Source organism: Phaseolus vulgaris, chromosome 11 (genome assembly GCF_051622355.1).
Source record: "Phaseolus vulgaris cultivar YP4 chromosome 11, ASM5162235v1, whole genome shotgun sequence".
NCBI classification, from domain to species: domain Eukaryota; kingdom Viridiplantae; phylum Streptophyta; class Magnoliopsida; order Fabales; family Fabaceae; genus Phaseolus; species Phaseolus vulgaris.
The window spans coordinates 1,565,830-1,845,920 of NC_143508.1; the positions used below are offsets into that span (position 1 = coordinate 1,565,830).

The 280,091-nt window shown below is 32.2% G+C and overlaps 39 protein-coding genes and 2 long non-coding RNA genes across 57 annotated transcripts in view; 21 read left to right on the forward strand and 20 right to left on the reverse strand.

The window, feature by feature from the left end:
• Positions 1–9,496: 9,496 nt before the first annotated feature.
• Positions 9,497–10,879, reverse strand: LOC137828770 (norbelladine synthase). The gene is made up of 2 exons (XM_068635456.2): positions 10,473–10,879; positions 9,497–10,011 (listed from the first exon to the last, which is right to left on the reverse strand). Exons 1-2 carry the CDS (start codon positions 10,654–10,656, stop codon positions 9,710–9,712), a joined length of 486 nt encoding a protein of 161 aa, XP_068491557.2. The 5' UTR covers positions 10,657–10,879; the 3' UTR covers positions 9,497–9,709.
• Positions 10,880–14,221: 3,342 nt separating this feature from the next.
• LOC137822625 (cation/H(+) antiporter 19) lies at positions 14,222–17,536 on the forward strand. Its single transcript, XM_068627543.2, has 3 exons — positions 14,222–14,494; positions 14,841–15,842; positions 16,180–17,536. Exons 1-3 carry the CDS (start codon positions 14,303–14,305, stop codon positions 17,428–17,430), a joined length of 2,445 nt encoding a protein of 814 aa, XP_068483644.2. The 5' UTR covers positions 14,222–14,302; the 3' UTR covers positions 17,431–17,536.
• A 5,158-nt stretch (positions 17,537–22,694) lies between these two features.
• On the forward strand, positions 22,695–25,609 carry LOC137821676 (binding partner of ACD11 1). The gene is made up of 5 exons (XM_068626389.2): positions 22,695–22,848; positions 23,314–23,417; positions 23,497–23,572; positions 24,040–24,117; positions 24,512–25,609. The coding sequence occupies exons 1-5, from the start codon at positions 22,843–22,845 to the stop codon at positions 25,340–25,342; spliced, it is 1,095 nt and encodes a 364-aa protein (XP_068482490.2). The 5' UTR covers positions 22,695–22,842; the 3' UTR covers positions 25,343–25,609.
• A 303-nt stretch (positions 25,610–25,912) lies between these two features.
• LOC137821687 (mitochondrial import inner membrane translocase subunit TIM22-4) lies at positions 25,913–29,191 on the reverse strand. The gene is made up of 5 exons (XM_068626398.2): positions 29,044–29,191; positions 28,655–28,848; positions 28,081–28,271; positions 27,905–27,977; positions 25,913–26,215 (listed from the first exon to the last, which is right to left on the reverse strand). The coding sequence occupies exons 2-5, from the start codon at positions 28,815–28,817 to the stop codon at positions 26,130–26,132; spliced, it is 513 nt and encodes a 170-aa protein (XP_068482499.2). The 5' UTR covers positions 28,818–28,848; positions 29,044–29,191; the 3' UTR covers positions 25,913–26,129.
• A 2,613-nt stretch (positions 29,192–31,804) lies between these two features.
• On the forward strand, positions 31,805–34,527 carry LOC137822506 (TOM1-like protein 1). The gene is made up of 3 exons (XM_068627406.2): positions 31,805–32,599; positions 32,987–33,322; positions 33,978–34,527. Exons 1-3 carry the CDS (start codon positions 32,081–32,083, stop codon positions 34,395–34,397), a joined length of 1,275 nt encoding a protein of 424 aa, XP_068483507.2. The 5' UTR covers positions 31,805–32,080; the 3' UTR covers positions 34,398–34,527.
• Positions 34,528–35,349: 822 nt separating this feature from the next.
• On the forward strand, positions 35,350–40,420 carry LOC137822496 (Exostosin family protein). The gene is made up of 9 exons (XM_068627395.2): positions 35,350–35,950; positions 36,044–36,217; positions 36,559–36,716; positions 36,803–36,950; positions 37,514–37,629; positions 37,711–37,849; positions 38,643–38,753; positions 38,862–38,930; positions 40,091–40,420. The coding sequence occupies exons 1-9, from the start codon at positions 35,495–35,497 to the stop codon at positions 40,220–40,222; spliced, it is 1,503 nt and encodes a 500-aa protein (XP_068483496.2). The 5' UTR covers positions 35,350–35,494; the 3' UTR covers positions 40,223–40,420.
• A 434-nt stretch (positions 40,421–40,854) lies between these two features.
• LOC137826692 (uncharacterized) lies at positions 40,855–41,460 on the reverse strand. Its single transcript, XM_090297453.1, has 2 exons — positions 41,316–41,460; positions 40,855–41,238 (listed from the first exon to the last, which is right to left on the reverse strand). The coding sequence occupies exons 1-2, from the start codon at positions 41,409–41,411 to the stop codon at positions 41,083–41,085; spliced, it is 252 nt and encodes an 83-aa protein (XP_090153579.1). The 5' UTR covers positions 41,412–41,460; the 3' UTR covers positions 40,855–41,082.
• A 1,712-nt stretch (positions 41,461–43,172) lies between these two features.
• On the forward strand, positions 43,173–48,633 carry LOC137820597 (cellulose synthase-like protein D3). Of its 3 annotated transcripts, XM_068624764.2 has the most exons (6): positions 43,375–43,573; positions 43,659–43,740; positions 44,016–44,113; positions 44,588–45,504; positions 45,780–46,587; positions 46,695–48,633. In XM_068624764.2, the coding sequence occupies exons 4-6, from the start codon at positions 44,618–44,620 to the stop codon at positions 48,444–48,446; spliced, it is 3,447 nt and encodes a 1,148-aa protein (XP_068480865.1). In that variant the 5' UTR covers positions 43,375–43,573; positions 43,659–43,740; positions 44,016–44,113; positions 44,588–44,617; the 3' UTR covers positions 48,447–48,633. The 3 variants fall into 3 exon arrangements, with proteins under 3 accessions (XP_068480856.1, XP_068480865.1, XP_090153578.1); XM_068624755.2 differs by lacking the exon at positions 43,659–43,740 and having other exon boundaries at positions 43,173–43,573; XM_090297452.1 differs by lacking the exon at positions 43,659–43,740 and having other exon boundaries at positions 43,432–43,573; positions 44,016–44,125.
• A 3,453-nt stretch (positions 48,634–52,086) lies between these two features.
• On the forward strand, positions 52,087–54,736 carry LOC137811386 (4-coumarate--CoA ligase 2). Its single transcript, XM_090297249.1, is given in 5 exon segments — positions 52,087–52,221; positions 52,224–53,077; positions 53,342–53,686; positions 53,761–53,828; positions 54,562–54,736. Coding segments are annotated over 5 exon segments (1,572 nt in total). The 5' UTR covers positions 52,087–52,091.
• Positions 54,737–55,038: 302 nt separating this feature from the next.
• On the reverse strand, positions 55,039–57,919 carry LOC137811391 (NADH-ubiquinone oxidoreductase-like protein). The gene is made up of 3 exons (XM_068613117.2): positions 57,690–57,919; positions 55,512–55,596; positions 55,039–55,374 (listed from the first exon to the last, which is right to left on the reverse strand). The coding sequence occupies exons 1-3, from the start codon at positions 57,804–57,806 to the stop codon at positions 55,265–55,267; spliced, it is 312 nt and encodes a 103-aa protein (XP_068469218.1). The 5' UTR covers positions 57,807–57,919; the 3' UTR covers positions 55,039–55,264.
• Positions 57,920–58,934: 1,015 nt separating this feature from the next.
• On the forward strand, positions 58,935–60,799 carry LOC137822579 (Rhodanese/Cell cycle control phosphatase superfamily protein). Its single transcript, XM_068627493.2, has 6 exons — positions 58,935–59,316; positions 59,532–59,612; positions 59,702–59,775; positions 59,914–59,984; positions 60,079–60,132; positions 60,593–60,799. The coding sequence occupies exons 1-6, from the start codon at positions 59,300–59,302 to the stop codon at positions 60,704–60,706; spliced, it is 411 nt and encodes a 136-aa protein (XP_068483594.1). The 5' UTR covers positions 58,935–59,299; the 3' UTR covers positions 60,707–60,799.
• Positions 60,800–63,128: 2,329 nt separating this feature from the next.
• LOC137822568 (transcription factor-like protein DPB) lies at positions 63,129–66,394 on the reverse strand. The gene is made up of 11 exons (XM_068627482.2): positions 66,266–66,394; positions 66,007–66,178; positions 65,819–65,898; positions 65,601–65,644; positions 65,400–65,462; positions 65,149–65,295; positions 64,984–65,052; positions 64,742–64,840; positions 63,978–64,048; positions 63,568–63,775; positions 63,129–63,487 (listed from the first exon to the last, which is right to left on the reverse strand). Exons 2-11 carry the CDS (start codon positions 66,165–66,167, stop codon positions 63,416–63,418), a joined length of 1,014 nt encoding a protein of 337 aa, XP_068483583.2. The 5' UTR covers positions 66,168–66,178; positions 66,266–66,394; the 3' UTR covers positions 63,129–63,415.
• A 9,303-nt stretch (positions 66,395–75,697) lies between these two features.
• LOC137832223 (GRAS family transcription factor) lies at positions 75,698–78,105 on the forward strand. Its single transcript, XM_090297391.1, has 2 exons — positions 75,698–75,908; positions 75,987–78,105. The coding sequence occupies exon 2, from the start codon at positions 75,997–75,999 to the stop codon at positions 77,623–77,625; it is 1,629 nt and encodes a 542-aa protein (XP_090153517.1). The 5' UTR covers positions 75,698–75,908; positions 75,987–75,996; the 3' UTR covers positions 77,626–78,105.
• A 144-nt stretch (positions 78,106–78,249) lies between these two features.
• LOC137832230 (uncharacterized) lies at positions 78,250–79,640 on the forward strand. Its single transcript, XR_011084525.2, has 2 exons — positions 78,250–79,163; positions 79,240–79,640. It is a non-coding gene; the product is annotated as an uncharacterized LOC137832230 (long non-coding RNA).
• A 1,778-nt stretch (positions 79,641–81,418) lies between these two features.
• On the reverse strand, positions 81,419–93,467 carry LOC137818447 (D-xylose-proton symporter-like 2). Its single transcript, XM_068621892.2, has 14 exons — positions 93,081–93,467; positions 92,243–92,340; positions 91,797–91,875; positions 85,624–85,683; positions 85,407–85,473; positions 84,952–85,076; positions 84,613–84,714; positions 84,058–84,426; positions 83,920–83,967; positions 83,446–83,508; positions 82,592–82,672; positions 82,285–82,383; positions 82,007–82,144; positions 81,419–81,687 (listed from the first exon to the last, which is right to left on the reverse strand). Exons 1-14 carry the CDS (start codon positions 93,114–93,116, stop codon positions 81,556–81,558), a joined length of 1,497 nt encoding a protein of 498 aa, XP_068477993.2. The 5' UTR covers positions 93,117–93,467; the 3' UTR covers positions 81,419–81,555.
• On the forward strand, positions 85,733–88,375 carry LOC150022948 (uncharacterized). The gene has a single exon (XM_090297091.1). The coding sequence runs from the start codon at positions 86,213–86,215 to the stop codon at positions 87,881–87,883; it is 1,671 nt and encodes a 556-aa protein (XP_090153217.1). The 5' UTR covers positions 85,733–86,212; the 3' UTR covers positions 87,884–88,375.
• A 4,669-nt stretch (positions 93,468–98,136) lies between the features above and the next one.
• Positions 98,137–105,372, forward strand: LOC137808502 (methionine-tRNA ligase, putative / methionyl-tRNA synthetase, putative / MetRS). 2 transcript variants are annotated; one of them, XM_068609681.2, is made up of 17 exons: positions 98,137–98,451; positions 98,610–98,754; positions 99,026–99,179; positions 99,321–99,476; positions 99,785–100,015; positions 100,106–100,249; positions 100,417–100,507; positions 100,762–100,868; positions 100,979–101,093; positions 101,306–101,433; positions 101,554–101,619; positions 101,735–101,863; positions 101,958–102,101; positions 102,192–102,312; positions 103,871–104,103; positions 104,189–104,290; positions 104,899–105,372. In XM_068609681.2, the coding sequence occupies exons 1-17, from the start codon at positions 98,337–98,339 to the stop codon at positions 105,127–105,129; spliced, it is 2,412 nt and encodes an 803-aa protein (XP_068465782.2). In that variant the 5' UTR covers positions 98,137–98,336; the 3' UTR covers positions 105,130–105,372. The 2 variants fall into 2 exon arrangements, with proteins under 2 accessions (XP_068465782.2, XP_090153204.1); XM_090297078.1 differs by having other exon boundaries at positions 98,157–98,451; positions 100,767–100,868.
• Positions 105,373–107,467: 2,095 nt separating this feature from the next.
• Positions 107,468–119,149, forward strand: LOC137810857 (protein EXPORTIN 1A). The gene is made up of 32 exons (XM_068612327.2): positions 107,468–107,864; positions 108,183–108,299; positions 108,743–108,835; positions 108,941–109,012; positions 109,532–109,639; positions 109,710–109,792; positions 110,436–110,574; positions 110,653–110,721; positions 110,798–110,875; positions 110,982–111,044; positions 111,126–111,170; positions 111,392–111,499; positions 111,703–111,801; positions 112,159–112,365; positions 112,799–112,858; positions 113,165–113,275; positions 114,377–114,474; positions 114,554–114,662; positions 114,852–114,917; positions 115,065–115,163; positions 115,298–115,378; positions 115,478–115,567; positions 116,195–116,280; positions 116,389–116,469; positions 116,555–116,737; positions 116,900–116,966; positions 117,419–117,529; positions 117,651–117,758; positions 117,931–118,068; positions 118,143–118,283; positions 118,353–118,457; positions 118,538–119,149. The coding sequence occupies exons 1-32, from the start codon at positions 107,766–107,768 to the stop codon at positions 118,658–118,660; spliced, it is 3,237 nt and encodes a 1,078-aa protein (XP_068468428.1). The 5' UTR covers positions 107,468–107,765; the 3' UTR covers positions 118,661–119,149.
• A 2,024-nt stretch (positions 119,150–121,173) lies between these two features.
• On the forward strand, positions 121,174–124,640 carry LOC137825679 (uncharacterized). The gene is made up of 7 exons (XM_068631415.2): positions 121,174–121,485; positions 121,765–121,855; positions 122,208–122,323; positions 122,466–122,525; positions 122,603–122,668; positions 123,730–123,935; positions 124,195–124,640. Exons 1-6 carry the CDS (start codon positions 121,429–121,431, stop codon positions 123,925–123,927), a joined length of 588 nt encoding a protein of 195 aa, XP_068487516.1. The 5' UTR covers positions 121,174–121,428; the 3' UTR covers positions 123,928–123,935; positions 124,195–124,640.
• A 927-nt stretch (positions 124,641–125,567) lies between these two features.
• LOC137825686 (hypothetical protein At1g04090) lies at positions 125,568–128,092 on the reverse strand. The gene is made up of 2 exons (XM_068631426.2): positions 127,863–128,092; positions 125,568–127,380 (listed from the first exon to the last, which is right to left on the reverse strand). Exons 1-2 carry the CDS (start codon positions 128,008–128,010, stop codon positions 125,798–125,800), a joined length of 1,731 nt encoding a protein of 576 aa, XP_068487527.2. The 5' UTR covers positions 128,011–128,092; the 3' UTR covers positions 125,568–125,797.
• Positions 128,093–129,650: 1,558 nt separating this feature from the next.
• On the reverse strand, positions 129,651–134,839 carry LOC137817852 (serine/threonine-protein phosphatase 4 regulatory subunit-like protein). The gene is made up of 8 exons (XM_068621081.2): positions 134,683–134,839; positions 134,495–134,586; positions 134,340–134,420; positions 132,011–132,059; positions 131,708–131,804; positions 130,489–130,541; positions 130,331–130,393; positions 129,651–130,183 (listed from the first exon to the last, which is right to left on the reverse strand). Exons 2-8 carry the CDS (start codon positions 134,575–134,577, stop codon positions 129,917–129,919), a joined length of 693 nt encoding a protein of 230 aa, XP_068477182.2. The 5' UTR covers positions 134,578–134,586; positions 134,683–134,839; the 3' UTR covers positions 129,651–129,916.
• Positions 134,840–136,882: 2,043 nt separating this feature from the next.
• On the reverse strand, positions 136,883–140,086 carry LOC137817846 (aspartic/glutamic acid-rich protein). The gene is made up of 7 exons (XM_068621073.2): positions 139,876–140,086; positions 139,090–139,684; positions 138,760–138,999; positions 138,167–138,652; positions 137,597–138,039; positions 137,246–137,506; positions 136,883–137,145 (listed from the first exon to the last, which is right to left on the reverse strand). Exons 1-7 carry the CDS (start codon positions 139,987–139,989, stop codon positions 137,065–137,067), a joined length of 2,220 nt encoding a protein of 739 aa, XP_068477174.2. The 5' UTR covers positions 139,990–140,086; the 3' UTR covers positions 136,883–137,064.
• A 2,216-nt stretch (positions 140,087–142,302) lies between these two features.
• Positions 142,303–146,147, reverse strand: LOC137821635 (uncharacterized protein At1g51745). Of its 2 annotated transcripts, XM_068626320.2 has the most exons (4): positions 145,792–146,147; positions 145,127–145,656; positions 144,693–144,983; positions 142,303–143,820 (listed from the first exon to the last, which is right to left on the reverse strand). In XM_068626320.2, exons 1-4 carry the CDS (start codon positions 145,950–145,952, stop codon positions 142,598–142,600), a joined length of 2,205 nt encoding a protein of 734 aa, XP_068482421.2. In that variant the 5' UTR covers positions 145,953–146,147; the 3' UTR covers positions 142,303–142,597. The 2 variants fall into 2 exon arrangements, with proteins under 2 accessions (XP_068482421.2, XP_090153691.1); XM_090297565.1 differs by lacking the exons at positions 145,127–145,656; positions 145,792–146,147 and having other exon boundaries at positions 142,303–143,839; positions 144,693–144,831.
• A 4,347-nt stretch (positions 146,148–150,494) lies between these two features.
• Positions 150,495–155,595, forward strand: LOC137832235 (scramblase-like protein). 4 transcript variants are annotated; one of them, XR_016517278.1, is made up of 12 exons: positions 150,535–151,022; positions 151,345–151,431; positions 151,598–151,639; positions 151,737–151,781; positions 152,349–152,414; positions 152,510–152,561; positions 152,652–152,713; positions 153,644–153,719; positions 154,005–154,125; positions 154,702–154,779; positions 154,858–154,964; positions 155,162–155,595. XR_016517278.1 is itself a non-coding variant. In XM_068640292.2 (11 exons), the coding sequence occupies exons 1-11, from the start codon at positions 150,633–150,635 to the stop codon at positions 155,190–155,192; spliced, it is 1,086 nt and encodes a 361-aa protein (XP_068496393.2). In that variant the 5' UTR covers positions 150,495–150,632; the 3' UTR covers positions 155,193–155,595. The 4 variants fall into 4 exon arrangements, 2 of the variants coding, with proteins under 2 accessions (XP_068496393.2, XP_090153295.1); XR_016517277.1 differs by having other exon boundaries at positions 150,536–151,022; positions 152,510–152,566; XM_068640292.2 differs by lacking the exon at positions 153,644–153,719 and having other exon boundaries at positions 150,495–151,022; positions 152,510–152,566.
• Positions 155,596–156,313: 718 nt separating this feature from the next.
• Positions 156,314–159,530, reverse strand: LOC137832244 (transmembrane protein, putative (DUF1218)). Its single transcript, XM_068640303.2, has 3 exons — positions 159,253–159,530; positions 158,414–158,616; positions 156,314–156,962 (listed from the first exon to the last, which is right to left on the reverse strand). The coding sequence occupies exons 1-3, from the start codon at positions 159,346–159,348 to the stop codon at positions 156,638–156,640; spliced, it is 624 nt and encodes a 207-aa protein (XP_068496404.2). The 5' UTR covers positions 159,349–159,530; the 3' UTR covers positions 156,314–156,637.
• A 1,828-nt stretch (positions 159,531–161,358) lies between these two features.
• LOC137832275 (cyclin-B1-2) lies at positions 161,359–163,858 on the reverse strand. Its single transcript, XM_068640340.2, has 4 exons — positions 163,603–163,858; positions 163,230–163,330; positions 162,705–162,802; positions 161,359–161,652 (listed from the first exon to the last, which is right to left on the reverse strand). Exons 1-4 carry the CDS (start codon positions 163,735–163,737, stop codon positions 161,552–161,554), a joined length of 435 nt encoding a protein of 144 aa, XP_068496441.1. The 5' UTR covers positions 163,738–163,858; the 3' UTR covers positions 161,359–161,551.
• A 2,426-nt stretch (positions 163,859–166,284) lies between these two features.
• LOC137832253 (phosphatidylinositol N-acetylglucosaminyltransferase subunit C) lies at positions 166,285–172,079 on the reverse strand. 4 transcript variants are annotated; one of them, XR_016517138.1, is made up of 5 exons: positions 171,938–172,079; positions 171,563–171,663; positions 171,047–171,144; positions 167,613–167,972; positions 166,285–167,476 (listed from the first exon to the last, which is right to left on the reverse strand). XR_016517138.1 is itself a non-coding variant. In XM_068640316.2 (4 exons), the coding sequence occupies exons 2-4, from the start codon at positions 171,652–171,654 to the stop codon at positions 166,863–166,865; spliced, it is 1,131 nt and encodes a 376-aa protein (XP_068496417.2). In that variant the 5' UTR covers positions 171,655–171,663; positions 171,938–172,079; the 3' UTR covers positions 166,285–166,862. The 4 variants fall into 4 exon arrangements, 3 of the variants coding, with proteins under 3 accessions (XP_068496417.2, XP_068496424.2, XP_068496429.2); XM_068640316.2 differs by having other exon boundaries at positions 166,285–167,803; XM_068640323.2 differs by having other exon boundaries at positions 166,285–167,972; positions 171,938–172,040.
• A 4,698-nt stretch (positions 172,080–176,777) lies between these two features.
• On the forward strand, positions 176,778–181,048 carry SIR (sulfite reductase). The gene is made up of 8 exons (XM_068640351.2): positions 176,778–177,189; positions 177,344–178,123; positions 178,202–178,498; positions 178,962–179,159; positions 179,732–179,866; positions 179,951–180,067; positions 180,152–180,310; positions 180,437–181,048. Exons 1-8 carry the CDS (start codon positions 177,019–177,021, stop codon positions 180,641–180,643), a joined length of 2,064 nt encoding a protein of 687 aa, XP_068496452.2. The 5' UTR covers positions 176,778–177,018; the 3' UTR covers positions 180,644–181,048.
• Positions 181,049–192,014: 10,966 nt separating this feature from the next.
• Positions 192,015–195,467, forward strand: LOC137831172 (myosin-like protein). Its single transcript, XM_068638749.2, has 5 exons — positions 192,015–192,702; positions 192,994–193,290; positions 193,776–193,949; positions 194,167–194,385; positions 194,880–195,467. Exons 1-5 carry the CDS (start codon positions 192,298–192,300, stop codon positions 195,246–195,248), a joined length of 1,464 nt encoding a protein of 487 aa, XP_068494850.2. The 5' UTR covers positions 192,015–192,297; the 3' UTR covers positions 195,249–195,467.
• Positions 195,468–197,138: 1,671 nt separating this feature from the next.
• LOC137821750 (phosphatidylinositol N-acetylglucosaminyltransferase subunit C) lies at positions 197,139–199,520 on the forward strand. The gene is made up of 2 exons (XM_090297651.1): positions 197,139–197,303; positions 198,314–199,520. The coding sequence occupies exon 2, from the start codon at positions 198,509–198,511 to the stop codon at positions 199,418–199,420; it is 912 nt and encodes a 303-aa protein (XP_090153777.1). The 5' UTR covers positions 197,139–197,303; positions 198,314–198,508; the 3' UTR covers positions 199,421–199,520.
• A 1,308-nt stretch (positions 199,521–200,828) lies between these two features.
• On the reverse strand, positions 200,829–207,989 carry LOC137832291 (cinnamoyl-CoA reductase CAD2). 3 transcript variants are annotated; one of them, XR_016517713.1, is made up of 7 exons: positions 207,728–207,939; positions 207,479–207,648; positions 206,480–206,671; positions 205,387–205,667; positions 205,116–205,278; positions 203,073–203,256; positions 200,829–201,083 (listed from the first exon to the last, which is right to left on the reverse strand). XR_016517713.1 is itself a non-coding variant. In XM_068640371.2 (6 exons), exons 1-6 carry the CDS (start codon positions 207,840–207,842, stop codon positions 200,936–200,938), a joined length of 972 nt encoding a protein of 323 aa, XP_068496472.2. In that variant the 5' UTR covers positions 207,843–207,989; the 3' UTR covers positions 200,829–200,935. The 3 variants fall into 3 exon arrangements, 1 of the variants encoding a protein (XP_068496472.2); XR_016517714.1 differs by having other exon boundaries at positions 205,387–205,948; positions 207,728–207,938; XM_068640371.2 differs by lacking the exon at positions 205,387–205,667 and having other exon boundaries at positions 207,728–207,989.
• A 731-nt stretch (positions 207,990–208,720) lies between these two features.
• LOC137832288 (cinnamoyl-CoA reductase CAD2) lies at positions 208,721–214,902 on the reverse strand. 4 transcript variants are annotated; one of them, XM_090297648.1, is made up of 7 exons: positions 214,654–214,856; positions 214,271–214,440; positions 211,937–212,128; positions 210,010–210,172; positions 209,278–209,461; positions 209,100–209,199; positions 208,721–208,911 (listed from the first exon to the last, which is right to left on the reverse strand). In XM_090297648.1, the coding sequence occupies exons 1-6, from the start codon at positions 214,772–214,774 to the stop codon at positions 209,106–209,108; spliced, it is 924 nt and encodes a 307-aa protein (XP_090153774.1). In that variant the 5' UTR covers positions 214,775–214,856; the 3' UTR covers positions 208,721–208,911; positions 209,100–209,105. The 4 variants fall into 4 exon arrangements, 3 of the variants coding, with proteins under 3 accessions (XP_090153774.1, XP_090153775.1, XP_068496461.2); XR_016517712.1 differs by lacking the exon at positions 209,100–209,199 and having other exon boundaries at positions 210,050–210,172; XM_090297649.1 differs by lacking the exon at positions 209,100–209,199 and having other exon boundaries at positions 214,246–214,440; positions 214,654–214,902.
• Positions 214,903–215,820: 918 nt separating this feature from the next.
• LOC137832308 (phenylacetaldehyde reductase) lies at positions 215,821–218,740 on the reverse strand. The gene is made up of 6 exons (XM_068640395.2): positions 218,556–218,740; positions 217,909–218,078; positions 217,609–217,800; positions 216,923–217,085; positions 216,560–216,746; positions 215,821–216,136 (listed from the first exon to the last, which is right to left on the reverse strand). The coding sequence occupies exons 1-6, from the start codon at positions 218,671–218,673 to the stop codon at positions 215,992–215,994; spliced, it is 975 nt and encodes a 324-aa protein (XP_068496496.2). The 5' UTR covers positions 218,674–218,740; the 3' UTR covers positions 215,821–215,991.
• A 3,563-nt stretch (positions 218,741–222,303) lies between these two features.
• Positions 222,304–225,092, reverse strand: LOC137832300 (phenylacetaldehyde reductase). The gene is made up of 6 exons (XM_068640384.2): positions 224,841–225,092; positions 224,395–224,564; positions 224,060–224,251; positions 223,536–223,698; positions 223,231–223,417; positions 222,304–222,567 (listed from the first exon to the last, which is right to left on the reverse strand). Exons 1-6 carry the CDS (start codon positions 224,959–224,961, stop codon positions 222,423–222,425), a joined length of 978 nt encoding a protein of 325 aa, XP_068496485.2. The 5' UTR covers positions 224,962–225,092; the 3' UTR covers positions 222,304–222,422.
• A 5,971-nt stretch (positions 225,093–231,063) lies between these two features.
• Positions 231,064–233,714, forward strand: LOC137832311 (alpha/beta-Hydrolases superfamily protein). The gene is made up of 2 exons (XM_068640408.2): positions 231,064–231,963; positions 232,749–233,714. Exons 1-2 carry the CDS (start codon positions 231,256–231,258, stop codon positions 233,559–233,561), a joined length of 1,521 nt encoding a protein of 506 aa, XP_068496509.2. The 5' UTR covers positions 231,064–231,255; the 3' UTR covers positions 233,562–233,714.
• Positions 233,715–237,651: 3,937 nt separating this feature from the next.
• On the forward strand, positions 237,652–241,000 carry LOC137823512 (protein RETICULATA-RELATED 4, chloroplastic). The gene is made up of 8 exons (XM_068628688.2): positions 237,652–238,390; positions 238,475–238,543; positions 238,675–238,806; positions 238,914–238,967; positions 239,082–239,126; positions 239,652–239,791; positions 240,439–240,564; positions 240,654–241,000. The coding sequence occupies exons 1-8, from the start codon at positions 237,899–237,901 to the stop codon at positions 240,688–240,690; spliced, it is 1,095 nt and encodes a 364-aa protein (XP_068484789.2). The 5' UTR covers positions 237,652–237,898; the 3' UTR covers positions 240,691–241,000.
• Positions 241,001–243,507: 2,507 nt separating this feature from the next.
• NADK1 (NAD kinase 1) lies at positions 243,508–251,905 on the reverse strand. Its single transcript, XM_068623409.2, has 11 exons — positions 251,654–251,905; positions 250,891–251,041; positions 250,667–250,786; positions 249,585–249,769; positions 248,260–248,373; positions 248,018–248,112; positions 247,290–247,396; positions 246,315–246,388; positions 245,488–245,566; positions 245,019–245,326; positions 243,508–244,060 (listed from the first exon to the last, which is right to left on the reverse strand). The coding sequence occupies exons 1-11, from the start codon at positions 251,876–251,878 to the stop codon at positions 243,752–243,754; spliced, it is 1,767 nt and encodes a 588-aa protein (XP_068479510.2). The 5' UTR covers positions 251,879–251,905; the 3' UTR covers positions 243,508–243,751.
• Positions 251,906–257,679: 5,774 nt separating this feature from the next.
• TRO (histone H3K4 methyltransferase TRAUCO) lies at positions 257,680–261,480 on the forward strand. 2 transcript variants are annotated; one of them, XM_090297178.1, is made up of 3 exons: positions 257,698–257,864; positions 257,915–258,831; positions 261,089–261,480. In XM_090297178.1, the coding sequence occupies exons 1-3, from the start codon at positions 257,779–257,781 to the stop codon at positions 261,352–261,354; spliced, it is 1,269 nt and encodes a 422-aa protein (XP_090153304.1). In that variant the 5' UTR covers positions 257,698–257,778; the 3' UTR covers positions 261,355–261,480. The 2 variants fall into 2 exon arrangements, with proteins under 2 accessions (XP_068467188.2, XP_090153304.1); XM_068611087.2 differs by having other exon boundaries at positions 257,680–258,831.
• A 1,209-nt stretch (positions 261,481–262,689) lies between these two features.
• LOC137809899 (ABC transporter G family member 15) lies at positions 262,690–268,635 on the reverse strand. The gene is made up of 10 exons (XM_068610983.2): positions 268,334–268,635; positions 267,762–268,012; positions 265,876–265,955; positions 265,289–265,750; positions 265,042–265,164; positions 264,645–264,755; positions 263,931–264,215; positions 263,561–263,833; positions 263,375–263,482; positions 262,690–263,204 (listed from the first exon to the last, which is right to left on the reverse strand). The coding sequence occupies exons 1-10, from the start codon at positions 268,351–268,353 to the stop codon at positions 262,848–262,850; spliced, it is 2,070 nt and encodes a 689-aa protein (XP_068467084.2). The 5' UTR covers positions 268,354–268,635; the 3' UTR covers positions 262,690–262,847.
• LOC137810046 (uncharacterized) lies at positions 263,716–265,838 on the forward strand. Its single transcript, XR_011080836.2, has 4 exons — positions 263,716–263,853; positions 264,680–264,804; positions 265,080–265,198; positions 265,309–265,838. It is a non-coding gene; the product is annotated as an uncharacterized LOC137810046 (long non-coding RNA).
• Positions 268,636–274,231: 5,596 nt separating the features above from the next.
• LOC137832320 (ABC transporter G family member 15) overlaps positions 274,232–280,091 on the reverse strand; it is an 8,493-nt gene continuing 2,633 nt past the window's right edge. Inside the window, exons 2-9 of the mRNA XM_068640421.2 lie at positions 278,961–279,040; positions 278,392–278,853; positions 278,171–278,293; positions 277,655–277,765; positions 276,543–276,827; positions 276,050–276,322; positions 275,247–275,354; positions 274,232–274,768 (exon numbers count right to left, since the gene is read on the reverse strand). Of these exons, the coding sequence (XP_068496522.2) occupies positions 274,412–274,768; positions 275,247–275,354; positions 276,050–276,322; positions 276,543–276,827; positions 277,655–277,765; positions 278,171–278,293; positions 278,392–278,853; positions 278,961–279,040 (1,799 nt within the window). The 3' untranslated portion in view covers positions 274,232–274,411. The remainder of the gene's footprint in view (positions 274,769–275,246; positions 275,355–276,049; positions 276,323–276,542; positions 276,828–277,654; positions 277,766–278,170; positions 278,294–278,391; positions 278,854–278,960; positions 279,041–280,091) is intronic.

The window sequence follows — 280,091 nt, forward strand, 5'->3', positions numbered from 1 at the left end:
CGATGACGTTTTTGTTTTCGGAAAACTAGTTTTGTTTACTCTAGGTCTGAGACTTACTGCACCTTACTCCTGGGATATTTTGGTTTGAAATTTTTACCACACATTCGTCATTTTGTCTATTGAGTTTTGGCTGAGATTTGAGCCCCAAATTCGTCCCACAAGATTTGCAATAAATTTTTAATTCATCACTGCTAGAGGTGAAAGGAAGGTACGTTTGTGTGCGAAACTTTTTTATTTTTTTCTCAAGTTTATACTTATCCGTTTGACCTGAAATTTGTTGCGTTTTGTCCCAAATTCAGTCGAGATTCTTACCTGTAGTTTCAAGAAAAAACTATTTTGGGAGAATTTTTCAGCAATTTTTTGCAAACCAAGACTATCCTATACCGAAACTTATGAAATTTTGCCATACTTTCTGTAATTTTTTTCTGGGTCATTATTGCGTTTCACACAAGTACTTTCATATGTTGTTTTCACCCAGGTAAGGAGGTAGGTCCACAAACAAACAAATCACAAAAAGAAAACACGGGGAAGAAAAGCGAGGACGTTTAGTTTTCGGAAAACTAGTTTTGTTTACTATAGGTCTGAGACTTACTGCACCTTACTGTTAGGTTATTTTGGTCTGAAATTTCTACCACGCATTCGTCATTTTGTCTATTGTGTTTTGGCTGAGATTTGAGCCCCAAATTCGTCCCACAAGATTTGCAATAAATTTTTAATTCATCACTGCCAGGACTGAAAGGAAGGTTTGTTTGTGTGTGAAATTGTTTTATTTTTTTTTTCCAGGTGAATACTCATCCGTTTGACCTGAAATTTGTTGCGTTTAGTCCCAAATTTATTCGAGATTCTTACCTGGAGTTTCAAGAAAAAACTATTTTGGGAGAATTTTTTAGAAATTTTGTAGAAACCAAGGCTATCCTCTATCAAAACTTGCGAAATTTTGCCATACTTTCTAAAATTTTTTTCTGGGTCAGTATTGCGTTGAAAAATTCATACAAGTACTTTCATATGTTTTTTGCACCCAGGTAAGGAGGTAGGTCCATAAACAAACAAATCACAAAAAGAAGACACGGGGAAGAAAAGCGAGGACGTTTTTGTTTTTGGAAGACCAGTTTTGTTCACTCTCGGTTTGGGACTTACTGCACCTTACTCCTTGGGTATTTTTGTCTGATATATTTACCACACATTCGTCATTTTGTCTATTGAGTTTTGGCTGAGATTTGAGCCCCAAATTCTTCCCACAAGATTTGCAATAAATTTTTAATTCATCACTGTCATGGGTGAAAGGAATGTTTGTTTGTGTGCGAAACTGTTTTATTTTTTTGTATTGTGAATACTCATCCGTTTGACCTGAAATTTGTTGCGTTTTGTCCCAAATTCAGTAGAGATTCTTACCTAGAGTTTCAAGAAGAAACTATTTCGGGAGAATATTTCAGAAATTTTGTGGAAACTAAGGCTATCCTCTACCGAAACTTGCGAAATTTTGCCATACTTTTTGTATTTTTTTTTGGGTCAGTATTGCGTTGAAAAAATTCACACAAGTACTTTCATATGTTGTTTGCACCTATGTAAGGAGGTAGGTTCATAAACAAACAAATCACAAAAAGAAGACACGGGGAAGCAAAGCGATGACTATTTTTTTTTCGGAAAACCAGTTTTGTTTACTCTAGGTCTGGGACTTACTACACCTTACTCTTGGGATAATTTGGTCTGAAATATTTACCACACATTCGTCATTTTCTCTATTGAATTTTGGCTGAGATTTGAGCCCCAAATTCTTCCCACAAGATTTGCAATAAATTAGTAATTCATCACTGTCAGGGGTGAAAGGAATGTTCGTTTGTGTGCGAAACTGTTTTATGTTTTTTCAAATGAATACTCATCCGTTTGACCTGAAATTTGTTGCGTTTTGTCCCAAATTCAGTCGAGATTCTTACCTGGAGTTTCAAGAAAAAACTATTTTGGGAGAATTTTTCAGCAATTTTGTGTAGACCAAGACTATCCTCTACCGAAACTTGCGAAATTTTGCCATACTTTCTGTAATTTTTTTCTGGGTTAATATTGCGTTGAAAAAAATTCACACAAGTACTTTCATATGTTGTTGGCACCCAGGTAAGGAGACAGGTCCATAAACAAACAAATCACCAAAAGAAGACACGGGGAAGAATAGCGAGGACGTTTTTTTTTCCGGAAAACCAGTTTTGTTCACTCTCGGTCTGGAACTTATTGCACCTTACTCTTGGGATATTTTGGTCTGAAATTTCTACCACGCATTCGTCATTTTCTCTATTGAGTTTTGGCTGAGATTTGAGCCCCAAATTCATCCTACAAGATTTGCAATAAATTTTTAATTCATCATTGCCAGGACTGAAAGGAAGGTTTGTTTGTGTGTGAAATTGTTTTATTTTTTTTCCAGGTGAATACTCATCCGTTTTACCTGAAATTTGTTGCGTTTAGTCCCAAATTCAGTCGAGATTCTTACCTGGAGTATCAAGAAAAAACTATTTTGGGAGAATTTTTCAGAATTTTTGTGGAAACCAAGGCTATCCTCTACCGAAACTTGCGAAATTTTGCCATACTTTCTATAATTTTTTTCTGGGTTAGTATTGCGTTGAAAAAATTCACACAAGTACTTTCATATGTTTTTTGCACCCAGGTAAGGAGGCAAGTCCATAAACAAACAAATCACAAAAAGAAGACACGGGGAAGAAAAGCGATGACGTTTTTGTTTTTGAAAGACCAGTTTTGTTCACTCTCGGTTTGGGACTTACTGAACCTTACTCCTTGGGTATTTTTGTCTGAAATTTTTACCACACATTCGTCATTTTGCCTATTTAGTTTTGGCTAAGATTTGAGCCCCAAATTTGTCCCACAAGATTTGCAATAAATTTTTATACATCACTGTCAGGGCTGAAATGAAGGTTCATTTGTGTGCAAAACTGTTTTATTGTTTTCCCAGGTGAATACTCACCCGTTTGACCTCAAATTTGTTGCGTTTTGTCCCAAATTCAGTCGAGATTCTTACCTGAAGTTTCAAGAAAAAATTATTTTGGGAGAATTTATCAGAAATTTTGTGGAAACCAAGGCTATCCTCTACCGAAACTTGCGAAATTTTGCCATACTTTCTGTAATTTTTTTTCTGGGTCAGTATTGCGTTGAAAAAATTGACACAAGTACTTTCATATGTTGTTTGCACCTATGTAAGGAGGTAGGTCCATAAACAAACAAATCACAAAAAGAAGACACGGGGAAGAAAAACGATGACGTTTTTATTTTCGGAAAACCAGTTTTGTTTACTCTAGGTCTGCGACTTACTACACCTTACTCTTGGGATAATTTGGTCTGAAATATTTACCACACATTCGTCATTTTTTCTATTGAGTTTTGGCTGAGATTTGAGCCCCAAATTCTTCCCACAAGATTTGAAATATATTTTTAATTCATCACTGTCAGGGGTGAAAAGAATGTTCGTTTGTGTGCGAAACTGTTTTATTTTTTTCTCAGGTGAATACTCATTCGTTTGACCTGAAATTTGTTGCGTTTTGTCCCAAATTCAGTTGACATTCTTACCTGGACTTTCAAGAAAAAACTATTTCGGGAAAAATTTTCAGAAATTCTGTGCAAACCAAGCTTATCCTCTACCGAAACTTGCGAAATTTTGCCATACTTTCTGTAATGTTTTTATGGGTCAATATTGCGTTGCAAAAATTGACACATGTACTTTCATATGTTGTTTGCACCCAGGTAAAGGAGGTAGGTCCATAAAAAAACAAATCACAAAAAGAAGACACGGGGAAGAAAAGCGAGGATGTTTTTGTTTTCGGAAAACCAGTTTTGTTTACTCTAGGTCTGGGACTTACTGCATCTTACTCGTGGGATATTTTGGTATGAAATTTTTACCACACATTCGTCATTTTGTCTATTGAGTTTTGGCTGAGATTTGAGCTCCAAATTCGTTCCACAAGATTTGTAATAAATTTTTAATTCATCACTGCTAGGGCTGAAAGGAAGGTTCGTTTGTGTGTGAAACTGTTTTATTTTTTTCCCAGGTGAATACTCATCCGTTTGACCTGAAATTTGTTGTGTTTTGTCCCAAATTCAGTCGAGATTCTTACCTGGAGTTTCATGAAAAAACTATTTTGGGAGAATTTTTCAGAAATTTTGTGGAAACCAAGGTTATCCTCTACCGAAACTTGCGAAATTTTGTCATACTTTCTGTAATTTTTTTCTGGGTCAATATTGCGTTGAAAAAAATTCACACAAGTACTTTCATAGGTTGTTGGCACCCAGGTAAGGAGACAGGTCCATAAACAAACAAATCACCAAAAGAAGACACGGGGAAGAATAGCGAGGACGTTTTTTTTTTCCTTAAAACCAGTTTTGTTCACTCTCGGTCTGGAACTTTCTGCACCTTAGTCCTAGGATATTTTGGTCTGAAATTTTTAGCACACATTCGTCATTTTGTCTATTGAGTTTTGGCTGAGATTTGAGCCCCAAATTCCTCCCACAAGATTTTCAATAAATTTTTTATTCATCACTGTCAGGGCTGAAAGGAAGGTTCGTTTGTGTGTGAAACTGTTTTATTTTTTTCCCAGGTGAATACTCATCCGTTTTACCTGAAATTTGTTGTGTTTTGTCCCAAATTCAGTCGAGATTCTTACCTAGAGTTTCCTGAAAAAACTATTTTGGGAGATTTTTTCAGAAATTTTGTGGAAACCAAGGTTATCCTCTACCGAAACTTGCGAAATTTTGTCATACTTTCTGTAATTTTTTTCTGGGTCAATATTGCGTTGAAAAAATTCACACAAGTACTTTCATATGTAGTTTGCACCCAGGTAAGGAGACATGTCCATAAACAAACAAATCACAAAAAGAAGACACGGGGAAGAATAGCGAGGACATTTTTGTTTTCGGAAAACCAGTTTTGTTCACTCTCGGTCTGGAACTTTATGCACCTTAGTCCTAGGATATTTTGGTATGAAATTTTTACCACACATTCGTCATTTTGTCTATTGAGTTTTGCCTGAGATTTGAGCCCCAAATTCCTCCCACAAGATTTTCAATAAATTTTTTATTCATCACTGTCAGGGCTGAAAGGAATGTTCGTTTCTGTGTGAAACTGTTTTTTTTTTCAGGTGAATACTCATCCGTTTGACCTGAAATTTGTTGCGTTTTGTCCCAAATTCAGTCGAGATTCTTACCTGGAGTTTTAAGGAAAAACTATTTCGGGAGAATTTTTTATAAATTTTAGTTCTAACCAAGGTTATCCTCTACCGAAACTTGCAAAATTTCGCCATACTTTCTGTAATTTTTTTCTGGGTCAATATTGCGTTGATAAAATTCACACAAGTACTTTCTTATGTTGTTTGCACCCAGGTAAGGAGGTAGGTTCATAAACAAACAAATCACAAAAAGAAGACACGGAGAAGAAAAGTGAGGACGTTTTTGTTTTCGGAAAATCAGTTTTGTTCACTCTTGGTCTGGGACTTACTACACCTTAGTCCTTGTGTATTTTGGTATGAAATTTTTACCACACATTCATCATTTTGTCTATTTAAAGTTTGGACCAGAGACAAAAACATATTTAATCTGATATATATTAACTATATGCAAAATTTAACTTATGAATTAGTTATTTTAATGTATTATATATTATCAGTACATAGCCATAATCAATATTTATATTAAAGATGTGTTTTCCTTTACGTATAAGAGATCAAACTTACCTAATGCCTAACCATTATGAGACATTTGTAAATGTACAGTGAAGTCATGTTCCACTGTTAGTTCTTGTAATGAATTGGTAGCTAAATTAATCGGAGATTGTTTTAATATAAGTATATGAGAAGGTTTTAGCATAATTTCATGAAGAAATAATATATGTAAATATTTTTTATATCATAAATTATGTATTAAGCTACCTTATGTTTATAATAATTAACTTAGAGTTATGCACAAAATTGGTTAACAATATCAAAATTTTATACTAATAATGCATGTCCATGAAACCCTAATAAAATTGTTGTGAACAAGAATGAAAAAAATGAAAAGTAAATGGCGAGTGCTAATTATTCAATGTTATTAGGTAAGTGAAAACAGTGAAGAATATTGCATACGTATTCATTCCAACCCTATTTTCATAGCAATAATCATGATACTAACCCTAATTAGAAAATTAATTATATGGTGCAAACCAACATATTTTAGTTTTAATTAAGATTAGGTAATAACTTGAGAATTAATGCTAACTATTTCAATTTCTTAAAGGTAGAACTATAACGTTGACTACAACCATTTTCATATACTTAATATAATTGTTCAACACAGTCAAAGTCTTTGTCTTTTCATCTGTATTACCAAAATGTTTCTAATAATCAAAATCCTTATGCAACACAAGTTTTGGCACCACTGTGTTTTTTTATATGCTTAGTTGGTTAATACTTTTATTTTATATTGAAACTAAAGTTTTATATGCAACAGAAATTTTGGCACCATTGCAACAGTTCATCTTCCTTTTACCAAACAATGGTTTTTTTATAATAATTGAATCCGGTTTTTGAGCACTGGAACCTTATACCCCCTCATGAGAAACACTTAATTAATGATAAATAATTAGAGGATTAATTAGTATTATCATAGTTTTTTAATAAGACTAAGTTGATATGATAGGAAACAGATTTCGTGAACAAAAGAGTGAAGAACTGAGTTGGAATTAACAAAATTATTTTTCAAGTTTTAATTGAAAACATTGCTAGAAATATTCTGGGTGATGCATGTAAAACAGTTCTGAATTAAAAGCCTCTGCAATGACCACACAAAAAATGAAAGATTTTAATATAGATAATAAGATTAGTTCATTCAATTTATCTTACAATTGATTTCAAATAAGACTTAACACTAAAAAAAAAATTAATTAGTCAAAAATAAATTGTAAAAACAAAAAATTATTAGTCAGTATATTAATTAAAGTAATTTAAATACTATTTTAGATACTTAAAAAATTATTAATATATAAAGTAATTTATACTATTAATAGCTAAAATCTCACAATATTAAGATGTTTGAACCAATCTCCATTTTTTTAAGCATAAATAAAATGTGATGGTAAAGATTTTTTTTAATAAATAAAATGTTCCTCGTCAATATAGTCTTATCTCGTTCAGGAGTTAAGATCAATGACAGTTTATACTTCTTATTCCCTCAACCTACCAAAACATATTTTAAGGATAAAACTGTGACGAAACACCGACCTTCAAAACAAATAATATCTCAAATATAATGATTGATCATAACAATGTTATCTCTTAAACTTAAGTCAAAACATAGAATCTTCGTGTTTATTTTGCAAGTAAAACTAATGACACACATTCCAATACAAAAATTGTAATTGAAATTAGTTTAAACACACATCCCAGAATTGAAAATTAATCTTACAAAAATTTAAAACAAGTGGATGGTAAAACAATTGAATGATAGCATAGCATGTGCCTCCATTTTTGTTTGTTCTAGAGACATTGCACAGTGGTTTAAGATATCTGAGTAGAGAAGTGACATCAGAGATAGAAAAGTCAATTTGGGGGGTTAAAAGGATGGTGAACCTTGCCGGAGATTTTCTGCAACATTACCTCATTATCCAAGGTTACAAGCCACCTAGGTTTTCTTTTCCATCTTTGATAATAATATTTTATCTCATTCAAGTAACTAATTACCCTTTTTCTAAATGGAAAACTTACACAACAACAACATTAACAACACATGTGTTACTTGTTCAACTTGATTTCCTTCACATCTCACGAACTTCCATTCTACGTGTCTGCTAATTTTATAGTCTAATTTCGTTTCATTTAAAATGGGTTATGTTTTTTGGTTAGGGAAAGTAATTAATGATTTAATATGTTGAGGATTAGTAGAAGAGATTGGTTTCTTAGTTGTTTAACTTGTTAGCCCAACAAAATCTTCGACCCCTCATAACCTTCATTGTGCCAAGAGTTGGTAGGTCAAAGAAATTTTTTACCTAAAGTAAATGGCTAGATTGATTTATGAAGTTCAAAGTTTTATTAGGTTATGTACCATCATATGTCCGAAAAGATCTAGATCATAAAACAATCGAACCAATTTTGGCAATGTAACTATACACATATCAAAAACATCTAAATAATGTTTTGATTAAGAATGTTTTACTATAATTAGACCATACTATAGTCAAATAATATATTATCAACTATAAACATGGAAAGTTTAATATGACTCAATAAATAAGTTGTCCGTAATTAAATGAATTTACATATTTATTGTAACATTTTTTAATTCAGATATTGAAGAACTAACTTAAATATTGGAGAACCTTTTTCTAAATACTCCCTACCTTGTTAACATTGAGACCTTATACACAACTGGTAAACCAAAATCAATATAAAAAAAATAAGAAAAAAACGATTTCGTAATGAAAATAATTAGTATCTTGTTTGCAATTTAATGCTAGCTATAACTAATCTTTCCACAACATAATGAAAACATAATTATGGCGTTCAAATAAAAAAAAAACTCAGTCTAAAATACTAGTAATTAATTAGATAAGACCATTTACTCAATATAAATCAATCTCTTAATGCCTTACAATTAAATTTGTATATATGTTTTTAGTTAAGTGTGCATTAGTTTATAGACCAGATTGATTCACACAATCTTTGTCGAGAAACATTGTTATCAAGATCTTCTTTCAACTCTGTCTTTCTTTGCTTGCATGTCTGTGCTACACAAATTGAAGGAATGAGACAAATTTTAACCAGTTTATGTTAATTTGTATGCAAAAGTTGTGTGAATCACATCATTAAGTTCACCTCTCAATAAAAACCTACAAACTAATTTATACAATATCAAGTTAAAAATACCGTTTTAAAAACTTTTTACTAATTTTTGACCTATTTTCACTAAATTCAAATAATTTCATATCACTCTGTTAATATATTTAGTTTTTCTGTTTTAAGTTATTGACATTTGTTTGTTTGACCTAACTTTCCTTTTCTGTTTTAACTAGGTCTTAGTTTTTTTTTTATATATACATCATGTAATTTACTCTTTAATACACAAGTGAATAAGAATTTTTGTGTATTTTATTTTCTCTACTTTTCTCTTTTTTACGCTTAAGTCATTGACTCTTTTTCATGTGTAATTAGGGTTCATCAAAACCTCTCTTTTTCCATTGCATGCAATTACATGTTTTCCATTGAAGCACCACATCAGACAAAGAATATTCATCTTCATTAAATGTAATACCCTCTTTATTATAATTTTTGTCTCCTTTTTTCACTCTCTCATGGAGAGTAAATTATCTAGATATTATACATGTCTATAAATATCATTTTATGAGCCGTGAAAAAGTTTTCTCTAAATGGAACATGACTCGATTTACAACCATAAAGTTCTGTCAATTCTTCGTAAAAGAAATCTATTCACTCTGATAACTCAGACGACTACAACTCATTTTCGGCAAGAACAATTAGGCTGAAGGTTCTGATAATTAAATTGATAAACAGAACCAAATTCTGATTTCATAGAATACACAACTTTCTCTTCTAAAGAAAACACAATCTGATATGAATCGATGAAACAAAGCAATACATGTAAGCTGGTGATTTTTATTGATGAAGCAAGCAAAGACAGAAGATTCAGTCAGTGTTCTTCCTTCTTTATTCATTGACTATTGTTTGGCCTAAGTTGTTTCTTTTGAAGGGTTGTTTTTGTTGAGGTAGTTCTTGGCAAGTTCAGCAATGGTTGCCAGTGACTGCACAGAGACAAATGAGGCATTGGAGGCATGCTCTTCCTTTACTTCATACTCTATGCTAGATTTTATTATGCTTGATTCTTCACCTTTCTCTATCACTTCCAAACGAACCCTAAACAGAGTGAATCCTAACTCCAAGTACCCTCCTTCAACCACCTCTGTTTCCTTTATGCGTTTCTCATTATCAACCTTAGTGAACTTCTCCTTGTACCCACTTGGCCCAGCCACACCTATAACAAATCAGTGTCACACCACATTAAATCTTCATTAACACCTTCATATGCATACATCTTCATCTATTTCTATTTTTATAAAATAGAACTCAAATGAACAAAAGAGAAAAAGAAAAGTAAAGATATGAAAATGAATATCTCTTCTATTCTTCAATTGAAATCAAAACAAATAGTTCGAATATATACTAACAGTACACTCATTCTAGAACAGCACACTCATTCTAGATCTAGTTAAACAGAGAATGAAAAACAAAAAGTTAATTGATAAATACTAGAATTAGAATCGACAAAGAGAGACAAAATAAAAGTTATTCACCTTTACAAATAAAAACAACTAAGAATTAGAAAAGACGTAGTTTCTATAACTTTTGTATTCATATCCTTTAATAATTTGCGATAAGAGATCTTATGCAAATTCAAGAATTAAGATGGTGAGAATAAAGAAAGAGATGAAGGACCTGAAGCAAAAGTTAATTTGAGGACAGTGCCAACCCCTCCATCTCCTTCAATTAGCTCCACATTATCAAACAGTTGTGGAAGCTCTTTGGCAACAAATTGGCCTAATCGAAGGGTACCAAACAGATCCCATGCCTCACTGGCTGGGACGTGCAGCTCCAGTTCATGCTCAAGTTGACCCTGCATCTTCAATCTTTATGCTATGTTTCTGATTTCAACCCTTTTAATTTGATTTTCCAGTTTTCAGTATCACCCTTTTGAGCTAGTTTTGAAGGTGTGGTGGTGTATGTGAAGACAAAGTGTGCAGGCTTAGAATCTCAGATAATGTTGGCTCTTTGATTCCATTTCTGCCATGATTTTTTTTTAACCCTACACATTTGTTTGTCTGGTTTAGCAGTATTTGCAGGCCAAAGGGATACCATTCTTCCAATAATTTATATTAAAATAATATGATTAAAATATTGAATTGTGTGGATGTGTTTTCTTAAACTACATTGACAATCATCCATATATTCTCATCAGATTGATCTTAAACACCAACAAGAACAGATTTTATGACAGCAACTTTTACAAATTTCATGTCACAGTAAACAAATATGTAGACAGATAAATAAAGAAGCTACTATGTCAGCAAATACAGAATTAATCCAAGAAATAATGTAAGTGATGGATATGAGATACTCACTGTTCAAATTTAAAATACAAACATCTTATGTTCTATGTTTTGGAAGCAAATTATCAGGATGATAAAATGTTTAGGGATTCAGAAAATATAGAAAAGATGAATGAATTAATATAATTTGATGTTAATAAGATGCAAGTTTACTGCAAAAAGATAAAAAGCTGATAGCATGTTCACACTAGTCTTAAGTAAGAGGTGAAGAGACACTATGGAAACACAACAAACATGAGTGTTATGAGAAATAGACAAATGTTTTCATCTACTACATTTTGGTATTTATTGCCTTACAAAATAGAAAATGAGAAAGTAGATTTAGATTTTTCTTTTTTAGGAATGAGAATGCACTAGGAGATTATAATCCCTGCATTTTCTTAAAGATTGGAGAACACCTCATACTTCTCTTTTTATATATATATTTTATAAAAAAAATTTACTGTCTAGGTTGAATTGTCAAAAGGACGAAAGATTGATGAAAAGTGAAACTAAAATGAATAAATAAGAAAATAAGAAAACATTGTAACAAAATCAATAAATGAGCCAAACATATACAGTGTGTTTAATAATGATTACAATGTTACAGTGTATTTAATAATGATTACAATGGGTAAAGAGTAAAAGCCTAATTATATTAAAAGTTTAAGAGAGTAATATAAATATATGATTAACTTAAGAGGTAAGTAGAGTGATTTTTACCTGATAATTAAATATACTAATTTTAACTTTATCATTGGAGTTTCTTGCAGGTACATACTCGTCTGAGAGTTGATCCGAACTTAGAAGCCGAAAGCTGAATAAGACCAAACTCGTCAAGTGAGACCCTATATCACACACCTAAGAACCAACCCAAGCCCAAATCAGTAGATCCTGTAACTGAAAGTCCAATCCAGTACCCAGAGCCCAAAAGACCGAGAAGATTAGAGGAGAAAGATTTAATTTGAAAAAAAAAATGATTTATTTAAAATAATTTTGAGAAATTTTTATTTTATTACAAACTCAATTTAACAAAATTAATAAGATTGACGAATAAATTATATTATTATATTATAATTATTTAATAAATTAATTAATATATAAAATTACATAAAATAATATAATTATAAAATATTTATTTATTATATAAATAAAATTTATATTTATAAGAAAAATATATTTAATTAAAATTTCAAATTCTTTTAAAATAATTATTTTTTTTAATATTTTATATATTTTTTATTATTTAAACAAGTTATTTTATTTAAATAAATTAATAAAATTAAATTTTTATTTATTTTTAAAATTTTTATTTTTATTTTTATTTCTTAATTTAAACTACTATTAAATTAAAAAAAATGCAATTTGTATTATTTGTAAGCTTTATATAATTTTATTTTAATTTATACTATTATCTTTTTTAATTTCAAATGCGAGAAAATATTAAAAAAATAACTAACATTCTTTGCAATTAAATAATGCCAAACATCATAAATAGTTTTTACCAAAAATGTACCTAATGCAGATATTAAGTGGAAAATGATAGTACAACTTTTTTTTTTTAAATGATAAGACTTGATGATTAGAAAATTTTAGTATAATATTTTTGTCATTCTTTTACACATTAAATATATATTTTCTCAAGAAAATGTTCTTATAATTTACCATGTTCTCAAAACACATACTATTGTGTGTGATATTTATTTATAACTATTATACCTATTTTTATATATGTATTTTAAAAGTATATACTTTGAATTTATATGAGACGAAATTTTGCAATCTTATATAATTCTTGATAAATGCAAAAAAAATATTTTCTTTAAGTACAATTTATAAAATTGAGGTTAAAAGGATATTGTTTATGCTCTACCAAAAACATCTACTTGTTTAGTAGTCTCATGTTTGCATTAAGCTTTCACTATAGTGAAAATTATACAATTTTGAAATTGTGAAAAAAAATGAAGCTCTACTTTTTTTGTTTTCAAAAAATTTAACGCATTCAATTAATTTTATATAATTATATCAATGATGTTATTGATATATAATATCTATTAGTTTTACTTTTTGTTCTTATCTCTATTAAAAAAATCCGACTTATTATTTTTTTATAAAAAAAAGTTTGTATGTAAAATAATATGGAGTGGAAAAGAAAATAAACAAAAGAGAGAAAAAAATGTTTAAATAACTCCAAAATGACCATACCCCTTTCTCTTTTTTTCTCCCAAAACAGCCTCCACCATCACATATTTCTCCAAACACCCTTTTGATTTTACCACACAAAACTGTCCTATAAAATCAACCCAATTTGGAACAAACATAGCACATGATTTATTACCTTTAATTAGATCCTTTCTTTAATTTTCTTTTTTTTATTATTTTGTTACATAATTTTCTTTACTTATCTTTATACTTATAAAAATATGAGATTCTATGATTAATATAAAATACTATTGTAGTTATTACAAAATAATAAATAATGTTTATTATTTATTTAAAAAATATGTTACATAAGATATTATTAAATGCCACTTCACATCCATTGTGGTGATAATAAGGATCTCTTTACCATTATAATTTCATTATTAAATATGTTTTATTAAAATTAATGAAAATGACTTGTAATAATTTTATAAATATCATTTATTATAAATGAAGACAAGTAAACTATTTGACAATACAAGATAACAGTCAAGTCATCTACTCAAGAACAATAGTAAAGAAAAGATAATCAGTTCAAAAATATAAAATTTAAAATATTTAATAAACAAGAAAACATTTTACTAGGAATATAATTAAAAAATGTCTAAATTTATTATGAGGTAATTAAAAGTTAATTAATAATGACTTGGTAAAATAAAATAGATGGAAGGAAAGTTTGGTTTTAGAAGAGGAGGTGATAAAATGGAGAAAGAAGATGCTAAATATGGTGAAGGAGTAAAGTGGTGGAAGCTTGGTTTCCATTTCCAATAACCATCTAACACAATTTGCGTTAGTGTGTGTTCACAATTCATCATCTTACACGTTTATCTGTCTCTGCTACGTACCATAATTAGCAATCTATTTCATTTCTTCAAACCCAAGTTTTCCTTTCACTCACACAGCACATGCAAACATCACAAGCTCTTCTTCATCAGATTAAGTCTTTCATTTCATACTTTGAAATCTAAATCAATTCCAATGGCCACTCCTGATCCAACATGTCCACCACCAATGAAGGCCACCTCCAATGGAGCATTCCAACATGAAAACCCTTTGGATTATGCCCTTCCCTTATTAATCCTTCAGATATGTCTGGTGGTGATCTTCACCAGATTCCTTGCATTCCTTCTCAAACCTCTCAGACAACCCAGAGTTATTGCAGAGGTCATTGTAAGTTTTCTTTCCATTGCACCCTTTTCTCTTCTTTCATCATTCAACAAGTGCAGTGCTTGCTTAGTTAAAACAAAAAAGTTTCCGTTGCAAATAACTAATGACAGTTTATATACTACCTTCTCCTTCAACTTATCAACTTATCAAGAAGTCTTTTAATAATAAAAATGTTACTGTGATCAATTCTAACGATATTATCTTTCGTATTTGAGGTTGGAACAAGACTTGTTGCATTCTTATCACTGTGATCAATCTCAAAACCAGGCCATGCAAATTCTTGTTATTGTAATTCATGAAAAAGTTGTAACGTGGGGTTGCATGCATCTTGTTTGAAAAATGAATGCAGGGAGGAATATTGCTTGGACCATCAGCAATTGGGCGGAATGAGAAATTTCTAAACACAATTTTCCCAAAGAAAAGCTTAACTGTGCTTGAAACTGTGGCCAATCTGGGTCTTCTGTTCTTCTTGTTTCTGGTGGGGCTTGAGCTTGACATGCGTTCTATAAGGAAAACTGGTCACAAGGCCTTAGCCATTGCCCTTGCTGGCATCTCATTGCCTTTTGTGCTTGGCATTGGAACCTCGTATGCTCTTCGAGCCACTATATCCAAAAATGTTGATCCAACCCCATTTCTTATTTTCATGGGTGTTGCCCTCTCCATCACTGCATTTCCTGTTCTTGCTCGAATCCTAGCCGAGCTCAAACTCCTCACAACTGATGCTGGTCGCATAGCAATGTCTGCAGCTGCTGTGAATGATGTTGCAGCATGGATACTACTTGCTCTTGCCATAGCTCTCTCTGGCTCTAACTCATCTCCTCTGGTTTCCTTATGGGTCATACTTTGTGCTATTGCTTTTGTCCTATTAGCCATCTTTGCCATAAAACCCTTGCTTGGAATAATGGCCAAGCGTTCCCCTGAGGGTGAACCGGTGCAAGAGATATACATATGCATCACATTGACACTAGTTCTGGCTTGCAGTTTCGTCACTGATACTATTGGCATTCATGCACTCTTTGGAGCTTTTGTGGTTGGCATAGTTATGCCCAAGGATGGTCCCTTTGCTGGGGTGTTGATCGAGAAGGTAGAGGACCTTGTGATGAGTCTCTTGTTGCCACTCTATTTTGTGTCCAGTGGGTTGAAGACTGATGTGACAACTATAAGTGGAGCACTCTCTTGGAGTATGCTAGTGCTTGTTATATTCACTGCTTGCTTTGGAAAGATCGTTGGCACATTCCTTGTGTCACTCTTGTGTAAGGTGCCTTTCAGAGAAGCCTTGGCTCTTGGGTTTCTCATGAACACCAAGGGCTTGGTGGAGCTCATTGTTCTCAACATTGGCAAGGATCGCAAGGTATCTTGTAAAATCTTGCACATAGTGTTCATTAAAACAGTTGTTTTTTTTATCAACAATAAATAAATAAAATTCCACCACAAAATTCCACCACAAGTTTCTTATCACCCAACCAACTAAATATCCAAATCCAAAGTACATTATAACATATAACACATAAGTTACATTAACATAACACAAGTTTCATAACACAAGTTTCTTATCATCAAATCAAATTACAGTTAGAAATCTAACCGACATTACAACACATCAGTCACATTAACATACACACGTAATTCTTGTAATTTATAATGGCAAGTTGGGAACTAATCAATCTTTTTTCTTGCAAAATGTGCAGGTGCTGAATGACCAGACATTTGCCATTTGTGTTTTGATGGCACTGTTCACCACTTTCATCACCACCCCAATAGTGATGGCAGTGTATAAACCAGCTCGTAGGGGATCACCTTACACGCATAAAACAGTTCAACGCAAAGATCCTGACACAGAGCTACGAGTGTTGTCATGCTTCCACAGCACCTGCAACATTCCCACCTTAATCAATCTAATAGAGTCATCCAGAGGAACCAGAAAGCGTGGAAAGATGTGTGTGTACTCCATGCACTTGATGGAACTCTCAGAGAGACCTTCAGCCATCACAATGGTTCACACTGCACGCAACAATGGCTTACCCTTTTGGAACAAAAAGCGTGATAACAGAGATCAAATGGTGATTGCATTCCAGGCTTATGGCCAACTAAGCAGTGTGGATGTTCGTCCCATGACAGCCATATCTGCCTTCAGCAACATGCATGAAGACATTTGCACCAGTGCACACCAAAAGAGAGCAGCAATCATTCTCCTCCCTTTTCACAAACACCAACACTTTGATGGGACAATGGAGTCACTGGGAAACTCATTGCGTGTGATGAATGGCAATGTGCTTAGCCATGCTCCTTGCTCTGTGGGAATTTTGGTTGATCGTGGACTTGGAGGGAAAAGCCAAGTCCAAGCTAGTGATGTTTCCTACAATGTTGTTGTGGGGTTCTTTGGAGGAAAAGATGATCGTGAAGCACTTGCATATGGGATGAGACTGGCTGAACACCCTGGAATCTCACTCACTGTTGTGAAGTTTGTGGTTGCACCAGGGAAAACATTTGCCTTTGGTGCCAAGTTGATTGGTATAACAGCCAACAGGGACAAGAAGGTGATCAATGTGGCTGAAGGGACTAGTTATGGTGAAGATAAAGTAGAGGATGAACAATTTTGGTCTGAGTTTCTGGGTGTGAAAAGCAACAGCACGGACTCAATAATGTCAGAGGAAAGGATGGTAGAAAGCAAAGAAGATGTGATAGCAGTGTTGAGGGAGAAGAATAAGAGCAATCTTATTTTGGTAGGTAGAATGCCACAAGTGGCACCTTTGGTGGACAAAAGTGATTGTCCTGAACTTGGTCCCATTGGAAGCTATTTGGCTTCTTCTGAGTTCTCCACTTCTGCATCAGTTTTAGTGTTGCAACAGTATAATCCCAAAACAGACGTTTATCCATTGGTTATGGAGGTTTCTGATTACATGGATATGCCAGACACACCAACACGTTCTCAATATTAGAGACGTGTGCATGTATAGGTAGCATCAAGTTTGTCAAGTTAAAGTTGTTTCTAGGTGTTTGTAGTATATTCTAAACCTGCATAATAGTGTACCACAAAATTTAGAATACAAGAAACATAATTTGGTGTTCAACTCAAATCTGTTTCTTTATATTTTGTTTCTGTAAAATTTTTTTATCAGAAAAAATTAAATGAATTAAAAATAAAACACTTGATAGATGTTTAGGTCCAATACCAAGAAACCTTACCATGGACTTAAACTTTTTAGGCATACATACTAAACTTACAAAACACATGGACTTAAACTTTTTAGGCATACATACCAAACTTACAAAACACATGGACTTAAACTTTTTAGGCATACATACCAAACTTACAAAAAAGATAAAACCATCACAACTCACATAAGCCCTCAAAAATAGCCTCATCTATGGACTTAAACTTTTTAGGCATAGTTTAAAAATCTTAATAAAAATAGTTGTGTTTAATTTTATGTAATATTCCCTGATAAGACAAAAATATCTTAACTTTTTAGGAGGGAATTAAAAGTTAATTAAGTCTAAATAAAATGATTTGATGACTTGGTAAAATTAGATAGATGGAAGGAAAGTTTGGTTTTAGAAAAGGATAGTAAAATTAGATAGATTGAAGGAAAGTTTGGTTTTAGAAGACGATGGAAAATTAGGTAGATGGAAGGAAAGTTTGGTTTTAGAAAAGGATAGTAAAATTACATAGATGGAAAGAAAGTTTGGTTTTAGAAGAGGATGGAAATTAGATAGATGGAAGGAAAGTTTGGTTTTAGAAAAGGATAGTAAAATTACATAGATGGAAAGAAAGTTTGGTTTTAGGTTAGGCATAACAAACTTTTCAAAGATGGAAGAGATTCACAAGGAAACTCAACTCTTAGAGTGGACTTATATAAACTCTTTCTAGCTATTTGATTAGAATGAGAAATTCCTAAACACAATTTTTTCAAAGAAAAGCTTAATTGTTCTTAAAACTGTGGCCAATCTAGGTCTTCTCTTCTTCTTGTTTCTGGTGGGGCTTGAACTTGACTACAAAACTGGTCACAAGCTGGTCACAAGGTCATTGTCATTACTAACATCTCATTGCCTTTTGTGCTTGCCATTGGAACCTCGTATGCACTTCGAGCCAGCATATCCAGAAATGTTGATCCAACCCCATTTCTTATTTTCATGAGTGTTGCCTTCTCCATCACTGCATTTCCCGTTCTTGCTCATATCCTAGCCGAGCTCAAACTCCTCACAACTGATGTTGATCGCATAGCAATGTCAGCAGCTGCTGTGAATGATGTTGCAAAATAAATACTACTTGCTCTGGCCATAGTTCTTTTGGCTCTAACTCATCCCTTCTTGTTTCCTTATGGTCATAATGCAGTGATCGAGAGGTCAACACAAAGTATGACCCATAAGGAAACAGAGGAGATGAGTTAGATCCAGAGAGAACTACGGCCAGAGCAAGTAGTATCATGCTGCAACACCATTTACGGCAGCCGCAGACATTGCTATGCAACCAGCATCAGTTGTGAGGAGTTTGAGCTCGGCTAGGATAAGAGCAAAAACGGGAAATGCAGTGATGGAGAGGGCAACACCCATGAAAATAAGAAATGGGGTTGGATAAGCATTTTTGGATATGGTGGCTCGAAGAGCATATGAGGTTCCAATGCCAAGTACAAAAGGCAATATGATGCCAGCAAGGGAAATGGCTAAGGCCTTGTGACCAGTTTTGCGTATAGAACGCATGTCAAGCTCAAGCTCCACCAAAAACAATAAGAATAGAAGACCAGATTGGCCACAGTTTCAAGCACAGTTAAGCTTTTCTTTGGGAAAACTGTGTTCAAGAGTTTCTCATTCCGCCCAATTGCTGATGGTCCAAGTAATATTCCTCCCTGCATTCATTTTCCAATACAGGATGCATGCAACCCCACCTTAGAACTTTTTCATGAATTACAACAACAAGAATTTGCATGGCCTGGTCTTGAGATTGATCACAGTGATAAAAGTGCAACAAGGCTTTTTGTTTTAACTAAGCAAGCAGTGCATTTATTGAATGATGAAAGAAGAGAAGAGAATAGAGGGGGCAATGGAAAGAAAACTTACAATGACCTCTGCAATAACTCTGGGTTGTCTAAGAGGTTTGAGAAGGAATGCAAGGAATCCGGTGAAGATCAGCACGAGACATATCTGAAGGATTAACAGGGGAAACGCATAATCCAAAGGGTTTTCATGTTTGAATGCTCCATTGGATCTCTTGATTTCTGAACAGGAAACAGAAGTTACACAAAAAGAAATTTAAGAATTTGTGTTGTTCATACCAGAGACTAGTGATAATCTTATTACGCCTTCATCATATGCATTTCAACAATTCAACTTATCAGTATAAAGAAATGTGGTTGTGTTTTGTTTGCATGTTCTTAGTTTCTTTTGTTCTTAATCAACAAAGAATGAATAAATTAAAAGGAACACTTACCCTTATACAAGTACCTCTAACTCTCTATCTAACTAACAAATTATAACCACTACAAACATCCAAAGCAGGGAAAGACATATTACAGAAAACCAGCAATGGTCCAAATCTGCATACTTATGCCTTATACAGCAGAGGAAAAAACTGAGTTGGCATCTTCCCTACCATTGTTTGTCCAAGTGCTTAGAATTCAGGTGAATGCCTTCTTCAGCACCAAAAAACACCCTGCACCACATGACAACACTGTTGCTTGGTATTCATCTCATACTTGATCCCTCAGAGTATTGCTTGAAGTCCAAGATGAGTGTAACAGGGTGGTGACAGCTGCAGAAGTTCTCATTTTCATTACAGGATTACATGTGACCAATAACAGCATAGCACCAATCGTGAACTTGGCACTTGAAGGGCCCCTGCAAAGAATGTGCTTCAATTCTTCTGCATAATTATGCAGAGTTGAATAATAATCCTCACAGCCAAGACATATTAGATGATTAACACAGAGCAGATGAAGAGGATAGCACAGTGCCACCAATAAACTGCATGTTCTTAGCTTTTAATGCAGAAACAAATATACAATCAAGTTTTATGGTTTAAATGATAATGTTTGGATTTGATGCAACTTTTTAACCCAGTTATCTAAGCAAATACTTTTTTTAAAAGGGATTTCAGAACCTAACAGTTGTCTTAATTTTTTCTAATGATCAAGAAAAATTTGTTCTTTTAAAATGATTGCAGAAGAACACCAGAAGTCAACAAAAACATATATTTTTATGAATAGAAATTATTAGATTCTTGTTTTATTTCTTTAATTATTTATTTTCATTAGAATCACGTTTGCAACTCATAATCAGAATATGTATAAAACATTCACAATGATGCTGTAACTGACATGTTTAAATGTCTTCAACTTCTATCATAGTTCTTTCAGAAATAGGCATTTTGTAATACTGTGGTATATGAATATGATAGTTCTACCACAATTTTTTCATAAGATTTAAATGTGTTTCTATATACCTTTTTCTATTTTGGTCAGAGTAAAATATTTTTAAATGATTTTAGTGTTTTTGTTTTTTTTTTATGATATATTTATTTTTGTTTTGATATTTATAATATTTTTATCCATTTTAAATAAATTAGTTCATTAAAAAATAGTAAAAACTAAAAGAAAACTATTTATATATTACAAGGAGAAAAAATAAAAAATAAAAATATTATAAAGATTAAAATAAATAAAATTTTAAAAAAAAATTTAAACAATAATTTTATAAATTTCTAAACCAAACAATATATAATATTAAAACTAAAAATATATTTAAGCCTAATTTAAATTGCACCGTATACATCACTATCACTGCAAGTCATTATACTATATTTATTTGGTATGAAAGAAACATTTTCCACTCACGTTAGTACACATTTTTTTATTTTATTTATTTATATTATATCACCCACAATCTTTTCATATTTCTAATTATTAATCTACTTTATTGTATCACTTATTTTATTTCATTTTTTTAAAAAAATGCAAATAAAACATTGAACAAATAAAACTTTTTCATCTAAAAATGGTTGTGTTGATTAAGTTGAAACTCATTCGGACCAATTTGGTAGTAAAAGAAATGTCTGATGGTTGAATTTACTAGTAAGGAATTTGAAAATCCACTTAATAGTTTGAGTAATTTGCACGAAAATGATTGATCCTTACTATAAAAAATAAAAAAATGAATCCAAAAATTCACCCTATCCACTTTTCATTATGCAGAAAGACAACACAAATATGCAGAGACAGAGATGGAATTGCTAAGCTTTTAGTCCTCTTTGTGTTAACTTCAGCACCGATTGCACTTGCATGCATGCACTGCATTATTGGAAAATCAAAATTCTTTGAATATGAAATTATTTGTTTATCTAGTATCATTTCTCATCAATGGATAACAAACAAGAGTAGAGTTTTAATATTGGAGTAAAAAAAAATAGTATGTTGAAGTGAATTTAAGTCTAAATCCGAGGTTTGTCCGAATTATTTCATGTACTTTATCGGCCCGCTGGACTACGAGTGGGTATTTTTCCAGAGGTTTTTATTGTATCAATCTACCCCTGTGTGATTCTTGTTGAAACATATACTCCTCGGGGAGAGTAGGGTGCAGGGCGGACGATTTCAAAACAGATCACCCATTCATTAGATAGAGAAGATCACCAAGATTTCGTGATTCGCTGTCGAACTTATTCCAATTCAATAAGAGATCTCAATATTATGCCTTGGAGAGGACTCGAACCTCCACGCTCTTTAGCACGAGATTTTGAGTCTCGCGTGTCTACCATTATTATGGAATATCCAACGAACACTTGTTAATACAAACTTTAAATAACTTTTATATCATATTAAAAAATGAATTTTATGATTAACTCAAGATATAAAATCAGTTCATAAGATGAAGTTTAGATCCACTTATATACTATGAAATGTTCTTATATTATAAAATATGACGATATAAAATTCCAACAAATACAATAAAATAGTCTTATAAGATCTCAAACAAATAAAATAAAAGAGGGTTAGTGGCTTTATTCATAATCATAATCATGGTCTCTGTGGTGTCTATATTTTTGAAGTAGTTCCTAAGAATATATCTGCAACAGGTGTGAGGTTATTGGTAAAATGGAACAAAATCGAAACAACTGATGTGGCAGTTTTTGAGAGTACAATGTTGCTGATATGCTTATCTCACATCATCTCCACCTAAATTTATATGCTATAAATAAATAAATAGACTTTACATCAAAAGTAGGAAAAGGAAAACAGGGAAAAAATTCAGTCTTAGGTAAATAACCATAATTAATTCCGTTACCAAAACTTCAAACTACATCTTGTTGTTCTCGGGGAAAAGATTGATCTCTGGCATAGGATTCAAATAATTAACCAGCTATGGCGGTTAGTTGCATGCCTCTTCGATCCTTACTTTCTCTCATGATTTTGTTTATACCTAAAAGGAACAGATTTAAGGGTGTCTTGTTGTAAGGTAGATGAATGATTACATATTTTTGGAATTGTGACGTTGAGGATCTGGTAAGAAATTCTAATGATTTCATGTTAGCATGTAACAATCCATGCCATTTTTTCTCTTTCTAATTTCTAACATTTTGAATGAGCTTATCGATCTCTGAGTTTCTTGTGATTTCATTCAATGTTTTTCCGTCTTTCATTCTGGGAAATATCATACAAACAGTAGCACAGTTAGAATATATGTTCTTTTCATCATTTCCTCCAGAAATCATTGCAATGTGAAAAAATAGTGAAATTAATGGAGATATGAATGTGATGTGAGGGAAATCTAGGAAATTTCATAACTTTTACTGTTCAAAATGCTAATCTATTTGTGACATGTTTGTTTAACAGGTGAGATCGGTGAAAGTGAGCAACATCTCTTCAGGTGCAACCGAGCAAGATTTGAGGGAATTTCTTACATTTCCTGGGAAAATTGAATACATTGAAATGCAAAGGTTTGTGTAGATAATATGAATGACAAGGGAATTCCCAAAAATTTGGATAGAGTATGTAATAATATCTCTCATTTTTCAGTGACAAGGGAAGTCCCCAAGTTGCTTATGTTACATTCAGTAATCCAGAGGGAGCAGAAACTGCAGTTCTTCTCTCGGTACATTCATTCTCATTGCCTTCTGTCTAATTTTGTTCTATCTAATAATTTAAATTTTACAAATCCAAATTAAAAACATGTTTCTTGAGTATTCTTATCACATTGTTTACGAAATAGTACTACCAATTCCATATTTAAATAACCTATAATGAGAACAATTTTAATTCTTTATTCATCAATGGACAATGTTAATTTTTCTATATTGTACATATTTGATCTAATCTAAGGATTTTCATTTTTTTTTTCTACATGTTGATACTTCACTATACATATTCATAAAGTATAAACAAAATATTGGTACACGATATAGATAGATGAAACAAATTGAAATATTGATGTGTCAAATGCTTACTTACAAATATGATATGCATCTCTTTCATTGTAACAGTTTCATTATTATAGTAGAGATGGCGAAATTTTAATTTGATGTTTAAGAGCTGACATGAAACCTGTGTTGGTGTCTCCAGGGAGCAGTTGTGTGTGGACAGTCTCTGAACATTGATTTGGCTAAGGACTATGCGCTGCCTGCTTCGGCTGCATCTGCAGTAACTATTCCCTCTCTTTTTTTATTGCAGAGCTACTCATTCTAATATGAGAAATTATATATTTATGACCATCATGAGTCTGAGATCCCAACTACTGTCTACATAGTAGACAGTGAAAAAAATAATTTAGATGCAGATTAACTGAGAGTTGGAACCATGGCAATCTCAGATCAAGTAACAAGTTTTCATGGGTTAAAAATTACTGAAAACCACAAAATTACGAGTGAAACTCTTTAAATAAAGTGCAACACAAATTTTTGTGACTTCATAAATTTTAACTTACTGTAAATAATGTTTTCAAGAGACTGTTAGAAAGTGATTCCCTCTTTTATTTGGTATCTGTACTATGTTGAGAACCATGTTAGAGAATTTATAGTTTAATGATTCTGAGCAGGCAGCACAACAGACTACTAACGCTGAGAGTGGGGAATCTGGTTTGAGGAAGGCAGAGGATGTTGTAACCAGCATGGTAGCCAAGGGCTTCATTTTGGGTAAAGATGCATTGAATCGAGCAAAATCCTTTGATGAGAGGCACCAGCTTTCTTCCACAGCCACAGCAAAAGTTGCTTCTTTTGACCAGAAGGTTGGTTTTACTGAAAAGATCAGTGCTGGTACAGTTATGGTGAATGACAAGGTGAAAGAAATGGATCAGAAATTTCAAGTCTCAGAGAAGACTAAATCTGCAATTTCTGTAGCTGAGCAGTCAGTGTCTAATGCTGGATCTGCCATAATGAAGAATCGGTATGTGTTGACTGGGGCTACATGGGTCACAGGTGCTTACAACAGGGTTGCTAAGGCAGCTGAGGAAGTGGGACAGAAAACTAAGGAGAAGGTTTTGGCACAGGATAATCAAGGAAAGACTGAACAAGGTAATGTCCAAACCACCAGGTCGGTACCCACCACACCTGATCAAACCTCCAAAGAAGCAACCACAGTCAATGAACCCTCAAATCCTGAACCTCAACAGGCCACCACAGTTGATCAAACCTCAAAATCTGAAACTCAGCAGGCCATCACAGTTAATGAACCCTCCAAACCTGAACCTCAAGTGGCCACCACAGTTAACGAACCCTCCAAATCTGAACCTCAAGTGGCCACCACAGTTAACGAACCCTCCAAATCTGAACCTCAAGTGGCCACCACAGTTAACGAACCCTCCAAACCTGAACCTCAACAAGCAACCAAGGATGGTCAATCTCCCAGTCCTGCAACAACTACAGCCTGATCTTATGATTTGCAAACTAGTATGTGTGAAATTCGGGTTATATTTATGAGCTTATTAGAGTATTTTTGAGAAGTTGGATGGTATATGTCGAATAACTGACTGTGTTGTAGAAATAAAATAAAACTGGAGAGCCTCAGTGTAGAATTCTTTCTGAGACTTCATGCAGTCAAATATATATACCCTATTTACCTTGTCCTGAGGAAATACGGTGGCGTCCATGTATCTTGTTTGTTACGCTAGTTATTAATAGACTAATAGTCCCATGAGGATCTCTCTCTCTCTCTCTTTCTCTCTCTATCTCTATCTCTATCTCTATCTCTGTATATATATATGCAACTATTATGACGAATTAGTAGTTTTCTAAATTAAAAATGAAAATGACAGATTAATTCATTTGCAATAAGACTTGCTGACAGCATGTGGTTTTTGGTGAAGTTTGAAAAACATATTAGGAGCTCGATTGAATACTTGATCGAGTTCTCACTCCTATTCTATCATTTATACTTTTTCCACCAAAATAGATGACAGCGGTAAAATAGTGAATGCGTCGGAGATTTATTTAGTCACGAATGCATAAAGAAAATAACTATTTAAATTGCTTAATACTAAACCATAGCATTACATCACAGCTTTCCCTAGTTTGGAAATGCATTTGACATGGTATACAAATGAATTATTGATGTAAATAAATGCTGCAGTATGTGTGCTCCGCAGTCACGTCCTGTATAAAATGGGCCAAAGACTTCACCAAGAACTCAAAAAATGTGTTAGGATGACGTCAATTTACTCACTGATGTCTCTCCAAAAACTTCTCTATTACGACGGAGAATGCCGCAAAGCCAGCACAACCAACACATGCTGCCTTTGGGCCACCTAGAACCACGTCACAACAAACAAGGGAAACTTTAGCATACATAATGAAGGGAAAAATAAAGGCAGAGAGAACAAGTTCATAAAAGGAGAAACGTTTTGATTTTCTATTATTGGTTTGCCGGTTCATTATCCTTTTAGTATACCTCTATTCCTTTCTCATTACAATTTACATCTATCACTCTTTTCATGTCCCTCCCAAGGTTCTACTGTCAAAAAATCTATTCAACTAGTTCTTACCAAATTGTATTATCAGATTCCCAGATACAGCACAAAAGAACATTTAAATATAAAACTGCTTTGAAAAGGAATAAACAGAACAATTTTAAAAATAGCCGTGGAAGGGATTCTTGCCAAGGCTCCCCAAAGAAGAAAAACCTCTTGAGTGTGTTTGGTCAGGGACACCACCTTATGATATCCAAGGATGCCGTGCTCCCTGTTACTGCTCTCCTTTATAGGGAGGCAGCGCTGACTTAGGCAACTATTCTTTCGGGTAGGTATGTTTTTTTAAGTGTAGGGTACTCCATCAAACCTTGGTATTGTATAAGTGGTTTCAAGATTGGGCTCTCTTAAAAGAAGCTGTAGGTAGGTTTCCAAGTTTCAGAGTACACAAGCACCTGCTTGCATTACATCAACATCACTATTGCCTACCATCTTTCATAGCCATTCCCAGAACCCATTCATCAAACCTCATCCTATAACACCAAGGACAATTTCCTTCTACCTTGCAGCTAACATTTCAGTTGAGATGAGCAGAAATAACTGTTTTTCTAAAGTTAAAAGTTCATAGCAATGGATTCAAGCTTCAAAGCACCTGAACCAATTCTTGAAAATGAATCGTCTATGTTTAGGAATATTCATTTTATGCTTTATTTTTATCGTAGTAGGTATATGAAATTCTTGGTATCTTCAGAAAAGGATTTAAATTGAAATATCTAAATACTACAAAAATCACTTTTCTATGATTATTAAATTCTGTTGTGAAACAAGAGTTTAGTGACAATAGAAATTGAGGTTATGAACATTTTCAAAAATAAGTCAGTATGCAAAGCAGAGAGCAGAGCAATGAACTAACTTATGTTGTAAGTTATCATTTTCCCAAACAGGATTAGAGGACTAGAGCATAAGCTCTTGAAAATCAATGATACATTCGTCAACAACCAAGCCTTTTCCCACTAGGTGGAGTCAACTACATGGATATGATCAAACAACACCATAATATTTTGTAATGAATATTTTATATAGAAATATTATTTACTTCAAAAAAAATCTTAAAGGCTATGCCTATAGTTTTTCTTAGTCTCTGCCTCTAGCAATTGACCTATCTCCATCAGACCTACTGTCCTTACCAGGGGCTTCTTCAGGTCATCTCCAATATGCCCAAACCACCAAAGTTTAGTTCCTCATCTTTTCTACAATAATTTGTATATACATTATTTCTTAATGATATATCTGCAAAAGTAAACCACCTCCCAAAGTGCATCTTTTTCTTTTGTGGAACCCAAAGTGTATCTAAGATGAAAATCAAACATATAATAGCAAAGTGCAATCTAGCAGTATCACATTTCCGTGTATAAGGTCTCTAAGTCTGTTCTATACAAGCCTTGCCAGGCCATTTATGTAGTTCATTTGTTAAATTAAGAGAAAGAAAAACATGATAAAATGATGGACAAATAAAGAAAAAAGTGTTACCTTTTGCTGATATTGCACCTCCAGTTGCACATCCAGCAACAACGGTATTTGTTATGTCATGTTTCGCTCGAGCCTGAAAAAATAAAATCAAGGGCCCACGTGGTAAGAAGAATGAACCTCATAATGCTTAATGCAAATATATATTTCCATTCCTCAAATGATCAAATCCATTAGACCTTCTCAACAACACATTCAGCAGCTGAGAATACAAAACCCATAACAGCAAATGCTTTGGCTGAACTCCAACTTCTTCTCCCCATCTGCTTTGCTTGATATATAAGCTGCTGTCTGCCAGTCATTTCCTCTTGCATCAGTGGGTTGTCCAGAGCTCCAAGAAATAAACCCATGAAGATGCCAAGCCCACCCCCTAAAAAGAACATCACAAGAATCCCAAGAAACTCATGAATGGACTGAAACAGTAGCCTAAATCATATAAAAAAAATTATTGGGAATATTAATCTACTTGTCTCACAGACAGTGATAAATCAGCAGTAAGGATGGTGAGTCAAATTATACATAATCCTAAGAATCCCATCTTAGCTGTCCATCATACTAGGTAGGTACTAGTGGTGGAAAGAACATCCTAAATGGAGCTGAAATCTCAAAAAAAACCCTGACTACACTTGAACAATTGATGATAAGTGGTCCACATATTCATATCAGGAAATTCAATTCAGTTAATCAGAGGAGCAAGAAACAAACAAAGAGGTATGCATTAGGGAAAAAAAAGGTGAGGATTGAATGCCATACCCATGACTCCACTGACTACACTGCGCACTGCGCAATTGTTCCAAATGTCTTGACCACGGATTTCCTCAACCGAGGGCAGTCTTATGGGCTCAATCTGAGGCTTCTCTGCTTCTGTTGAGTTCAAAGAACCATTTTCAACTGCTTTACCGGAACCATCAGCCATTTGTAAAGCTCAAATAAAGAATATGCTACAGCTGATTGAAATCCGCACAGATAAATAAATGCCAGTGTTACTACTTCGTAATGAAGCAAAATCACTCAAAATATCTATCAATTTTACAGAATCAATAGGCAAGGACATCGAATCATGCAAAATACTATTTAACAGATGCTATGCTAAATAACAAATTCAAGTGAGCTTGAAACAATGAGAGAAGAGGAAAGAGTACCAATCGGCGGAGCCGCGCAGACGACGGTGGAGGTTCGCCGTGAGGGGAGGACTGCGGCAGAGGTTTCTCCGGTGAGGAAGTTGAAGAATGATGGTGTGCCACGATTGTGCCCATTAGGGTACTTACCTATTTATACAACATACACACATCTTCAATTTCTTACAAATAAGCTCTAAATATATATTATTTTTATTTCAATATTCTTATTGGATTTAGTTCATGTGAAAAAAAAATATATATTAATTTTAAATATTTGATATTTTATAATGGCTTCTTTTACTCTTAAATCATTTAACTTTAGTTAATTTAAGATGTAGAAAAAAATTACTAATTAAGAAAAAAAAATTACAAGTAAGGTAATTAAATTAATTTTAGATGCCTATTTTGATTGGGTGATGAATTTATTATTTAGTATACATAATGTAATTGTATATATTACTTTTAATTTTTCATTCAATAGTTTATTTTTAGTGTTATATTTTTATTAATAAATATTTGTAATTTACTTGAATGTTTTTAATTTATTTTATACAATATTAAATTCATATTGTGGTTTTACATTGTTGTGATACAATTGATTTTTTAATATATCACAATAAACACCCATTTTATTTCTAAAGACAAAAATTTATAAGAAAATAAATTAATGGATTGTTTTTACTTTTAGAATTGTGAATTTTATATATCAAATAACTATATGTAATATAAAAGAATAATGATTATTTATTAATTAAAGAGTATATGGTTGATAGATATTAATTTCCAAAAATATTAATACCATCAATTACAATTTAATCGATCGATGATGGTGAAATTAACATATAAATTTTGTTGAATTTTAAAATAAAAAAATAGATTTTAGAAATTACAAATATATTTAAGGAATAAAAGTATATATTTTTCAATTTTAACGGACTAAGCAAACTTTTATAAATTTGGAGTCCAAAAATATAACTATTCCAAAACTTAATAAATAAAATATAATTAAACCTGAAGCAATCTTATAGCAATCAATCATTGTCAATGGAAGAGTTATTTAGTGAATTTTAAACATGAAATATATAATTTAACAATAAAGATAAAATAAAAAATTTAATCTTTTAATTTTAACCATTCATGCGATTTTTATAATTTTATAATGTTATTTATCTTTGAGAAAGATTTAATTTAATAATTTATATTTCAAAATTTCAAAATAGTCGTTCTATCGATTTAAAATTAACTCTATTATTAATTTAAATACATTGACAATTTAAATAGTCACAAAACAACAAATTATTTTAAAAAGATTAAATAAATAAAAAACACTCCTTTCTTTTCCTCCCTGTATTATCTTTATAGTTTAGCATAAACAAAACCAAATAAATTACAAAAAACAAACACATAAAAAGGTCTTCAATAAAAAAAAAGAGTAATAAAATAAAATAAATAATTGAAAAAAAGGAAGAGAAGTACTAAAATAAAATAAATAATTGAAAAAAAAAAGATAGGAAGCATGTTTGGGAGAATGAGGGTCGATTATTAGTTTACTTTTTAATAGTAACGGTTAAAACGGTCACAATACATTGTTTTTTACAATGCACAAAAGATATAAAATTGATATTAATTTGAAAATTATGACTAAATTGGAGTTTTTAACAATAAAGAAAGTATCATATACACAACTTACAATTATTATGATTAAAAATATAAAATAAATTATACAAATAATATCAATGAATTATAAGGATACGTGCTAGAATTTTATCACCTCTAAAGTTAGATGAAAAAATTAAATAAATTATTATAATTTTAAACATCAAATTCTCATAACTAAAACATATTTTAGTTCTTTTAAATCCTAAAAGCACTTATTTTAATTCCTAAAATTTAATGTTTAAAAGACTGAAATCATATTCTTTTAAAGATTTTGAGAGACTTTTGGAAATACTAGAAAAAGGTTTTTATAAATTTGAGGAACCAAAACTGCAATCACTTTTTATGAACTAAAATCTATGAAACTCGGACACTCCTTTTAAATGGCGTGTCGTATAGGACACCGACACTCATATGACCCATGTAGGACACGTATTCGTGAAGTGTACAATTTAAAAAGTATTTGTTAGATTTCTGACAATTCTAGTACAATTCAACACAATTTTAAAAGAAAAAAATACATTAATTTTCTAAAAAAATCAAACTTTACTGTATAAATTGTTATTATGATTATAAAAATAAGAAACAAATATTTGTGAATCAGTTATGGAAAACATTTTTTTGCACAAAAAAATAATCTGGAACATACTTGTGCACATAAATCTTTATTATCAATTTATATAATTCATAATTATATAATATATAAATTTGTGTTCCCGTGTCCTACATTTTAGAGATTTTACGTATCTCCGTATCCATATCGTATCAATGTCTGTGTTACATAGATTAAAATATAATTAAATCGTAAAAAAATAATATTACAAATAAGCCATCCTTCTTGAGAGTTATTTTGTGAATTTTAAACATAAAAATTTATCAATAAAGACCAAAGCAAAAATAATATATATTTTTTAATTTTAACCATTCTGGTGAGTTTATAATTCATCCATCCCATATAAATAATAAATAGTACTTATTATGTATATTGTGTATTATTAAATATAGGTTAAATTACTTTTTTTATTTTTGTATTGATTTGATTTATTCAGTTTCATCCCTCATTGCAAAAGATATACCAGATGACTAAAAGTTAATGGAGCCAGAAAATTAAATTTTCTGTGTAATGTTGAAGTTTTCGCTAAATAAAAGAAGATTGAAGGTTGCTTTGTCTTTTGTGACATTATCTAACGTAACGTACGAGGAATTAAACCAAATTGGAACTTTGGACTTACATAGGAGAAGGCTGAAACTCCAAGGAACACATCCACACACTGTCTTCTCCAACACCAACAAAACAGTGGAATTCAGAGCTTTCTCCTTTGGTTTTCATTTCATCAAACGGTTTAAGTGCAGTTTCTTCTCTGCAAATTCTGAGGCCATTCATTGGTGGAGTGAGGAAAAAATGAGTGACAATTTGAAGGGAAGAGTCAACGCTCTGGGGGAGCGTCTCAAAATTGGTGGAGCTGAGGTGGGTCGGAAGATGAGTGCTGGAATGAGTTCTGTGAGCTTCAAAGTGAAAGAGTTTTTCCAGGATTCAAGCCATGCTGATAAACTCGTTGGGGAAGCTACCTCTGAGGCCCTTCATCACCCTCACTGGCCCATCATTCTTCATCTCTGTGACTTGATCAATGGTGACCAACTCAACACTGCTGAAGTGGTGCGTGCAATAAAGAAAAGGGTTGTTTCCAAGAGTCCTAGAAGTCAGTATCTGGCTCTGGTTCTGCTTGAAGCATTGGTCAAGAACTGTGACAAGGCTTTCTTGGAGGTGGCAACTGAGAGAGTCCTTGAAGAGATGGTCAAGCTCGTTGATGACCCTTATACTTTTGTTAATAACAGGAATAAGGCTTTGATGATGATTGAGGCATGGGGAGAGTCAACCACTGAACTTCGCTACCTGCCTGTCTATGCACAAACTTACAAGGTACTTTCACAACTTTACATGCTTATCACTGGTCAAATAACAAAACCAAAATATAATAGGTAGGAAATCTCACATCTATTAGAGATTAGATATTTCATTGTATATAAGTAAATACAAACCTCACATTATATATGGTTGAATTAGACTTAAAATTTACTTCTTAATATGGTATCCGAGCATGTTATCATAATATTCGACCATGCCAGATATATACTTGTTAATAAAATTGTGGACAAAAAGTTAAGAATTGAGGCAAACCATGATCTTATCATTGATTACTAGCTCATAAGAGTTGTAATACAATGTTATAAACCAACTCTATTAAGGTGTTACTTGAAGGAATGATCATGAATGGTTTCTTTCATATCTAACACTTTTCTGATGCAGAGTTTGAAATCAAGGGGTATTCGATTCCCTGGTCGTGACAACGAAAGCTTGGCTCCTATTTTCACTCCACCTCGTTCTGGCACTACTCCAGAGGCAGTTGTCAATCATGAACATCTTATGCAGCATGACATTGATGTGCAAAGTTTTTCGCCTGTTACTCCTCCTTCTGCCCCTACTTCAGAGGCTGATGTCAGTCTTGCAGCTCTTATGCAGCATGATGTTCGTGTGAAAAGTTTTACGTCTCAACAAGCAAAGGAAGCTTTTGATGTTGCGAGAAATAGCTTTGAGCTTCTTTCTACCGTGTTATCTTCTTCAATGCAGCAGGATGTTTTAAAGGTATTCTATTTTGTTTTTGTTGTGTTCTAGATTCTTATGTTTCCTTTTCTTGCCCACATTTGAGCTGAAACTTGACAATGATATATATTTTAGATCACAAACAATAATTTATGAGAATCTGACACGTCTCTTAAATGGTGTATTCGTGTCACACACACTATCCTACACTGACACTCGTACAATGATGAAGTATCAAACTTTAAAAAAAAAAAATTGTTGGATTTTTAACCATTCTAATACGATTCTAACAAAATTTTGAAAATGAGAAATTCATTAATTTTCTAAAAACTCAAATTTATTGTATAATTTTTTATTATGATTATAAAAATAATTAACAAATCCTTTTGAACTATGAAAAATATCTTTCTGATAAAAAATATATATTTATATGTATACATAAAGTTTTATTATCAATTTATATAATTTATATTTATATAATATATATATATATTTTATTTTATTTTTTCTCGTGTCTCATGCAACATTTTTTAGAAAGATTATATGTTATTAGATTAGAGGTGATGCATGTCAATTTTTGCCTTATACTCAAAGACCATGTGATCTTGGTTGTGTTTCTATTAAGTTACTATAATGCCGAAGCCTCTTCAAAAAAGTGCATCCTTTTTAATGACCAACTTGTGTATGATCTTTTCAGGATGATTTGATTACCACATTAGTAAAACAGTGCCGTGAGTCCCAGGCTACTGTCCATAGAATCATTGAGACTTCTTGGGATAATGAAGCACTGCTATGTGAGGCCTTGAATATAAATGATGAGATTCAGAAGGTTGTCTCCAGATATGAAGAAATGAAGAAGAAGAAGAAGCATAGAGTTGTTCCACCTGAACCTGAAGTGGGTATGGCACCTATTGCCATAGAAGCTGATGAGTCCCCCCATTTTACAGAAGAGGAGGCCCTGGTTAGAAAGAGTGGAGGTTCAAGAACTGGAGTACAGGGAGGGAGCCAGGATGAGATGTTGGATGATCTTGATGAGATGATATTTGGGAAAAAGGTTAGGGATGGCTTTGATCCAAAGAAACAACAATCATCTGAAGAACATCTCATCTCCTTCTAAAACAAAGCTTCAAATTTCATGTTCATGGCTTCCTGTTTTCGTTTTATACATGCTGATTATGAACCAATATCTGATACCACTTCCCATTATTCTTTTCTTTTTCTTCCTTCTGTTAGCATTCGGTGAAACTATGGTCAATTTCAAGCTTAAAAAAATTGTCATATAACAAAAATGTTAACACATTGTTTTTCTTATTAAAAACATAAAAAAAAGGTAAATGCCCATTTATTACAAGTACAATTTTTCATTTTTTTCCCTATATTTTCTACAAGTGTATATTGTTTTCATATCTACAAAAGAATCACTCTAAAATAATACATTGTGAAATTAGTGTCCGTGGCTTAATTTGTTTTAATTTTCAATAAGAAGTCACTCAATTTAAACCTAAACAATCAAATATAATATAATTTAATATAAAATTTAAATTATGAGTAAAAATTTGTAATTTTTTTTTATACCTTACAAATATTTTTTTTTAAAACAAAAGTAAAATCGAAGCAGTTTTGTGATATGTAGCACATATATGACACGAACATTAATATGATACGAATACTATGGATACAGAGATACGTAAAATCTCTAAAATGTAGGTTATAAGGACACGAAGATGTTTTTCATAACTGATTCACAAGGATTTGTTTCTTATTTTTATAATCATAATAACAGTTTATACAATAAAGTTTGAATTTTGAGAAAATTAATGTATTTTTCATTTTTAAAATTATGTTTGAACTGTACTAGAATTGTTAGAAATCTAATAAATATTTTTTGAATTGAACACTTCACGGATACATGTTTTACCGGTGTTATACAAGTGTCAGTGTCCAATATCCGAATACGTCCGAGTTTATAGTTTTGTGTATATTTCATGTATTATACAAAGTAAAGATTAAACAAGAAGCCAAAATGTGAAAAATACATTAAAAGTTAAAAAAAGAAACTATTTAAAAATGAGTATAGATTTGCACCCATGGATAAGCACTATAACGAAAGACAAGTGTATTGAGAATTTGAGAAAGATTACCTGTTGTTATCGTTGGATATGAGTTGTGTTGTGTCTGTAAATTTTTGGGTGCAGTGATCCATTGCACGTAACAATGGCCGGAAAGTACATCCCGCGATCCAAATCGCGAACCACTCTCTTCCTCTTCCTTCTCGCTTTCTCTCTCCTCTTCATCCTCTTCTCTCTCTCTCCTCTCCGCTCCCCTCTCCTTTCCCCCACCAATGTCCGCGTTCCCGATGCCGAAACCTCCTTCGTCGCCTCCCTCGACCGCTTCCTCGCCGCCGCTCCCTCGCCACCCTCCCTTTCCGACGACACCGCGCACGCCGAACAACAGAACCTCGTCACCAAGCTCGACGACGCCGTTTATGGCTCCGAGATGGACAGACTCTACTCTGATCCTTACTACCCGCTCTCCCTTCCCCTTAGGGTTTACGTCTACGACATGCCCCCCAAGTTCACCTACGATTTGCTCTGGCTCTTCAAGAAGACCTACCGAGACACCTCCAATCTCACCTCCAATGGAAGTCCCGTTCACCGTCTCATCGAACAGGTTTCGTCCTTCTCCGTCCGTTTCTCCTCGATTAATTCCCTCACCGTTTGTTGATCTGTCAATTGCGTCGGTTGGTTGTGATTGTGAATGCAGCACTCCATTGATTACTGGCTCTGGGCTGATCTCATCGCTCCCCAATCGGAGAGGCTCTTGAACAGTGTCGTTAGGGTTCACCGACAGGAGGAGGCTGATTTGTTCTACGTACCCTTCTTTACCACTATCAGCTTTTTCCTCATGGAAAAACAACAATGCAAGGCCCTTTATAGGGTGTGAGTGCTCTTCTAATGCTCTCCCTTTTTTTTTCTTCTCCTTATGTTTCCTTCTTTTTGTTATCCATTAACCACCATTTTCATTCTCCATCTCTTACCCTTCTCTTCCTTACATAATAGAACCATGCAAGTTATTCCCCAAGTAATAAATGTCCATAGTATAAGGACTAATTTGAATGGTTTTTCAATATTTAGGAGATTATATACAATGCATATCTTAAAAAACTAATATTTAGGAGAGAGGGTAATAGGAAATTGAGAGTGCTAGAACCTTGTTTTTCTGGTTTTTGATGGCTGGTGCAATGGGGATAAGTATGCCTGGTGTTGTTGTGGATGCAGGAAGCTTTGAAGTGGATCACAGATCAACCTGCATGGAAGCGCTCTGGTGGTAGAGATCACATAATCCCTGTGCATCATCCCTGGTCTTTTAAGTCTGTTCGAAAATTCGTGAAGAATGCAATATGGTTGTTGCCTGACATGGATTCCACCGGGAACTGGTCATTTTTTAACTTGCACACAACTTTATAAATTCAATGCTATTGTTTGTTGGAAATGTTATCCAGTGATCCTCTTCCTCTTTCAGGTACAAGCCAGGACAGGTTTTTCTGGAGAAAGACCTGATTCTTCCATATGTTCCCAATCTTGATTTATGTGATGCCAGGTGTTTGACTGAGTCAAGACCGAAGAGAAATATGCTACTTTTCTTTCGGGGCCGGCTCAAGAGAAATGCGGTTAGCATATTGTGTGATAGCTCGTTAATTTCTTGACTGGCAGGTGGAACCTTTGAAAGTTCTATCTGCATATGATGTCACTTCACTTGAAATCTAGAAATCTGAATTGTTAATAGCTTGTCTATTCCATCTTATGTTGAAGTAGCAATTTTGTCAATGGAGGAGGGTAACAGTATATTTTTCTGGTTTTGTGACATTAGCCCTTCGGAGTTAGAACTAACTTTAAGCAAAGCAACTAAATTCAGAATTTTGGTGTGCGGGAAAAGCCCCCCTTGTCACCAAAATAGTTAGAATTTTTTTATCAAGAAAAAAACTATTGTTGCTTTGAAAATGCTATGTATAATAAATTATTTCTTTCCGTATAATTTTCTGTTTACTCTTAGTTTAAAATCAGCCTTAAGAGCTGATATTGACGAAACTATATTTTTATACTTTCTTAGCTAGAAATCTGATCATGGTTTACCCTACATTTGTATGCAGCATTCTCAATTTTTTTGTCACTTACATGGCTGCATGTTTTTATATTCTGAGTTTAGTTGCTTTTTTTTTCCATCTTGTTATAGGGAGGAAAGATACGCTCTAAACTCGTAGCTGAATTAAGTGGTGCTGATGGTGTGAGTATAGAGGAGGGAACAGCTGGGGATGGGGGAAAAGAAGCTGCTCAAATTGGCATGCGCAAGTAATATAAGTTCAGCACTTGGATAAAAGTACTCTGGTTACTTATTTTGTTGTATTTATTTGCTTGCCTTGCACTTCATAGGTCTCTATTTTGCCTAAGCCCAGCTGGTGACACTCCATCCTCTGCTAGATTATTTGATGCTATTGTTAGTGGATGCATTCCAGTTATAATAAGTGATGAGCTGGAGCTTCCTTTTGAAGGAATACTCGATTACAGGAAGGTGTGTATGTATGCATTTATACCATGTAGTTGATTACTAAGAACGTAATTCAGAGTTAATGGTATAATTGCTATAAAATAATGGCTAAAATGGCTTGCTAGCTTTGGATGGTATTTGTTTTGGTGTGGACTGTGTGACAAGGCGCAATGGGAATATCTGTTGGTTTATATATGTGTACAGCAGGACATAATAGCCAATCTTATTTTACACAGTACCTACTATTTTAGATGATTAATATTGACAGATATGTTATTGCAAGACACGATTATGTCATTAAATAAGTTTGTTTTAATAACTCGTTCTCTGAAAATGTAGTAGATTTGTTTAGAAAAATAAATTACTGAAGAAAAATAAAAAGATCCCCTCAAGCATTAAAAAAAGAGCACAGGGGGATAGCAGAAACCCAAAAAAATCCAGCAGGGCCATCCAGTTTATCTGACTCTATGTATTGAAGCTGGAGTTGACAATACCAACAAGATAGCCATGGCCTATGTGCCTGACACCAGAGAAAAACTATAACCATAATCCTAACCTAAGACTTAAGTGTAGGGAGACAAAGGTACACACATTCTATTTCAACCAAATGCACCAAAGAACAATATAGATTGCACACTCTTACTGAATTTGGGCCTCTTGTTAATTAAAACCCTTTTACTGCACACTCCAAGGTAACACACACCCAGTGACCAAAACCGCATTATTGTCTCTGATATGCCAATGCTGTATGATTATGTGATAACTCGGAGCCTTATGAGTTGTTATTTTTTTTTATGGGAATTTGTCGTATATGCAGATAGCATTGTTCATTTCCTCTAATGATGCCGTAAAGCCAGGTTGGCTTTTGAAATATTTAAAAGGCATTAGACCTGCTCATATCAAAGAAATGCAACAAAATCTTGCCAAGGTTTGTAATTCCCTTCATGTAGAATTTAATGTAACTAATTTTTCATTTTCTCAAATTGAGTTGTGCATTGTCTTGCTTTCTTGTTTGATGTTTTTTTTTTCTTTTCAGTATTCAAGGCATTTCCTGTATTCTAGTCCAGCTCAACCTTTGGGTCCTGAAGACTTGGTTTGGAAAATGGTTTGCTACTGTTTGTTTTGCTATTTAAGTTTCTGTTCCTATTATTCTTTCTAGGTTCTTTGTTCACATGAACTTAAGCTTGGGTTTAGCCCTCATCTTTCCCATCGAGTGGTTTCTTCCATTATAGTTTTGGAAAAAGAGTGCAATTATTCTTTTTTATTCGGTTGTTCCATAGATTTTGATAAGTTTATTTCTGGACGCCATATAATGAAGTATGTTTAATATTGACACACATAGTTAGCTGTAGTGTTTCACTTTCACGGACTTGGTACCTTAAAATAAATTTTGGGTTGCTTTTTGTTTTACAGAAGTTTTACTTTGCTTTAAAAGCTGTGACTATAGCCTTTTTGTTTTCTAGATTTTATCAGGAGTTTGTGTGGACAAATTTCTCCATAAACACGTTTTAAAGAGAAAAATATGACCAGTAAAGAAAGGTGGCAATCAGAATATGTTAAGGTTTAATATTGAAAGACGTAGTTAACTGCAGTGTTTTGCTTTCACAGACTTGTTACCCTAAAATAAGTTTTGGGTTACTTATGTTTTCCGGAAGTTTTACTTTGATTTAAAAGTTGTGACTATAGCCTTTATTTTCTAGATTTTATTAGGGGCATGACAAATATCTCTATAAGCACTTCTAAAAGAGAAAAGTAAGAAGAAAAAAATTAAATGACTTTGTCCATAACTTAAAAACAAGAATTTAGAGAAATTATATGAGAAATTTCCTACAAATTGGCTAGTGCCAAATTTAGCTTATAGAGAAACTCGTTTATTTTTTTCTATTAGAAGTGCTTCCAAACAGGCCTAGGTAAGATTATTTATTTGTAGCACAACACAACTACTCCTGCGGTGGTTAGATGTTTGTTTAAAAGAGATATAAAAGAATGAAATATCATTCTGCTGGCAACATCGATACTATTAATTTATATTTACTTGGATTACTGTGTATTTTGTCAATGATTGGATCAAATTTAGAAAATATTCCTTATATCATACTAATGTTATTCTTTTCTGTAGAACTTAGTATTATATGTATATTTAATTTGTGTTGGAAACCATCAGAAATATCTGTGATGTTTCCTACCTTTATGTTGAGTGTATTCTGGGGCTTGTCTTTTGGAAGGCATCTCCTTTACTATGGTTCTCTCTGTTTGATGCTACAGATGGCTGGGAAGTTGGTGAACATCAAGCTTCACACAAGAAGATCTCAACGTGTAGTGGAAGGATCTAGAAATCTGTGTACTTGTGAATGCAGGCCTGCCAATATTACTAATACTGCTTCAATGATTTCTTGAATCGCTTTGTTTTCTTTATAATTGTATTATCTACGGTTTTGCTCATCCCCTCTGTATTGTCTCCTGCAATGTTTTTTTTTTTTTGTATTCTTTGGTTGGCTAGTTTGTTGTATAACTTCGATAGTACTTGACGGAAAGGGAATTTAAATGATAATCAAATATCATAATTGCCTCTTAAGTTCTTTTTTGAGGACCAAATTTGACTAGGCTAAAGGCCCAATGCTCACTTATTTTATTTTCATTCAGGGATTAGCAATAGATGAAGACTAATTTAATGATATATAATTATTATAAATAACTAACATTACTAATCAAATTTCATTGTTTGCAGAGGTGATTGTGATTTGTGAGGCTTCTATACTGAGTTATTATACCCGTTTATATCATTTGACAGTTTTAATATTTTTTTCAGAGTTGGCAATCGTTTGAAATGTGTGACGAATAATGAAAATGAATATGTTAATCCTGAAAATGCTAGTGTTCCTAAGGCTATCATTGATCAACGGTGTTATGAATATTCAAACTTAAATATATATATATATATATACACCGTATAATAGTAATAATAATTTGTATAATTAATGAATGTATCCATAAATGCAGAAGATCATTATAGTTAATATATAATCAAATGAACTAGAATTTCCGTCATTCCATTCAACAAAGGAATTAAAAACAGAAACGACGAAAAATCAAATTCCATTTATCACGTTCAATGCATAAGGCGGATGATCTAAAATGAGAGCAACAATTTTTAATGAAATCGCGATTCAATTTAGCATACAGTAGAAACAGATTCGAGGATGCGTATTACCTAAACGAGAAGAAGCAGTCTCCGAGGATGGAAGCAAAAGAATATATCAAAGAAAGTAGAAGAAGACGAAGGTCCAAATGGAGAGACACAAGAGGAGCTGAAGGAACAACTCCGCAGAGGCGCAGAGCATGATCTTCTTCTTCATGATACGCTCTTTCACCAATTGAATCTTCAGGTCATGGATTTCTCTCTCCCACTTTTCCTGATATTAATCATCGGTTATCGGTTAACGGATTCATCAATGAGAAACAGAGAGAAAGAGAGAGAGAAGGAATTTACCTGGTGTTGAGAGTTTGAGGAATTGAAGGAATGGAGAAACAATGCAGCTTTTGCGCAACGAATCAATGCCGCTTCTGATTTCCCACTCTTTTCCATTTCCTCTTCACTGTGCCTTGCTCTTCCAAACTCTAACAAACTTTTCTCTTCCCGCGTTTTTCTTCTTTTTCACTTTTTTCGACTTAAATACCACTCACCTATGCCAAGTCATATTCGAATTCTTTCAGACATTATATTTTTATTTTTTTTTTTTAATAAAATCATATTATTTTTATTTTAAAATAAAAATATTTGTACTCTGTTTAATCCGTGGCATTCGTTAATAAAGCAAAATTCATTTTTTTATTTTATTTAAAAATTTACATTCAATTCTATCATTAAATAAAGTAAACAACATATTTTATTATAATTGAATTACATAAATTTAACACTGGAATCAATTATAACTAAAAGTTGAATTAATTTGTTTTAATTCAATTTAATTTATTTGAATCCTCAAGCCGATTCAAACTACTACTCCAGAATTTTGTTCAAGGTTTTTTTTAAGAAAATAAATAAAATTCATAATATTGAACTTTGAGTCAAATTTATAATACGAAAATTATCATAATAATTAAATAATATGTATAAATGTATAATATTATATTTAGCAATATCTTTTAATAATAAATTTATATGTAAAATCATCAAATAACAAACAGTTTAGATTATTTTATATATTTTTTAAAATAACGTATTATTATGTACTATTTAAATTATGTACTAAACCAGTTATTTGACCGGTTCGGTTTTCGAAACAAAACTTTAAAGAAACCGACCATAAAATATATGTTCAAATCATAAAGTGGAGCAACGGATTCATGATAATGAACTGTGATAATAAATTAAAGGTACTGTTAATATAAAACATTATTATCATAAAAATATTTCACATAATTTAATAAATTGATTGTATGTTACATCAATTAAAGATTTGTTTATTATTTAATAACTTTATTGTTTAATTTAATAAAAATACATTTCTATTATAATCATTTTAATTGCTGTAATTACATATAATAATTTGGTTTTACGATTTAAGAACTTTGTGTTACACGTTTAACGTTAAAATATATTTCAAAATAATTTGTATCATCGAGTAAAATATTTTTTTTTTATTATTTATGACTGTTCTAATGAAGAGTTTAAGAGATTTTTTAAATTATAACATTTTCTCTTTTTTGTACGGAGTCTTTTATTTATAATTTATTATTCTTTTAAAGTGTTAGGGATTTTAAAGGAGGGTTTATGAATCTTAATTTTCTTCTATTATTTAATTTTTTGATTCTCATTACTATTATATGGATTTTAGTTTTTTTTTTTTTTGTCTTGTTAATAGTTCAAATACAGAATGTGATTGTCGATAAATAATAAATAAAATCATACTTGATCATGGAATATATTATAGGAACACTTTCCTTATATTCATTTAATGGGAATACTTTTTATTAATAATTTCTTTATGTTTTATTCCATATTCAGCAAACTTTTTAACATTGCAATAATTAAATTAAATTAGTGATAAACAAAATCATTATAATAACGATAAAAAAAATTCAATGAATTGAAGTGAGTTGGCATCCACTGGAGAATGTTTGAATTTAAATCAGAATACTCAAATTTCCTTTATATTTGACCTTTTTATTTATTTTTCAGATTCAGTTAAAGACAATATTCATCTTAATCTAAATTTGTTCAAAGCAAAACAAATCATTATTTTTTAATTTTATTTAAATTCAATTAAATATGACCCGACACTAAAATTCTCCTTTATTCACGGTATCTGTGCAAATTAAGGAAAGTGGTTTCAAAATTGTTGTCATTTTGGACAAAAAAAAATGATTTTTTTATAGCATTCAAGCAGTGGGCACCATCAACTCCACTTCTCTTTCATATCCAAGAACCTTCATATGTAATAATTTTGTATTTTGAAGTAAAATAAGAAAATGAAGGAAGTAAAAGATTCATTTTTTAATATGAAGATGCAGCATAATACAACTATGATGTGATGGGTTTGAATCATGGAGCAGTAGTGCTTAGTTTTGCTCACGACTAACTACCTCTCTCTGTCAACGTGTATCAGGGAACGATTTGAGAGCATGTTATAAGCTCTTGCAATCAGTGCCAAAACACTCTGTAATCTGTCACCATTTTCTTGCAAGGATCAGACACAGTACAAGGATGTCAGATCTCGTCTCAAGCTGAGTGGCATTAACTTTTTGGTATGATCTCTTTTTCACCATCACTCTCAGCTTGATCCTTTTTCCTGAGATATGCGTTCATGGGGTGTTTCTTTTTCTACTAAAGGTGTGATCTTTATGTGATTATTCTCATCACTTTCATGCACTTGTAACGGGCTGATTGATTGCCGATAATAGAGGCGAGAAAGGTGAAAGTGGGAACATTTTTTTTTCCTGAAATTTAGACTTTTGAGGATTTGTGAGTGAAGCAATGCAGGGAAGTCAAAGGAGTTTTCCAACTCAGCATGACTTCATGTGACTGTCTGTCTTGAACAATTCAGCACAACACGCTTTGGTTTATTTATTTGTTGATTTCTGTTTTTCGTTTTTCTCTACTTTCATCTTCTTCGAGTCCTTGATGAAGCATTGAACCCTTTTCATCGGAATCTTAGTCCTAATGTGGGCTCTTGGTTTGAGTTGTCAGAAATTGCGAGAAGGATGCTGAAGAACCCTGGATCTTGCACTGGAGGTTTAACTGCATTTGGGTACTTCTGATTCAGCTGAATCTGTAACCTTTCATAGGTTAGACGATTTGTGAGTCCTTTAAAGTTTTGTTGCCATTTATTTGATGCATCAGAGATTTTGTTGGCTGCTTGACATTTTCTGTTAGCTCTTGAAATTTTTACATAGATCCAGTGCTTTGCACTGCATACCTGTTAGAAAGATGACTAAGTTAAATTTTGATTTTGAACAGTGGAGAATTTTTCACAAAATTTAAAAAGCTTGGACTTGATTGAGACTTGAATGATGCACCTTTATTATTAGGATAGCTTTAGGTGCAATTGACTTGAATATTTATTTCTCTTATCAATTATCATTGTACGATTTATTGATTACGAATTTAGATTCACCTTTGAACTTTGATTCCAGTCTCTATAGCACAATGTTGAAGAAGATCTGATTGCTCAAGTAGTGGATTTTGCAGGACTTTTAAGATTAGTCTCTATAACACAATGCTGAAGAAGATCTGATTGTTCAAGTTGTGGATTTTTGCAGGACTTTAAGATTAGTCTTTGTTCTTCAAATATGTCGTCAAAACCATTCAAGCCAAGCCGGTTATCTCATTCTCAGCCACCAACTTCTGAGGCTTCTGATGGCCAGAAGCCTCCTTTGCCTCCAACCGTGACGTTTGGACGAAGAACTTCCTCAGGTCGCTACATCAGCTACTCCAGAGATGATCTTGACAGTGAACTTGGGAGTAGTGACTTCATGAATTACACAGTACATATGCCTCAGACACCGGATAACCAACCTATGGATCCATCAATTTCACAGAAAGTTGAGGAGCAATATGTGTCAAGCTCCCTTTTTACCGGAGGATTCAACAGTGTTACTCATGCCCATCTAATGGATAAGGTGATAGAATCCGAAGCAAGCCATCCACAGATGGCTGGTGCAAAAGGGTCTTCATGTGCAATTCCTGGTTGTGATTGTAAGGTGATGAGTGACGAACGTGGTGTGGATATTCTCCCTTGTGAGTGTGACTTTAAGATATGCAGAGACTGCTATATAGATGCAGTAAAAGCAGGAGATGGAATGTGCCCCGGATGCAAAGAGCCTTACAAAAACACAGAGCTAGATGAAGTTGCTGTGGATGAACGAAATGGTGGAAGGCCATATCCGCTTCCTCCCTCAAGTGGAGTGTCTAAAATGGAGAGGAGATTGTCCTTGATGAAGTCAACAAAGTCAGCATTGATGAGAAGTCAGACTGGAGATTTTGATCACAATCGGTGGCTCTATGAAACAAAGGGTACCTATGGTTATGGCAATGCTATTTGGCCAAAGGGAGGAAATTTTGGAAGTGGAAATGGGGATGATGATGATGTTGTTGAGCCAATGGATCTGATGAACAGACCCTGGAGGCCACTTACTAGGAAACTCAAGATACCTGCTGCTATTCTCAGCCCATATAGGTAAAAATACTTTTGTTTTCTTTTGCCTTGGATTCTTTGTAAAAAAAATTCAAATCAGTGATTAAGATACTTACATTACACCACAATGTTTTCTTCAATTTTCCAATGATAATTGACTTTGATGAAGCCTTTTGAAAACGAATTATATTTCATAACTTTTTATAGTTGTGTGATCTTATTGCCTGTAGTTTGTATGATGTGATCTAATCAAGTGTGTTACACCAATCATCTGTCTTCTAACAAGTATGTTGTTTCTGTTGCTTCTAATTTTTCAGACTCATCATATTCATTCGGTTGGTTGTCCTGGTACTCTTCCTCACATGGAGGGTGAAGCACAAAAATAGCGATGCAATCTGGCTATGGGGAATGTCTGTGGTATGTGAGATATGGTTTGCCTTTTCCTGGCTACTGGATCAACTTCCCAAGCTATGTCCAATAAATCGTTCCACAGATCTTAATGTTCTGAACGAAAAATTTGAAGTGCGAAGTCCCAACAATCCTACTGGAAAGTCTGATCTACCAGGCATAGATGTCTTTGTCTCTACCGCTGATCCTGAGAAAGAACCACCTCTTGTCACTGCAAACACCATCTTATCTATCCTAGCCGCAGACTATCCAGTTGAGAAACTTTCTTGCTATGTTTCTGATGATGGAGGCGCACTTCTGACATTTGAGGCAATGGCTGAAGCTGCCAGTTTTGCCAATGTGTGGGTTCCATTCTGCCGTAAGCATAATATAGAGCCTAGGAATCCTGAATCATATTTCAACCTAAAGAGAGATCCCTACAAAAACAAAGTCAAGCCAGATTTTGTCAAGGATCGCAGAAGGGTGAAGCGTGAGTATGATGAGTTCAAGGTCAGGATCAACGGTCTGCCTGACTCTATCCGGCGCCGGTCGGATGCCTTTCATGCAAGAGAGGAATTGAGGGCCATGAAATTGCAGAGACAAAACAAGGTAGATGAACCTGTAGAAGCTTTAAAGATTCCAAAAGCCACATGGATGGCTGATGGAACTCACTGGCCAGGGACTTGGTTGAATCCTTCATCCGAGCACTCTAAGGGTGATCATGCTGGTATAATTCAGGTATTAAACATAGTGTTCCACTAGTTCCTAGTGAAGTTACTTGTCAAGTGTCAAGTTTATTCTTTGAGAGATGAGAATGAATAATTCATGGTTGATGAATGATGCAGGTGATGTTGAAACCTCCAAGTGATGAACCTCTTCTGGGAAATGCTGATGATGAAAAGCTCATTGACTTGGCTGATGTTGATATCCGTCTACCCCTTCTTGTTTATGTTTCTAGAGAGAAACGTCCTGGCTATGATCACAACAAAAAAGCCGGTGCCATGAATGCCTTGGTTCGAGCCTCAGCCATCATGTCAAATGGTCCTTTTATACTCAATCTTGACTGTGACCACTACATCTACAACTCCAAGGCAATGAGGGAAGGTATGTGCTTTATGATGGACCGTGGTGGTGACCGAATTTGCTATGTTCAGTTCCCACAAAGATTTGAAGGGATTGACCCTTCTGACAGATATGCCAATCACAACACTGTCTTCTTTGATGTCAACATGAGAGCACTTGATGGACTTCAAGGACCAGTCTATGTAGGAACTGGTTGTCTTTTCAGAAGAGTTGCTCTCTATGGTTTTGATCCTCCTCGGTCTAAAGAACACCCTGGCTGCTGTAGTTGCTGCTTTGGCAGAAAAAAGAAGAATGCTAACATCTCTGAAGAGAATCGGTCACTGAGGATGGGTGACTCTGATGAAGAAGAAGAAGAAATGAATCTATCAATGTTCCCTAAGAGATTTGGAAACTCAACTTTACTCATTGACTCAATCCCAGTGGCAGAGTTTCAAGGCAGGCCACTAGCCGATCACCCTGCAGTGAAGAATGGACGCCCTCCGGGCGCCCTCACCATACCGCGCGAGCTTCTCGATGCATCGACCGTGGCAGAGGCCATCAGTGTGATCTCTTGCTGGTATGAGGACAAAACTGAGTGGGGACAGCGTGTTGGATGGATCTATGGATCAGTTACAGAAGATGTGGTAACCGGCTATAGGATGCACAATAGAGGGTGGAAATCAGTGTACTGTGTTACCAAGCGTGATGCATTCCGTGGCACTGCTCCCATCAATCTCACTGATAGGCTGCATCAGGTCCTTAGATGGGCAACTGGGTCAGTAGAAATATTCTTCTCAAGAAACAATGCACTTCTGGCTAGCCCAAGAATGAAGTTTCTGCAAAGGATTGCATACCTCAATGTTGGAATCTATCCCTTCACTTCCTTTTTCCTGATCGTCTACTGCTTCCTCCCTGCACTTTCCCTCTTCTCTGGCCAATTCATTGTTCAAACTCTCAATGTCACTTTCCTTGTGTATCTCTTGACCATCACTGTGACTTTGTGCATGCTGGCAGTGCTTGAAATCAAGTGGTCTGGCATTGAGCTGGAGGAGTGGTGGAGAAATGAGCAGTTTTGGCTGATTGGAGGAACAAGTGCACACCTAGCCGCTGTGCTGCAGGGTCTGCTCAAAGTGGTAGCAGGCATTGAAATCTCCTTCACCTTGACATCAAAATCTGCTGGGGATGATGTAGACGATGAGTTTGCTGATCTCTATGTTGTGAAGTGGACATCCCTTATGATCCCACCAATCACAATCATGATGGTTAACTTGATAGCAATAGCAGTTGGAGTGAGCAGGACCATATACAGTGTGATACCTCAGTGGAGTCGTCTACTAGGTGGTGTGTTCTTCAGTTTTTGGGTGTTGACTCATCTCTACCCTTTTGCAAAAGGGTTGATGGGAAGGAGAGGAAGAACACCAACCATTGTTTTTGTATGGTCTGGTCTCATAGCAATCACAATATCACTCCTTTGGGTGGCCATCAATCCCCCTGCTGGTACCAACCAGATCGGTGGTTCATTCCAGTTCCCATGAATACCTCATTCTTTTTGCAGGTTACATTTTTTTTGTTGTTTAAAATTCTTTTTCCCTCTTGAGTCAACAACTGAGTGATGATGATAGCAGTGAATGAACTTCATCACAGTTTATGGTGCTTGTGAATTTTGTGAAGAAAATTAAAACTGGAAATATTTGATACTGAATGAAGATTTGTTCTAGCCTTGTATCACTCACAAAACTTGTATATCTTGAATGATTTGTAGATATGTGCAGTAAAATTCTAATTTTAATCAAACATTAGTGCAAAACTATATAACAAAGAATATGACACTGACACGAAAATACGTTTAAATATGTATAATTTTTAAAATGTAGAACATAGGAACACATATCTATATATTGTATAATTATGAATTATATAAAGTATATTTTAATTTTTTCATAGCAGAAAGATGTTTCTTATGACTGGTTTAAAAGGATTTATTCCTTATTTTTGTAATTATAATAAAAATTTATACAATAAATTTGAGTTTTTAGAAAATTAATGTATTTCTCCTTTTTTTTAAATTGTGTTAAAATCGTGCTAGAATTTTTAATCTAATAAATATTTTTTAAATTCGATATTTCACTGATACATGTCCAATCAATATGTCCGACACGACACATCATTTAAGAGGTGTGCTTGAGCTCATAGGTGAAAACACTTAAAAAGATTTATCCATTTTTAACATGAAATTTTCCAATTCTTGAACTGTAAAACGAGTTTATGTTTAGAATGATTTTTCTAAGAACTTGTTACAATTTTTACAGTACATTCTGAATTCAAGAGAAGGTGAAACGAAGTGTCTTTAAAGTGAGTGAATACTTTATATACTATGCCAAAATAGAAAAATTCTTCCCTTAAATCAAGTGAGTGAATTGAAACAATTAATGTTCCTCAAAAAATTTGAGTTAATTATAAATTTTTTTATACTATGTCATATAAAAGTAGTAACTATGAGACACTCCAAAATATTACTTAAACAAATTGCTAGCATATCCAAACTAAACAACTTCTAAAACGAATATTACAATCAAGTTTTTTTAAAATACAGTTTTCATTGTCTTTTGTCCTTATTCGAACAGATGGATTACTGTAATTAATTTTATTTATATGTAATTATTTTGATCATGGTGAATTTTATTAACTAATAATTAATTATTTTCAATTTAAATAAAGTGATACAAGTTTACACATTTTGGCATCTCCCCTTTTACCTTTTTAAACTAAAATATAATTATCCATTATTCCTCTATTTTTAATAAAAAATATCACTTTTTATTTGTCATTTTTTAAATTTTAAGATAAAATGCATATTTTTCAATTATATTCTTAATTTAATTAATGTAGAAAAAAACTAATTATCATAATATAAAGAAAAAAAATATAATGCTTATGTTTGATGGGGTAAATAAGCAAATTACTAATTTATAAATTATTTAACCAACACAAAAATATTTGATAAAATATTTTGAGTAATTTATTAACTATTATAAACTACAATTAATTTATGACTTTTTCTTATTAGCATCTTTTCTATTTTAATGTATCGTTTTATCATTTTGAATTTCTTTTCACTTATTATTACTTATTTTTAATTTTACATACACAATTGCATTATTTTTAATATTTTTTAAATTATTTTATACGTTTTTTTTATGTATTTTAAATTAAAAAAAATGTTTAACTTTACAGGATATTTTCTTGTATGAAAGTTAGACACAATAAAAGTTATTTAAAAAACTCAATTTAAAATTAGTTTAAATCGAGAAATTAAAAAATTAAATCTTTTAAAATAAATAAAAATTTAATTTGATTAGTAATCATTAGATTAACTAGTTTAAATAAAATGACTTATTCAAAATATATATACAATTTTTAAAAATAAATAAAAATATTAAAAAGTCCAAAATAAATTTAATTATTTAAAAATATAAAATTATAATTGCATAATAATATTATATTTTTACCTAGAAAACACAAATTTATTTTATTACGACAAAAAATATATAATTATATATGTTTATGTGATTTTACATTTATTAATTATTTCTTACCAAATATTTCTAATTCAATAAATTAGTTTATAAGCTTTAAACATATATAAATTAAGAGTTTAAAACCTACACCTAATTTATGAGTTACAAATTATGGAAACTAATCTAAAGGGTGGAATTTACAATCTATAACTCAACATTTAGAAGCTCATTTGGAAATGGAAAAAGTGTATACTTGACACCAAATTATAATAATATTTAAAATTAAAAATAACTAAAATATTATTTAATTAATTTTTAAAATGTATTTTTTTACAGTATTTACGGTGTTAATATATCACCATCCTTAAGAAATATGTTACTATTACTTACTTGAAAAAAGTTATTTTTATGTGCTTATTTTTTAGAAATTGGAGTATGTTGTTGTATAAAATATTAAAATGGCTTGCAATATGATGAACTTGATAACAAAAATATTATTTCTATTAAATTCATCTTGATTACAGAATTGGATGTTTTACCCACTTCTTAGATTTTCTACATGCATACCAAAAACTTAATGTAATTCTAAAATTAATAATTTAAAAATGACAAAGGGACAAGTTTTGTTCAAATTTCATCTCAGATTTAAATTTATTACATTTTATTAATTATAAAAGAGGTTAAACATGTTTATGGTCTATATACTTTAACACCAAATTGGAAATTGGTTTTTCATCTGTGATATATAAACATTAGAAAAATATTTATAATATGAAAATATTATAATAAGTGATTTTGTATTTATTATTATTTTGATTAGAGATTGATGCTTGTAACTAATTTCATTTATTAACTTCAAATTAAACTAATACCGGATACACACTGATTTCAATCATTTTCACATTAAGTATTAACCTAAAATTTTGCATCACAAAGAAAAATTAGGAACATGTTTAATCCTTATAAAATTATCAAATTGATTAAACATTTGCTTATATAAAATTGTATTGAACATTGGCTTTGCATTATTAAAACAAGTTAACTCTTTCTTTGAGGAGGCTTAAATGAGACAGTGTGGCTTAACTAAATGGAACAAATTCCTTAACTCATCAAAAATATCTTTTTTCGAGCCCTGATATTTTGGTACATTTGACGTTGCAGACGTAGCAATGACGTGACAGAGTGAGATTGCACGCGAATGAGCAGTTATAATAGGTGACGTAACCAGTTTTGCGTGTGTCAGTATATGTGAAGGAACCTGTGACTGAGTAATTATAGTAGGATTATTACACCGATTAATTCATCTAACCGATGTAATATATGGTTCTTATTAAAAAAAATGATTTCTTTTTCATGAAGAGTGAGTGACCATAAACGTTACCTAAGTAACCACTTACACATACGGTTAACATTTTTGCGTGCATCACATAAGTAATCACTTACATACATACGAATAACAGTTATACGTATCCTACAGATCATATATTATAATATAGAGTGAGCGTAACATTTTCCCCAAATATTAATTAATGTCACACCAAATACCACTTCTAAAGTGTCAATTAATGTTACAAGTATCAAGTATCGGTCCATCTTAGTAACCAAGGGTATTAATAGAACATTTTTATAGCCTAAACCCAGACACAATACACAACATAAACAATGTCAGAAAGAGCTCAACCTGAAACACCCCAAACACACATTTTCAGATCAAAATTACCAGACATACCCCTCCCCAACAACCTCCTCCTCCACGCATACTGCTTCCTTAAACTTCCCCAAGTTGCCACCGCACGTGCCTCATCGCCGCCGCCAGAACCTACACCTACGCCGACACTCACAGCGCCTCCCGGAAGGTGGCCGCCGGCATGTCGAAGCTGGGCATCCAGAAGGGCGACGCCGTCATGATTCTCCTCCCTAACTCCCTGGAGTTCGTGTTCTCCTTCATGGCAGCCTCCATGCTCGGCGCCGTGGCCACAACCGCCAACCCCTCCTACACCGCCACCGAAATCGCCAAGCAACTCGCCGCCTCCAACGCCAAGCTGGTCGTCACCCTCTCCGAGAACGTCCCCAAGCTCCACCAGCAAGAGCGCCAACACTTCTTCAAGGTGGTCACCGTCGACGACCCGCCGGAGAATTGCACGAGGTTCCCGGAGGGCGACGAGAGCGCGGTTCCGGAGGTCGATATATCGGCGGAGGACGCGGTGGCGCTGCCGTTTTCGTCGGGGACGACGGGGCTAGCGAAGGGGGTGATTCTGACGCACAAGAGTTTGGTAACCAGCGTGGCGCAACAGATGGAGGGAGAGAACCCGAACATGTACCTGAAAGAAGAGGACGTTGTTTTGTGCGTGCTTCCTCTTTTTCACATATTCTCCATGCACATCGTCATGATGTGCGCGCTGAGAGCGGGGAGTGCCATTTTGTTGATCGAGAAGTTTGAGATGAGGAAGCTGCTGGAGGCGATTGAGCGGCACAGGGTCACGGTGGCGATAGTGGTGCCGCCGCTGGTGGCCGCACTTACGAAGAACAGTACGGTGGAGGAGTATGATTTGAGGTCGATACGATTGGTGATATCGGGGGCTGCGCCGCTGGGGCAACAGGCGGAGGAAGCTCTCCGGAAAAGGTTGCCTAACGCCATTCTGGGACAGGTACTCTTTTTATATATGTGTTATTTAAGCCTAATTCAACTTATAAAACTGGCTCAGATAAGTTTGTACCCACTTATATACTATGAGAGAAGTTTGTACCCACTTATATACTATGAGAGAGGTTTGTACCCATTTATATACTATGATAAGAGGTTTGTACCCATTTATGTACTATAAAACTCTAATCTCTAATGGATCTCCAACAACATGCATGCATTCATTCATTGTTCCTCCATCTTATCTCTCTCTTTTCTCTGAATGAAGGGCTATGGAATGACAGAGGGTGGACCAGTTTTGACTATGTCTCTTGGCTTTGCAAAGTATTCATTCCCAACCAAATCTGGTTCAAGCGGAACTGTGATAAGAAATGGTGAACTGAAGATCATTGACCCTCTAACATCCTTTTCTCTTCCCCCTAACCACTCTGGGGAGATTTGCGTCCGTGGCCCACAGATCATGAAAGGGTACCTGAATGACGAGGAGGCCACTGCAGCCGCCATTGATGGAGATGGTTGGCTTCACACAGGTGATATTGGGTACGTGGATGATGATGATGAGGTTTTCCTCGTTGACAGGGCCAAGGAACTCATCAAATTCAAAGCCTTTCAGGTACATGCATATATACTATAACATCTCTTCTTCTTCTTACTTTGATATTCACTCACCTGCTATTACTTTTACAGGTGCCGCCGGCAGAACTTGAAGACCTTCTCATGCGCCACCCTTCCATTGCAGACGCAGCTGTCGTCCCGTAAGTAACCATCTATCACAATTTCTATGCAATGATTTATTCAATGATTTTAATCATTTACATATTAAATAATAAAACAAAAATATGTTATATAATATTTTAGATTTTTATCTAAAAATAATCTTTAGATTTTCAGCTTTAATTACCTTTTATCAGTTGTAATTGTTGTATGAATTATAAAAGTTTTGAAGCTCAGAACATTTTTCTTAAATAAAGGATTTGTATGTTCGTTTTAGATATACGTATCAGATATTCATACTATACTTATAGAATACGTATTGATGAAGTGTTCAATTTAAAAATATTTATTAAATTTTTAATAATTCTAACACAAGTCTAACGTGATTTTAAAAAAGAGAAATACATTAATCTTCTAAAAAATTAAATTTATTTTATAAATTTTTATTATAAATTTAAAAATTAAAAACAAATATTTTTAATGAGCTAAACATATTTAATATATATAAATTTTTATTATCAATTTATAAAATTTATAATTATATAATATATAGATTTTGTGTAGTATTTTTTATAATTACTATATCACTATATCAGAAGAGTATGAGTTATTTTTTATATTTTTTTATATATTATATAAATATAGTACTCAAGTATAATTAATAAAATATTATTTTATTATTACTATTATTTTTTATTCTTTCTCTAAATTACATATATAAAACTAATAATGCAATGTTGTTATTGGAACAATCCCTCCAAAATAACGTTACAGGCAGAATGACGATGCCGCCGGTGAAGTTCCGGTCGCTTTTGTCGTGATGGTAAGAATTTGGAATTTCAATTTTGCAGTGTTTCATCATCACTATTCAATGTTCACACCACTAAATGTAGCAACTAATCCAGGGTTTGATACCACGTTTAATATTCTTTGGATGCTCATATATTAACACCTTTATTAGTGAAACATTTTACACCATAATAAGTTAATATTTTAGTTATTTTCATTTTATTTTTTAATTTAAAAATATTATTATATTATTATAAACTAGTTTCAATCGTATTACTTTTCATTTAGAAAAATATACATTTGACCATTTTGTTGCAATATATAACCCTCTTTCTTTACTTAAAGTTTTATTTTTTTTAAAAAATCAAAAATTAAAAATCAATATATAACCCATTTTCTGGAAACACCTGTTACTTACGGAATTCCTAATCCAAAATCACCGTATTTCAAAAAATGTAGGGGTGCAGGAAGAAATACCCATTAGGAATTAAATAAGATAGAAGCTGTACCTCGAGTCTCACGATTACGTACTGCACTTAACAACGTAACCCAACAAAATAGATAGATAGTACATGAACATCTTATTTAGCAAATTGTAACAAAGAAGTATATTTGTTACGCCATGATTTAGTCAGAAACATTGCAACCAAAAACATAATTTTCAACAGAATACATGTATAAAGCAATCTTAATGGTGATGATCTTGAACATAACGTAGGCCACAATATTTGCAAACCGCTGGCTCCGCCAAGTCAAGGCATATGAATTCAATCGGGTGTCCAAGGGCAGGATTCGTATCTGAAACCACCACAGCAATATCCAAATTAGTTATACTCTCCTATAACAATCTATCACCAGAAACTATACAAGCTTTGTATCTTCGCCAAGTCTTGTGCATGTTCTAAGAGAAGAGAATTTTGAAGATAAAGCCATACCTCCTTCACAGGCCACTATCCTGCCATCAACCTTAATTGGAGGAACTTCATTAATAAGCTCCATCGGAGATTTCTTGCTTGTGTCCTATTACAACAGTAGAAACAACCGTAAGTTTCACATCTTCCTGAGCACAATTCTGTAAGCAGTAATTCCTCAGATTTCAGTCCACGAGACCAACTCCTATAAGCTAAGCTTGCTAACAAAGAAACATACATAAAGTTGGAGCCACTGAAAAGGAGGTAGTGCTATTAACTGACCGTAGTCAGTTAGCCACTGTCCTCTTAATTTTAGATCAGAGGAAATAACATCAAAACTTCCCGTCCATTTGTGAATTGCACAACCTTCCAATTTTCTCTATGACTGCATTAGTCCTTTAATTATTTGAAAAATATTATACTGACACCTCACATTATATTAGTCCTCCTTAATTGTTAGAAAAACATTATATCCTGTCTCCTTATAAGAGATTGTTGTAAATGTTAAATTAAAAATACACGAATGTTTGTGCAATCTCAAAAAACCTTGAGTGTTGTCGGCGTTCACATTATAGGAGTGGATAAAAAAACCACAAAACAAACTAAGGCATCTGAATAGGTATAGACTGGGATAGGCAAGAAAATAAACATAAGCCAAATCAAATTGTTAAACTGATCCATATAGAAGCAGAATAGAAAACATATCCAACAAACCAATTTCAATTCAGTTCGTTAGCAATGAAACAATTCAATTTAATTATCTACAGTAGACCAAAATTCAACCAGGTAGAAATATCTTCAGAGATGTAGAATCCAATTTTTTAACACCTCTCTTTATCTCGTTCTTAGAAGTTTCTCTACTCAGTATATCAGTGCTTAAAAAGCTGGGTCGTAGTATATCATTGAATGGAACAAATGCTTAACTCTTTGTTCACCCTCAAAGCTCTACCACCGCCACATTAAACTGTTTGAATCCACAGTCACGTGGTAAAATTGTTTGACACTATCACCACGTTCAATCATTAGAAGCTGCCTATATTACTGACAAACTGTTCAAAATTTCCATTGTAAACTGATCCTTTCATTTTGTTCAATCAAGCTGGGGGTTGTCATTTACTATCATCGTGTTCTTGAGTAGTACTGCATTCACCATTGCCATCCATTCCTACTAATCAACCCCACATTCCTACTCATTCATTTAGTCTTACAAGGAACCCATCAACCGTATTGTGATTGTTATAAAGCAAAATGGCCGGGTATTTTCACCATTTTCATTGAGTTTTGCTGCATTATAAATGTAATTCAATCTATTGCCTACTCCTAAAAAAGTGATAGTATCAGGTTTTATAGGTTGAACCAAATAAAACATGGATAACCAAACCAAAATAAACTGGAATTGTTCGTCTTCTAGCTGAATTACTGAACCCAATTGTTTTTCCCGATATTTTCAAATTGGTTGTTTTTTCATCAAAACTGCATCATGCTCACCCTTAGGGATAAATCTGAAGGGTGAGCAACCATTCCCTAAACAAGAAAACCTAAAATTCCCCAGTCGGCGCTGTAGATTCCTTTCCTCAGGCTACGTTCAAACGTCATTTCCCACTTTCTGCTGCTTCAAGTTTTTTTCCTCCCTCAGAATGCAGATTTCATCTGCACAATCTACTTAACAAGCCTCTTAGAAGATTTTTCCATCCAAAGCAATTTACTACATTCCTTTATCACATCCACCCCCCTCCAGGTGCACACATGATCTGTGATTGAACCATCCCTAATGTTTCTTTATACCTCTAATTCTATTCTATCAAGTAGTAAGATAAACGTAAACACAGCACAGAGAGGCTATTTCAAACGGAACTAAATTGCGCATATCCACAAGTTTTTCATATACCAGCAAATACCAGAGCAAACCTAAAACAACAATGGAAATACAAAGGAAACCACCACCACCAACGGCTAAACATGAATAATCCTGGCAAATGACGGTGACCGTAGACATTTCAAAAATTCTATCAAACAAATTATGTAGCTAGAATCCAATAAATAGCAGGTAACAAATAAAAACAAGTAATAACCCTAAATTGATTCCAGACTTTAGTTTGATGAAACACAAGATGCTTTGTTAAGCTAAATTGATGCGAGCAATAAGCGTGAGGTGATTTGCAACGACATAAAATGATATTTGGTTGCGATGGATGAACGTACCTGCATCCACTTGGCGGTGTGGTTGCTGATTTGAGAGGCTACGAGGCTGAAACTTCTCGTGCTCGTGTTCGTCGATGACGAAAATTTCATGAGGTTCCTCAAAACACTCGACGCCATCTCCCAAACACTAAATATCAGATCAATGAATCGCACGGGAAATGAAGGAATCGCTAAAATCGTATTCTATGTTCTTTCTGAATTGAAACCCACACCCTCCGTGCGCAAAACGACACAAGCTAATCACAGAAGGTTCGTGAAATCGTCGGGCCTGTTCTCACTATTGAAATGGGCTGGCCCATGATCTATTGGCCCATTAAATAAATCAGGGGAAATTTCTTTATGCACCTCCATATTTTCTACTGCATCCCATACTTATTCAAAGACAAAAATATCCTGTATTCTATTGACTTTTTTTAATTCCAGAATGTAAAATCTATAGAATTTCCATATCACAGCCTTTGAAAGTTAATATTTGTGATTTTTTTATTTTATTTTAGATTGTATAATCCAAAATACAATATAATTTTTTTTGGATTGCTTGAATAAAAGGGTCATTTTGAAAAAAGTGGGGGTGCACCAAGAAATTGTAAGGCTGCGGAAGGAAAAGCCATCATAATCATCCACACACTATTTACTTGGATTATTGTACATATCAGAAAATGGTTAATTCTCCCTGCACCAGATCAATTGTGATTTGCACCCAACATCTGCATATGAAATATTTATTTTGCCCTTAATCTTTCGGATATCTATATACACAACACAAATAAGATAGTTTCAGATATGAAAGTCCAAAATTGAGATTTGTCTTTTTGATATAACCACCTACTATCTTATTTGGACACACAAAAATGTCTTCGAGACGTTAAGATTCTAAAACTTTTTTTCTCATTCCAAATGTGGAAATCCGAAAAAAGTAATAAGAGTAGTTTAGGGTTTTAAAATAAATATTGGATACAAATCACAATTGATCTGATGGAGAATTAGCCTCAAAAAATTATATAATGAGAGTTGATATGTAGTTTAATAAGGAATTTAATAGGTGTATATTGATAGGATAAAGATTTGCATTATTAATAAATTAAAAATATTTTTTGGTATAGTTTTTAAGATAGTGACTATAAAAGTAATTTTCATCTTATATAATTGGCTATGATTAATAAAATACCTTATCCTTTAATAAGGAAAACCATCTAGAATGATACATTCAAGTTGAATAAAACCTTTCTTTTTTAACTGAAATATATATTGTATTTCTTCATCATGTGCATGATGCATGTTTGCCATAACCTAAACACAAAAATTAAGTCAACTTCTATTTTCCTTCAATGGTGGTGGGATCAAATACTATAGCACAATTAGTGAGAGCATAGTAAAAAAAAATGGAAACTATGAGCTTGTTGCCATTTTTCTATAATATTTGCATACATGGCTTGCACGCCACATGCTCGTGAATATGTCAATGTACAATTGACAATACTTGTAAACGAAAAAAAAGGTATATCAATCAAAAGGTCAACTTAGTGCCACCACCTAGCTAGGTTCTCACAGCATAAATACATTTCATACAAGTTTGGCATTGGATGTAAACTCTGTCAATAGAGAAAAGAATGGATGCTACCAAGGAGTAAGTGTTTCTGAATATGAATCACTTTAGAAAAACATTGCTGTAGGAATTTGTATGGAGAGGAAAATAAGATACATGAAATTTATTTCATTAAATATGATGAACTCCACTTTTTAAACAAGAGAATTTATGGGGGGAAAAATCTTTCTGATTTATGCATTTCATTCTATTCTTGTAGTATATGGCTCACAGTTCTGATTTATCCCTATTTGCAGTCATCAAAATGTTGTAACCATTGATGTCCATGCTGCTAAAAATCTGCTAAATTCATCAGATTATAGTTATCTGGATGTGAGGTAGCAAAAGGTTTAAATTTCTCCAGTTTCCTTCTCTATTTTGAATTGTTTGGGAATAATCAATGTTATGTCTTTTGCCCCTAAAATAGGTCAGTTGAGGAATTCAACAAAAGCCATGTTGAGAATGCTTATAATGTTCCCTACATGTTCATCACAGAAGCAGGTAAAGTGGGTTAAAGGGGTAGCCTAAAAGTATCAAAATCTGGGGTGGTTATCTCATCAAATATGAATTTAACACTCTGCAAACATATATATTGAATTTAACACTCTGCAAACATTTTTTCTTATTTGCAATGAACAGGAAGGGTGAAAAATCCAGATTTTGTTGAGCAGGTGACAGCAATATGCAAGAATGAGGATCATTTAATTGTGGTAAGAGACATTTAGCCTTTTAAGTCTCTAAATACAAAACAACAAAGTCCAAAGCTTCTGAATGCTGATTTGTGATAATGGATGGCAAATTCAGGCTTGCAATAGTGGAGGAAGATCACTCAAAGCCAGCGTTGATCTGCTTGATTCGGTAAGTTTCTAATCAGTTTTGATTTGTTTCTACCTTGAGATTGCAACTCGGTGAAAACTAGGTTGTGCTTTGATATTCGACTCCAATCAAAGCACAAAGATAACAAAATTAGATAGATTGTACTTCATGAAGAATAAATATTTATAGGTTAATTATGTTGTATCCTTAATAGACGGTAACGAACCCTTTGAGTTAGTCATAACAGTTATTCATTGTGTCATAAATAGTCGTTCCTCATTCAAGACTCATTGATTAGACCGCCTAAATGGAAAGTAGGGCTAGAAGACGGAAAATTGCTCGGGCTATTGGTCGTTCTCGACTTATAGGTCGGGCATGTACACAATTGATTCACGGTTTACCATGTGAAAGTTATAGAATAAAATCCCTCTAATTTTTTGGTGACTGTTATGGTAAAAGAATATTATAAAGAACACATAAACATATGATGCTATAAACGCAGGGATTTAAACATATTGTGAATATGGGAGGAGGCTACTCTGCTTGGGTTGATGCTGGTTTTGCTGGGGACAAGCCACCAGAAGAGCTCAAAACTAGTTGTAAGATTCGTCGTTAAGAAGTTCTATTATCCCAATGTTTTTAATAAGGAAACTTTGAAACCATTTGTAACTTTCTTTGTATGATAACGTACTTTCAGTTTCTTTTATTATTTTTACTTCGCCAAAAATGTGTAAATGTTTTCGATTATTCAGGGGTGGATCAACGATGATTCTTATTCACATTTCGGGAAGTCTTTGATTGGTGATGATTCAACTGTGAAAATAAATTAGTAATTCGAAAAAATCTAAGAGTATAAGACAAGAGACACTGTTAATTATAATCTACTATATTTTTCACATTTTCTCCATTTTTTCGCCAATTTCAACAACAAAGAACAGAAGAACAACATGAGAAAACATGAAAGTACAAGACTAATTTAGGTAGTCACAGTATAACTTAGTCTCAATGAAAAAATTACCAAATTTTTTTTTCTAATTTTTTTAACATGTATTTAAGATTCAAAGTCAAAATGACTTTTCTAGGAGATATAATCTCATATTAGTCAATCAACTTAAAATGGCTTATAAAACTGATATAATATTTTCAAATTTTTTTGGTGAAACATATAATCTCATAAACTGATCATGTGTTCGTTAGAACATTATTTACTAGCCTTTAAGTATACTCTTTAAAGAAATTATAATAAGAAACCCTTTTTTCCTTAATTATGCCTCTGGATTATACTCATAATTGTCAAATTACATTTACAAAGATAACTCCATCCAAACAAAATAGCATTATGTATTTTGTGTGTGTATAAAATAGTGATACGTATTCTCTATCTACCTATTTTTATTTTAAATTATATTCTTATATAAAAGAAAATGTAGTGCATGATAACATACAAAAAAAAAAAAACAGAAAATATACGTATTTATTATATTACTAGAACTAATTATCGTATTCTTAAACATTCCATGCTGTATTACATGAACAGCATAAAAAGTTTAAAATGAAAATTTCATTTTATAAACAGTAAATACATTTTATTAGTGGTTTAAATTATTTCAATTGTAAATACTAAATAACTACCAGATTTTATATAACGAGTCATCTTTTTCTATAAATATTTTATATTTTCACTAAATATTTCTCATAAGTATGTGCTGAGACACGATAAAATTATTATTTTTAAAAGTGATATTGTAACCTATTTTTTCTTCTGATCTTTCACAATTTCAGTCTTATTTTCTCCTCGAAATGAGATTTTTTTTCCGTGTCTCCACCAGCTTTAAATTGCTTTTAATATCTTCCCATCAGCAAACATGTTATACAATTTGAAGGTGATTTCCTTCGTTGAAAAGATATCGAAACCCTCACTAAACATTCTATTATGTAATTCGGATATGAATATGAAAATACGTATAATTTTTAAAATAGAAAATACAGATATATATTATATAATTATGAATTATATAAATTAATAATAAAAAATTATTTGTACAGTATTTTGTTGAAGTAGAAAAATATTTTTAATAACTGTTTCAAAAGAATTTATTCTTTATTTTTATAATTGTAATAAAAATTTATATAATAAATTTAAATTTTTAAAAAATTAATATATTTTTTCTTTTTAAAATTGTGTTAGATTCGTACTAGAATTGTGATAAATTTAACAAATAATTTTTTAAATTGAACAAACGTGTTTTATAAGTGTCTGTGTCCGATACATATCTAACACGAACACGTCATTTAAGAGAAGTGTCCGAGCCTGTATGATCAATTACTTTGACATGAATGCATTTTGATGCAGAAACAAACACGGTAAACCATTTGATATCTTGACCGTATAGTTATACTTAATGATTACCAAATCCATTACAGTCCCCAAAAAATTGAAACTATACACACTAAGTAAACCTCATCAATTCTACCATGTTAAATTTTTCCCATAATAAAATCATATTCAAGTTTTGTACGTCTCATGTGATTGACACTAAAATTGCCTCACTCAGTTAATGTTGGTAACACAACTTGAATATAATCATTATGGATACAAGAATATCCATTGCCCTTGATCACTGCATGTCTTTTTCCTGATGACATAACCTCAAAAAGGGGTTTATCCAAACATATAAAGACACTTTTCATTTACAAATATAGTAACACTAGTAATTAATGGCTACCAAGATAGAGATGGAGCCATTTTAACATGGGCTTGTAAAACCACAAGAATTCCTTTCTATCCACCAAGAAGCATCAATACGACCGACATCAATTATTCCTCAATAATCAGGATAAAACTTTAGCATTCCCAGTAACTAATACATTCCATTAAATTTTTCGCAGATGAATTTAGAACTACTGTTAATAAAACCGCCACAACACAGCTAACACGCATGAATATGATTCTAGACTCACTCAGTTAAATATGAATAAATCATTTTTTCTGTTAATCGTCTTCTAAAAGAATAATACGAAAAACGTAAGACGCAAGATTTCCATCAAAAGTTATTTAGAATTAGCAAGAGGGCCCAGACAATGCTACAAAACAAACAATAGCATTGGTCCAGATACCAAATAAGCAAGAAAACTGTACACTATAAAACAGAAAATTAAAAAATCAATCCTATGCTGTCACAAACCAATTTATGAGACGGGAAAATTACAGTGAAAATATGTCGGAAATAAAAAAATTAAGGTTGTCTACGATGGATGATGAGCAAAGAGGGTGCCAAAGTCTACCGCTAACAATAAAGAAGACATACCGGCCTGCTTCTAAGTTCTAACCTACAGAATGATTTGGCTGTACTGATGAATAACTATTATGACGGTCAACCAACTGAAGCCAATTTCTCTACAAAATATACAACCATGCTTACATAAGGCAACATAATATGATAAACTTACAGATTAATGCTCTTGCTTAACCCTTGCCTTTAATATGCCAGGGAGAGGAGGTGATGTTGGGAGCCTATTTGACACTTTTAGATTTGTAGGAGGAGCCTGTGGTTGGCACAAGCCTGACATGCTAGAACCTTCACCTCCATCGGTAAAATTGTGGGTCGTATTATCTTCCTGTGGTCTCTCACAAAATTTCATTGCCTTGAGAACATAATTGTCGTCATGCAGCTCAAAAGGAGTACTGCAGAGAGAAGAAAAAACAAACTGTTAGTGGCAGATACATTTCCCAACACAGGACAAAAACTATGCAACGGGGACCACAACCACTTCCCAACTTCTCTTCCAGAAAATTCTTTTACTAGCCATGGTGTTTAACTGTTTGACGAAAATAGGATGCACTAGTTCGGAAAGAATGCCAAGTGAAGCAATAGTAGCTTTCTTACCTATTGAAATCAAAATGAACAAGCTGCATATCTTCTGATATTTCCACTTCTACAGTTGCATGAGGACGTGTCTGCAGTTTTAAAAGACCACAAATATGAGATTAATTAATTAAGTTGCAATACCATGAAGAGCCAAATCACAGTAGGGTGTGCAGATTCTTCATTAAAATTATTAAGTTAGTGATTTAAGTAAGGTGAACTTATCAACAAAAGCCTTCAGTAGATATAAAGGCAAACTGAGTTTGGTGAACTTAGCAATACGAGTTGATAATATTCCTCTACCATATAGTTTATACAGAATTTACATTCAGTTGACGAATTTAAATGAACACCCACAGGAAAAGTGATAAATATTTCTAGCGAATTCATTATGCTGCTTAATAGGTAACTAACCACAATAGTTAGTAACATTGTAAGTTAGCAGAAAGAGAGAGTTAGTCAGAAAGTAAGATATTTAGAAAAATGAGGCATGTTGTCTATAAATAAGAAAAATAAGTTGAAAGGGGAGATTTTATCGTGTGAATTGAGAGGGAGGGAATTAGTATTGTTATGGGAATGTCCAGGCCTCTCAAATGTCCAGGGAATTATTTGTACTCCTTTTCTGTTTAATATAAGCTTTGCTGTCAATAATTCTGAGTCAGTTTACTTACTATCACAGATGCAGTGAGTAAAGGTTTCATCATTAAATATAATATTCAAGGTAAACTTGGGCAGCATTCTCTACCAGAAACCACAACAAGAGATAATGGGGTGATGATATATACCTGTACCAGAATAAAAGGCAAAGATACACCTCCACTGGGAGGATTTCCTGAGCTATATAACTGCTCATTTCGTTGAATAAGGTTCTGAAGGCCTACGAACTTGACATAAGAATACAAGTAATTAGCAAACGGAAACTAAACAAAAAACAAACTGTTAGGATCTTAGTCCATATTTCAAAGGGAGAAAACCAAGTCTACAAATTCATTCCCATGTTAAATCTTTTACAGTGGGCAGGACTTACTTGCTCCTCGAGCTCCTGCAGATAAGCTGTTTTCTTTTCAATTCTATTCCTGAGCCCAAGACGCTCTGTCTGTTGGAATCAAGTACATTTACAGCTCACAACATCACTGCAGGAAAAGCATAAGCCAAATTGAGCAGACTAAACAACTCCAGACTGTGGACAAACCTTTATTTCTTCAATATCATTCACACTAGTACGAGGAAGTCCCTTCCATTGGATTTCCTTTTTATCCTTAGAAATAATGTCCATCGCCATGAGAACGTTCAGAGCATCATAGACCCTTCGACGGATGTTTTTCTCATCATATTGTTGCTGACAAATGTTCATCCCCAAAAGTAAGTCCACAATACTCATTTAAATCTTCAATTTATGAATTGCATATAATATTTAAATTGTTTATATGATGGAGAGAAAACCTGATCAGGGGTTAATTCACTAGTGGTTGGATCAGAAAATTCAGCAACAAGCTCATCCGCCACCTACAATATTAAAATAATCAAATAAAATTTAAGAAATAAATTAATGGAAGGACACAGATTATATTCAATTACACAGAAACTAAAGCGAGCTATCAATTCAAATGTGGCAAAAAAAATGAGTTAAAGTAACCACCTAACCTCATTGTAAGTTGTTCTTCCCCTGTTTTCTACCTTCTCACACACTGCAGACATGCAACAATAAATGAGAATCAAACCATAACTAAAATCATCAACACGACCTACAAAAATAACATCTAAAAATCCAATTGCAAACACTATTATTACAAATTTCAGCTAAAAGTTAGCAACTATAAAAGGTCCAATTCAGAAAACAAAATTGAAGAGATGAAAATTACCTTTCATGCTAAATTGGCGGAGACCTCGTCCACTCTTATCAGGTCCGACTGCGCGTTGGCCTCTCTTTTTCTTCTTGCCGCTGTGATGAGAATGAAATTGAATTTTGTGATAGTAGAAATAAAATTCACGAAAGTAAACAGCATTGTGCGCGATAGGAAGAGAAGAGAAGAGAATAGAGAGCACAGACGCAAGAGAGGCTTGTGATCCAGCATCATCAGCGTGTAAGTCGAGATGGTTCAATTTGAGGAGCGTGTTGTCGGCGGGAGGTGGCAAGCTGCTGGTGGAGGCGGATTGACCGGAAGCAGTGGTGGCGCAACCGAGAACCTCGTCGTCGTCTTCGTCTGCCATGGCGACGAGGCCTAGGGCACGAAATGTGCGAACAAAATTAGCAATCTAGAATACAAATTGGATTGGCGAGGGAATGGAGCAGATCTGAGTGACAACACCTGCTTTGTTTCTTCACTCACGCCACGCAACAACAACAACAACAATACGTAATGCTGTTTCGCTCCAAAATTGATTTTCACACCTGTGCTCTTGCAACTGTGTGTCACTGCATTTTATGAATTTATCACTTTGGTTATAAGAATATTTCTTTATGAATTATTCTTTCATCTCATCTTAAACAAAATAATGGTGATTTTTTCAATTTTCTTCTAATATTTTTTAATTTTACAGCAAGAAATGTTTATGAGAGTATCCAGATCCTATGAAAAAAGATATATATATGAAGTTGAGGAAGAATACAATGTGCATTTAAATCATATATTAAATAATAATAAAATTTAAAGAGTAAAAATAATTAGTTAATATATTAATTAAATTAAATAGTAATTTAGAGAATAAAAAATTATTTATATATAAAGCGATTTTTATTATTAATAAAAATTTATAAAATAGATTCTAAATTAATTATTTAAGTTTTAGTGATTGTTATTTTAGATTTTAAATTGATATCTAAAAGATTAGTAGAGAGTGATTTGAAATATAAAGTAGTAAAACTTGATAATTAGTGGTGAGATACTAATTTAAAAATTATTTTATAAATTTTTATTAATAATAGAAAATATTTTATATATTAATATTTTTTTTATTTATAAAATAATTTTTAATTTAATCAAATAATAACTAATTATTTTAATTTTTAAAATTTATTTTTATTAGAATAATTTTCTTGCTGTCTCAATAGTTTAATATAATTGCTTTGAGTTATTTTGATTAAATTTTGTCACTTATATACTACTTAAATAGATATAAATAACCTTAAAAATAAGAAAAAAAATTGTCTGGATTTACATATGAGGTAAAAAATAAATAATTCAAATCAGTAAAATAATGTAGAATATACTATTTTTTAATACATTGTTGGTTTGTTCTGACACTAATTAAAACTTCTGATAAAAGGAACTCAACAAATAATATAAATGTATTTCAATAAAAATAAAAATATTGTAATAATTAAATGATCTATTATAATCTAAACTACAAAACATTACAAACTACCATAAAATAAATCCAAGATGTTTAAATAAAAGTATCACTATCGTTAACATAAATGCATTACAATGATTTCCTTTTCATTTAAAATATTCATACTAGTTACAATTTTACTTAAATAAAATACAATAAATCAATAATATAATTTGAATTATAAATATATAAAACTTATAGGACATAATGACAATTGACTTGCATATAAACCTGTTCCGCTGGTTGACCGAGAAAATCTTCGTGCGTGGCTTCAGCTTGCGAACTAGGGTACCTTCATCTTCTACTCAGATTTTTGTCTTTCTCCGCCGTGAACACCTGAAATGAAGTGAACAAAGAGACGTCCTCGCGACCGTTTACACTTCGACAGCAAGCGACAAACATCAAACACCTCCGTCTCGGAGCACCATGATATAAGTATCATAACTATAAAATAATAAATTATTCAAAATAACTCAATTAAATAATTCTTACATCTAGGGATCACATTCTTGTGAATTTGTGTTCATTAAACCATAAACTTAACAATGAAATGAAAAGTTTCTTATTATTAAATTCTAATAAATCTCTGTTATGGACACCAAAACATGCCAAATATACAAACAACAATTAACTTTGCCAACAATTAGAAAAGTTTTAATTTAGATATCATGTTTTAAAGTAACAATTATTCTTGTGAATGCAACACTTTGATTAAAAGAAGAATTGGGGTGGAGCCTGTGCCCCTTAAATCAACATATGCATGGCTCCACCACTGTTTCTATATAGGAAATTGCAAAGTACTAATTTAACTAATTTTTCCATGTTACCTCTTCACTGTTCCCTTTAGTTTATGGTAACTGGTAACGGTTCTTTCTTCACTTTTAACATTGCAGAATTAAAAGTGGAAATAGAATGCTTCCCTTCAAGAGGGAATATTAAATTTAGGTGCTCTTTTTAACAGTTGCAGTGTAAGCTTCATCACAGTCTTAATACTATTATATCTATTGGTAGGGTAGGGTAATCCTCCTACATGCCTAAAAACAAACTTTTTTACAATTTTTTTCTTTTCTCCCCTGTCCACTTCTCGGTCTTTTATCTTTGGTAGTTATGAACTCTTACTCGCTCGCTGGACTGGATCAACTGGAAGTTTCGGTCTTTAGTCTCAGTTTCAGTTTTCGAGTTGGTGTGTGTATCTGCAAGTGACTCCAATAATAAAGTCAGAATTCATTTTAGTTAATTATCAGATAAAATTCACTCTACTTACTCTTGGGTTGATCAGCTATTTATAATACTTTCTTATTAAATCTTAAACCTGATTGGACTTTTACTCTTTGTACCTAATATTTACCAAACACATTGCCATGTTTGACCTTATTGGACTTTGTTATAATATTTCACTATTTAATTATTTATTCATTTTAATATTTCGGTTTTATTATTGAGATTTCAACCTTTCTACCTACACAGGGTTAATAAACTGATCTTGTTACTTTATCTGCATATAATAATATCACACTGGTTTTGGTATGCAACAACTCTATACTTACATGTAATCTCTCTCTATAGGTCCTCAAACTTATTACGAAAGAGTGGACTTTAAGCCTAACTCAACCCCATAAAACCGGCTCATGAAGTTGAGGTTTGCACCCACTTATATACAATGAAAGGCTCTAATCTCTAGTTGGGATCTCCAACAAAACTTTGTCTAATCCTTGTTGAAATAAATAAAAAGTTATGAGAAGAGAAGAGATAGTGGAGGGAAATATTTGTTTTAGATTCAAAGGAGAAGATAGATAAAAATTGAAAGAAGGTAATGAGTACGTGATGAAATTATGTTGATGTCAAAGTGAGGGTGCCTCATATCATCATATGACAACGTCTTTTTCTCCTTCCAAAAGTCCAACTAAAAACAGCTTCTGTCCCCTGCATGTTTCCATTCTTTTGTGCAACTATGCCATTTCTTCAACAAAGCACTTCACTGCAAATTTGACCCAACTACGTGTGTATGTGTGTGCCCCTAGTAATATATAATACAGGCAAAAGAAAAGAGATAATTCAACAACAATACATGAATGAATAGAAAAAGAAAGTAATGTCTCAGTAGCCATCATTTAGGGAGCTATAGCACTTAGAAAATTGAGACATATTTAATGCCAATAATGCAGCAAGAACTGGGTGCACTACATGGGGATTAAACATGGAACTGCTCTAAGAAGGTAGTATTTTCCCAATTTGTTACTTAACTTATAGGCCAGACGATTGTGACTATGACCCGACACCCAGTTAACTGACCAACATCACGACAATGAGACTTTTTAATGATCCAGTGTTTGTTAAACTTTTTTTATTAAATCCATTAATGATAATAGACTCACAATAATTGTATAAATTAACACAGATCCCAAAAGATCACGTAATCATCTAATTCTATATACCAAGTGTCGAGTGTTGAAATCTGACTTCAGCGTCGAAATACTTTTAGCAGGTACCATCCGAGCTCGAAGCTAGCGAGGAGGAGAAGTGGGAGAGCGAGAGTGTGAGAATTCTGCTGTGAGAAAGTAGTGAGGTGTCGACAACCCTAGAGTGTTGGAATCGTTCTGTTGGTTTCAACTTGACCGTTACTAATTTGTTAATTTGCCTCTATTTTCTTTAGTTTTGTGTGTGTTTGGACAGGGAAATGAGTGAATAACTGCAATGAACTGTGTGTTGTGTCTGTGCATTTTTTTCATTTATGAGTTGGCCCAGACTTGTTCTTAGACTATAGGGTAGATTGTGATATGATTTATTTACTAAAAAGAGGGGCTAATTAACCAAAATAGTTCTGAGAATAGACCACTTTGACTCCAGTTCTGAACATTGCTGTCTTCATCTCTCAAGACCACAACATGATTGGCTCAATTTTCCCACACAACTCCATTTACAAGACTTTGTGGCTGTTTTTTTAACCCTCTTGAGTGAATTTTTTTTCCATAGAAGGTGGTGGAAGTGCGATGGAACTAGCTAGGTCTGGAACTCCAATGATAAGACCTATTATGACAGCAACGTATCCATGGACCCAAAGGGGAAATGGAGAAAGCCTTTTGGATTTTTGTTGCAGAAAAACCATGGTTGAATGAAGAGGCAAAAACTAGGTGTGGAATGAGAAAGCTTAGAAAGAAGCATTCAATGAGTGGTGATGTTGGACATGACAACAAAAATGATGAACAGATATATATGTGTGTGCATTCAGAGTGATAGTGTGTCTTATTTGGCGGCTTTGAGATGCATGCATTTGCACTGCATAAACAAAAACAAGAGCTAAGATCGACTTGTCAATTCCTTCTCCACCATCTATCATTTTCCATCACCTATTATATCATCCTCTTGTTACCATCCACACACACACCCTTTCTATGTTTTTCTACTTATTTAAATATTTAAATATCATAATTATATATTTTTTTCAAGATAAAAAAATTGATAAGTACAAGAAAATCATCTTATATATCAAAATAATTAGTCATTATTAGATTAAATTAGACATCATTTTATAGACTAGAAAAATTATTGGTATCCGAAAAAAATTGATAAGTAAAAGAAAATCATCAAATTGTAACTAGTTTTAGAGACCAAAATAATTAGTTTGGATTAAATTAGATATCATTTTATAGACTACAAAAATTATTGGTATCTGAAAAAAATTGATAAGTAAAAGAAAATCATCAAATTGTAACTAGTTTTAGAGACCAAAATAATTAGTCATTATTGGATTAAATTAGATATCATTTTATAGACTAAAAAAATTATTGGTATCTGGAAAAAATTGATAAGTAAAAGAAAATCATCAAATTGTAACTAGTTTTAGAGACCAAAATAATTAGTCTTTTTTGATTAAATTAGATATCATTTTATAGACTAAAAAAAATTTTGGTATCTGAAAAAAAAAATTGATAAGTAAAAGAAAATCATCAAATTGTAACTAGTTTTAGAGACCAAAATAATTAGTCTTTTTTGATTAAATTAGATATCATTTTATAGACTAAAAAAAATTTTGGTATCTGAAAAAAAAAATTGATAAGTAAAAGAAAATCATCAAATTGTAACTAGTTTTAGAGACCAAAATAATTAGTCTTTTTTGATTAAATTAGATATCATTTTATAGACTAAAAAAAATTTTGGTATCTGAAAAAAAAAATTGATAAGTAAAAGAAAATCATCAAATTGTAACTAGTTTTAGAGACCAAAATAATTAGTCTTTTTTGATTAAATTAGATATCATTTTATAGACTAAAAAAAATTTTGGTATCTGAAAAAAAAAATTGATAAGTAAAAGAAAATCATCAAATTGTAACTAGTTTTAGAGACCAAAATAATTAGTCTTTTTTGATTAAATTAGATATCATTTTATAGACTAAAAAAAATTTTGGTATCTGAAAAAAAAAATTGATAAGTAAAAGAAAATCATCAAATTGTAACTAGTTTTAGATACCAAAATAATTGGTCACTGTTGGATTAAATCAGATATCATTTTATAGACTAAAAAAATTATTGGTATCTGAAGTAGTTTTTATTATTAATACAAATTTATAAGGTGGTATTTAAATTGTATCTAACCATTAGTTACCCATGTTTTATCTACTAATATTTTAAATTCTAAAATAGTTTCTAAAAGAGTTATTGAGACAATTTAAAATTTAAAATATTAGTAGTTAAAACTTTGGTAGCTAATTTAGATACTAATTTATAATATATTTTATTAATAATAAAAACTACTTTATCACACTATTTTTTTTTAGTCTCTAGGATAACATCTAATTTAGTTAATGTAATAATTAATTATTTATAGTTTTTAAATTTGGTTATTGAATTTTTTTAGTGATTAAAATGTGTCTACAAATACCTTTATATAGAAATATAAAAAAAAATATAAAGTAAAACTTAACTTATTTGATATAAAGTTGTTTTAAAGATATTAAGGTGTGGATAATTAGGGGTGGGGCTATTAGGTTTTAAAGATAAGCAAAGAATGGCTGGCTTTGATTTCTTGTCTAATCATCCTAGCATTGACTTTGATAGAGACGTTTAATTTTGTCCACTTCTAGTTTCTCTTCTCACCATCATCAATTTCAATGAAAGACGTCCAAAATACTTTGTTGTGTCCCCATGGATTTCTAAACTCTAGAGTCATTAAGAAAGAAGAAAATCTTGATTAGTTTTTGTTTCGATATAAAGTACATTAATATAGTTAGGGTTAATCGCTTAGCATAAGTCCAAACACTACGAAACGGATACGGAGACACTTATAATCTTCAAAATCATCAACATACCTCTATATTATATAATTATAAATTATATAAATTGATAATAAAGATTTATGAACATAAATATTTTTTAATTTTTTTAGTAGACAAATATTTTTTATGATTGGTTCAAAATAATTCTTTCTTTCTTTTTATAATCATAATAAAAATTTATAAAATTAATTTGAGTTTGTAGAAAATTAATGTAGTTTCATTTTTAAAGTTGTGATAGAATTGTCAGAAATCCAACAAATATTTTTTAATTAAACACTTAACCGATACACGTTCATGAATAACAGTATAACACGAGCATACCATTTAGAAGACTTGTCTGAGCCACTACATTTAAATTCAAAATTTCATCACAATTTTCTTTTCTTTTTAAATTTCAATGAGTTAAATCACCGCATCTAATATATTATCTATTTCATCACGATTTTATTTTTAAAAAACATTTGAATTAAGTAAAATAAATATATATAAAGTGTTATTGACTTTGAGTAATATAAACTTTTGAATGTAGTGGAAGAATTTTGAAAATTAGAATAAAAAGATGAGAGATGAATAAAAAAGAATTGAAATTGGGGGCATGAGATGATGATGATTACTAGGGAGTTGACTGGGTGGTGACGTGGGATGAGTGGAGAATGAGATGAGATGAGATGAAAGTGAGAGATAATGAATCAAAATATCCTCCACCGCTGCTTTCCCATTCCGTTTCACCATATTTCCACTTCCCTTGGTCCAAAACACCTGGGCCCCACCTTTCCTAATACTACCTTCTCCCCTCTGGGCCCACCCAACCGCCCTCAAAATTAACACCCCACACCCCCCTTTTCATTTTCTATATACTATTTTCTTCTCTTCTACCATTTTTTTACAAAAATCATATTTTATATTTTATCACCTCCCAAAATAACTTATCTTTAACCAAATTGAAATTTTAAAACAAAACACAATTTTTTTTTTACAATTGATAATATAATGTAGATATAATTTTGTCTTTATTTGTGTTGCATTATTGCTATAACTAATGTATCGGAAATACTTCCTAATCGATGATATATTTGTCTTAATAATTTTAGCAAAATTAGATTTAAGTTTAGTTATATTTTTTTCGTGGAAGGAATGTTGTCTTGATAAGTTGGCTAATTTAATATTTATTCATATAGAATCATTTTATTTGTATAATAGGTTTTTTTCTAATTTATTTTTAAAATTCTTTATAAATATACATAGTCTCCTTATATACTGTTTAAAAATTACAATTGATAATATGATTTGAATGTGATTTTATCTTGATTTGTGTTGCATTATTGTTAAGACTAATGTATCGTAGATACTTCGTAATTGACATATTTCTCTTAATAAATTTAGTAAAATTAGGTTTAAGTTTACTTATATTTTTTGTAAAAAGAATATTGTATTGATAAGTTGATTCATTTTAAATTTATTTACAAATAATTATTTTATTTGTATAATAAGTTTTTTATAATTCTTTATAAATAGAGATTCTACTTATCTTTATATACCATTTTTATTAAAATATAAATGTTGATATAGTATTTTCACAATTTTTTTATTTTATTTTTATAATATTTTTTTATAATTTGTTACTTCAAATTTCAACATAAAGATTGAGAAGTTACATAATAATATTAAAGAAAAAAGCTTTATAAAAAAAAATATTTTTTATTTACTAAATTAACAAATTGAATAATACTACTTTAAATTTTTGCAGTGCTGCCACACTATTTTGCAGCTGTGGGCTGACATGTGTACAGTGTCGTGGCAGCTGGACCTACTAATGTTAGACTAATACTATATTTTTGTTTGCAAAAAAATAAAATCATTTTTCGTATTAATTTACACTTATTCTACTAATTATTAAAATGCCGCAAAAAAAATAAGTTGAATTAGACTATGCGCCTGTCAACTGGACCAGCTATCGAAACACTACACAATATTTAATACTATTAAATGTATTTAATATTATTAATTATTATGAAATATAAAAAACAAAATTAAATAATTTCATGTACCCTCCTTCTTGTGGCGTGCTGAAACAAACTAAAAATCTGTTATTTTCATACAATTGGAATGTAAAATAATAAGACAGCATTTAACAAGACGCGAAATACGAACTAAACAACAAATTGAGTATAAAAATATACTCAAAACACAATAATACTCTTCTAGACAATAATCTCATTCAACACGTTAGTAAAAACCAAGAAAATGTTTTTTTAGAAAAATAAATTCAAACATTACCTTGTTTAGGAAATTAAAAACGTTATATATATATATATATATTACTATCATATGACTGAGAGGCCGAATAGTCAAAAAGGCTAAATAAAACAATAAACACATAATTAACTGTAATTAAACCAGTTTAGGTATAAACTATGATTAAAGCACAATTGGACCCTTGTCTGAAATCTAAGAGCATATCCATAACAGTTGAGACTCATTCCAAATTTATAAATACTAGAGAAGATCCAACGTCAAAAGTAATCTTTCACTCTTAACTCATCGGCATATTGTACTCGGACTAACTTGAGCGTCGGAGCGTCTTCGTAGGTACCCTACCCCGTCGTTCTTGGAGAAAAACTTGCAAGATGGAGAGACACCGAACAAGGGCTGTGGGGACGAGAAGACGGAAGCTACGAGAGTGATTCTGAAAGGTACCCAACCGACCTGTAAGAATATATATATATATATATATATATATATATATTAAATTACGGTATTAATTTGAAAAAAAAGCATGAGAAATAAAAAAAGGAGTAAGAAGTATAGGAAGTGGGAGATTAGTTAAAAAAGAGTGAGATTAAATAGGCATAAAACTTTGTGAGTGATCCGTTGAAGTGTATGCATAATAATGCAGTGCATGTGGTGAAGAAGGAATGAATTGGATAACTAGAAATGAAGTGAGATGCGGGATCACGTGAGTTTCCATAAAAAAATACAAATAACGGAAGAGTGAAACGAGTGTAATAATGATTTCTTTAATTTTCCAAATTAGTACTACAATTTGAAACTTTAGAAACCGATATTTCAATAAATTGAAAAAAAATGTTTATATGGTAAGTAGTCGAGAATTGATGTTAATGATAATTTAAATTTATCTTTCTTTTAAATAATAATATGAAAAAATGGGAGTGGGACCATGGGGATGGAGTCTTTTTGAAATGGCTTTAATCAGGTTGTCGTTCTAGGTTGAAACCTCTCTCATTGCTTCAACGGTTCACTCACTCACTCACTCTCTTTTTTCTTTGCTTCAGTTCACACTTCCTATTCGGATTCTTCATTCGTATTTATATTATTGCTTACAGAGGTAAGCTGCTACTACTCCCACTACTTCACTTCTCTCTCTGAGTATTTGGTGAATGAAATGGTGTGATGTGATTTGCAGAGAAGAGGGAATGGCTTACATGTGTGCAGACAGTGGGAACCTCATGGCCATTGCGCAGCAAGTTATCAAGCAAAAGCAGCAGCAGGAGCAGCAGCAGCAGAAACACCACCACCAGCACCACCCACACCACCACCACCACCACCAACACCATATCAACCCTCTCTCTCTGCATCCAATTCCATGGAACAACACTCCCAACATCGGCTACCCTCTCCATCCCACCGACTTCCCCGACCCATTCCAACCCGATCCCCCATTCCACTTCCCGGACCCCCAATCCGCCGCTGCCCCCTTCCGCTTCTCCGATTTCGACTCCGACGACTGGATGGACTCCCTCATCGCCGCCGCCGACACCCCTTCCTGGCACACCAATGCTGATTTCCCCTTCCCCTCCGATCTCAACCGCCTCATATTTCCCTCCTCCGACACTTCCGCCGCCGCGCTCCCCCTCCACCAAACCCCTCCCCCGCCGGCGCAGGAGCCGGTCACCGCCGGGCTCTCCGAGCCGGAGTCCGCTCACCCGCTCCTCAAAGCCCTAACCGAGTGCGCCTCCTTCGCGGAAAGCGAACCGGATCAGGCTGCGGAATCGCTAGCGCGCCTGAGAAAATCCGTATCCCAGCACGGTAACCCCACTCAGCGTGTGGGCTTCTACTTCTGCGAAGCCCTCTCCCGTAAAATATGGGCCGAGAAAGAGAAGGCGGAGCCCAGCAGCACCAGCACGACCACGACCACCTCGGAGGAGCTAACACTGTCTTACAAAGCCATGAACGATGCCTGCCCTTACTCCAAGTTCGCACACTTAACCGCCAACCAAGCCATCCTGGAAGCCACCGACGGCGCCGCCAACATCCACATCCTCGACTTCGGCATCGTCCAAGGGATTCAGTGGGCCGCGCTTTTGCAGGCTTTCGCCACTCGCTCTTCCGGAAAGCCCAACAAGATCAAAATCTCCGGGATTCCCGCCATCGCTCTCGGGGCCTCTCCCGGCCCGTCTCTCTCCGCCACCGGAAACCGCCTCTCCGAGTTCGCGAAACTCCTCGACCTGAACTTCGAGTTTACGCCTATTCTCACTCCCATTCACCACCTCGACCACAACAGCTTTTGCATTGACCCCGACGAGGCTCTGGCTGTGAACTTCATGCTCCAGCTCTACAACCTCCTCGACGAGCCTCCAACCGCCGTTGACACCGCCCTCCGGTTGGCCAAATCTCTCAACCCCAAAATCGTCACCCTCGGGGAGTACGAAGCCAGCCTCACGCGTGTCGGCTTTCTCAACCGCTTCAAGACCGCGTTCAACTACTTCTCTGCTGTGTTTGAATCGCTGGACCCTAACTTGCCCGCTGACTCGCCGGAGAGGTTTCAGGTGGAGAGTCTTCTCCTGGGACGGCGAATCGACGCGGTGATTGGGCCCGGGCCCGCGAGGGAGAGCATGGAGGACAGGGAGCAGTGGAGGGTTCTGATGGAGCGTGCTGGGTTTGAGTCTGTGAGTCTGAGTCATTATGCAGTTAGTCAGGCGAAGATACTTCTCTGGAATTACGGTTACAGTTCTCTGTTTTCGCTGCTTGAATCCACGCCGCCGGGTTTCTTGTCTCTTGCTTGGAAAGATGTTCCTCTCTTGACTCTCTCCTCATGGCGTTAACGCTTCTTCTTCTTCCTCTCAAATCAAATCGGAACCCTTTCCACCTGGTCCTTTTTTCTCTGGTGTGGAACCACTAATTATTAATTATTTGTCTATATGCCATGGAGGATCCCTTCTGCTGTGTTGCTACCTTCTTCAGCTGCACATTTCCGATCATAATTCGCAGGCGCTGCAAGAATTCTGCCTTTTGGGAGGATTGCCACATTTAGCATTTTGGTCCTCTGCTAGTTCCACACCCCCTTACTTCTTTCGTTTTCAATTGATTTTTTCTTTTCTTTTTAGTAGCTTTTTTTTTTGTTTATCTGGCAATGGTGTTATTAGCTTCGAGACTTGACTAGGCAAAACAGTGACAATGGAAATAGGAAGTTATGGGACGGAGAAAGCTTTCTTTCTCATTGCTTCTGGTCGTTGTGACTCTGTAAATTGGATTTTGTTGTATGGATTTAAATTGGTCTGAATATCAAAGGATTTTTATCTTTACTTTACCTCCCCCACTCCACGCAGGTGTTATAAATCATTTCCTTCAGAAGTTGCAAATCTGTGCAAGTTGGATTTATTTACCTTGTCTGTGCAAGATGGATTCAGTTTCCTCCAATGTAATCTGTTCCCAACTTTGTATTTCATGGGAAAATTATTGTTATCTGAGACGTAGTGATTGTTGTTGTTGAGGAAAATGTCTGAAATATTTACTCGAGCAGAGATTCTTTTTAACTATTTGCGTGTATGACATGACTGATTGTTGAGGGAAAACCCAAGGAGGTGTTGCATGGAAATTGGTGCGTGATGACTGACGACATGACGCACTCTTTTTGCTCTGGCGTCCTATTATTCATGCACAGTCAACCGTGGAAAAGTGTATTACTTTACTATTTTGTGGGGAGAAGCGTTGGCTTGCTCGGGGAGGAAGCCATCTGATCTGGCTGAAACTTGGTTTTTTCTGTGTTTTTTACGAAAGTTTAGACAGCATGGCTCTGTTGGTGGTGGTGGTGATGTTTTTCAAATCTATGGGCCATATGGGTGGCTTTGTTGTGTGTCTCTTTCGTGCTGCAATGAAGCTCCTTGTCTTCCTGGCACGGCAGAGACGGGGAAGATGAATCAGCCACTTTATGAGTCCAGAGCGTGACAAGGGAGACTGCCACTGCTGTTTCTGAACTTGAGTGATTGTGACAAGTCAAGGTCGTGACTTGTGAATAAGACGTTCTCTTATTGAACTTGATTTGGCAAAGGGTCCCATAAACGAAGACCACACTTTGTGAGGCTGGGTATGCGTCCTATTCCCCACTTTATAAGAATGGTGCTTCATAACTCACCCAGTACCTTCCCTCTTCTGGAACGCCATGCCCCACAGGGAAAAAAATGAAACCCAAGTGTTTCCCGTAACCGAAAACTGTCATCCAACATGCTTCATTGTTTTTTTTTATTATCATTATTCTATTTTCTTGCAGAGAGGAACACATTGTTAATCTGTCAAAGTTTTGTTAATCAACTCCTAAGTTTGGAATACTCGGGAGTGGTATAGTAGAAACAGGGAAAACATTGTACGTTGGGAGTAATTGAATTCGGTGAGTTTTTAGGTTTGGGTTGCTTTATGACCACGTTCTTTCTGGTTTCCAGGTCACACAAATATATCATCACAGGCAACAGAATGGAGGAAAATAAGCTTTGGTTGTTCAGTCAGATGAAAAAGGAAGATAGTTCTTCTAATAGTAAACTTTTGAAGTCTGCTTGTATTCACAGCTATTTAAAATAAGCATATAGTGAATTTAATCTACTGTAGTGATCCAAAGATAGAAACGCGTTCATTTATGCACTTTAATGCCTGTTCTGAGCTTTAATGACTTCTTTTTTTGAAGTTTTAGGAAGTTACCAAAACTTAGAAACTGGTTTTTACTTTCCAGTTCTATATATAGGCTTCAAGCTCTGGTTTCATATTAATCGAAGTGGACACTTGATATGAGATGTATGCAAGATCTAAAACCAATCGCATGCAATTGAATTATGAAATAGCTAAGTTTTTATGGTAGTTGTATCTTTAAATTTTGAGCGCTGTTGCTTTTGGCTTATCTAATCATAATCAACATAGTTTGCAACTGCTGCATATACCACTATCAGTTTGCTTCATCAAAATATCCATATTTTCATTACCTCTTTCGTTAGGCTTATGTTTAAACCACTGGTGACCTGCACATGGGCTAAACTACAGTTCTACATGTAATAGCTTTCAGGTTTGCGAAAACGATGCCAATTGATACATTTGGTGGCATAGTAAAATCTCTATTTCAGTGATTTGTTGATACAGAGAAGATAGGGTTCTGGAAGGAGCTGGTGGACAACCTGATCATCACAGTTTTTTCCTTAAAGTGTTAAATGCCATAACAGCTCCTGGTCCCATAAAGTTGTGGCCCATTGACTTCCTCATTGGAGGGAATCTCTAAATAACTTGTTTCAAAGAGGAAATTGTATTTAAGTAGCATTGGATCAATTTCTTTGTGATGCAACCAGTTGCTATCTTTATGACAGTTATCCCTGATTGGTTGAGGTGTCTTGCAGTTGCTCTCTGTTACTGTTGGCCACTCTAATCTAATTAATTCTCTAACTAATAATATCTGGGGTTTGCGCTGTCTGCTATGTGTATCAGTTTGATTAATTTCGTGCTATCTTGTTCGAGTGATAATAATAATTCAGATTGTGACACTCGATAAGAACCCTTATGATTATCTCAATTTTCATAATTTTGTCACCATATAACTCAAATACTTCAACCCCTTTGAAGATACTGAGTATACGAAAGTTCTGCTGACTTCTTGGAGAGCCGAAGTAACAGTGGCTATCGTTTTCTCCAAACGGTCATCTCATTAACTCATACTGTCTTACCCTTTTCTTGTTGTCTAGTGCAGTCGCGAAGAACCGAGCTATCATTGTTCATATGATCGATCACTTCCTCTCAAGGTTTGAAAATACTGGGAGATATAATTGCAACTGACTATAATTAATAATATATCAAACTACAAGTTCTCAAAGATCAATTATATCTTTTGGTGATCTTAATTATCTTGATTATTTTAGTCTTTATATAAGAGATCTAAAAGCCTATAAATATACACTGATATAAAGGAAGTACTTACTCAATATTTACATACTTGATAGGTCAGAGAATCTTGTGCAAGTGAATCTTGTCAGAAAAGAACAGTACTCCTTTCCAGTTATCTTGTATTTATTTTTTCTGACCAATTTCTGTGGCGTCTGTCATTAGGAATGAAGTCTAGGATAGGAAGTTTCTAAGAAACTCAGGTTTTGGTTTCATCCCATTATGTACTCCTTTACCTATTCCACCTCTTGTTAAACATGACTTGGCCACTTCCATTCCCAACACCGAAATTTGGATGATATAAGCAATTCAATTTTAGCTGGGAATTTTCTCCCAATCCCAATCCTGAATTAGTGGATTAGTTCTTGTTCCTTATTACATATTTGTAGTTTTTAAGAATACGAAACTGTAGGATTTGGAGTTCAAGTACTCTAGTAATTTTATGAGTGTCTCTGATTCTCACTTGTTTGAAACAGCTGCACTCTATGATAATGTATAGTTACAAACCATTAGTCAGTTGAAAATCATCTTTAGAGTGGTGAAAAAAAATAGTTATTACAAAAGACAATAAACTTACCATACATATAATATGTATGCAGATAACAATACAACAACTTTACATTGGAGTGATCACTGATAAATTCTTTGATAAGAAAAGTTATTCCTACGATGGTAAACAGACACGAGATGTGAGACAAGAAAAGATAAAAAAAAATAAACTAAATTCATCATTACTTATTGTTTATTTATATAAATGTCTCATTACAGATGCATTATATGGTATTAAAGAAAAGTTGCAGAGAACTAAAACCAGATATTTATAGAGATAATAAAGTGACAGATTAGAGGCATTTGGCCTCGATCTCCTCCAGTGTAAGCCCCTTTGTTTCTGGTACAACAAGGTATATGAACGCAAGAGATGCCACGGCTATTACACAAAAGATGTAAAACAAGATTCCTGCTCCCAGTAATTCCTGTGATGAAAACAAAAACAAAGTGTCAGAGGAAATTTTATTGAAGAAGTCAATGGGTTCACTGAATAGCAATTTCAAGATGATGTTTCATTACACAGCCTGGTTAACCAAATAGGCAGAGAGGAAAAGAAAGAGAAAATTCACAACACATTTAAATCAAGAAACAAGACCAATGCTAATTATATCACATGCTTGTGTATGATGCTGTGATATCAGATTTTTGTGAAATATGGCATTCATATGATTGATAATGATGATGATGATGACACATTTAAAATATGCAGTGAGTTTATGGTCTCCTGATGAAGTTCTTCATCACCTTCAGTGGGGAAAAAGCAAATGTCACCAGGGCATTTGCACCAAAATTGACGAGTACAGCTATACCAAGTCCTCTGCCTCTTAGGCGTAAGGGGAAAATCTCTGCTATCATGAGCCAACCAATTGGACCAAAGGAAATCTGAAAAAAGACAATGGAGAATCATTAAAATCAAACTGCACAGTATAAGCATTATGAGAAGAAAAAAATGACCCTACACTCTCAGCTAGACTCCAGTATCTATGATCTAAAGAAGGATATAAAAAAAAAAGCATATTCACCTGGTAACAGCCCACGTACAACAGCAGACCAACAACAGCAACAACTGGTGCATTATCCAAGAAAACATAATACGAACCCAGAAGGAATAAAGAGATCACCTGTGATACAAATAAATGACTTCTTAAATTTTTTAACCAGGATCCTCAACTGAAGTTTTCATGTCAAAATTATTCCTCTTATAATATGGACTAATTAGTAGAGTGGCCTAAGCCTCTCATTTTGAGATGGATCTGGGGAAGTGTTCTTTTATCAGGAAATTACTACCAAAACCATCCTACAGAATCAAAGAAACAAGAAGGAACTTACCATTCCTGAAACTCCTCCTAGAAGTAAAGGCCTCCTTCCAAGTTTATCAACAACCACGACTGCGACTCCGGTCATGATCAACTAGAACATAAACAAATGGTCATACATTAGGCAAAAGGAAAAAGAAAAACAAGGAAAAAAACTTTGATTTTCTAAATGAAATGTTGTCCAATTGAGACACTTTTACTTATTCAAAGTTCTGACAAACAGGTCTCTAAACAGCAGTAGCCACATATACAATTCTCAATCAACAGGGACAAAATGTAATATGTGTTTATGTAGCTGTTGGTCAAAAAGCATCAGTTGTCTTCTTGCTAGACAAATTTCTAGACTCCTCCTAGTAGTGTTGGTCTAACCTCATTCTAGAAACTAAGTGTTGGCTTAACCTCACTTAGATTCACCGACATAATTTTCATTTCTTCCAAATTTTTACAATTCTTCATGCTTCCGCAATAGTGTTTATCATCCGTAGAAGATATTCAAATTAAAACAATGAAGAAGAAGGTTTACAAATGAAGATGCAAGCTAGGATCACATAAAAAGGAGAGGGGAAGAGGAGGAAAATGGGAAAACAGATGATTCATAACACTTCACAAGTTTTACTTTTCTTCCTTTTCTCTTGCTGAAAAAGTGACGGGTCGCATTACATAGATGGGAAAAGGAAATGACTGTTCTTAGCAAGACTTGTTTCAGAACTAATGGTTACTTATACAGAATTTTTATATAGACACTGGAAACTCAAACATAACTCTTCATATAAAAATGTGAAATCAATTAAAAATGAAAATACAGAAGCTATTGTATGTACACAAATTCACAATTACTAAGAATATGAGGAAATAAGTAAGATCTACCTTAAAAGCCCCAAGGAGAATAGAGACTCGGGTTGCATCAGATGCTCCGGAAAATCCTGCACTCTACAAAATGGATTGGATAATAATGTTATTTTACTCCGCTCGTACAAAATAATAGATTATATCAATTTGTAACAAAGTATATGGATACAAGGCTTCTAGAAAGAAAGTTAATATTAATTTTGTCTTTTTTAATTCTTAGTTGTTTCCCTGTGTACATATATCTAGTTTTTATTTTGTCTTTTTTTTATTCTAGCTTTTATTGGGTATTTGTTCTACATTCTCTTTCTTTAACTAGACCTAGAATGAATGTATTGCTTATATATATTCAGTCTTTGTGCTTTGATTTAAGTAAGGAAAAGAAAATAGAATAAATATTCCTTCTCATATCATTTGTCTTCCTTTTTCTCTTTTGTTCATCTCAGTTCTTTTTTTATAATAATTTGCAATAGTAGACTAAAATTAATATAGTACCTGAAAGATTGATGCAGCATAGTAGAGTACACTGGGTTGCCCTGTGATCTGTCATAATTTGCAGACAGTAGTGTGAATATACTAAAATGAAGGCATCTTGGAGGATTTTTACTATTTTATTTGAGTGATTGCAAGTACCTGCTGAAACAAGACCAATCCTGCACCAATCCAAAGGGCTTTCAAGCATTTTCCTTGGAATATTTCTCCGAAGGTAACTTCTTTTTCTTCACCCAGATAAGAAAGTTCTGCAAGAATCTCATCAACTTGCTGCTGAGCTGAATCACCACTAGCCTGACCTCGAAGCTGGCGCAAACTACGAATTGCTATCTCTTTTGAATCCTGAACATCTCCTTTTCCCTGTATAGCACGCAAAAGTAACCATCTAGGAGAAGCTGGGAGCCACCACATTCCAACTCCCATGATTATTGCTACAGGACTGCTAACTCCAAACATGTATCGCCACCCGGCTTCAGTATCTACAAACAAGCTACCAAATCCATATCCTGCCTGAACAAATCATATGCAATAATCTTTTGTAATACCAGGATATTCAGAACTGAGAGTAATTTGATAGAATATTATTTCTGATGAGGCTATAAAATAGTAGAAGGAAATATTCACTTGTTGTGTTTTTACAGAACACAGGAGAAAATTTCAAGTCCTCTAAAAGAGTTCAAGAATCGAAGAACTTACAACCATCCCAAGTACTATAAAAAACTCTTTTAGAGATATTAGTTGTCCACGTATTGGTGTTGGAGCTGTCTCTGCAATGTACATTGGAGCAGCATGCATTGCCTGAAATAGAGAAAATTGGAATCATGTATCTTGCTTAAGAGTTAATAAGTTACAGACAAAATATACAACACATTGTTTAAGTCTTTTCTCTGCACAGATTATTTACCTAACAATTCCTTCTGCATGGTTTGTTACCTCAACCAACCAGAAACTAACATACAAGCTGGATGTAACTTTTGGGAGAAAAAGAGCATGCCAACAAGATAAGATGTAATATTTGGGAGAAAAAGAGTATACCAGTCCAATTCCAGTGCCAAATATAAGTCTCCCAAGCACCAATACAGGAAAATTAGGAGCGAATGCTGTTACAAGTGCTCCAACAAAATATAGTAATGCAGCTACAATGAGCTCCCTTCTTCTACCTAAAAATCAAAATTGTCACGTCAGTTTCACCATGAAGGCTATAGCAAACATGATAACTTTTTTTTTTATCAGCAAAGAATATATAAAATAAAATGAGACACTTTAAGGGTGTCCCAACCAGCTGGGGATCCTACAAACATTACTACACATCAATAACATTAACATACCATAACAAGATAGAAGAGCACATCAATATACAATTACAGCAACTCTCCAAAGGAACACATTCTCAAGACAAGACACAAAAGTCCAACAACAAAACTCAGTCTTTGTCAGCAAACAGAAGTAAACCAAACACCAAAACATGATAACTAACAAAAGGAAATTACCTAAGAAGTCAGCAACATTGAAGGCCAACAAGGAGCCAATCAAGGCGCCATATAATGATCCACTAGTCTGCAAAAGATAGCAAGTGCCATTGCCCCAGCTTATTTTCAAAATCAATATATAATTACAAAAGTGAACAAATGTGTCAAATCATAAGAATGACAATAAGAAAAGTAGCCATGACCAATGACAAAAAGGAAAATAATTACTTAAACTTACAAGAAGACCAATTTCAATGGAGGACAACTGGTACCAGGATACTCCACTTAGTGTCGGTGACTGCAAGGTATACAAACAAAACCATAGAAAATTTACAACTGAATACTGTCAAAACTGTTTAGGAAGTTTTATATTTTATCCTTATTATATTTTTATTTTGTATCACAGCTGTATCTTACTATTAATATTAGGATTATGTATTTAGAAACAATCCCACAATCATAGGGATTTGTTTCTCTAGAATTAGTTGTCCATATTTCCTAAAATAACTAGCAAGCTCTCATGTATATATAGGTCTAATGACCTCATAATTTATATAGAAGAAAATATTATTCCTTCTAAACTTGATATGGTATCAGAGCTCCTGATCTTTAGGAGTCTCTGACCGTGCCTGAAAACCCTAAGTTGCAGCCGTCATTGCTGCACAACATTGAGCCTTGCTGCAGCCTTCATTGCTGCACAACCTTGGCCTAATCGCAGCCTTCATTGCTGTGTAGCCTTCACCGCGGCTACTGTTCACCGCGGTTACTGTTCACCACGCACTGTTCATCACGGTTACTGTTCACCGCCGCTACTGTTCATCACTGTGATGGCTGAGATCACTGAGATCGTGAATCCTATTGGGGACAGATCCCAAACTGCTGGAGAATTGCAGAATGTTCATTCTGCTTATAGATTAAATGGAAAAAATTATCTCAAATGGTCTCAACTCATTAGAACCATCTTGAAAGGAAAAGGAAAGGTCAGTCACCTGACTGATATGGCCCCTGATGAACAGGATGCCAAGTTCAAATCATGGGATGAAGAAGACTCCATGATCATGGCATGGCTGTGGAATTCAATGGTCCCAGAAATCAGTGATACCTGCATGTTCCTTAAATCAGCAAAGGAAATTTGGGAGGCAGTAGAACAAACCTATTCTAAGGCCAAGGATGCTGCTCAAATATATGATGTAAAAGTGAAAACCGTGGCTGCCAAGCAGGGAAACAAATCTGTTACAGAATATGCCAATCAACTCAAGTCCCTATGGATGGAATTGGATCACTACCGAGTTATAAAAGCAAAATGTTCAGAAGACTCAGCAATCCTTAAGGAGTATATTGAACAAGATAGAGTTTATGATTTCTTGGTAGGCCTGAATCCTGAATATGATCAGGTTCGAATCCAAATCTTGGGAAAAGAGAAGGTCCCAGGGCTTAATGAAGTGGTAGCCATTATTCGAAGTGAAGAAAGCAGGAGAGGACTGATGTTGGAGACCCCAACTACTGAAAGCTCAGCAATGAAAGCTGAAGGAGGAACAGCCATGCTAACTAACCAGAAGAAAAGCGGGTTTTCCAATATAGAGAAAAAACAGGAGGAAGTCTGGTGTACCTACTGCAACAAGCCGCGCCATACAAGGGAAAAGTGCTGGAAATTACATGGAAAACCCCCAAGCAGAGAATGGGGCCAGAAAGGAGGCCCTCCAAAAAGGGAAGGACAAAGACAAGCACACATTGTTAATGGACAAGGAGAAGAATATGTCCAGCTGAATCATGAAGAGATAGAAAGGGTAAGGTCCTTCCTTAGTAAATTGGAGAAGCCCTCAGGTATGTGCTCCTTAACATATTCTGGTAAGTTTCCATTTTCTTTTGGACTTACTGCTTCAGATACACCCTTTACTCATTTCTGGATACTAGATTCAGGTGCTACTGACCATATGACCCCTCTACCTAAATACTTCTCCACATATATCCCATGTCCTAGCAACAAGAAAATTTCCACAGCAGATGGAACATGTATAACTGCCGCAGGTCAAGGAGAAGTCCAAATAAGCCCATCTATAACATTAAAACATGTCCTTCATGTCCCTAAATTGTCCACCAATCTGATTTCTGTACAGAAACTCACAAAAGATCTCTCTTGTAACGTTGTTTTTCATAACAACTATTGTGTATTTCAGGACAAAAACTCAGGGAGGACGATTGGACATGCTAGAGAATGGAATGGCCTATACTACATGGAGGATCCTAATCTTGGTATCAATAGTCACTCTCTCATATCTGAATCCACCATGACCAGTAAAGAGAAAGCTCAACTATATCATTGTCGGCTAGGACACCCTTCATTTCAAGTTGTAAAAGTGCTCTTCCCTTCCTTGTTTCAGAATTTAAATGTGGAGAGTCTCCATTGTGAGGTGTGTGAGCTTGCGAAACACAAGCGTGTACCTTTTCCCATTAGTAATAAAATGAGTCCTTTCCCTTTTTTTTCTTATCCATACTGATGTCTGGGGTCCTGCTAATATTCCTAATATCTCAGGTGCTAAGTGGTTTTTAACCTTCATAGATGATTGTACACGGGTGACTTGGGTTTTCCTATTGAAACATAAATCTGAGGTTAGCTCCATTTTTGTTCAGTTTGTGTCTATGATTAAAAATCAATTTGGAGTTAATATCAAGAGAATTAGGTCTGATAATGCCAAGGACTACTTTAACCTGGTGCTAAACTCTTTTTGCCAAAAGGAAGGGATAATTCATGAGTCTTCATGTGTTAACACACCCCAACAGAATGGGATTGCAGAAAGAAAAAATGGGCACTTATTAGACCAAACTAGAGCTCTACTTTTTCAAAATCATGTCCCTAAGAAATTTTGGGGGGAAGCCCTTCTTACGGCCACCTACCTAATCAATAGGTTACCCTCTAAAATCTTAGCATCAAAAAGCCCCATGGAAGTCCTATCCTCCTTCTACCCACACCTAAACCCTACAAATAAACTCCAACCTAGAATATTTGGGTGTGTATCCTTTGTGCATGTTCATAGTAATGAAAGGGGAAAGTTGGACCCTAGGGCTGTCAAATGTGTATTCTTAGGGTACTCAACCACACAAAAAGGATACAAGTGTTTTCACCCCCCGTCAAAGAGATTCTTTGTGTCAAGGGATGTCACATTCAACGAACAAGAGAGCTACTTCCAGCCTCATCTTCAAGGGGAGAATGTAAGAGAGGAAGATGAGCCTCTCATGCTTCCAAATATGGCATTTGGACCTGAAATTGGGACAAATAGCATTGCTGTCCCTGAAACTGAGACAAGAACAAAACAAGCACCTGAACCAGCAGCAAGACCTGAATCAGCTCCTGAACAGGCACCTGAATCAGCAGCTGAATCTGCACCTAATGGTGGTGGGAAATTCGGAAAAAATCTGGTATATTCAAGAAGAGGAAAGGTCATTCCAGAATCTATCCATGTCCAAGAATCCAACCTACCATCTTTACATGAGGTAACAGTTTCTAATCCTAGACATTCCAATAATTCTAATGAGTTTATTTTGGAAAATTCAGAAGCACAGGAGGATCAAAACCTGGATCTTCCTATTGCCCTTAGAAAGGGAACCAGAACCTGCACCCAACAGCCACTTTACCCTCTATCAAATTTCCTATCCTTTGAAAAATTCTCTCCTACCCATAAAACCTTTCTCACAAACTTAAACTCTACACCCACACCTTCCTCTGTATCTGAAGCATTATCTGACAGGAAATGGAAACAAGCCATGGATGTGGAAATGGAGGCACTAAACAAGAACAGGACCTGGGAGCTTGTCACCTTACCAACTGGAAAAAAACCAGTAGGGTGTAAGTGGGTATACGCTGTAAAGTATCGGGCTGATGGGACTATTGAGCGTTACAAGGCAAGGTTAGTAGCCAAAGGATTCACTCAAACCTATGGAGTGGATTACTTGGAGACATTTGCTCCGGTTGCTAAGATGAACACGGTCAGAGTAATATTGTCATTAGCAGCAAATCATGATTGGGATATGCAGCAGTTCGATGTGAAGAATGCATTCCTACATGGAGACCTTGAAGAAGAAATATACATGGAGTTGCCCCCTGGCTATGATGGACAGGTTGCTGCTGGAACCGTTTGTAAGCTAAAAAAGGCTCTATATGGGCTGAAACAATCCCCAAGAGCATGGTTTGGAAGATTCACCAAAGTTTTGACAAGTTTGGGCTACAAACAGAGCCAAGGAGATCACACTTTATTTATTAAACATTCAGTTTCAGGAGGAGTAACAATATTATTGGTGTATGTAGATGATATTATAATAACTGGAGATGACAAAGAGGAGCAGCAAACGTTAAGTCAATGTCTTGCCACAGAATTTGAAATTAAGACATTAGGGAGACTTAAATATTTTTTGGGAATTGAAGTGGCCCATTCCAAGAAAGGAATCTTCATATCTCAACAAAAATATATTACTGACTTGCTTAGAGAAACAGGAAAGACAGCCTGCAAACCAGCAAGTACTCCAGTTGATCCAAATATAAAGTTGGGAAGTGCGGAGGAGGATAATGCCGTGGACAAGGAAATGTACCAAAGACTCGTGGGCAGGCTTATTTACTTATCTCACACTAGGCCAGACATTGCTTTTGCTGTGAGTCTAGTCAGTCAATTTATGCACCAACCAAAGGAGGCACATTTGCAAGCTGCCCTTAGAATTGTGCAGTATTTAAAAGGGACTCTAGGAAGAGGGATTTTGTTCAAACGAAACAAAAGTGTTCGTCTTGAAGCATACACGGATGCAGATTATGCAGAGTCAGTTGTGGATAGGAGATCAACTACTGGATACTGCACCTTCCTTGGTGGAAATCTAGTGACTTGGAAGAGTAAAAAACAAAGTGTAGTAGCTAGATCAAGTGCTGAAGCAGAATTTCGAGCAATGGCCCAAGGAATATGTGAACTTCTATGGCTGAAGATTATATTGGAAGACTTGAAGATAAGATGGGATGAACCTATGAGGTTATATTGTGACAATAAATCTGCAATCAGCATAGCCCACAACCCAGTACAGCATGATAGAACTAAACATATCGAGGTGGACAGACATTTTATCAAGGAAAAGTTAGACAGTGGCTTGATTTGCACCCCATATGTGTCCACTCAGAGTCAACTTGCAGACATACTCACCAAAGGACTGAACTGCAGTAACTTTGAAAGAATTATATCCAAGCTGGGAATGGAGAACATCTATTCACCAGCTTGAGGGGGAGTGTCAAAACTGTTTAGGAAGTTTTATATTTTATCCTTATTATATTTTTATTTTGTATCACAGCTGTATCTTACTATTAATATTAGGATTATGTATTTAGAAACAATCCCACAATCATAGGGATTTGTTTCTCTAGAATTAGTTGTCCATATTTCCTAAAATAACTAGCAAGCTCTCATGTATATGACCTCATAATTTATATAGAAGAAAATATTATTCCTTCTAAACTTGATAAATACTAGCTTAGTAGCTTCTGAAGAAAACATTGACCTACTTGAGTATGACATTTTGGTAAAAGTAACAAAAAATAGATGTAAGCATAAGAATATATAGTAGTATTAGGAAGGAATACATACTTTTTTATTTTCATATGTGAAAAGACAGTTACAGCATAAGTCAGTTCTACAATACAATGAAAAGGTCTACACTGTTATTTAAGCCAGAGAGTAGGCTTCCTTAAGGAAATCCATACTTTTTCTGTTTTCAGTTGGGGAAAATGAAATCCTTCAAGTCTTCTGATAAGAATGAATTGCTTTAAGTCTTATATGGTAATCTTCATCTTAGATGTATTGCACACTAGAAGACAGTTTACCCATATGAATAGCAATCTAACAGGGAATCTACTAAACAGAGACTTGTTTCTGCCAGCAATTTTCCAGATATGAAAATAACAGACTACTACACAGAAAAAAATACTTTGAAGTACCAAATCAATGGTGCCAAACAATATTTGAAAATTTTGATACATGTTATAACAGTGCAGACCACATCAAGGAAATAGCTTTAAGAAGGTTACAAACTACAAAGTAAAAGTATAACTTATAAAAAGAAGCAGCAATCATTTTTTCCCATATAAATCTTGCCCATCACATATCTTGAGCTGCCCTGTTGCAGTGCTCTTGCAGTTGGATCTCTCCCTATGACTTCTATAGGGCAAAAATATATCTAGAGTCACAGTAAGAAAAAACAGCTAAAGAGATCATGTAACTGTTATAACTTTAAATACATTATGGGTGATATGTGGATTACAGTTTATATGACTAATCACCATAGCCATAAACTTCAATTGAAGGTGTGAAATTTTTAATACTCCCCCACATGAATATTATAAAAATGTTGAGCCAGTACCTAAATTATAGAAGAAGGGTATACCTGAATGGAAATGGTTGCAGAAGATGTGGCACCAATATCATAGCCAAATAGTAGGCCACCAAAAGCTGGGAAGAGAAACCTGAGATTTTTAAAACGCACTTTAGGTGAGACCACAAGCATAGATCTCTTTAATTTCTTCTTCTTTTCCACTTGGAGGAAAAAGTATCACACAATCAGTTAAAGATCAGAAAATCAGTGGGAAATAATACCGTTTTCTTATCAAAAATTGGCAAATTGCTCCATCAATCTCCAGCAGAAAAAAAATCAAGAAATCCAAAAGGACAAAGTTTTTACAAGATATATTAAAATAAGTCAATTGTATAGTATGTGATGCAGAGCTTTATTTCTATAGTAATGGTATTTTTTGACATGAAATAAAAATTGATGATGGATTTTCTAAGCAGTGCAGAAAATTAACAAAGAAGAGATCAAAAGCTAATACTCACGGGAGAATTGCAGCAGAGAGAGAATAGCTCTCGGAGTGATGAACCCCAATAAGCAAAGGCTCCCTTGCACTCCCAATCTCACCAGAGGAACTTCCTTCCTAGTGAAAATCAAAGCATTTTAAGTGTTGTGAGAGGGAAAAAAAACTCCAAAAGCTAGAAACGAGTTAGTTTAATTGCCATTAACAACACACGGAATAGCTCTGATTGCAAGCATTCAACCTATTCTTGTTCCAATTTATCCTCTTACACGACAAAATGCACATAATTCTCAGATTTCATTGAAAAAACATGTTTGATAGGCAAAACAAGAACAAATAAAAAAAGAGTGATGATTTCAATTCTATTGTTTGTATTGACTCTCCCCCAACAAAACATTCAGCCAAAAAAGAACCACGACAAAACAGTAGGTAAACTGCTTCATAATGCACACATAGTATTCAAAGACCAGACAAATCGTATAGGGTATAAACTAATCGAAATTAAAGGTGCAATTCAGTGTATGTCAACAACTCAAGACCATGAATGCCAAAACCCCAAATGAAGCTAAGTTCTTTTCCTTGAACTCAAATTCGTTGACCTCATTTTGAGTTGAACAAGTTCATATTTTTCTGACACCCATTGAAACGGGGATTGTTTCGCAACCAACTTCCTTTCAGAATTTCAACACTTTCCTTCCCTCCCAAAATATTTTTTTTTCTCAGAGACCAAACGAAGTGTAAATCCACATACTACAATATATATGTGCACATAATTCAAATATAATTCAAATTCATGGAGATAATGAATTGCCCAGAGAAGAAGAAAAGGAAGAAAAACGAAAAGGGGATAACGAAAGAACCTTTGCAGAAGTGGGTTGCTCAGGATCGGATGCCATTGATTTGGACTTCACAGAGTAGTGGTTGAAGAATAAAAGTGGAGAAAATATATTATAAATATGAAGAAAGAAACAGATGATGTTTCTGTTTGAGACACTTTCAATAGATTAAGAGAAAACCTTAACTCAACTCCCAGTCCACGTGGGACTTTGTACTATAGAACAAGACATCAATTTTATAATTACATTTATATAAACATAAACCAAAATTGTTGCTTTATTCTATGAGAAGAAAATCACTGTAAATCAGAGTTCTTTTTCTGCATGAAACTCTGAGTAAAATCTGTGTAAATTTTTTACAGTGATGATATTTATCTCATTGTCACAATCACCCACTATCTCCAGAGCCACATTTTCACTCCAATTTGCATTATTTAGCTATTTATACACGGTTAGGAAGATGGCTACGTTCATCCATTGATCTACAAACCTGACGAATTCTCTGGTTCATTTAATGTTCATAACTCAGAAAAAACCCACGTCAGCATGTCCATGGTTGATGCTGTGTGCATCACTGTACAATAGTATAATCAGAAAAATGGATCATCAGTGTTAATGTACATGAAATGAAAATCACTGCAGAACACACATCAAATTTGTAACTCAGGGATTGGTGACTAACATGGATAACATCATATGAGAGTAATTATATAATGGGTGCTTCTTTCTTCCTCCAACCCTACATTTTTTTCTTCCTGTACCCCCTACATTAATGTGAATTTACAAAATTAACCTGAGAGTTTTTGAAAACCCCAAAGTCAGCGCATCCCACCCTTCTTCTTCCTTCTCTGCATTTTCATGGACATTGTTATGTCGACTCAAGGGTTTTTACTTGTGTGGGCTGGATAGTTAGTTAACAACTAACATGTATAGTGGTTCCATAATATTATGGGAGTGTATCTTTCGCTTTGATCAGTTTCTATAGTTATATTGGGATATTTCTCTGATATTTCGGAGTGTGCATTTAACATATTCAACATTATTTGTAATCGGTGCTTATTTATTACGTTGTAAATGATATTTGCCTCGGATGGTCCGTTACCTGGTCGTCCGGTCCCAGTCGGTACATTTGTCCCCCAAGCTCGAAACATGGTTGAGAGCAAGTAAGGACAACTAGATTTATTCCTTATATTTGTGATTTTTGTGCGTTTGTAGTGAACTTGTGTGGTTTCTGAGGATAATTTGATGATAAATGAATGTTTTTAGAAGTGTGGTTCATCTTTGAATAAGGTAATTCTCGTTTTTTATTTATTTTGTAATTAATAATTCATAATATTTGCATAAATAACAAATTCATAATAAAACGGGAAAATGGAAAATGTATGTATATTACATTTTGAAAATGATAGTTAATATTATTTCTAAAACACATTTTATGAATTCTAAATTTATCATTTTGAAAGTCAAAATATGTGTTCTGGAAAGAGTATTCTGAAATGGTGTTTTTGTCTTCCAAATTTTCTTATTCTAAAAACACTTTTTTCCTACGAAAACATTTCATATTCTGAAACCACCCAAGAAATAGGTTTACCTACACAAGTTCACAGTTGAGTGATGTCATTGCCTTATACTAAACTCTGACATTAGATTGAACAACCACATTCTGTTTCTTGCTTTTCCAAGAAACAGCATTGCCTCCAATGAAAACTCTATGCAGTAGAAGGTCACTTGCATATAGGAGTTTTTTTCCAATCAGCATGACAATACCAGTCACCTTAGTGTTTCCCTTATCTTCCTAGAGCAGTCCTTGTCCTTGAACCTCTTTATGTACCTGTGAATGAAGATGCTCCAGTGATCAAGATGAGGAGCCTATAAATTATTTAACCACTCAAACTTCATGAGACAAGTCAAGTCTTGTAATAATGAGATTTTAGTTTTCCATCAAATCTTCTATATTTTTCTATGTCTGAGCAGAGCTCACTTTGTTTTGCCATTAATTACTGATATGGATCCATGTCTCTACAATCAACCAGACCTGTCTCTTTTGGGATCTAAGGCATATTTTCTTTGAGACCTTAAAACTTTTGTGAATAAGTTGTTTGAGTTTATGCATGAAACCCATCCTGAAGTTCAGGTTATTTTTCCTATTTTGAACCTTTCTGTCTCTGCATTTGCCAGCATATTATTTCTTATCATACAAATCATGGGTTGGTGGAATATAATCTTAATCTAAGCTAACACCTCTTTACTATGTTTATTTTGTTTGTGGTGGGTCTTTGTTTCAGGATATGGCTTGTGATACATTTCTGAAAGTAGTTCAGAAGTGCAAGCGTAAATTTGTGATCACACAGGTCTGCAAGTTTTTTCCTTCCTAAATATGTAGCCATTTTATTACCATCTTGCACATAACTTGAGTACATAATCTTATGCATAAACTTCAGTACGTGAGATAGTCCCTAACTACCCTAAGTGATTGGTATTTCAGGTTGGGGAAAATGAACCGTTTGTGTCTGAGATTCTGAATGGCCTTCCCAACACCATTATGGATCTTGCACCCCATCAAATACATTCCTTCTGTCAATCTGTATGCCTTTAGAAACCTATAATCTCAGGTTCATTGGTTAAATATATAAATATAAATAAATAAATATATATATATATATATATTGTGTTTGAAACATAGTAGTTAGTATTTTACGATCCACAAATACGTATCGTACGAAATGATACGGTTTCACCCTCACACGATATGAATCGTTTGAATAATCTTTTTTGTCCCTGAATCTTAGCTGTATCGTGCGATTCGTCACGAAGAATCGCTGAAACGATTTCACATTGTGTGAATATGTGTGGATTTTAAAAAATGAGTAAATAAAAAAAAATAGACAAAATTTATTTAATAACATGTATGCACCACATTTTTTTTTTTAGAGGTTGTTTTGGTAAAATTGTATGGTATATATATATAATTTATTGTATTTTGCATGTATAAGTATATATTAATTTTTTTAATGTTTATGAATCTTACGATTCACGGTACGAAACGATATACGATTCATAATATCAGTTCTTCGATATACTAGTTGTATCTTCAGCTACCATGGTTTGAACATATTTAAGTAATATTCTTGTTTTGTAGGTTGTCACATGATTCAGGCTGAGTCTGATTTTTTAATATTCTGTGAAACAAAATCTTATAAGTTATAATGGATGTGATTTCCCTCTTTTCTTATAGGGGAGGCTCGTCAAAATGTTGAATTTTCAAATGATAGAATGACATTGACTTGGAAAAGGAAGTGTATTCGTATCAACCCAATTGTGAGGTGAAGAAAAGAAACTGAGCATGAGAGCAATGCCATTTTTTTTATTTTAATGTAAATGTATTTTATTTTTGTTATTTTTTGTTAACATTTGTTTGTTTTCTATATTTACATGTCTTTACAAAATGTCAATTTATAATTTAAATTTGAAATTAATTTAAAATATATTAATTCATTTGTTATTATATATAAATATTATAATCGATTATATATAATTGTTAATATAATAAAATAATATTAAATAATAATATTTAATAAAATTATTAATAGAAAAGTAGTAACATATAATAATAATAATAATGAATATATAATTATTTATAATAAAAACATAAATTTATACAATATTATAAAAATTAAAAATTAAAATATTATTATAATTTAAATTTGAAATAAAAATTACTTTTAGTTAAATTTTGTAATAATGAATATTTAAATATATATTTTTATTTAATAATTTTTTATATAATGATAATATTAATAATTTATATTTCTTAAAATATTAAGGTTATATTTTTAATAAATATTTTACTTCATTTAAAAAAATCAATTGTTTTTTATAATTTTAAATAATACAATTAAATAAAAATTTATGTTTATGAAGTTTTTTGACAATGATAATAACTTATATTTCTAATATTTTGTAAAATTTTAATTAATTTACTCTATATAAAAATATCTTATATTTCATTATTCAAAAATTCTTAAAAACAGATAAATTTTGTAAACTTACATTTTTAAAAAAATAAAAATAAAAAATTTAACTATCATATAACTAAAAAATTTTAATAAATCTTTTACAAATCTATTCAACTTACGTCAATCAAAACATATTTCACATTTTTCTCTCAAATTCTCACAATTTTTACTTCCTAATCCTTCCAAACACATAAACTTTTCAACCATTATCATTAACAATTAACAGAAAATAAGCATTGATTTAAGATAGTGATTTGATATATAAATTTAAAAGTATGTGTTGACATCAAACCTACTCTGTAAGCTAAATTTTCAAAAAGTTGAGTGGAAAATAGGCATAATATTATGTTAGAATAAATACATCACCTCTGCAAAGAAAATGACTTAAATAATATAGAATGCAATATTTATATTATTGAGTTTTATTTTACTTTACACACATCTCATTCTATTATATTACTTTTGAGATTTTATTTTAGTTGAATAAACTATCTTAATAATTTTTATTCATATTTTTGAATATTTTAGAATTTTTAAAAGTCTCTATTATTTTATAACTTGAAATTTTAAATTTTATGCCAAACTATAATGCTTTAACGAGTTGTCTTAAAAATAAAAATTTAATTAACATTTGATTATTTTCACAAATTTTTATATATTTAATTCTAATATGATTATTTTAAAAAAATCATATTAAATTATTTCATAGATAAACAGATATTCTATTTTTAATTCAAAATCAACGATACATTTAAAGAAATTAATTAACCTGAAACCTACAAAAATAAATAAGTAACGAATTTTCAACATTTAGTACCTTATCTTTTAAAAGAATTTTCAAATTATATCAAAATTATAATAAAACTAAAATATTGGTTTTGTTATATATATATATATATATATTTATATATTGCATTACAATTAGCTGTGACATTTCTATAAATATATTTATTACAATAAATAAATTTTGTCGTAGTTTATATTCATAGGTAATATAAAAAGTTTATTCAGTAATAAATTAAGTGATTTTAACTATTTTTTAATTTAACTTTTATAAAAAAAATGATCTCAGCATAACCTTGCTATGCACGGTTGAGCAAGTCGATTGAAGCTGAATATACACATTAAGAGGCGCTTCGTGCTTTTCCAATAACTATACCTAGTCACCACTCACACACATTATTCAAGAGCCGCCGGCGTCGTTTCATCGTCTTCTCCGTCGCTCTCGCCGCTGCCGGAACTGCTTAGCTCTCCGCCGAATCAAATGGCTCAAAACGGAAAACCGCCGAAGCTTCCCGTCGAAGGAAAACGCAACATCCTAATCACCAGTGCTCTGCCTTATGTCAACAACGTTCCTCACCTCGGAAACATCATCGGATGTGCGTTCCGTTAATCTCTTCTCTTCTCTCATTATTCGTCGTTTCATTGCTTTGTTTTTTCAATTTTGTTTTGATCGATTGAAATCCACGATTGAATCTTGAATTTATCTTGCTTTCTTGTCGCCGAGAGATTAACGACGTGGTTTGGATTTGACTAGGCGTTCTGAGTGCCGATGTGTTCGCTCGCTACTGTCGGATTCGCGGTTACAACACTATCTACATCTGCGGTACTGATGAATATGGAACCGCGACAGAGACTAAAGCCATGGAAGAAAAATGCTCTCCCAAGGAGATTTGTGACAAGTATGGGTTTCTCTTTATTATTTTTTTAAAATTAATTACGTATGTTTGCATACTCGCTATTATATTATTTTCATGTGATTATTCTGTTCATTCGGTATGTGGTTAGGTTTAATTTAATGGCTTAGCTTGGCTTATATTCAAAGGATTTTTCAAGTGAATATTTCATGTTGTGTTGGCCTAGATTTGCAATTGCAAGTATATTGTTGTGGACTTGTCTTAATTGCTTCAGCGAAATTTCAATAACACTCTGACTCTCTCTGTGTGTTTGTAGATACTATGCTATACATAAGGAGGTGTATAATTGGTTCAACATAAGTTTTGACGAATTTGGGAGGACATCATGTCCTCAGCAAACTGAAGTTTGTCAAGAAATTTTTAAAAAAATATTTGACAACAAGTGGCTCTCCGAAAACACAATGCAGCAGGTTGTTTGGCTGAACTGTATCTATTTATTTATTTTTCTGTTGGCGTTGTTATTGTCTCCTGTTTGTTTGAAATTGTACGGGTAGTTTCCCCATTTCAAATATTTTCAAGGATGTGATTATTAAACGGCTATTGTGTTTCAGCTTTACTGTGACACGTGTGAAAAGTTCTTAGCTGATAGGCTTGTGGAGGGAGCCTGCCCGACTCAGGGGTGTGAGTATGATTCTGCTCGAGGAGACCAATGTGAGAAGTGTGGAAAACTTCTGAATCCAACAGAATTGAAAAATCCCAGATGCAAGGTATTTCACTGGTTTATTAATTAATGGTTTTGTTCCTATTTCACAAAGCATTAGTTGTGGTTTAGTGATGGACAATCTTACGGAATTGAATGAATTTCTTAATTGGATTTTTTAGTAGCTTTCAGTTTGGTACTTTCGTTCGTTCTGTTCCTTTAGTGTTGTTTTCCCTTTGTGAGTTTTATTTTTTGGTTCTTTTTTATACCTTTTCTTTTAGTGGGGACTCATGTTCTTTTACTTTTAACGTACTAGTATATGGTTGGGGTAGATGACATTTGGTTTCTCAATGAGTTTTTTGACATCCATAACAGGTTTGTAAGAAAACGCCTCGTATTCGGGATACAGACCATTTGTTTCTGGAACTCCCTTTATTGAAGGACAGATTGGAAAAATACATCACTGAGATGTCTGTGGTTGGTGGATGGAGTCAGAATGCCATCCAAACGACAAATTCATGGCTTAGAGAAGGACTAAAGCCTCGTTGTATTACGAGGGATCTAAAGTGGGGGGTTCCCGTTCCACATGAAAAATACAAAGACAAGGTCAGTTTTCTATTGATTTTTCCAAAACTTTTAGTTGTTTTTCATTTACTAATTTTGTAGTTTGTGTTCTCAATTTTGTGATATTGGAAGGTTTTCTATGTGTGGTTTGATGCACCAATTGGATATGTGTCAATCACTTCGTGTTACACACATGAATGGGAGAAATGGTGGAAAAACCCAGAGAATGTGGAGCTGTATCAGTTTATGGGCAAGGACAATGTGCCATTCCACACTGTAAGTTGTTGTCTTTATACAATTTGAGCATTTGTATGCCATTATGTGTTTGTGTTTACTTGGGACAATGTATCCAGCATCTTGTTTTTTATCATTTTCCCTCACTGATGTGTAATTCTCCAGCCGAGTTAAAAGTTCATTCTAACCTGAGGGAATTTATTCTTCAGGTGATGTTTCCATCTACTCTTCTTGGAACTGGTGAGAATTGGACTTTAATGAAGACTATCAGTGTTACTGAATACTTAAATTATGAATCAGGTTAGTTATCTGTTTTTTCAATGGTTTGTCAGTTGTTATTATAAATATCTAAAAAGAACAGTTATAGATGATAGAAGAATAAAATGAATCAAAGAGACGTACAATAAGCAAAATTTTACACACGATAAAATCAACTTTTGAACCTGAAATTTTAAAAGCATCCTTGTTTCACTTCTTCACAATCACTTAAAAACTTATAAGGTTACTAGTTAGACACTATGAAGTAACTAAATTTTTTGAAAAATTATTTTTAGGGAAGTTTTCCAAGAGCAAAGGTATTGGAGTATTTGGTAATGATGTGAAAGATACAGAGATTCCGGTTGAAGTATGGAGATATTACTTGCTCACAAATAGGCCCGAGGTAATTCTATTCAAACAAACTTCATGAATTCTGTTTGGCCTACCTATCTGGTCTCTTGTTAAACATTAATGGATATTCTACTCTTATTCGAATGTGCTTATGGGATGTAGGTATCAGATACATTATTTACATGGCCTGATTTGCAAGCTAAATTAAATAGTGAATTACTGAATAATTTGGGCAACTTCATCAACCGAGTTTTGAGTTTTATTGCCAAACCTGAAGGTTGGTTGAACTCTTTCATCATTTCTCTTCAAGTGTCTACTAGCTGCTACAAATCCTTAGTGGAGCTATTGATAAATAGTTGTTTTTTTCACAGTTTTTGGGAAGTCTTAAGATCCATGCCCATTACTTCTTCATTATTCCTGCTGTTTATTAAAAAAAAATCATTTACTGCTTATTCTTGTTTAAATCATACATGACTTTGTCTTGTAAAGGTCAAGGATATGATTCCATTATCCCCTCCATTCCTGATGATGTAAGTGCTGACTCCCATAATCTGACCAAAAAATTAGCTGATAAAGTTGCTGCATATATAGACCAATACATAGAAGCAATGGAGAAGGTAGTCTATCCTCCTCTTGAGACATGATATAGTAAATTGAAATTACTATTGTAAACTGTCTTTTGTTTTAACCTAAATATTATCACAGTTTGATGGTATTTCTTTCTGCAATCTTTTTAGGTTAAACTAAAGCAAGGATTGAAAACTGCAATGAGCATATCTAGCGAGGGAAATGCATATCTCCAGGTAACTTTGGAGCTGTTGTGTTGCACCTGAGAATACAATTCATATCATATATTGTATTATATTCATGTCATATGGCTGCCTATTTTCTGAATTTTTTGTGCAATTAAATTTACAGGAAGCTCAATTCTGGCGCCTTTATAAGGAAAACAAATCTCTCTGCGCCCTTGTCATGAAAACTGCAGTTGGGGTTGTATACCTTCTGGCATGTTTACTAGAACCTTTTATCCCATCTTTCACCCTCGAAGTAAGTTAACTCATATATTGCACTTGACAGTACATTCTAGTTATGTTAAGTATTTCATGACATTCTCAGTTCTTGTCTGTTGTCTGGCATTAAGGTATTTAAGCAACTAAATTTGCCTGCGGAGATACATGTCTCACTTTGTGACGATAAAGGAGATGTTGATAGGGTAAAAAGACTTTGGGATATCGTAAGTTCTGGTCATAAACTTGGAACACCCAAGCCATTGTTCAAGGAGCTGGTAAGTTGTCTTCTTTCAGAAAAATTAGTGAAGCAATTCTAGGTGTGCTTTCACTTTATTGTTATTGATGTTTCCAAAATTGTTGACCAGAAAGATGAAGAAGTGGACTTCTACAGGAAGAAGTTTGCCGGAAGTCAGGCTGATAGGATTGTGCGAGCCGAGGTTGAAGCTGACAAGGTTGCTGAGCAACTGAAGAAAACAAAAGTTTCAGGTTTTTTATCCTGCTCTTCCATTTTCAATAAGTGTTTTGAGGTTAAGAAGGAAAACAAAGTCAGAAGATGTGATATTATCATATAATAACTTCGGTAGACAGCTTCTCTGCAAAGTGATAATTCAAAGTCAGTGTTTATGACACGTTAGTTGAATAAAAGATATATTCTGTGCTCAAAATATTCTACACATTAAACTAAGAAAAATTATTAGTTTACACAATGTCAGTTCATGAAACATCAAATTATTTTATGTGGATGCATGCAAATGAAAAAAAAAAAATTCAAGTAGAAAGCATTAAACCACTTTATAAAAGTGATTTAATCATACCTATATTGTATACGCATCTCTACACTTTATATTTTTCTAAAAGTATTTAATGATATCTATATTGTATCTGCATCTCTACACTTTATATTTTTCTAAAAGTATTTAATCATATCTATATTGTATCTGCATGTCTACACTTTATATTTTTCTAAAAGTATTTGTAATGAATTAGTTTAACTTGTATTTTTGCCAAGAATGGCCTTTTGGAGCATGAAAACAAATTTGAATAGTCCAATGTTGGCTCACATTTTTGTCATTCAGTTTATTTTCATTTTTATATTTTGTTAGAAGAAAAAAACGTAATAATATTCCACTAAAATTGTTTATTGATTAGAATAAAAACTCCATTTTACTTATCAAATATAATATTTTCTTACACTAAAATAGTTTACTTAATAAAGTAATAAAGATTGTTTACTTGTTGAATTGGTTTGAGTTTAGTGTCTCGTTATTGATTGAGTTAGTTCAATGGTTCATAGCTAAATGTTCATCATATTTAGATGTATGCAAGTTATTGATGTCTCGTTCACAATAATCTTATGATTAAGAAAATAAGTTAGAATAAAATTACAAAATTATCGTAACAAGAGTTTAATTTTAATCAAGGATCTTGTCAAAAATAGAGAATGCAAAGACATTGGACTAAATATTGGGTATTTAAATACATAATGGCTGAGTCTGTATATACTCGTTACATTTATTAATATGCATGAATAAAGGATTTTTTTTCCCTCTAAAATAAAGATTACATATCCCTACTTATCAACAAAATATATTACTCTGATTTTCAACACTCTCCTCAAGTTGCACAAGCATATGTAACCAATTCTTTGCCCCCTTATAGATTTGGATGATGCTTGTGGTAATATCTCCCAACTCTAATCAACCTCAATATGCTTGGTTCTCTCTTGAAATATTAGGTTTGAGATGATATGTAAGACAACCTAGTTATCACATATCAATCCCATTGTTGTAGCCCCTTCAAAGTTGAGTTATTTAAGGAGTAGTTTTAGCCACATGTGTTTATTGGTTACTTTATTATCTGTATGTTAGTAGTAAGCTTAACATCTTCAGTCTTGATTATTACATATTAACCATTAACCAGGCTTGCTTGAACCATTTTTTAAGCTTTAGTAAGTCTTCAATTTTTGCAGTGCATTATTTTTCTTCAATATATAACAGAACTGTTTAAGATTACTTATACATGGTAGGGCTATTGTTTACTACAGATGGCAATGGAAAGAAAAAACCAGCAAAATCATCAAATGAAGCAAAAAACAAAGCAGCCCCTGAACCAGATATTACCATCACTAGGCTTGATATCCGGGTTGGCTTGATAACAAAAGCTCAAAAACATCCTGATGCAGATGCACTGTATGTTGAAGAGATCGATGTTGGTGAAGAACAGACTAGAACTGTTGTCAGTGGGCTTGTCAAATACATACCACTTGATGAAATGCAGGTTTTTGCCTAACCAGAATTAAATTAACAAGTTGTGAAGGTACTTCTTTAACTGATGGTTAATTAATACTATTGACTTTCTTCAGAACCGAAAGGTCTGTGTTCTTTGTAACCTAAAGCCAGCATCCATGAGAGGCATTAAATCCCAAGCAATGGTTCTTGCTGCTTCAAATGATGATCATTCCAAGGTAAGGAAAAAAAAATACAATATCTTATCTGGGGTTGTTGCTCTATCTTGACAGCACTCTAAATTGCCATGTTATTGTAGTGTTACTAGTAAAGCTAATCTTATGGTTATAAGAATTAGTGTGATCACGTGTGTTGAGTGTTTGTGATTATAAGATATCCAAGATTGTTATATATTTTTCTTCATAATTAGTATTATACCATTTTCATCTCAGATACATTAACCATCAATCCTTGAACTTGGGTATCTTAGTTCTTTCAAATGGTTTCAAAGATAAATTTGGTCCTTGAAGGATTAGTAGAGCCTGGACTTAGGATTGCTCTTAATCTGGTTGTCTAAACTGGACACTTGTCTGATTTGTCCAGATTTCCCCTATCTTCTGATTGCGGATTATGAGATGTATAGGTTGAGTGCATGTTTATTGCTACATTGGCCAGTTGTTTACTTGTGTGTGAGTTGGTGTGTGTGTGTGTAGTCTGCCGATAAATTTGATTTTTGTTGAGCAATCCTCTCCCGCCTCCTTTTATTTTGGTGTTATTTGTGTTCCTTTCAATTGCTTCTCCACTGACGTGTTAGAGGACTAATATCTGATTGCTGTGCTCCCTCCAGGTTGAGTTGGTTGAGCCTCCCAGTTCTGCTACTGTTGGAGAAAGAATTACATTCCCAGGAAATGAAGGTAATCCTGATGAACTCTTGAACCCAAAGAAGAAAGTTTGGGAGACTTTGCAAGTTGATCTTCATACTAACGAGGATCTGGTAGCATGCTACAAAGATGTTCCACTCACCACCTCAGCTGGTGTTTGCAAGGTTTCATCCATTAGCTGTGGAACCATAAAGTAGACAAAGATAAGTATTTGGAGTTCAAAAAGAGACAAAAAGAAAAAAGGAATTGAAAAGAGTAGAAAAACAATTCTTCTGACTTACCATTCTATTGCCAGTTTTGTTGTCTTTCTCGTTAGCAGTAGATGTAGGATTGCTTTTTGTGTAATTGACTTACTTTCTTCATCTTCACTTCACTTGCTTTTTTTTTTTTATGTGCTGGAGTCAAAATATAACATTTTTTTATGTAATTTTGCTTCCTAATTACTTTTTTCTTCCTCTTCTTAGTATTTGTTTTTCTTTTGAGTTTACATTTAGGAAACTGATTATCTTAATTATACCAGAATTTGTAATATTTTCCAAGAATACTGAGATTGTAATTTTCAAGAAATAAATATTTGTTTTCATCAATTTCTTAAAAGAGTTTCTGACAGAAATAAACAACATAGAGATTCTTTTCAAGTGTGACAATTTTTGAGGCAAACCCTGACATGCTCACGGGTTCAATTTGAATGTGATTATGGTTTTTTGAATGTCTTCACGAAAATAAAAGACCAGTGGACCCATGACTATCTGCATCTCTCGGGTCCTGAAATAATTTTGACTCTATATAATATTGGTATAGTTTCAGTTATTTTTTAATTTTTAATTGCATATACTTACCCATATCAATTTTAATTTGAATCCTACATATTTTATTCCAATTAAAATTTTGTGAGTTACTTGCTTATTTTATTTCACTGGAATATTGTTTTTTTTTTCAGAAGTTATTTTCTGTCATAGGGTATGCATCCTAATCTTTGTCATTAATTCGATAAATTTTATGATATATATGTGATCATAACAAAAAAAAGGTAGTCTTTACTTATATCATAATTATGTCAATACAGATATTTCTATAGAACTAAAATCTTGTATGAATTTTGTATAGTACTTTTCAATTCAAAAATATTATTGTTCAATTATATTTTAATATTAACTCTATCATTCTTTACTCTACCCATTCACTTAATTTTAAATTTATTTTGTTTTCTCTTCAAATAAAAAATGAAGAAATATGTACTTTAAATCCTCTTGTAGCACGAGGAAGTATTCAAGCCATAGAAAAAGCTAATAAAAAATATTAGATACTATTTAGATAGGTATAAGTAAACATTTCAAAAATATTCAAAAACATAATAGAAAAAAATGGAATAATTTTAGAATATGTATCTTAAAAGTAAAAGAATATCACTTGACATGTTACTATTCTAATATTTCTTGATGAGTGAGTTTCATTGATGATTGTCTCTTATTGTGGACCAATTACTTTTGTCATGTAACTTATATCCAAAGCATTGTGGTTTTCTTAGTGATTAAACCTAAACCTAAAAATAATTTTTCTTTAAAGAAAAATACTTTTAACATTTATCTTTTTTACATCTTCTTCATTATCGAATGTTTTTCTATTTGGAAAAATCTCTGTGAACAAAAATGTACTGAACATTTGTTTTTTTTTTTAAAAAAAATAACAAAATATTAAGAAAGTAAGAATGTAAGATATTGATATAGTGAATCATATACTAATAGATTTGTTTTGTATAATTGTTCAACTTTATGATGAAAATAAAGTAAGAAATTTAAATTTAATTTATACACAATAAGTAAAAATCAAAATCACAATCAGGTGATTTTTTTTATACACTACAAGTAAAAAATCATTAATAATTTAATTCAATTAATTTTATATGTTGAACTAAATTGTATTATGTGTTTGATGCTCCTAAATTTATTAATTTAGTGGTAGGAAATGTTTGGATTATTGTGGTAATTGAGACTTGATAACATTAGAATAAGCACACCTTTAAAATATAAATAATTGATCCTTTCAAAATTTTCTCTATGACTTAATTGAATGTCTGATTTTGTTTAATCTTAAAAGTTGTTTATTTAGTTTATTTTTCTTTTACAGTGGGGTTTTCATCTTCTGATTTGCATGTGTTTAAAAAAGTGATTTGTTTTAGGTTGGTTAAGTATGTGTTCTACTCTTTGTGAGGAGATGTCATTTTTATTTTATTGAGTTGCATGCTTGGTGTTGAATATGTATAACCCTCAAATAATTAATATTTATTTATTTTTGTTGATAAAAAAATTTGTATTATGTTCTCATTATTTATTGAGGGTGGTGTAACATACTAATTCAAATTAAATTGATTCATTTTATCACCTAATAAGATTAAAAAAAATATAATCTGATTTAACAATAATTAATAATTAAAATAATATACTTTTCTTGATTATTACCAATAAAAAAAAGTACATAAAATAAAGTGGGGTAGAATAATGGGCCAAGAAAAAAGAAATTTGGGCACTGAAAAATGAGAACACAGCCCATAACTTCCCTGGCATGAAAATCAAAATCAAGAGAGTCCTTTAAGTGTGTCTCTCTTCCTTTCTTTCAAACTCTGCTTCAAATTCAAGCTGTCTTTTTCATCTCCCTCTCTCTATATATATACACACACAAACATTTATTTAATATTTCCAATAATAAAAATAAAAAGTCTAAGGCAGTTCTTTCTCCCTGAAATATCTCTCTCTTCCTCTCTCGCACTCTACTCTAGGGTTTTTCTTGCTCTGGCCGTACACTACTCACTCTAGGGTTTTATCACTCTCATTCCATGGCCGCCGAGAAGCTCCGGGATTTGAGTCAGCCGATTGACGTTCCGCTTCTTGACGCCACCGTCGCCGCCTTCTACGGCACCGGATCTAAGGAAGAGGTCTCTCTCCCTCTCTCGTTTCTCTCCAACACTTCGCACTTGCACTTAGGGTTTAATCACTCAATTCAATTGACACTCTGTTTTCATTCCGTTGCTGCGCGGATTCTGTTTCTCTATACAATTCACCTCTTGTTAATACATGCAATGTAGAGTTAAACCAAAGCTATTTGGTTGGATTGTGTGTTTGTTTGGACTAGTGTGGTTAATTATTAATCCTGGAACGTAGGATGAATAGTATGTTTCGTCTAGAGTACGGTCTTACTAAACAAGACCATATATTGGTTTTAGTCGGACTGATATTGTACGTTGTTGATGCAGAGAAATGCTGCTGATCAGATTCTGCGCGACTTGCAAAACAATCCCGATATGTGGCTACAAGTCATGCATGTTTTGCAAAATACTCACAATCTGAATACCAAGTTCTTTGCCTTACAGGTTTGTTTTGTTTAATGACATGTGTCTGTAGTTATACTATGCAGGATCAGAATGAACTTGTGGATTATGAATTTTTAATTTTCAGTAAAGGATGTGAGTTTCAATAGTAAGAAGTATTCTTCTGGATTAGTATTAACTAGCCTATAGCTAGAACAACAAACTTGGCTTTCTGTCTTACCGAATATATCTTTGTTCTAGGTTGATAATATTAGTTGGATGTTGCATTTGAGAGGATGATTGGTTAAAAACCTTTTAATTAAGGTGCCATAGTTATGTATGATTTGAGTGCATGTAGGAAAAATTAAGAGCCTTATGGCAAGTTTAAACTCTGTTTTGAGCAATGACTTGGAAAACAAGATTTATCAACAAGTTTTCTATTTCTTGATAATGTGATTAAAGGTGACTTTTTATGTTTATAAATTCTTTTATTCTTGTACATTCAGGTTCTAGAAGGTGTAATTAAGTATAGATGGAATGCATTACCTGTTGAGCAGAGAGATGGAATGAAAAATTTCATCTCTGATGTCATTGTACAGGTACGAACCACATTTAAAGAAATCAGAAATGGACCATTTCAGTTTTCTTAGATTTTTTATGGACACCAAGCTAGTGTGTGCTCATTATTGGCTTTACTTTCGCAGCTTTCTAGCAATGATGCTTCATTTCGAGCAGAAAGGTTGTATGTCAACAAACTCAATATTATATTAGTTCAGGTAAAAATGGTAGTTCTGTTCCGTTATTTCGACTGAGTATTCTGATTAAATTATCAGTCTCACAAACCATTGTTCATCACATCTGTTTTATCCCATATTTTTCCATGATTAAATTCAAACCACTCAACAATGTTTTGTCTGTTTTTCTTCTCCATATCTGAGTACCTAATGCATACAACTTGTTTGGACTATTCTTTTGATTCTTCTAATCTGTTATTTGGTGCATATGTCTTAATCTTTCCTTTTCTATTCATGAATAGGAAATTGCCCCCTCCTTCAGATGCATACATATAGATAATGTGCATATGTGTGTTTGAGAAGCTTCATACTTTCATACTTATATATTAAGATGAAAATATCTGCTATGCAGTTTTATTATAATTTTATTTTAAATGTATATTTCACATTTTTCCTTTTTAATTTTGATTTCAAAAGTCTTTCCATTATTTTTCCAGCTTTTGGTATACATGAATTTGTACACTGCTCAAGTCTCTGTAATGTGGGGTTTGCCTGATGCAGATTTTGAAGCATGAATGGCCGGCAAGATGGCGAAGCTTTATTCCGGACCTTGTCTCTGCAGCTAAAACTAGTGAAACAATTTGTGAGAATTGTATGGCTATTTTGAAAGTAAGTTCATCCTACTTAACCTTAGATTCTGACCTGATCTAAATTACTAACCTAAAAAATGTCTTTACAGCTTTTGAGTGAAGAGGTTTTTGATTTTTCAAGAGGCGAGATGACCCAGCAGAAGATTAAAGAGCTTAAACAATCTTTGAACAGGTAATTCATGTCATAGACCAGAACTGTATGCCCTTTTGTGCTTGACATTTCATTTTTATTTTGTGTTTGGTCTTTGAAAGATTGAGTTTTAATGGCTTGATTTTTTTACAGTAGTAGATTTGTAAGGATTTTGCCTTTTTAATTTATTTTAGTTGTGATGCTATATTATTTTTGGTTCACTTCTATGAGATTTAGTGATGCTACGAATGTCAAGAGATATTATTTGCTTCTAGTAGTTGTTAGGTAGAATCATTGATGATAATATGTTAGGTGGCAAAATAGATTGTGGTTGGTGCATTGATTCAGTTGTTAATTGGTGAATTAACTGGAGGATTAGATTGGGTTGATTGACATAAAATGATTTAATTTTTTTATTAGCAATGGATTGTCTATTTCAGAACTGAATTGATTTGTTTACTGCTCAACTGATCTGCAACCACACGTTACCATATGACTTAATTATTCTAAATTGGAAATATTTTGTCCAGAAGTCCCTCTAGTGCAAATGTACAGTTTGGTCTTTAGATAACATAGCTTAAAGTGCTTTGCTAGTTATGTATTAAGTGATCTAATGTGATTTTTCTACATTTACTATGTATGAAGTGTCTATTCATTGCTAATATTTACACTGTTTTTTTTGCAGTGAATTTCAACTCATTCATGAGCTATGCTTGTATGTGTTATCAGCCTCACAAAGGACTGAACTCATACGTGCGACTCTGTCTACATTGCATGCCTTTTTATCATGGATTCCCTTGGGTTATATATTTGAATCACCATTGGTAGGTGAAGTTTTCAGTTGCAACGTACTTGTTTTTGAGGATTTCTTAAACTGAAATGTGTTTTATGTACCTCACCAGCTTGAGACACTTCTAAAATTTTTCCCACTCCCAGCATATAGGAACCTAACACTGCAATGTTTAACTGAGGTATATTCCTCCCTTAATTGCCTTATGCTCTTCCCTGAGATTTTCAACATCAATTATTCACTATTTATTATTGCAGGTGGCATCCCTTCAATTTGGAAATTACTATGATGTGCAGTATGTCAAGATGTATAACATATTCATGGTCCAGTTGCAGGTGTGTCTTGATCTCCCTTTTTGTAAAATATACTACATTCTGAATCGTTTGATTATATTGAATTTATTTATTTTATTGATTTTGGATATTGTCATGTTTAATGTAGAGTATACTCCCACAAAGTTCAGATATTCCCGAGGCATATACAAAGGGTTCAACTGAAGAACAAGTGAGTCGTTGTTGAATAAAATCCCTAATTTGCCTCATTAATTGTGAAGTATTTGACTGACCCTTCTTTTCTTTTGTGTAGGCATTTATACAGAATCTGGCACTTTTCTTCACGTCCTTTTTCAAGGCAAGTTTCATTTTTTATGTATATTGCTTATAAGGTGTGACCTTTCTTTTCTTCACAATACAAGCATTTGTATTCATATTGTGAAAGAATTTGACCTTTCTCATGCTGATGTCTCTCTTTCATTTCTGATCCTCTTCCCTTTTCTATGTACGGCTTATGAGTTTCTCATTGAAGGTTTTGCTATCACTTAACAGTATTATGGTACTTTTCTATTTATGCAGGTTCACATTCGTGTCCTGGAATCCACTCAAGAGAATATAGCTGCTTTACTAGCAGGCCTTGAATATCTTATCAACATTTCTTATGTGGATGATACTGAGGTTTTTAAGGTATGCTGGTATTAAAATGTTCTTGCTTTTGCATATTTCTTCTGTTGTGAATGCTTGTTTCATTTTATATTTGCCTTATAGATGTCTTCTGCACTCCCTCCCAATGTGTTAGCCGACATGTGCATTCTGGTCTAGTTTTTGTGCCACTATTGCCTTTTCTGAAACCTAGGTTCACGTTGTACCTGATTTTAATAAAAAAACAGGTCTGTTTGGACTACTGGAATTCCTTGGTATCAGAGCTGTTTGAACCGCACAGAAGTTTAGACAGTCCTGCTGCCGCAGCAACCCTGATGGGACTTCAGGTGATCTCTCTAATGCTTCCACATTGATAGTTATAATCAAGGATTAACAATTATATTTTTCTTCACTAAAAAAACTTGTTTAGCAAAATTTGAGTTGGTATATTACATTCATACTGAAAAATGTGCTTATGACAAAATAGTTGGACGTGTAGGTCTTGAAATGTAAAAATATTATGTTGGGTTAAACAATGTATGAATCGTATCTCATTCATATATATATATATATGTTTAATCAACATAATTATTCATATATTTTTTTATACCTACGTCTTGTGTCCTTCTATCTTCTTTGCAAACACAGTGGCAGTATACTATTCATATGTCTTGCTGATGTATTTTCATCAATGGAATAAGTAGGTACCGGCAATGCTCCCTGGTATGGTTGATGGACACGGTTCTCAGCTTCTTCAGCGCCGACAGCTGTATGCTGGTCCCATGTCAAAGTTGAGAATGCTCATGATCTGTCGAATGGCAAAACCTGAAGAAGTTCTCATAGTTGAAGATGAAAATGGGAACATCGTTCGTGAAACCTTGAAGGACAATGATGTTCTTGTTCAGTACAAGGTTATAAGATGACACCTTAATTCTGCTAAAAGTCTGTTGGATATTCATATCTATACATGAAAAAACCGACTCAGTTTTTGTCCTCAGAATATTGTTTTAATAGATTGTTTATACATAATATTGTTTGTGATATTTAGTTAATATGAGACACTTTTTGATTGGTAATCACTGGGGAAAATTCGAGATTACTTCTCTAGATGCTGGACTCTGATTCAATACTGATACTTTGAAATATTATTGTAACTCTAGTGAAATTTAAACTTATCATAAAGATTTGCATATGTTCTAATCCAATCCAAGTTAAAAGCTAATACAAAGTAATTATGCTGCTTAAAAAAGTCCTCTTTTGAAAAAGTAGAATTAAAGTCCTAAGTAATATCTAATTAGAGTTTAATCCAATCTGTCACTCACATTTGTCACTTTTTTTGTACAGATTATGAGAGAGACCCTTATTTATTTGTCACATCTTGACCATGATGATACTGAAAAACAGGTATGTGGATCTGAAATCCTTTGGTTGTTTTGCTGGGAAATACAATCATAATATTCCTTGTTTCTTTTTACCTTGTTTTATAAGTTATGAGCCAAACTTTAATTTACGTAACAGTATCAATTTTATTGGCTTAAAATTAATGGATTAAAATATAAAATTAATGGATTAAAGTCAAACTCAGTAAGATGAAGGTGTAGTTGTGTAATTCTTTTGTTTTTTTTATGTAAAAGCTACCTATAATACGATTTTTGTATGTTTGGGCTATATATATGGCTTTTTGTTTCTAATGGTCTTTTGTTATTCCAGATGCTCAGGAAATTAAGTAAACAGCTTAGCGGTGAGGATTGGACATGGAACAATTTAAATACACTATGCTGGGCAATAGGTTCTATATCTGGTTCCATGGTGGAAGAACAGGTATTGTAAACTTCATGCTCTAGATTGATTTATATTATGCTACAATGTGCATTCAATTTCAAAATCAAACGAGGAGTTGTACAATCCTTGAAGTCTTTTTGTAATTATAGCATGTTGGTTTATTTTTTTAATTAAGTTTTAGGACAACCATGTTCTCTTTTTTGATATAAAAAAGCTTAGGAGAGATTGTTTCATCTCTTAGCTATAATTCATTCATTTATAGGGAACCCTAACAACCAACATATACAACAAAAGTAAAGATCAGCCTAAACATAGGTTAGATAGGTAGTAAGATGTATAAGTCAACCCATTGTATATAGTCATTGCCTTATACTAAACTTGGAGGAATTGGTTTATCTACACAATTGATTGATGTCATTGCCTTATACTAAACTTTGACATTAGATTGAACAACCACATGATGTTTCTTCCTTTTCAAAGAAACAACATTGCCTCCAATGAAAACTCTATGCAGTAGAAGGTCACTTGCATATAGGAGTTGCTGTCCAATCAACATGACAATACCTGTCACCTTAGTGTTTCCCTTATCTTCCTAGAGCAGTCCTTGTCCTTGTACCTCTTTATGTTTCAGTGATCAAGATGGGGGAGCCTGTATAAATTGTTTAATCACTCCAACTTCATGAGACAAGTCAAGTCTAGTAATAGTGAGATTTTAGTTTTCCATAAAATCTTCTATATTTTTCTGTCCGAGCAGAGCTCACTTTGTTTTGCCATTAATTACTGATGTGGATCCATATGTCTACAATCAATCAAACCTTTGTTTCCCTGACTGGAAGGTTGCACGTGGAATGCAAGCTTAGGTTAGCTGTGCTTGAGTAGGAATATGTTAATAGTTATCATATCTCAGTTTTTACTTTTAGCAGTTTTAATTACTCTTAAATTGTTAGTTTTTTAGTCTGGCACAGAAATATGCATCAGAATCATGTAGGTCTATTTTGTTTTTTCTGAGATTGATGCATGCATCACATCACTTTCTTAACTGCTTTTATTTTGTTAATTATCTCTGTATTTTTTTTGTGGCATTCTTTTATTAGGTTTGATATTTTTCTTCCATATTTATAGTTAAGTTATTTTTTGCAGGAAAACAGATTTTTGGTTATGGTTATTCGTGACTTATTAAACCTGTGTGAAATCACCAAGGGAAAAGATAACAAAGCTGTTATTGCAAGTAATATAATGTAAGAATTGAGGCCATTTGCTGTTTTGTTTTTTCTCGTTTGGTACTGCTTTTAATTTTTTCTTATGTTTTTTTTGCAGGTATGTTGTGGGCCAGTATCCAAGGTTCTTAAGAGCTCATTGGAAATTCCTTAAAACTGTTGTGAATAAATTGTTTGAGTTTATGCATGAGACCCATCCTGGAGTTCAGGTTATTTTTCCTACTTTGAAACTTTCTGTCTCTACTTTTGCTAGCATATTATTTCTTATCGTACAAATCATGGTTTGGTGGAATATAATCTTAATTTAAGCTAACACATCTTTACTTTTTTATGTTTATTTTGTTTGTGGTGGGCCTTCAATTGTTAAAGCTTTCTATAATCATGTTTCTTTGTTTCAGGATATGGCTTGTGACACATTTCTGAAAATAGTTCAGAAGTGCAAGCGTAAATTTGTGATCACGCAGGTCTGCAAATTTTTTCCTTCCTAATATTTATCTGCAAAAAATGTAGCCATTTTATTACAATCATGCATATAACTTGAGTACATAATCTTATGCATAAACTTCAGTACATGAGATTGTTCCTAACTGCCTCAATGATTGGTATTACAGGTTGGGGAAAATGAACCGTTTGTGTCTGAGCTTCTGACTGGCCTTCCCAACACCATTATGGATCTTGAATCCCATCAAATACATTCCTTTTATGAATCTGTATGCCTTGAGAAATCTTTAATCTCAATTTCATTGGTTAAATATATATATATATATATATATACATGTTTTCCCATATGTTCTCTTTATATACTTGTGTTTGCACATATTTAAGTAATATTCTTGTTTTGTAGGTTGGTCACATGATTCAGGCTGAGTCTGATGTGCAGAAGAGAGATGAATATCTTCAGCGGTTGATGGAGCTCCCAAATCAGGTCTTCTGCTAAATAATTTTCATGCTAGAGAAGAATATGAATCTTTTTTTTACATTGTGAACCAAAATCTTACAGATGTGATTTCCCCCTTTTCTTCAGAAATGGATGGAAATTATAGGGCAGGCTCATCAAAATGTTGAATTTTTAAAGGATCAGGATGTAATCCGGACAGTGCTTAATATATTGCAGGTATAGCTTTGAAAACATTTACAAAATTTGAGGGTGACCCTGCTGTATGTTCTTTATTTAGCTCTCCATGCGATTTAAGCAACTTGGATTTAAAAGATTTTATTTATTATTTTGTGACATATTGATTACGTGTTGGAAAGTCCTCGTTTAATTTGTTGTTGATGTTTGCTCAGAAAATGGCCAGTTTTCCTCCTTGTCTTATCCAGGGATTTTTCAGCTAGCAAGCACTAACACTTTTGTAGGATAGTGTGGTGCTGTGTCCAGATTTCCTAAACTGTTAAAATTAAAAAAAAAAAATTAACTCAACATTTTTTTGACACGTGTTGGACACTTTTATCTGGCTAGGGAATTTTTTTCATGTTGATTATCTATATTAGTGTTGTCACCGTGTCAATGTTGTGTTCAGTGTGCATGTCAGTGTTGGTGTACATGTGTTCAGGGAACACGATTCCTTATTTAGTCATTTAATAAATAGAACTTTGTTATTCACAATCTTTGTTGTTTCAAGATTCTGTTAAGCTAGTTTTCATTAGATGGTTAATTGTTCTGGTTGTAAATTTGCATTCAATACTGGGTTCTGCCCAGTTTTGTATATAACATTTTGATTTTAATCTCTCTCAATTTCAGACGAATACAAGTGTGGCATCTTCTTTAGGGACATATTTCTTGCCCCAAATCTCGATGATCTTTTTGGACATGTTGAATGTGTACAGGCAAGTTCTAGTTTTTTATACTGAGGGACTCTAATAACAAAGTTGACAGTCAGCAACTAATATTTTGATAATTTTTTTACTGAATCATGTTTTATATTCCTACCACAGAATGTACAGCGAGCTCATTTCAAAAAGTATTACTGAAGGGGGACCTTTTGCATCTAAAACATCCTATGTGAAACTTCTACGGTGAGTCTATTGAAGATGATGTATTGGTTTTGTACAATGAGATTATTGTGGACTCTAATTTCTATCATTGTTTACATTGACACAGTTCTGTTAAGAGGGAGACACTTAAGCTGATTGAGACATTCTTGGACAAGGCAGAAGACCAACCACAAATTGGCAAACAATTCGTGCCTCCAATGATGGATCCTGTTCTTGGAGATTATGCGAGGAATGTTCCTGATGCTAGGGAATCAGAGGTTTTGTCACTGTTTGCCACAATTGTGAATAAGTATGCTGCTGTTTTTTTTTTTTTCGTTTGCTTTATTTTTTTTTACTGATCTATGGTTCTTTGAAATCTATTTTTTTGTTTGTTTATGTTATTTACTTCCTGAGAATAGAGTGATGTCTTTTATATTCTAGTTATGAACAGTATGTGTCACTCTCTTTCCAGATATAAATCTGCAATGATTGAAGATGTACCTCGGATATTTGAAGCTGTCTTTCAGTGCACACTTGAGGTAATTGTGTAGGATATTCAGCTATGATAAAATTATTTTATGTAATTGAGACCCATTTATTCTCACCGTATATAATGTGAGCATATATCTGAAAATCTGGTGAATTTCTCCACTTGTGATTTGGAGCTGTGTGGATATACATGCAGAGTCCTAGTAAAGAGAGTAGATTAGATGGACAGTAGTGTAATTGTCAAAGGTGAAAGAGATAAAAAAATATGGGAGATTTATTGGTTAGTTGTTTCATTGTAGACATGATCCACTATCATACACTGGTGTTGTTTCATCCAGATACCTAACCTGACTAATCAAAGGGTTATTTTTGGATACATGATGTTGAAGTTGTCATAGGATATAACTTTTAATTTTTATCAATTGTCATGACATAATTATTGGGTATCTGCAGGTAAACATACACTGAATGTTTATGTTTTTCTTTTTATTCTGTTTCACAGATGATTACTAAAAATTTTGAAGATTACCCAGAGCATCGCCTCAAGTTCTTCTCCTTACTTCGTGCCATAGCCACTCATTGTTTTCCTGCATTAATATGCTTGTCAAGTCAGGTTGTGTTTTGTGTTCCATCTCTGCTTACGATATCACACATCAGTTCTTTTATGGTTTTAACTGTTGTCAAATTTTGTAATCTTGTTGTCTGCCTGATTTTATTTGTAATTTGTGTGCCAGCAAATGAAGCTTGTTATGGACTCTATCATATGGGCTTTTCGGCATACTGAAAGAAATATTGCTGAAACTGGTCTGAACCTGTTGTTGGAGATGCTGAAGAAGTTTCAGGTGTGCTCTTTCTGCATTCTCTATTATATGGATTCCTATCATTTTCTCAATTCTCTTCACAATAACTTTTATTTTTTCATCCAAAGTAAAATTAATCTTGTTCTGGTTCTTACTGTGTTGGCATATATGTTCCTTTTTTTATATATTTGGTGGAATGTTGTCTTTGTAACAGGGCTCAGAGTTCTGTAATCAGTTTTACCGGACATACTTTTTGACAATTGAACAAGAGATATTTGCCGTCTTAACCGATACTTTTCATAAGCCAGGGTTCAAATTGCATGTCTTGGTGCTTCAGCATTTGTTCTGTTTGGTATGGCATCACAATCCTTTGTTTTACTAGTTTTTTAAGAAATAGCAAAAGTAACGAGCTCTACCCTTTTTCAGCTGGAAACTGGTGTCCTAACTGAACCTCTTTGGGATCCTGCTACTAATCCATCATATTCATACTCAAATAATTCAGCCTTCGTACGGGAGTTTACCATAAAGCTCCTAAGCACCTCATTTCCCAACATGACTGCATCAGAGGTAAATGTGGAGAAATAAATAATATTTGTTGTCTCTTCAAACAAATGACTAATCTGAAGAAATTTGCAGGTTACTCAATTTGTTAATGGACTCTTTGAGTCAACCAATGATCAATCTACATTTAAAAATCATATACGAGATTTTCTTATTCAGTCCAAAGAATTTTCAGCTCAGGTAATGTTCTTCCTTTCATTAGCAGTTTTATCTGTAATTGAGTTGAAAGGTGAGGTTTATGAAATGGTGTATGTATGCAGGATAACAAAGATCTGTATGCTGAAGAGGCTGCTGCTCAGAGAGAGAGAGAACGACAAAGAATGCTTTCTATTCCTGGGCTTATTGCTCCAAGCGAATTGCAAGATGAAATGGTGGACTCGTAGATATGGTAGATGAAATAGTAATACGGTGGAGATTTTAACTTGTTTCACAGGCTTTGTTGAATCCATTGGCAGATAGTTTGAGAAGAGATGATGATGCAGCGTTTTCGAAGAGAGTGGTTTAGCAGTTCCTGATATGAAAGTTTTGGCTGGGCGGGGATACTGCATTGGTTGTTCATGGATGAGTGTAGATTAATGAAGTTCTAATTGGGAATGATAATATTGTGATTTGTAAGGGATTCATGAAGGCATCTTTATATAGAATGAATGAATCGCATGATGGAAGATTCATTCCGAGTATTGATGACTCTCCTTAGGTGTGACCTCCTCCTAACCTCGGGCGGTTTGTGCAGAAAACCCTTGTGGTTTGATATTTTGTATTTTTTTCCCTCACCAATTAATTTTTAGGGATATTCATCATCATGTACCATGACTGCACTTAATATATGCTTTCATGAATTAGTGTGTTATATAATTCTCTTTTTCTCCCGATGGACACCATTTTTTTTTCTATCCTACGCTTCTCTTTCTCTTCATCCTAACTTTAATTTTATACTTCTACAAACTATTACTAAGATCAAGGCTAGGTAATAGGTTTAGTTTATGGTATCTGTACTGGTATGGTTGGACATTCACTCGGTTAGTATCATAGATTATCTTATCGCTTACTTACGATAACGAGGTCCATGAGGTTGCATGTGGCTTATCGACTCCCAATGATGACTCATGGATTGACCAAGTCAGCAGGATTAATTCATAATTAAAGGTTATTTAGCGTAATTTTAAATCGACTCACAATGATGACTCATGGGTTAACCAAGTTGGTAGGATTAATTCATAATTAAAGGCTATTTAGCGCAACCTTAAATGCAAACCAATCATCTAATTCGGCCTACCAACGGGCACAATCTTAAATGCGAACCAATCCCCTAATTCGGTCTACTAACGAAGGTCCATAAAGCTAATATAAATAGTGCAGATTTCAAGAATTAGGTATGTCATTATCTACCGTGCTCTGACAATTGAGAGTCGAATCCTTTAACTTTTGTCGAAGTGTGCTCTACAGGTACCATCCAAACTGGTGTACCCATAGGGGAGATGAGAAAGGAAGGAAAGGCAAGAGGAGAAAGGCATTGAAGGAAGAGAGGTTCAAAACAATTTCAAGCATTTCAGGATTTTATAGGTATAGAGAGGTTCTTAGTGAGTCAGATTGGAAAGTAACTCATAATTATCAAATTCCTGTTTTTTCACATTAGCTAATAATGCCTTAGAAACTTCATTCCCAGGGTTACTTAATTTCTTTCTGCTCTTTTGCAAATATCTTCATTAATTACTTATTCAACCAATAATCCATCAACTCACTATCTTCAATAATCACTTCCTTAACTCATCTCCATAATATGAAAGCAAAATATAGTGATTACATTAATTACTTCTCTCCATCTCCGTAATTCTCGTTTAACTTCTAATTAATTTACACATTTAATCAAAATGTAAAAAAAAAATTGTAAAATAAAATCTTCATAATTATTTTATGAAAAAAAAGAAAGTAATATTCTTTTATTTTATTTTTAAAACTCTTAAAACAACATTTCAAAAAAAAAAACTAACAGGAAGAAACAATAGATCAACGTTTAACATTTTAATCAGTATGCAAATAACAAATTCATTCAACTCATGCTTTAACATAATAATGTTAATTTTTTTAAAAGTTACATCCAACAATAACAATAATGAACAAAAATATTATTGAGAATATTTTAGAAATAATAAACACTGAAAAAGGTTTTATAATCCTTTTACGTAATTTCACAATTTTAGTGGAGTATCATAGAAAACGTATTGACAATGCCATTAAAAAAATTCACACAAACTTTAATAAATAAAAAAATTTCATCTCATTACATTATTAATAATAAATTGTTCCATCCAAAATATATATATATTAAATTCTTATTTTTATCTATATTTCTTTCCCAATCTTTATTATAGTTATCATATCCATGCTTAATATCTCCAGATTTTACGAAAAGTATATTGGAAACTGTTTCGACCTTAAGTTTATTGGACAACATCATTAGTGTCAATCATCGCATCTGAGGTATTGTTCGTTTTGGAAGTTAGTGTTCCGTCATGATTTTATCTTGAAAAGATGCTTCGAAGGATGAAGGGAGGAGGAAGTATATAAACTTAGCCTCGATTCCTGAACGATAATGTCATATGAAAAAAAAATCAAACTCAGCATTTCTCTTATGTACTTTTAATTTTTACAAATATCCCTAATTTTGAATATAAATTGTACTTTTTATTCTAATTGATATTAAAATAGAAAGTGATTTTTATATACATTTTATGTTAAACTTAATAAAGTATATTATTAATGTTAACAAGTTATCTTTTCGAATAAATGAGAAACTGTATTTAGTATTATTTTTAAAATAATTTATTACAAGAATCTTTTTTGGACATTTATTATGTTAGTTTTATATATATAAGAGAAAGATAAAGCATAGAAAAGAATAATAAGTTTGTGTGAAATAGTTATATAAGAAGAAGATTACAATGTTGTTATTTTGATTTTGTATTATTGATTATTGATTTGTGAATTTGTTGTTGAACATCAAAGTGATGATGATGATGGGGGAAGGAATCGCCCATAGAAATCCCTTCCCTGTTTCTTCCGATTAGATTCGAAGCTTCACAATTCATCTTTTCGGAATTTCCTTTTTTTCATCACAAATCGATTATTCCCGATTTGATCCAACAGAGGCATGGGTCAAGCTTTTCGGAAGCTCTTCGATACCTTCTTCGCCAATACCGAGATGCGGGTCTCTTCCTCGTTCTTTTTTAATATTAATAATGATTGGTAAAAGCATGAATAATAAATAATGCATGATGTCGTTCTTTGTACTTGATCTTGTTTCAATTGTTTGATTTTGAATAGTTTTCTTTTACATTCAGCTATCATCATCATTAATCAGCAAAGATGATGCAATTCTTCATCGATTATGCTTGTGTTGCCTTGTCTCATCCGTCTTCTAATTATTCATTCTTAATTTTTTGATGAGTTTTGTGTTTACCCTTTTTTTAAACATTTTCTTGGTTAGGTTGTGATGCTTGGTCTTGATGCTGCTGGGAAAACTACCATACTGTACAAGCTCCACATTGGAGAAGTTTTGTCTACTGTTCCTACAATTGGTGGGTTTCATTCTATAAATGCATAATTTAATTCTTTTAATTAAGCAGGTTTCTTGGTATAAGCTAATTAAGCCATTTCGGTCTTGATACCCAAAGGATGCTAATGGTTTACTTATGTCTATTTGACTTTGTTAGTAAGTATGGAGTTTTGTTTCTGCATTGCCAGTGTGAAGTGTAATGGAAGTCTTTTTATTAATGGAAATGGACGAATGTCTATTAGCATTGGGTGTGTGTGAATTGACTAGAGAAATTTTGTTAGAGTATAACACTTCAGTTTAGTAGAAGAAAAATTAGAGAGAACTGAACTATAGGTATTTTGTTCGAGGCTTTTAAATTTCTAGTGTTTTTGCAGGTTTTAATGTGGAGAAGGTTCAGTATAAGAATGTTGTTTTCACAGTTTGGGATGTTGGAGGGCAAGAGAAATTAAGGACACTTTGGAGGCACTATTTCAACAACACTGATGGTTTGGTAGGAATTAGTTTTCATGGTTTTATTCACCACTTTATCTTAGTGAAAATACAACTCGTGCAATTTGGAACTTGTGAATTTTTCCTTCTGTTACAGCTGATATATAGTTGCCAGATTGATAAATATACGTATATTTATGCAGATATATGTTATTGATAGTCTGGACCGTGAAAGGATAGGGAAAGCTAAGCAGGAATTTCAGGTGATAAAATAAAACCATGAACACATATGCCATGTTATTCCAAACAATTTTTGAATAGATCTATGGATTACTTGCAGACAATCATAAATGATCCGTTTATGCTTCACAGTATAATATTGGTGTTTGCTAACAAACAGGACCTGGTATGTCTTCTTTCTTCATTCACTGTTTTTTTTTTTTGAGTAACAAGAAATTGGAGCCAAGTAATGTGAATTGATTGACACTGTTTACTGCATATGCTACAAGAGTTGGTGGTAGTATGCTATTATTAATGCATATAATAGAAAGAACAGTGCAGGTAAGTTTTAAGTTGCAAAAACCATTAAAATATTTAAAATAAGCAACTATCTGGAGGAATCATGTGCAGTCAAACCGAGAAAATTATTTACAAGCTACTAACAGACAGTTGCCTTCACCATTATTATTTGTAACCATTATTAGATGATGCATTATGCATCCAACAGTGTGCGACATACTTAATTTGCACTATGATTAGCTGATATGTTTGTTGGATCATATGAGAAATGTGAACCAACTTGGGAAAACTATACAAATCTGTAGCTACAGAAAAAAGTAAAGATGTGGCTGAGTGCTTGTTCCCATCATAGGACCAACTAAGTTACACAAGCTTATAATAATAATAAAAAAACACTTTCATAATAAGCTTATTTAGAAAACGCCTTGCGTGGAGGTTAGTAAAATTTCATAATAATTTATTTTCCATAGTTTATCAGATTGTAATACCAACCTAATTAACTTGGAGCTTACCCCAAAAAAAGTGTGGTTCAGCATAAATCTTTTTCTATTTTCTGGTAACATTTTCTATCAATAAGTGCTTTGTTTCTTCTTGTTTGTTCACGATATGCATGACCATAAAACATTAAATACCAGTAGAAAAGAATTCACTTTTTTGGAGAATTCGATTTTTTTTTACAAATTCAAGTTAAATTCTTACACGTATACCACTTGCATGCTTTTCAAAGAAGGCATGATACCAGTTTCCATTCCCAGTACATGCACATTTTCTTCTAATGAAACTTCTCTATCTTTAAAAACAAATATTTTCTCTATATGGTTATCAATGATTCTGGCAGTGGCAGATCTTTGTTTTTGAACAAACTAATCTCCTCCAAACAATTTACGGAGTTCTGCATTATTATGAGTCTAGTTATAATATTTGTTAATATTTTCCTTTTGTTTTCAGAGAGGAGCAATGTCACCAAGGGAAGTATGTGAAGGATTAGGTCTCTTGGATCTGAAGAATAGAAAGTGGCACATACAAGGCACTTGCGCCCTTCGGGGAGATGGCCTTTATGAGGGCTTGGATTGGCTGTCCACAACTCTGAAGGAGAGAAGAGCTGCCGGATATTCTTCAATAGGACTAGGAACTTCATCCTTCTAATTTTCAAGGTTTGAATTACCATATTATTTTATTTATAAAAGCTTTCATGTTAGCATCATTAGGCTGTCATCTCAATCTCAAGTAACAACAATTGTCTATTATCACATGAAAAAAAATATTATTAAAAAAGAAAAAGAAAAAAGGAAAATTAGACCAAATATCATATGTTATGAAAAACGATTGATAGATATACATATTATTTCAATCATTACCTACTTTCCTGTTTATCACCCCCATTACATATTATATGTGTATTCTTTATTGCAGACGTATTTTGGCTTCAGGATGACTTTGTAGAGTGCGTGTCCGTTCTGAGATTGATGTGAGTGATTGTCAATTTTTTTGGTTTAACATCTGAAGCACTGAAAATATGAAGCTGTTTCAGCTTTTAGGGTGCATGACTTACTCCAGTTATACAACTTTGTGTATGAAGAGCGATTAACCAAATTCTTTTGGCTTATCGATTTCCCTTACTTACTGTGTGCTTCTGACTAATTAATGCATTGGGAGCTTGTCATTATTCTCGCCAACATTTTATTGTAATCCAATTCAATTGGGTGGCTGCAATTATTTACCTCCTTTCCCACTTATAATTCAGTCATTTTTGTTAGAATATATGATAATCGTTGTTACTAATCTTTTGTTCTCATATCACTGAATATCTAAGAAGTATCTTATGTATATTAACACTTGTTACTTATAAATTTTTTTTATGACTTATTGTACTATTGATGCCAAATATTATTTTTAGTAAATTCTGTTTTTTAGTTATTTTCTTCTTTAAGATATATAAGTTCAGTTTTATTCCGACGATTACTACTTATTTTAGAGAATAAGATGTTTTAGTATTTTTTTTATAATAATTTACTAAAACAATAAATATGATTTAATACTAAAGTTTATAAAAATGATAAAAAAAAAAGTACTGTATAAAAGTTTAATATTTAACTCAAACTATTCAAAGACTTTTTCAATCCCAATTTTAAAAACATGGCAAATATATATCACTCCACAAATCTAGACTTATTCAAATTATATTAGGTCTTAAGAAAAATCTGAATCTAGACTTATTCCTAACGGGGAAGTTTTTTTTTTTTGCTTGTTTAATTTTTTTGTTAAATTAGAAATATTGATCAAGATTAAAATATGATGTGACCCTTTACGACCATTCATTAATTATACCTATATAGTTTAATGAATGTAAAAAAAATTGGTTAAGCAGTTACAAATTCAGAAACACAAAAAAATACAGAAAGATAAAATGAAGCCAAAATATTAATATAATGCTTAGATGAAATAGTACAGGAAATAAAAAGAAAAGAAAATAGTAATGAAGTGAACATTTTGGGAGTTACCAAATGTTGAAAAAAAAAGGATTGAGTGAAAAAGATGGAAAAGAAATCACAATTTAAGTTCTAAATTTGTATCCAAATGAAAGTAAAACAAAGGTATACATTGCTTTTGAAGAAAATACCAAAGGAAAAAAAGAACAGGGTCTTGTTATATTTCTCTCAAGAGTTACGTGAATATGATTTTTTATCACGATTCCATGCTAGCACCATTAATTTGTTGTGGGAAGGACAGCATTGTACAACAATTAAGATAATGCAATATAACTCAGTGCAAGAATTATCATTCAATCCAAGTGTGAGATACATGTGCATCTATTATTATAAGTGATGCACAAATCATTAGCCAAACATTCAAGATATAATAAGCATCACCAAACGTAAAACTTATTACATAATTCTAATTCTATCTATCTATGTATCTATCTACATGTACATTCAAATTCAATTACAACACAACACTCCAAAATTTTTACTCACCAACAGGCAGTGACAGTGTGATTTGAATGAACAACACAGAATCACCATCTTTCATCCTCTAACCAATTATTTTTCTCTTTTGGCCCAGTGGGACCTTCTTCACCATAAAGTTCCACTGGGAACTTGTTAAACAAGTTCTTCACAGAATATTTAAGCATGCGAGGAAGAGCATTGATTACCTTATCCAGCTCAGTTTTTGAATCATAAACAATTTTGGGACCCCATTCTCTCATAAACTGCAACCACTGAGGCTCAGTGACATCATTTTCAAGATACTCAGCTGCAACAAGCTCATAGTGAACACTAGAATCCACATACAAATTACTCCTAGCAGCATCATTCCTTATGCCAATCCCAAGTTTTGAAGAACCTTGGATACAGGTACCAGGACGAGGGTAACTTGCATGACCACATTTGGATGAGTAAACAATAGCTTTATTGCCTTCAATATAATCCAAGTCACAGGCATCCACCCATTCACCACCACTGTGCTGTGAGAAGTATATGCTATAAAGTTCTCCACTGAAGTTGCTTATGCGAAGTGTGAAATGCTCCCAGTCACCAACATGCTCTCCAACCCTTCCCAAAGGAATGTTCTTAATTCCAAACTTCAGAGTGGCTGGTCCATTGAAAGGACAAAACACCCACATTGCAATGTCAGTAAAAGTTCCACCAACAGCAGCCTTCACATGAACATAAAGCTTTGCACTTTTCAAGTCCCCACGTTTCACAACATCCCTTTTATCATCTCTTGGCAAGTCTATCCAAAACTGGCCATCATTTGATCCCCCACCAGGTAGATTTGACCCAGTTGCATCAATTCTCTCTCCTTTGGATACACCCTTTGTGTACAAAAGTGCTCCATTGTTGAAAAACCAATCCACAGAAGATGGCAAGTAAATTTCCTGAGGATGAAAGAAAATAGTAGGGCCATAATGGTTAATAAGTGCGTGTATTTGTTGCAGATTTGGCATTGCTTGTATTGCAGGATTCAGGTTCTTCAAGCATGCAACAGGGACATCTTCTCTCATGGTCCAGCCACTGCTGCAGAAAAAAGTCCCCACACAAACTCCTTTCCCTAGCATGCCACGATCACAAGGTCTCAAACTACATACCTGAAATGAAAACTCTGGAATTCTAGAGCCAGAAGTGAGTATTTGACGGTATGGTTCACATTTATGAGTGAGGTCTGTACGAACACAGCACATTTCATCCAATGAAGGCTTCTCATGTTTGGTAGTGACCAAACAGCCAAGGGCCTTGTAACCTTCAGGAGGTTCAGGTACCCAGAAGTATACGCTTGAAATTTCCAAACTTGCTGCATTTTCACCCCAAACCAACTTAAAATCAAGGGGATTCTTCATAGGAGGTAACTTATCTTGATTGCAAATATCAGCAGTTTCAACCTCCCTACCAACAAGCACAAAACCCCTCAAAGGCTTGTCACAGGATTGACAATAGTGACCAAGAATACGAAAACTATCAGGTATTTCTACAGGCCTATAGAATGTAACAGCTTTTTTAGTGTCTAGCATACCACTGCTACTCCAAATAAACTCAAACCTAGTGACCTTGGAAACTTGTATTTCACCAAGATTTATAAGGCCGGAAGCAAAACCTTGTCCTGTAATGAAACATACACATAAAATTGTTCAGAGGTAAGTTAATGATCCTTTCTCAAAATGTTATGTGGCATTGAGACTGCAATGTCATGAAAGCACAACATTCTCATTTTTTTTCTGCAGGGTGAAATTGTTACCTTCAACAACAAACTTACTGCAAATCATCCCCAGAGATAAATTCCTTAAAGAATTCAGATTTGATGAATTATAATATGCAAATCATGCTATTAATGCACTGAAATTTACTAGCATCAAGTCTCATCAAACATGCCATGGGAAAAGGTACACAAATGATAATCCGGAAAGGAATGAGTGTGAAAAAATCAATTTCATCAATGATAGTCCAGAAAGACAAGAGGTGTTTATTAGCATAAAGGATGAAAAAAAATGCATAATAGCCCTAAAAAATCCAAATAATAACGCATATTCCTACCATGAAATATTTAGTGACATTAAGGAAAATCTTCATATAATAAATTGAGACCTTGAGACCATTGAGGGATTGGAGAGGGAAGAGAAAAGGTTTGAGGAGAAGACGATTGAGGCATTGCATTTGCATTCCAACGAAAGCACTTGGAGCCATTCATCTCTCCATAAATCGCAGGTGCAAACTCCTTTTTACGTTCTTGCATGTTACCAAAAGCCCTTCTTATTCCAAATTAATTCATGGATTTTACATGCACTCTGCATGCGTATTTTGATTTTGAGATACCATATTTCTTCCTCAATGAAACGAGGAAGAAGCTCAGCTTTGATCCATTTTTATTTTGTGTTGGAACTTTATTATGAAAATCATTTCATTTTTAACTTATGTTTTTGACATGCAAAAGAGAAGGAATAAAACAAAGTTATCGTTTCATTGTGTGGATCTTTTTTCGGGTGGTATGATATCTTCACACCATTAATAAATATAATGTACTTGAGAAACAAATAAATTCATATTTTAATTATATTTAATTTATTTTTTAGTTAAAAATATTATTATATTATTATAATGGTTTGTTAGTTATATGTATTTTGCTTTTGGATGTTATAACAACATCTTTTTGTATTTGTTCGAAACGAAAATGCATTACCATATTCCGGAAACAAAAGGGGTTCTTTTATTAATTTTTTTTGTTATTATATTTTAAATAATTTAAACAATAAAACAAAGTATACTCCCTTTTATTTTGTGTAATTTCATCTTTTCCGTCAATAAGCTGTTTGTAGCCTTTTCAACCTCACACGTTTGAAACTTGTCTATATTATTACTTCTTTCTTCCCTTTATCTTAATTAAAATACATAACTAAAGAATCATTGTTTGTTTAGAAGATTAATTGACATTGTAAGATTAAGGGACCAAACAATATCAGTATATCCCAGTACCCAGGACTCATCAACGATCATAAGAAAGATACATTAAGGTAATATTATCCCAATATCCACCATAAAAAATATACATTTAAGGTAAAATCATACTTAGGTAGAAACCTTGTGAAAAAATAGATAATACGTGTTTAATCTTGATATATATATACTAATTTCGACCCAACAATAAAATAGTCTTTTAATACCATATAAATAAACACATCAACTAAAATAATTATATATAATTATTACATCACAAACACTTACTGTAAGTGAACATAGAAAAATCTTTTTTTAGGATCAATAGCCAAAATTCAAACACTAAAAAAGGAGTTAGAAAAGAGATGACAACCGAATGAGTAATTCCAATTATTGGAGCCATGAACTAAACTGAGTTGAAACCAAATCCACTCGTGCAGAACCTCAGTAGGAATAGGAATAGTCGTACAGATCTAAGTTTTACAGGACCGAGTGCAGTAGCTACATCCGCTAGCAATTTTATTAGAACTTATCTCTTTTTAGCTTTCTCGTGTATATTTAAATGACGCCCCAAATTATGATTGAACCTCCGAGGTAAAGAAAAATTATTCTTTACTTCACAAGTAATTAAACAATTTCTGTTGCGTTCTTCCAAATTGGGTATGACCTAGGTCAAGACAACCATACAGGAACTAGCCCAAGTGAAACCAAGTAACAGTGAATATTTAAAATGCATGTGCTTCTTAAATAAGTTGCATATTTAATCTCTCGTACAATGTCTACATATTAAAGTTTGATAAGTTGTTTATTGGTCTTTTATTTCTTGGATGGGCAAGAGAACCAAAAGGAACCAATGGCCCAAGACGTTGCCAATAGATGCATAATGATCCACTCATTGTAAAAAATAACCAATACGTATGGCAGCTACTACCAAGCCAAGGATGCCAAAGTTCATGAGTGAATTTAACTTGAAGCACAAATTAAAAGCAGATCTACAGTAAGATATTCAACATGGTGCCACCAATATAGAAACTTTGTTCTGTTTTTAAATGCTAAGAATGTCTAGTCCTAATGATTACCAAACCAGAGATTAAAGCACTCTGAAATGACCAAGCCTCATAGCATTTGGAGCTCACCGAAGTAAAGGCGTCCAAGTCTTTCAACTCATCAGTGTTTATGGGTTTAAAGATGCACAGTAACCAGGAATCTTATAAGTTATTAGCAATAGGTTCAGAATTTGTTTCTGACGATTTATGGCCTTCAAAAGCTTCCATGTCAATGGTCATATCATCCCCCACATCAGCCTCGGTCATTACTTCGTCTTTGTCAGGCACCTGAGGCTCAACGCCGTTCTGTGCACTATCAGATTGCTCATTCTGCTTTTCATTTGCCTTCTCTTGGTCAACTGCCACTTTTTCTGTTGCTTCCAGGTATGGATCAGTGCAGATTGTCAATGTAGATGTAACTAATAAGTTCTACAGAAAAAGAAAAAAACACCAGACAGACAGAAGTCAAGTAAATTGTTTTTTATTAACCATTTATAAAATGAACGATATTATAAAGTTCATAATTCTAAATATAAAAATTGAACAGCAGTGCACATGCCAAATTATATAGCATACCTTTTCAAGAGCTAAAGCAAGCTTTGAAAGATTTGGATAAATGGTTTTTGCATCTAATAGGATCTGCTCAATGTAATATCAGACAAGGCAACATTAGATATTATGATGCTAGCATGTTAAACATGATAGTAATAATGCACAGCAGAAAACGACTTTACCTCACAAAGCCTTTGCAATGTAAATGGAGGGCCTTCAATGAAACAAGTAAGAGCTGGAATCATAAAGAAAATCATACCAAAATATTTTAGTGGAGCTTAACCCCCCAAATAATATCAACAAAAAGTTTAGTACGGCAAAGTAAATATTAACAGCTTAAACATTCAAAGCAACAATGTGAAATCAAAATATGCAATGAAAAGACATGATCTTGTTATTCAAGATTTGTTGCAGGCTTAAATTGAATTTGGCTGGGTTGAGTCTATGAAACTTGCTATAGAAAAGGATTGCTCTAACAGCTAAATGGTCATCACTTTTGGAGAGTATATCATGAAATGACGTCAAATAATAGATTAATGGGGTTTAAACCAGAGTATATCAATCTAATGTTCAATGAAACTATTCTCAGGAGTATACTTCTAAAACCTTTTGGTTTCTTTAGGTCGGAATTAATCCCCATATATATGTAGACAAAATGACAGTCAAAATTACTAAAGAATTTCACACGTGATTCTAAATAATGGCATTATATGTTAACACTGAGTGTTTCTCCGAGAAGATTTGTCAAAACAAAATATTCTACACGAGGAAAAACAAGCCTTACCATTAATTGTTTTATACATCAACTTCTCTGTACAGATAACCATAATTAGGCATGCAGAAATATATTGTACGCACACTTGTAACTATGCCAATGTTTTGAGAACTAGACCACACTGACAAGACAGTCCAGTTCAAACATGAACTAGTCTGGTCAAGTCATAAATTAGTAGCAGAGAACAGACAAACTGGTCAAACTGTTTGATTTGGCCTCAGCCTGACAAGTTGAACCAGCTTAAAAGCTTATTTACCATAAAATGCACCAAAAGGGAGAAGAGTGTACCAAACATGTATCCCACACTTTTAATAGGAAACTCCAAAAACTAGACAATTGCTGCGGAGTTTAACATTAGAATATCTATTCCCAAAATTATTTTGTCAACAATATTATTAGTTCTTGTCAAAAGAAATTTTAATTTTTAAGAAATACTTTCACATCTTAATGGAATGATATTGTAATGATTTTCAATATAGACATAGCAAAAATTAAATTCTATTCAACTAATTAATGATACACAACAAAATAGTAACATTTATAGTTCACAATTAGACAAGAATCTCTATTGAACCTAGGCAACACTCTATTGGTTCAATGAATGGTTTGTACTTTAGATGGGATACCTTCATCTAGTTTATTAACCAACTCAATGTAGGATTCTCCCATTGAGGCATACTGCTGCTCACTCGTCAATTTTGCCTCAGGGTACTCTGACAGTACCTGTATAACAATTTCAAATACCGAGAGAAAGGCAAAATATCAGTGTAAGAACTACAATCTATGCCGTCAAAAAAAGAACTACAATGTATGAATAATAAATTTAGGAGTTGTATGAACTGAGACAAAATTGAAAACCTTACATCTAGCATACCTCTAAGAATCAATAAAATATAGATAAAAATGCATGCTAGCATACCTCCCCATACCTGCTTCAGCTGAAAGGATAGCATGCTCTTCAACTTATCCCAGTCATGCCTGTTATTAAAAAAAGTCATCACATTAGCCTTTTAAATACAGATCCATGTCCAAGTCAACTATCATTAAGTTTAGCCATGGTAATCAATCCAGATAGACATGCATGATACCAATTCTGATAAGCACTAAATTCAACAAAATTATGATACGCATGTATGAAATTTCAAAAATCAAGATTACCCAAAAGTCATAGAGGATAAAGTACACAATGATTCTTGAGCAACAAATCCACAGCTAAGAGCATAACACTGTAACACTGAACATAACATACATATATTAAACAGGTAAAAAAAACATAGATACAAAAAGATGGGTACAAGCGGATTAAATTAAACGGGGTGTTTTCAAATGGGATTTCAAAAGACTTTTTACATGGAAAAATTCATGTGAATCTTAAAAGATTTTGTCAGAATGTAATGATTTTTAAAAATATTATAAATAATTTTTAAAAGACTTTTATGATTAGGATTTTGTAATTTGGATTTTTAAAATATGAAATCATAAAAGGATTTTAGGTATTGACAGGAATTTAGAAGATTTCATGAATTTAAAAGCGAATGCATCTCTACCTTTTATCCTATCCTGCAAGATAAAGTGAATCAAAGTGCATTTAGTGGTAATCTATGCAACTAGTATCGACTCATCTGTTTACTATTTAAGTTAGCTATGTTATAATACTAAAAACACAAGTCTTAAGGACTTTTTCCACTTTATAAAATTTAATTTATATATTATCAATTTAAATTAGTTTCACATAAATATCTAATAAGAACTTCTTAGAACCTATCCTGTTCAACTTCCAACATTCTACTTCCTCCACCCTTTTCTTTAATAAATAAAAAAGGATTTATTGGGAATTTTAATTTATTAATTCACAAATATTTAAAAATAATTATTAGCACCAACGTTTCAGCACTCCAATACCCATTTCTTTAAATAAAAATTAAAACTCAATTGATGAATTTAATGGCACTTTTTATCTTTTAAAATAAAAAATAGAAATAATTGAAAGATATTAGTCTATAAAAAAAAGGCCCACCAAAGCAACCAAAGAAGTAACTGAACCATGCTTAATCATTGTTTCTAACGTTGCCACATCATTGTCAGAGAGAATAAGGTGTTAATAACCAATGAAAATGCTAGAAAACTAGTAAATTATTAGCACCGCTTAAATGCAATTTTTGCCCCCAATTGATTTGCAAAAGATTCATTTTAATCCCCTTGTTGCCATTAGCAACAACACTATGCCTCGAGTTTTTCAACAGATCAAACTAAATCCATTATCAAAAGGCCATTTAATGTGAACAATGAGGTTGAATTTGTGTCAACAATCACATAAATGTTTGACAGCCTTGCATTACTGAAACTAGGATGCCTCAATTTAACATCATCAATTTCCATTTGCAATTGGCAGTACATAGATATTGAAACTTAAAGATATCAATTCAGAAAATGCCAAAAAGGTAGTATATTTGCAACTGCAAACAGTGAGGATTAAACAGACACTTCTGTAAAACCAAATAGCCAAAAGGATATTTGAACCTAGATCATAAAGCAACTCATTCTCACAGACTAGTGACAGGCTAGATTGTTTTTCATGCAAAACCAGGGAACACACGTGCAGTCTAAGGACCCAAAAAGCACGCCTAAGTTGCATAGATGAAGTGCTAGAATAAGTCAGCTCTTTAGTAGTGCCCTTCTGGGTCAAGCAAGACACATCTTTAGCATATTATGATAACAATTTCAAAAAAAAAAGCTCAACTCTCAGCCATCTAGATTGCACACTCACGCCAATGGACTAAAATAGTAAAATGGTTAAAAGAATAACTAGTTGTAAGTCCATGAGTTATAAGAAATAGTAAATATATTCACTGCTGCCTTCTTCCATTCGCTTTCAGGGTACCTTTGGCCTCAAAGTGTTTAGAGTTAAAACCTCAGTACCTAGCACAAACCGTTGTCTTTGACTAAAATCACAACCAAAGACATTCCCTGCATATTATCTACTAGCATGTCCGGTTGTGCTGTATCAAATCTTACACGCATCTAAACAGAACCTACATTTTGCAGTCATTTCCAAACTCAACATGATTATATATACATGCACGTGCTTCCTGACGTGTGCCCAAACAATACACTACCAAGTCCCAAGCAGGTAGGATTAATTCAATCATGTTAATAAGTACTTCAAGGGGAAAAAATATACACAACCACCGTCCCTATCTATCATATCTTACGAACAAGAAGCCTGAGAACATAAGTCGGTACTCCAATAACACATACCAGAACTTCCCAGTAGATGCAATAACTTGCAAAGTCTGCACAACTTCATCCCTCGAAACATCTTGATTTTGCTCAGCGTCTCTATCAGAACCAAAAATCGTTGAATTAGGTATAGCAGTGATTTCGCATAAAGAAGAGAGTGAAATTGCAATCACCTGTGGTTCGACGCGTCATCATTGCGGGCTTCGTTTGAAGAAACCGGTGGCTGCTCTAAAATCTCATGCGGTTGCGTCTCCATGAAATGAAACTGGAATAAATAGCGAAAATGATGAATTCCTTGGCCGGAATTTGAAACGGTGGCAGTGCGTTGGAAGTGCATACGGTGAGAGATGAAGATACATACCTGTAATGTTAGTTGGAGTGGATTGGGAAATGTGAAGCGGCGCGGTGACGAGAGGTTTCAGAAGATTGTTTTGGGTAGCAGCCTCCGTCGCCGTCAGCGGAGGAACTGCGTCGAGGTGTGTGTGCGTTCGTTGGGCTCTGCCTATTTGTATTGATCCAGTGGGCTTGCTTCCTACTGGGCCTTCCTTATAGGACACGTCCTTGTTTTCTCTCATCACTCCCTCATTCTTGTTTTTTATTATATTCCTGAAATACCCTCTTCTCCCACCTCTTTCCCCTCACCCCATCATCTACTAAGCTACTTTCACAGTTTTCTTATGGGAAAATTTTTTCCATTTATTATTAATATATTGGTTTTGAAAAAATTATGAAGTTGGAAAATTTGTATTATCGTTGGCACGATTTTATTGTAAAAGTCATATCAAAATATACGAAAGTTGTATCAAGTTGACATGTTTATGTTTATGATATTGATATAAAGTTGTGTAAAATTGACACAATTTTGATTAGTGAATTTTTTTTTAATTGAAATCGTGGTTAGGTGATTTTTTTTTCTAAAAAAATTGTTTTGTTTCTGGTTTTTTAAAATTTGAAATAATTAATTGAATCATTAATTTGAAGAATTTTATAAAATTAAATTTCTTTTTATAGAGTTCAAATTGAAACGTAGTAAAAATGAAAATGATTTGAAGTGAGGTAAGAAATTCAATGACCAATAAAATTGCTTCTACCAAATTTTAAAAAATCAACCATTTACTAATAATTTTTTATATTTTTAATATTTTTAGGCGTTTTTAGTTTATTTATGTTTTCAATTGGGGTTAAGGTTTTAATACAATTTTTAATTATTTTTTAATTAAAGATAATTAAATATTTCTTAATTTTATAAAACAAATCAAATTAATAATTCAATTTATTATTTGAGTTTAAAAAAAAACAAACACTTTTTTTCTAAAAAAAAGTCAATAAAGCTGAAGTAGTGCCTAGAGTACTTTTAATAAATTGTATGAGACTGACATAACTTTGTCACCTTAGTATGAATTTGTTTTGATATAGCAAAAATTGTGACATTATGGTACAACTTTTCTCACTAGTGATCTATTTTGGTAATTAACTTAGAAGTTATCTCATTTTAAATTATCTCATTTCTTAAAAAAACTTACTTTCACATATTTTCCATTGAATTTGGTGAATCATGATGTTCAAACGGATAGAAAAAAAAACACCTTTATTTCTAGTTATGTGTGAGGAAATGAAGTCTGAGGAAACAAGTTTTGCAAGTATTAAGGTAAGTTTCATAAGTGAATGAGAGAAGACAATAAGCACACGGAAGTGTAAGAGATTCCATAAATGTAATCGATACAATATAATATTAATAAATAATTAAAAAATAATAGTATAAATATAATAATAGTATATAAATTTAATATTAATAAACAATTATTAAATATTAAATATAATTATAATAATAATAATAATAAAATTAAAAATAATATTAATAATAACAACAAAAATAAAAATAATATTAATAATAACAATAAAATTATAATTTAATATTTAATTAAAATTTAAATTATAATATTAGAGATAATTTAGTCAAGAAAATTATGCTATAAATATTTTTATTTAAATATTGTTTCATTTTACGATTTTTTCTTTATTTTTTTTCGTATAAAAACAGAGTCATTTTACATATAAAAACAGTGTCATTTTACATAGGTATAATAATAATTTGTTATAAATTCATTTTAAATATAGAGGTAAAATAGTAAGTCTACAAATTCATATAAAAACAGTGTCATTTTACATAGTTACAATTTTAAATTCACGTTCAATTTAACAACAATTCCCTAAAATAAAAAATAACAATGCAGTTTCCCTAAAACCATTTTTGTCCGAAAAAATGTAAAAAAACTGCAACCACGGGTGTGAACCAGTGTTAGTATTAAAAATATATTATTGTTTCTTTTCTTTAATTCACGCTATCGAGTATAAATATTTTTTTGATACACAGATTTGTAAGAAAACTTTACAATTATATCCCTATTAAATTTTCAATAACCAATTTAACATTAGTGATTAATTTAATTTATTTTATAAGAGATTACATTAGAAAGGATAGTGTTAAAATGTATGCGTCACTGCTATAATTTTCTTTAATTCTATATAAAAATGATAATAACTATCACCTCAATCAAAAATGCACTTGGGATAATGAGGATATACTAAAAATGCACCAAGTTCTTGCAACATAGTAAAATTACAAGAAAAAACATGACCATAGAGAAACCAAACCTAGGTTTGGTGATCTACTGTAACATCCGAAAGATTTATTTGAAGAGTGCAAAATTCCAAGTTCATTCATGTTGTCGTCCATAATTATTCAGTCTTCAATCTGAGCTTCCCCACTTGTCATCTGATTCTGTGGCAGTACCTGCAGTGCAGTTCTTTTTTTGTCCACTTCCTGCGCATGTTTATGATAATGTTAGTAAGAAATCTAACACAAACATGAGAACACTAAATTATCATATATAAATAGCTGGCTAAAGAGGAATCAGCCTAACCTTGCTAATAGTTTTGTTGCAGTTTGATTTTTCACCACCTAGATTTAAACCCTTCAGCATCCTCTTAAGTTCCCCCATAGTCTTCTTATGAAGATCATCAGAGGTCAAATTTTCCTTGAGTGAGTTTGAAACAACTGATTGAACCGGAACATCTGAGGACACAACAGTAACATCTTGGGAAACAACCTCACCATCAGTAGGGACGTTTGATTTGCTACTCAGCTCACCGTCTAATGGACCCGAAGCAGATTCAACTGAAACCTGCAGATGATGAACAAAAGAGATTTGATGAGGACTACACATTCCATCCAGAATACCATAAAATACATTATCAACTTCTAATATAACTACCTGTTCTGCTACTGGTTCCTCAGATTCTTCAATCTGCTCTGGTTTATCTTCTTCCAATTCTTCTTTTTGGAGTTCACCAGCAGAATTAGAAATTGACTCGAGCTCAGGAACCCCTTCAGAACCTATCATTGAGTCACTTTCTTTGGTATCTTTTTCATCAACAGTAATTGGATGCTGGTAATCTTCATCTGTCATGTTGCCACATGCCAGATTCAAATGTTCAGTTTCATCCTTCATATCCTGGTTTGCATCGCCGGTGTTGTACTCAACAGATTCATTTATGTCAGTTGGAGCATCAATAACAGTAACATCTTCATCAGCCACCTCCTCAAGAGTCATAGTTGCAGTATCTTGGTCAGTAACCAAGACAAGAGCATTTTCGGATGTCTCAGAAGGAACAATGTCCACACTGATTTCTTCAGGTACAGGTAAGACTTCAGATCCTGTAAACCAATCAGTGAAGATCAATACTTAGATGCCCATGCTGAATAACGCTATCATCATGCTATCATCAATGTACAAGTACTAACCACCATAATTAACAATTATTTAAAAAGAGCATAAACAAACCTTGGTCATCAGATTTATCACATGAGTCAGAACTTCCTTGCAGTAAACTTAAATCATTTGATTTAACATCCTCTTCTGGTTCATTTTTCTTTTCTTCTTTATCATCACCCTCATGACTGATTTCTTCATCCATGAGCTCAACTAGTTCCTTCAGGCTAACCAAACCGTCATTGTTGACATCTTGATCACCACCCTTGTTGCTGACTTGGTCATAAATCTTGCAATCAGTTACCATAAGCGAACTAGCAACACCTTGATCAGTAACATCAACAGAAATGTTATCAGATTCTATATCAGCGACTTCTAGGCCAGTAACCTCCACAGAAGCATCGGTGGATGCCTTTTCTAGGCCAGTAACCTCCACAGAAGCATCAGTGGATGCCTCGACAGGAAAACTTTCTTGGTAGGCTCCAAGGCAATCCTTATTTTCAGTTTCTAGTTCGGAAGAATCACAAGTTTCCTCCAGATCAGGTAACGGCTCAGATCCTGAAAAATGATCACACTCCAATCACTTCACGGACGCAGTGCACGCAATGAACAATGTAGGACTAACAACAATAATACACAACTATTTAGAAGAAGAAAAAACAAACCTGCTTCATCTAACGCGTTTGGTTCAGTCCCCATCTCCAAGCAGTTGATTTTCTCCGGTTCAGCTTCATCTAAAGCATGCGGTTGAACCACTGCCTTATTTTCAGTCACAGAAACTAATTTCACATCCGAACCAGAAACATGTGATTGGCATTCGTATTCGGTGTTATGCTCTGAAGAGCAAACTTCGAACTCCTGAGTATTTTCGGAAACCACACTCGAATCCATCTGCAAACTAGATCCTGCATCAAGAACTCTCACAGATCAGTTCAGTAAAACCAAACACCATTACAAACAATACAAATATTCACAAAAAGACATATGTAACATACCTTGTTCAGTATCACACGAGTCTCCTGCTTGGTGCGAGACATTACTCAGTTCTTGAGAAACATCATCATCATCAATCTTGTCAAATCCAGTGTCTTCGGTATCAATCAAATTCATCTTAGACAAGCCATTCTCCAACAATCTAACCGACCTCCTCGTGCTATATGTTCTCTGCACTGAAGCACCACCGGGGGTCTCAATCTTGGTGGTGCAAACCGAACGACTAGTAGTTCTTCTCCCACCAACGGAAGCTGCAGCAAGTGTTTTAGGCGCATCGTTCTTATCACCCTCTTGTTCTACCATCTCAACTTCTTTCTTTCTGCGAGTAGAAACTGCAGTAGCCCTTCTCCTACCCACAGCAGGAGTGACTGGTGGGACATTGGCATCTTTGTTTTCTTGCTCCATAACTCCCGATGCAACTCCACCTCTAGCCCCACGCAGAGGCCTGGCAGAGGCCGAAACCTTCGCTGTCGAATCTTCAGCTTCCGCTCTCGCTGCTTTCCTTTGACTTGCGGCTCTACCAGCCGTTCGGCATTGAACACTTGGGGTTCCAACATCAGCCTCGATTGAATTCAAAATCTCATCCAATCCTTCCACCTGAAATCAATAAATCAAAGAAAATGAAAACCTAAATTAAAAAATGAAAATCCGCATCACCAATTCAAGCAAGAACCTCCGTCAGTGTGAATGAATGGAACAGTTATATTTTACAATAACAGGCGCTTCAGATTCGAAGCAGATCGGTGCAGTAACCAAAAAATGGAAGGATGAAACAATGGAATACTTACTTGATCGAGAGCAGCGAGAGCATCAGCCATGGCAACATTGGTGATGTTAGCGGGAATCTTGTTCTTCTTGCAGAGGGCCTGCAACTGCTTCCTTGCGAGAGAGTGGAAATCCATTGATGAGAGAAGGAAAAAAACAAAACAAGGTGTTTTGGTTTGTTGAAGAAGCGGCGATGGAGAGTGAGAGAGAAACACCACAAACGAGTGAAGAGCTTTGAAATGAGTGGGGGTATTTATATGTGCAATGTCAAGGGTTAATCGAACGTAACTTCGAGAATATGACCGTTGGAGCCTCCTTTTCAAATTTGAATTATTGGGCCTGGGCCTGGGCCATGCGTTGAATTGGTAAGTTGCTACATTCCCTTCGATCAAAGATTTTCCATATTTTCCACAAATTCTTCCTACACCCCTTTTGTGAGTAATTATTTTTATGGTTTAGGGTTTAGGATTTAATTATTTTTATGAGTAATTAATTAAAAATATAAAAAATACAAATTATATATATATATAATTTTATAAAAATAGTAGTAAAAAATTATGTAACCGGTATTTAGAAAGAAATAGTTATATAATTATTTTATCAGATAAATAAATAAATTATTTTATATTTATTAAAAGGTAAAATTATTCATTAAAAGATAATATTAAAAAAATTAACAAATGATATGATATAGACTATTGGAAAAGAATCACTTTGTGTTTCTATATATTTAATATATATATATATATATATATATATATATATATTCATACAAATAAAAAATTAAAAATAAAATAAAAGTAACAAATAAGTATTTTTTATTATAAATTTTTATTTATTTTAAAATATTATTAAAAGTAAAATAAAAATATAATATGTATAAAAAAAGAATTATTTATATATTGTTATTGATAATAGTATTTTATATAAAACTATATTTGGAAAATCACTTTATAATTATAATAATAATATTTATGGAAAATGGAGTCTTATAAGACATGAATTGTTTTCTTGGATTGTAATCCAGTTTAGGAGATTGCATTAAATAAATATTTAACTTAATCTCAAAGTCCTCTATTACAGAAACCATTCTTATTATTTCAGACAAGTAAACATACAAAAGAATATATAAGAAAAACGTTATTTAGACAAATCATAACTGCTAAGTGTCTATAAATTCGAAAAAAATTTACCTACCAACTTCACTACTTAAACACTTTTAACTTGAAGAACAATAATACTATATTTTTCTTATTCAAACAAACACTTGTAAAACCGTAAAAAGAATTTAAGAGAGTTTTTGGATTCCTTTATAGTTCTTTCTTTCATGGCAAATTCTTCCTACACCCAATTTTTTTTTATCATGCATCCTTCGTAATTTAAAATTTTTAAAAATACTTTTCTGAAAATGAAAATTCATAATTAAAAATAATACATTCCACAAAAAGTAGATCTAGAAAAGATTATTGTGTTTTAAAAATAAAAATCCAAAAATTAAATCAAAATCTCGTTCGGGATAAAAAAAAATCATAATATAAAATATTTATTCTAGAAAAAAAAAATCAAAAACATATTACGAAAAAGAGGATCTTGTACTTTTATGTGTACCCAATTTATTTAAGGGCATTTTCGACTTTTCATATTGAAATTGGGTGCATATATGGTGCAGAAAGTAATTGCCTTCTTTCATTTTTTTGTGTGCATGATACGGAATTTTACAACTTTTAAATAAAATATTCTAATACATTTGAATTTAAGTTTATTTTTTTTATTTTTTTTTCAAAATATTTTGTTTGGATTAGATAATTCAAATCTAGTTAATTTATTTTTTCTTGTTTGAACAAAGTATTTCAATTACCATGAAATGTAAAAAAGAAATCAAATATTAAATATTTTTTATTAATTCAAAATGATTCTTGTAGTAAATATTGGTCACTGTTATTTTTCAAGCTCGTCAAGATTTTTTCAATTAATATTTATAAAAAATATTAATCGACTTGAATCAAGATTGTTTTTAGTTCATTCCAATCATAATTATTTAGGTTGATAGATGAAGATTGTTTATACAATTTTGACAGTTAGGAGGAGTTTTTTTCCCATTTTTTTATCAATGTCGATTGAAAAATTCTCTTAATTGGCATTGATAAAAAAAAAACCTTGTTAAATATTGGTTGAAAGTTTTCTCATTAAACCTTTGAAAGAGAAATCTGAGCAAACTATTGACAAAGAACAATATTTGTGTCAGCAATAAGGAGCTGTTGTACATGTTTATGTAAAAGATGCATAAATTTCTAAATGACATGATGAACATTTTATGTTAGAAATAAGCGATAAATAAGAAACTGAAGTTGGTAACATATATTTGTGTGTGTATTCAGAAAACCTTGGACTTAGTAGATTTTTTCCACTACAAAACATCAAAATGTAACTAGCAATGCACTAGATTCTACTGGAGTCTCAACTTCCCATCAATATTGGAACAAATAAATCAATAACTAGCTAGTTGCAGTTCTCAGGAAACCAAGATCAGGCAAATGTACACTTACAAGACAGCTAAATAATTTCATGTACCTTTTATTTATCTAGACTAGATACATGATGAATAGGGAACTATACAGCATATTAATCCTTAAAAATGCTGACACTAAATTGAATAGGACTTCCCTATGTTGAAAAAAAGACATGCCTAATATATTGTGCTACAACTGTAAGATTATTGTTGCCATATAAGAATGTACATGTAACCTATGAATTCCTATCCACACCAGTATTCAGCAAAGCCACATTACTAGGTGTTTTCAATGGAGGCCTATTAATCTTCTCGAGTAATCTACTAAACACTAACTGGACTGGTATGCAAGCTACTGTAGTGGACCCAGAAATGTCTGGTTTAGTCAATCTATCTGTTTGATAACTACTGCTATCATGTAATGGCTTTCTACTAAAATTATGCTCAGTAGATAATGAGGACAGAGTTCTAGTTTTTTGGCAAGATGACATGCTCAATTTCTTAGGCACCTTTTTTGAGGACCTTTTTTCTGCTGAAGAACGATGACTTTTAAGGCCACTCCTCTTTTGAAGGCTAGCCTGGTGACTGGAACTTCCAGCATTTAAACTTTTATATTCAAAGCTTTGTTCTTGATCTGAAGAGGGAAACTCAGCCGCACCTTCAGCACCATTTGATGATTGCGCATGGGGGCGCGGGATGCGAAAATTTGCAGTTCTCCTTGCAGTCCTCCATGCTGGTGGAAGCACACTACTTCCCTCAATACCAGTCACATCATTACTGAAGTCGTCAATTGTAGGAAATAGGATATCAGATGAACCATCCTTGAGAGCCTCAACCTGGATTGGGTGCCCTACTATTGCCCTCCCATCTAATTTACTCATGAGAGAAATGAAGGGTACACACTCTTTCCGATAGCTTGCTTGAACCTTCAAATCTACATTAACTAGCATCGGTCTGACCCTACCACCAAAATGATAACGGTCACCGTACAATGGAGAATATGGTTTAGCATCCCAATGTCTTTTAGAAGCTAGATGATCATCCCAGGCCAAATCATTCCAAGGTACACCACGATGGATTTTACTTTGACTTCTTGATATGGATCTAGAAGATAGAGGGTATTCATCTTCCAGTCCAAAGTTTTGCTCATCGTCATCAAAGGTATCACCAAAATCAAATTTGTAGCGGTGCAAACTTGGACTATTGTGCCTTAAATTACTACTCTTTCCTTCAACATCTGCTCCTGCTCCATACATATTACATTTTCCATCGGAAGCACCGACAGACCTCTTTACAAGATTCCGATTATTCCTTTTCCCTTTTAGTTGCCATTTAGACACAGCTTCATTAGATGTTATTATGTCACGAGGATAAAGGTGAGGCATGTCACTGGAATTTGCTAATTCATCAAGCTCCTCACTGCTAGTGCTTTCGTGTTCTTCAGCATCATGACCATTTTCTGCAGTTATAGGAACATCCTGAGTAAAGCCATGAAGGATGATGTGAAAGAAAGCAAAAACAAAGTAAACCAAACACAAACTGAAACCTAAGTGCTTATCATGAATGAGGCTATAAATCCCACACAAATTGGAAGTGACTCCCAATTTACATTACAGAAAACCAGTCAAAACTAAAATACGCATGAAACTAGAATTCCTTCTTAATCCCTCTCCACAAATTTCAATGATAAGACTTAGCAAATTGGCATGTTCACAGAGTGCATATTTATTCATTGTGAACAATTTTTCTTATGTGCACAGTTCTTGCACGTGCAGTAAAAGGTACAGGAGTTTCTTAACATTGTGGAGATCTTAGAATCCTATGATAAACTTCTACAGCAGATTGACCAATCAAAGGTAGGAATAGGATCACAACATTTTATCTTGGTAACAAATAATAGGCCAGCATTAGAAAAGATGAAATGCGAATGCAGGAAGGCAGATCTTAGGAGGATATGGTTTGTCATCTTGACTCGGCTAATTCTAAGCCATTTCCCAGGATACAATCACTAGTTGGAGTTGGAAATTAGGAAACCAAATATGGAATGATACAGGAATGTAGACAAGAAGAGCAACTACATCAGATGCTGAGACAGGACTTGAACATTATTCATTTCAATATCCATATACAATCATGCCACAAGAATAACTAACAACTATGTTCAATGCAAGAAATCATGGAACACAATTAAGTACAAGAGAAGTGAAAACACCAAACTAAAGATGCTGACAGAATGGATATGCCAGTTTTTTATGTAGTTTTTTTCTCAGGGAGTGGCAAATAGATTATACTGCTAAGACAAGGATGGTACGAGAATGGCAGAAATTTAACCTGAAAATATTGTCATCTCTTCATCCAAGTCTGGTTCTGTCTCAGAAGAATCAGAATCAGAATCAGAATCAGTACAAGCTGTCTCAGAGGAATCAGATTCAACGTCATCCATAAAAGTATATCCAGTCTCTCCAACCATAGAACCGTGATAAGGAAACTCCCTTCTGCGTTGGGAAGGTGACATCTCAACTCGGGGTAGAGTCTCTCTGTAATCAAGAGAATCACTGGACTCGGTCGGTAAATACACACATCTGCTCCTTTTTGCTCGTGAAGCTCCTATTTGCCCAGCCCCTGGAAACAGAACCAAAGTCAGGTTAAAGCATTTTTCACAAAAAAAAAAAGGAGTGCCTTGTATGCTTCTTCTTCAAAATATTTCTCACTCTGACTCAATCTCTCATCTAGCTTTTTTTTTTATCTTTTCTAGAAAATTTTACCATTGATGTGAAGACTACTCCCAGCGCGTACACCACCGCTGGCAAGAGCCCGAGCACCATCATCAACCGTACGTTTCTGATAAATGTTAGGATCAACAAAAGATGGAAGCTTCTTTTTTGCAGGGTGAATTCTGAGCCCAAAATCCTGCAAGTCTCTCATCCGAGGTGTTGTTTCAGAATAATCCACTTCCTTGACCATCTCCGGAGGAAAGAAACCTCCACCAGACTCACTTTCACAATACATAAAAGAACTTGCATGGTTTTCATTGTCATTTCCGAGTGTTTCAGGTGGCGATGCAAACACACCCTTTTTGAAAGTATTCGAAGGTCTACCACCTGATCTCCCTTGCTTCTTCAAAATCTGTTTCTCAAGCTCAAGAGCATGAAGAATGGCGTCTTCTCGGCGCGCATACTTCTCTCTCTTCTTCAGCGGTCCTCCCTGAGCAGATTCGGCCTTTTCAATACAATCATCAAACTCACCACACCGGAATGCCTTAACACGCTTGGATTTCTCCAAATTGTACCAATCCCTAAAAAGACAGAAAAATCAGCACACACTGTTAGAGAATACTAACAGATGGATGCATTGCGCACAAAGAACAGAAAGAAACTTCGCAGTGGTAGCTAACTCAGTCGCGAATTCGGAATCGGTGAAGAAAACTTACACGCTGGCGTCTTCTCTGCCGAGGAGCTTCACCGGCGTTCCGGATCGAGGTGAGGTGAGGTGAGAAGCGGAGAGGTCGTCGGGGCCGAGGATTTGACCCGGCCACCACGACCCGTTCCTCCGCCGCACCCACACGATGGATCCAACGCCGCAATCCATCATCCGCTTCCCCGGCCAACCGATGCGCGCAGGATCCGGGAACCGTCGTCGTGACTGGAGGATCCGAATAGAGGGAAATGGGTTAGGGCAAATGTTCCCATTCAGATTTGGGGAAATTTCATTTTTTTGGAGCTTCAATTTTATTCGTCCTTTTCTTCCAATCTCATGTATCTTTTTTCCGCTATACTAAAATAACCTACTATTATACATACACTTTCTCTGTATTTTGTACGTATACGTTTGGTTTGGGTAATTCACCAACCCTTTATTATTTATTATGCTATAATTCCGTGTCCTCCTAATACTCTACTTTATTTTATTTAACTTAATTAATACTAATTACAGATTAAGAAAATTATAATTTTTTATGCTAATTTTTATATTTAGTAAATAAATAATGCATTAAATGCTTTCGACCTATGACTATTAAATTTATCTGCTCTTTAATTAATACCTTTTTCCAAATAAAGTATAAAAACAAAATCATGCGGTGATTTATTATTACTCCTAAGACAAATTTATCTTTCTTGTTCGATTAATGTTGTTTTAATAGTAATTAAATAAATAGGAAGAGATAAGGATTATAATTTTTATTTTCTTTCTAGCTTTTAATAGCTTTAATTATCAACAACACTGTCCAAAAATTTAACTGTGAATAATGTGTTAAGAAAAGTGTTGCTAGAACTTTTATGGAAAAGTTAAAGGCTAGAGTTTTGTGAAGTTAAAAAATGAAAAAGAAAAAACAAAATCTCATTAGAGAGAATGAAGAAGAAGATCAAACACTAACATGCAATATGTATATTTTTAGTTGAGACTCCAAAATAAGTTTAAAACTAATTATACAATGGTTTTTTCATTTATTATGGGACTTTGGTAGAATAAAAATAATCATAATAAAAATTATTAATTATATAAAAAAACTTTCATGTTAGGTATCATTATGCTACTTGATATCTTAGCTAAGCAGATATCTCAAATAATAACAATCATTTGTCATCACGTGAAAAAAAATATTATTAAAAAAAAGAAAAATACAAAAATATGAAGTAATAGACCAAAATTCATATGTTAACAAAAACGATACATTGGTAGACTATACCTATTAATAAATCATTTTAAAAACAGACTAGATGGAAGCCTATTATCTATGAATAAATCATAAATTAAACACCTTATCAGCACACCATTCCCTTCACGAAAAATATGGGTTTTTTGACTATGATGGGGTTTGTTTTTTGTTTTTTTTACCAAAATGGGGTCCGTTTAAAAAAAATTACAAATTTAGGCAAGTTGTGCCAATTCGGTACGACTTCATATGCAGAAGTCGTCCCAATTAGGCACGACTTCTGCCCTATCATACTGATGTCGTGTCAACTTGGCACGACTTCTGCCCCGTCATACAAAAGTCGTGCCAACTTGGCACGACTTCTACCACGTCATAATTGTCCGCACAGATGAGCTTAATAATAAAATTCAATTCAAGTTTGATTATTAATTTCCTCATTTTCCTTATCTATGTATTTATTCATTCATAACACTTATCTTCTTTATCTATTGTCCGCACAGATGAGCTTAATAATAAAATTCAATTCAAGTTTGATTATTAATTTCCTCATTTTCCTTATCTATGTATTTATTCATTCATAACACTTATCTTCTTTATCTATGTATTTATTCATTCAATTCAAACATGATCCATACACAATTATCCAATTTTTCGTTCCTTAAAACTAACACTCTTAGAAAATTATGTATCAAATTAATTTTTAACATTACATAACTTACTACCCAATATATAAACAATAAAAAAAAATAAAAAAATTATGACGTGGCAGAAGTTGTGTCAAGTTGACACGACTTCAGTATGACAGGGCAAAAGTCGTGCCAAGTAGGTACGACTTCAATATGACAGGGCAGAAATCGTGCCAAGTTGGCACGACTTCAGTATGACATGGCAGAAGTTGTGCCTAATTGGGACGACTTATGCATATGAAGTCGTGCCGAATTGGCACGACTTGTCTAAATTTGTAATTTTTTTAAACGATCCCATTTTGGTAAAAACCAAAAAAAAAAACCTCATCATGGTAAAAAAACCAAAATATATGAACAACCCTAAAAAATTACTAATTACTTCTTAAATAGAATTATAAAAGTATTAGATATGAGATAATTATAAAAAAAAACTATAAATAAATGAGAATCCTAAAAAAAATTAATATTTATAATATAGATATATTCATTGTTAACTTTAGTATCGAAGTATTTTTTAGAAATACTTATCCCTCAATTGAAGACTGAAGTTTTAAATAAAGACTTTATTTAACCGTGTAATAACACTAATGAAAAACTTATATTTAACGATTAATGTTTTTTATAATAAAAATATCACTGTTTATGTTTTATTTTTTACCATCTCTTTACAAGTGTAAAATATAATGTACCAACAATTGTAAAAAAAAAGTTTGTTTATATTTTTTAAGAGACTCACTAACTATAGTTTAGAAATTGAAAGGTTTTTTTTTTCTGATAAAGAAAAATTGAAGTTTGATGACATCAAATTATTAGTATTTACAATTTTTTTAATGCAGGTAGATGTAACTTATTCTAAGAAATTAAATAGTTATAATGGGATAATAGTACTATTGGAAATAAATAATTATTTTTTTTGGATTTTAAAATGACATCTAATGGGGAAAAATGTATAAAATTGAGAGACTAAAAATATTTATTTTTTATTGAATTCTTCTTTATATGTGTGAAATTTTAATTGAACTATTTATCTATAGGGATTTATTTTCTTCATAACTAAATTGACTCATTTTAGATAAGATATATGATTAGTTTATTGATTTGCGGGTTAAGAATTTATTTATAAAAAATATAAATACCTTTTACAATTATAATTATAATAATATTATTTTAAAATTCTAAAGTAAAATTTTAGTTATTTTAATACTTTTTTATCTCCCAATTATAAACCAAGTTAAATAGACTATTTTTTAGTTTTTTCATAAAGCAAGTAAAGTAAGATTAATTAACTTTTAAAACAATATACAATGAACTAATTATGATTAAATGAACTAATTATGATGTATTGTTGATAAAAGTCATACTAAATGTACATGATTTTGATTAAAAATTAATATATGCTTAACATTTTTAATCAAAGTCGTGTATATCTATTGTTCTTACAACAAGGACCAAAAACACTATAATCAGGTTGACAAGATTTAACTCTTATACAAATCTTCTAATCTTGGGCTGGACTCTCTCGGTTTCTTCTTGGACTGGATACTCTGGGTTCTCTTCACGCTGGGTGCTCTCGGCTTCTCCTTCACACAGATGGGGGTGTACCTGCAAGTCGCTCCGATGCCAAAGTCATAAACGATGTAATGTTCATCAGATAAAAATTATTCTTACTTACCTCTTACGTTGACCTCCTATTTATAGGATTTCTTTAATGGACTTTTCACTTTATCTTTGGACTTTCTTTCTACACCGTTTTATTATTTATGCACCCCTAACACATGTTTCTATTTAATTGGATCTTATTATAATAATATTTATATTTTATTTTATTTTTTTATTTATAACCTCTCGGTTATGTCTATTATTTAGCTTTCGGCTTAACCTCTATTTTTTAGCTATCAGTACATCTATTATATTTTTTTTGCATAATTTTGTTTTAACGAAAACTGTTAGTGAGATACAATTTAATGTATTTCTTTAATTCAAATTAAACTCGTTTAGGACAAATACAATTTCAGAAGAATAAAATCATGTTCGAAAAATAAGATTTGTAATATATTTTTTTTTATCTATTTGCATAAAATTAATGTAAAATTACATTAGATTGATTTATTTCCCAGCCTTTGGAACTAAGTAATTTTAGTTTTTTCAATGTTTTAACAAGTTTAATAACACAATGTTAATTGATGACATGTGAATTGAAATGTTAATCTAATGCACTGTGAGTTAATCATATTTAAAAATAAATCAATGACTAAATGTGTTTATAAAATATATATAAAAAAAACTGAGGAGATTAAAATCCAAAATTACAAAAGCTAAGTGTAATTTTACGTTGTATTTTCATAAATAGGTAAATAATTTTTTTATTTTAGAATTAACAAATAAAAAAAAGTACGATTTTTTTTAATTTTTAAAAAGAAACCGAATCTGATAAATATGAATTTTATGTAAATTGAAGTCATATATATCATTTATAGGGAAACTGTATTTGTAAAATACGATTTTAATTATCAAATTTGTATATACGGAAATTATTTTTGAAAAATATGTATAATTGAATTCGTATTTATCGTGTATAATTTTGATTATATTAAATTATATTAAAATCATATTTCACATGATTTTAATTTAATATTTTTAGAATATTTTTATTTTTATTTTTTTTATAAGTGATGAAATAATTTAAAAAAATTCAATGATAAATCACTCTAAATAAATACAAACAAAAACGATTTCTTTCATGTTAAATCATACTATTTGTATACACTGTTTGACCAATTATAGAATAAAAAATTTATTTGTTCATTTGTCTAAATACAACATAAAATCACATTACTTTGGGGAAAAAAATCACCCAAATCCCACATTGAAAAGTGACGATTGGTGTGAAGTGTGATCACTGCTCCACCACTTTGTCTTCGAAGGTTGAAGATGAAGATGAAGATGAAGAATTGGTCGAAGGAGGGTTGGAAGTGGCTATTGAGCATTGCAACTTCCCCTGTTCGTTTTCACGGAACCGTTGCAGTTGCTGCCAAACGCAATCACAATCCCGTTACCCTGGCTCGGCCATTTGGAAGCGCCATTGATGGTGGGAATGAAGTGGATCCTCATCGATTGACGAGGGAGTTTCTCGCAAAGCTTTGGATTGACGATAGAAAAATGAGGAAATTAGTTAAATCCTGTGGAGGTTACGGTGGCGACCCCCGGTGGTTTTCCGCTTCATCTGGCGTCGTCAGAAGAGGTAAACGACGGCCCGTTTTGAAGCAACCACCCATCAGTCAATCCGTCACTGAATTCTTCGAACCACTAACTCCTCAAGAGGTCGTTTCATGTCCCTTGTTTGCACTTTTTTATTTTTTTAATTCGTATTATCATAGTTTCTGTTAAGCATTTTCAAGATAGATAAGAAAGTTTGTGTCTTGACAAGCATGCTTGTACTTCTTAATGAGGGTGTTTTTGCATAAATTTTTTAGACCGATGAGCTTTTATGATTTTTGTTTTTAATTGTTTTGGAATTTAGTTTAGCCACATTGTTGTTAACTAGTTTTGTTCCCTTAAGAAAATCACAAACAAATGGTCCTACTTTTAGATCCTTCTTGTCAACTTTGATATGAACGTGTTCTACTTGCCTTTTTTTTATTAGGCCAAGGTAGCACCACTGCTTGCCAGGTCCAATTTGCTGATTACCAGAGATATCGAGTGGGCAAATCTTGTATTAGGCTTTGAGCAGGTGATCATCTTTATTCTCGGAATCCGAAGCTTGGTTCCTTTAGCAATATTTAAGCAACTTCTTAAAAAGTCCATTTCACTTTATGTGATGGATACTTTGTATGTTGAGGTTGTGTGACATTACTCTAATATTAACTTTTTTTTTATTTTGTTTGGTTGGATTGAAGGAAAATCGTTATGCCATTGTAGATGTGTGCTATCCTCAGTCGGTTAGTGACAATTATTATCTCATTTTCATTAAGTTGTACCATCTGTATATATTTTTCTTGATGGTTGACCTTTAGTCTATTTGTTGCTATGACACAGCCGGTAGGTTATATTCGCGAACAGAGCAACGTCCTTACTAGACAGGTATTCATTTCAATCATTTGAACTTAACTTCCTTTGATTGTTTTTTCTACAACATGTTTCAAGTATCATCCACGTCAAAATAAAGTAGTAATTATATATTTTTATTGTTATCAATCATTCTGTGGTAAAACGGATTGTGGACAATTTATGAGGAAAACCACACATTTGAATATTAGTGCACCGAATATCTTATTACAAGACACTGTTATTAACACTTACTCTACTTGTAACACGAATGATTAAAATCATGTCTCACAATATGTGGAATGAAAATATCCTTTTAACCTGTCTAGTCCAGTTTTGGATTATGAAAGGGTCATCTTATTTGCTAGTTTTTATGAGAGTGGTCAACTTGGTGTCTATTAGTAAGTTCTTTGTTTGTCCAAAGAGGGGAATACTACTAAAGTAGTGTTGGGGTTCAGATTTCGGCATTTGTTGAGATCTGGAAGGAGTAATTAAATGGGTGCATATGTAACTTATGTTATGTATCTTGGTTTTATTTGTCTATGTTTTTCATGTATGTATTGTTAATTTTTGTTTCATTCTATTTCAACCTTCTTGTTGCAGTTGCTTCGTCTAAGGCGGCCTTTTGTTGCACACATAACTGATGGCTTGGGGAATGAGCTCTTTAGAGTAAGGAATATTTTTCTGTTAGTTCTGTTTTATGCACATGAAAAAATTGTTTTTATTCACCTTAGTTAAATAAATCGAACAACTATCTTGGTTAGGTTCGAAGACCCTTTTGGTGGATAACAAGCTCAATTTATGCAGAAGTTGATGGTAAGGTATGCCAAATGTTGTACATTGTTTTATATGAGTAAGTTGTTTTTCATCACTTTGGTTGTTAATAGTGTCAAGTCCTCTCTTCAGGAAGTTGGAGTAGTTCACAGGCGATGGCATCTCTGGAGGAGAATCTATGATTTGTACCTGGGGTAATATAAAGATACTATGTTTTTAATTTGTTATAATTAATTGTCAAAATCATAATGTCCTTTGATATCTTTTTACATCTGACTATATCATTTATATATACATTGGACTCAATTCGATATTGCTGAATGTTAAAAAACAGAAGTTTAACTGTCCATAGACAAAGTAATATGGACTGCATTAGTATTATTATTTAATTTGTGTCCTTTTGATTTCTTTTTCTTTTTCTTTAGCAACCTGCATTATATTTGACATGCTTTTTATTTTTTATTTTGTGTGTATTCAGGATGGCATTTATATTTCAGTTTCTTCTAAGATAACTTGATTATTGGATGTCAAAATTTACACTAACAATTATCTGTTATCTATCTGAAAATTTTCACTTCATGAAAGTCAATTAGCATGTTCTCTGTCCCTAATATTTTTCCAAATAATTGGTCATTTTCTCTGTCTTTTTAATTTTAGGAAGGGGGGGAATGGATTTCATTATACCAGAGGCCGTAATAGGAATTGAGTTGGAAACAGTGAAAATACTAGAATAAATAATGGAAGAAATAAAGGTTAGGTGAAGATAGCTCTCCAGTCCCATTGGATTACCACCCCCTCTCCAAATAAAAGGAATCTCTATCTAGCTCAAAAGGAAGTTTATAGAAGTTGATTATGTCCTAGAAGAGGTGCAATGATCTATAACGCCATTGTGTATCCATATGATCGACCATCTCAATATATATAGTTTAGTTCTCTGTTACAGCTTTTTAGCCTGTCCAATAGTCAGGAAACTTTAAGCCTTGGAATGCTAATGCTTAGAGTTCACTGGTTGTATGGCTGCATTTTGCATGCATCTTCTAATTAAGCAAAGGCAAGCTTATAACATTTTATTCTAGATCTTGTTTTTTTGCCCTTGTTCCTCATTTAAGTCTTTTTCTTTTCAGTTCTCATTTACAATTTGTTGCATATATTTAGTAAAGATAGAGCACGGGTCTTAAATCTTAGTTCATGCACCATCAGGTAATTATTATTATTTTCTCTTTGGCTACATGTTCTTAGATTCTCCTTGATACAAGTTTGATTCATTCTGCAGTTTTATTGATGTGTGTGCTGTGTTCATCAATAATGATGCTCTGTATAAGAATAAAATTTGATTGGCCACATTTATCTGAAAATGTGTTCACATATGCTCCTGACCTATTTGATTGGTTTTCTTTGAATTCACTTTTGTCTGGAGGCTTAAGTTTAATATTTCATAGCATTAGTCTTTTGTACGAAATGTGAGTCTAAGAATAAAATTTGCAGGAATAAGCAATTTGCTGTGGTAGAGAATCCTGGCTTATGGAATTGGACATTCACATTGAAAGGTATTAATGGTGAGGTGCTTGCTCAAATAGACCGTGATTGGAGGGGTTTTGGCTTTGAGGTTGGTTTTTGGCATTTACCTATTCCTTTGTTAAAATTTTAGGTTACCTTTGTTAAACATGCTGAACATTGACTGCTATTCTTCTCTTTTATCCTTACCTGTCTTTTAAACATTTCGAGTAAATTTTTCCTTTTGAAAATATCTATGACTAGATTGAGATTTCCATTGGTTTTGTTCTACAACAAAATAAATCCAAATTTGATATTTATCATAATCAACCACATTGCTAAGTTATCTATATGCCACCTGGTAAGTGACAATTTATCTTAAGCACAGGTTTTTCAAGTTTCAATTGAAAGTTGAAACAATAGAATCATCTAATAATGATGACTTCTCCCTCCAACTTTTAATCAGACGAACAGCTCTTTGGCCTGTGTACTATATATCCTTGCCCTTGTTTCTTGTCTTCCTGTTTTTCAAGTGCAATGGATTTAACTTTATGCCTATATCAAATATCAACTTTTCTAACTGTTATTGTGGAGTCATTTAACTGAAGAATTTCATGTTCAGTTCTTCAGATATTTTCAGTGTTGTATTGGAACTCAAACCTGAATTATAGTTGACTGAAATGTGCAGATTTTGACTGATGCTGGTCAGTATGTGATTCGATTTGGGAGTTCTGATCCCAGCTCCAAGATCGGCCTTGCTAATGCAGTAAAGTCTCCCCACACCTTTTTCTCTAGAAACCTTACCCTTCTCTCTTAACTAACTGATATGAGGTTCTTTCTGCAGATTGAAGACCTGGAAGTCAGTCGCACACTGACCCTTGCAGAGAGAGCTGTAACTGTAGCTCTTGCTATATCACTAGATAACGACTACTTCTCAAGACACGGAGGCTGGTAAGCTGTTTGGATTGTTTTAACATGACTGTATACTGTGTAAATAAAGTTTTGAGAAAAGGATCACCTTCTGACCTGTAGGAATATATGCACCTTCTTGCTTGATTCTTATTATTAGTGCATTTCTCTTGTCTTACTTGCCTACAGTCAGAAAATTGTAAATGGTATTGATTTATTTTTTTAATTTGGGATGTTAGGGGACTACCCTTCCTTGTTGCCGAAGAGTAAAATTGATTTGACAGACAGTATAATCTGGTTATCTACTGCCAGCGTATCTCTGAAGCCATTCTCTTCCGAGTAGTTTTTAAAATTGAAGGTGTTCTATGCTATAATACCAATGTTGACCCCGTTTCTATACTCTAGCTAGTAGTGGTTCCAATTATTCATGTAACAAAATCAAAATGTTAACTTTGCTTATTTATTTGTGCCAGTTATTATTGATTCTGTTTGTTGGGAAGCAAGGGAATGAGGTAATTAATCTATATCTTGGTTTGTCAGTTGGGTAAAAGTATATTAAGATGCAGTTTTAACCCCTGTACTCATTAGTTTCATTTTATTCCCTGTGAAAATTAAAGCACAGTTACGGGACATTTGATTTTTGAATTGATTTGAATGTTGGCCAAGTGGTTAATGTCGTTATTCACCTAGAAAATAATAGTCATTCTCATATTAGGTAATGTTTTATTCACCAATGAGATGGGTGATGAGATAAACTAGTTGATTCAGCTACTGCATTTTCTCGCAAATCTTGTGTTCAAGCAAGTAATTCTGAGTTTTGGAGTTATCAAATGAAGAACTTTTGTTGATGCTGAAATTTCATCCAACTCCAATGCTCTACTTCTGTAGCCAAAAGCTCAAAATGTTATTATCAATCGAAAAACAATGCATTCGTTACATATATTATCTCGAACTGTTTTTTTTTTTGTATTCAATATACATCAGAAATGCTCAGAAATTTCTAAAATTTATTATTTAGTATTATTAAACACGTCTGACATCGATTTTATAAATCATTAATATTATTTACTTCGTTTTCTTCAGTGATATAAGGTTATAGACTTACACTACAGAACTTAATTTTTCATCATTAATTAATTAATTACATTTCCACAAGGTCCACGTCAGGTGCTTATCATGAATAATATTTAACAAGTTATTTCTGTTAACTTGTACCATCAATTGATGTGTAAACTTTTTTGGCCTTAATAATAGATTCGTTTAAATTGTTAATAAATGGTGATTGGGTTTATAACTTTTATTTTCATCATTATTTTACGAACATTAGGTGAGAAACTAAAATTCCTCTAGCATGGAAAACAGTAATAATATATTTTCCACGAAGCCCAAAATGATCAAAACATGTTGAGATGATCTACTGATATGCTCTTTTGATATATAATACACAGCCTAATATTTGGTATTTGCATACTTAGTAACACTTTAAAGATGATATTCAAACCTACCTCCACATGCATCTTCTGCTAAAGAGTTCTAACAATCAAATTGTTGTCTGGAACATCCAATTATAAACAAACACAGCAAAAACCACAATTCCCTCACAAAAGTGACGCATATGCACATACAAATCCTAAGGAACTCTGCTTCTAAGAGTAAAGATTAGAATAATAAAGGTTTTTAATTAAAGCAGCAGCTTCCACACATGAATGGAACAATCATGTGAACTGTCGTCTGACATATGTGTCTTCATGCACAAATACTGGATCTGCACTAGTCTGAGATGGGATCTGCGGTTGTGCCATGGCTATGACCCCTTGGTTAGGATATGGGTATTGAATACCATTCTTTTTCTGGGTTAGGGAAATGTAATACACAATTCCAAATGCAGAACTAGCAAGGGATAAAATTGCACCCCCTGCAAACACTCCAGGTTTCACAACATAGCAGTAGTAGTAGCCAAAGTATACACTCTCTTCACCACGTTGATCATTCAGTGCAGCACCAGTAAGCAACAGGAGAAAAGCAATTACAAATGTGAACCTGTTAGAAGAGAGATTCCAACCACACAAATGAGTATTATTTACCATCCAAGTTCCAGTACTCAAAAAGCACATAAATGACTAACCTTGAATAATCGCATGGTGAATTTAAATATTTAAATTATAGAAGAATGTTGTTTTTCTCCTAATTGTACACCAAATCATTATCCTACTGTTATGAAATAAACCTAGCAGAATCACTCTATGCATCAGGGACAAGTTAATGTTTCAAAGACTCGATGCAGTTCCATTTCCACACACAAAACCGATGTACTCTTACAACAGAACAAGCTTCATTTTTGTTTCTTCAATAATCAGATAAACAAACCACAGCAACAGATTATAAACTCAATAAAAAACAAAATAATCTCTGGTAGAGAATGGTATTTGTGTTCATAAACTTGACATTCACTAAATAAAATCGAAGAAATGCACACAGTTTAAAAGAAAGAAAATAATCCAGACTAAAAAATACCATCAATATATATGTTACATTTTAGCCAAAAGAATAAATTAATGACACGAATACTATTATTTTGCCACAACCAAAACAAAAGTATAAGCATATATATCAAGACAATAATTATGATCATGTGCCTCAAAATTCACTACTGTAAACATAATAGTTCAAATTGCTTCTCATTCAACCATCCTTGCTTTCAGTTCCTCATGTGGGTACATTGTGAATAAAATCACAAATGTCTAAGCATGAAGGAATATAAGCAATCATGCATAAGAAATGGGAAGATTCCTTTAAAAAAATAAAATACTAATTCCATATACTTTAATCTGCCCTAAAAATGAACTATCCAAATCCATCTTAACTGCCTGTAGAATCAGGTCTGCTTTGTTTAAAGCCAGATCCTCTTTAGAAGAATGACAACACCAAAAAATCAACTACTAACAACAGTTTTTAAGTTCCACCACATTAGAGATGAACTGCTTGATGTGGCACTTAAGCCTAGAGGTTCTCCCACCTGATGATCTAGTTTTTTGGATTGGATTATCTTCTTGTGCTTAAGTCCTAACAATTAGTGGTTTGACATGATACTTAAGACAGGAGGTTCTCCCACTTAATTTTCTAGTTTTGTAGGTTGGACTCTCCTTTTATGCTTAAGTCCTAACAATTGATTTTTCATTGAGAGTTGGACAACAGAAAGGACTACCTATAGGTTGGGATCAAGATGCAAACTGAATACTGGTAGATGAGTGAAACCATCTCAGAGAGAAAATGGCTACCACTCAGTCAGTGTTGATAAAGTGAAGTTGTCGTGGATGTCAGTGTTAAAGGAGGACCATTTTGGGTAGAATAAGCTACTAGGTGAGATACTTAAGCAATTGTGCCCTCCTCTTGAGCTTAAGACTTAACAATAACTATTTGATTGAGCAACACCAGTATATAGTCTAAAAGGAATATGATATGACAAACAAAAAGCACAGAGCCAAAATTACCAGGAGAAAACAAAGCAGGCGAGTGCCACCTTCCAATTGGAATCTGGGATTTGGGAACTTCTTCTGCAACAAACACACCCAGTTGCAACATTTATGATTATCTGAGATACCAGAAGAGCCAGAGCCGCAATTAAACCAAGAGCCAGGGCAGGACTTCGAGGATACGTGCACTGATTGATAGAAACAAAATTAACTTGAGAACCCTGCACAATACAAAACAATACTCATTATATCAACTTCTGCTTGTAGTGAACATATATAAACACAGCAAAATATAGAATGAAAAAAGGGAAGGTACTTTACTTGAATACTGAACTAGTGTATTACTCAAAACCTGACAACATAAGAGTTTACATGGACGACATTATTGTTCCTTTTCCTTTCTCTCCCCTCCAAGGATTCATAGTAAAATAAAACCCCTTGCATGTATCTAAATTCATGCCCTTTTTACAGACCCTATCCCTTCCAAAACTCGTAGAAAGAAAAGGATAACAGACTAATCACACGATACACAACAAGTAAAGGGGAAAAATTGATTGACACAATTAAGAATGGTAAAGCAAAATCTTCAAGACGAAAAGTGGAACCAAGGAAAAGAAAAAGTGCAATTTAAGAATTAAACGGCCGAGGAAGGGACGTGGATCATAAACGCTTAAACAAGCGAAAAACTAAAGCTTTTTTTTGCGTAGACTCATCATAATAGCACATTAAAGCGTACCCTTAACAGTGGCAAGCACAAGCATTAGACCCAACAGACATTGAACTGAAAATAACGCAAAAGATGGATCCTTTGTTGCTGGGTATTCGAGGAAAGCAAGGGATGAACGAAAGACACAAACCTTAATCCTTGTCGCTTCTGCACCGAAGCTAGTTGCAGCCGCCAACAGTCCCAAGAAGCCAACGACGCCGCACACTATGAAAGCCTTTTTCTCCATTGTTTCTACGAATGGAATGTGTTTGACAGAGAGAGTGAAAATGTCTCTTTCAGAGAGTGATGTTCAGAGAAAACAAAAGGTTGGTCGCAGCGATGAAGGGAAGAGGACAAGAAGCGTGAATAAGACGACAACTTCAGAAGACCACGAAACTCAAAATTAAATATACTCAAATTCATTCACTTATTAAAATAACATTTCCAAAATTATATTTATCATTTATTAAAATCTTAATATTAATGACAGACGGAAATACGTATAATTTAGGTATTAAAAAAAATTATTTATTATTTTTATAATTATAATAAATATTTATACAATAAATTTAAATTTTTAAAAATTTAATAATTTTTTTATTAAATTGACATTCAGAGGGTCATTTTGCATATGAATATGAATGTTAGAATCTCAACTATTAAACATATTATTTTGTAAAATTACTTTATATCATTATAGATTGACTTTATATCATTTGGCTTACCAAAATTAATTACTAATTTAATAAATGAATAAAAAATTATTATCTTCCGTATAAATAGTTCTAGATGAAGAGTAATTAAACAGAAAGAGTGAGATAATTAGTTTCCATTTTTCCAGAGTAATTTTAGGCAACATCATATTGATTATTTAAAAAAATAACTATATGAGGTAACATTTTTTAATAGATTTGAATTAATTAAAATAATCTTATGTTTAGTTAAGAAGTAGCAACTAGCAATATTAAAAAATAGTTGATATGGTTGTTAAAAAAAAAAAACTGATCTAACAGGTCAAAAAATCCCAATATTTAATTATTCACTAAAAAAACTTGCGTGTGTGATAAGTCCATTGATTATTTGTTTCTTTTTATGCCTAAAAAAATCTTTAAGAGATATTCTTATGTTTCTAAATATATATAATGAAAAAAAAAGTTATATATAATTATCTCCTTCAATCAGATTTTAATCCTGCTTTTGAATAAAAACATTTTTAGAAGTTATTCTTAAGAAGTAAATCTTCAATGATGGTTATTTATAATTTTGTCTCATTCTTGTTGACTTGTATATTTTAATTGTAATGTTATATATTAAATATTTGTGTATATTCTTTATTCTGAATGCCTTTTTTAATTTTAATTTGATTTCCCTAGTAAAAATAATTTGTTTTCATCATGATAACATGTTTAATACTTTAATACAAATACTTATTATGAAAAACACTAAAGGAGATTATGGAGATGTTTTACACACCATTTTTTAAAGTTTCCTTTTCAAAATGTATATTCATTTATAAGAAGTTATTTTAATTTTTCTGTGATAAGTTATTATCATTTTAAAAAAATCTTTTACTTAAAAATCACGAGCCCAAAATATTGGTTAACTCTTACTCAAAGTTTATATAACATTTTGATGATCGCTTCTTCCTGTACCTGCACCTCCAAGTTTATATAACATGTTCGTCTACCCCAGTACACAACATAATCCACAACATGAAAATACCTTTTTTAACTTTCTCACTGATTATAACTTTCTTGTGTCACTGATTATGTGAAGCTCTAGATTATGTAATCATAATCAACTTTCTTGTGTCACTGATTATAACCCAGAGGCTAATTTCGAATTTGAAAACAGACTTCTAAAATTAAGTAATCCAAAATATTACAGAGGGTATTTTTGGAATTATAAAAATTTATGGAGGTGGGAGAAGAATATATGGAGGTGCAGGAAGAAACAGCCCATTTTGATTATAAGGACATGTGGTCTAGGTTTCACATTCAACTTCAGAAACACAGCCCACCTCATTCATAACTTGGTCCTTCAACACAATATAATAACAAATTTCTAGCCCAAAAAGCTAAACAAATTTAAACATACCAATTTTTCTACTACGAACTTTCTATTTTGTATACATAATATCTATCTTACATAAAAATATAAAATTATTTTGACACGTCTTTCTCTTAATTCCATGCGTACTAAATTGACTCTTCGTATATGGAGTATTGAAAAAGAGGGAAAGGGAATCAAATTATAATTCGACACAAGGAATCATAAATTCTGCTTTTACTCTGAAAGACATGCTGTGTTTTACATAGACCATAAAATTTCTAGCATCCAACCGAAAGGAAAACATGAGTCCACGATTAATATGCAGGTTCCTTGCACTTCCATTTTAATGAATAACTCGAAAGACTTCTTTTTGGTACTAGAATAAATTTCAAATTTAATTATATAATACTTGGGTACACTGGTCCCTTAGATAGACCAAGGCGAACTTCCATCCCATGATGCATGTCCAATGGCGTGAAAGTCTCAGAGTCACGGGGGTCTGCAAATAACACCAATGACATTGAGAGACAGAGAAGTACAACCACAATACGTCATTTCCCAATGAACCAAAAAACAGCAACAGCTAAGATTGCAGTTCTTAATTATCATGGATACCAAATTCACAATCATAGCCTCAATTCATTATGAAAGATTTAGCAAAAACACACGATTTGGAGGTTGTCTTATTTGGTGATTAGAAAGAACATGGCTTAAAATATTAACATTAGTTACTACATACCACGCATTTATCTTCCAGACTTCCAGTATTGCATTTTAATTATAATGCTCATCAAATCTTAAAACACAGAGCACATTTCAACAAGCATTGAGTATTTAATATATATTTGACATCCTTGATCCGTGAAAAAGGGTTCAAAGTCTGATTTAAGTCTTTTAAACACACAGCACGAGGTTGAAATCTTTCAACGCAGATTCTCAAGATGTCTGAATCAGCTTTTAAGATTTTAATATATAATTCTCTTAATATCCTCAAACCATGCAAGTCTCAGAAACCTTTAGAACCATCCCAAAACAAAAGGAACACAAATGCATGCGTCCATTATCATAACAAAAGCTTTGCTACAATGATCTCCAAGCCTACAATCATCTAAAAACAAAAGGCTGTTTCATTGCATATAACACCCAAAAAAGTTATCATTCAGTTATTCCTATAAGCATAACATAGTTCCAAAACAGTTGAAAATATTGTTTCAAGATTTGGAGCATAAGTTCTTCCTATTCTTATATATAAAAAGAAAAGGTCCAAGATATCTTGTTTTATATAATCAGAGAAACAATTAAAAAATAGACAAAATCCAGTTCTGCCATTTGAGGAGTTGGTGTAAAATACTAGTGAGCATAATACTATAATATTCCATTTTAATTCAGAAAATGAAGCACAACAACCACAACTTTTAGCAATAACAAGTATAAGAGTTTGTGTTAATGAACCATAATTTCAATATATCATACAGGAACCACTACTTAAGCAGAAACCTAATCTTTCAAAGCAGGCTAATAAACACAAAAAAGAAAGGCAAAGCGTATTACCATTCAGACAATCCTCAAAACCGAAGCGATCAATGCTTCCTGTAACAGCCTCCAAACCCAGCATTGAAGATGAAATTGGTCCAGGAGGCCGCTGGAACCTACAAGGAAAATTGGCACTCCATCAAATTCAAATGCATTTAGCCCTTAATAAAGACACTTGTCATCCCAAACACAAGATCTATCATGAGTCAAGGTTCTACCCACCTAACCAACCATATGAGCTAATCAACAAGGTGCTGTGATGTTAATTAATCACTAACCACAATCCCATTCACATTTTCTTAGTTCCTTTTATATTCACAAAGACGCAAAATTTTAGTATACAAAACTCATTGTCCCATGCCCCATATATGGAGATGCATATGACCAGTGCCTGAAAATAAGGCATTCATTAACTAGCAACCACCGACGCAAACAGAGCCTCACATCAAATTATCACTCAAACGTTTTAAATATTGAAACAATCCAAGAAATTACACTGCAATACACAATAGATAAATATTAATCGAATCCAAATGCGGGTACCTAGACAGTATTTGCCTGTCAAGCTCCTCCTTCAGTGGAAAAGCAGTTCCATACAAGTTAACTTTACACTGCCTCTTCATCGCTTCATCCATCCTCTTTGTCTGAAAATCACAAACACAACAAAAGACGTACACTGAATAGAGTGGCAAAACACCAAACATTTGAATTTGCATGAATCGATTAAAAAATTATACTAATTTTAGCATAGGTTTTCTGTTTTGAAAATTTGAAATGAAACCCTAATGAAAAAGGGGAAATAGGTAAGCATGTGGAATTGGAAGAAGCGGTTCAGAAGAGAAGTTTGAGGAGAACGCAGAAGCATCAAAAGGAGAAATTGCAATAAAGAGAGATAACTAGGGTTTAGAGAAATTACGGATTGGAGAGACGATTGGAGAGGGTGAGAACCAACAATGTCGCTTTTGACTCCATTGAGTCCGAATCGAAACGAATCGTTTTGGAGCCCTCCGATCTGGTGCGGGATGTACTTTGATGCAGATGCGTCCTCCATGTTCGTCTTCTTCGATCTTCGAGTTCACTTTCTTCACCAACAAGAGAATGAAGAACCCACTGAAACAAAGAAACCTCTTTATATAAAACGATTTTTTTATTTGGAGTATTTCGCAAGTTAGACCTACAAAGTTATAATTTCTTAATTTAAAAAAAAAAAAACTGAGGTGAAAATTGTAATTTACCTAACTTAATTCAATTTTATGTACTAATCCTAATTAAAATTATGATGAGTAAAAAGTTAAAAAAAATTAAGCATAATATTCTTAACTCGATATATATATATATGATAAAAATATCATGTATTATATCGTTATCTCATAATTATTAAAATTATTTATTTTGGAATATTTATATTAATAAATAATTTTAAAAAATAATCAAATCCCATAACCCAATTAAGTTAGGCTATATGATTAGATAAAAAAAAAAGTAAATTCAACCCCATTAAATTAAGTTGGGCCAAAAACTGTATTAAACTTGATTTTTAATCAAGACTATTGCATTTCTATATATTCGTATGATTTGTGGTTTATATTATATTTTACATCTATAATTTGATCTCAAAATATATTATATTTATATTTAATTATTTATATTTATATGTTAACAAGTTGACATGTGGAGAGAAAATAAAAAAGTGTTACTTTTTAATGAAGCTGTATAAATATAAGAATATGTTCATCATTTTTAACGGTAAAACTTATTTTTAATTTTTTTAATGCATTTTTTGGATTTACTATCCCCATGGAGGGGCAGAATGAAACCATGAGGGTGGAGGAAGAAATTCCCTTTCGGGTTTGGACTGAGTTGATATATTCAACAACAACAATCCATAAAAGGAAAGTGTTATTTGTACCCCTTTTTTACTTTGTTCGTTCGCTCCTCTTTTTGTTGTTGTTGATATTAAATATCTCATTCTACTCCTTCCTGCACCTCTTATTCTCTCACACTCCCATTTTAATATAATTTTTTGACATTTTTTTTTATGAAACTCTTGTTAATCACAAAAAGTAAAAGTGGGGAAAAAATATTAAAAAAAAAGTCACTTTAGCAAATCTTCATATAATTTTCAACACTATTACATTTTGCGCAACTTATTTAATTTTATAAAAATAGCTTGCGATATTCTCAAACATTTGTAATCTTATTTTCATAATAGTATATATTAAAATTACATTAAACAAATAAATAAATGATTTTCTAGTTACGATATTAATTTTACAAAGCATAAGAGAGGGAATAATATCAAGTTTACATTATTTCCCTAATTCTTTACTATCTCCGTCCTTAAATATTAAAAAATGTCTCTTATTTTTTTTTTTCTAATTGTGGTTTGTTTAATTATTTGTTTATAAAAAAAAAACTGTCTATTTTACGTTTTTTTAATCCATGAATAATAAATATCGTGGAATCTCTCTTTATTTATTATTAGAATGGAATAAAATGAATGCTCTACCAAATCATTAGTGCAGAGACATCAATGAAGACTTCTATTAATTAAATACTAATGATAATTAGTAACTTCTTTCTTTCAATGAAAAACAGAAATTGGATTTGAATTTGATTATGGTTAAGCAAGTTCCATTGATATAGATTCCGTCCAGGTTCATCCCTGGCATATGCTAACCCCAAAAACATTAACCTTTTATTTTATTAATGTAAATTTATTGTTAAAAAAATTGATATTAATTATGACATTATAAAAGTTGTTCGTGTGTGGTATTAGACATTCCATAAAACAAACACAAGTATGATTACAGTTAGTGAACTCCGCAATACCCTTATTAGTTGCAACTGAAATAGATTCTTCATTCAAGCTTTGACAATCTCATTCTTTGTAAATAATTCAAAAAATTAATAATCTTATTTGATTTTCTTGGCAATTGTTGTATATCACTTAGTAACCTTAAATTAGTGAATTCATTACAACTGATGTGTAAGTGTAACATTGTAGTTATCGAATTTCATCAAGCAGATTCGGTGAATGAGTCCGGGTTCACTCGGCCTGATGTGTAAGTGTAACATTGTAGTTATCGAATTTCATCAAGCAGATTCGGTGAATGAGTCCGGGTTCACTCGGCCTGACATCGACTCGAGCCCTGACATTGCCCCAGACCCATTCGACTCGACTCGACCCAGACCCACTCCACTCACCATCGACCCAGGCCCACTCCACATAAGATCAGTCAACATAAGATCTTAGTTCAAATCAGTTTGTTACCTAAAAAAAGCTGGGTAATGCTCGAATATCTTCCTTATTACACGTACTAAAAAAATCTAAAGTTTAAACTAAATTTTGTGTGAAAGTGCATGAACAAAAAACATATTTAATTCTTAAATAAAATACACCCACTACTCAAAATAATAATTTATTTTATTTTTTAACTTTAAATTTGAATATACATTATTATATCATAATTTTAAGGTTGTCAAAAGTATTATTTTCCATGTGAAAATAAAGATTGTATAAAAGGTAACTTTTTCTAACTTCCTAACACATGGAAATAAATATTCTCACTTTCATATTTCGAAGACAGCAAAAAGATTTTATGGAACAAATGTCTTCTCTTTTTTTTCTTATCTATCTAATATATACTCAAATGATACAATAATGAAAAGCCTATACTAGTGTTGTTTGGTAGTATATACAAAGTGTCGAAGAAAAGATACATTGTTGTATACAGATAAGAGGTTGGTAAATGACTTCAAATTCATGAGCCATTACTTACTTTAACCTCAACATCCATGAGATGTCATTCTATAACCAACATTCTTTAAAATTATCAGGTATACACACACAATACGCCTTACATGTTAAGAGCTAATGCGATTAAGAACTTATTTATTTCTTTGAGAGAATGTAGTGAAAAAGGGATCAAAACTAGTTTGTTTGAATGTGTCAAAAATGAATGACACTCTAAATTGATGTACTTCCATTGTACACAACTTTTAAACCATCATTGGTTATCCTTCTCTATAGCATGAATACAATCATCATTTTCCCATCCTCCCCCGACATGAACTATAAAATTAAAACTAGTCCAAGTGGTCAGTCAACAAATTATACTCCAACCTAAACAACATACAAGGTACTACAATGTAACATTAGCCATGCTCCAGGTTTCAGTCTGTAATATCAAAACAAAGTTTAGCCTCATCCCAAGGTCCATTGATCTCAAACTTGTACTCCTGAATCCTTATAAGCCAATAAGGGCAAACCACATTGACAAAAACCAACAGACTAAGTAGCATCACAAAAAGGAGGCGATGCAGCATGTACACAAAACTTAAGGTCATGGCCATCAAACTGATAGAAAAGCATAGGTGCATGCGGAAGGAATATTTTTTAATACAGTAAGTGACAAGTGGAGCAAAAAGGAAAACCTGCAATGAGAATAACATGATACCGAACACATGTAGTCTTGATGGAAGGCGAGAAGCAATAAAAACAGAGGCGACTACAGAAGCATTTACAGAGATACAACTGGTCAATGCTGGATTCTTAAGAACACCTGGGGCTTTGACAGTGGATTCTGAATAGTCATGCAGAAAAAGGTGAAGTACTAGAAGTGATGCAGCTACTGCCCAGATGGAATCCGAACTAATGGACCTTGTAAGAGTTTGATAGATGGGAGCCAAAACATATAACACGGTTATGAAAAAGGAGATATTAAGGACATAATGGAGGAGAAGGCTAAGGGAAAGCATTTCTTGAGTGAAAAGGAGAATTAAAAAGCCTGAAACAAGAAGACTTACATCAATAAATAGGAGAGAATTTTCATCAATAGTTGATGTAAGTGTACAAGTCCAGACCAAGACAACAAGAGCAACAATGCATAAATATTCAGAAATAGATACAGAGTCCAGCATCACCTTTAGCATGTCCCTTTTTACAACACTGGCATTCATGACCATTCCTTCAAGAAAAGATTCATCTGTATGATTGTCATCATAACCAGGTTGCATACCACCATATGCTACTTTTCTCCATCTGGGACGAGGCGATGAAGAATTATTAGCCAAGCTAAGATCCATTGCAATAACTTCTTTAATTTCAGCTGGGCCTGCAGTGTCAAAACTATTATATGGAAAGACCAAACAATCATTTACTAAATAAATCTTGCTCCACAGACGTGTGCCATCTTTGTCTTATGCAATCAGAGGTTACAGCATGTCATATTTCAGTTCCACTATCTTGTTTTTCACGTTGTTTATGAAAGTTATCTCCATATTCTGAAGAAAAAAAGATGATGAAATTACATACAAAGGAGAAAAATAGGCAACTCACGGCCCATATGAATGTCATCTAGATATTCTGAATAACAGATGATGAAATTACATACAAATGAGGGGGTAAATGTAACTCGCATAATAGACAATATCCTAGATTAATTAATGTTATTATCACTAGTCCAGACTAAGGGATTCAAATTTTTAATAGTATCATGCAACGATTAAGCATAGAACAAAGAAAATCGATACATGAGATGCAAATATACATCATGTTATTCAATAACAGTTACTGACACTGAAGTTATCACCAACCACATCATTGAGCAAGAAGAAATTCCACAAGCCAGGAATGTTCAGTTCAGTAGGTAAGGAAATATAAAGCAGTATAGACTGTAAATGGTTTGGATATTAATGGAACCTCATCAGCAATATCTTGTTCTGCATTCAGCATTTCCAAGGAAAAAATCTTGAACAAACCGAATAATAATAAGGATTTTGCATTATTTGGTTTTGAAAACCAAACAGAATTGTAATGAACAGGAAAAGCGGCTTAGTAATTTTGAACAGAAGTGCTTAAATTATGTAAGAACAAACTGAACGTTTGGTGTAACAAACTTAGTGTGTTTGGATTCACTTTTGATGCGCTTTAAACAGAGGTTTACGCTTTCCAAAACACAGAACAATTGCTCTTAATCTAACGAAAGCCAAAATCCTGGAAGCAAAATAAACCACTCGTCCTTTAACCCTAGTTTTACTTAATCCTCGGTTCATATAAGAATAAAATGTCATAAAACTTAACAAAATCAACAAAACAATTACATATGTGGAGATCGAAATCCCAATTTAACAGACGACAGCAAAGAAAAGTAGAACCAAACGTAAGAACACCAACACACGCTGAGAAAATAGGAGGATTCGTTCAGTGAAGATCGTCACAATTCAGAATGGCTATTTGAAAGGAATGAAAAGAAAGAAAGAGAGAAATGGAAAATACCACGATTGTGAGAAATGTAAATTGAAATTCTCCAAACGACGCCGTTACGAGTTGAAAAAGCAAAGGGAAATGGAAAGAAGAAGAAGGAGAAGATGAAGAGACGAAGAAGGGTTTTTATGTTGAGTTCAGAGGGTGAAATGCGAATCAAACATGCCTTTGTTTGTTTGGAACCGTTTGATTGTGGATATTTTATAATTAAATATAAAACGTTTTTTTAATATTTTTGAAAGAGTAAAAAATAATAAATATAATACTATATCTTTCTAAGTATTTTTTTAATTATTTTCTATTAATAACTTTTATTTGTACTTTATTTCTGAAATACATCTTTCCACTTTATCAAATTTATTGATTTTTGGAAAGTTTGACATTAAATTATTAAACTACTACTGTTTTAGTCTTTTCGATCTCCAAAATAAATATTATGCAATTTATAAGTTATACTATAATTGAATTCTTAAATTATTATACATTTATGATAAATGTTTTTTTATTAATTCACGCTAAAGTTATTCTAAATTATTATAAACGTTTAAAAATTGTTAAATTCAATTAAATAAATAAATAAATAAATTTAAATTTAAATATATAAGATATAAGATATTCAAAAAAATATATATATATATTCTCATAAACAATAGTTCTTAAGAAAATTACAAGTCAAGATATGTATGTACACAGACTTCTGCAATGCATTAGATAAATATTTATTTTGATAAATTAAAAAATAAAAATATATAAATTATAATATAATTAAAATTCATAATAAAAGTAACTTAAATTAATAGACTGCGCTTTCGATTTTATGATAGAGTATTTATAATATTTCTTTTGCCACTTTTTCTTTTCTGCATTTCAGATTTTTTATTTTCACTTAGATTGAATTATTTTCCATTGGCTTTGCAAAATACAACCACAACAACTTATAAACTCCTTCTTCCTGGATTTTCGTACGTCATTCTTTCACCTCCATAAAATTTTGTATTTCAAAAAAAAATTTCTATAATATTTTGGATTAGAAAGTCTTTTCTAGATTTATAATTAGCTTTCAAATTAGATTATGTAATCCTAAAGACTTTTTTCATATGCGTAATTAGTTTCTGAACTATATAATATGAAAGTCTTTTATAAGATGAGATTAATTTTCGAATTATGTAATCCAGAATCCATAAGTGTTTTTCAAATGCGTGATTAGTTTTTTCATTATATAATTAAGTACCATTTTTTTAAATATATTTTGAATTACATAATTCAGATGTTATTTTCAGATTATGTAATCCGAAATACCATTTTAAAAAATATATTTTGTGGTATTCTGGATTACATAATCCATAAATTTTTCAGAATCTGATATTAGTTTTTGGATTATGTAATCCAGAATATATATAATTTTTTAAAATTGATTTCGGATTTTATAAAATGTAAGGACAAAAATGTATTTTTACGTTTTGTATGAAGATGACACAAAGACATATGGAGGTGCAGGAAGAAGGAGTCCAACTTATATCCAAATCCATTTTAATAATCACCAATCCTATAACACTCAAAGATCTTCAATCTTAACAATGAACTCATTTTAATATTGTTTCAAGGTTTGGAGCACAAGTTCTTCCTAATCTTATATATAAAAAGAAAAGGTCCAAGATATCTTAAAAATTTATATAATCAGAGAAACAATTAAAAAATAGACAAAATCCAGTTCTGCCATTTGAGGAGTTGGTGTCAAGTACTAATGAAGCATAATACGATAATATTTCATTTTAATTCAGAAAATGAATCACAACAACCACAACTTTTAGCAATAACAAGTATAAGAGTTTGTGTTAATGAACCATAATTTCAATATATCATAGGAACCACTACTTATGCAGAAATCTAATATTACAAAGCATAATACGATAACATTTCATTTTAATTCAGAAAATGAATCACAACAACCACAACTTTTAGCAATAACAAGTATGAGAGTTTGTGTTAATGAACCATAATTTCAATATATCATAGGAACCACTACTTATGAAGAAATCTAATGTTACAAAGCAGGCTAATAAACACAAAAAAGAAAGGCAAAGCGAATTACCATTCAGACAATCCTCAAAACCGAAGCGATCAGTGCTTCCTGCAACAGCCTCCAAACCCAGCATTGAAGATGAAATTGGTCCAGGAGGCCGCTGGAACCTACAAGGAACATTGGCACTCCATCAAATTCTAATGCATTTTGCCCTTAATAAAGACACTTTTCATCCCAAACACAAGATCTATCATGAGTCAAGGTTCTGCCCACCTAACCAACCATATAAGCTAATCAACAAGGTGATGTGATGTTAATTAATCACTAATCACAATCCCATTCACATGTTCTTAGTTCTTTTTATATTCACAAAGACGCAAAATTTTAGAAAACAATAAAACTCATTGTCCCATGCCCCATATACGGAGATGCATATGATCTGTGCCTGAAATTCAAGACATTCATTAACTAGCAAACAGAGCCTCGCATCAAATCATCACTGAAACGCTTTAAATATTGAACAATTCCAAGAAACTACACTGCAATACACAACAGATAAATATTAATCGAATCCAAATGCGGTACCTAGACAGTATTTGCCTGTCAAGCTCCTCCTTCGGTGGAAAAGCAGTTCCATACAAGTTAGCTTTACACTGCCTCTTCATCGCTTCATCCATCCTCCGTGTCTGAAAATCACAAACACAACAAAAAACGTACACTGAATAGAGTAGCAAAACACCAAACATTTGAATTTGCATGAATCGATAAAAAAAAATTAGACTAGTTTCAGCAAAGGTTTTCTGTTTTGAAATTTTGAAATGAAACCCTAATTAAAAAGGGGAAATAGGTAAGCATGTGGAATTGGAAGAAGCGGTTCAGAAGTGAAGTTTGAGCAGAACGCAGAAGCATCAAAAGGAGAAATTGCAATAAAGTGAGATAACTAGGGTTTAGAGAAATTACGGATTGGAGAGACGATTGGAGAAGGTGAGAACCAACAATGTCGCTTTTGACTCCATTGATGAAAGTATGTTAACAAGTTAACATATGGAGAGAAAATAAAAAAAGTGTTACTTTTTAATGAAACTGTATAAATATAAGAATATGTTCATCATTTTTAACGGTAAAACTTATTTTTAATTTTTTTTAATGCATATTTTGGATTTATGGAGGTGCAGAATTAAACCGTGGGGTTGGAGTTTCTTCCTGCACCCCTACATTTTTCTTCCTGTAACTCCACAAATTGCGCAAAGACAAAACTGTCCATATATAAACTGTATGTTTTTTTTTATGGGTAAATTTTTGGATTAACGCATCCAGTAATCTCTCAAATTGATGCTTCCAGTAGTACATGAATGATAATGTTAATCCAAAATAAAAAAACTGCAAAATATCCATAATTGAAAAAACCATTCCGAATCCGCCAATCCATAATTTAAAATGTACATTCCAGATTCAAAAATCCATAATTGAAAAAAATCATTATAGATTCATCAATCCGTAATAAAAATTAGGTTTATGGATTCAGAAATCTGAAAATCAATAATTTATACAAATTTTGCTTCTGGAACACCCCCTCATCTGGAATGCAACATAATTCACTTCTGGATTGATGAATCCATAGCACACTCCCAGATCCCGTAATTGTGGGAGTCAGTTTTGGAATTTGTAAAATTATGGGGGTGCAGGAAGAAAAATGTAGGGGTGAAGGAAGAAATTCCCTTTTGGGTTTGGATTGAGTTGATATATTCAACAACAACCCATAAAAGGAAAGTGTTATTTGTACCCCTTTTTTACTTTGTTCGTTCGCTTCTCTTGTTTGTTGTTGTTGATATTAAATATCTCATTCTACTCCTTCCTGCACCTCTTATTCTCTCACACTCCCATTTTTATTTAACTTTTTGCCAATTTTTTTATGAAACTCTTGTTAATCACAAAATAATGTAAATCGTAAAAGTGGGGAAAAATTATTAAAAAAAAAGTCACTTTAGCAAATCTTGATATATTTTTCAACACTTTTACAAAATACGTGAAAAATTTATTTGCGCAACTTATTTAATTTTATAAAAATAGTTTGTGATTTTCTCGAATATTTGTAATCTTATTTTAATAATAGTATATTAAAATCTCATTACACAAACAAATAAATGATTTTCTAGTTACGACAGTAGTTTTACAAAGCATAAGAGAATGTTTACATTATTTCCCTATTTTTTTACTAGCTCCATCCTTAAATATTAAAAAAAATGTCTCTTTTAATTATTATTTTTCTAATTGTGGTTTGTTTATAAAAAAAAAAACTGTCTATTTTACGTTTTTTTTAATCCGTGAATAATAAAAATGGAATAAACTGAATGCTCTACCAAATCATTAATGCAGAGACATCAATTAAGAGTTCTATTAATTAATTACTAATGATAATTAGTAACTTCTTTCTTTCAATGAAAAACACAAATTGGATTTGGATTTGAATTTGATTATGGTTAAACAAATTCCATTGATATAGATTCCGTCCAGGTTCATCCCTGCATATGCTAGCCCCAAAAAACACTAACCTTTTATTTTATTAATGTAAATTTATTGTTAAAAAAATTGGTATTAATTATGACATTATATAAGTTCTTCGTGTGTGGTGTTAGTTAGACATTCCATAAAACAAACACAAGTATGATTACAGTTAGTGAACTCCGCAATAATACCCTTGATTAGTTGCAACTGAAATAGATTCTTTATTCATGCTTTGACAATCTCAATCTTTATAAATAATTCAAAAAATTAAGATTAAATCTTTATAAATAATTCAAAAAATTAATAATCTTATTTGGTTTTCTTGGTAATTATTGTATATCACTTATGAAATCATTCCAACTTATGTGTCTTATGTAAGTGTAACTTTGTAGTTATCGAATTTAAGATTTAGAGTTCAGGGTTTAGGTATCGGTGATGTGATAGTTTGGGTATCGACAATATATTTTAGTCGATCCATACAACCTCAATCAGATTTACGAGGATGATATGCTTGGAAGAATATTAACCTATTAACCACAATATGATGAGAGATATATAATAATGTGGAATGATTAGTTTAATAAGGTTTTATTTACGAATAGTAAATGTTTTATTTTCTTCGTCCAGAAACAAACGAAGTCTAAATGTTTTAATTTATGGAGTACACCCTTAATGTATGACCAGATTTTGTACTAATAAGTTTCGTCAACTTACATAATTTTTTCATCCTAAACTGAGGACAAAAAAGAAAAAGATTGGTGAAACTAGCCACCTCTCCGGATTCCTTTTCTGATTTTTTTGATAGGCGGCAATTAAAAGGAAATATTTTTTCAATTTTTGTTATAGCTGTTGCAGCCGCTGAAGCAGCTATCGGACCGGCCTATTCCATTTACCCAATAAGACCCACAAAGACAACGTCTAAAACAAAAAAAAAATATCAAAGTGTAACGCATGATCTTATAGATAATTTGTTTCTCATTATGGTAATACAATTACGTTTGAGAAAATTAACTTTTCATGTTGGTTGTTTACTTAGTATCACACTTGAATGTTTTTTTTACTATTGTTTTTTTTACACATCTAAACAAATACACACACAACACATCAATCACACATACAAACTCAACCTTAACGCATATTATCACTTAATAAACAAAATATTAAATAATCTGTCTAAAAAAATCTTACAAATTGTACAAATCAGTAAAATAGTTCTAAATAGAAATTAAGTAATATTATGCAGTGTTTGAATTATTTTTATCACATATTAAAAAAGTTTCAAAAACTTATTTCATAATGTCTTAAATAATTTATGGTTGGAGTTTACGGTTAGGTTCATGGTGTTTTGTTTTATGTTTATGATTTAAACTTTAGAATTAGGGTTAGAGGATATCATTTAGTTTTTTTTTTTTTTTATAAAGTTTTCGTGTTAGGAAAGCTGACACCTCAAGTAACAACAATCATCTGCCATCACATGAAAAAATATTATTAAAAAAAGAAAAAAGAAAGAAAATACAAAAATATGGGTGGACTAAACCAAAACCCATATGTTAACACAAACGATACATAGGTAGATTATACCTATTCATAAAGAATTCTAAGAACAGACTAGCAGGGAGTCTATTATACCAATGAAAAGATTCTCTATGAATAAATCATAAATTAGCCAACTTATCAGCACACGCATTCCCTTCACGAAAAATATGAGTTACCCTAAACCTGATTGTCCCACAAAAATTAAAACAAGTATTCCATCAATTCTGAAGCATCCGCGGAACATTAGTCCTAGCAGTAAACGCAGCACAAAACAAGGCAGAATCATTCAAGCCAGACATTAGTAAGTCCCATTTTTTGAGATTCCTCCATAGCATGTATAACTCCATAAAACTCAGCAACCAAAGCAGTTTGAACTTCAAGAAATGCTGAAAAAGCACAAATAAATTATCCCATACTCCCACGAAAAATACCTCCACAAGTAGAGGATATCATTTAGTTATATATTTTATGATTTATGTTTTGTGAGCAGGGTTTATATATTTTACCTTTGAGTCTAGAGTTTTCGGACTATGGTTTTTTAAATTAAATTTCCAATTAAAAAAACCCCATACCTTTGCTCAAATTTATAAACCATAAATTTTTTCAAATTTTCACAATTCAATTTCCATTTAAAAAAAATCGTGAATAATAAATATTGTGGAATCTCTCTTTGGGAAATCATTAGTGCAGAGACATCAATTAAGACTTCTCTTAATTAATTACTAATGATAATGTTCCTGCTAGGGAGATGGGACCTAGAGAACGGTTGAAGTCTTCTTCTCCTTCCTTCGGTCAGGCAGGTGGCTGAGTGATGAACTGGGATCCTTCTCTTCCTTCTGCTTATCTTTCGGCACTTGGGGCTCGGTCGTCGGGTGTACACCGGATGGTGGGGTACCTGCGAAGGCACTCCGACGCTCAAGTCAGTAAAGCGGGTGGTTAACTCTCAGGTAGGTGAACAGTAATAATGACATACCTTACTCCTTGGAATGCGTGCTATTTATATTATTCTAATGGGCCTACCTTGTTGGGCCCGTTTATCGAGGTGGATACCGCTTAGGGTTGCATTACCTAATTCTTGATGATGGATTAGCTTTACTGATCTCGGTTTGAGCGTTAATCGTAATAGGGTTCGGCCGTCGGCCACATTCTCATGGTGAGGATAGGCCATCGGCCAAATAAGTGTGGTCTTCGACCATCTCAGTTAAGTCTCCAAAGGTTCCGGCCACTCGTTAGCCGGCCAAGTATGCAAAGGTCTCGGCCATTCGTCAGTCGGCCAAGTATACGAAGGTCTCGGCCATTCGTCAGTCGGCCAAGTATACAAAGGTCTCGGTCTGCGGCCGTTCGGCCAGATTTCTGAAGATATTGACTTATCAGTCTCTCGGTCAGGCTTGACTGGGAGTCGAGCAGGCAGGTAGGTCCCGGCCTCGCCCAGTACCGGTACAGATAATTAGTAACTTTCTTCTTTCAATGAAAAACACAATTTGAATTTGATTATGGTTAACAAGTATTACTAATGATAATTAGTAACTTTCTTCTTTCAATGAAAAACACAAATTGAATTTGATTATGGTTAAGAAGTTCCATTGATGTGTAGATTCCGTCCAGGTTCATTCCTGGCTCTTGCTAGCCCCAAAAAACACTAACTTTTCGGTTCTGTAATTTTCCACGCGCTTCATGCAGTGCACACCGGCGAGTGCATTACACCGCCCCCAGCTCAGAGTGTTACTCGAAAAGAAAAATCAGAAAAAAGAATATAAGAGGGTTGCGTGCGCGTGGCACGCACTCTCCCCAGAGCGAATATAAGTATCTTTGAAAGCGTGCTCGTGGTAGGCACGTGAGCAGAGAAACAAAACCCACTTTCTCATTCACTACTACTACTACCACTACCACCCAATCGCACTGCTTTGTTTTCACTCAGCACTGCACAAAACCCTTATTCCTCATCATAATCGCATTCATCAGCTTTCAATTTTCCGTTTTGCTTCCTCCTTCTCCGCCTCATGACGACGTCGTTCGGTGCAGCCACCACCTCGGCGGCGCTCAAGGACTCCAAGCTTCAGATCCCGACCTTCCATGGCCTGAGGTCCGCCGCCGTCTCTTCTCTCACGCGCAATGTCCTCCCGCTTCCTTCATCCACACGTCCTCTCTTCATCACACGTTCTGTTTCCACGGTTTTCTTCTTTCTCCATTTCTCCATTTTTCATTATTAATCTCTTCAATGCTCGGTTTCAGCTTCTGTGTTCGATTTTTTTAACGTGCATTCTGATTTTCGAATGAGGTCATCCTAATTTGATGGTTTTTGTTGCGGCTGTGATTTCTCTGTAGCCTGTGCAGTCTGAAACTGCCACTGTAAAGCGCAGCAAAGTCGAAATATTCAAAGAACAGAGCAATTTCATACGATATCCTCTGAATGAGGACATGCTGACGGATGCGCCTAATATAAGCGAGGCTGCGACTCAGTTGATCAAGTTTCATGGAAGCTATCAGCAGTACAATAGAGAAGAGCGTGGCTCCCGAAGCTACTCTTTCATGATACGGACCAAGAACCCCTCTGGGAAGGTTTCGAACCAGCTTTACCTGACCATGGATGATCTTGCTGACCAGTTTGGGATCGGGACGCTTCGGCTCACCACCAGACAGACTTTTCAGCTCCATGGTGTTGTCAAGAAGGATCTTAAAACAGTGATGGGTACTATTATTAGGAACATGGGCTCAACTCTTGGTGCGTGCGGTGACCTGAACAGGAATGTGCTTGCTCCTGCTGCTCCCGTCGTGAGAAAGGATTATCTTTTGGCTCAGGAGACTGCGGAAAACATTGCTGCGCTCCTGTCTCCTCAGTCTGGTTTCTACTATGATATTTGGGTAGACGGGGAAAAGATTTTGTCATCAGAACCGCCTGAAGTAGTTCAGGCACGGAATGACAATTCTCATGGTACAAATTTCCCAGATTCACCGGAGCCCATCTATGGTACTCAGTTCTTGCCGAGGAAATTCAAAATTGCTGTTACTGTGCCAACTGACAACTCGGTGGATATTCTCACAAATGATATTGGCGTTGTTGTTGTCACCGATGAAGCGGGGGAGCCTCAAGGGTACAACATATATGTAAGATGGGTGTGGATAACAGTTGAGTGGTTTTTTTCTACCATTGTTCTGACTGGGGTTTTTTAATTATTGTTGCAGGTTGGTGGAGGAATGGGAAGAACCCATAGGGTAGAAACCACTTTTCCTCGCTTGGCCGAGCCATTAGGTTATGTACCAAAGGAGGATATTCTGTATGCAGTGAAAGCAATTGTTGTCACACAACGAGAAAATGGGAGAAGAGATGACCGCAAGTATAGTAGAATGAAATATTTGATCAGCTCTTGGGGGATTGAGAAGTTTAGAAGTGTGGTTGAGCAGTATTATGGCAAGAAATTTGAACCTTTCCGTGTATTGCCGGAATGGGAATTTAAAAGTTATCTTGGCTGGCATGAACAGGTTGGTTCTGTAGACGAGTGGATAAAAGCAATGTCTCTATGCCTGCTTGTGTAGTCCATAATATTTTTTATTGATGCATGCCGGTGATAGTGATATACATTTGGAATGATGAAAGTTGGTGGATAGGATTCACATGTTTAATGTCTATTTGTGGATTTAACAGCTGAGTTGTACTTGTACTTGCTTTATTATTGCCTGTGATGTGTGTAATTGTTCCAGTTCTGATATGCCTGGAAAGGTGTGATAAGCAAACATAGAAACCTACAAAATATCTGGAAGATTGGGTAAAGGAAGATTATTGTAAATTCTCATAATTTTGGTGCCTTGTAGATTTTATTTATCTCGTTCAACTTCATATATATATGTGTGTCTGTGTGTCTGTGTGGCTGTGTGGCTCTGTCTGTGTCTGTGTTCCACTTCCTTATGCTATATATGGGCTCATTTGTTGTATTTCATTATCCAGGGTGATGGCAAATTATTTTATGGGCTTCATGTTGATAATGGTCGAATTGGTGGAAAGATGAAAAAGACATTGAGGGAGGTTATTGAGAAGTATAATTTGAATGTAAGAATCACTCCGAATCAGAACATCATCTTGACTGATGTTCGTGCTTCGTGGAAGCGTCCCATTACAACTACTCTAGCCCAGGCTGGTCTGCTGGTGAGATGCTTACAGCTTAATGTTTACAGATTACTTTGTAATTGTTTTCTGTGTTGAACACTGTTAGTTAATAAAAGTATTTTTAATTGATTTTTGTCCCTGCTGACTCTTGGCATTGCTCAAAAGCCTTACATTTTGGAGTTTCATTTAGAAATCATAATTTACTTAGTATTTTCCTTGTGTTTCACGGGGAAACACGCATATCATATCACAGATAACAATTGTAACTTTTAGGAGTTTGTAGATCTGATTAGATGTCGCCATTGTTATGGATCTTTTTTTTCGTGTACAACACTGTGGAAAGTTGATAATTTTTTTCCTTTTCAATGCACTTCTGATTGATGCTTGACATGTATGATGAACTGGTGATTGAAATTTCCCTTACGTATTTTGGTTAATTTCTTCCAAACTACACTTGCTTGGCATCATGCTCAATGTTATTCGACTCCTCTATTTTCCTTCTCATTATTTACTCTTTTTAATCTCATCTCTCTTTATTTTTTGAATTTATATTTTCAGTATATTGAAATCTTCATTAATAAGACTATAATGACCTGTTTTGCTGTGAACAGCAACCTAGATTTGTAGATCCCCTCAACTTAACAGCAATGGCATGCCCTGCTTTCCCATTGTGTCCACTGGCAATTACTGAAGCTGAACGTGGGATACCTAACATTCTTAAGCGGATTCGGGCTGTTTTCGATAAGGTATCGCTGCAGATATATACGGCAATATTGATTTGATGGAGATCACTAATATGCATACTTAAACCTTTGCTGTCTGCAATTCAGGTTGGTCTGAGGTATAGTGAGTCTGTAGTTGTAAGGATAACTGGCTGCCCTAATGGCTGCGCTAGACCATACATGGCTGAACTTGGCTTAGTTGGTGATGGCCCAAATAGTTACCAGGTTTGTTGATCAGCAGTTCAATCCACTTACAATTGATAGAAAAATTCAAAAGAGTACCATGCTCACTTTTCTTTTCTCTTGCAGATTTGGCTTGGAGGGAACCATAAACAAACATCATTAGCTCGAAGTTTCATGGACAAGGTGAAGCTTCACGACCTTGAAAATGTTTTGGAGCCTTTATTTTATTATTGGAAGCAAAGGCGTCAATCTAAAGAATCATTTGGCGACTTCACAAACAGACTGGTGAGTTTTGATGGTATATTTTTTTATTTGCATGTACTAACTCTTGTGTTAATCTTTAAAATGATTATTATGGTCGTTAAAGTGATTGGTAAGTTTGGCCTAAGTCACTCCATTTTCTGTTTCCAGGGATTTGATAAGCTTAAGGAACATGTTGAGAAATGGGAAGGTCCGGTGGTTGCACCATCACGTCACAATCTCAAGCTTTTTACTGACAAGGAGACATACGACGCCATGGATGGATTGGCAAAGCTTCAAAACAAAAGTGCTCATCAGTTGGCCATGGAAATTATCCGTAATTATGTTGCTGCCAACCAAAATGGAAAAGGTGAATGATTTCCATTTACTCAGTCAAGGAGGATACATGTGATGTTGCTTCGTTTTGACAGGACTGGTGGATGAGCAACTGAGCACAACTCTCTGTTGTTACTGTGTGGTAACTCCGGGGATAGACTAAACTAATGTTTGGGTTATTAATTGTTTTTTATCTGAAACATCTTTGGCAAGAATCTTTCGGTGTATCATTTTCTTCGAGTTTCTGAACACAAAATAAGCCTTCCTGTCATTCTGTATCAAATTTTGGCTGTTACACAGCTTGGTTTTTCTCCGCAATAAATGTTGTTAGGTAGGATCTTTTTGCCTTTTTGTGCTTGCTTCAATAAAGTTCATCAATCAGGATTTGTAAATTGCAATCATGTTGTTAGTGATCAATTACAGAATATGTTTGTGTTCACCTTTTCAGTTGGTTATTCTTGTTTTTATAATGTAGCAGTTATTCTTGATAGAATATTTTGGATGAAAGAAAAGCTTCAAGTTAATGCTGCATTTAATTCTGTTTTTTTTCTTTCTTGTTTTCTTTTGAAATATATTCCCTTTTTTTTTTCTAGATATAGTAATTAGTTTATTAATTGATAAGACTAATTTCCTTTCTCAACGAAATATAGTTACACAGTTAATAATTCAGCTGAATCACAGTCGATTCATGTTAAGATTCAACTAGTCTGACTTGCAAGTTCACGAGATATTACAAAGATGACAGGCTATATTATAGATTTTTATGACAAAATAAGAAAACTGATGTGATTATTGATCTATTTGTTAGTTATATTTATATTTATGTACGTAAATAATTTATGAATTGTGCAATAATCCATAATCATTATACAATTCATAAACAAAAAATACTTACCTGTAATCAATAAATAAAAGATGATTTTTGGATTGTATAATTCATAAATAAAAAATAACTTTCTAATTATACAATTCATAAGCCATGACCTTCTTCTTTCCAACTCTCCCCTTATCCCACCATTTTCTTCATTGTTATTAAAATTGTATAATTCAGAAGTAAAAATGAATTCTTTATAATATAATATTTTAAAATGATTTATGAATTATGTTCTTCATTGTTATTAAAATTGTATAATTCAGAAGTAAAAATGAATTTTGTATAATATAATATTTTTAAATGATTTATGAATTATGTAATTAAAAAACTAAAAAAAAATTTAGATTGTATCATTTGAAAGTTAATATGACTTTTGGATTCTACAATTGTACAATCCAAAAAAGAGAAAGTAAAAAATCTCATATTTATGGGGTGCACACACATATATACTGTTCTATGACTGTTTCTTCCTGCACCTCCATATCTTCTTCTGGCATCTCTATACATAAAATGAAAATACATTTTTATCCTTCTTGTGCCACCCCTATAGAATAACTTTTGGATTATGTAATCCGGAAACGTATTTGAAAAAAGACTTCCGGATTACATAATCCAGAAGTTAAAAAAGACTTTCGAATTATGTAATCCGTAAAGTAATCATGCATCTGAAAAAAGACTTCCAAATTATATAATCTGGAAGCTAATTACAAATTTGAAAAATGACTTCCAGATTATGTAATCCGAAATATTATAGAGGGACATTTTTGAAAATACGAAAATCTGTGGAGGTGAGAGAAGAAGGTATGGAGGTGCAGGAAGAAGTAACCCTGTTCTATAAGGCCGGGTAGAGGATATTTTGTGTTTGGGCTGCTCAATCAAACCTTGGCAAATGCTCCCTGCACCCAACATCATTTCAAAATTCCAAAAATATCCTTTATTCCAGAAATAGAAATCCAGAATTGAAAATAATGCATTATGAAAAAATAGATCATAAGAGATTTTTGTGTTTCGATATAAAAATCCAGAAAAAAAAAATCAAAATCCCATTCTAGATAAAAAATTCCAGAATTGAAAAATAATACATTCTAAAAAAAATTTATCCAAAAAAAATTATTGTGTTCTGAAAAAGAAAATCCAAAATTTAATTTTATATGTACCTTTTTTTTAATGGTATTTTCGTTTTTTCCTCTATGATTGGCCCAGGAAGCAATTGCCTATATGTTATAGCAGAAAAAAAAAGTACAAATTCTATATGTTATTATAATAATATTATAGATTTAAAAAAAAAAATCAAACATTTATAGTATTTAATCATTAAGAACAACATCACATAATTGCTTAAACAAGCTTTCTTTTACAATATTTCATGAATATAAAACTTTGCATAAAGAGTCTAATTTGATGGTTAAAACGAATGTCTAATTTTATTATGTAAATATTATAGTTCTCTAATTCAATTTTTTTTTCTTGTACTCTTTATACAAACAACTACACTAATATAAACAATTTCATGTTTCATATTTAAACTTTAAATTTGATTAAGAACGTTTTCAACTTAAAATAACTTTTGGTGGAGACACCTCAAAGAAATATATATATATATATATATATATATATATATATATATAAAGCTATTTTTTTGAATGAAAGAGTACATAAAGTTTGATTATGAAGAGAGAGAAACGCATAAAGGACAAGAAAGTGCTTTTGGTAACAAAGAATAATCGCTTAATTAGCATTGATTGTGAGTATAATGCATAAAATATAGCATTTGACTTGCCTAGATACTTCCATTAGCAACATGTCAGTAATGCTAAAATTCTTTAATTTCAAAAGCTGCTATAAACAAATAAATCAACTTTCACGTTGCAAATTCAAGTTTTATTATAAACAATTTATCTTCTTACAACTTACTCATGAGAAAAGGACAAAATTATAATAGTACAATTTTGTAACGGTAAAATCATGAAATTTTTTCGAAAGGAAATGATTAATAATTACACTAGACTCTGCTTTTTTTCCAATTTTGTTTCTCCCATTTTCCACTCACGAAATTAAAAATCTAAAAGAAATGTATTTATGAAGCTAAAACACGTTTTTTAAAGTATATGTCGATGTCGTATACACGTATCGGAACATTGACATTCGTACAATACACGTATTGGACACTAACACTCGTAAGATACGTGAAGTATCTAATTCAAAATGTATTTGTTGAACTTTTTATAATTTTAATACGATTTTAACATAATTTTTAAAAAAAAAAATACATTAATTTTTTAAAAATTTAAATTTATTATATAAATTTTTATTTATGATTAAAAAACAATGAATGAATCCTTTTAACCGGAGCAATAATGAAATACTAAAAAATTAAAATATATTTGTGGACATAAAATTTTATTATAAATTTATATAATATGCATATTTGTTTCTTCGTAACTAACATTTTAAAAATTATACATATTTATATTTTTATATTTATAGTGTGAGTGTATGTGTAGGTGTTTGTGCTTCATAATTCATTGCTTTGCAAAAATTGATTTTTTTATTTTATTTTATAAAGAAACGTTGACAGCACTGATGATGGAATAAATAAAACTTAGTTTTAACGCATCGATTTGAATCGGTGATATTTCAAATTCCAATGCTCCCACTACATTTTAAAAACGAATGTTCCAGTTTTATACAATTTAATTCAATTTCCACCACTTCCTGTCTACATAAAGTTTAAATTCAATTTTAATTTATTCCATCAAACGCTTCTAACTTTTATTTTATTTTCTTCTAACTTACTATTTGTGGCTTAATGCCATCAGGTATTTAATATTGCTAGAAATTCAACTTTAAGATATTAGAATCACATGTAACATTTAAATTTTAAATAAAAAAAATAAAGATCTCACATTAATTAAAAATAACATCAATTCATAATTGATAAGTGTTTGTGAACATTATTTTATAACCGACCGACTTGTAAGATGAGATTTTGTTGGAAATCAAACATTGACTATAAATCTTTTCCTTCCTTTTTCTCTTTTGTTTTATCTTAAAATTTTATTTATAATATGTTATTAAAACCATTTAAAGTTTATCTCATTGAGAGTTTGTTGTGCTTATCGTGTCACACGCTATCGGGCCGTTATCGGACCACCCATAACATATATTTTCACACACGAGTTGATAGTTTCAGCGTGAGAGGTGTGTGTTGGAGATCGCACATCGACTAAAGATCGAAACACTTCATAGTATGTAAGTAGGTGCAAACTTCACCTTATAAGTCAATTTTATGACGTTGAATTAGGCTTAAAGTAAATTTTTTAATAAATTTGTTTCACTTATCTATTACAAAAGACCTTGTATTTCAGCAATACATATCTTCAACAAAATATTTAATAAATTTTGATGAGTTTGTTGAGTGTTAAATTTTGTGGTGTATCTCACATGATAAAGTTCCAACAAGTTTATGACTCACTTGGTAAATCAGAGGTGTGCTCTGAAATTTAGGATGGTGAAGTAAAATCCGTGAGTGATGAAGAGGAACATTTGAAATGCTCCATTTTTTGAGTTTTGGTTTGTTTGAGAGTGATAACCAATGAATGGAAACGAGAAGCCCAAGAGAATCTGAGTAAATATTGTGCAATGAGACAGACACAGAAACAAGACACAACACAAAGGATAACCTTATACAATTTTCTTTACATGGTTGGTTCTAATTCATTTAACTTTATCTCAACTTTTCAAATGCCAACACATACATTGCTCCACTTCATAGTTTAAACCTATGTGGACTTTCTACTTTTTAACTTATTGTAAGCTTCAATATGCGTGATAAAATTAATTATAAGACACTCGTGTACTCTTGTGCACTTAATTAAAAATTAATGCATACTTAATAACAAGGACTCTCATAGGATTTTGAGTTTGATCCTATCTTAACTATAAATGAGTTTGGAGAGTATATATATAAAAAAAATCAATATAATTATTATTTTAAAATTTTGAATTGGAAGTGTTATTGTACATAAGGGATTCAGAGAACTCCTACCGAATGAACAATCAACTTCTTTATTTTGGTCAGTCGGTATATACTTCTTCTTTCACTCCTTAGGGTTTAAGGTTTAGGGTCAGTCAGTATATACTTCTTCTTTCACTCCTTATGCTTGTCGTATATGCTTCCTTCCTCGACTCTCGTTCCCCCTTCAGTCATACTCTTCTTTCTTCTTTTGCTATTAGTCGGAAAATAACTGCAAAAGGTAGTTTAAGTAAGTGTTCAGTATTCAATGTAATAAATGCGTAATAATGACATACATTTTTTTATTGGAAGTTGTGTTTATTTATATGTTTGTGATGAGCCTTATTAATTTTTGGACGAGATAAATGTATGAATAATGATTAAGAGTGTATTACTTCATTTTTTTATGATTTAGTCTTATTAATTATTTCATGTCTTTAATGTATTTTGAACGTATTGAACAGTGAAAATCATTACCAAAATTTATGAAATTGGTGATATTCTAACCAGAAAAAAAAAGTGATGAATTTATTTTTTTATATGAAATGTTCGTGAAAAGATCTAACATTTTAGTATGACTTAAAATTTATAGTTAAAACTGACAAATTAAAATATGTATTTAAATTAATTTAAACTTCTGGACTAAAACATAGTATACTAATTAAAGAGATTTTAATTAGAAAGCACCCAACCATACAAAAAAAGGAAAAAAGAGAGAAAAAGAAAAAGAAAAAGGAGAAGAAGCCAAATATATATGTCCAAACGAATAAGATAGAAAACTGTGGTGACAGCGCGATGCCATTAATACCAACTACTCTCTGTCTCTCTCTTTTCTTATGAATGTTTTCAAAATATTAAAAACTATTTCATATTTGCATCAAATCTTTTTAAATTCTTAACATAAATGCATTTTTTAAGTTTCCATGTCGTCATGTTATTTAATATACTTCTTTTGTCGCATTCTTCAATCAATTTTTTTTAACCTTTTTTGTTTTTATTGAATTTTCGTACCATTTCTAAAAAGGATTGATTTTGAGAAAATATTTTTTAAATGAAACCAATATAAATAAATAAGGTTTAATATTTTTTTTTCTATAAAATGGATGTGTTTTTTTTTTTAATTTTATTTTAGCTCTAAATTTGAAAACTAATACCTTTGTTTTTACTATTATACAACGCCTATTTATGTGTTGTAAAAAATCAAATGATCATTCTGAATTATAAATACTAATATTATAGCACAGTGTTAGCATTTAACTAGTCAAGAAAACTTTTAAGATTTATAAAATTAATGTTATTTAATTGTGATTTGAAATTTCGAGGGATGAATATAAAAAAATTCATAAACTACAACTAAATTCCACACATTTTTAATAGTAATCTCAGATTTTATAGAAATGGAAAATAGAAGAACAAATTTTACAAAAAAAAAAAACAAAATCAAAACTCATTAATTTTGTAAAAGCTATAAATATATTTAGGCTAATAAACTATTAATTAATGTTGTAGGAATTATAAGTATACTTGCATAAAAGAAATGTCACTGTCTCTTAAAATCCTTTTAAGTTAGATCTTTAGGTGATGAATAATATGGCCTTTAATTATTGTTTATTTGCATTTATACATAACCAAATTAACTATTTTTTCATTGATGAAGAATAGTTGTTAAATTTATTTAATTGTCTTTTTTTTCATACAATAAATTAACCTCAAATATATTTATTTAAAAGGTGCTTAAGTCTAAAGATAAAAGTATTTTTTAAAATAATAGCATTAAGTAAAGTTAAGATTGTTAAAATGTAATTATATTTAAGCACATCAAACATAACCCCTAAACAAACTTATCTTATTTGCTAGGCTTTCCTTAATTATTAACTATTCACTTCAATTTTTTATAAAGCATAATTTTGAGAAAAAATAGTGCTTAATATAAGATATTTTACAATTCTAGTAAAAAAAAATCCCCTTATATTCTCATTGAAGACATTTATTTATGTGAAAAAATTTGAGAAATAATGTAAATAATTAACAGTTACTCACTTCATTCATGTGCACTATCATGTAATTTTTATATTAAAAAGTGAATTTTAAATCTTATATTCAGTTGATGTAAGATTTTCAACACATCCTTTCATGTAGAGATTGCACGACCTATGACTATATATATTTACGGGTGATCTAATAGCAGGACGTGCGACCCTTATATTAAAATTCATTAAACTCACGTCGAAATTGTCAGTTCATGCGTGTAACTATATATTTATGAGTGATCCAATTGCGAGTAGCCTGATGAGGCCAATAAACTCTCACCGTGATAAATTTTAAATGACATTGCTCTGATATCATGTTAAAAAATGAATTTGAAGTGTAACTCAACATTATAAAATTGTGTTTGGTGAAGATTACAACCACCTTCATATTATGAAATTTCTTAATCTCTAGTCATTATGAAATTTCAAACATTTTTCGTATAATAATTTAAATAATTGTAAATTCAGATTAATATTAGTCCAATTTGATTAAAATGGATTAAAAGCATGTTTTGAGTGTATGAATAAGGTTTTTGAATTAGCCATTTGGGTTAATTTATGATTGAGGGTACTTAATTAAAATTGAATAATGATAACGGCTAGTGTGAAATTGTGTGCATTGAAGAGAAAAGTAGAGAGAATAAAAATGGTGGTTGAGCTTGAACGGCACGCAGAATCTGTGAGTGAGAGACGAATGAGAGAGATGCAGTATCAGAAAACTCCTTGTTTTCTGTGACTTTCTTCAAAACTCTTTCTCTTTCTATTTCAAAATTAATTCATTTTAAACACACACCGAAACATTAATCAACTCAACAAAATAACTCCCATCAAACACATAAGAGATATCATTTTTTTTTTCAAATTAGTAATTTTTTTATTTTATGAAGAACAGTATTTCCCATATTTTAATTTCTATTGTTTTTACCATGATTATTTTAATTATTATGTTTGCGATTAAAATAAAATTTAAAATTGTATAAATAAATAAATTGAAAGTTTACTCTAAATGTTTTTCAATAGAGGATTTATGTTTCTAAATTTATATTTTTATTTATTTATTTAATCTGTATTTTATTTATAAACAAAATAAGTATTAATGTTATATTTCTTAATTCAATATAAAATTAAATAACCACTTCTCTGAATATTTAATTTTTTCACATTTTTTATTTTTCAATTAATAAGTTCTTAAAATAATATTTTCTAAATAATTACTTTTTAATATACTTATTTCTTAAATTATTATTTATAATATTTTTTTTTCTAAAATATTATCTCTAGATATATAATTACTTTTCTAAATTTTTATTTTTTAAATACATTTTTTTTTTTTTTTTACATATTAGGTGTTATAAATAAATGTGTATATCATCATAGATTCAAAGTATACGTGTGGAATTAACAATAGGTTACGATGTTTGGATTATAAGTTATATTTAGAGATTTGTACACGTTTCATAGATTTCCGATAATGATTATATTTGTTATTTTTTTTTTCACCAATTGAATTTACCCAATTCACATGTTAGTTAAAGCTGGTGAAGAATATTTGAATTTGAATTTTTTAAATTTTGATGCAAATCATATTTACTATAATAAGTTTGTTCATCAATAATAGTAACATTAATTAAATAATAACGACATACTTAATCATCTTTAACCGCAAATTCTGTTAAATAAATCAGTTATCAATCATAAATTATTTTAAATAAATCAACATTATTAAGCATACATTCTTTGGAAGTTTTCATTCTAGTGTAATTCAACTCGACTTTGTTTGTAATGAGTTTTTTTTGTTTTTAACTTTTGTATTCGTAGTTTTAACAGTGATAGGAAACTATATATTGATTTTATGCACACAAATATGCTACTTTAACTTAATAGTTGTTGTGTTTGTTGTTCTATACTAAAACATCTTGAACGTTGTATTATCTTATATGTATACATTATTATTATTATTATTATTATTATTATTATAATATCGAATGAGTATATCATTTTGATTTTTATTGTGTTACATCTTTATTATTATTTTGGTTGTAACTCTGTTGACTTTTAATGACAATTTGTGGTTCTCAATCTTGTTTTATCAATCATTAATATGACAATTACACAATCATCTCTGTCTTTTAATTTTAATTAACAAAAACATGTTCAACTCAAACACGTGTTTAAATTACACATAAAAAATATTCATTTTTTAAATTTAAAAATACATTCTTTAATCACTATCTTTAGAGTTTTACCATATAAATATATCTAAGTATTACGTGGTGGTTAGATAGGTTGAAAATTTTGATACTTAAAGAAGGTGAGTTCTCCGACCAACTTGTTAAGTTATATATATATATATATAAATGAGTGAGTTCGATTTTATAAAATTGATTTAAGTTTAAAATTTATTTTTAAATATAGTATAAAAGTTATTTTGAGTTTATTTTAACAAAAGTTTATTGAGTTTATCAGGTCATTCATTTAATATGGATTATATCGAACTATCTATATATATATATATAGAGAATTTCACACACAAGTTGACAATCTCATCGACTATAGATGATGAATTTCATAGTATATAAATGATTGCAAACATCGTTTTATAAGTCAGTTTAAAAATTATACTTAAAGTCTACTTCTTAATATATATTTAAATATATAAATAATTTATACAAATTTAATTAATTAATTAATATTTATAAATTATAAATATATATAAAATAAATAAATCTGGTACTACGAATTTTAAATCTAACTCAACTTTATAAATTAGAAAAAAAAAATCTTATTATTGTTTGATATAGAATATGGAATGGATTAAAACGGATTAAGAATTTGAAAATAGTAAAATAATTGTGATTAACCGATAAAGGAACTCATGAACCGATAAAGTAAACCATTATTAGTTTATTATACCCAGAGACTTCTCAGTCTTAAATTATTATTATTTTGTTGTCGTCTATTACTGAATTTAGGTATAAAAAAATCTTACTCAGCTCAAAACCTTCATTCGTGGAGACTCGGTTTTGCAACTCTCCACGTTTCAATAACAACAATATTCCCTCTATATTTCCACTTTTAAATCTTCAAAAACTTTCAACTTCAAATTTTCTCAATTACAATAATTAACTGATCTTAAAGTTCAGTAAACAAACTTTTGTAATTACATTCAGTATCTTCCTACATGTTAAAGAACATCATTATCAAACTCTATGAGAAAAACCAAAGTAGTTTCTCTGTGAAGCAATTCTGTTAAATCTTATAATAATTAATTAAAACACATGTTTATATTATTTTTAGTTTGATAACACAACAAAAAAAATTATACTAATCATATATTTACATTACAATATCTATTTTTATTATAATTACTGGTGTGAAATGGTAAACAAATTTGTTTAATTTATTTTTTACGATGAAAATTATCTCATTGAAATTTGAAAAATATATTATTAATGAATACAAAAGAGAAATAAAAGGATAATATTATGAGAAAGCATCAAACGTTGAATACAGCAGTACTGTATATATCATTTAGAGTTAATTTTTATTTAATTAAAAGTAATTGTTATTAAGACAAAATAACAATTTTAATTGAAAATAAAAGTAAAGATGACAGTCAAATTTATGTCTAATGTATATTTATATAAAATTTCTTACTATTAGTTAAAAGTTTATCTATTAAAATAAGTTATTATATGTCTAAGTAAGTAATTTTACATGAATCAGTCGTTTCCTCAAATAATTGTTGATGGTTATGGTCTTTGGTTGTAATTATCGATCTTTAGTCATGGTTAGTGCAGAAGTACCTCTAAAAGACACTCCTACATTCGAGTCAATGTTCGGGTGGTAGAAGTATTAATTGTTATTAAATGTGTATCTTTATTTAATTATAGAAGGTGTATTTATAAAGATGATGTTTGTGCAGGTGGGCGGCTTACTAAGTTAATATCATGAAGGTAGGCGGCTCTCAGTGTTCAACACAACTTACCAAGTTAATATCTGATTAAGGAAATTTTTTTTGATATATGTATATTATGCTTAATTGATTGTCTTAGAACAAAATTTATTTTTAAGTGACTGATGTGTCTGTGGGGAAGCCTTTTGAACCACTTACTAAGTGTATGAAATTTTGAACTTAGTAAAATTAGCAACAATAATGTGTTTGTATATATTTGATTTTTCAAAAATACTAAAAACTTAAGAAATATAAAAAGTGTTTTGAAATCATTTTAATTTAAATACTTAATTTAAAAAAGTATAAAAGGCGAGTTAATGATGTGGTTGAGTCTAATATAGGGATTAACGTAGTAAACGAAGTGTGAATTAAAAGGTAAAATGGATGAAGATTTTAACGTATTGTGTTGTGTTGGTGGAAGCAAAGTGATGATAATGCATGTTGTGTTTGTAATTTGAAAGTGACCTTTTTCAAATTCCCGTAAAAAAGTAACAAAGTCCAACGTTGGAAATAAATACAAGAGAGAAAACGCATACCATAAAACCTTGTCATCACAACAAACACACAACTTTTTCCATTTCAAATCTCTGTTCTTCCACTTCACGAGGTTGCACGCCAACCACCTCTTTCTCAGTTACACCACCACTCACACTCTTTCTCTCTCTGTCTATCTATTACTACAGCATACTACAAGAGTATCTCACATTCAGATATTCTTGTAGTTCTTTCAACTTGTTACAAATCCCACATCCACTATATATTAAGAAATTTCACAGTATATAAGACCGCAACTTCTGTTTTTCATTGCATGAAATTGAAAACATGGCCACTGCAGCATCAAGAAGACCCAAGTGGCGCCACCACCCTCCTCCTCCTCCTACCCCCAGGATCCTGCACTTCCCTCGCCGGAGACCCTCTTTCCGGAGGGACCTTAAGGCCAACAATAGCACCAAGTTGGGGACTCTGATTGATAGAGAAAGACGTGCACGTCCTCCCATAGTGGTGCTGGACAACAACATTGGTAGTGAGGGTGAGAGGAGGAGGGAGAGAGTAGGGAGTCCCAAAGGGTGGGCCTTGGAGGAAGAGAAGTGGAAGTTTCAAGCGGAAATGTTGAGGGCTGAGTGTAACTTGTTGAGGGTGGAGAAGGAGATTGCGGTTAAGAAGTTGCAGAGGAGTCGTGTTAAGATGGAGACAACTCTAAGATCTGCTCTTCACACACTTGTTTCTGTTAGTCTCTCTACTCACTTTTTCGTTTCAGTGTTCTTCTTCACTTGTGTTTCTGAATTTAACTCTGAGGAATGCCCTTTTTTCAAGTCTGTTATGTTGTTCCAATTTTCAAAGTTGATGGTCCAAACTATTGCAAGTGGAATTGATATTTGCTTTGCTTTGTAGAAACATCTTCTCTCTTGGTTTTCTAAACAAAATAGTTTTTGTCATTTTTGATGCATTGTGAATCTTTGGGGGGCTAGTTTTCAGTGGTTTCGATTTACTTGTATTGACTTGCAAAGTGGGGTGCAGGGAAGAATCAGGATTTGTGAAGGGAAGAATGTTGATATGGTTTTGGATGAGGAGATTCACGAGTTGACTGAGAAGCTTCAGAGATTGCAGAAGAGGTCGAAGGGGAAGGATTTAGGAGGCAGTAAAAACAAAAATTTTGACAAGCAAGTTTCTGTTCTGCAGAGGCGACTGGAGAAGATTGGAGGATCATCAGATGAGATATATTTGAGGGAGTTTCAAGAGATGGAAAACATAAGCCTGTCAATTAAAAGGTGTAGCAGAATTGATGATAGCATTGTTGCAAGTGGAAAACTAAATGTAAGCATGATAGTATTTTGAGTTTTGACTATTTCTTACCTTCTGAATTTTTTATGATCCTGTTATACATATTTTAGTAAAATGAGCTTGGAAACAATTGGTGTTAAAAGAACTAAATTGTGTTTTAGAAAGATATTCAGAAAATGAGTTTAGAAGATCTTCGAAGCATCATATTTTGAAAAGATTGTGTGCAGTGGGCACTGTACTTGAAACTTGGAAAATCATTTTTTTACTCAACCAAACTATTATCACTTCAAATTTGGTTTTGGGGAGGAAAAAATTGTGGACTTTTGTTGCAGGAAGGTACTTATCTGTTTGATTACCAGGATAAAGGAAATCATAGTGTATGTTTTGTTATGTTTCTAGAGTGAAATTTCAGTCTCCAGTGAGCTTATCTAATTTTAACAAAGGTTGATTGTTTTGTCATGTTGTCTTTTCTTGTGATTTTGGTGATTTCATCTCAACGGATTTTTTAAAATTTACAGGTGGAGATTCTGAGGAGAAAAATGGAGGGATTGTCAAAGGGAATATTATTACAGAGAATGGAGGAAGAGTATAACTCACTGCTGTCTAGTGCTAGTAGTTCTCTTGCCAGTTCTGCTTCAACTTCCAAGAGAGTTGAATTTCAAGATTCATCTTCCATGAGATTACATCATCAGGTATATTCATGATTTCTTAGTTCATCACCAAACTCTAAATCATAAACAAACAGCGTTGGCTAAAGTGAAACCACACTTGATCCTGTTTAATCCAAGTAAAATCTAGAGATGAATTGATTTGAGTGGTCAACCATTTTGATGTAAAACACAGTTTTCTTGACTAAACTGAATTAAGAAAGTGGATTCTCACCAAACTTTGAATTCACAAACCATGCAGGAAATATTATCTTGTGAAGGGAATCCATGCTCAGGGCATTGCAAAACTGTTGTACGGAGAATTGTAGAGCAAGTTAGAGCTGAGACTGAGCAATGGTCACAAATGCAGGAGATGCTAGGTCAGGTGAGGGAAGAGATGGAGGAATTGCAGGCTTCTCGAGATTTTTGGGAAGATCGAGCTCGGCAGTATGATTTTGATATCCAATCCCTTCACAATAATGTAAGATATCCAATTCCTTTCTCTAATTTGACATCTATAAATTTTTGGACTTAACATGATCAATGCTGTTCATTCATGATCAATGCTATTGAAGAACATACATCGATTAATGATAAGGATATTTCATATATTATATGTGAATGCAAATTTCATTCTTATAAGTCAGTTTTATAAAATTGAGTTAGATTTGAAGCTCACTTCTTAATAAATGCTTCCATGTTTTTCATCTGATGAACTTTCTGAAATATAATCTTTGCACTCATGTCTTCTTTGTGTTGAGAAAATCTTGTAATCCTATATTCATAATGGATATTTTTTTTAATTAGGTTCCGTGAGTTTTTATTTCTCAAAGTTAAAAAGGTTTTCTCACGTGAGAAAAGTGTCATTATTCTTTTTTCTCTATAATTCTATTATTTGCTTATTGTTTCCGCAAGTCCATTTTGTATCTACACAAAAAAGAAGAATTAGTTCTGAGTTTTCCAACACTTCCACAGGTGCAAGAATGGAAAGAAAAAGCTGTTTCATCTGAAAGTAAAACGAAGGAAGTTGAAGCAGAACTCTCCATGGTTCGTAGTGATCTTGAAAGATTGAGGAAGGAACAGAATGCAGTTAAGGGGACCAAATGGTTGCCCTTTCCCATGGAATCACAGAATGAGTTGGAGAAGCGAATAGTGGTTTGTTCCTCAAATAAAAGCAATAACGTTACAGAAAATAGGAAGCACAGTGATGTTCTAAGGAGTGGGGAAAGAAAAACACTTGGTGGTAGTGGTGGATTCTTAGCACCAAAAAGATCACCACTGAGAGACATTGGCAACTCCTCATTGTTGATGAGACAGAATGGCAAAGCAGTTTTCCCTTTGTGATGTTGAGAAAATTCAGCAGTGACTCACTAACTCTCCACTTCAATGTATTAGGCCTGTTGGTTCTGTTCTAACATAAAACAGCACATCCTAAGATAACAACAGGGACAAGGTGCACAATGAATCAATCAGGTTTTTCATGTTTTAAGGTTTCTAGCTTGAGATCTTTCATGTAATATGTACTATATGCTATGAGAAATAATGTCAGCATTCTGAATGTCAGTAATTTTGAAGTTCTTCTCCAATCTGAACTGAATTTTAATCTTTTTATGAGAGATTGATTATTGAGATAAAACTCTAATTTTAATTAGAAAACAACATTAAAAAACGTGTAAGGTGTTGTTAGCTATGAGCTAGCAACTGTTCTAATTGAAGGTTGATTTTTGGATCCCTTGAATTGAGTGCTGCTACATTGTTAGAAAATTTTCACTAGTTTGCTTCTGGGTCAATACTTGTCTTCTTGATTCCAGGTTTTTGCATTTCTATTTATTTCCAACACTTAAACTTCCCCTGTTGGATATGGCCACAAGCAAAAGTTGTCCTTTTTTGTTTTGCCGTCTAATGAGTTCACTGTTAAGATTGAAGATCTTTGAGTGTTATAGGATTGGTGATTATTAAAATGGATTTGGATATAAGTTGGAATCCTTCTAATACATTTTTGTTTTTTTTTGTTTCATCTCCATAAATTTATAAAATCCGAAATCAATTTTAAAAAATATATATATTCTGGATTATATAATCTAATAGCTAATATGAGATTCGGAAATAGTTTATGCATTATGTAATCCAGAATACCACAAAATATATTTTTGAAATAATATTCTGAATTATATAATTTGAAAATAACATATAAATTATTTCATTCAAAATATATTTTTAAAGAAAATGGTATTTCAAATTATATAATCTAGAAGCTAATTACGCATAAATTTTTTTTTTTAAAGATTACATAATTCAAAAATTAATTTTATATTATAAAAGACTTTAGGATTATATAGCTCAAAAATTAATCACACATAAAAAAAAACTTATGGACCAAAAACTAATTACAAATTTGAAATTTTTTTTAAATTACATAATTCAAAATTATAGAAAGACATTTTTTAAATAAAAAATTTATGGATGTGAAGGAAGAATATACGAAAGTCGAGGAAGAAGACGTCTTTGCAGAGCCAATGGAAAATAATTCAATCTAAGTGAAAATAAAAAATGTGAAATGCAGAAAAGAAAAAATGGAAAAGAAATATTATAAATAGTCTATCATAAATCGAAAACGCAGTCTATAAATTTAAGTTACTTTTATTATGAATTTTAATTATAATATAATTTATATATTTTTATTTTTTAATTTATCAAAATAAATATTTATCTCATGCATTGCAGAAGTCTGTATACATACATATATTGACTTGCAATTTTCTTAAGAACTATTGTTTATGGGATTTTTTTTAAATTTTTTGAAAATATCTTATATATTTAAATTTAAATTTATTTATTTAATTGAATTTAACATTTTTTAAACGTTTATAATAATTTAGAATAACTTTAGCGTGAAATGATAAAAAAACATTTATCATAAATGTATAATATAATTTAAAAATTCAATTCTAGTATAACTTATAAATTGCATAATATTTTTTTGGAGATCGAAAAGACTAAAACAGTAGTAGTTTAATAATTTAATGTCAAACTTTCCAAAAATCAATAAATTTGATAAAGTGGAAAGATATAAGTCAGAAATAAAGTACAAATAAAAGTTATTAATAGAAAATAACTAAAAAATACTTAGAAAGATATAGTATTATTTTTATTTTTTATTTTTTACTCTTCTAAAAAAATTAAAAAACCGTTTTATATTTAATTATAAATATCCACAATCAAACGGTGCCAAACAAACAAAGGCATGTTTGATTCGCATTTCACCCTCTGAACTCAATATAAAAACCCTTCTCCGCCTCTTCATCTTCTTCTTCTTCTTGTTCTTTCAATTTCCCTTTGCTTTTTCAACTCGTAACAGCGTCGTTTGGAGAGTTTCAATCTACATTTCTCACGATCGTGGTATTTTCCATTTCTCTGTTTCTTTCTTTTCATTCCTTTGAAATAGCTATTCTGAATTGTGATTATCTTCACTGAACGAATCCTCCTAATTTCTCAGCGTGTGTTGGTGTTCTTACATTTGGTTCTACTTTTCTTTGCTGTCGTCTGTTAAATTGGGATTTCGATCTACAAATATGTCATTGTTTTGTTGATTTTGTTAAGTTTTATGCATTTTCTTCTTATATGAACTGATGATTAAGTAAAACTAGAACCGGTTAAAGAACGAGTGGTTTATTGTGCTTCCAGCGTGTTTGGCTTTCGTTAGATTAAGAACAATTGTTACTTCTCTGTTCTATGTTTTGGAAAGCGGAAACCTCTGTTTAAAGCGCATCAAAAGTGAATCCAAACACACTAAGTTTGTTACACCAAACGTTCATTTTGTTCTTGCATAATTTAAGCACTTCTGTTCAAAATTACTCAGCCGCTTTTCCTGTTCATTACAATTCTGTTTGGTTTTCAAAACCAAATAATGCACAATCCTTATTTATTATTCGGTTTGTTCAAGATTTTTTCCTTGGAAATGCTGAATGCAGAACAAGATATTGCTGATGAGGTTCCATTAATATCCAAACCATTTACAGTCTATAATGCTTTAGATTTCCTTACCTACTAAACTGAACATTCCTGGTTTGTGGAATTTCTTCTTGCTCAATGATGTGGTTGGTGATAACTTCAGTGTCAGTAACTGTTATTGAATAACATGATGTATATTTGCATCTCATGTATCGATTTTCTTTGTTCTATGCTTTATCTATGCATGATACTATTAAAAATTTGAATCCCTTAGTCTGGACTAGTGATAATAACATTAATTAATCTTGGATATTGTCTATTATGCGAGTTACCTTTCCCCCCTCATTTGTATGTAATTTCATTACCTGTTATTCAGAATATCTAGATGACATTCATATGTGCCGTGAGTTGCCTATTTTTCTCCTTTGTATGTAATTTCATTATCTTTTATTCTTCAGAATATGGAGATAACCTTCATAAACAAGCTTGAAAGACAAGATAGTGGAACTGAAATATGACATGCTCTACCCTCTGATTGCATGAGACAAGTATGGCACACGTCTGTAGAGCAAGATTTATTGAGTAAAGGACATTTAGGTTTTCCCATATAATAGTTTTGACACCGCAGGCCCAAAATTAAAGAACTTATTGCAATGGATCTTAGCTTGGCTAATAATTCTTCATCGCCTCGTCCCAGATGGAGAAAAGTAGCATATGGTGGTATGCAACCTGGTTATGATGACAATCATACAGATGAATCTTTTCTTGAAGGAATGGTCATGAATGCCAGTGTTGTAAAAAGGGACATGCTAAAGGTGATGCTGGACTCGGTATCCATTTCTGAATATTTATGCATTGTTGCTCTTGTTGTCTTGGTCTGGACTTGTACACTTACATCAACTATTGATGAAAATTCTCTCCTATTTATTGATGTAAGTCTTCTTGTTTCAGGCTTTTTAATTCTCCTTTTCACTCAAGAAATGCTTTCCCTTAGCCTTCTCCTCCATTATGTCCTTAATATCTCCTTTTTCATAACCGTGTTATATGTTTTGGCTCCCATCTATCAAACTCTTACAAGGTCCATTAGTTCGGATTCCATCTGGGCAGTAGCTGCATCACTTCTAGTACTTCACCTTTTTCTGCATGACTATTCAGAATCCACTGTCAAAGCCCCAGGTGTTCTTAAGAATCCAGCATTGACCAGTTGTATCTCTGTAAATGCTTCTGTAGTCGCCTCTGTTTTTATTGCTTCTCGCCTTCCATCAAGACTACATGTGTTCGGTATCATGTTATTCTCATTGCAGGTTTTCCTTTTTGCTCCACTTGTCACTTACTGTATTAAAAAATATTCCTTCCGCATGCACCTATGCTTTTCTATCAGTTTGATGGCCATGACCTTAAGTTTTGTGTACATTCTGCATCGCCTCCTTTTTGTTGTGCTACTTAGTCTGTTGGTTTTTGTCAATGTGGTTTGCCCTTATTGGCTTATAAGGATTCAGGAGTACAAGTTTGAGATCAATGGGCCTTGGGATGAGGCTAAACTTTGTTTTGATATTACAGACTGATGTTACATTGTTACATTATTAGTACCTTGTATGTTACATTGTTAGTGCCTTGTATGTTGTTTAGGTTGGAGTATAATTTGCTGACTGACCACTTGGACTAGTTTTAATTTTATAGTTCATGTCGGGGGAGGGTGGGAAAATGATGATTGTATTCATGCTATAGAGAAGGATAACCAATGATGGTTTAAAAGTTGTGTGTACAATGGAAGTACATTCCCAATTTAGAGTGTCATTCATTTTTGACACATTCAAACAAACTAGTTTTGAGCCCTTTTTTCACTACATTCTCTCAAAGAAATAAATAAGTTCTTAATCGCATTAGCTCTTAACATGTACGGCGTATTGTGTATACCTGATAATTTTAAAGAATGTTGGTTACAGAATGACGTCTCATGGATGTTGAGGTTAAAGTAAGTAATGGCTCATGAATTTGAAGTCATTTACCAACCTCTTATCTTAGGTGCAAAGTGTATACAGCAAAGTATCTTTTGTTCGACACTTTGTATATACTACCCAACAACACTAGTATAGGCTTTTCATTATTGTATCATTTGAGTATATATTAGATAGATAAGAAAAAAAAGAGAGAAGACATTTATTCCATAAAATCTTTTTGCTGTCTTCGAAATATGAAAGTGAGAATATTTATTTCCATGTGTTAGGAAGTTAGAAAAAGTTACCTTTTATACAATCTTTATTTTCACATGGAAAATAATACTTTTGACAACCTTAAAAATATGATATAATAATGTATATTCAAATTTAATGTTAAAAAATAAAATAAATTATTATTTTGAGTAGTGGGTGTATTTTATTTAAGAATTAAATATGTCTTTTTTTCATGCACTTTCACACAAAATTTAGTTTAAACTTTAGATTTTTTTAGTACGTGTAATAAGAAAGATATTTGAGCTTTACCCAGCTCTTTTAAGGTAACAAACTAATTTTTAGTGTGAACTAAGATCTTAAAATATCTTGACTGATCATTAATTTGGATGTTCTAATATTATAATATAGTTTACATACAAAATTTGTTTGTTGAGTAATGATTTATTTCAATAGTTTTTTTACAATAAATAATTAGAAAGACTAGAATTTAAACTAAGCACAAAAATTAATTTTGTGTTATAATAAAAGTATGAAAAACATATTTAGCACTTTATTGTATGAAGGTTATTTTTAACGAAGGGATACTTTGTGGAGGCTTGAGGATGCATGTGAGTGATAGGAAGGGATTGGAAGGTGGAGGAGTTGGTCTATAATTTGGAGATTTCTCCTAAGGGTTTCACTTTTTTTTCACCGTGAATACTGAAGAACAGTGAGAGGACCATATATGTTATAGCTTTACCAATTGATATTTTTTCCCTCTCCTGCGTTAACCTCTTGAATGAATAAATAAAAGTAGATCTACGTCACAAATGTTTTCATTGTACAGTTTATAACATGCAGTTTATCCTTTGTCAAAAAATATTAACCTTTATTTCACAGTCATCTTGGAGAATAATAGATAACGGATTAAAAGTTGAGAAGCTTCTTTTCTCTGAAGCTTTCCACAGTTTCCCTGATACTCACTTCCAAAGGAGTAAGCTCTATTCCCAACTCCTTCTTTGCCTTATCTGTTGAAATCTGGTATGTTGATATATACGGCTCATCTACCTCACACCTGAAAACATTGTTCACATTTCAGAAAGTGCAAATTTATAATTAAAAGCAAAAGGCTAAATATTTTAATGACAAGTGCATACACAAATTATCCATAAAAATCTAAATTACAAAATCCAATCCATAATTATCCATATCCATATTAGTTTTAATCTATTTAATAAATGATATTAGATTTCAAATTCAAAAATATGGATTTGAATTTGAAATAAATCCATTTAATTGGATATGGATTAGAATTGGATACATTTTTGGATTATCCAAATTGTATTTTGGGATGAATTTTGACTTGGCCTGATCCAAGTTAAGCCAAGACAATCCAGTCGATGTCGAGCTGAGCCCGGGCAATTATATTGAGCCGGGCATTTTTGAGTCGATGTTGAGCCGAGCTGACTCGGGTTGATATCAAGTCAAGTAAGCCCGGGCCAATGTCAACCCGAGCCTAGGCTGAGCGTGCCTGGGCTGATGTCAAGTCGATTGGGTTTGAGCCAATGTCGAGTCTCCTAAGCCCGAGTCAATGTTGATTGGACCCTGGCCAATGTGAGCCAAGCATGCCCAAGGCCGATGTCAAGCCGAACTAATACTACTAGTAATACTATGTTGAGCCAAAACCAATGTCGAGTGGAGCGTGGATCTATCATGGCCTTGGTCAACGTGAGCCAAGCGGGCCCGAACCAATGCCGAGTGGAGCAGGCTCGAGTTGATGTCAAGCCAATGTTGAGTTAAGCAAGCCCGGGTTGATGTCAAGCCAAACGGGCCTGGGCCCGGATCGATGTCTGTCTTTCAAGCTCGAGCCGATGTAGAGTCGATTGGGCCCGGATCAATGTCTGTCTTTCAGGCTCGAGCCGATGTCGAGTCATCCGAGCACAAATCTATTTCGAGTCGTTCGAGTTCTGGAGTCGATTGGGCTCGGGCTGGTGTCAAGTCATCCAAGCTCGGGTTGAGACGAACAGGGGTTGAGATGAATTGGCCTGAGCCAATGTTAAGTAGAGCCTAGGTCTTTGTATAATCGATTGGGCCCTGGTCAACGCGAGCCAGGTGGGCCCGAGCCAATGTCGAGCCAGCCTCTCGAGCCTTAAGGTTGATGTCGAGCGGGCCAATGTTGAGTCGATTGGGCCCTAAACCCCGACTAATGTCAAGCCGCACCGATATTGAGTCATCCGGGCCCATACCAATTTCCAATTGTTCGAGTTCGGGCCGATGTCGGGTAGAGTTGATGTCGAGTCATCCGGTCCGAATTGATTTTGGGTTGTTCGGGCCGATGTCGAGTGAAGCAGGCCTGGGTCGATGTTGCGTCGATTGGGCGCTGACTGATGTCTAGTCGAACGGGCTCGGATTGATGTTGAATCATCCAGGCCCGGACAATTGTCGTGTCTTCTGAACTTGGGCCGATGTCGAACTGAGTTGGTCCGTCAGCTTAGGCCTGGTTCGAGCCATATTATCAAAATAGATTTAATGTACTTGAAAAAGTGGATTAATTGAATCTAGATTTAATCCACTTTAAATGGTTTTGAAAATGTTCTATTTAAATTTTATCTAAGTTAAAATGGATATATGGTTTTGATAAAGTTCTATTTAAATTTAAAGTTAAAATGGATATGAATTTTATCCAATAATGAATTTGGATTGGATTTTAATCCATTACCAACCCTAGTTAGAAGAAAAGAAGGAAACAAGACAAGATTTTTCAAGTTGGAGGTCAAATTATTTTGACATCCAATATGATGGAAGGTATGCAATCATGGCATTGTCATTAAATCTCAGGAACATGTCATTAACATAGTTCAGTTGAAGGGTGAATATATATTTTCAGGTTTATTATGTAACTAAGCTTAGATAATAAAACTCTAAAATTAAGATGCATAAATTGATGTTAACTTGCAATAAAAGTTTGATTTATTTTATCAATTGAGTTTTCAAACAAGCCAAGAGATTGGTACGAAAGGAGTTTAATAAATGGGGATTCTAATGCATGCTTTATAAAACTTACTTATCTGGAATTTGTAATGTAGGGTACAAATCACGTAAAATCGTAGCAAGCTCAGAGTAGTGTATGACTCTCTCAGACAAACAGTATCTTCCACTAGCTGAAGCGATCTCATAAGCCAGAATATGAGCGTTGGCAACATCTTTCACATCGACCCACCCAAAAGATTTATTTTGAAATGGTTTGCCTGCATTAAATAAGCTAAAGAGTTAGTGTCTTTTTGGCAAATATATTAAAGCAATTCTCCCACTGTGACTCACTTTGTAATATAAATTTTTAGGCTATTAAATTTTAAAATAAGTGCTCCCTAGTTTTATTAAGCAAAAGTCAAATCTAACCTGGAATATATTTGAGGCACATGGCAAATCCATTAATATTTTAACCTAAGTAAACAGGTAATTTACGACTCTAGATTCAATCGCCAAGTTATTTTTTCAATCGAGAATAATAATAATTTTGTATAGAATAGCAAGATTCAAGTATAATTAAAAATTACTTCAAATATATCATCATGTAAATGATAAACTGTAAACAGTTTAAAGTAGAAACAACTCAACAGAATTCATACAAACAAAGACTATTAGATATATAGAAGGTCTTCATTTTAGAAGAATGAAAATGAAACAATTAATTACATAAATAGAGTACATGCATTAGTGACAAATAAAGGTAGATATAATGAAGTATGATAAATTCACAAGTGTTTCAAATTCCTTTACATTTAAATATTTAAGGTCCCACGACTTATAACTTTTTCAATGAGAATTGATGAAAAAGTAAAATCATATGAATTAAGATTCGTGTTGTGATATGTATCAGTAAATAGAAAATAGTAAATACGAAAATATATCGAAATTTTTCTGCAGAGATAATAATTAGTGTTAAGCATTTTATTTATTTCTTTTCTCACCAAATTTTAACATTAAATAAACACACCATGCATACGATAAAAAAAACTCGATGATGACCAAGATCAAATACACATATCAGTCCAAAGATTTATTTTGTTACGCTTTATTAGTTCAAAAAGATTACTTATTCAATAGATGATGACCAAGATCAAGTACACATATCAATCCAAAGATTTATTTTGTTACGTTTTATTAGTTCAAAAAGATTACTTATATCAATAGACTACATCATTCTTCAAATTTATCCAAGAAAATTCTGTTCTCCAAAAATGAAATTCATAAAAACTTCAAGGACTAGACTGATATTAAAACAATCTTTTGAGAAATACTCCCTTCAAAGGAATTTGTTCTGAAGTCGCACTTATTTTATGGCAGTGTAGTATTGGGCTTCAGCATATTGCAGGTTTTACTAAACTAATCCTGACTCGAGCATTATCAATGAAATAGGATGTTTATCTATCTTCTTTGAGGATGACAACATGCTGGTTCCGAAGTGGATTTATTTATCTTACAGTAGAAACTTGTGAATTATTTTAAGCTTAAGGTATCCTAATTTCGACCAAATTAAACATGGTCACCCCATAATATCATGTTGAGCAAGTCCCAATAATTCTAACCCTTCCTCCCCACAAAAAAAAATCCCCTGCCTTCGTTCCCAACCTCCAAGTTTTTTGCTACGAGATAAAGGAAAACTTGAAAAGAATCAATTCAAGTTTGACTGATTGAACAGTATCAACGCACATAAACCCCACGGGTACAAAAGCTTGACTAGAGAACCTCCAAACTACAGCAGTAGTAATGCATTAGAATATTCAATGATCATTAGGCACCTTAATCTTATCTAATAACACAAAACACCTAATAAAAGCATTAAACAATATTCAGTCTGTCTTGTTATTTAGAGACTTTTGAGACCATTAATAATTAGTGATGAATGACAATATGCGTCTTCTTGAACTTATTATGAATTGTAGTTATTGGTATATGATCATTTTCTTACAATATTTGCCTTTCCATATTTTCTGTTTCCCTTTTTCAGTTGCAGTTCGAACACATGTAAGTCAGAATTCCAAATGCAGGAAAAGCAGATAATAGAATTTTAATACTGCATAACTTCAAGAGTAAATAAGATTACCATTTATCAGGTTTAAAATTGGCTCAACGCTTTCATTAATCTCTGCTTGTAAGAGAGTTCCTGCTACCATTGTCGGGTTAATAACAACCATGTCAATGTTGTTTTCATTTACAAATTTCCAGGCAGCATCCTCGGCCAAAGTCTTTGAAAGCGAGTACCACAACTGCAGACAAAAATAAGAAATGGCAAGAAAATAAACAAGCATGGTAACATACTCTAGAAGACAATTTACTACAGAATATTGGAACAAATATATTGGAGATTGACTTACAACATAGACAGTACAGTACTAAACAGTTGTTGAATAATGTTAAAACTTGAAAAGAAGTTTTATGGCTCATCTCTTCCACTACAGTACGCACAGGTACAGGTGATGCCGAAGTGAAGTCAGTAACAGCAGCAGTCGTTGTGGTGAGGGGCCATAGATTTCAGGGAATTTTATTATGTTAAAATTTGGCCAAGGTTCAACAGGAGGAAATTTATTTAGTAACTGTCTATTTCTCACTTTTTATGCATATTTGTCTCATGGAGAAAGATGATAAGGAGATAAAACTGAAAGAAGAGTGACAACATGTTAGGAATCCAAGTGTCAGTGCAAGTTCCACATTGAGTAAAAGTAAGAAAGTTAAACAACATATAAGGAAGAAGACACATAAGGTTTAGGTTGGAGGTGATATCAATCCCTTATGTGGATTTGGATCAGGTTTTATTTGTTGTGAGATCTCCGTGGTGAATACCCTCAAAAGACCCAACACAACAGATGAAAATAAAATGTCTCATTGATTAAATTTCTACTCTTCCCCTTTCGTCATTGTTAGAGATTTAATTGTCACCTGAAACCGGCAAAAATGGTTGAAGACTTATCTGTCATGTTAATGCGGCAATCAAAAGGTTGATCTTTAACCCTGAATATAAATATTTTTGAACAACCAGAGAATCGGAAAAGTTAAGAATGAATTAGCATCCAGTTCTTAGATGATGCCAAAACAAACACTGAAGGTGGTCAAATCAAAACATCCCCAAAGTGGCAGAGCATTGCTTAAGTGAATTTGGTTGATAATTTTACTCTCCAATTCTAAGGTTGCGTAGAACATGTATATATATTTTTGATGATGAGAACATCTATAATAGAGACTCTGAATACGTACGGACTATTTCCGAAGTAAATTGAGATGATACTTCCTTTATGCAGAGTAATAACTTACGTTATTCATATGTAGTGGTAAGATATAAAAAATTTGTTTAGAAAAAAACAAATGCCATTCAGTTCCCAACTTAGGACAAACTACATCAAAATCATATATTCCACTTATCATGGGCTTCAGGATTTCATTTCTTCTAAAATTTAGCAAAATAGCACAAACCTCTAATTCCCTACAGACATCTGGATCTGAAAACCATGTCTCATCAAGCACTGTTTCAGGAGTTTTTGGTCTTCCATTCAATGCAACTGCAGACACAGAAGAAGTTAAGACAACCCGCTTCACAGATGGCGATTTTGCACATGATTTGAGAACATTAAGAGTTCCCTTCACTGCTGGATCAATCAATTCAGCCTGACATAGGGAAAACAAAGGTCAAAAGTGGATAAACAGGCAATCTATCTGTTTGGAGAAGGTTACGAAAAGGCCATTCAAAATCTGGATTACAAACTTTTTAAAAAAAAAAATTCCAACTTAGTTAATCACATTATCTATCAGCCATATATATATCATCAATAACCGGAAGAAACCAAAGGCCAACGCAAGAGCTTAAATTTTACAGTGTAGTTTTCATGAAGCTCACATAATTTGGCCGATGGCAAAGGAAAATTCTGGTAAGAAAAATAAAGGAGAGTAAAATAAAATTTCACAAGTGCATTCACGATGTTAAAAATGCAGACACAGAATCTGGAGAACTAATACCAATACTAATAATACTACTAATTATAATAATAATAAACAAGAATAATTATAATAATAATAACAAGAAACAAGAATAATTATAATAATAATAAAAAGAAACAAGAATAATTATAATAATAATAAAAAGAAACAAGAATAATTATAATAATAATAATAACAAGAAACAAGAATAATTATAATAATAATAATAATTCTTAAGAACTTGTAAACAAGTTTGATTGGAAAGTGACTATATCAGCACAATATTTCCTTCCAAGCGTAAAAAGAGGAAATGCAACAGCGTATCTGTCAGTTCAATACCATATGCAGTGAATATATCCTCCAATCTACCATACTTGAGATTTTCTTTTCTTTTCTTACTTAACTCTTTGGGAAAAACCGAGTTAGTTTAATTTTTTTTTTTCCGAATGTTTTAGAAACCTAATAAGTATTGAATTATTTACAGAATAGTAAGAGTACCTGTGGATTGTTGACTACGAAACGGACAGGTGAAGCGGTGTGAAAAACACCGTCGCAGCCTTCCACGACGGAGTCGAACGAACCTTCTTCCAACAAATCCGCTTTAAACAGATGCAGCCTCTCTTTTGCTCCATCAAGGTTAACCAAGTGCGACACCTTTTTCGGATTACCTACACAATCATTCCATTCATATTCATACCAAAAACCAATTCAGAGAGGAATTAGGGTTTAGGAATGGATGGAACTGACCTGGGTCGCGAACCGTTGCTCTGACTGTGTAATCACGTTGAAGAAGGAATTTGACGATCCATGAGGCAATATAACCAGAAGCACCGGTCACGCACACTATCTTCTCCTTCTCCATTCCAAGAATAGTATAATATTATTGTCTCAACTAACTCACTCTACTTTTCTTTTATGTAGTCTACTCAATAATTGATTTCAGACACTACGGAAAATAAAACATTTTGGGATTTACCCTTTTAAAAATAATTTATGCATTACTTTTTCTAGAATGTTTTTGCTTTTCGGAATTCATTAAATAAGATATTTTGATAATTTTACCTAATGTATGGGGGTGCAGAGGGAAATCTGATGGGGTTGTAGGAAGAAATACCTTTCCAAGGGATGCTTATGTTTTGCGCCAATCTAATTGACTAATCTATTAGTGAGCATAAAAAACACGGTCCCATGTGGCTAGGGATAAACACAAAAGCTTCCTTAATTTAAAAAATGTTAGTATTGTTTTTCTTCAATTTATTTTTTAATATAAAAACTCAAATCAAATTCTACATTAATATAAAAACCATAATAAAAGATTATTATATTTATATTAATATACATATATATATATATATAATGACTTTATATATATTAGTATATAAAATAATATTTATAAATAATAATTTTAAATATCATATTAAGAATTTGGTCCGCTTCTACAGTTCTAATGAAACACAAAATATTCATTTTAAGAATTTATCATTTGTATAACTAATTAAAAAGTATTTGAACTTGTTTAAAAATTTAATGAAAATTAAAAAAATATTTCTGATTTATTAACCAAATGATAATTAAATTTTATTACTTTTTGAGAAATTCAAAACCATATTTATCATATATCTTGACTATCAATTTTGTATTCCTCTATAGGATAAGATTTGTTTTCTATTTCTCCTAACTTCTAAACTCAATTTTGGAAAACCAATAATTTAGATTCTCATTCATTCAGTATACCTTGGAAGTTCAAATCTTCAACATTTATTCATCAGGGATTTGTCATGGATTAAAAGTTGACAATCTTCTTTTCTCTGAAACTTTCCACAGTCTCCCTGATACTCACTTCCAAAGGAGTAAGCTCTATTCCCAAGCTCTTCTTTGCCTTTTCTTTGGAAATTTGGTATGTTTGCACATACGGCTCATCCACCTCACACCTGATGACAATGTTTAAGATTTGAGGAACTGAAAATGTTTACTATTAAGGGAAAAAATTCATTTTGTAACTAAATACTAAAGTTCTACACCTTAATTTATGGAAAAATTAGATACATATGTATTTTTAAAAACATTAAACTACACAAACTAATTTTCACTATAAGAGAAGTTTGATTAGTTTTATCACCTTTTTTTATAGATAAAACTTTAACCAAACTGAAAGCTTATCAATGCAGAATCTTTCCATTTGCAGCTTGATTTGAGTTTTCAAACAAGCAAGTAAAGCACTGCAAAGAGAGTTTCAAAAAATGGGGATCCCAATTCATGTTATATATATATATATATATATATATGATTAAACTTACTTATCTGGAATTTGCAATGTAGGGTACAGATCACGTAAAATCCTTGCAAGTTCAGATGAGTGTATCACTTTCTCAGTCAAACAGTATCTTCCACTGGCTGAAGCAATCTCATATGCCAGAATATGAGCGTTAGCAACATCTTTCACGTCGACCCATCCGAAAGCTTTATTTGGAATTGGTTTACCTGCATTAAATAAGTTAAAGAGTTAGTGCTTGTTTTGCAAAACCAGTTCACTTGGAACACATGTAATCAAAGTGGTTGAGTTCTATAAAATACTTAAACTCTTTCATTAACAGTGAACAGTTTTATACATAATGTCTACTCACAATACAGTATACCATCCATATCCGGAACTGTCCCAACAATAACAAAACAAGAAAACACAAGAAGAAGATTGAAATAAAGCACTTTTCTTAGCACTTGAAGGTTCTATGCATAGAGAATACTCACAATACAGTGTACCATCTAACCCAGAATGGTCTAGAACATAAACTAAGGGACTAATAGAAAAACCATTTAAGGAAAACCACTAAGACAATTACAACAAATACGCGTTTAACTTGTCTTAACATTAGTAGATAATCTTCTCCATCAGACAATCTAATCATTCGACTGAGCTATTCAGCAGACGGTCTGCTATACATGATTTAGTATCAATCATCACATGTATATAAGAAAAGGAGATAGCAAAATTTTCATACAGCATAACTCGACAAGTACATAAGAATTACCATTTATTACGTTTAAAATATACTCAATGCTTTCATTAACCTCTGGTTGTAAGAAAGATCCTGCCACCATTCCTGGGTTAATAGTAATCATGTTGATGTTGTTTTCATTTACAAATTTCCACGCAGCCTCCTCAGCCAAAGTCTTTGAAAGATGGTACCACATCTGAAGACATAATAAGAAAATTAGCATGCACGGTTAACATCCTATATAAGATTATTACGGCATGTTGGAGCGAATAGAGATTGTCTACAAAATACAAGATCGACATTACTAAACAGTGGTTGAATAATGTTCAAACTTAAAACAGTTTAAAAAGCTTTATGGCCCATCTCCACTAGAGTGTTACTTGTATCTGGGAGGAAATTTTATTACTCTCTTTTTCCCCTTTTTTCGCTGTTAGAGACTTAATATAAACCATTCATGAATTTTTCATCCAACGGCCTAAGATTTAGGGATAGTTAGTTCAATAGTTCATGACATAGTATGAAAACAGTATTTTGTTGTTTTCTTTTGATATGTTTAATTGATTAATGCAATTTGAAGTAGAAAATACGACCACCTAAAGAAAAGAAATATCCTTTCCCATAGCCAAATCACTTGTCCTTCTAATGACAGACTCCTCGAAAGATTGGACCCAGAGATTGTCACCGGGAAGGACTCCTCGACATTGAAGGATTTGACATCTTGACAAAGATGCAAATCTAAAGAAACAAAGAAATCAGCATCCGGTTCTACGAACAGAAGGATGTCAATAACAAACAGATGGTCAGAAACCAAAACATCTTTGGAGATGTTGAATTTTAGGGGAGGTAAGAGAAAGAGGGAGAGAATTGTTCAGCTAAAATTGGTTGATAATTTGATTGTCCAACACTTAGGTTGTGCAGAACATCTATATAGATAGACCCTTAATAGACTTAGTAGACATCTCCTGGGTAAAAGGTTGGTGTTGCTTCTTAAATACTAATTCTTACAAAAATTAAACACATTTAACATGCCACCAAGAACTATACATGACCTGCGCTCAGACCCTCTTACATGCCAAATGATTTATGTAATACCCAATAACAATTTTGTCCTACTAAAACAAAGCAAATAGAAAGCTATACCTTAAGGACTCAGTTGACTTCACTTGATCTAGTGACAACTGAATTTCGAAAAAGTGAAAGATGTTAGGTTCATTGAAGGGAGACAGCAGGAAGATTCGGCAACAATGAGTTGCGAACAAATTCATACAAGAGGCTAGAACACAACCTTCAACTCAAAACCTTAAGATAATAGGTTTATGGGTTCTTCTACTTATATATCGTCCATCTTACTCATTTTTACCTAACTCACATTGAATTCCCATCACCTTTGGCACTTTCTAAATCCCTCTTTTTTTTATCCTTTCTTTGTTTAACTATAGCTGTGGTCATTGCTGTCGTGGGTATTAATCATTATTTTCTTCTACTGATTTTACAGCTTAGCATGGTTAGCAGTGGCAAAGGAAACAATTTTCAACAATCATAAGGATGCATAGTTTCAGGTTAAAAGAAAAGGAACAGATAAGATGAGATTTAAGTTAATATAACAATGCAAGACTGTTTCAGGCAATGTTATTCTAACATTTAGGAAAGACATCTTTGGAAAGTGATTATTGGAAAGTGATTTTTACTAATCTTTGGAAAAGTAATGTCTTACTCTATAGTTTAAAATACTTATCATAAACGTATGGAGTGTAAATATCCCCACTCTTGGAATTAATACTAACATGTCTTACATTCATTCATGATTAGCAAACACATATTTATGCTGTTCGTATGTAGTGATAAGGTACATAAATGTTGTTTTAGATGAAAAGAACATGTCGTTCATTTCCCAGCTTTGATCAAACCACTTCAAAAACACATTCCACCTAAATAAATTTTAGCAAAAAATATTACTAACCTTTAATTCCCTACAGACATCTGGATCTGAAAACCATGTCTCATCAGCTACTACTTCAGGAGTTTTAGGTCTTTCATTATATACCACTGCAGCTGTAGAAGAGGTGAAGACAACCCGTTTCACAGATGGTGATTTCGCACATGATTTGAGAACATTAAGAGTTCCCATCACAGCTGGATCAATCAAGTCAGCCTGAAACAAGGAAAAGAAAAGTTAGCAGGGGACAAACAGGCAAGTTTTAAGTTTTTTTTTTTTTTCTCTCAAACAAATAAAACAGCCAATGATCCTTTAAGAAAGTCAGCAAAAAGGTCATTTACAATCAATACTACAAACATTTTAAAAACTTCAAGCATATAAAAAAAACAATCCAGCTTAGTGATTCAAATCATCTCTCAACCATATATATCTTAAATAACAGGAGCAAGAAAAAAAAATGATAAATGAATTGTAAAATAGAATTTCAACAGTGCATTGACCTTTACAAACATGCAGACACAGAAATTAGGGATCTAGGAGTATTTCTGATGGAAGCAACTCTTGAGTTGATTCATACATAGCTTCACACATAAAAATATGTTTGTGATTTCCACTGTGCCTCCCAGTTTTATTCCGGTGAAAGAAACTTCAACGAATTTGAAGTAACTTAAAAGTGTATATTTTTTATGGTGGTTGATACTGAACAATAAATTTTTAATGTTAAACATTCATCTCTTATACAAAATGCTCATCTTTAACATCTCTTGCCACATGCCACATTATCTCTCAGGTGAAAATTTTCAACATTTCGATTCTTCAAGTCAAAAAATCATTAACTAACACAGATTCTTTAAGTCAAGGAACCATTAAGTAATCACTAAAGTCCTTGTTATTAGTTTTGTGCAGAGAGGGAACACCTTACCCTCAGCTATACATTTTCTTCATTCAAATTCCATAATACTAGTAGTTTAGACATAATAGGTGTTTATTCATAAAACTTAAATTTTAAGAAATAGATATTTCGAATATATAAATTATAATATATTAAATTTCATAACAAACAATTATTATGGACATAATATAAATTATGTTTACAATAAATAAATACTTTGGTTATATTATATTAAGATTTATAATAAATCATTAATTTGGACATAAATTTTAACTTTGGATATGTGATGAATTTGATACAATGTTATTTTTAACTGTTCATAATTTTTTTAAATATCGAAATTCAATTTAGAATAAATATAAAAAAGGTTAAAAGAAAATTTATAATAAATAATTAATTTAAAGATATATATTTTATTTTAGATTTTCATATTGCGATACAACGATAATATCATTCAATATAATTTTATTCTAATTCTTTATTATTATTATTATTATTATTATAATTGTAAGAAAAGAGTAATTTGATCTAAAAATTATAACTGGTTTAAATGAGATTAAATATAAATATTTTATTAATTAAGTTAAAAAGTATAGAAAATTTAATTATTCAATTTTCATTTAAAAAACTATTATCTTTGTACAACTAAATTTCATGCACTCATTTATCCTTATCAAGATTTGAATCTTTCTTAGGAATGCTATCTCCTAGAAAAGAAAAGAAGATATACATATCAAAATTTTGTTTAGAACAAGGTTTTTTTTTTTTTATGAAAGTTTATTGGGTTGTTGAACAAATTAATTTAATATTTATATTAATTTAAATTTAAATATGTTAAATAAAATATATATTACATCTATAACAATATATAATCCATATATTTGATATATTATTTTAATTTAAGATTAATTAAGTTTTAATTCTTTAATAAATTTAAGAAATTAAACACTAAATTCTTTTATATTTTCTAATCAATTTTTCAATAAAAACAGTAAAAGTCACTATTTACATTAACCAAACAGACTTAAGATGAGTAGACTAAACAAGATTAGAACCATAGACAAAAAGATTAGATGAGACTTAATTGAAGATTCTTAACTTTATAAGGAATTAAAAACATAATTAAACCTTTAATTTATAACAGTGAAATATATATTTAGTTTTAACAATATCATAAAAGGTAAGAGGTATAAAGTTACTTTACAAGATAAATCATCTTTCTTTTTTATCCATTAATTTTTATCTCTTTCTTCTTTCTTCTTCTTTTTTTTTCTTTTTTCTTTATTTCTATGTTTCTTTCTTAGAAGATGATGAAATTTTAAAAAATTAAGAAGTGGCGGTAAAAGAGGGAAGAGGATTTGGTAACCTACTTCACAATAAACAGATGCATGATTTCGATTCCACTACTCACTGATCTAAACTAATTGTAAGAAAATCTAACCATAATCATCATCAACTATTGCAACCTGTGGATCTTCCACTACGAAACGGACAGGTGAAGCGGTGTGAAAAACACCGTCGCAGCCTTCCACAACGGAGTCGAACGAACCTTCTTCCAACAAATCCGCCTTGAACAGATGCAACCTCTCCTTCGCGCCCTCTAGGTTAACCAAGTGCAACACCTTTTTCCGATTACCTGCATATCATATCATATCACACCATACGCATTCATTCATACGAACTATTGATGAATTTAAGAGATAGGTATTAGGAATCATACACATTCATTCATATGAACTATTAATGAATTTAAGAAAAATAGGTATTAGGAATCATACACATTCATTCATATGAACTATTGATGAATTTAAGAGATAGGTATGAGGAATTAGGGATGGATGAAACTGACTAGGGTTTCGAACGGTGGCTCTGACGGTGTAACCGCGTTGGAGAAGAAATTTGACGATCCACGATGCGATGAAACCAGAAGCACCGGTGACACACACCACCTTTCCTACGCCGCTGCTCATCCTTGCTAATACTGAACCAATCGAAACCCTTATTTTGAAAGCACTTTCTCAAACACGAAAACTCGTTTCGTACCATTTCAAGAGTGTAACGGTCGTATTTATACATGTTCATTAGTGTAACGTTTCGTACCATTTCAAGGTTTGGTAAACTTTACATAATAAAGATAGCGCCAAGAATGTTTTTGGTAGGTTGTTGTTTAAAATATGTTAATTAAGTTTAATTAATAGGGGAGATAATATTGTTAAAATATTTAAAGAGTATAATTAATATAAATATAATTAATAGATTCTTAAAGACAATATTTTATTGATGGAATATTTTCCAAACAAGAATGCTAAAGATGCAATCCTAACAATTTTGTTTGTTGGATTTTCAAGAAGTCTTTTCTAGTTCATTTGTGATCTTGCTTATGGAATAGTTATTGTTTGGTCGAAATATTTATTACTAAAAAAAATATTAACAATTAAGCATGTGTAAGTTTGATCTTTTTGGATTCGATTTCAATAATAAGAGTAAAACATGATAATTGAATTCATTTAATATGTGAATTTTGATAATACTAACCAGACATTAGATACAAATCATAATAAAGACTGAGAAATGAACAAATATTAAATTAAAAGAAATTATGAAAAAAAAGGAAGAGATTGATTAAATACTTTGACTTAGAATTTAAATATTTCTAAACCATAATAAAACCTTTCTCAATTTATAAGAAATATAATACTATATAAATTATTCATTTTTACATCAACTTTTTAGTCTTTTAATGTAAAATTACATCTATAAATTATTTCCACTTAATTCTTTATATTCGTGTTCTTGAATGAAAATAAGAGTATTTTATACAAAATTAATTCTCCAATTACTTTTCATCAAATGAAATTGTTTTTATACCATTTTATAAACGATAATAATTTTTTCAAGAGAGTCATATTGAACTAAAATCAAATTTATAAATTTTATTTTATTTTATAATACAATAAATAAGACAAAAATCGACATGATTATGCTATGGTAAAATAGTAGATTATGCAAATCGAAATAAAACCAAGTAGTCTTCTTCTATTACCTTCAGGAGTACAAATCAAAATAAAAGCAACAAGTAATTACATTAAAATTATTACATTAACAATAATTTATTTTCAAGCATGGAATTTTTAAAACCAAAAGCATTACCGAAACACAGTTGAAATTATTAACGTTCATTGAGAGATTAAAAGTTGGTAAAGTTCTTCTCTTTCAAACTTTCCACAGTTTCTTTAAGACTCACTTCTAGGGGAATAAATTCAACCCCCAATGATTTTGCCTTTTCTTTGGAAACCTGAAATGTTGGTACATAAGGCTTATCGTCTGCAGACCTGCACAATGTTTTAATCCTCTCAATCTCAACATTGAATCAAATTGTATATAATGATCGAAGATTATAAATAAAGATATTTCATAATATATAAATAAGTGTAAATTCTATCTTATGAGGTAGAGTTATACTTAAAATTCATTTCTTAATATGTTATTAGATTTATTCTAATAAAAATTTGTTGGTCACTCGTTATGGAATCGCTATCGAATAATTTATAAATATAAAGTATCACGCATAAGTTGACCATTTCAGACTTTCGATGTGAGAGACAAAGTATGTGCTTCCGATCGCATATCTATTAGAGATAAAGACATTTTATAACATCTTATAAATCGATTTTATAAAGTTAAGTTAGACTTAAAAGTCGAATTCATAATAATAATTACAAACATTCAATGAGTTACAAAATTATTAAACTTACTTTTCTGGAATCTGATATGTTGGGTATAGATCGTGTAAAATCTTGGCGAGTTCAGAGTAGTGTGCCACTCTCTCAACTAAACAATATCTTCCACTAGCTGAAGCAATCTCATAAGCCTGAATATGTGCATTTGCAACATCCTTCACATTGATCCATCCATAAGTATCATTTGGAAAAGTTTCTGAACCTGCATCAATCAAATCAAATTTATATTTTGTCAAACAACAGCAGAACTGAAAGATATTTTATGCAAATAATACTTTTGTTTCCACTTTCAATTTCACTTGAAAGAAATTTTATGCACATAGGAACTGATCATAGAATTTGCAGCATAACATCATTGAATGAATGAACCAAAATTACCATTTACTAGGTTTAAAATTGTAGAAGCACTAGTGTTTAGCTCTGCTTGCAACAGTGGCCCTACAACCATTGCTGGGTTAACAGAAACTAAGTCAAGGTTGTTTTCTTTGGAAAATTTCCATGCAGCATCCTCAGCCAAAGTCTTTGAAAGTAAATACCACATCTAACAACACAAATAGCAACAAAGTTAACCAGATTCTAACACACTACACTAATTACTTCATTACTTTTTCTGTTCATCAGACAAATATATTTTAGCAACACATCTGGCTCAACAGTTATTGTTGAGTGATTACATGATTGAAGGTACTAAGCTCTTATCAAAATCTTTGGAGATCCGTATCTACTACAGATAAATATATTTTAAAATATATAATTAGGTGCAAACTTTACCTTATAAACCGATTTTGTGAAGTTAAATAAGGTAAACTGATTTTTTAAAGTTAAATTAAACTTAAAGTCTACTTCTTAATATGCTATTAGAATATTCTAATATAAGTGGTACAAATCTTATTTTATAAACCGATTTTGTAAGATTGAGTTAAACGTAAAGTGCACTTCTTAACACATGGAATTTCATCAATCAAAAGTTGTCTCTAGCATAAGGAACTAACAACCGTGCAACTAACATTTGCCATAGGATTATGTATTCAATTCCAAGTTTTGAATTAGAATACAGCACATACCTTTAACTCCCTACAATAATCTGGATTTGAAAACCATGTTTCATCAACTACAACTTCTGGACTTTTAGGCCTTTCATTATATGCAACAGCAGCCACAGAAGAAGTTAAAACAACTCGTTTCACAGATGATGATTTTACACATGATTTAAGAACATTAAGTGTTCCATTCACTGCAGGATCAATCAGTTCAGCCTGAATTCAGAAAAAAAAAACAAGTTAAATTAAAAAAACATTTGACATGATGAAATAGACCACATTCAATTATTAATTTATGAACATAAGCATAAGAATATAGTAAACCTGTGGGTCTTTGACGTTGTTGAAAAAGGGAGAAGCAGTGTGAAAGACTCCATCGCAGCCCTCAACAACAGAGTCAAAGGAATTTTCACTCAAAAGATCAGCCTTTAACAGGTGCAGTCTCTTCTCTGCACCTTCAAGTTTAAGCAAATGTTCTACCTTTCTGTGATCATCTGCAAACCCAAATGAACAAATTACATATTATCAATATTTTGGTCATTTGTCTCGCCGTGAAAAAATCAAGTTTGAGATTTCTCACATTTTTCGTGAAGGAAATACATTTACTGATAAACTTATTAACTTAAGTTTTATTCAATATTTTCATTGGTCTAATAGGTTTCCGTCTAATTTTTTTTTAGAATTCTTTATTAATAGATATAAATTACTTATATTTGTTTTGTTAATATATGAGTTTTGGTCTACTTCTTATATATTTTCTTGTATTTTTTTTTAATAATACTTTTTTCATACGTTGTTAGATGATTGTTGTGACATGAAGTATCAGTCTAGCTGAAATGTCAAATTTCATAATGATATCTAACACGAGAGGTTTTATAAAAAAAAAATATTGATTTGCTCATGTGTAAAAAAATAACATGGGAAAAGAAAGATGGTGAATGAATTGAAAGAAGGAGAAAGAAGACACTCACTTGGGTTGCGAACAGTGGCCCTGACTGTGTAACCACGTTGAAGAAGGAACTTCACTATCCATGAAGCAATGTAACCTGAAGCACCTGTCACACACACCAATTTCCCTTCACTACTCATGCTTCCTTCAACTCACTCGGATGATGCCTTTCATCTCATTATATATAGATTTGTTCAAAATTTTATTAAGAAAAATATAAGAGGAGTAAATATTATTTATTGAGCATATAACTTTTGTTTATTGAAAAACTAAATTGTTCTTGTATGTGACAGGTTGTCGTCTAAAAGGAAACCGAGAGAACTATTATAATTAGAACTAAATTCTTCTTACTTTATTTGTTAAAGTAATTCCTACACAATTTGGTCAACTTTCAATCTATCACTTCAATCAAACTCCTTCTTTCTTCTTCGTTAGCTCTCAATCGGGAGGATATCTGCAAAGGGTGTTCGGACAATCAAGCTAGTGTTCAGTATTTGGTGTTCAGTGTGATTAATGCGTGACAACGACGTACCTTTTTTTTTAAACTTGTGACTACTTATATGATTATCATGGACTTATTATTATTGGGTCGGATTAGCGTTTGGGTCATGATTAAGAACTCATTACATAATGCTTAATCACTATTTGGACTCATTAATCTCCTTCTGGTCTTTAATATATTTTCAGCATGTCGGTCGGCAAAAACTGGGTAATAAAGTCTCTAGTGTTCGTCTGGTTCCGAATGGTACATGAAAGGAAGTATCTTGCTTTTACTTCTGAATGTTTATAGTCACTAGTGTTCTACGGGATTGTTTATGATGGTGAGCATAGGATATATGTAAAAAGTACTCTAATACCTAAGTTAGGACTCGATATGTAATAGGCAAAAGTAACATCTTTATTTTGAGTTTAATACATATTTATAGGATCATAATAAATCTTTATTTTAGACCTGAATTAAAGTATATCGCAAAATTAATCTTTGTATTAAAGTAAGATTTCATACCTTAATAAGGTGAATGGTTGAGTTCCTAAAAATTGGTTCGACCACATTCAGCGTATACATATTTTTATATCCAATTTAATAAGTAAAATACTATTCATACTAGGTTGGAAATTTCACATGGACTAGAGATTAAAGTCTTTCCTAATATATAAGTGGGTGCAAACCTCACCTCATTGAGCCGGTTTTATGAGGTTGAGTTAGGCTTAAAACTCACTTCTTAATATACTAGAAACTAATACATATTTAAATTTGATATGATATCATATTTGAACAAGAATATGAAGGCGATATAAAATTTAGTTGTTAAGCTTACAATAGAGGAAGACTCTAACTGGGGTGAATAATTGAATATGATTACATAGTGGTGTGTGTGACGAGTGCCCTTACATGTAATTGTTGTTTTGTTACTAAATATAAAATTAGTAGGGTAATGTTAATATAAAATTTGCTAGTGCTCCATAATAAATCATTTTATATACTTTACAATACAATAATTATTAGGTAATGACATAGTACGAGGAATATAATAATATTCAGACAACACTGTCACCTTGCTCACTATCATTAAACCATTTATAAAAAAATAGTTTTTTTGTCTCTGTCACTTTTTTTTTTGTCCTTCTCACCCAAACTTAACCTAATTTTTGGAAAAAGTCTGTTTGTCGTTTGTTTTAGCTCAGTCAAATTTTAAATTTATTAAAATTGTTTTATAATAGATAAAATGCAAATATTAAGCACAAAAATAATTGAGTTACTTCCTCCGTTTCTTTTTATGGAGCTTCCTCCTGCACCCTATGTTTTTCTTCCTGCAGCCCCATAATTTTTAAAATTCCATAACTAATCTTGATATTTTATTTGAAAAATAACACCTGCATTTTTTTAATTACTGATTTGTAAATCTATAATGCATTTTTTTTTGCATTATAGATTCTGAAATCTGAAAACATACTTCGAATCCGAAGATTACCGGACTCACCAATTCAAAAGATTTATGAATGCACCAATCTCGAAGTTTTTGCGGATTCAATATTCTGGAATCATAACATATATACTGCAGAAACGAAAATTCACAATAAAAACGGAACTATAGATTTGAAAACAAAACAAAAAATTACTTACCTTCTTCTTTGAACAAAGAACCGTCAAGACAAACAACTGAACCACCACCAAGTTGTCGGAGACACTACCAATCACCACCAAAATAAACGTCTTCTTATACTAAAAGATAGAGTAGTGTCGCCGTTGAAAGAGTAATGCAGTCTGTATGTATGCAGTTTGTTGTGTGCAAAGGAAGAAAAATAATAGAGTGTGACTGTTGTGTGCATTTTAGGATTTTTAGAAAATATTAAGAATAAGTATATCTTAGGATAACATTGTGAGGGTGTATGAGAAAAAACGTAAGGGTGCAGAAAAAATCTGCCTCTTTTTTAAGTCCTGCAGATATTTGTTTTCTTAACTGCTGTTAACATTAATATTTTTATAATTCTCGTAGTTTTTTAATTAATTTGCATGTATTTACTATTTACTAATGGAAAGAAAAATGTTAAGACATTAATTAGAAATGTATTTGGCTCAATGTATAGTGATTACATGAAGCTGTTATCAATTCCTGACACTGTCTGAGACCCAAGTTCTTAAATCAGAAGTTGCCTCACAATTAAGAACACACTAAAATATAAAAGATTCATGTTTTATTGATTTTAAGAAAACTACAATATAAATATAAAAGATGGTGAACTTTAAAATTCAAATAAAAGGATAAAGATATTTTTCAAAATTATCAAATAGTTTTCGAATGTACACGGATTATTGGGGACGACGGACGAACGTTTCGATCCGATCATAATATTGAAGAATGGATAATTTGAAATAATTTATTACAATTATCTCAATATCTAAAATAAATTAGATATAATTAATAACTCTCGTATGATCATGCTTTAAAAAATATGATCATTCAATCTTTTAGGAAATGCCAAGAGGTATCTGCAGAAGGCACTCCGACGTTCAAGTTAGTAAATGGTGTTCGGCACTCGGTTGACAGAATACTAGAGTATTGTAATAAATGACGTACTTGTTTCTTGAAATGTGCGTTATTTATATTATTTAATGAATTTACCTTGTTAAGTCGGATTAGTGAGGTGGATTGTACTTAGGGACGTATTACCTAATTCTTAATAATGGTTTAGTTTTACTGACCTTAATTGAGCGTTAATGGACTAAAGGTATTAGTCATTCTACACGGACGTGTATCATTCGGTCAACTCGACTGTGGAAGTCGAGTCTAGTATTGATTGTTTGGTCCATACAATTACACAGTACAAGCATATACTTAACAAACAATTAAATTAATATTTTTATTTTAACTTTTAATTTAAAATATTATAATATTATTATAAAAGATTGTGAAATGGTGTTTGTCACGTTTGTGGTGTCAACAAAAACTTTTCCTATTGAGATTTAGAAATCGACATTCAGAAGAATAAAACGTATGCGTTGTTATTGTTACAGTGAAGATGACACATTACCGGTCTATACAAAAGTATTTTATATTTTTTTACTGAATAAAAAACAAAAAATCCAAAAAATCGAATGTTTTCTTAAAATAACTGTTTTTTTTTATTCTTAAAATAACTGTTCAACAGTTTGAGAGCAAAAGTGTTATTATTTAGTTTGGTTTTAATTCATTTACAGGTTTCATGGTGAATCAATGAATAAAAAGACAAATATACAAATTTCTACAAGTCTACAAGTAAAGCAGATGTACAAGTAAAAATCAAATTCAATTGGACTTGCATGTTTTGACATAATACATGTTTTATTTTGCATTAACTTGATCAATTTGTGGTTATCAACACTTATTATTGAAGGGGATATGATGAACTAGAATTCAACAAACTTCTTCTCTTTTAAGCTTTCAACTGTCTCCCTCAGGCTCTCTTCCAAGGAAATAAGTTCAATTCCCAAGCTCTTTACCTTTTCTTTGGAAGCCTGAAATATTGGCACAAATGGCTCATCATCTTCACACCTGGTACAATTAAGTCAAGAAAGTGAGGAAGATTTTATTTCAAGAATCACAACAAAAACTTATTTCACATGTTAAGTGTTAAGAATTCTAAAAGTTCAGTGGCTAACTCAAAATATGCACACACACACACAAAAATTGAATTAAGTTAAATTTTTACACAAATATTCTTATTTTTTGTCTATGATAAATTTTCATCACACTTTTTTTTTTCTCAACAAAGAATAAATAAAATAAAATGAGACACTTCATAGTGTTCTAATCCTTATACAGACACTTTAGGAGTGTCTCAACTCTTATATAGAGTATAACCAAATCCAATCTGCATACAACCTGACCAATCCCAATATCAAAAGAAAGGAAATGCATACCACACCACAAGTCAATGCTTACTCCCCTGACCAGGTTCATATAATCGGTCTTAAATCCAAACACAACACACAACATAAAACCTACTACAACCATATTTACAAATCAAAACTAACTTCCCCATTCAGAAACTAAAAATGAACTTTAACTCAACTTTATAAAATCAGATAAAGTTTGCCCCCACTTATATAGTATAAAATGTTCTTATATATAATTAGACATGAAATTTTCAACCCTGTAACCAAATCACATTTACATAATCAGTACATCACATTAATTTCTCATAATTAAACTTACTTGTCTGCAATCTGCAGAGTTGGGTACATATGATGTAAAATCTTAGCAACTTCAGAAAAGTGTGCAACTTTTTCAAGCAGACAATATCTTCCACTAGCTGAATCAATCTCGTATGCTTGAATATGAGCATTTGCAACATCTTTCACATTGACCCACCCAAAACTGAGATTTGGAAACGTTTTTGAACCTGCATCAACCAAGTGAAAGAGTTCATGTTTTGGGAAAAACTGCAGAGTTTTGTTTTTTTTTATTGTTCGTTTTTGACAGAATTAAAAGGCTTGAATGGTTCAGCAGATAAATATTACCATTGATTAGGTTTAAAATTGTAGAAGAACTTGCGTTGACCTCTGGTTGCAAGAGAGGTCCTATGCTCATTGCTGGGTTGATAACAATCAACTTGATGTCGTGTTCGTTCAAAAAATTTCTGGCAGCATCCTCGGCCAAAGTCTTTGAAAGTGCATACCATTTCTGAAACGTGTAACACACAAAAATAAGAAATGAATTATTTACATTATCTGTGAGAATCGTAAACTTTTTTTCCTTCGTTCTTGATTGGAGGCTTATTTCGGTACCGTTAATATAGTCTAACATCGTTTACAAGTAGAAATCCATGACAGTTTAAATACACTTTCATTCTTTAACCTATCGAAACAGACAATTCTTCGAATAAGGCAACTGACCTTAGTGATGTTATCTTTTCGATTTAAAATCGAAACAAGACATTTGATATTATATAATTAGATTTATAAATCGATTTTATAAGATTAAATTATATAAAATATCATAAACACAAAAATAAAATTTGCTGAGCAAAAAGAATGACAGACACCTCTTCTTTTCTTAAGATGTTTGGATCAGAAAACCATGTCTCATCAACTACAACCTCAGGAGTACGAGGTCTTCCATTGTATAAAATGGCAGCAACTGAGGAAGTTAAAACAACTCGTTTCACTGATGTAGATTTTGCACAAGATTTAACAACGTTAAGAGTTCCTTTAAGGGCTGGATCAATTAACTCGTTCTGAAACAAACAAAAACATCAATTCAAACTGAATCATCACAAAACTAATCAGATTTTCAATAAGAACAGTTTTTATCTGAATTTGCTAAAATTATCTGATGAAAATGTGTTTCTCCTGATGAAAAGTGAACAATGAAATGAACCTGTGGGTCGTTGATGGTTAAAAGAACCGGTGAAGCAGTGTGGAAAACACCATGACAACCCTCAAAAGCAGAGTCAAAGGATCCTTCTTCAAGAAGATCTGCTTTAAAGAGATGTAACCTCTCTTTTGCTCCATCAAGTTTCAGCAAGTGTTTAACCCTTTCACGTTTAGCTGCATAGAACAATAAACATCAAATCAATCATTCAATTTGTATCCTCCAATTTCAGACCTTTTTTCTTTCTTTGGATTGATTTCACATTCAACCAATCCCCTTTCAAATGGGTTTGCAACAATTCAAATGATGAGTTTGATCATTGTAAAAAAATCATCCAATAACAGGATTACACATATACTCCATTATCCATTAATAACATGATCAAATAAGTAAAACAAATAGAATGAAAAGAATTGGTATATATGGTTAATCCAAGGTGAAAGAGGAGTTACATGGGTCACGAACAGTGGCTCTGACAGTGTATCCACGTTGGAGAAGGAATTTGATGATCCATGAAGCAATGAAACCAGAAGCACCAGTCACACACACCACTTTTCCTGTGTTGCTGCTCATCTTCTCTTCCTTAATTAAACACCTTGCTTTCAAGTTATGCTTTATTGATTTCTACTTTAAAAAGAGAATTCATATCATCCATCAATAAAACAACAACAATTGTACTCTTCCACCTACAACCTTTAGTTTTATCAAATCAAATAATCAATAAAAAATAATAACATTTTATAGTATATAAATGAATTCGATTTAGTTCATTAAACATAAAGAATCGATAAAAATAATAACATTTTATAGTATATTTAATTTTATCAACTTAAAAAAGCGATCGAAATTAATAATATTTTATAGTATATAAATGAGTAAAATTTTATTTTTTATATATAATTTTAAAATATTAAATAATATTTTATTCTAAGATAAATTTTTAGAGAAATCTCTTAATAATTAATTCCTATATTCTGTGAAAATATTGACTATAAAACAGGGCAATTCTTCTGAGTAAAAAACTGATACTTTTATTCTTTGATTATTTTTTAATTTTCAAATATACACCCTACATGGTACACTTTATTTATTCAACTAATTAACACTCACATGTTTTCTGAACTTTCTGTTGTACATTGTTGAACAAAATGTGCTATGTTGACTTTTTGATTTGTTTATTTTTTCCTTTTTGTCTTGTTCATATATAAATATGAGTTGCCCTGTTAACTACTAACATCATTGAAGTGGCCACATGATTGTGCATTTTAAAGAATCTTAAATGGTCAAAGTTAGTTCATAATAATATTTAAAATCCCATTAGGTTGGTGTATGGATTAAAGCCCTAAGCAAAACAAGAGTCATATGCAGATACTTTAGATGATGCACATCATACACTTTATTTAAACATTATCCTTATAAAAAATTTCTTCTTATATGATTATTTGGTATCTTTATAGGGTTCTTGATGCTTTTTTTTCATCATTCTTTGAATTCACATGAGGGATTAGGATTTTGATGGGAAATTAAGATTTAGATAAAGCAGTGAACCTGGTTGACAAATTAAAGAACCAATTTTTAACTCGAAAATAAAATATACAAAATTAAAGCAATATAAAAAAACATTATCATTCTTTTATTTCAATTATCATATATATATGACAGTTATGAAAATTCTCTACAAATCATGATCATGTTCCACTAAATTTGGGTAATACTTTCGAGAAATCAGCTCACAATTTAGTCGAAGATATTAATTTATCAAAGATATTCTCCAAATATGCTTTCCTATAAATAAGAGAATATTACTATAAATCAGTCAACATTGATATTTAATAGATTTGGTCCATCACAATAAAGGTTCATGACTGAACATTATAAATAAGCCTTCTACAGGAGTGTAAGACACACTTTCATCAGTTTTCATTATACACTTTTAACAAAGAGTACATTTTTTCAGGTCAACCTTGGTCGAACACCAGCAATTAAAAAATGAGACTTGGAGTGAAGAGCGAAGAGACTTATTTAGGTCCACTTTCTCTATACAAGTGAACTTTAACCCTAATTTAAACTTATAAAATTGTTTTGTACGCCAGGTCTACATTGGCAAATTAACAATTAAATTTAGAGACAAGAAAAATACTTAATCACTTGACTAAATTAAAATTAGATACTTTTCTAAAGATTAAAAAATTATTGATATTTATAATGATTTCTATTATTAATAAAAATTTATAAAATGGTTTCTAATTTAGTATCTAGATTAGTTTCTATTAACTTTTTTTAGATTAATTTATAATCTAAAATATTAGTAGTTATTAACTAAAATCTTGGTAGCCAATGGTTAGATACCAAATTAAAAATTATTTTATAAAATTTTATTAATAATAAAAACAACTTTAAATATCAATAATTCTTTTAGTTTATAAAATAATATCTAATTTAGTAAACATAATAATTAATTATTTTTGTCTCTAAAACTAATTTTTATTTAATTATTTTCTTGTAATAGTAATGTTATATGTTTATAAGTGGTCTAATAGCGTTGTAAGAAACCCAAAAACAAAATTCTTGTTATGATATACTCAAAATTATTTTAATATAATCTTAAAAAGTAAATTTTAAACTTTAAATCAACCTTACAAACTCACTTATAAAATGAAAAGAAATTTGTATATGTTTATATATTATGAATGATTGAGATTAACTAAAACAGTTTTTATTATCCTAACAAACCATTAAACTATCATTTCATTGTTAAATTTGTAAGTAAAAGTCAACTTTTGAAAACAAGAGTACAATTTGTCCAATGTTTGAGGTGGGGTCTGTAATTGGAGTTAACATTCTGCATTTTGCCATGACAGTCCAATGCAGTGAGAGCAAGAAAAGTTGTACATAAGACCATAGCAGTGATGACAGAAGCACTAGTTGACTTCACTTTTGCCTTAGTGAATTAGTGGGCAACACAAATAGACCACTACCATGTACCTATACAATTATGATAACACTCTTAGATAGTATTTTTTTTCTTTTTTTTTCTTTTTTTTTTAATGTGACTTCTTGCTTTATTATTTTCTTCTTCAAAAGAAAGTTCACTTGTATTTTTTCCATTTGGATCCTTTTATATTTCTTATTTATTCTCTTAATTTCTTCATTCTTATAATTGTTTTTCTTTTCTAACATTCTTTATTAACATAAAATTTCATTTTTCCTTAAAAAGTTAAAATAAATAATAGTCAAAATAATTTCCACCAAAAATATTTAAATATAAATTTTTTAATAAAAAATATTTGTTTGGTGTAGCTAAGTGTGGGTACAGTGTATACTAGGATGAGTTCATGCTACATCATTCTAATATCATTACAAAAACGTTATTTTCTAAAATTTATATGTGTTCTTACCCGAAAATGAAATTTGAAGAATTTTGAGGTGGATAAGAGATAATTTTTTGGACTGAATTCTATCACATTAAAGGATCACAGAGATGAAAGAAGTCCACCTCTAAAAGACTCATTAATGCTATCAAGTCGATAAGTATATAGAATATATATTTGTGAGGTAAGGAGTATGAAGAGTGATATTGTCCACTAAGTCATTATTTGTTCATAGGTATTATTAGACACAAACGGACGGTTTCTGATAGGGAGATGAGACATAGAGAACTATTAAGAAACTTCATCTTCCTCCTTCCTGTTGGGCGGTTGACCTATACATCAGCTTACTCCTTCATTCTTTCTGCTACTTCTTTGGGTCTCGGTTGCTTGATCACTTATTTGGGAATGTCTAATGGGGGTACCGACAGAAGACACTCCGACGCTCAAGTCAGCAAGGGGTGTTCGACACTAGGATAACATAGTACAGTAATTAAATGACGTACCTACTTCTTGAAAATGTCCGTTATTTATATTATTTTAATGGACTTACCTTGTTGAGCTAGATTAGTGAGGTGGGTCATACTTAGAGTTGTATTACTTAATTCATAATGATGATTTAGCTTTACTGACCTTGATTGAGTGTTAATGGACCGAAGGTATCGGTCGACATGCACGGACGTGTATCATTCGGTCGGCCCGACTGTGGGAGTCGAGCCTGGTATTGACCGTTCGGTCCATACCAGTACACAGACCATTAAGAAAAATATTGAATAGTTATTATGAGATATAAATAGATTTTACAATAATAACTTATAATCTCTAGTAACTTATAACTAAATTATGATTTGATTCATGTGTTTTAAATATTATATTAAATGAACGATTATTGGTCTGAATGTATCTTATTGTAATTAAGGATATGTATAATACATAATATAGAAATTCCTTAAGTAAAATAAAATTATTTGTAGATAGTTTATGAAAAAATCATAAATAAATTATTTATAAGTAATTCTTCATAAGATCATTTTCACATTAACATTTATATGTAATATAATACATATCACACACCCTTCTATTAATATGTAATAATATATGAATTTATCCATAGGTGAATTATATTATATATGAATACATTGGTACATTTGAATTTAATTTCATATTTATGGATTTTATCCGTAAATACTTACCTATAAATTTTGTATGTAACGCAATTTTTTTAGCTTTTCACGCAAACTATATATATTTCATTGTTTTTTTTACAAATTACTAAACACTTATTCATTCAAAGTAAGAATAATTAATGATATTCATAATGAAAATTTCAAAAATCTCTTAAAATTTACAAATATATTGAAAATTACCATAAAATGAAATTCACATTCAAACTAATAATAATTCATCGAGTTAAATAAATTAGTCAACAGTAAAAGTTAAAACAAGTATATATTATCAAAGTTTTAACATTTTAAAATAGGAAAAATTCAAACATAATAAAATTCAACTATAATAGAAAAAATTCAAGCATAATAAATGTGTAATTATGAGTAGTGCATAACAAAGCTTTTTCAAAACATTAGGATTTATTGTATTCATCAAGTAAATTAATTGTTTATTGGCATGTTCTTCATCTTGTTTTCTTTTGAATGATTATTTTATTATTGTTGAAAAATATTTTATACAATAATCTTTGATTAAAGAATATATCAAATATATCGAGATAAAAATATTTTATAATAAGTAATCATTCATTTCACATTCACTTAACTAAAACAAATTTACTTATTAACCTTAATTTTTAAAAATATAGATAACTAAGTAATTATAGTCTAATCTAAAATCACAGAACATCAAATCTAGATTGAAATAAAAGTCTGTTAAAATAATACAAATAAGTATGAAATTAATGAAAAATGTAGTAAAATAATAAGTATATAATAAACGAACCATAAATACCTTAGCATCTTAGCTATAGTTATTTATAATATTTTAATAACCCCGCTTGATAACTCAGAAACAAATAGTGAAGAGTATAGAATTATATATATTTTTAAATTACTTCTCTTATTTAAAGTTGTAGGTCTTTAATTATACTATAAATTTAACGATAATAACTTAAATTAAACTTATCAGGATTCTTAATTATGTTAAAAAAATTAATATTAATAATTCATGTAAAAAGCATTGTTTTTATTGTAAAACCACATGCTCCTATATTTATTAGACTTTATTTCGTCCTATTATTTTTTATAAAAATAAAAAAGGATATTTGGTTCGATCCTTGTTAAAGAAATCAATGCAAATTGTTTTTATATTAACTATTTTTCATAATTATGAGAATTTTTAAGTTTAATAAATAATAAATGAAATTTCTTTAAGGTTATAGCTCATACTTACAACCTTACTGATATTTAAAGAAAGAGTGGTGATATGTTCATGACATATTGCACTAAATTACAACCCTAAAGAGAATTTTTTTTTAAATGGAAGAATTTTAAAATTATATTAATAAATCAAAGTTGTAAATCTAGTGTCTTTTATTATATAATTGTCAAAATAATATTTTTCTATAATAATGACATATAAACTATCATGTACCAGATTATAATTAAAAAAAAAATGTTTATATTGTGTTCTCTAACGGAGATTATAATTAAAAAAATGTTTATATTGTGTTCTCTAATGGGTTTGGGGCCTAGAGAACGATTCCTCTTGCCGCTACCTTCGGTTGGTCACTAGCTCTCCAAGTTTTCTGCTTCGCCTTCCTTGTCTCGGTCGTCTGGCTCTAGAGGCAGGGGTGGTACCTGCAGAAGGCACTCCAACGCTCAAGTCAGTCGGGGTGTCAGCACTCGGGTGTCAGAGTACTGTAAATAATGACGTACTTAGTTATTGAAATGTGTGTTATTTATATTATCTTAATGGGCCTTCGTTGATGGATCGTATTAGGTATTAGGAGGTTGGCTTGTGTTTAGGGTTGTATTAAACAAGATTAACCCTGCTGACTTTATCAACCCATGACTCGTCACCAAGGATCGGTCGATCACACGTTGTCATGTGACCTAATCGTGATTGATTGGTTGAGTGGTATAGTTCCTGACCGATCCATCACGGTGACTCGGTCGTCCAAATACATATTGAAATAAAATAATTTTATAATTACCTTGATAAAATTACAATTATAAACAACTAGTGTGATGTTTTTCGGCAGTTGTTAAAAGTTAGATTTTCCTTAAAAAGAAAGTATAATTGGTAGGAGAGTGGTGGAGACCACAATATAATGGAGCATACATAAGTGGAACATTGTACAAGGAAAATGTGTTTCAGCACAAAGTCTTTTTGTTCCCACCACCTCATCCTTAACCCTAGTGCAATATCCAATACAACAGACCTCCCTCTCTGTCTCAAATAAAGTCACCACACCAACAACAAAACCCATTTCATTTCTTCCTCATCATCATTACTCTTTCTTCAACTTCATCTTCCTCAAACATCACTCATGGCTTCTCTTCTTCTTCTCCTCAACCACCTCCCATCTCCTCCCCTTTCAACACCACACACCACCACCTCCTTCACATCAACCACACCTCTCTCATTCTTTTCCAAAACCAAACCCTCACCAACCCTCAAATGCTCTTCCACCTCAAACCTAACCCCAAAACAAGAACACCTCCAAGGAAAAGAACAACAACAAGATCAAGAAACATGTGACTCTGAAGCTCCCTTGAGCCAAGTGTGGAGGGAAATCCAAGGCACGAACGATTGGAAGGGGTTGATAGAGCCAAGCATGAACCCTAATCTCCGAAGAGAAATAATCCGGTACGGCGAACTGGCACAAGCATGCTACGACTCCTTCGACTTCGACCCTCACTCCAAGTACTGCGGAACCTGCAAGTACCATCCCTCACACTTCTTCAACCAACTCAACATTCCCCACGCAGGCTACACCATCACACGCTACCTCTACGCCACCTCCAACATCAACCTCCCCAACTTCTTCCAGAAGTCCAACCTCGCCGCCGTCTGGAGCCCGCACGCCAACTGGATGGGCTACGTCGCCGTCATCACCGACAAGGAACACGTCAAACACCTCGATCGCCGCGACATCCTAATTGCATGGCGCGGAACAGTAACCTACGTCGAATGGATCCACGACCTCAAGGACATTCTTCGTCCCGCGTTCTTCTCCACAGACCAAACCATCAAGGTAGAATCTGCATCACTTCTTATGTTGCTTCTGCTTTCTTTTCTCACTGGTGTCTTGGTGTCTTGATCCGTTGATATGTGTGTTGTTGATTTAAAATCTCTGTTAATTTTTTACTATGTATTGTTTTCTTTAGGTGTTTTTGTTGGTTTTGAGTTAGCCAAGTTCATTGAGTATTTCTTTTGACTTGAACGTTGGTATGTATACGAGTTGGATCACATTCTACGAGATTTCGAACTCCTCTTAAATGACGTGTATGACACTCGGATGGAGGAGACGTATTAGTGAAGTGTTCAATCCAAAAAATATTTGTTGGATTTCTAACAAATCTAGGACAGTTCTAACACAATTTAAAAAAAAATACATTAATTTTCTAAAAACTCAAACTTATTGTATAAATTGTCTATTATAATAGATTTATATATAGTTTGTTCTTAGAATTTTTTTATGAATTGGGATAGTCTATTTTAGTCTATTCTTCCCATATTTTTATTTTATTTTTTTTAATAATATTTTTTCATTAGATGACAGATGATTGTTGTTACTGGAAGTGTCAGCCTAACTCAGAAGTCAAATTGAAAAGTGATGTCTAACAAAAAAAACTTATGCACAAACATCTTTTTGCTCCAAAAAAAACTTAAAACATATTTGTGCATATAATTTATAAGGTCTTTATATCTTACATTTTATAGATTTTACATGTCTCCATCTCTATGTCGTATTAGTATCAGTACTACATACATAATTCTTTAATTGGTTTATATTTATTTATAAAAAAAAAAATGAAGGTAGAATCTGGATTCCATGAATTGTACACAAAAAAAGAAGACTCCTGCACCTATTGCTCCTTCTCCGCTCGCGAGCAAGTGCTCTCAGAGGTTAAGCGTCTTCTCAACTACTACAAAGACGAAGAGATAAGCATCACCATCACAGGGCACAGTCTGGGAGCTGCCTTGGCCGTTCTGAGCGCGTACGACATAGCTGAGGTCCGCTTAAACGTGGTGGACGGCGGTGGCGAACCTGTTCCGGTGACGGTGTTCTCGTTTGCGGGGCCCAGGGTCGGGAACTTGAAGTTCAAGGAGCGGTGCGAGGAGCTCGGAGTGAAGGTGCTGAGGGTGGTGAACGTGCACGACGTGGTGCCCACCGTGCCGGGGATAATAACGAACGAGAAGTTCCGGTTTCAGAAGTACATAGAGGATACGCTGTCGTTTCCGTGGAGCTATGCGCACGTGGGGAGGGAGATCGCGTTGGATCACACAGAGAGTCCGTTTGTGAAGGGGAGCATGGATCTGATGAGTGCGCACAACTTGGAGGTGCACCTGCACCTGCTTGATGGCTACCATGGGAAGGGGAAGAGGTTCTGTTTGGCGACTAAGCGAGACATAGCGCTTGTTAACAAGAGCTGTGACTTTCTCAAGAGTGAGTACGGCGTTCCGCCGCACTGGCGGCAGGACGAGAACAAGGGGATGGTGAGGGGCGGCGATGGGCGGTGGGTTCTGCCGGAGCGCCCCAGATTGGAGGCTCATCCACCGGACATGAGCCACCATCTCCAGCAAGTGTTGGACAACCACCTCTCTCCTCAGCCATTAGAAACCACTTAGCATGGCTTCGATTGAGTTGCTAAATTAACAAAGTGCCTCATTTAGGAAAAAACAACTTTGTAAAATATGTTCTGATCATGTTTAAGAAAAACTGAAAGTTGATTTAAAAGTTGGAATTAAAAAAGTTGAAGAAAAAATTGAAGTACACAAAAAGTAAATTTTTCATCTTTTCTTAGATTCTAATTTTTGTTTTATTTTATATATTTGTATGAATTTAACTATAGATTTATGGTATTTAACTTATGAGGTTGGGACACCCATTTAAGAGCGTTAACCTGTCACACATGGTTACTAAAAATAAAATTGGATTTTTAACCATTTCATCACACTTATAACATAATTTAAAAAAAAATACATTAATTTTTTAAAAACATTAACTTATTATATAAATTTTTTATTGCAATTATAAAAATAAATAACAAATCATTTTGAACCGGTCATAAAAAACATACTTGTGCACAACAAAAACTAAAACATACTTGTGCACATAATTTTCTTTTGTCAATTTATATAATTCATAATTATATAATATATAGATTCGTGTTCTCATATCTTACATTTTAAAAATTATAAGTATATTTGTGTCTGTGTCCGCATTCATTTTGTACCGTGTCCGTGTTTGTATCGTATCAGTATTTTTGTATCATTGTTTATGTTACATAATATTTAAGTGATAAAATGGATTGATCTAACTCAACTCCTAAAAGTGAGGTTTTAATTTATTTAAAAACAAAATTAGAAAAAAAAAAGGTATGAAAGGGTGACTTGTTTCAAATAAGTAGAAAATAAAGAAATATAGAAAAAATATTTTCTTTTCTATTAGGGATTTATTTTTTATTTAACTAAAGGAAAATTGTGGTAAATGTCTGCACAAAATAAATAAATAAATAAAAATACGTTTCCTTTAATGAATAAGGACAAAATAAGTGGTCCATGCATAAACATTAGATTATTAGATAGCCACCAATTTCTTCCACGCCAAGAGCTTCCACCCTCATGATGACCCACTCAGAAATGCTGGAGCATGTTGTACCCAAATTTGATGACATTCCAAATCAAACTTTAATTAATTTTTAATTATAAAAATTAAGAGTGAATAGTTATTGTTGTTGGAGATCTCAACTCGAATAGATATTAAAGTCTTTTATGTGAATGTAAACCTCAATTTCATGAGTCGGTTTTATGAGATTGAGTTAGTCTTAAAATCCATTTCACAATAATTATTTATACCATGTAAATTGTTAAGTATAATACATTGTTAATTTTATCATAATTATTTTAAAAGTGTGTGTTTTTTACACAGCCAACAAAAATTTGTAATTAGCATCTTGTTATTGTGAAAGTGTATGGAAATTAGAGTCTAAAATTAACAAGAAGATTAGAAGTATGATGTAATAGGATTCTAATTACGGATGAAAATGTGAGAATATGGTTTTGAAGGAAGTTTGTTTCTTTGAATGGAATCAAACATGTGTTAAGAATAAATAAGAAACATTATTATTAATTTGATGAAAGTTTATGTTTGAGAATTAGTATACATATGTTTTATCTTTAAAAAATCCTACAAAATAACACCAAAATCTATCAGATTCCTCTGTAATGATGACACCATGTTTCTCATATTTTACCTTACTTTCATTTCAATCTTGATTTGGTACTCAAGGAATTTAGTGGGAACTGCATGAAAAATTACGTGTAATTTGGTCCGAGAAAAATTATATAAATGTTCAATATATAATATATTTTTAAATAATATATATTCCAATAACAAATAAATATATTATTTAATTATTTTAAACTAAGCTGTTAAGTGGGTACAAGTTCACTATTTTAAATTGATCACTGTTTTAAAATTGAAAATCATAGGTGACGACTATCCTATTTATGTAATTTTTTTTTATACATTGTCCATTTAAGTTATTTAGATTAAATTACACTATTTTTGTAATTTTTTCGAAAATGCATGCTAATTTCAACTAAATAAATTGAAAATTATTAAAATAATGTTTATTATATATATATATATATTATTGATAATACATACTAAATCAAACTACACTGACATACAAAACTAAATTTATTTTATTTTTTAATTTAATAGTTAATTGAAGCTATTCAATAATTTTGTCGGTATGTTGTATCATTTTTAATGAAAGTTTCTTAAATAGTTTTTGTCAATAAAAATATTATTTTAATCTAAAACCTATAAACACGCGATTTTAAATTGAAGATTTTTTTGAAGTGTAAAACTTTATTTCTATATTTTTAAAATAATAAATCCTCCTAACTATAAAATAGCATTATATAAAACACTATCTTCTTTAGTTTTATTTGTAAATATTTTTGAAATTTCGTCCGTCTTATCAATTGAGATATAGTATTATTTCAAGTAATTTAACTTTTAATTTGTGATTTAATGATTTTCACTAACTCTCTAGGAATTTTGGTGCAATTTCTAGTCCTTTTACTATTACATGGGGACATATAAGTAAGGAAACTAATTTATTGATTTTTTGATCGATAATGTTCTAAAAATAATTATTTTTTACCTTAATTTATGGGTTCTTTATGTAATGGAATATTATGTATCTAGTTTAACAAAAAAATATCTATTTAACTTACTTCTCACGTGTGATAGTACTTCTATATAATCAAAATAAGACAATGAAACTTGATAGTTAAGGAAATATATTTAATATTTTAAAATATACTTTTTACACAATTATTAAATTTAATCAGAATACACTTACACAATAAATTTTTTTTACATTATTGTTTAATTATAGATTGTCATTTATAACAAGTCTATTAATTTTCATTAACAAAGGTGAATTGATTTTTGTAGTAATTATTTTGTAAGTGATACTTGAAATAACTTCTAACTGGTGGAAAGTAAAATTCTTTTACTTCACACAATAAACTTTATTTATTATGTATTTTACTTTTATTTAATTCATTTTTGTTGGCTAAAAAATAGTGTCCATTGACCCACCCAAAAAGAAAGCTAAAGATCAAAATAACCAACTAAATTCGAATAACTAAAATCAGTTGAATTTGATTAAATTCGATATTATTTTCAAATATTGACTCAAAGTGAGATCACAATCATCAAATATTATTATTATTTTTAATTTCATTTTCAATCTAAAGAGAACCACAACATCCTTAAATAGACTGAGCGAATACATGCAAAAGAATAATGGGTAACATTATGGAAAAGTCAAAGATGCGTTCCATTTTAAAATTCATTGAATAATTATGATTTTTTTTCCTGATAAAATAAGTGGGAATATGGCATAACCATTGAGTGATTTTTATGTAATTAATTTTATAATTATATGTTTCTTAACCATATAGGTTGATATCTTTTGCTCAAAAATAATTATATTGACTAGATTTTATTTTAATTTTTTAAATGAAAAGAAAATTAGAGATAAAATTATACATAATATTAAAAGATTAATCATAAAAAATTATGCTAATATAAATCTATAAATATAAAGATCTAACTCGTTAATATAAATAGATTGATCAACATTAAATTTATTATTTATTAAATATTTATCACATTCAATTATTTTATATTGAATACTAATTTTTCTGTCGATAACAACATTCTCTCGACATCGAAAACCACAACACATTAAAAAGAAAGAGAAAAAGTGTAATAAGAAATAAATTTTTTTTTTATTATATGCTCGTAAACGTTGTTAGAAGATTTTTTTAAGGAAAATTATAATATTTAAAAACTAAGTTAAATTAAATAAAGAGGATGAATAAATTCCTAGAATGATGATGACTCAGAGGCAAAAAAAGTTGTGTGAAAAGAATAATTTTTAACATCGTTCAAAAGCCAATGATGCCTTCATTTTATAATTTATGGAATAATTGAGTATCAATGTTAAATAAATCAGGCCCCATAGAAATAACTACAGTCAAATATTTAATAATTTTTATAAAATATGTCCTTATTTGCAAAATGGGCCGAAAGGAGATGGGCCAGCCTGCATTATTGGGCCGAAGCAGAGAAGAATTTAAAATAATTTTGGAAATAGAAGAATTAAAAATAAAATAAAAGAATTGATGACGTGGGAATAGAAAACAGAAAACCTAAGAAGTAACGCCCGTCGCCTTCTTGAAGTGCAAACGGAGAAGCGAAGCCAACAATAAATTTGTCGCAATATAAAATTGATTGAGTCCAACGCCAAAAACATCAACAACAAAAGTGAACAACTAAAGTGAACACAAACATACCTAGTATTCATCACTCCTTCCTCTGTTTCTGTTTCTAAGGGGAAGAAGGAAGAAGAAGAAGCAAAGGAACTCAACGCACAACAATGTCGATTGCTCTCTCCTTCTTCACACCACCCTCTTCCTCTTCATCTTCACTTTCTTCTTCTAAATCCATTCCTTCCCTTTCCCTCTCTTCCTCCATCAGCTTCCGCCTCCCTCGCGCCGCAGATCGCTTTTTTCCTCTTCGCTCAACTGGCGGCGGCTCTGGCGGCGGCTTTGGCGGCGGATCTTCCGGAGGACACGGGGGTCATGGCGGGGGAGGGGACGACGAGCACGGCAATGAAGGAGGAAAGAACGAGGCCTTGATGGTGGTGGCGGAGGCGGGGAGGGCTTTGGAGAGCGTGCCGGCGGATTTGGCGGCGGCGGTAAAGGAGGGAAAGATTCCGGCGGCGGTGATGACGCGGTTTTTTGAGCTGGAGAAGTCGGCGTTCTTCCGGTGGCTGCTTCAGTTCCCCGGTTTCAGAGAGCGTCTCCTCGCCGATGATCTGTTCCTCGCGAAAGTCGCCATGGAGTGCGGCGTTGGCGTCTTCACCAAGGTTTCTGTTCTCTCACCTTCTCTTCTCTCCATTCACACTTCCAACATCAATTCTGCCGTATAAATTCAAGGTGTGTTTGTTTAGACTGCTGCTGAGTACGACCGAAGGAGAGAAAACTTTTTCAACGAGCTCGAAATTGTCTTCGCCGATGTGGTACTGTTTTTCTTTCTCTGTTCATTCTCGTGATTCTACATTCAACAATAAATGCTGTGTTGGTTTGTGTGAAATTTGTATTGAAGTTTGCGGTGTAACATCCCTTTTTGCTTGTATTGTTTTGTTCTTAGGCGATGGCCATCATTGCAGATTTCATGCTGGTTTATCTTCCTGCGCCTACTGTTGCGCTTAGACCACCACTCGCAGGCACTGCAGGGCCTATTGCTAAGTTTTTCCATGGCTGCCCAGATAATGCTTTTCAGGTTTTTATGAATATATCCAATAGGTTTTGATTGCTTTCATAGTTTCGCTATCAAAAGTTGGTGTTTATTTATGCATCTCATCTCATGTTCCTAATGTCCTTCATCAGGTTGCTCTCTCTGGAACATCATATTCCTTGATACAGAGGATTGGTGCAATCGTGGTATGTACTTCAATTTGGTAACTTCTGTGTTGTTTATCTTGCAATTTGAATCCAATGTTGCCCCTTTCGTTTTCCGTGACTAATTTTTGTATATGATGTGGTTACCTCGCACAGCGCAATGGGTCTAAGCTTTTTGCTGTTGGTACTGCTTCTTCACTGGTTAGTTCTTGTCTTCCCTGGAGTTTTTTCCTGTGCTTTTCTGTTCGAGAAGCTTTTGCTTATAATTTTGCATCTTCTTTTCCTCGCATGTTTTATGAGAATTTCGGGATATTTATTCCTTAACCATCACCAGAACTGAGGGGACTCATGATTTGGCTACTTAGTTGATCTTCTCATTTACCTTCTATAGAACTTGACTGCTTGAGAGTTTGACAAGGAGTTTAGTCTTAATGTTTTCCTTTGAGTATGATCCTAGTTAGTTAGAGCTAGCACTGCAGAAATTCTAGCATGAAAAATCACTTTTGATGTTTCTCATAGTCTCTGTGAATAGTTCTGGTATGGTACATTTTTTCTCTGGGTTCAGTTTGTCTATGATGCTGATTCGTGAATGGTCTAAAATGTTCCATGGATCCATGTTGTCTATCACAACCTTCCTGCCAATTGGTTGACTTCAATGTTCTACATGTGACTGGAATCAACCAACTTCACACCCTAACATATATACTCCATTTTGTATTCCTTCAGGTTGGGACTGCTATGACAAATGCCTTAATCAATGCAAAGAAGGCAGTTAAAAGTTCTTCTGAAGGAGAAATCGAAAATGTCCCCATTTTATCTACCAGTGCTGCCTATGGTGTCTATATGTCCATTTCCAGCAACCTCAGGTAAAAAAGAATGATGTAATTTTTTGGCAATCATCATATTGAGTCTACAATTGATTTGAGGATGTGGCTTTTGCTTCGAGCTTGCTTTATCTGGATTTTCCACTAATTTAATGTTAATTGAATTGTTACTACAACATTTAGAAAAGTGATTTCTCTACTAAAGGAATAATTTATAAATCAATGTGATAAAATACCATCGATATTACTATAATGTGAGGGCTACCTAACCATAGTTAAATAATTTACATCAGTTGCTTGTCATTGTTCATAATGTTAACTCATTGTCATCAGATTATGGTCAAGCATCTCAATATATCATGATGAGTTGCTTGAAGAAGAGGGGCTTCCCCATTCTCTGGTCCTGTTTTAAATGTTTTTTATATGATAATCTGCATCTAATGGACTAATAAAGCTACTGGGAAAGTTAAAAGATGTTACAAAATGCAGATGATTCTAGGTGGTTTTTGCATAATTTTCTAAAGAAAGTTCACTTTTATAAACTGTTATCTTTTACCGTATAAATGTCTGTTATCATTATTATTTCTTTTATCCCATTAGAAAAATGCTCTAACATGTTCATTCCTCTGCAGTAATTGCATATGAACTGTTGTTTAAAACGTTTACTTAGAATCTGATCTTGCTGACAGGTATCAAGTAGTTGCTGGAATTTTTGAACAGAGGCTTTTGGAACCTTTGCTGCACCAGCACAAGCTAATTCTTAGTGCACTTTGTTTTGCTGTGAGAACTGGCAATACATATTTGGGTTCACTATTGTAAGAAATTCATGCCTTTTACTGATTACTTTTCAAAAGAGTTTTGCTTGTTAGTTGTTCATGTTCTGTTCTGTGATTTTCATTGACAGGTGGGTGGATTATGCTCGTTGGGTAGGAGTTCAATAGGCTTAAGACCAAGATTACATGACTTGGATCTTTCTTCCTTGACTACATTTTTCTTTAGATGTTCATTTGCTTCAGTAGACATCACAAAACTGTTTGTTTTCTGCAGAGGTTTGGTTGTAGGATTATTATCTCAATAGGTTTTGGTTCTCTATTTTTATATAAGTTTCCTCATTTAATAATGTGATGAGGACATGAAATAATATAGTTTTGTTATATCAGGACATAATTTGATGTAAGTTGAAAATCTTGTGATTGCAAGATACTATACAAGTATTTTGTTGCTAACACAAGAATCCTCATTCATTTCAAACTTAGCCTACATTTTCATTAATTCCCTGTATATTTGGTGGAATTATTATGCTAGTTATTTGCAGAACTCTAATATCAATATGCCTATACCTTAGGAATCTTTAAATTCAGAATGGGATTTGGGTGCATTTGCTCTCTATTGATGAATGTGTTTGTTTTGTTCATTAGATTTGGATCATTTCATGACAAACCCATGCTATAATATACCTATTGTTATTGTTTGTATTCAATTTAAGTTCAATTATATATTTAGAGTAGGTTTGGATAAAAAAATTCCATAATCATTTTTATGAGAAAAATAGAAATAAAAAGTGAAATGAACATCTTCATAAAACAGAATAAACTTATGCATAATTTAAAAATAATAATTTAGAGAAGTCTTTGGAAGAATTTACACAAAATAGTTTATGCATAAATTAATTTTAGCTTGGGGGGAAATCTATTATATATATATATATATTCAAATATTTTTAGGACAAATTTGGCCAAACATGTGTATAGTTCTGTTTTTATTATATTTCTTTATATTTAAATTTAAATTTTAAGATTTTGTAATTGTTAAACTTAAGTCTAACACAACTGTAACAAAATATCAATTTAGAGATTAATAATGAAATATATGAGAGGTAATTAATAGGTATGATAGGAGGGAGGTGCCGGTGTAGTAGACCTATTATCTCATCTTTATCCTTAAAAATTCATTTATCATGGATATGAATATTTTATCTTATATTAAAAAAACATAATATTATCAAACATTTAATATTAAAATAACATTTATTTTTTTAATGTCAAATATTAAATAAAAGTATCAAATAATAATTAAATAAAAAGGTTAAATAATTATAAAAGGAGTACATTAAATGTATGAATTAGAATAAAAAAATATAAAAAAAATTAAATTACTGTTAAATTAAAGATGTTTTAATAATTTATAACAAATATTTTAATAATTTATAACGGAAATAAATATGTGAACACCATAAGTATTGAAATACATATGTGGATAAGATCGAGGTAAATAGGTCAATACTTCTCTCAAAAAATAAATTAGTGGATTTTTTTTACCTTTGCAATATTCTGCATTTTTTATTTTTGCATTATTTTTTTTACACCTAATGCTTCACCAACACTTCACTTTTAATTATTTATAATTTTAAAAATTATTTTAATATTTTACATATTACTTTATTAAAAAGATTTTTTTTTTAAATATTAATATTTTATTGTGGGGTAAAGTGGAAAAAATATGATGACTTTTTTAAATCTTTTATGTCCTTATTTACATTATGATTTGTCTATACATGTCATGTGTTCCAAAAATAGGATGAATAAGACGAGTTAGGATATTTGAAATATGCATGAATATAACAAAAATGGAAGTTTTTAAAGTTAAGGTCAAAACTCAAACAATTGACAATTTTACAGAGATGAAAAAACATTAATACCCCAAACAAGATTTATAAAATATAATAAAAAGGCTTTTTCTGGTAATGAAAAGTGATGTGTTGGAAAGAGGATTTGATACTTTCCAAAACGCAAAAAGTGGTTGCAGATTCCACTGGTCCAAACGAGAATCAATTTAGTGACCTGGTCGTTAATTTTTAAATATTTACAATAAAATTATTAAAAAGATGCATGAGTGTAAATTTAATAAAGCCTGTGATTAAGGGAGTGTATGCAATTAAGGTGTGTTTGTTTTGTAAGAATAATAAAAAGTGACTGTTAAGTTAATATAAAGAGTGGCAGATAAGGAACATTCTCATTCAATGGATGATGTAAGAATGAATACTTGGCCACATTTTTTGAATGCCACTTTTTAAAGTTTTCATATATCTCTAAAATAGGCCTAAAATGTTTGTTTTAATCAATATAGTTTAAAATTATATATTTGAATTTCTAAATGTAGATATTTAGTGTAGTTTTAAATAGCTTCAGTTAAGGTTTTGTTTTGATCTATTGCTCAATAAATATTTACAAAAGAAGAAAAAGAAAGAAAATTAAATTGACCTTTTTCACTAAATTAAAATTAACTTTATCTGCCTCAAATTAAAAATATAATTGTCTCATTTAACCTTTTTCAGAAGTAAAAATATATAGATTGATTTTAACTCATAAAACTTGATCTTTTTTCTTCTTTATAAATGTCAATTGAGAATTCATAAATACTTTAATATTAGCTGCTGTTTACATGGCTATCTTTCTCTTTCTTCAGTTTATTTCACTTTTATGAGTCACAAAATATATTTTGATAATTACTTTTTAATACAAAAGAGGTAGATTGATTTCTAAAATGCTTTTCATGCAATATCTTTTTAGAAAATTAATAATAAATTGATTTTGAATTATTTCTTTTAGTCAAGCATTGTTTAGGATTCGTAAAGTTTTTTTTTTAAGTAAAGTGACTGTAAAAAATAAAGATAATAAATCAGTGAATTGGTGAGACTTCATTTTTTTAATTTCTATCAACCCAAATTCTCTTCATACTTTCTCAAAATACTCATCAGCTATTATTAAAAAATTTATTCATATTTAAATGAACTGGAGAATAATTTATATTCATCTCTTTCTCAAAGGAGTATACATCATAAAATAAGAGAGGAAAAGGTGCAGAGGGGAATGATTTACTCTAAACTAAAACTACACTAAAATTGAAGTTGCTTCTAGATATTGTTGATGAAGAAGAACTAACCAGTTTCCAACTACAGTGCTCTCTACAGACTTACTAAGAAAGATGGATAATGAGATTTTGTCATGTTTCTCGAGGGCCATCAAATGATTGTGTCTTTCTCAAATTCCAATGGAGGCCTTCATGAATGCTGCGCAAGAAGTCATTTGTGGAATCATCCAAACAAGCCGTAGGAACAGGCCAGGGAGCCATGCTGCACACCAGTGCATCTCCAGGTGCTAACTGCTTTCTGTCCTTCCCATCAAATGATGCCCATGCAGGGCTTCTGCTGTTGAATGGTACTTGCACCCTCAAACTCACATGCTCAGGAAATATCAATGGCCTGAAGGATAGAGAGTGTGGGCATATTGGGGTGAATAAAATGCCTGGAACCTGCACATTCAAGACTCAGTTTCAGATGGAGGTGGAGACTCTGGTTATATTTATATTTAGTTCTAGCCCAGTAAGATGAAATGAATCGATGAGCTTTATGATGATGACACTGGCACAGTAAGGTTAATGGGAATGTAACTTCAAATAAAGTAGATTTCTGTGGCAGTTGAACAAATATAGCAGACTTCATTCGGAGACACTGAAGATATTTTTTTTGATGAACTGACAATTAACAGATGTTGTTCGACTGCAATCAGTGCACAGGAATTCTACATTCAAATTAATCCATTATTTCGAAGCAATACTATTCTCTAGTTTTGACTTGTGTGAGACACTTAATTCAGAAAAATAGAAATCAAGCTAATAAGGCTTGCTTATTTTCAAATTCAATTTTTTTCACCCAATTTTCAAATTTACATTTTCACACCATGGGAAGAGTCAACTGGAAGGTAGTCCAAGTAAAACTCAGTGTTCCTTTATCCACACAATTGTTTCTGCCAAATTGCTTTATTTTCCTTCAGTTAACAATTCTATAAATCTTCGAGTAATTTCCCCTGAAACAAGTGGCATACTGGCACTACATAATTCCCTCCCAAAACTGAAACTCCTTGCACTGAGCTCCCCCAAGAACTTGATCAAATCAAAGCTGCTATTGTAAAATTCTCACACTAAGGACCCACTAAAATCACAATGATTTATTTTCTTGGAGAATCACAATACCCATGACAAGGAAGCAAAAAATCTATAGCTTCTTCAACCTTAATAACATTTTTCGTAAATATTTACATTCATTATCTATTTTAAGACCGAGAAAAAACTTTAATTTAAGAGAAGGATTGACCAAAATTTCCATTGTAAAATATTATCTTTATTGATTGAGATAAAACACGTTATCAGAGAAAATAAAATAAACTTCTGCAGTCAACACATACGAATAAGAAACTATTCAGCAAAGTACCTGTGGATGGACCATTGATCCTCCAGCTGCTAAAGAATATGCTGTACTGCCAGATGTAGTGGATAAGATTAATCCATCCCCTTGCACACACGTGACAAAGGAGTCGTCACAGTAGCATTCCAAATTTGTGAGGAAAGAAGATATTCCACGATCAATTGTAACCTCATTTAGAACAAGTATTGGTTCTTCAGTTTCATATTCATTTTTAGCTGCTTCTCGTATAACATGACATTGTAAACGATGCCGTAATGTGATACTAATGGGGCCCTTTAAAATTGATTCAAGGCATTCTTTGTAATGTTCACTATCTGAAGGATGGTTAAGTTCAGTTTCCAATTAGAAATGAAAAAATATATTATATAAACAAATGAATAACTTGATCTATCTTCTAAAAAATACGTTACTCTGGTAGTAACTTGATCTATCTTCTAAAAAAGATAATATATATAAACACAAAGTTGGAGGATACAGAAAGGGGTCATAAAGCCAAGAGACCCTAAAGAAAAGGGGACAATGGGAGGCACTGGCCCTTTGAACACAGATGCTGCCTGCACATTTAGTACACGATATTAATCAATTTCACTAAGCAAACCAATATACAACACGTAATAGAATAGGTAAAGTAAAACCAAGTATCATATCTAATTACCAAACTCTTTAGGAATAAATGATTGCCAGAGATTAATAGTACAAAAGATAACCCATCCTTAGTCTAGCAGTCATCATATTCTTAGAAAAATCAATCCAAAAGGAAAAAATATGCAAATCCAAGATCAGTAATTAATTAAATGAAATTTAAACTCTTAAGATGAAAAAGTTCTTTTAGTGATTTAATACACTAAGTAAATGCCTGATTCAGACTAACCTCAACATGATATCTTTCCCTCGAAACTATCTCAATGCATAGAATCATTCACAATAAAGCATCAAGAAATATATACTATTACTACTAATAATAATAAAATAAAAAAATCAGCAACTCAAAAAGTGCTTAAACTTCAGACATTAGTAATATGGATAAATTACTGGAAATCCGAGAGTTTCTTTGGTGGGCCAATTTTCTATTATTCACAATGCCTGTTGGTTAAATTTTAGGCAAATAATTTATGGCTTCTAACAATATTTTATGTGACAGAGTTGACAGGTTTCACTTTGAAAAAGTGAATCTTTACAAGATTTGGATCAGAAATAGTTTTCTTCCGAGACTAAATACAGGAAATTAATAGCTTGAATGCGTATTAGAAATCTGTGCTGCTTTCATATAATGGCAACTTAATTTAGATTGATCTCACGTACCCATAGGACAGTACCATCTCCCCCAAGAGTTACAACGAGGTCAACCTTAGTGTGCAGCATCAAAACTTCCTCATCTACAAAAAAATGTCATTGTTCATAAATAGCCATAATTTTCAGAAAATAACAGTATGTGAAATAGTTTATTAAAATGATAATAAAGGACATTGTATGAAGTAAAATTCCTCGTCTTATTTCAAGCAAGAGGCTGTAATACACCAGACAAAACACGATATTTTTTATGTAAAATCATTATTTGCTTAAAAAAATGGATTAATAGTTATAATTTTCACAAAAATAATAGCATGCAAAATAGTTTATTAAAATGATAATGATAATAAAGGATACTGTACGAAGTGAAAATGATAATCTTATTTCAAAAAGGAGGCTGTAATACAAAAAATACAACATGACTTTTTAATCTAAAATCATATTATTTGCTTAAAAAAATTATTGATTTGGGTCCATCAACTCAGCTAAACTCAAATAATCTTGGTCTGGTGCATACCAGTGGTAAGTAATGCAATATTTGCATGCTAGCCTATTGAAATAGCAAGTAAACATGTTGATACTAAATGAAGGAATGGCACAAAATAACTTGACTACTAGGTATCATTTAGGATCAGGATAGCCTTCAGGATTTTGCTTTATATGTCCGTTATTGCAATAGAATAAAGACATAACACATATTTTATATAGCAGATGACACTCAAGAGTTTTGGGATGCAATAAGGAACAGTCAATGAAAGAATAATAGACAATTAATTTGGTTTTATGCTAGTGTGTCCTACCATAAAGGCTATGTATCTAGTGTGGGCTTTGATGAAAATAAAAAACAAAAAAGATAATATATATAAGAAAATTTTAAGAAAACAGCCTGTGATGTTCAATCCTCCAAAGATAACCTCAGTGTACAAGCTAGAAAAATTTGTGAAGCCGATTAAGTGAAAGGTGTCCTTTTATGAATTAATTGCTTACCATCATTCCAAGTTTCTACAAAGTTAAAGTATGATGATTCTGTCAAAAGCTCCACCCTGACACGTGGTTCTACATAGATGTGTAGATTCTTTTCCTGCCTCAACCATCTGGGAATGAAAAAGAAGAAGTACACAGCATATTTAAATGAAGGTTTGGCATGAGCTGAAAAGGTAAAATAAAACTAAAGTTTTCTGCTCTATATAACCGGTTATTCACTTGTACCAAAGGCAAATTACATGGAAGGCTAAAAAGGCACAGGATAGATGTAAATAATAAATAATGAGAAGTGGAGTTAAACTTGAAAATAAACAATCTTCACTTAGCCACATCAAACTCACAAAAATGAATTTCAAAATTAGGTTAACTTAATTTTGCACAAATCTAGTGAAATAATAGAATCTTGACCATCCATTATGATTGAAAGTTAAGACTCTCACATTTTCATGTGCATAAGTATGTAAGCACAGAAAGCTCTTCCATATTAAGCAGATATCTCAATGTTTTCCTAACAACTGCTACGAAAGAATGAATGATAAACACCATCAAATGTAGAAAGTTTTGCATAAAAATGTAAAATGATTTTTGAGCTCTATGATCAAAATTAATTTCCTTATCAGCATATTCCTTACTTTTATGAAGAGTTTTAAACTCAGATCGGTACTATGTTAAGGAAAACCCAACTTTGGGAAACCTAAAAGTAAAAACAAACAATATATTAGAGTTCATACCTGATCATTTCAGAACACAGAATTTGAACTGAAACTGAATTTGGTTTGGTCAATATGAGCACTGTCTGCGGGCATGATTGCCACTTCAGAGAGATCTGAAATAAATAAACTTCTCAATTAGACAATATACAAATATAGCCATTGAAAATTTAGAATTAGCATGAGAAGAAAGTTTAGAAAAAAGGAGACTAGCTTATTGATCACAAGAGTAATAAAATCAAATCGCCCACAACAAGAAACACCTGCTTACTACTGCGCTCTGCAGTGGTTATATTTCCTCTTTCAAAAGAGACAATGTCATGTTTGTACTGATCACTTTGATCATCTTTGCAGAACCATGAAAGTTTAAATGAAGCCTGTCTCGAGAATAAAGAAATAAATTAAAACCAATTTGCTTAGCTTAAGCAGGAATAAATCGAAGCTTATGAATTGCAAATTTAGAAGGAGACAATAAGAATATGATTTGGAAGTAAAAATGTAAGAAGATGCCTTAGCACAGCCTTTTAAGTTTAGATATATGGAATAAATAATACAAAATGATGTAGAAATTAATGAGGATGTCACACGCAAGATACTTGCAGGATGCATAAAATAGAGAAAAAGGCACCAAAGGTTATTGTGATCACAAGGTCCCAACCAAACTCAATGGCAAGCTTTTGTATTGCTATAGGTCTGACTATTTTATATGATAGTGAGTGTCGGATTTTAAAGGGATAAACTAAGAGAAAGGTGAAAGTAGCATAAATGAGAATATTAAAATGAATGTGTGACCACACAAGAGAGGTCAGGTTACTGAATGGTTATATACAGAAAATAATGGTGTGGCCACTCATTGAGGAAGAGATGATAGAAAATTGATTAAGTTGGATAGAAAATCGATTAAGTTGGTTTGGACATGTACACAATTGGCCATGAGAGGCACTGGCGAGAAGAGTAGATGGCACAATTTTTAGTCCTGTAAAAAGGAGGAGATGGAGAGGAGCTTGGAATAAATCGTAAAGGGAGATCTAATGGTAAATAATATTCTTGAAGCTTTGATTTTTAGCAAAGCTGAATGATGTTCTGTGATTTATATGTAGCGAATCTCAGTCAGAGATAAGGCTTTGTTGTTGTTTAGTTAGGGTTGTGTTTGTAATGCTAAGATTATCTGACACAACCAAAATAGCAAATTACAGCAAGGATATGAACTAGTTACTGGTAGGATAAATTTGTAAAACATGTGGTGATGGTACTTGCCCAATGTCATGGAAAAAGATGAACAAAAAATTTAGTACTAATTTCCATAATTTTGTACCAGTATTAACATTCCTAGTTAGTAGTTACCCCAGTTGTCATTTGAATGTAATGGCATTAGGCTCAATCGACAGCTTGTGCTGTTCTGAAGAGTCATAATCTGTTCAGCCTTATGGATGTTTGAACATGAGAAACATAAAAAAAAAAAAAAAAAGGCTAGACAAACATTTGCAGAGACACAAATATTTCAAAATAAAAAATATCAACAGGAAGCCCAACTGTGACAAGATGATCATATAGCCCAATTTGCTTCAATCACAGATTTATAAAATACCTTTTTGACTATCTTGGAATCAGAAGTGGGTGTTCCATCCTTAAGAACCTCATGGGAGCAAATACCATTCCTCGAACAACATTTTCCAGACTGTCCGTTAGCTACATTACATGATTTAAGTTGTTTGGCAGGGCTATTTGTCCTCGTATCATCAAGATCAACTTGATGCTCAAGACATGGTTTTTCTGAAATAAAAACAAAGAGAAATTACAAACTTCTAAAGTTGAGATGAGATATATATAGAACATCACATAGCAGAAGAGATAGAAACCACATAATGAAATAGGCCACATAGTAACATAAATATGGAAGACACGGAAAATTAGAAAATTCTAACATTCACTTTCATGCTTCAATCACTATATCTTTGAAAATTTTCAGTATTGCCAGTGGACCTTCGTAGATTTCAGAAGCTTAGAAGGTACATATTAACATCCAAATATTTAATCATTTACTTCCTCGAGGTGAGGATTGAGATCATCAAACTAACTTTTTTGCAACCTTACAAAAATAGGGGTATTATAATTTCAGTAGCAGAATTTATGAAAAATACAATATTGTGTCGAATGACCATGAATACACACTGAAATGAAGGGAAAACCAAGACGCTCAGAAAAAAATGCAATGAAGAAAACCACTCCTTATTTAGCAAAAGATTTCAACCGTAAAAACATACAATAACAAAATATGAAGCCAAAAAAAGTACTGTCTTTTAGAGGGTAAAAGTAGACTTCATCACTACTAAACAGCACAATACAACTATATGAACTTGAATTCGAATCACTAACAGATAGAAATTGCATTGCATCAAACAAATACTTGAGACAGCAATATTGGATGAGATGGTGAGTACGAAAAAAGAAAATAAGAAGTAACTGATATTGTATATAACTGAAATACGAGAACAGAATTGACAAAAAGAAATAAATTGTTCATCAATCTACAAGTATACAGAGAGCATGATCACAGTTAAGTCAAAAACAGATGAAATAATTTCCTTTCCTTTTGAAATATCAACTGCTACAGAATGGAAAATTTAAAGATAAAAAATCTTCATCTTGTAATTATTCAGTTATTAGAACCTGCGTGTTCAAACTTCTGATTCCGATCCCTCTCCAGCTCATATTTACGTTTCCATTCAGCAGCCTCAGCTTGAGCAGAAGCTTTCCCTTCAGCAACTTGCCTGAGAGCCTTTGCAACAGCTAGAAGGAGTTCAAGATAAAATAAGGACAAAGATCTTTGCATCAAGATCATGTCTTGTTGCAGTTGATATTAATAATTTGAACATAATACGATCATATCATACTTCTTAAAGCTTCAGAAAACTCTATAAGATGGTCATCCGATCCCTGGATGGGAGATTGAAGAATCTCTTGCACTGCTTTCTCTGGGAACAGAGAAAAGGAATTGACAAAACCATTCTCAGGCTGTGAACACGACATGCTGTTGTTATTTCCCTGTTGCATAAAGTAAATCAGACAAAACTCACAAAACAAGAAATATACACTTGTCACAAATACTGATATATGTGAAAGTGAAAGTGCTGCCCTCTGAAGCAAGATTTGTGCTTTCATTAATTATAAACATGAACATGTGAATGACCAGTAGGTATTCATATTGGCAGATACATCTCTATGAAGGTAGCACAGACTGAAATGAAGAGTAGTGACTTACAACTAACCCCACCTAACAATCAACAAATTTTGTTCATACAAGCAATCCTACTAGACGCTGATCCTACAACTAATAAGGGAAATCAAGGTAAATTTTGACTCTAACTCATTTTCGGTATTCACAGTTTTATTTTCCGTAAAAACAAAAGCATGAAAAGTGTAGCCAATTGTAACAGTAAACGATTCCCCGGCTCCCAGATTCCAGGAGCAAACTCCAAACCTCAAAATGGGACACAAAACAAAGCATTCTACTGAGCAAAACTTGCAACCGAAGAAAAACCCTATCAATTCATGAACCGAAAAAACCAGCAATTAAGATTAAAAACCAAAGGAAAAAAATAATTGAAGCTGAAATTATTAAGATGATGAAATCAATGAAGATATGAATTGAATTACCGAGGAATTGAGCTTGTTTGGAGCCATAAGAGAGATTGGAGAAGACAGAGAACAAAGGAAGATGAAGAATTTGGATCCCTTTGTCTCGTTTCTGCTCCAACACAATACAATGCAAAGTGTTTGAAGAATTTTGACCTTCAAATTTTTATGCTTATATTTATACATATACAACGCAACGCAACGCAACGCAAGGCACATGCTGTTTCTGTATAATAGATTAAACATTTCGTTCGAATTTGGAACAACCCAGAAACAGTGAGGTTTTCAGGTTTTTATTTATTTATTTATTTAACTATTTTTTTTTTTTATTTTTTTTTTTCCTTTTCCTTTTAAGTTAATTAATTCCTCACGACAGATAGGTAATTAATTAAGTAATTAATTAATTAAACTGTGCTTTGAAATTAACATGAATATTAATTTTATTTATTATGTGAATATTATCGGTCCATTTAATTCTTTATATTGAGAAAAAAAAAAATTGAATTGCTTCGTCAATCGACACGCTTGTTCGAGTCAATTGATTTAGTCTTCTTCACCCAAAAAAAATATAATTATTTAATTCATATTATATACTAAATTAAGAATGGTTGTTAAAAATAATAATTTAACTTTTACTTTTTTAATACTAAGAATTAAATTGATGAGTGGTGTCAATTTCAACTCCTCTTAAAAAACAAAATAATTTAACTTAACTATTATCACAATTATTTAAAGTTAATTGACCAAGTAGATAAATATTTAATTGCATAATATAGAACTTTCGAATTCGAACATTATGAATAAAAAAAAATAGTCATTATTCTATTAATCAGCTTAATATTTATTAAAAAAATACATTTAACATTCAATATTTCATCTTCATATATCAAGATGTCTCCTTATACAAACATTTAATTAGACAATTTGTGTTTTTAATAAAAGTGAGTAAATAAATAAATGATATCTACTTAAAATCTTCTATTATTTATAATAGTTTAATTAATTTTTTTGGTTAAATTTTGTTTTTAAATTATAATACAAAATTATTTTTTTTTCTAAATTTTAGACCATTCATTCATATATTTGTAATATAAAAATATTGAAATAAGTCATTACATACCTAATCATTTCCCCATAACACAAATTCATTTCCCCATAACACAAATATTTAGATAGTCTAAAATTTGAAAAATAAAATAAAATTATATTATAGTACATAAACTAAAAATATATTTATTTATTTGTATGATTATTAATAAAAACATCTTTAACTTATGTTTAAAACATAATTATTTAATTTATTTATCTTTAATAATGTTATCATAGGACATTGCGAATATTCAAAATTAGTGGTGTTCTTTGATTGTATTTATTATATTTTATATTTGAAATATTTTATTTATTTGATAGAATTGTAAGTTAGTAAAATTTTTGTAAGCAATTTAAAATTATTATTGAAAATACATCATTGACACTTTATATATATATATATATATATATTATTCTGATTCATTGACCAATTTTGAGGAATTAACATAAAGTATAAGTTTGACATTTAACTAAAGTTAAAAATGAATATATGCCATTGCTAGGTCCTGTCACATCATTTGTTACAAACTTTTTTTTCTATTTCTCTAAATGTTGAGACAAAAGTTTTTAAAATATGTTTAAATTAAACAAAACTTTGATTAAAATATTTTTAAGGTATTTATTGCAATGAAGATCAACAAATTTATTATAAATAATAAATTTATAATTAAATTATATAACTTCTTTCAACTGTTAGTTCACACAATACTTACTCTTTTTTCTTATAATCAAATATTTTCGAAAATAATTTGTTTTAAATATATCCATCTATTGTAAATTTAAAATCTTCATCTGAAATGGAAACATTTTTAAACATGTTTTTTCAACAAGAGTAATTTTTTAAGTTTTTTCTTAAATGATAATTTGTAGGAATAACTTTAAATATAAATAATTATTTCCATAACAATTTGATTTATCATCTAATCCTAAAAAATCTCACTTTTTTCAACAACCTCAAATTATACACCTTATTTATATAAATAATAAATTTCTTAATTACTTAGTCCTTTCAAATTATTATTTTCATATTTATTTTTAAATTAAATGCTAGTATTTAAAAAATTATCAATAGTTAGAATACGTTTTCTCCCAATATACCTGGATATTTCACGTTAATGATATATATAAAATTAATTTTATAAAATCGATTTATAAAATTAAATTAAATTTAAAGTTTGATTCTTAATACAATAATTTTAAAAATATAATTTTCAATAAGCATAGAATAAGTTTAAGGTTTTTATTCTTAAAAATATCATTAGTGGGAATATTGTATCATTAATGACAAATTATTCCCCAAACAATGATGAAAGAATTTTAAGATTCTCACAAATATCATTCATTAATTCTGAATCTGAAATAGATGGAACACCATTCTTAATCATGTTCATAAATAAATAAATAAATATTCTTAACTTGTGTTTTTTTCCTATAAAAATTGTTGTCCTGATTATTATTTTCATTGTAGTAGGTAATGTCTTACTGATTAAGAAAAAGGTGACACTTATTTTTCTACTAATTAATATTATACAATTAACTGGACTAACTTCTATAATAGTTAATTTTAAAATTATGTAATATTTTTTATTGATTAATAATGAAAAAAAATATACTAATATTGTAGAAAAACTAAACTAATTCCGTATTTTATTATAAATGGTTTCTTCAATCTATTCTAAAATTATATACTATAAAATCAGTTTATGTCCAGATTAAATTATTTTTAGATAAACTGATATAATTTTTTTTCTAAATTAAAATATAAATAAATTAATTTTGTTTCATTCTTCAGTCATAGTTTTGACTCTGTTGCTTTGAAAGAATGAACAAAAAAAAAAGAGTGGAGTTTACGCGCAAACGCAATCCTCGCATTCATCGTCAACGAAACTATACCAACTACCACGCACGACCCCAACCAAACAAAACTTTGTTTTTTTTTTTCTTGGTTTTAAATAGAAAATTCTTCAATTAATTTTTTGGGAAAAAAATATATTTTCTACTTGGTCAACTTAAGGTATATTTTTTCCTGTTCTTAAACTTTTTAACTTTAAATCACTGTATAATATTTAAAAATTAATTATTCCATACAAAAGTACTTACCTCAATTTAAAATATTTAGTGTAATAAAATATATGTAATTTTTTAACTATTTTGTAATTTACTTTTTTAATGGTGTATTTTTAATATATATATGAGATTTTCGTCAAATAATAAATTTTGTTTCTTATTTAAATTTGATTTTTAAATTTTTTTTAATTTGTGTTGATATAATATTAATGTCTTTAAATACTCTGATGATAGAGACACAATGAGACGATCCATAACACTGTAATAATAATATCACTAAAAAAAATTATTATTTTTAAATATTTTAATTTATTTTTATTATTAGTTTAGTGTATATGAAAAAATAACATGAAAGCTATTGTATATATATATATATATAAATAAAATAAAACTTAGGAGCTATAAAACATTGAAGAGTTTGAAAACAAAAATATGAGATCACGGAGTTGAGAAAACGGTGAAATTGAAGAAACAGAGAGTGAAATAATAAATAGATGAGAAAACCTAAGTTATCTTTGTTGCAAGATTCAGCATACTAATGATAATTTATTTTTTATAGTTCTATTGTATTATATTATTTTTAAGATATTTTTACAAATTTGATTAAAAAGTTAATTTTTTATTTAGTTATTGGTAAAAATAAATATTTTTTAAGATATAATTTTTTATTTTTATAATTAAATTTTATTTAATATTTAAATTTTTATTTTGTGTGGATATAATTTTAATGAATTTTTATTCTTAAACTTATAATATGTTTATTATATAATTTGTGGAATGGGAATTTCCTAAGAAAAAAATCTCATATTAATTGCAACAAATAATTAATGTTTCCTCATATAACTATCAAACATATTCCATCATCAATTTGGTCATGCCAAATATAGAGTTGGTTGGTTGGCAATAAAGATCCTCCCTCCTTGGAGGAATAAATAATTGAAAGTGACTAAATAAAAATAAATAAAAATATTTGTTATTATAAAAAATTTACTTTTATTATTTATTTATTTTTATTTCTTTATTATAAAAAAAAACAAACTACATTTATACATTTTTCCATACAACCGACTTACCATTTTTTCCATATTTTTTTCTTATTTTCTTTTCTTTCCATACTCATTGGTCAACCAAACAATCCCTCAATGCGTTTTTTTTTACCTTTTTATATATTAAATTAATGTTTTATTTAAAATAAAGATGCATCACTTAAAAAGTTATATATGTAAGTAAATATTATAAATCAATGTATTATTTACATCAATATCAAATAGTATTTTATATGAATTTCAAATATACACATATGTCAAAATAAAATAAAATAAATAGAAATATTTTTTTTCTTGTAGAGTTTTGTCACTTTGTGTTGTTTTCGACTCTCATGTCGGGCGATTATCACATATTTTAAATAAACACGAGAAATATGGTAAATTAAAAAATTTTAAAACTTTTAATTTATCTTTAAATTCAGTTAGTGCAATCACAAACATATAAATTGTCCTACTTTATCCATTATAATGTGCTAAATAAACAAGTATTCATAGATAACTTGGGTTTAATATTATAAATTCAATGACATATATAAACATTTGACTATGTTTTTGGAAGATACATGTCTCATATTTGATTGAGATTTGCACTTGTCATAATACTTTCACTATGTGTGCACCTGTCATACTACAATTGACGTGTTATTTCTCGCACAACTACGTGAACATATGAACTAAGTTATCTCATACGACGGGGTAAATCTATATGACATGTTACACTAATTATTTTTTAAATTATGGACTCAAACATATGAACCTCATCAACTTTCACCACTTGGTACTTCTTTTTTGTGTGATTCCAATATACCAGTAGAGTCAATATATCCTATTTTAAACAAATAACTAATTCAATGCATAACCTAAATAATTTTAACATTATATTTCCTCTCCTAAAAATACCATGTCTCAATTACACTTCTACATGATTCATAATTCATTCAACACCTTGGTATACCATATAATCATATCGAATTTTAATTTTTAAAACATATTAGAAAATGTAAAATTCACATGCAAAACAAGTTTAAATCAAATTCACCCAATAAGTACGACTTAGGAACAAGTGTTATCTGATTTTTACTTTTTGAATTTTGTCCAACGAATAACTCACTTAGCGAGTCTGTATAATTTTGCATAATCTCCATAATTTTAAACTTGTTCAAGTGACTCAATAAAGTTTTTCATGTATTTTTCTACTAGTTTCCAAACTATGATTTTCAACCGTCATTTAAAAACACACATGATTATATGATTCCATACGATACCATTAAATCAACATTTTATAAAAAAAAAAATATTTTTGTAATAAGTTTGTTTTTCTTATTAAAAATCTTCTTAAATTCTTGATGGAAAAGTTAATAGAAGAAAAAATCGTAGTTTTTCTTACTGCGACTTCATAGTTTCTTCTAACACCTCTATTAACATCTTACATGCTTTTCAAAATATCAAAATTATTTTATATTTTATTGATATTTTTGTTATTTCATAAATATTTTTGAGATTCTATAGTCTAGAATATCTTTATTAAAAAAATATATTTTGACTGTGGAATTATAATGTTTTTTTTTTTCAAATTCTATAATTCAATATATATATTTTTCTCAAAAAATTGAAATTCAGATTATAAAATCTGGAAAGTATTTCTGAATCTTAAAATGTTTTTTATATTTTACAATCTAAAATATATCTTTTAAGGATTAAATTAGCTATGCCAGGAAAAAAACTATGGAGGTGTAGAAAGAAAACGCCCGTTAGAGGCCTTGCTATGGGCCTGGGGAAATCAAAAAGCCCAATGGGTCGTGGAAGTTCAGTATTCTCTACTTTCACTTTCTTCTATTTTGCTATATACTCTTTTATCGTCTTCTCCACTTTCCGATTCACTCTCACCGTTAAAACAAACCCTGGCTATGGATAGCTTACAAGCCACTTACAAAGACGAGGAAGATGAAGAAGACGAGGCGCCACCACCCGCCACCGCCACCGCCACCGCCGTCACAACCGTCACTACCGCCATCATCTCCACCGACGCCATAGCCACCGACGCCGAATCACCGGAAGCTCCTCCTGCCACCACCAGCACGCCCTCCGATACCCCAACCGAGCATCCCAACGACGCGCGATCAGAGCCCGACCCGTCTGACGAACTCTCCGACGATGATGCGGCCTCCGACGGGTCCAAAAAGTCCCCGAAATCCGGCCGTGAAGAAGGCGACGCCTCTGATGAGGAGCCGCCGCCGAAGAAACAGAAGCAGCTCTCCTCTCTAACGGCGGAGGCGGCGCAGGAGGACTCGCCGGTGCCGGCAACGGCGGATGGCGCCAACAACGCGACGACTCCCGCAACGAACGGTTCGGCGCCGAGCGCGAAGAAATCGAAGAAGAAGAACAACAACGTGTGGGCGACGAAGTCGACGCGGAAGGGGAAGAAGAAGAACAACCGCAACAACAACACCAACGGCAAAAACGACAACCACGCGAACGGCGAGGACAACGTGCTGATTACGCCGGTGCCGCGGTTCCCCGACAAGAGCGACGACACGGCGGAGATGAAGATTTGTCTGTCGAAGGTGTACAAAGCAGAGAAGGTGGAACTGAGTGAGGACAGAATGAGTGCGGGGAGCACCAAGGGTTACCGAATGGTGAGGGCCACGCGCGGAGTCGTGGAAGGCGCGTGGTACTTCGAGATTAGGGTTGTGAAGTTGGGGGAGAGTGGGCACACGCGCCTTGGGTGGTCGACTGAAAAGGGTGATTTGCAGGCTCCTGTTGGGTACGATGGGAACAGTTTTGGGTATCGGGACATTGATGGGAGTAAGATTCATAAGGCGAGTAAGGAGAAGTATGGAGAAGAAGGGTATAAGGAAGGGGAAGTTATTGGTTTCTACATCAATTTGCCTGATGGCAAAAACTATGCCCCCAATACACCTCAGTTGGTCTGGTATAAAGGCCAGCGCTATGTTTGTGCTCAAGATGCTAAGGAAGATCCACCCAAAGCGGTGCCTGGTCAGTTTTCAACTTTGTTATTTAGTTTTCATGATTCTCATTTACCTTTTTCAGCTAGGAAACTGAATCTTCAATGATAGATTTGCACTTGGTGATTAGTGTTTTTAAGTGAAGATACTATTGAAATACCTGGTTGTTGATTGCTTAGTGTTTGAGAGCTTAGTTGATTATTCATGCTTTTGGGAGGAGGGAGAGAATTTGACTTGACAACCTTGTTTTTATGTCTGGATTGCTTTATTGTGATTGTGTTATTGGTTCTGTTTTCTGCCTAGATTCTTAAGTATGGGAAACTGAATGTTGCCAATTTATCTCAGTATTTTCAATGATGGGTGGTGGATATACTTGTAATGGACGTTGAAGCTGCCAATGGGCTTGGAAACCCTTTTAAAAAATGTAGAATAGACTAAAAGGACCTGCAGAACTCGAACAAAAGGAAGTTAACGATTTATATCGAGGACAATGAACATAATAAAAACATTTTCTTTACAAATGAAAACTATGACCCATCCTGTGAAACTTAATTGAGAAATACTAAAGTTGTTAGAGACAGAGACGCAGAATGTAAGAATCTAGAAACAGTGTTTGAGGTTTGATAAAACAGAGATCAGAGCCTCCAGAGAGAATAATACAGATGAGTTGAGAGAGATCACAGAAACAAAACTTGATAGAAACAGAGATGAGAGAATTTGTTCAAAATTTTCACCCATTGCAGCCTAGAGACATGTAGCAGAGATGAGAGTAGAAATTGACAGTAAGGTTTTCGTGTCCTTTTTCTTTCTTTTTGTAACAAAAGTAAGTTGAAATACCTAAAAAACGTCTAGAATTTGGTAAACATGTGTTTGGAGGCAGCACAGAATTGGAAAATGAGGAGACTCTCATATGCCTTCATCATTTCCACTCTGGTTAATCTTGTGGAACTCTGTTTTCAATACAATTTAAAGTATACTTGCAAACCCTGAGTACTATGGGTTATTTCATATTTCAAAGTTCAAATCTTATTGATTGGACTTACCATGGACGTGGGATATTTTGTAATTTGGATATGGACTCATACATGGATGTACATCTGGGATATTCTTGGGCAGTAAAATAGGTGGAGCTTGATTTCAGATTACTCTATGCAAATAGGCCAATGCTTTTTTGTTAGCTTATTAGTTTCCAACCGTACCCCATATTGGAAATCTGATTCTTTCTGTAAATTCTTATTGTGAATTGGTCTATTTCTTTCATTCTTGTTTGTTGATTGATGGTGCATTATCCTTGCTATGACACTTCAGTTGATAAACAAAATCAAATTCTTCTACCAGTATGCCAATAATGTGAATAATTAGGGGTGGAAATGAAAATAAACTTGTTATGTGCTGTAAACATAGCAGTAGATTCTCATCAATTGAGTACAAAATGTTGGACACGTTACTTGGAAAGAAATGTCATTTTTCCCAATCTACAAATATTTAATGCTGATCCAACTTTTTTGAACTCTCTTCTCCTCAAAAGAAGGCAAACGAAATACAATTTAAGAAAAGTTCTTAATAATAAAGGTTGTGTTTTTTTAAAAATGTAAAAAACCCAAAATATAGAACTTCTATAAAAGTTAATTGGAGAATTTTTGTAATGAGAAGACAAGCACCTGCCCAAAAGACTAGGCCAAACATTATCCAGGTCACCCATGCTATATTTACAACTGGTTTTTTGGCAATTGGGGGGTGGGGAGACAGCATTTTGCAACATGGATTAGAGGTTTCAGTGAGTATACATGCTTTGTGATGTGTGAGGAGACCATGGCCATGGGCGAGTAGGAGCTTGTGAATACAGTGTATATCTGAGCTTATATTGAAATTTTCCCACATGCACTAATTTGTTACCTCTTAGGATGAAATGTTTGGAAGTGATTGAGAAAGTGAGAATGCAGAATAGCAAATATATCTGTAGCATTTTTTCTGGTAGTTAAGTATTATTTGTGCCGGTGCGTGCTTGTCAGTGAATCCTTGAAAACCTGATAGTAAATATCCCTTACAATTGAAACAGCTGTTGACATTTAATGACCACCTCCCTTGCATACAGTACATGTCTACACGATTCAAGTAGAATTTTATGACATTATTTGATCCATGTGGCCGAGACTACTAAGTGGGAAAAGGGCTTGATGTTATTGTTGTTCCCTTGCATATAGCACAAACATATTCCCTTTGCTGTAAGTTGTATTTTATGTGTTTAATTTGTAATTTTCTTATATTCTATTCTATTCTGTGTGCAGGAAGCGAGATATCATTCTTTAAAAATGGCATATGCCAAGGTGTAGCTTTCAAGGATCTCCACGGTGGTCGTTACTATCCTGCCGCATCAATGTTTACTCTCCCCAATGAACCAAACTGCACGGTTAAGTTCAACTTTGGTCCTGAATTTGAATGTTTTCCAGAAGATTTCAATGAACGGCCAATTCCTAGGCCAATGATTGAAGTTCCTTATCACGGTTTTGACAATCGAGTTGAAAATGGAGAATCTAATGAGAAGAAATCCTAGAAAGTGTGACGTGTGTTGCATTTTTTTGTTAATGATAAAAACTGATTCACAAATGATTAGATTAGTGTTGTAAACGTCTGCTAGAGAGAAATTGGCCGCGTCAATTACATGAAATATGTAGTTTCTTACTTTCTTTGCCTTATTATTTTTTCTATTCGAGTTACATATGGTGCAGTATGATCATGCGCAAACCCTTCGGATACTTCCTCACAAGGGGGATGACTACGAGCAAACCTTAGCTCACATGGTAATCTAATCACATCCCTCTCATAAGTGATCAAGATCTGATGCTACAGCTACCTGTGGCAATTTATTATAACAAATCTGAATTGAAACTCCTTTATGCTGGTCTGTGTATGCAGACATAACCCCAAATAAGAAGAGCTAAGTGCCATGGAGGTGACTCTGCTACTATGGAAACATTCAATACATTATTCAATCGGTTAATGAGCTTAAAGAAATTTACATGCTTTATTTACGCCAATTCCTCTAACATTGGATAACGATAGCCATTGAAACTGGTTCTCACTTTTCCAAAAGGCCTAACCCCAAGTCCCATTACAAATGCATCTACAAACATTCCATCATTTGCTTGAACAATTTGCACAACAATTTCATTAAAACGTCCCAAAAACTGTTTCAAAGATTCTTTCTTTGCTTACTTTACATAAAAAAATTCTCCCACTTTCAGAGGTTTAACTTTATTTGTTCCGGACAATAAAAAATCGTAGTGGTATCTTTGGGAAGACTACTAAACCAATCCAGCAAACATCTTACCACGCATTGCATCCAATCCCATGCACATTAACATTTGTACTCGAAGAATTTTGACATGATCACCTAGGTCCTACCTTTTATTAGAAAACGTATTAATCTTAGAAAAAACACATAATTCGGTGGTATGGGCTCCACTAAATTTTATTTAAGAAGGGTCGAAAATTCTGATGAGCCTCTTCTTAATGCCGAAAGCCAACCAGTTGATTCCTGATTGCCTGTTGGAACTCTTCTTTTGTTTTCCTAAATTTGTCGTGAATTTGAAGTGATTCAGCCAACATCTCCTATGCAACTACCACGGTCGCCAAACTTCTCCAATGCATGAATCGCACTCATCGTCACCTCCCGTCGGAATTCAGGTACAATTTGAAGTCCTTATTGTCTTGTTTGATTTGTTGTTTGTGAATGCTGTTTTGTTTGATTTGCTGCTCCTGAACATCTTCCATCTCTTTCTCCTTTTCTGTGAGTTTTGATCATTTATTTGATGTGACAAAAACTCAAAAGAATGGGAGACAACTTCGTTTAGTTCCGTTTTTACTTTGAGTAAGTTAGACAAACCCATACAAATAACTCATCGAATTGATTAATTAAGAAAATGTAATAACACTATCTATATAATTCATTTATAGAGCTTATCACAGTTAATAATTATTCATTCCTAAAGAAATAATAACAACTAACTAATTACTCTTCCATATCTGTGTCAGCAAATGATGGTTCTAATGAATAAGCGAGTTGAGATCCTCTGGAGGAGACAAGGGATGCAGAGATTGGTGCCGTTTGGAAGGGAAAGATGGTCCTTTCCTGAACGAAGGTCGCTTCTTTAAGCGATGCAGAGTTTGCCTGGCGTAGATGCTATAAAGAAAAGGTGCAGCTCTCTCCTTAAATTTGAGAATGAAAAAGGAAAAAACTCTAAGAAATATGAGGATGATCATGATTGCAGCTAGGTCCCACCACTTTGAATTATCAACTTTAATGCCAAGCATGGTTTTGAGGATGAATTCTCCTTTCAGTTTGGCGCCACCAGGTTCTAAGGGATCAAACTCCAATCCCATCAAGTCATTCTTGAAAGCCCCCTGCGTTCCCATAATCAGTAAGTAAGTTGTTATTGTTACACTACGCACTGAAAAGGCCAAATTTCAGAAGACACTAAATCTTAGTAAGTACCAATCCAGTCCCTGATAATTCATTTCATATATATATCCTTTTGATCATGCACTTTAGAAGGTGTTGCCTCTAAATTTACCTGCAATCCCCATGCGCCAAAATTGATGTATGATATTGGATAACGCCAGAAGAATTTGGGAAGATCAAGGATCCGACGGAAATAGCCAGAAGTCATCATCATAAGACCCTGCACACATATTTACTTAAATCAGCAACAACGATTTTTCAATTGAAAATGGGGTTATATTGTATATAGTACACTTACAATATATCCCGCTCCAATTGTCAATCCCATGAGGAAGTTGGGAACCAGTGAAGCTATAATCATCATGGAGCTCTCCACAACCGCAATGCAGCCCATAAGATCCAGTGTGATATACAGAAAGTGTGAAAATTCTTGACGAGACGAAACCATATAATAGGTTATTGCCCCCGTAGCAGTGGACATCACAGCCAAAAACGGAAAGGAAGACAGAAAATTTGAGAGAATATAGACTCCTACACCATAATAACCACTCATTCTTTCTTTGTAGAAGACCTGTATCCAGAGGGTAAAAGGTAAAAGAACTAAATGTCACAATGCTCTTGTAAACATGTTTTTAACTTTTTCATTTTGCATAAAAAACTTTTCATACCTTCATTTCTTCTAAGAAAGAAGGGAAGCTCCCAATGGACATGAATGTCATGAAACCTGAGATAAATCCGGCACATGATCCTCTCGCAAAAATGGCTCTGTAAGTCGTTCCAACTCCATGAAAGATTGTTCCAACGCACAAAGATAAGGCAACGTAGGTAGTTATCCTTATCCAGTAGTATCCCAAATCTCTGGACATGTTCAGACATGATCTCCGAGTCAGCATTGATAATTCCTTCCACCTTTTGGTTTCGCATTTGCTTTTACTTTCAAAATCATGTCCTTCCTGTAACATGCTGGCCTTTACTTCCCACAAAATATGTTTTGAATAGTTGCAAAATGGAGTATTAATAGTTATGTGAACCATTGTATATTGATCTTTTTCCTGTGCATGTCTTTAAATTCAAGCACATGTGTTTTCTAAGAGTCATGATCTCTTCTACGAAAGGATTTCTTATATTAGTGCATTTTCACAAGAAGCCAAAAACTAGCTAAGAAATAAAAAACAAAATGAGGTTCTTAGAGTGTGACAAGTTCACCTTTCTCTATTTATCTCCCTTTGTTTTTACGACACACGATGAATCCATCAATGTTATACTATGTTTTTTTCATAGCTTAGCTAGCTGTATAACAGTTTCAGCTCATGCGAAGAATATCATTAATTACGTGAAGTTTTTATGTTCTGTAAACAATAGTTAGTTATAAGGCTTCTTACTATGTTTGATATTTCCTTGATTCTTTCCCTTGCAGTGGTTGCATACTCAGACCATCGGTATTTTTCTACGAGTGTTGCTTTGATTTCTGCAGTTGATAATGATACTTCTTCCTGTATTAAAGGAATAAGGAAGACAGTGAGAAAGAAGAAAATTTGATATGTGAGTCACCTTTTGAACTATAGGATCCTGCTTTGCTAATTATATATACGTTTCAGCTGTAGCTAGACAAAGTTAATTTCTTTTGCATGATATGCATGTTCACCTTTTAATAAAATTTAATTTTCCGAGAAAGAAGGAAAACAAGAATAACCAAATTATAAGAAAATAATAATTATAGGGAAATAAAGAAAGATAGACAAATAAATGAAACTCAATATAAAGAATGGTTATATATACTTGTCTTGTTTGAGAGGCCGTGATTGTGTCTGTGACAGCGTCGAAGTCTGAATTGATACAACGGAGGAAATGATCAGAAGGGTTTCTTCTACTTGGACACGGGAATCCCGCTTTGGCAAAGAACTGCATGCGCAAATACCATATATATGGATAAACCGTGTCAGTTTTTCACCTATTAATGTTCTAAACACATGATTTTTGTAATTGTGACAGGATAACATGAAAATTTGCTTTAGAATATGAATACCTGAGTTGCCTTTTGTGCAGGTCCAAAGTATACTGTTTCGCCCCCAGAAAGAAGAAAAAGATGATCAAAAAGTGCAAAAACCTCACTACTTGGTTGGTGTATAGAAGAGATAACAGTCTTGGCATCATGAGCCAAATTTCTGAGAGTTTGAGCAACAAAATATGCTGAGGCACTATCAAGACCAGTGGTGGGTTCATCAAGGAACAAGAGGGTAGGTCTTGTGAGGATTTCAAGAGCAATGCTTAGCCTTCTCTTTTCTCCACCGCTTATACCTCTCAAATGCCAATTCCCTATTAACCGATCTGCACATTCTTGAAGACCCATTTCCATAATTGTTCCCTCTATTCTCTCATTCACTTCTTCTTTCCTCATGCTTCCTGGCAGCCTTAGATTCGCTGAGTAATATATTGTCTCTCTCACTGTTAGAGTTCCCAGCATTGTGTCTTCTTGTGTCACATAAGCCTGTGTGTTATATGTATATCATATCATCAACTATTTATTCACAACCAAATATCAAACACCTTCATCAAATTCATTTTTCTTTTACAAATTTAGTGCCATTTTTTACTACATAGACTGATACTTACAACACCTCCATACTCCAATCTCCTCTTCTTTCCATTTAAAAATACACTTCCAGACATGATAACGTTTCTGGAGAGTCTTCCTGCAACCAATTATCTGATGTTAATATATAGAGGTTTAGCCATAAATAATTAAGAAACTCAACAACACCACTAAACTAGCTTTTATTTTTTTACAGGTAAAGATAATTTTATTAAAAGAATTAGAATTGGACAAGAAATAAAAAATGTCACTTTTAATAGCTTAAAAAAATTCTGATATAGAGTTACTTAGAAGAAAATCATATAAAACTCGGGATCTCTCTAACTTAAACCTCTTAAACCTCTTTACATAGACGGAAAATAAACTCGATCAAAAATCTAAATTGCTATAGAACATTGTGTGTAGTTTTATAGTTTTGTTCTTTTCCTTTTCTATGTACTCTTTTCCTTCTTATTTGATTAACCCCTTTCTTGGACACCAATTAATGGAAGGAATGTTCTATAAAAGCTCCCCTCACACTTCACATTAATGCTCATCTCTTATGTGACAATACAACCTGAATGTATAGGAAAGTTCACAAATTGAATTGGGGAAACCTGATGACATTGTGAGAACCAGGCAAAGTGGTAGGATAGGATAGTGAATCTAGGAGGAAGAACAAAATTATCTGCTTTTTTTCCTACACTGGGATGGTTATACTAGAGAAAAGATTTAATAATAAAACATGATAAGGGCAATTGAAAATAATAAGAAATATATAGAATTACTTTATTTTACGTGTCAAAGTATTAGTGATGGGACATATCGGACCATGTTAAGGAGAGATATCATTTGAATATGGTCATTAATATTACCAGAGTACAAGCATTAAATTTTGGCTGCAAAAGTAAACTCAATAATGTCTAGAGTGATGAAGTAAAAAGTTGTATGCATGATTGTTTTAATCAGATGAGTAGAAAGGTGGAAGAATCAACTACTATATATGATTGAAAAATTAGGAGGAGAAAGTAAGCTACATGTTGCTAACTGATAAATTTGAATCTTGATTTCAAGAATGGTTAAACAAACAAGAAACATGAGTAAATTTCTTAAGAAGGAGATAAATTTGGGAAGAGATCACAAAGTTGGTTGTTTGCTTACCTATTGTTTTTCATATGAGCTTCTTCCAAAAACCTTTTTTTAAGCAAAAGTGTCACCAGCAAAACCATTTTCAGGTATAAGTTTACTACACACATCCTATCTGTCATTTATGCTTCCAAACTAGAGAAAGATAAAAAAAAACAGTTTGTCTCCCTATTTTATTTTCTTCCAGCTGTGAGTTCTTGTCCTCTAATCCAAAAATTCACCTCATAAATTCAAATAATTTTAATATATAACACATGAAAAAGTGACCACACAGTTGATTAAACTAATTAAGTAATGGAAGTCCTTAGATTTCCTTGTTAGGAAGGGTTATAGTTATGATAAGTTACTTGTCTTGGAACAATATCAGTCTTCCCTCATTCTGATTTTAGTGTCAACTCTCATTCTGATTTTAGTGTCAACTGATACTCGTAATATTCTGCATATGTCTTTTGATACTTATTGAACTACACTAAATTATAATTGATTTTTTTTCTTTCTGAAATGTGAATCTTGCATGAAAAGATGAAACAATTTTAAAATTCTATTGTGACACCATAAAGGTGTCGTTCAAATATTTTCCTTAAAAAAGGAAATTCTGCATAATATTAGATGATTTGAAGTCCATAACCACATGACCTCAACAAGGATACTTACCATGTTTGGTTCGCTCTTTGATTCAAAAACCAAACATGAAAGACCATTAATTTTGCCATGAAAGTCGTATACATAGTACAAGAAAAATAACATGCACATACACACAGAGAAGGAAGTAGAGATGAACCTGCTAAGGCATCAAGAAGAGTAGATTTTCCAGAGCCAGAAGGACCCATGATAGCCATGATTTTGTTTGGTTCAGCATATCCACTCAACCCATTAAGCAATCTCTTAGTGTGTCCATTTCCAAAATTTGGAAGCACAACACTTAAATCTTCCCACACAAGATACATCCCTCTCTTCTCTGAAACTCCCATTGTTTCACCACACTCAGCAACACCATTTTCATTGGCAGTTGCTGCTTCTATCTCCATTTCTCTAAAATCCAAAACAGGCTTTTGTTGATCAAAACAAAGAGGGAAACAAATAGCATAGATACTCTGATATAAATGCATATCTATATATGCACACTGAGATGTGGTTGACAGAGAAGAAAAATATCTAGTGAACGAAAATAAAAAGTGAAAAAAACATGCAATATCAACAAAACCAATTCAATTTTTACTTTGTTTTCATCTTATCAGACATGCAATATTATATTTTACTATTTCTCTTTCCACTCTCATATTCCAATTTGGGTCATTCTTGGTGTATTAATTTGATTCAACTCCCACAGATAGAAAAATAATAGTGACGTACCTTGTATCAGTTATGGCCATGCAGGTGAAGGATAAAGACAAGTCTGGAGTACGGCTCCGGGGATATTTAAATTAAAGATTAGTCTTTCCATCACAATTTGTTTACAGTAAAACAAAAATTATTCATTTCTGTTTCCATCTCACAAACTTTGAACTTTTGAAAGTTTTCTCTATGATCATGGTATAGTGGATCACTGTGTTCTGAGGGTGTGGATAACAATTCATGCCTATTTCAGTGACTCCAGTAGTTTTGCTTCTTCTTTTCATGGTGATGAACTTCAGGTGTTTTCATGTGAATCTGACATTGAAGGCCATAGACATTCTGATATATATATATATATATATATATATATATATATATATATATATATATATATATATATATATTTTTTATCAAAGTTGATAGTCACAAGTGCATGGTGTTTGGTGTGGTGGTGGCCACTTATTATAAGTCTCATTCATGCTCTCTTATTCTATGTAATCAATATAATTCCTACTCTACAATTTGTGGGACATTCTTGTTATATGGTTTTGGTCTTATCTTTTTTGCATGGGACCTTCCTTATGTAGGCACAGACACCTTGTTTTTCATTCATATATTCCCTTTTCATTAATAATTTGGTGGCCTTTCTAAAGCAAAACAATTAATGTATATTTTTAGTATAACCTTAAGTACTTAATTAATATTATAGAGTGAGAAAGTAATAGAAAAATATACATTAGAGAAACTCAAACAAGGACAAAACACATCAGATATGTTTATGTAGCTCATCTGCTGCTTTTGTCAGATTTTCGAAAAAATTATTTCTATTTACACATTTATCATTACATTAAAAAAAAACTAATATAAATGAAAAAGATTAATATACAGAAACTTTATTACTAGTATGAAAAATAAAAAATTTATTATTTTTGCAGTTTCTTTTATAAAAACCATAAAGAAACGAAAATAATAAGGATTTTTATGAGATATTTATTCATTTCATAATTATTGTGCATTTGATTGGAATGGACATAAAGTGCATTTGGCCTTTTCACATTCATCTTCCAATGTTGTCTCCACACGCTTTTTTATTCTCTTGGTCTCACTTTTAATCATTATTAGATATTGTATCGGTGGGTTCGGACAACCTATAACATCTTGTAATGAAGGTTCTCCAACCGAGGATAAAACTTAAGGTAAACAAAAAATTATGTGATAAATCAAATATATTTTTATGGTTATACATATTAAATATAGTTTAGGAGAAACTAAATAAATGAACATATTAAACAAAATAGAGGTATAGGTATGTAATACAACACTCATAATAACATACTGAATGTAAATACTTATTTGAGTATTGAAGTATCTGGTATACTCTTTACTAAGAGTTGAAATTTAAGACTTAAGAACAAAAAAAGAAAATAACGAAGTACGATTGAAGAGAAGAAATCAATTATTCAACCAGTTATCTTCGTATACAAGAACATATATGTATACAAGAACATACATAAAAGGTAAAGATTTGGTATAGAATATACAATTAAGCGTCCACAATTAAATCCTAAATTTAAATTATAAAAGTTATGTCTGATCATATTTTTTTAACTTTGAGTTTTTTTGAGAAACATAATATAGTTTTTGGAGTGTATGAATGGAAAGAAAAACATAAAGAAAAATTAGTGCATCTTACATATTGTCTTGAAGTTTCTTTCTTTATGTGAAGTAAAAGACCACGGACTCCGCCTCTAGACTTTTTATTTGAAAAAAATGAAGAAATAAATGCAGAACTACTGTATATAATGGAGAAATAATGAGAAGAAAGTAACAAGAAATATGACTAGATTTTTTTAGAAGATAAAATTGGTTATCGATTCATAGTTAAGTATTTACTTCTAAAACTCCTGGTTCGACATAGTTAATGTTTGTTTTGGATTTTCTCAAATGTATTATTAGTGAGTTTTTCGTTCTCTAATGGGGTCTAAAATTCCTGACACTATACTCAATTAAGAGTTACTGATAGGATGACAATGTTGATTTTTGAATTTGAAGTCATTTTTTTAGATGTGATACGATAAACAGTTGATGTCTTCTTGAGTTGTATGTTTCTTTTGCTCTATAAGAGAGTTGTACCATTTTTAAAGTGAAACACATTTATTATATCTTTTCTTGTTAATAAAAAAAAAGTATTTACCGTTCCAAACATAAATAAAAGGAAAGGTGTGAATTCGATTTGTGATTATTTTTGTCATCCCTTTCTTTTCCTTTAGCTATGAGTTCTTGGCCTTCTGATCCAAAAGTTCACCTCACAAATTCTATTTTTAATACAACATATGAAAGTGATCAGAGAGATGCTTAAACTAATTAAGTAGCATCTCATATAAACTGCAGTCTCACAATATTTGGTGACTTGAAGCCCATAACTCTGACCTCAACAAGGATATTAAGTCAGTCCAACAATCCCATAATAAAAGGAAAGAAAACTCTAAATTTAGTGTATGTACAAGTTTTAGAATTACATGATAACCAAAAGTGACAACAAAAATCTTACATATACCTTTGTGCAGATCACAGTAAGCAAAGCTAAAGGGTTGTGTAAGTTATACAAGTATATCAAAATAGGTACATTCTTTGATGTAAAAACCAAACATGAAAAGATCATCTTAATTTTGGCATGAAAATTGTATACATGTACAACCAAAATAACATGTACACACACTAATGTTGACAAAGGAAGCAGAGATGGACCTGCAAGAGCATCAAGAAGAGTAGATTTTCCAGAACCAGAAGGACCCATGATAGCTACGATTCTCTGTCAAATCTTCCCACGACATATAACATTCACTAAATATAAGAAAACGTGTAAAAGTTTGTTAAGAAAACATGTAAAAATTTGTTTGAAATGTTGTTTGTATCATGGATTTGTAAGAAATTAAATAAAACAAAGCAAATAATTTAGAGATTCAATGGAGAAAATTCGAATTAGGGTTAATTTTCTTACTCGTTTGTATTTTCAATAAATAAAAATATATAACATTTCATATCAATTTCTCACCTACAAAATTGTTAAGAATGAACTAGTTCCTTTAAAGTGATCTAGATTAAACAAGTTTTGAAGAGTTTTCAATGTTCCAACTTTATTTTTTTATGTTGTCTTTAACTTATCCATTATCTTTTAGTTATTTTATCTTTATTTTTTCTTAAATTTATAAAATTAACACAAATTTAAGAATAAATCATTCATTATCTTATAATAAAAAATATATAAATATTCATAAGTAACAAGTGATATATATTTCTAAAAAATGATTAGGTTGGAATCAAATCCATTTGGTTGGAATCAAACCAAAGAGGGAAGAAAATAAGATGGTGATTGGTGAAGTATGCATAGTAACTAATGTGATTCAACTACCACAGACAGAACAGTAACAATGACTGTGTCAGTAAGAGTTATGGTCATTCATGTGAAGTCTCAGACTTTGGGGTATGACCCTACAGTGATTGAAGTGAACAATTCCAAAAATCTATTCAAAGATTCTTTTTCTTTCTGTATCACTTTGTATAGCAAAGGGATTTATACACAATCAACGTAGAAAAAACCCTCCAGGAGAATTAAAGAAACACTTATTCCATTTATTATTCTCTCCACCACTTTAGTTTGCAAGTTATTCTACTTTGGTTGTCATTTTAGAACACTATGGAGTTTTAAAAGTTTTCGCATGAGGGGTCAACAAAAATTACATTTTTCTATGCTAAAGGTATAGATGAGCATGAACGAAAGAGTATGAGGCTCGTATATACCTTTTAAATGATGTGTTCGTGTTGGACACATGTATCGATATTTGTATTATATGTATTGGTGAAATGTCTAATTTAAAAAATATTTGTTAAATTTCTGATAATTCTAACACGGTTCTAACATAATTTAAAAATAAATACATTAATTTTTTAAAAATTTAAATTATTGTATAAATTTTTAATATTATTATAAAAATCAGGAACAAATCCTTTTGAACCATACATGAAAAACATTTTTCTGCTAAAAAAATCTGAAACATATTTGTGCAAATAAATCTTTAATGTCAATTTATATAATTCATAATTATATAATATATAAATCCGTGTTCCCATATCCTACATTTTAGAAATTATACGTATTCTCGTGTCAACATCCGTGTCGCATCCGTGTCCATATCCATATCGTATCAGTATCCGTATCTACTTACATATCTCATCAAGAACTGGAACTGGATTTATGAAGGAGGATTAACATTTACAAGGGATGCTTTCTTTTATAAACAGTGTTTACAAGAATTCAAGCCTGTGTGAATGAGTGCTGTAAAGATAACTGTGTTGCATTTGTCTACACGATGAAAGTTTGAGAGTCATATATAAATTTACTGCAGTTTTGAGTGTGGTGGTGGCCATTTATGTTCTTGTTATATGAAATCGACACGGCTCCTTCTGCACTATTCTGTGGGACACATTATATGGTTTTGGGCTTATCTTTTTATTTGTCACCTTCTACTCCACACCTTATATAATATATGCATCTTGCATGGGAATTTGACTGACCACACATAACTTGTGTTTCATTCTGGCCCCCTCACCACTAAATTCATCTTGCTTCTCAAAAAATATAAATATAAATAGAGAAGTATACTAAAAGAAATGTAGTTGACATAGAACTGCGTAAGATATACTAATATTATTGGAAAAGTGTTGAGGTCTGTGAAGCTCGGATACGGTCAAAAAGGCATTGTCGGTGTTTCTGATACACTGCGGACACGGATACACTGCGGACACGGACACACGGCGGAAACGTGCTCTATACGGTGTCAGACGCTTTTTATTGGGCCAGAAACGATCCTCTTTCTGGATATGCCAGAGGAGGCACATTTCCCTCCTTGGACACGTAAAAGCTAGAAAAAAAACGTAGTTCAGTGTTTTAAAGACCTCTTCTCTTCCACACTAAATCTCAGATAAAATCTGATAAAATCTAAACAAAATCTCAAACAAAATATTAAAATTTCCAAAAAGTAAAAGTTAAACATTATGTTTTTTTTTTCATATAATAAAATATATTATTACATTTTAATTTATATATAGCCGTGTTCCGTGTCCTATAATTTTCAGTTTAGCCGTATTATCGTGTCCGTGTCGTATCGATGCTATATCAGTGTCTTGCTTCTTAGGTTGAGATAGTATCATCTCTAGTGGGCTTTTTTTAAAATATATTTAGGCAAGTGCTCATAAAATCATTTAAGAGAAAATAATGGGCAATGGGAAGATGAAAAAGAAAAGTGTGAATTAGTATAATGGTTTTTTTTATTGAACTACGTACCAAGTACTAGTGGGCTAGTTGCAAGTCACTACTTCAAAGGTTGTGTTCTACTAATTTTGGTAGTCTTTGAAGTAAAAAAAAAAGCAGAGTTGGTGGGTATTTATTGTGACTACACCCCACACCATTTAAGCTGTCATGTGTTTCGCCAAACCTTACTATTTTCTGATATTCAAACAACAACAGAAGAAAAAAAACATAACTGCTAATATGTCTGTTCTGTTGGGGTTTGGCTCCTCTTTTGCACCTCACCTTAAGTTATCTTAAATGAGGTCTCACCAACCATTAGACTAAATTCTTGTGATTGATTTTATGTTCAACTATTAATTTGAAATGAAAAAGCAATTTCTATCCAAAATATTGATTTTAATTCTGGTACTGATTTTTTATTTATAAAATTTTCATGATATCATCTCAATTATGCTGACATCTTAAGGAACAACAATCATCTGTCATGAAATGAAATTCAACATTCTGAGTGTCTAATAACATCATTTTTCACAAAATAAAACATTTAAACATAAATTACAACACTTAGAAACCAATTTCTGAAATAGTCCTCCAAACACACTGAATGGTTCACCATACCTGAAAGCATAGTATCAGGGGTGCTATTTCTTATTGATATATTTCACCAAATTGATGTCAGTTATCAAGACAAAAGTATAAGGAAATATACAACATTATATGATATTGGGGGTATGAATTGTGTGATGATTGTTGTGTGTTTGTATGAGAAAATAACTGTGATGGTTCTAATGAAGAGGGGAGTTGAGACCCTCTTGAGAAGACAATGGATGAAGTGATTGGTGTCTTTTGGAAGGGAAAGATGGTCCTTTTCTGAAGGAAGGTCTCTTCTTTATACGGTGAAGAGTTTGTCTGGCATAGATGCTATAAAACAAAGGTCCAACTCTCTCCTTGAATTTCAGAATAAAGAAGAAAAGAACCCTAAGAAATATCAGGATCATCACCACTGCACCTAAGTCCCACCACTTTGAATAATCAATTTTAATTCCAAGCACACTTTTCAGGATGAATTCTCCTTTCAGCTTGGGAGCACCAGGTAATAAGGGTTCGAACTCCATCCCAATCATGTCATTCTTGTAAGCTCCCTGCATTTTCCATCATCAGTAAGCTCAACAACATCTTACAAACCTTAAGGCATTCAAAGTTGTATTTTTGTAGTTTTGTAAATCACTTATAAAATGATCCAATCCTTGTACTGAATCAAAAACTTCGTCTCTAAGAACAACAATGTCAAAGAGTTACACATAAGAAAACACCCAACCAACAACTAGGAAAAACAAACACTAAATTAAATACATGCAAACCAGATGATGAAGATAACTGTCAGAGTAATTTTTAGTTATATTTCAATTATTTTTTCTCCATACACATATATAAACCTTAATTTTTAGAGTTATTAAAACTATAAAATTTTATGGGTTATTGCTCTCTAGGACTGAAACTAAATGCTTATCAGTGTTTCTGGTTTCTGCAGTAATTCCTGTGCATTATGCAGTGACAATTCCTTTGGATTATGCAATTCAGATTTTCTCTTATTGAAAAACAGTGCTGCTTGTAAATTACCTGCAATCCCCAAGCACCATAATTGATGTATGATATTGGGTAACGCCAGAAGAATTTGGGAAGATCAGGGATTCGACGGAAATAGCCAGCAGTCATCATCATAACACCCTGCATTATTCACATGCTTAATTAATATCAGCAATTGTTAATCTTCAATGAAAACTCTATAATGAAAACTAAACTCTATGTAGCATATACACACTGATACGGATATGACATGGACATAGACACGGACACTTAAATATGTATAATCTAAAAAATTAGAACACGGAAACATGAATCTATATATTATATAATTATGAATTATATAAATTAATAATAAAAATTTATGTGTAGAAGTATGTTTCAATTATCTTTTTGTCAGAAGAATATTTTTTTATAACTGGTTCTAAATAATTTTTTCTTTATTTTTATAATCATAATAAAAACTCATATAATAAATTTGAGTTTTTAAAAAGTTATTGCATTTATTTTTTAAAAAATATTATGTTAATATCATACTAAAATTGTCAAATATTTATAAAAAATATTTTTTTATTAAACACTTTACCAATATTTGGCGTATGATACATGTATCCGACATACAGATACACGGTTTAAGGAGTGTATCCGAATCTCATGGTAGTAAAAAAGACCGTCTTATGTTGTTTTAGTATATAGCACACTTGAAAGTTCTTGATTACCTTGAATGTTCTGGGTTTAGGTCTTCATTGACCTTTCTAGAACAGTTTTTATAATCATAGGAAACGAACCTCATATTGAAAAACACAGTATTATGTTGTTTTAGTATATAGCACACTTACAATATATCCTGCTCCAATGATCAATCCCATGAGGAAGTTGGGAACAAGTGAAGCTATAATCATCATGGAGCTCTCCACAACCGCAATGCACCCAATGAGATCCAGACAGATATACACAAAATGTGAAAATTCTGAACGAAACTTAACCATATAATAAGTTATTGTCCCTGTGGCAATGGACATCACTGTCACAAAGGGAAGGGAAGAGATAAAATTTGAGAGAATGTACACTCCAACGCCATAATACCCATTCAGTCTTTCTTTATTGAACACCTGTATCCAGAGGCCAAAAAATAAGTAATATTGACAATTTTAGTCTTTCATTTTTCTCAATAAGATGACAAAAATACTCTTTCTACATATTACTAATTACAGGTCATATATTGGAATAGGTTGTTAAAGTATGAGTATAAAAAAACCCTAAATGCCATAACCCTTTTCTTCAAATGGTTTATAGTTTTATTATAGCAGTATGAAATTATGTAGCATATACCTTCATTTCTTCTATAAAAGAAGGGAAGCCACCAATGGACATGAATGTCATGAAGCCTGAGATAAAAGCGCCACATGCTCCTCTTGCAAAAATGGCTGTATAACTGGATCCAACTTCATAGAAGATTGTTCCAACACACAAAGATAAGGCAATGTAAATGGTTATCCTAATCCAGTAGTATCCCACATCTCTCGACATGTTCAAGAAAGATCTCTGAGTCAGCATTGACAGTTGCTTCCACCATTTTGCTCCACTTTTCCTTTTCCTTTCAAAATCATGCCCTTCCTGCACCAACACCATTAATTCCTTAGATTCAAAGATTCATATTTTCCAGTAATATAATGTCTCTTATACGAAAGTCAGTCTTGTTTATACATGTATTTGAAAAATAATACTTGCAGACCCAGATGCTAATAAACACCTTAAAGAACAAATATAAATATTGTTAGGATTGCAAGTGAGTTGATTAGGAAAGAGGTTTAAGAACAATATATAAATAGGAAAGAGTATGTATCTTTTTTATTAAGTGAGTTTATGTAAGATTTTACTTTGGATTGTTTGTTTTTTTTGGTAGTATAGTAAGGTTTAAGAAAATTGGAAGGAGTTCTTGTGTTATGTAAGTGAGTTTATGTAGGGTTGTTTGTTTTTTGGTAGTATAGTAAGGTTTAATCTTGTGTTATCTCAGTATAAAAGTTGGATTACTCCAAAAATAATTCATATTTATTATTTTTTTATACACGTAAAATGAAAGAAGAAGCAAAGAAAAAAAATAAGTGAAAGAGGATCATGATATGTTAACAATATACACAATAAAATATATAAACTTTATATACTAATAAATTAATATTTTAATTATATTTTATTTATTTGTTAATTTAAAATATTATTATATGATTTATCAAGTATATAGATTTTAGGATTTACGTTTCAGGACTTTGAGTTAAAAAAAAATCCTAAAGAGAAAAAATAATATATGTTATTGTGAAACAATACATTGAACCCATGCAGAAGAGGAGTGGGTCTTATATAGGACCATGCAGACGTATATACATAATCATGCAGACGTACATATATACGTATATGAATGGTGTACGTAACAAAGGGCTACTTACAATGTTTGAGATTTCCTTGATTCTTGCTCTTGCAGTGGTTGCCTGCTCCGACCATCGGTATTTTTCTACCAGTATTGCTTTGGTTTCAGCAGTTGATAATGATATTCCTTCCTGCAAAGGAAACATGGAAGACTGAGAAAAGTAACAAATTTTAAAGAGGAAGAAAAATATCACAGTAATAACAGGTTAAATGAATAAATATTAATTGTTTCTCAGAATAGTAAATAAATAATAATCACTTACCAAGAAACATAAATGTCACATCCAAAAATCACAATCTAAAGTTAAACTAACACCAGAGAAAATCTTGAAACATATCGCTTAAAAAACAAACATCTCACAGAAACACCATCTAAATAACACTCATTAAACCACAAACAGAATCCACCCCAACAACAACAATCCACCAACCAAAAAGTTAACCAACAAATTGATATAAGGAGATCAAGAAATCAATCTGATAAACATTTATTCATTCCCACACCATAGATAAAAGAAATGGTTAGAGATATAAACTTGTGTTGTTTGGGAGGCCGTGATTGCGGCTGTGACAGCGTCGAAGTCTGAATTGATACAATGGAGAAAATGATCAGAAGGGTTTCTTCTACTTGGACACGGGAATCCCGCTTTGGCAAAGAACTGCATATGGATCAGCTTTTAACATATTAATGTTCTGAACACATGATTTTTGTAATTGTGACACGAAAACACGATAATTTTCTTCAGAATATGAATACCTGAGTTGCTTTTTGTGCAGGTCCAAAGTACACTGTTTGACCCCCAGAAAGAAGAAAAAGATGATCAAAGAGTGCAAAAACCTCACTACTGGGTTGGTGTATAGAAGAGATCACAGTCTTGGCATCATGAGCAAGATTTCTGAGAGTTTGAGCAACAAAATATGCAGAGGCACTGTCGAGACCAGTGGTGGGTTCATCAAGGAACAAGAGGGTAGGCCTTGTGAGGATTTGAAGAGCAATGCTTAGCCTTCTCTTTTCTCCACCGCTTATACCTCTCAAATGCCAATTCCCTATTAACCGATCTGCACATTCTTGAAGACCCATTTCCATTATTGTTCCCTCTATTCTCTCATTCACCTCTTCTTTCCTCATGCTTCCTGGTAGCCTCAGATTCGCCGAGTAATATATTGTCTCTCTCACTGTCAGAGTTCCCAGCATTGTGTCTTCTTGCGTCACATAAGCCTGTGTGTTATATGTTTATCATCAGCTATTCATTCACACCAAATATCAAACACCTTCGTCATATTCTTTTTTCTTTTACTAATTTAGTGCCATAGATGAATACTTACAACACCTCCATAATCCAATCTCCTCTTCTTTCCATTGAGAAACACATTTCCAGACATGATCAGGTTTCTGGAGAGTCTTCCTGCAACCAATAAGAAACTCAACAATCTGAATACTAACTTCTTAACTTCTTTACATGGACGGAAAATAAACTCGATGAAACAATCTAAGTAGCTATATAGAACAAAACAGCTAAAGTACGAAACAAAAGATTTCTGATTCTGAACCTTAAAATAAAAGACAACATTTACATCAATATCCGAACCAAATACAAATACAGAAAAAATAAAGTATAGAGTTTAGTATATATCAAAGAATTGTATGAGAATTTATGAATTTTGTGTATCAATTTGAAATTTAAATTATATAGAAAATTTTGTTATAGCTAGCTTATCCTTTTATTTGTTTGTGTTTCTTTCTTTAAATGAACAGATAGTTTTAATTTGAATGCTTTGTTTTTGTTTTAAAACTTTTGATGTATATATTAAAATTTCTATGAAGAATAATATTTTCTTTTCGATACAAATATGAGATAATTATATATATTCATATGTTAAGTAAATAGTGTTTGTTTTACTTTTATTTTATTATATGAGTAAAAGTTAGGAATGTTACATTAAATAAATTATCTATTAAACTAAAATTACATTTATTCTTAATGTTTTAGATTTGAGATTGACTATATTTTTTTCTTTAACAATGATAAAATTACATAAGAATTATAAGTAAAAAAAAAGTATATTATATACGAGAAAGCTACCTTAAGATTCATTTATATACGGGATTTATTTTTTGTTTTAATTATGCTTATTTATTAAAAGCATGTTTGGATGATACACGTTATTACATTTATTTTCCTTTTTTCAGTACTCATCTAATTAAGACTGTACCTTTTATTTCCTTAAATAATTCAATAATGTATCTTATTTTTATGATATGACTTTTTTTTATGTTTGTATAAGAAGTAATAAAAATAACAAACTTATTTTTAACATGTTTTATACAAATATTTGAAAATAGAAGATGTCTTTATTTCTACTAGTTTGATGGTTTCATAGGTTTTGACCTAGTGTCCTTTATTTTTATTATATATTTCTCTTTTAGGTATGACAACGTATGATTCATAAAACTTA

Bases quoted from the DNA above. Each gene is read 5' to 3' on its own strand.
- LOC137828770 (XM_068635456.2), bottom strand. From the start codon at position 10,656: ATGCAGGGTCAACTTGAGCATGAACTGGAGCTGCACGTCCCAGCCAGT. The intron at 10,012-10,472 runs GTCCTTCATCTC...GATTTGTTATAG, and splicing joins CAAATTAACTTTTGCTTCAG to GTGTGGCTGGGCCAAGTGGG.
- LOC137822625 (XM_068627543.2), top strand. From the start codon at position 14,303: ATGGCCACTCCTGATCCAACATGTCCACCACCAATGAAGGCCACCTCC. The intron at 14,495-14,840 runs GTAAGTTTTCTT...AAATGAATGCAG, and splicing joins GAGTTATTGCAGAGGTCATT to GGAGGAATATTGCTTGGACC. The intron at 15,843-16,179 runs GTATCTTGTAAA...CAAAATGTGCAG, and splicing joins ACATTGGCAAGGATCGCAAG to GTGCTGAATGACCAGACATT.
- LOC137821676 (XM_068626389.2), top strand. The intron at 23,573-24,039 runs GTACATTCATTC...TGGTGTCTCCAG, and splicing joins AAACTGCAGTTCTTCTCTCG to GGAGCAGTTGTGTGTGGACA. The intron at 24,118-24,511 runs GTAACTATTCCC...GATTCTGAGCAG, and splicing joins CTGCTTCGGCTGCATCTGCA to GCAGCACAACAGACTACTAA.
- LOC137821687 (XM_068626398.2), bottom strand. From the start codon at position 28,817: ATGGCTGATGGTTCCGGTAAAGCAGTTGAAAATGGTTCTTTGAACTCA. The intron at 27,978-28,080 runs GTCTAATGGATT...TTATTTTTTCAG, and splicing joins CTGAATGTGTTGTTGAGAAG to GCTCGAGCGAAACATGACAT. The intron at 26,216-27,904 runs GTAACACTTTTT...ACGTGGTTCTAG, and splicing joins AGGTGCAATATCAGCAAAAG to GTGGCCCAAAGGCAGCATGT.
- LOC137822506 (XM_068627406.2), top strand. From the start codon at position 32,081: ATGAGTGACAATTTGAAGGGAAGAGTCAACGCTCTGGGGGAGCGTCTC. The intron at 32,600-32,986 runs GTACTTTCACAA...TTTCTGATGCAG, and splicing joins TCTATGCACAAACTTACAAG to AGTTTGAAATCAAGGGGTAT. The intron at 33,323-33,977 runs GTATTCTATTTT...TGATCTTTTCAG, and splicing joins TGCAGCAGGATGTTTTAAAG to GATGATTTGATTACCACATT.
- LOC137822496 (XM_068627395.2), top strand. From the start codon at position 35,495: ATGGCCGGAAAGTACATCCCGCGATCCAAATCGCGAACCACTCTCTTC. The intron at 36,717-36,802 runs GTCATTTTTTAA...TTCCTCTTTCAG, and splicing joins ATGGATTCCACCGGGAACTG to GTACAAGCCAGGACAGGTTT. The intron at 37,630-37,710 runs GTAATATAAGTT...TGCACTTCATAG, and splicing joins GCTCAAATTGGCATGCGCAA to GTCTCTATTTTGCCTAAGCC.
- LOC137826692 (XM_090297453.1), bottom strand. From the start codon at position 41,411: ATGGAAAAGAGTGGGAAATCAGAAGCGGCATTGATTCGTTGCGCAAAA. The intron at 41,239-41,315 runs GTAAATTCCTTC...GATTAATATCAG, and splicing joins CCTCAAACTCTCAACACCAG to GAAAAGTGGGAGAGAGAAAT.
- LOC137820597 (XM_068624755.2), top strand. From the start codon at position 44,618: ATGTCGTCAAAACCATTCAAGCCAAGCCGGTTATCTCATTCTCAGCCA. The intron at 45,505-45,779 runs GTAAAAATACTT...CTAATTTTTCAG, and splicing joins GCTATTCTCAGCCCATATAG to ACTCATCATATTCATTCGGT. The intron at 46,588-46,694 runs GTATTAAACATA...TGAATGATGCAG, and splicing joins ATCATGCTGGTATAATTCAG to GTGATGTTGAAACCTCCAAG.
- LOC137811391 (XM_068613117.2), bottom strand. From the start codon at position 57,806: ATGGCGTCGAGTGTTTTGAGGAACCTCATGAAATTTTCGTCATCGACG. The intron at 55,597-57,689 runs GTACGTTCATCC...CTGTTGTAATAG, and splicing joins ACACCGCCAAGTGGATGCAG to GACACAAGCAAGAAATCTCC. The intron at 55,375-55,511 runs GTATGGCTTTAT...TGGTGGTTTCAG, and splicing joins GATAGTGGCCTGTGAAGGAG to ATACGAATCCTGCCCTTGGA.
- LOC137822579 (XM_068627493.2), top strand. The intron at 59,613-59,701 runs GTAGCAAAAGGT...CCCCTAAAATAG, and splicing joins TATAGTTATCTGGATGTGAG to GTCAGTTGAGGAATTCAACA. The intron at 60,133-60,592 runs GTAAGTTTCTAA...CTATAAACGCAG, and splicing joins GCGTTGATCTGCTTGATTCG to GGATTTAAACATATTGTGAA.
- LOC137822568 (XM_068627482.2), bottom strand. From the start codon at position 66,167: ATGGCAGACGAAGACGACGACGAGGTTCTCGGTTGCGCCACCACTGCT. The intron at 64,049-64,741 runs GTATATATCATC...TTAAAACTGCAG, and splicing joins TGCCTTTTATTCTGGTACAG to ACACGTCCTCATGCAACTGT. The intron at 63,776-63,977 runs GTAAGAAAGCTA...TTCTCTCTGCAG, and splicing joins GTTCATTTTGATTTCAATAG to TACTCCTTTTGAGCTGCATG.
- LOC137832223 (XM_090297391.1), top strand. From the start codon at position 75,997: ATGGCTTACATGTGTGCAGACAGTGGGAACCTCATGGCCATTGCGCAG.
- LOC150022948 (XM_090297091.1), top strand. From the start codon at position 86,213: ATGGCTGAGATCACTGAGATCGTGAATCCTATTGGGGACAGATCCCAA.
- LOC137818447 (XM_068621892.2), bottom strand. From the start codon at position 93,116: ATGGCATCCGATCCTGAGCAACCCACTTCTGCAAAG. The intron at 91,876-92,242 runs GTGAGTATTAGC...TAAAAATCTCAG, and splicing joins CTCTCTGCTGCAATTCTCCC to GTTTCTCTTCCCAGCTTTTG. The intron at 81,688-82,006 runs GTGATGAAGAAC...TTTTCATCACAG, and splicing joins TTGCTTTTTCCCCACTGAAG to GAATTACTGGGAGCAGGAAT.
- LOC137808502 (XM_068609681.2), top strand. From the start codon at position 98,337: ATGGCTCAAAACGGAAAACCGCCGAAGCTTCCCGTCGAAGGAAAACGC. The intron at 101,620-101,734 runs GTAACTTTGGAG...TTAAATTTACAG, and splicing joins AGGGAAATGCATATCTCCAG to GAAGCTCAATTCTGGCGCCT. The intron at 101,864-101,957 runs GTAAGTTAACTC...TCTGGCATTAAG, and splicing joins TCCCATCTTTCACCCTCGAA to GTATTTAAGCAACTAAATTT.
- LOC137810857 (XM_068612327.2), top strand. From the start codon at position 107,766: ATGGCCGCCGAGAAGCTCCGGGATTTGAGTCAGCCGATTGACGTTCCG. The intron at 111,500-111,702 runs GTATGCTGGTAT...ATAAAAAAACAG, and splicing joins ATGATACTGAGGTTTTTAAG to GTCTGTTTGGACTACTGGAA. The intron at 112,366-112,798 runs GTTATAAGATGA...TTTTTTGTACAG, and splicing joins ATGTTCTTGTTCAGTACAAG to ATTATGAGAGAGACCCTTAT.
- LOC137825679 (XM_068631415.2), top strand. From the start codon at position 121,429: ATGGGTCAAGCTTTTCGGAAGCTCTTCGATACCTTCTTCGCCAATACC. The intron at 122,526-122,602 runs GTGATAAAATAA...GATTACTTGCAG, and splicing joins AAGCTAAGCAGGAATTTCAG to ACAATCATAAATGATCCGTT. The intron at 122,669-123,729 runs GTATGTCTTCTT...TTTTGTTTTCAG, and splicing joins TTGCTAACAAACAGGACCTG to AGAGGAGCAATGTCACCAAG.
- LOC137825686 (XM_068631426.2), bottom strand. From the start codon at position 128,010: ATGCAAGAACGTAAAAAGGAGTTTGCACCTGCGATTTATGGAGAGATG. The intron at 127,381-127,862 runs GTCTCAATTTAT...GTTTCATTACAG, and splicing joins AATCCCTCAATGGTCTCAAG to GACAAGGTTTTGCTTCCGGC.
- LOC137817852 (XM_068621081.2), bottom strand. From the start codon at position 134,577: ATGGAGACGCAACCGCATGAGATTTTAGAGCAGCCACCGGTTTCTTCA. The intron at 132,060-134,339 runs GTATGTGTTATT...TTTTAATAACAG, and splicing joins GCATCTACTGGGAAGTTCTG to GCATGACTGGGATAAGTTGA. The intron at 131,805-132,010 runs GTATGGGGAGGT...ATTGTTATACAG, and splicing joins TATCCTTTCAGCTGAAGCAG to GTACTGTCAGAGTACCCTGA.
- LOC137817846 (XM_068621073.2), bottom strand. From the start codon at position 139,989: ATGGATTTCCACTCTCTCGCAAGGAAGCAGTTGCAGGCCCTCTGCAAG. The intron at 139,685-139,875 runs GTAAGTATTCCA...TATTGATTTCAG, and splicing joins CTCTCGCTGCTCTCGATCAA to GTGGAAGGATTGGATGAGAT. The intron at 138,040-138,166 runs GTTTGTTTATGC...ATTGGTTTACAG, and splicing joins TGATAAATCTGATGACCAAG to GATCTGAAGTCTTACCTGTA.
- LOC137821635 (XM_068626320.2), bottom strand. From the start codon at position 145,952: ATGATGGATTGCGGCGTTGGATCCATCGTGTGGGTGCGGCGGAGGAAC. The intron at 145,657-145,791 runs GTAAGTTTTCTT...CTGTCTTTTTAG, and splicing joins GGCAGAGAAGACGCCAGCGT to GGATTGGTACAATTTGGAGA. The intron at 144,984-145,126 runs GTAAAATTTTCT...TTCTGTTTCCAG, and splicing joins GAGTAGTCTTCACATCAATG to GGGCTGGGCAAATAGGAGCT.
- LOC137832235 (XM_068640292.2), top strand. From the start codon at position 150,633: ATGAAGATGAAGATGAAGAATTGGTCGAAGGAGGGTTGGAAGTGGCTA. The intron at 154,126-154,701 runs GTTGGTTTTTGG...TGAAATGTGCAG, and splicing joins GGAGGGGTTTTGGCTTTGAG to ATTTTGACTGATGCTGGTCA. The intron at 154,965-155,161 runs GTAAGCTGTTTG...TTGGGATGTTAG, and splicing joins TTCTCAAGACACGGAGGCTG to GGGACTACCCTTCCTTGTTG.
- LOC137832244 (XM_068640303.2), bottom strand. From the start codon at position 159,348: ATGGAGAAAAAGGCTTTCATAGTGTGCGGCGTCGTTGGCTTCTTGGGA. The intron at 158,617-159,252 runs GTTTGTGTCTTT...TGTATTGTGCAG, and splicing joins CAGAAGCGACAAGGATTAAG to GGTTCTCAAGTTAATTTTGT. The intron at 156,963-158,413 runs GTAATTTTGGCT...CTCTTCTAACAG, and splicing joins GCCTGCTTTGTTTTCTCCTG to GTTCACATTTGTAATTGCTT.
- LOC137832275 (XM_068640340.2), bottom strand. From the start codon at position 163,737: ATGGAGGACGCATCTGCATCAAAGTACATCCCGCACCAGATCGGAGGG. The intron at 163,331-163,602 runs GTAATTTCTCTA...TGTGATTTTCAG, and splicing joins TCCAATCGTCTCTCCAATCC to ACAAAGAGGATGGATGAAGC. The intron at 162,803-163,229 runs GTACCCGCATTT...TTTTCCTTGTAG, and splicing joins GACAGGCAAATACTGTCTAG to GTTCCAGCGGCCTCCTGGAC.
- LOC137832253 (XM_068640316.2), bottom strand. From the start codon at position 171,654: ATGGATGAAGCGATGAAGAGGCAGTGTAAAGCTAACTTGTATGGAACT. The intron at 171,145-171,562 runs GTACCGCATTTG...TGTTCCTTGTAG, and splicing joins GACAGGCAAATACTGTCTAG to GTTCCAGCGGCCTCCTGGAC. The intron at 167,804-171,046 runs GTAATTCGCTTT...TTGACACTGCAG, and splicing joins TTTTGAGGATTGTCTGAATG to GCCCAGCTGAAATTAAAGAA.
- SIR (XM_068640351.2), top strand. From the start codon at position 177,019: ATGACGACGTCGTTCGGTGCAGCCACCACCTCGGCGGCGCTCAAGGAC. The intron at 179,160-179,731 runs GTGAGATGCTTA...TGCTGTGAACAG, and splicing joins TAGCCCAGGCTGGTCTGCTG to CAACCTAGATTTGTAGATCC. The intron at 180,068-180,151 runs GTTTGTTGATCA...TTTCTCTTGCAG, and splicing joins ATGGCCCAAATAGTTACCAG to ATTTGGCTTGGAGGGAACCA.
- LOC137831172 (XM_068638749.2), top strand. From the start codon at position 192,298: ATGGCCACTGCAGCATCAAGAAGACCCAAGTGGCGCCACCACCCTCCT. The intron at 193,950-194,166 runs GTATATTCATGA...CAAACCATGCAG, and splicing joins CCATGAGATTACATCATCAG to GAAATATTATCTTGTGAAGG. The intron at 194,386-194,879 runs GTAAGATATCCA...ACACTTCCACAG, and splicing joins TCCAATCCCTTCACAATAAT to GTGCAAGAATGGAAAGAAAA.
- LOC137821750 (XM_090297651.1), top strand. From the start codon at position 198,509: ATGGATCTTAGCTTGGCTAATAATTCTTCATCGCCTCGTCCCAGATGG.
- LOC137832291 (XM_068640371.2), bottom strand. From the start codon at position 207,842: ATGGAGAAGGAGAAGATAGTGTGCGTGACCGGTGCTTCTGGTTATATT. The intron at 203,257-205,115 runs GTAATCTTATTT...TATTTAATGCAG, and splicing joins AATTTTAAACCTGATAAATG to GCAAACCATTTCAAAATAAA. The intron at 201,084-203,072 runs GTAAGTTTTATA...CAATGTTTTCAG, and splicing joins ACATTACAAATTCCAGATAA to GTGTGAGGTAGATGAGCCGT.
- LOC137832288 (XM_068640360.2), bottom strand. From the start codon at position 214,774: ATGAGCAGCGGCGTAGGAAAGGTGGTGTGTGTCACCGGTGCTTCTGGT. The intron at 214,441-214,653 runs GTCAGTTTCATC...TATGATATGCAG, and splicing joins AGCCACCGTTCGAAACCCTA to GTAATCGGAAAAAGGTGTTG. The intron at 212,129-214,270 runs GTTGCAATAGTT...TCCTTGTTTCAG, and splicing joins TCGTAGTGGAAGATCCACAG to GCTGACTTGATTGATCCAGC.
- LOC137832308 (XM_068640395.2), bottom strand. From the start codon at position 218,673: ATGAGTAGTGAAGGGAAATTGGTGTGTGTGACAGGTGCTTCAGGTTAC. The intron at 217,086-217,608 runs GTATGTGCTGTA...TTGTGTTGTTAG, and splicing joins ATTATTGTAGGGAGTTAAAG to ATGTGGTATTTACTTTCAAA. The intron at 216,747-216,922 runs GTAATTTTGGTT...TGATTGATGCAG, and splicing joins AATTTTAAACCTAGTAAATG to GTTCAGAAACTTTTCCAAAT.
- LOC137832300 (XM_068640384.2), bottom strand. From the start codon at position 224,961: ATGAGCAGCAACACAGGAAAAGTGGTGTGTGTGACTGGTGCTTCTGGT. The intron at 224,565-224,840 runs GTAACTCCTCTT...TGTTCTATGCAG, and splicing joins AGCCACTGTTCGTGACCCAT to CTAAACGTGAAAGGGTTAAA. The intron at 223,418-223,535 runs GTAATATTTATC...TGGTTGATGCAG, and splicing joins AATTTTAAACCTAATCAATG to GTTCAAAAACGTTTCCAAAT.
- LOC137832311 (XM_068640408.2), top strand. From the start codon at position 231,256: ATGGCTTCTCTTCTTCTTCTCCTCAACCACCTCCCATCTCCTCCCCTT. The intron at 231,964-232,748 runs GTAGAATCTGCA...AAAAAAATGAAG, and splicing joins CCACAGACCAAACCATCAAG to GTAGAATCTGGATTCCATGA.
- LOC137823512 (XM_068628688.2), top strand. From the start codon at position 237,899: ATGTCGATTGCTCTCTCCTTCTTCACACCACCCTCTTCCTCTTCATCT. The intron at 238,544-238,674 runs GTACTGTTTTTC...TTTTGTTCTTAG, and splicing joins AAATTGTCTTCGCCGATGTG to GCGATGGCCATCATTGCAGA. The intron at 238,807-238,913 runs GTTTTTATGAAT...GTCCTTCATCAG, and splicing joins GCCCAGATAATGCTTTTCAG to GTTGCTCTCTCTGGAACATC.
- NADK1 (XM_068623409.2), bottom strand. From the start codon at position 251,878: ATGTTTAATCTATTATACAGAAACAGCATGTGCCTTGCGTTGCGTTGC. The intron at 248,374-249,584 runs GTATTTTATAAA...TTCTCGAGACAG, and splicing joins ATTCCAAGATAGTCAAAAAG to GCTTCATTTAAACTTTCATG. The intron at 246,389-247,289 runs GTAAGCAATTAA...ATTTTTTTGTAG, and splicing joins TGTAGAAACTTGGAATGATG to ATGAGGAAGTTTTGATGCTG.
- TRO (XM_068611087.2), top strand. From the start codon at position 257,742: ATGGATAGCTTACAAGCCACTTACAAAGACGAGGAAGATGAAGAAGAC. The intron at 258,832-261,088 runs GTCAGTTTTCAA...TTCTGTGTGCAG, and splicing joins TCCACCCAAAGCGGTGCCTG to GAAGCGAGATATCATTCTTT.
- LOC137809899 (XM_068610983.2), bottom strand. From the start codon at position 268,353: ATGGCCATAACTGATACAAG. The intron at 263,834-263,930 runs GTATGAAAAGTT...CTCTGGATACAG, and splicing joins CTTTCTTAGAAGAAATGAAG to GTCTTCTACAAAGAAAGAAT. The intron at 263,205-263,374 runs GTAAATTTAGAG...ATGGGAACGCAG, and splicing joins TTGGCGCATGGGGATTGCAG to GGGGCTTTCAAGAATGACTT.